General features: G+C 37.8%; 2 protein-coding genes across 4 annotated transcripts in view; both read left to right on the top strand.

Moving 5' to 3' along the window:
• Positions 1-59,498: 59,498 nt before the first annotated feature.
• ESRRG (estrogen related receptor gamma) lies at positions 59,499-185,713 on the top strand. 3 transcript variants are annotated; one of them, XM_054392701.1, is made up of 6 exons: positions 59,499-59,916; positions 72,066-72,182; positions 135,063-135,173; positions 139,875-140,036; positions 173,851-174,120; positions 185,296-185,713. In XM_054392701.1, exons 1-6 carry the CDS (start codon positions 59,514-59,516, stop codon positions 185,538-185,540), a joined length of 1,308 nt encoding a protein of 435 aa, XP_054248676.1. In that variant the 5' UTR covers positions 59,499-59,513; the 3' UTR covers positions 185,541-185,713. The 3 variants fall into 3 exon arrangements, with proteins under 3 accessions (XP_054248676.1, XP_054248668.1, XP_054248659.1); XM_054392693.1 differs by having other exon boundaries at positions 59,508-59,916; positions 135,063-135,171; positions 139,852-140,036; XM_054392684.1 differs by lacking the exon at positions 72,066-72,182 and having other exon boundaries at positions 59,514-59,916.
• Positions 185,714-221,427: 35,714 nt separating this feature from the next.
• Positions 221,428-288,358, top strand: part of USH2A (usherin) — a 414,010-nt gene continuing 347,079 nt past the window's right edge. The window contains exons 1-10 of the mRNA XM_054394908.1: positions 221,428-221,936; positions 226,873-227,038; positions 258,273-258,402; positions 259,552-259,615; positions 261,921-262,215; positions 263,701-263,885; positions 266,805-267,026; positions 268,277-268,370; positions 277,965-278,160; positions 278,951-279,081. Coding sequence (XP_054250883.1) covers positions 221,455-221,936; positions 226,873-227,038; positions 258,273-258,402; positions 259,552-259,615; positions 261,921-262,215; positions 263,701-263,885; positions 266,805-267,026; positions 268,277-268,370; positions 277,965-278,160; positions 278,951-279,081 — 1,965 coding nt within the window. The 5' untranslated portion in view covers positions 221,428-221,454. The remainder of the gene's footprint in view (positions 221,937-226,872; positions 227,039-258,272; positions 258,403-259,551; positions 259,616-261,920; positions 262,216-263,700; positions 263,886-266,804; positions 267,027-268,276; positions 268,371-277,964; positions 278,161-278,950; positions 279,082-288,358) is intronic.

Raw genomic sequence — 288,358 nt, 5'->3', positions numbered from 1 at the left:
TCGCTAAATTTAACAGGGGAATATATACATAAACTATATAGGCATTAGCACTGAGGCATTTTAGAAGATATTTCTGGTATACCTGCCCACAAGTGTTTGCCTACCACAACTTTTGCTTACCTCTAACAATTTTCAAAGAGGTGAACGCTACTCCTACTTGACTTGGTGTAGGGTTTGGTTTTGTTTTTGGTTTTTTGTTTTGTTTTATTTTGTTTTTAAAATTCTTCTTGGTTAGAAAATGCTCGTTGTTCTTCCACTTTTCAGAGCATAGGGGATGATATGTTGGTAACAATAAGGAGGAGGAAAAAAAAGCTTCAGGCTTTCCTATAGCAGCAAAACTTTAATTTCCCATACACCCCACTACATGAGCACTTACCATCAGAGATGTCTGTCCTGTTGCTCAGACCCACTCACTTGGATTTCCACCTGTTTAAAAGAAACCCTTTTCTTCTGACTTTGCAAGAGCATACCTATGCGTTTGTTCCAAATTCGGGACTTTAGAAATCATTCTAGACTCAAACAGATTTAAAACAAGCAAGAAGAAAGTTAAAAATATCTTGCATATACATACATCATAGATATTATCTCTAGATTTTTTCCAAATACTCTTGTGAACATGTATTGAAATTGTCCTAAATATGTAAGATGCCAAAATGTGTCTCCCCTTGTGTACCAGCTCAGGCTGCGGTGGCACCGGGAAGCATCTGGGATAAACTTATTCTTGTTTTACTTAAGGCAGAATATGGCATGAGGCACTTGGGAAAAGCTATTGTGATAGTTTCTTCAGCATGGGATTTGGTCATTGGTGGTTTTCTGTGGTGTTTTTTTTAATGACTGTTGGTGCTGTAAATATGATCCCATGAAGTGATGGGCAGCCTTTGCTTCCATAATCACTAATGAAAGTTTAAGGTGATTATAATACCCCTTTGGATTTTGTCTAAAAATCCTCAGTCATTATAAACACATGTGCTGTTATAGGCTTAATCTAGAATGAGTGATTTTTCCAGCATAATTAGGTAAATCTCCAAGTTATCAGTTCACCTGGCTGATTAAGCTCATTGAAATACCCTTGTGCACGAACTTGCAAACAGTTTGACATTGCTAATATTGAAAAATAAGCATGAAATGGCATAAGCAATAAATAAATATGCCTTAAGACTTTGGCCACAATTTAAGGAGGTGGGGGGGGGAAAAATCTTTGGAAAAAGGCTGGAAGCATGATATTAACTGAGTTTGGTTTGATATTTGGACAAAGAAATCACCGCTCTGAGCTGAGCAGAGAGATAAGCGCCTTGACTCGCAATAGATTAAGAGCCCTGCATTGGTTAGAACAAACCATGTTTGAGACTCTCCCCAAGTGCCGCCACGGTTTAGATTTAAGATTAACTGCGGCAGAATGGCGGAGCGGCTGTTTGTTTTATGAAACAATCACTAATGACATTAAACAGACGGTGCCCCTTCCAACACGATTGTTCGTTTGCGATAAACTGAGAGAAGCCCACGAGAGATTGGAAAAGGAAACTCGTAAGTGCTTCATTTTCAGGCTCTTACAGTGTCCTGTTGGAGGTGACAATTAGTGAAAGAGAAGAAGAATCTAACTCGTAATACAGTTAGAATATTATATATATATACACACACACATTTAGAATATATATATTATTTTTTCCCTAACTTTTGACAAATAATTTGTAAATATTAGCTTTAGTCTATATTCATTCCAAGTTGCTGCATGGTGATAATGTAACGACAAGGTTTTCTATGCAGATTTTTTTTCCAGCTCTCTCCTTCCCCTTGCTCCTGTCTGTGTGAAGCCCATGGTAAGCATTAACGGTATTAAAAAGAGTGTTATCTATTAGTTCAATTAGACATCAGACATTTACTTTTCAATGTATTTGAAGACTGATTTGATTTGGGTCCAATCATTTAAAAATAAGAGAGCAGAGCTGTGTACAGAGCTGTGTACAGATATCTGTAGCTCTGAAGTCTTAATTGCAAATTCTGATAAGGATTAGAAGGGGCTGTATCTCTGTAGACCAAAGGTATTTGCTAATACCTGAGATATAAAAGTGGTTAAATTCAATATTTACTAATTTAGGATTTCCACTTTGGATTTTGATTAAGCTTTTTGGTTGAAAACCCCATGTTACTAAGCTCTGAGGAGGGGAAAACCAACCCTTTCATATGCTTCACTTTAATGCTTTATTTCAAATAATTTATTTTGGACCTTCTAAAGGCTTCTGCAGTCCTTCATTTAGAGAAAGTAAAACTCAACAAACCCAACGAAAATATTGTCAAAGGCCTGCTGTAGCACTAAGCTTTTGTTTTGTACACAAAGAAATATATTAATAAAAGTGTTTTTAAGTGCTTATTACCGAGATGGTTTGTTTTGAAACACAGGCTTTTTCACAGCAGTTTTTACACTTCATTGTGTACTGTGAAAGACACACTAAGTAGAGGTTGTCAGGTTCCCATCTGAAGTAGACTACTGCTGGGGAATGGAGCCATTTATGATGCCACTCAAGCAGGACTAATCTAGAGTAGATCTCTTATAAATAACCAGCCAACAGAAATACTAAATCATTCTCTGTTTCTGATTGAAGCGAGCAGAATTGCTGTTTTAAAGAGCAGGAGCTGCTTCTTATGAAGACATACTGAAAGAATTAGTGAATCCCTTGAATATAGCTGTACATCAAACCTCAGCCCTTATAGAGGAATCAGAGCATCAGCTCCATGTAGACTAGATTTTTCAGGAGTTACACTTTGGTTTTTTCAGCCTATTGTTTGATAGATCAGTGCTCTGTGCTTTTGTTTTTATGCTATCGACTCTGCCTGTAGTAAATCTCCTGTTGTAAAACTTTGTGCTGTATGTTCTAACGAGCTGTAAATGGTCTCCTCACATGACGTAAATGCTGATTTATGAACCATGCTTTCCTCAGCCAGAGTTCCTGAGATCACACCCTCCAAGGAAGGACTAGGCTAAAATCGTCCTTTGTACTTTAAGATGTGTTTTGGCAACATGGTGCTCAGTCTTCCAGACCTTATTTACATAACTAGTCCCTTTTATGAATAATTGAACTTCTGTATATTGATTATGGAAAAGAAAAACAACAACAACAACAACAACAAAACACTTCAAAGTCATGTCCTCTCATTAAGAAATAGGTTTCTGCTTAAAAGAAAGGGTGTTCATAATTTTTTGAGGCTGCAGTGGCCTTGCTGTGTTTATGTTTTGGCATCAGGAGTTAGGTAATAATTTTAAAAATAATAATTCTGTATTATTGACATGAAGAACTGGGATGGTGAGGAGTAGAATGCTTTCTGGCCCTAAGGATATGCTCTGCAAATTGCTGATTAACTTGCCTCTTGTTTTGAAAACTAACTATTGCTTTAGGGATTTAGGAGGTGTGGAATGCACTTACCATTTCAGCACTGCAAGTCTCATTGGTACAGAGTGCAACCAGCACTGATGCCAGGCATTGGTAATGGCACACCTTCACCATGCAAACATCTGTTTGCTCTGCTCCTTCTTTCTTTTGGAAAAAAAATCCTTGTTGAGAATTAATCTCAGGATGAATAACCACCCATCATGCTGTGAAGTGTGAGAGAGGTCTAGTGTTCACCTCATTTTAAGGCCGGAGAGGTTTTGTTGAGTTTACTTCTCTTTCTAGCGTCTTGGATTTTATTATTTATTTTTTATATCTCCAGTTGGTTGTGAACACAAACCCTTTTATTAACAAACCAGGACAGAGTGCTAATGATCAGCTGCAGAAAAAAATTGAGGGATGAATGTGAAAGAAATGCAAGAAAGAACATACAGCATTTCTTTCAGTGTTTAATATCTCTATCTTTACATCTGGCTATACCAGATAAAATGTCTGAATTCATACTACAAAAGTGGTGTCAAAGTTCTGTAAAAATCATTATGTGGGTGTATATATATATACTTGTTTTCTAAGACTTTTGGTGTTTTCTGAAAGTTTCTAATGCCTAAGCAAGTTGTGTGTAACTGTAGTTTCAATACTTCCTATTGCATTTCCAAGCCATGTTGGTTATCGTTCCAGGCAGGTCAATAATAAAAGGAAAAGAATAAAAATGACCTTGCTAGAATCATTGTTTGATAAAGGTCCTTTTTTATTTTATTAGTCTCTAGATTAGTTTTGCACTGATATGAGTCCATTCTAGCTCCATTGAAGTAAATCCTTTAGAGTCCGGGTTTAGTGATGTAACTGGTAATAAAATTTGCCCAAGTATCCATCAAATACAGTCTGTGGATTAAAACTAGTAAATTCTAATACCTGTATCGAGATGGTATCTGGATCACCTTGCATAGAGTATAGTCTAGTGTGGAGAATGACAGGATGATAATGTTGAGACCGTGACTGAGATGACAGAGGGGGCAATCTGTACTTTGAAATGGTGGACAACCATTGGAGAAAATGTAAATGTAGGGTTGAGTAACAAAGACAAGTCATACCATGTGTCCTTCAGAATATTGGGAATCTACAGTTTTACATATCCAGCAGTTTTGTAATAAACTTACTTTAAAAAATTACTTTTAAAAAGTTCTTATGACTTAGGGAAAAAGGAACACTAAAGGCAGCATAGCTTTAGACCTAGGTAAGGTTTTGGCTACTTCAAGACAGACAATTGTGACATATGGGATGGTAGTAGAGGTAGTGGTCATTGCTTAATTCCTGAAGGGTAGGCGAGGAAAATGTATGATACTGAGAAAAGTAATAGAAACTTGAATGGTTACACAACTTTTTTTTTGCCCGTGGATTTAACATTCATATAGAATTTCTATGATAAAGCAGCCATGAGTTGCTCAGAATAATTCCTTCAAATACAGCCCATCAAAGGTTACTGGTTTTATCCTATTTTAATTTTTTTTTCTTTTTCAGGTACTCTACATATGTATTATCTGTCTGGTGCTTTTACATGCCTGTTGGCTCACTGCAGTTTCAATGCATACAAACTGTCTTAGCATTCATAGCTCTGTTTACACTCTTAGCATAGGAATATGCAACGATTTGTCTGCCTCCATGGCTCAGAATGTGCTTGGATTTGTTTTAGGTAGCATCACAGATATTGTTTGTGTCTGGCTGTTATTAGTCTCTCAAAACAGTCAATAAGACACAACTGAGTGCCATAGGTATGATAGCGCTTAGTGTAACAAGCTGAATTGAAATGATCATCATAGCACCATTTGTATTTTGCTTGTTATTTTGCAGCTTCTCATAGAGCTGCTTGAAAGAAATAGAGAAATATCCAAAGGCAAATTTCTTGAATGGCGCAAAAATTAAAGCTAGAAAAGGCAGAATGTTTGTATTAAGGTTACATTTTAAAAGAAAAGAAAAAAATAGAAGAAACTAAGCAATACAAACTCCTTTGAAGTTAGGGAATAATCTTTAGACGTCAATAAAGTCCAGTGAGGGTTGGATGAATAGCGTGTAGGCTTTGGACCTTTTCAGTATAGACAAACAAAGAATGTTGAGTACTTGCATTGACTATCTCAGATCCAGGGCCAGAAAGTCTTTAAGAGTTCCAGATTGGAAGTTGGAAACTCATTATATTTCATACTGGCTCAGGAGAGAAAGTTGAGTTATTTTCTCGAATTGTATGTATCTTGCCTTTGTACTGGAAGTAACCTGAGTTCAGTTTTCAGATTTGAGCCGTTACTAACATGGCCTTAAAGCTGTATTGCTTAACTTGGACAAGATGATGATATCATTAAGAACTGCTAGAGCTTGGTATCTTTGAAAAGCTGATGCACTGCTACTGAAATTGAGATAAAATTTAAGTCATACAATTCATGAAGAATTTTCTGTCTGCAGTATGCACAGGGACATATGTTTCATTTTTTCGTTTAAAATATGTGCTAAAATTACCACACCAGAATATTAACATTCATTATGTTATTCTAAACAGTTATTCTGAACAATTATTCTGAATTAATCAAAGTGCATTTACCTTTTTTTCCACAACGCTCACAACAATCTGTTAGTTTGTGTTTGGCATTTAAATCTCTCTTGCCAAAGTTTCAATCTCCAAAGCTGAGAAATAATTCTGTGTCTTTGAATAGCAATGAGAGAGCCTGGTAAGCATTTGAAAAATGTAGATAGTATTCAGCTACTAGCAGTTGTAACAAAGTTTTTACCTTCTTGAGATTTAATCTCAGAAAAAGGCGGAATTGTTTTCTAAATGGATGATTTTAATGCTTTATAGAGAAAAGGTAGTTCAAGGTGCAGAACCTGTCAAAGTAACGTGCTCTGTGTGTACCATATTCAATAGCTGCATCTCTTTTGGAGCTATGTGAAGCTGCTTAAAATGCTTTAGTGGTGTAAGATCCCTTGATAAACCCTTCTAACTAAGAGCTTTCAGGTAGTAGCCCAGTATCTCCCAGTTGCCAATGTTTGCAGCAATTTGTAGTTTTCTACATCAGCTTGCTAGGCACATAGGTAATGCACATGTTACACAACACCCTTTGGCTTCTGCGTCTATCACTGGAATTTCTTTACCTTGAACTACTGCACAAAGCTATAGGTAAACAGACAGGAATGTGGTGAGAAAGTACACAGAAGAGGGTTTTGTATGAGGAAAAGTTGCATCCGCTTTGTTCAATGAACAAAAGAAAATAACGCTTTGAAAGGCTGTAAGTATTAGTGTGTTATTATCACATCCTACTTTCTGCAGGCAAAAAAAAAAAAAAAAGGAAGTTTAAAGGACAAAGAGAACTTTCCTGAGAGACAGAAATCCTCTCTCTACTATCTACGTATTTAGCATAGCTGATGTGGTTTGGGTGCTACATGTACCCATCGCTGTTTTGACTGTCTGAAGCCGCCTGCGTTTGCCAGATTAGAAGCATTAGTGCCCTCTATTGTTCAGCAGAGAATTGCAAATATTTTTGCAGATTATGGTCCTTATTTTCACTCTTGGTATCAAATGGATCTTAACAAAACCCACATGCTTTATAAAAGTGTATTCCTGTAAATTAAGCTGCATCGTTGAGCAGAGTATGCATGTTTTTTACTGTATCAACATTCTGCTGCAACTTTTTTTGCTCTGTGAAATTTGAAAATAAATCATAATCCCTGTTAAGGGAAAATGTCTTGAAATACATCTAGAAATAAATACTCTTTCTCTCGCTTATTAGCTGACAGGTTCACTACATCTTTTTCTGTGTAACTTCTTAGTAGCAAAGATACCTTTTAATCAAAGAATAGACAAGTGTCCAAAAGGAATATGTTTTGAAATAAATATTTGGTCCTTTGCCTCTTCCTCCCCACCCCTCTTTAAAATTCATTGTTTTATTTTGAGAAATGAGAATTTTATTGTTTTTATACAGTAGTGGAAATGTGAGAGAGTGCAACTTTTCAGAGGAACAATAGAAAAATAACATGGCCAAACCGTGGATCTTTTTTTTTTTTACCACATTAAAGTGAACTGCAAGAATGACAACTTCATTCGAGCAGATCATTTGGAATTACATTAAACAGCTGCTATTAAACAGCTGACAACAAAGGAGACCATTTTGATCTCGACAGCAGAGAGATTCAAGCAGCATGCTCCCTCAGTGATGTTATGAAGAACACATTGTGCTCTTGTATACCAACACACAGTGTACTCCCCACTGTGCTTGTTGCCAAACACCGTTTTTTCAAACCACTTTGTATTCAGTCAGAGATCCGGGAAGTCCAAATCCAGCCAGACAAATGCAGAACAGCTTAGTTGAAGCAGCTTTAACAGGTGCCATCAGCACAGACTTGTTGAACCAGAGAGACAGCACAAACAACTACGGAGTGGTGGTCAACAGGGTGTGGATTTGCCCCATTGTGCATGATGGCATGGGGTTCTAAATAGCTTTTTGGGCTGAGTTTTTTTGGGGTTTTGCTGGGTTTTGGTTTTTTTTTTTTTGTGCCACAGGGGCTGGTTAATGGCACTTTGGAAAGGGAACTATGAGATAGCTCCTTACAGACTGAGTCTGTGAGACTTTTATGCTCACATGAATTTGTTCTTCTCAGTCATGCCAGATGCTGAGTGGAGCTGAACAAAATGAGCATACCTGTAAAGGGATAAATGGAATGAATGCAGGATTGATTTAAGAGGATGCTTCCTGTGCTTGAGATAGTTGAGTGAAGGGTGAGGAATAAAATAAGAGTGGAGATAATTGGATGGGTCATTGTCTTGTGCTGTCCTTGTCTTTCAGGGTATGAGCAGCATCCTTTCATTAGATCATTGTAATCTGCCGTTGTATGTTGCTTGCTAAGTTGTATTCCTTGTTCCCAGTGGGTAGTTGTCCTGTGCTTTTTCTGCCCTTTCAACCATGACCTTGACCCACTCCATGCTGTTGAGCTGCTTCTGTAGGTGTGGATTCTTTTTCAGGTGATGGAAGAGTGACAGAAAATAGGTTATAGTATATAAATCAGTTGTATTTTCTAGTATTTTCTTTAAGTGAGGACTTTGTATAGTGGTCTCTGAATAAAATGAAAGGATAGAGTTGACAGAGAACTAGAAGATGTTTTATTGTCTCCTAGAAAAAGAGGGAAATTCCAGTAAATGGCTTGTCTAAAAGTTCAGATTTGAATTTCAAATGGCAACATAAGATTTACTGAGTTGGAGAAATATGAAAGTGTACTTACTTGAGAAATTTTGCAAGGTAATAAATGAAATGTTTATGTTAGATACTTAGTTTTAGTTTTGTGTCTGTATATATGTGAATAGTCCTTCTCACTTCCACAGGTATTCTGTGAAAGATGTGAAAAGGTGTCAGCTGGGGCTCTGCCAGACACAGAATCATTTTGGAGATTTGTTTTAAGGAATGCATAGCATTGGTAAGACAAAAAAGTTTAGACTGTTTGTCTGGGCCAGAAACTTGAGACTCTCAGGTGTGATAGTGAATTAAACCAGTTTTCCAGGATATGAATGCAGGTTTGCTGCCCACTGTATGTTTGTGGAATTGAGTGTTGTTCTTAAAAACAATGAGTTATGAATGGTACTGGGGCACACAGATCTCTTGAGCTCAGAAGGACGGCTAGGTATTTGAGTTGGTTTTGACTTTTTTTCCCTGCTGAGCCCAAGACATTCGTTTTTCTGAGCTGGATTACAATTAGTGAAACACAAGGCCATAGTGATGTGAAAAGGAGGCACTTACCGAGGTCAAGCATTAGGCATTCACATTTACAGAGGTCTGTGTGCATGTTATGCCCAGAATTGTGGAATGTTTTGAATACTTATTTTTAGCTAGCAAGCAATAAAGCTGTAGGGATGACTTAAAAGCTCAGGTAATGAACAAAAAAAAGGAAAAATAATATGGAACAAGATCAGAGTGAGGCTGAAAAAGTCTTACTTTAAAGCAGCCTTGTTTTGTTAATGTGCCCTTGTATAGGCTTAAAGTAATTTGTCTTTAACTGATGCACATTCTTCTCAACATATAGCTTAGTGTTAAGGAGCTGACACTCAATGGCAAGCCACAAGAAGGCTGAAAAGGCAGTATCATGAATAGTGAACTCTCTCTTGGTTTCCTTGACACCTGCATAGTGCATACTGCCAACTATGATAAATGGAGCAGAAACATAGACACTTACTAAAAAGATGGAGCAGAAGTTAAAGGCTGGAGCGAGAGACATAGAAAGATGTATGCTTGATCTCACTTGGAAAGAGAAACAAATGGGTAGGGGAGCAAGCGAAGTTGAATGACATCTTGAAGACAGGAAAGGACTGAGGCTGAAGTGGCAGGAGGCCAGCAAGAGGAGCAGATGGGAGGTGGGACAAGTTTATTACCAATGAGGCCATTGGATAGTAGCAGTGCACATACTGCTAGAGAAACAGATGAGGTGAGCTGATCGTTTTTCTGAATTCTATCTGAACAAGTCTCCTATTCAGATTTCTTATTTCATGAAGTTGGTATACTTCTTGGGAAACTTCCCTGGCAGATGGAAGAAAACTGCCATGTGACGCTCAGAAAAGCAATCATCAGAAAGACAGCAGAGCAGGATGGGCGAACGGAGCTGTGTTCCAGAATATTTGAAGCTGTGTTCCAGAATATTTTCTTAAGTGGGAAATACTGTGTTCATGATTCTAAACTGTTGCCCATGAAAAAACAAAATAGCACTAGAGAAGCATACTTTGATAAAGCTGAATTATCCTGAGCAGTTCTTTCGTTAATGCAGGAAGGAGGCAAAATAGACCATGTTGCTTGGCCTGGTAGTGAGGACAAGTGAATTTTATGTGGCTGCTATTTTCTTACAAATCCTGTGTATGTTGACAGACCAGTGAGTATGACCTGAAAAAAACCCAGCCAAACAGCTGACCTCATAAATGCCCCAAAGGGCAGAAGAAATTATGTTTTGCCTGCAGGGTTCATTAATTAGTTGAATTCTCATCTAATCCTTCTGCAGCAGCCGTGCTACTTACTCTACTCCAGAAGGGACAGGCTTGTAGAAACCATCATGATAGGTACCTTCAAGATTTAATACACAGGCATAAACTATAAATGCAGTCAGCAAGGTGTGTTCTACAACTTCTGTTTACGAGGGGGCAGAGGTAAGGGGTTATTTACATGTGTATAGCTACGTAAGCCTATTGGATGATTTGACTTGAGATTCAAGCAGACCTGGGACGATTCTGTGGAAAATGTTTTCCTCGGTTGCTTTACTTATTAACTATCCAGCTGCAATCTAGACTAATAAATCAACAGACACTAGTAGTTCCAATAGGTTAGTAGTCTGTGATAGCTCATAATATCTCTAACGCTGCAGCCTAGAAAAAGATTTTAAAACACTGACATGTTAGTAGCAGTTATTTAATCTTATTCTGTGTTTAATTTTTATCATAGCAAGTTTAAGGACTACATTCGTCTCTGCACTGCACCATATGCACACATCTTGTGTGTATACGTATGCCTGCACAGTTGGGGGAAGAAGTGATCTGTCAGCTTGACAGCATTTGAGGGATCTGCAGTGCTTTAGGAGGTGTGATACCAGGACAATTGGTAGTTTCATACCTTCTCAGCAATAAAGCCGTTTTCAGTGCTAAGGATAATAAAAGTTGCCTGTTCTCTTACTAGCACTCGAAGAAGCAGAATGTGTTCTAACCTGCTGCTCCAACTCACACAAAGGCAACAACAGACAGCAGCTTTTGAAGAATCATTATCAGTGAAATTAAAAACACTGGGCTTTTGTAAGGAGCTCTGTTGTCTTTGAATCCGAGTAAGCATTCCGTGTTCCTCACTGTCTCTGTGGTTAACAGACTTGTTTTTTTGGGAATACTAATACCATTTTATGTAAACGTGATGATATTCATGCCTGTAAATCTTCAAAACTGTGTGAGTGAGAAAAAGAAAATCACCACTCATCACAGCCACCTCTGGGGAGAAATTCAGCATTTGTTCAACAGCAAAGAATAACCTTACCTGGAAGTTCAGGACAATTAAAGTATAAGCTAGCTATGTAAAATTCAGTATGCTACATAAAATGTATATTGTGCTTTAAGATATACTAAATAGGATAAAAAGACAGACACTACCCCCCCCCCCCCCCACGCTGCTACCCCAGTTTACTTCTGTAGATAGAGATGAACATGGGTAACCCCTTCCACCACGAAGTTTCTTGCATTCCACACTGTGCATTGTTACTCCACATTGTATTTTGTTACCCTAAGCATTTGAGAGTGAGGGAGAGAGCCAATAAGCCTGATACAATGTCTACACACACACATATATATTTATATATCACAGAAAGCCAGGCTAAAGCCAAAGTATCTATAAAACTGTGTCACTGTCATTTTTCTCTTGCTGTTTAAAGCCCTAGCCTGTATTATAGCTGGCTTAAGTCCTGTCATAACACAAATTTGATCTGAAGGTTTCAGCCTGTGCAGGTTTTTTATTTTTTCTTGTGTAATTTCTAACTTTTAAATGAAACTATATTAATTTTGAAGGAATTAACCAGAAATTTCCTCATACTGCAATGGAATGGCATGAGTTAGCCAGCCTATCTGCTAACGGTTTTCTAATGAAAACTAGGCTGATATGAAATTTCCCTGATAAAAGGATCTCTAGATTTCATCTGGTGTATTAAATACCATCCTAAAAGGGACAGTGGGAGTCACAAATGGTTGACTAGATATTATCTACCTTTACATTCCAGGGTCACTCCTTTTACTTCTCTGTTATGGCCCAAACAAAGCCTGAAAATCTTGAGGGTTTGGACTATTTTCTTCCTTGAAGCTGGAAAGCTCCTTTAAAGTCTCGATAGCTTTTTATTTTATTTTATTTTTATTCTTTTAACCGGTTCTTTTTCGGCTACCATCTGAGGATTTTGGTGTGGACAGGTGTTTGTCTGACTGCATTCCCCCCAGGGCTTGGGGGGTGGGATTGGGGGGGGGGGGGGGGGGGCACTGGGAGGTGTTGAGTGCTGAATGTTAAGCTCGTTCCTTTGTATGGCTTAGAAATCTCTGTTGTCCAGAATTGTACAGATAAGGCAGACCCATTTGCTTCATTGTCAGGCAATGTAGCTGAATAGAAATGCAAATGTGACATAAGGGGACTGCGCTGGGGAGGCGTTTGCTGTTACCTTCTATAACAGCGCTCCTGGCTGTTGGAAAATTCCTGCAGAATCCAAGGGGCTGTGTTATTTATTTAATTTTAAAATATATATAATTAGCTACAGGTTATAGGGAAGAGTCTCCAAAAGAAAAATATCTCTCTCTTGTAGATGCTTTTATTTTTATGCAGTGGAACGGCTTGGTTTTAACTCCCTTATCAAGAGCTGCATGCACTGCCTAGACTAAATTGGGAGCATCTCCACACTGTTTGACAAATAGATTTTTTGTAAACTGATTTAGCCTTTTCATTGTTTGCATTTCATTATATAGCAGACTTCATGTCACAAAATCGGTATTCATTCAAAATAGAGAATTTAGAGATAGGACTGTAGCCAGATAAAAAAAAAATATTGCACAGGTCAGGTCTATTAACCATAGAATAATAGCAAGTCAGTGATCCAAGGGGTAGTTCTTCTGCAGGGAAGGGCTAACATAACTGAGGTCAGGAGTCAGACCTCAAGACTTCAAATGTGGCTGTCACCAGATTTACAAGTAAATCTACTGGGAAAACAGAGAAAATGTAGGGACCCCGCAGGATAAGGAAAGAAAAAGGCATCCCAGTGCTTTCATCTTAAATCTCAGGCTTCTCAGTGGATGAAGAATAAAAGTCTGATTTGCTTAAGTGCTTTACTTTATTCAGAAACTGAGTTGCATCTTCCAGAGCATGATTTAAGGATCTAACACAACCAGGTTTAGGGAGTTTTTTAGAAAAAGATAATAAAAGAGAGCAGATTCTTGTTTTTCTGCCAAATTCATTGTTGAAGACAGTCAGCATCCTGAAAATATGTATACCAAGTGCAAACAGTGCTAAGGAATACAGATACAGCCTTTAATAAGGCTGGAGTGGTTTGTGGTAATGCCTCGGGAGCAGATAACCTGAAGCTGGAGTAAAAAAGGTCAGTAGGAAGACTGAGTTGCAACTTTTCCTTTTGATATGTTATTTCTAAAAGCCTTTCCAGTATTTTAAGGCTATTGTTTCCCTGACAATATTAGGGAAAATCTTGCCTGTCTCTGAACAGTCACATTAACAGCTGCATGTAGAAATTGCTTTAGATTTTCTAATTCTAACATCTCACTGCCATCATCCTCATGGTTATCAACTTTAGCTGTTTTGGACAACAGTCTTGTATAGGTTCAAGGCAGGTGACAGCAAGGGTGTTCCCTAGGAAATTAGTATTCCATTGGATAGTATTGTTTGAACTTGTGCTCAGGTAAGTTGTAACTTTTCTTCTGATTATCTGGTCAGTAAAGATACTGTATTAGGCACTGTATTAGGTACAGTATCTGTATTAGATCTGTTTTCTAGGTACCCAAAAATGGATGTGCTTCCAGGAAGCACATAGTCAGTAATCTGTTCTACAGTGCTGTATTGGATGGAGAGGGGTGGAATCTGCATGCCTTTATTTGAGAAAGGAATGTAAAATCCAGCTCTCAAGTGAGAAGGTGGCAGGCAAGTTTTGCACTGCAAACTGGTGTGATTTTCAATCAGCTCACCTGGGAGCTCCTTAAACAGAGAAGCAGGGACTTTGGAGGGACAAAATTACTTAAGTCACTGCTAACTAGAATGAAAGTTGGAGCTATTCATTTCTGCATACATGTGTTGGTTCAGCTTACTTTTTTACTAATACTTTTTTTGTGTGTAAATATATGTAGATAACCAAGAGCCCATAATACAATACAACTAAGTGTGTGTTTGTATAGGCATAGGCATATACCCCCCCACACACCTACAGTAATTCAACCAAATTGTGATACAAGTGTCACAGCTGCAGAAAGTCTAAAGGCTGTTGTTTCTGGATCAATTCACACCTTGAGTGAGTGCTTTAGCAGGAAAATATTGACTGTATCTGCCTAAAAGTCATAGCACTATTTTATTGCTTTATTCAGCATACTTGAATCCAATAATTACAATTCTTGCTTTTCACTTTTTTATCTGTGAGAGACAGAAAATTCTGTCATAGGCAACTTAAGCTCAATTTCTAGAAATGCAATACCTGTAATGGGGGCAGAGCTTGTGGGAGAAGAAACCCAGCCCTAATGTGAAAGCTTAGATTTGCATGTTTCTTAAAAAGGAAATTAGAAGGTAAATCCGAATTTGCAAGTATGTGAATTAAACTCAAAGAACATATGCATAATGTTTATCCCTTAGCTACTACACACAGAGCTAAATCTATTGATTTGAGATTGAATAATTGAAAAGGGCTAACTGTCTGGTCAATAGGAGTGAAGCTGCTGTAGGACAGAATCATAGGTGATAATAGAAGGTTCCAGCTGCTGAAGGATGTCATTATGATTATATTGTCTCATTTAATCATGTTTACTAATACAGCCAGAAAGAATGTTTTCATTGTAAAAGTACCACACAGGCATGTTTGTTAACGTACTGTTCTTCTGTATTGTATTAAAAATATAAATGCAACCCTGTGACATGTTAGCATACTAGTCTACTAGAGAGAGCAGGATTGTTGCACTTGTATCGGTGCACATTGATATATTCTTGACTTGTATTCTAGACCTTCCACCCACCTTTAAGTGGAATAGGAATAATACAACAGTGAACAGCAGCTTGATATGTTCTGTAAAGGCTTACTTTAAGACTATCAGATCTTTGGCTCTCAGGTGGATGGAGATGTAGGACCTGAAAAAAAGAGTAATTGGTGAACTCCATCTTTGGAACTGCTGGAACCATACAGTTACCTGTCTGGGAGCTGTATATCCAGGAAGACCTTTATTTTTAACGTCTTCGTATTAATGACTGGGGGAAAGTAGATTATGTGCTTGACATCTTCCTGTGCTTGGTTTATATGCATACTTGTATGTCTAAGAAATCATTTGGCCTGGAGTCTATATGTCTCCACACAAAGGGTGCGGTTAGTCAGCTGCTATATGCATTTCAGAGAAGGCACGTATACACAAAGGAAAGTTACAATTCGCTTACCACAGGGACAGATTTCAGTGGCCTTCATTATGGAAGTCTATACCTGCTTTAGATCTGAAGTGTCTAGAGATGAGTTAAGGGTAGCTAGTACCTTATGGGGAGGGAGGGTTTGTTTACTCTTGTGTGCATGAACTCACCCTCTGTTATCGGTTTCTTCTGACTGTTTCAGAGCTGTTAATTTCCCATGGTGAAAGCTCTGATTCACCAGCACAGTCAGGTTATCCTGAGCTGAGAACATTTCCCTAGTCTCATTTGTTTCCAGTATTAATTCTGCACCAAATTCTTGCTTCCCAGTTCAGTGAAATGTTAGAAGATGGAGAACCTCACCTTGAGCTTGGAAAGACAGTTAGATACTTCTATATTACATTGAACTCTTCCTTAACAGTTATGGATAACAAAAGAAGGACACCCATGTGGAGGTTCCCTGCTTGACAAGCAGATGAATTTTTCGGTTTTCAGTACTTAGAACAGACACTTTCCTGCTTGTTGGTATTGTAGCCAAACTATGTTTCATTTAGTGCTCCTTGTACCCTTAAAAAGGGCAACCCCTTTAACCTATTGTTTTTAAAAGCATGCATTAGATGTCAGACAACATAAAGACAACGTGTAGAGATAACCCTGATGTAAGTGATGGTTCCAGTCATCTAGGGTATGGATAAAAGATTTCTGAGGCTATGTTATTTGGCAGTTCAACATGATTTGGCTGTTTGTTAATCAGAGAACACGAGAAGAACAAAGGAAGGAGAACAAAAATGTTGAAAAAAGTGTTGTGTAGCTCGAAGATGTACAGTGGACAACTACTGCAGTAGTAGGATTGGATAAAGCAGAGAGGTATGGAAATGATGAGCTTTAAGAGGGCAAAATTTGTTTCTCTTTGCTTCATGTGACTTGAGTTTGTTGGTAAAGGGGAAGAACGTTTTGTATTCAGAGAGCATGTTCTGTAAATCTCTTCAGTTACCCGTTCCCTGGGTGTCGCAATAGATTAAGTCGCTGTGTGATGATATGACATCGCCATCACTCGTCTTCCTGGGATATTGCTGGAGGCAACAACAAACCTGTGTCTTTGGCACATGTGAAGGAATTTAGTGCTTGAGGGGTTAAATTACACAGGCTCCCCTGTGGATCAGCTTATGCTTGGACAGTAATAATAGCAATAACATTAATAATAAAAATGCCAGAGTGAAGGGAGTGGAGAGGGAGCAGGGGGAGAAGAAGGAAGACGAGTGATGGTAGATGGGCTGGGACAGTCACAGGGAAAAAAGCAGGCTGGAGAGGCTGCGCTTGGTACAGCAGGTGTACTGGCTTCATGTCAGATGTCGTAGGAGTGTCTGCGACATGCACATGCACTAACACACGTTACAGGAGCTTTGAGGATGGTTGGTGGCTCGGTGCGGATGCGTGCACGCTCTTGCTTCAAGCCACCATATCCTAGGGCAGTGTAACAAGCAATTTATGTCAGCTCACAGTAAAGATTATTGGTGTTTTCACTAGGGAAATATTTACGCTTCACCTTCTTATTTTTCTATTTTTAGCGCTTTGAGCTTGAAGTCAGGTAGAAGGGCTGGTGGGGGAGTAGGAAGAGACCCATTGAGGGACACATCTCATCCCTCAATTAGATGGAGCTAAACCCCTAATCTTGCTTAGGAATAGCTGCTGATGCTAAGTTTTCTTCTTTCCCTTCTGGTTTAGTGAGATATTACATTTCACTGCAGTGTAGGTGATAGAATGGGATGTCAACTGGAGTGTTTTAGTTCTAACAGAAAACACAAGTGCTTTTTTAAGAAAGGTATTTCTACACAGGTGAGGCCTCCAAAACCCCCAAAATGTGAGTGCAGAATAATGTGGATTTTGTTTTAATTTCTGGACAGAAAAGCCATCACAGTAAGGGACAGTGATTTATTTCATTGGGGGTGTGTGTGTGCAAGAAACATTATTTTATTTTTCTCTTTTGAATTTATCATAACAATCCTTCTAGTGAAAAGGGCCAATTTACTCTTTCTATAGGAATATTTTAAGTGTGATTATCATAATATCACAGCTGCTGAAAAGGTCTAAAATAGGACATTGACCTTGAACATGTTCCTGTGTTTAGTATGTAGTGCTTAACATTCAAGAAACAATATAACTGCAACTCATTTATTAATGTATAATCTCAAAATGTTAACTCTTGTAAATACATGCCACAAGGATTGTAGAAAGCTTGCAGTATCCCGTGAAGTACATGTGGTATTTTATCAGTGTAAATATGTATAAGATTTTCAAGATTTCTGCTGGGAATACTCCATAACTAAAGTAAGTTTTCCCTTTGGTACTGCACTAGTTTATGATTTAATTTTTACTGACATTCCACCAGTCATATTATTAGCTTCACAAAATGAAAGTGAAATAATCCTGTATTAATTAAACAGAGCAACTGAATTCCCTCAGTCATCTTATCCTTGGCTGTCTGAAACAGTAATGCACTTCAGCTTCTCTGAAGAAACTTACACTAAAAAAAAAAAAAAGAGCTTGGGGTAACAGTGAGATATCCATATTGAAGTGTGTGTGCCTGAATTATCTTTAGGGAGAAGACCTTTTTTGGTGGGTGACAGGCAATGCACATGCAGCTCCCTTTCTTTTTTTTTTTTTTTCTTCCTTTTCTCTTTCCTTTTGTCAGATGCTTTGGAAAAGGTGTTTCATCAAGAGAATAATTTTCATTTGTAGCAATGTGAACCCTTTCTATTCTGTATCAGTGAAGGCAGTCATTTAAATACCCATGCCCATGCCCTTGAAAATAAAACGAGGAGAAAATATGGAGCATTTATTTGAGACCAGATGAATTGAATGTAGTTCGGTAACATGGTAAGGCAATTGCTGTTATTTCACAGAGACATTTTTAACATGCTGGAACTGAGTGTAGCAGCAAAAGCTAAAAAGCCTTGCTCTGTATTTGTGAACATGCTGTGGAAAAGTTCTGAGGAGTATTCAGAGATTGTTATGTGAGCTTTTTTCCCGAAGATCAAAACAAGGATTAATTAATGCTAAATACAGATTGAAGTAGCAGATGGCTTTAAAGTAATAACCTGCTATAGTTTGTGAAACTATGTATAAACAGGTGAGCAGAATTTGGAACTTTTGTAGTGTTTTCTTTTTTTTTTAAAACTCATTAGTGGTATATACAGGGATGCCCCCAGTGCCTTCCAGTGAGAAAGACAAAAGGCAGACCAGTAGTGGCAATATTGTACTAATGCTGATCTCACTGTAGCATAGCACATCTGAGCAGTGTTTCTTTCATTAGTGACTGTAAATAAAATCATGTATTTCTGATGATACTTTAATATTTCAAACTCTTAACATGTTTTCCAGCTAGACTTTGAATAAGGTACCATGGTGTAAGCCAAATTTCTATCTAAAGTCACCGTATACTTGTTTTCAAATAAATTCTTAGCAGCTAACAGACTTTCATATTCTTGCTCCTTCCCAGATGGCTTGAGGTTGTTGCTCCTTTGGGTAAATACACATTTGACACAATGCACTATGCAGCTTCTGTGAAGTGCCCAGAATCGTACTTCTTCAGTTGCCTTGAGGTAGTTGTGTTTTAAGATTCTGGCTGTTTGGATGCCTTGAAATGTCTATAGTATTTAAATGTGAAGATGCTTCAAGATGTGTAGTGTTTGGCAGGCAGGAAAAATTCTGTGCACAGAGAGGTGTGGAAATGTAGGTGCTGCTCAGTAATGCCCCTTGACTGGTACAGGCACCCATGACAATTTTTTCTTTCCCCTCTCTGATTCCATTACCACTGTTTTATATAGACTCCTTGTGGTAAGATCTTGCACTGTACATTTTGGCAAGTTAGTGCAGATCTGTGTTTGCATGCATGTTCTTACTCTATAGCCCCTGATAAAATTCAGTGAATTGATACCTATTTTGCTTTTGTTCCTTCCCCTACTATTATTTTTATTTATTTATACAGAAAGACTTGAGAAAATGAAGTTGAGCTTAGTAGCCTCAGTTTATTTGCTACTGTAATCTCTCTTTTTTTTTTTTTTTCACCCCTATCCCAAACTGATCGGTAACTGTGAAACCCAAGTTCAAGAATGTAGCTGGAATTCCAGGCCCCATTCTGGTGGAGGTGACACTCAGTACCCGGGGGGAAGAAGCCAACTGCTTTGTTTATCAACATGCAAAGTTCTCCAAGAAGCAGCACTGGCAGGGAGAGCCACTTGCTTGTATGAAAGATGGTTGATAGAAAAGCAGTGATGGTTCACAGGGGGAAAGGAAAACTGTATTATTGAGGGGTCTAGAAGGGAGTGGGGGCTACAATTATGCTAACAAGGTAGCAGAAACTATAGAACATGAAAAGGAAGGCTTACAGGAAGACAGACTGTAACAAAATGAAAGGCACCATCATGTTTCAGCACCTAAATCTAAATATATAATTTCAGGAAATAATGAATGGAAATAGAAATCAAGCTAACCTGTGCCGTGGTAAGTTTCAAAACAGATTAGCTGTCATATTTTAAGGAGGGTGTATTCCAGGGAACTTGATACTGAAAAGTAACCTTATCAAATTACTCACGTATAGGGATTCATTCTGGGTGATTTTTAAATATGAAAACACATACACATGAAAGTATTTATAAGAATTTTAGCATTAAAAAATATTGAAAAATATCAATTTTGGTTATCAATCTATAAAAACGACACTCAAGAGAGATACTCAGTACAAACAATGTATTTTCATGTTTTGCCAACATGCACATGCATATCACTTTGTAGGAACTGTATTTTAGGTTTATATAGTGATACAGATACCTATACATAAAAACATTAATATCCAAGTACTGATTTGATTCCAAAATCCACATTTATAAAATTGTCACTTAAAGGAGACATTCTAATACAGTAACATGATTAAATGCCTCTCATTATAAAATCTGATAAATCCTGGTTTTTTTTTTTTTGTCTCTGATGTTTCTACAGAGTACTTGGATTTTACTCTAGATTTCAGAGCTTTTTAATTCACTGCTCACAAGCAAATTTACATCTTAATTAGAGAGTTCACATTTAACAATATAGACAGCATAACGCTACTGGTAGTTAAGCTTTTACTACCTGCTTTTATACAGTAGTCTGAGTTTTGCTGTGTTGAGTTTTGACTCCTAAACTTGTATGCATTTATACCAGTTTATAGGAAGCAGGCCCAGCATTCACATAAGGTGAGATATAGACCACTGGAATCTCTCTGCTGTAAACATATAGAGATATGTGTATTGAACTTATTTTTTTTGGAATTGGGTTCTGTTGCTGTATTTATTCGTTAAAATGTTGTGAAACAGATTTGGAGAGGGAATTTGCAAATGGTATTAATGCATTCTGGGGGTGTGCCCTTATTTGTTTTGATCTAAAAGATTGCCATTTGCATCATGTTAGGGCTCCAGTCACAAAAGATTTTTTTAAGAGTTGATCTGAATTATATAATATTATGTTCTTTCCAGAGTTGTTTTGTGTATTATTTTTCTTTCTTGGCAGAAATAGCCTGCATCTGTTTGCATTAGTAGGGACTGAACCACTTTCAACCTGGAATGTAAGTGTGGTCTCTTAGTTGCAATATTAAGTAAAATAGTAGCTTGTGAGAGAAAAAAACACACCCCCAGCTCATTACTGATCCTTTCAAAAGCGGGTGTGTGTTTGTGTTTCAGTGCAAACGGAGTCTCCGAATCTGAGTATGGTCATTTTCTTGGAACAAGTTTAATCAGGGACCTTTCATATGACAGAGGAGGAAAGCTGAGCTGACTCTTAGCAGTGACTTGCTGGAACTGGGCTTGGTGGTGTTTATGCGGACATACATGCAAGGCTGTGTGTTTATTTCCCTTTCAGTTGGGTAAAAATTACTTTACAAAAACCGGGCCCTGGGGGGGAGGTCTGTGCACACTCACAGGTTTACGAATGCAGACCCACTACAGAGCAGCCCTTATCTTGTTGAAATGAGGCAGGTTAGGTTGGTCCGCTATAATCCCTACACAGTTACAGAAGAGATTGATCAGTTCTGAAGCTTCTATTTATCTTTATCTTATCTAAATATATACGTCTAAACATCTAAAGATTCGCACAGGGGCATACACCTCAAATACACCCATGTTAAGATGTAGGTAACCCGTATATAAACACGTATTACCCATATACGCTCCCAGCTGCACCCATGCTGTTAAGGAATGGATTTTGAGTGCTTGTTTTGTTAGCTATGTTCTTTTTTAGTAAGTGCAAAATGAGGGTTTTAATTCTTTAAATAGATAAGTATATATTTATAGAATATATATATATTAAAAAAAAAAACCATAATAAAATCCCAGCCCCCCTCACTCCCCCCCCAGCAACTCGGATGACAATGAAAAGTTGAGTTACCCAGAAGCTTCGGTAGGCTGCACTTGGTGTTATTATTATTTATTTTTCCCCCGGCGCCGAGCAGTTCCAAAGGTTAGGGAAGCAGTGATCGGGAGAGCGCGCCGAAAGCCGAGCCGAGCTGGCCCGGGCCCCGGCCCCGGCCGCCACGGCGAAACGCCACAACCAGCAACGGCATCGCAAACTTCATCTTCTACCTTTACGCACAATCCTTCGCGACCTTAACCGAGAGCCTGCCAAGGTACCTGCCGAAGTTAGAGCCGGCCTCCCTGGAGGGAAAGCAGGGGAGGGAAAGGAGTGGAGCCCCCGCGGGCCGGACGCCGGCAGCGCGCACATGTCCGCGGGCTCTGCCCCTGTCGCTGTCGCCGTCGCGGCCGCCTCAGGCCGCACCCCCGTCCCCACCCCTCTACCTGCCGCGCGGGCCGCGCGCCTGGCCGCCCCGGCGCCCCTGGCGCCTGATTGGCCGCTTACCCACCAATCGGCCGTCCCCCCGGGCCGGGGGGACTGCATATGTAAAGCCCTGCTTCATATTCATGAGCTCCGAGCGGGGCTTTAAGTCCTTGATTAGGCGCGCGGGCGAGCTTTTGGTCCCAACTGGCCGCGCCTGCCGCTGCCGCCGCCGCCTCGCCCGGGGAGAGCACTCCTGCCAAGTGCGCGGCGCTCGGCCACGGAAACTTTGATTTACCGCGGGGGCGCACGAAGAATGGTCGCCGAGCGCACATGGATTCGGTAGAACTTTGCCTGCCGGAGCCGCTCTCCCTGCACTACGAGGAAGAGTAGGTACCGCTCCCCGCCCCCACCCCACCAACACCGTCGCTGCCTGCCCCAAAACATGACAGGCGCCTAGACGCCGCTGCAGGTAACGCTGTGCCGGGGCCGCGGGCGTGAGCCGTCGCGGGCGCGTTGGGCCCCGGCTCGGCCCGGGGCACTGCGCAGCGGCTGCGCGCCGGGGGCGGGGGAGTGGGACCGGCGGCCGGGCGGGAGGCGGACGGCAGCGGTGCTGTCGGTGGGCGAACGTCCGGCCCCTCTGCGTCCTCAGCGCTCTCAGTCTGACAGGTGCGCCGGCTCCCCCGTCAGCGCCCGGTGTGAGACGGCGACGGCGGACCGGAGGGAGCCCGCTCGCCGCTGGGGCGGCGGTTGGGAGCGGCCGGCCGCCGCGCTGCCCGGAGGAAACGGGAACGCCGCTCCGGACGAGCAGCGTGATCCGCTGCGGGGGGTGTTTTGTACTTTTGTAGGGGTCCGTGCCTCACGGCGTGGCCTCTGCTCTTGCTTTTGCTTACAAAAGATAGCAAAAGACTTTTGAAGGAGCCGCAGTTCCTTGACTGGCACTTATTAGCTACCTGGCGGAGTATCTCCACGCAAAAAGCGTGGAGCCCAAACAAAACCAGGCGGTCTAGGGCTGACGAGTGGCTCCCGAACTTGATTTCAACCCACAGCCGGGATTAAATATTAGTATATCACGGGAGCTGTCACCGATTCATTTTTCTTTATGTCGAGCCACTTACGTAGCTGTTCCTTCGTATTACGCTGAGAGTGACAGTAACACTGAAGGAAAAAAACCAGGCTGATAGCCAGCTAGACGCAGTCTGTGGAAAGGCTGTATTGAGAGGTGACAGTGTATTATAGGTGGATGCCCACTAGCTGTCCTTACTGTCTGCATATTGCATTGCTATTTGTAATTAAGCCAGAGATGAAAAGTGAATTGCAGTGATTGCATATGAGTGAAATAATACGGGAAGTAAACAAATAGCCTGGCTCGTAGGAAGACAGTTTGGGAAGGGGAAACAAGGAAACCCACTGTAATCTTCCAGGACAAATAAAAGAAAATAAACAGAGGTTGGATGCCCTCTCAGATATGGTTTATAGGTCAGTGCACTGTGAGCTGCTGTGTAGTGTAAGACAGCTTTGTAAATGTAGGCATGTAGTTTCCACAGCTTTTGCTATGCAATGTATTTTATATAGAATATGTTAAAAATACAGTAAGAGAGGTTTGGGTCTTTTTTGTGGATGCTCCCCCTCCAGCCCCCCCCCCCCCCCCCCCCCCCAAAAGGAGCTTTCTTGAATTTACCTTCTTACAGCTAATTTGAATGATTAGTTTAGATAAGCCTCTTAGAGTAGATGCATTTAAATGAAATCGGGGCACATGTCTTTTTGGCTCTGGTGCAAGATTCAAACTAAATTTTTTTCTTCCTCTTTGCCTCGATTAAAAGTCGTCCTAAAACACTCCCAATATATGGTCCAAGTGTAGGGTTTGAGTCAGGTGTGGTTGAGGGGAAACAGAGAACTAAATAATGTTCAGAAGCATCTACTTTCCTGTCTCAATAAACCCCAGACTTTTACTGATATTCATAGTAATTGTGTTTTGACTATATATTCCGATGTGTATGCATGTAGCAGCATAAAGACACATAAAATTATTAGTTTCTGCAGTTCTTATGTTATGGATGAAGACGGAGAGGATTCAAGCTAAAAATTATGTGAACATTTTGGGAGTACATAGACATCTGTCTGATCGTCACTAGGTATGCTTTGATTTTTAAGGCAGAGCATGTTAAAGAATGCAATAACTTCAAGCCAACTGCAACCTTTTCTTTTTGTTTTTTTTCTGTAATAAAAATCACACTAACAATTACTAATAATAAGCCAACAGATGCAATAAATATATCTGCTCATTTTGACATATGTGTCAATTTAATAATTCTAAATGAATCAATGCGTTCATAATGTGAAATCTCCTTCAACCTCTGATTAAAATGTAACGTTGACTAAGGGATTATAGAGTAGACTTAATTTTACTGACTGTTTTAACAGTTGTCACAGCTGTTGGAAGAAGGAAAGGCAATTGAAACACTCCAAAAAAGGTGGTGGTGGTGGTAGTGGTAGAATGGGAATAGTTTAGTAAATTTAAACGTGATATCTGATTGCCAAATGTAGAAAACTGAGGAGATTTGTAACCCCAGAAAGCTTCTGTGCACTATGTACATTTGCCCTTTGTGCCTAACTGTATTTCATTAATTTGAACCCTCAGCAGTTTCCCTACTTTCTCCATTTAAAAATGTGCAACAGCATTTAAGCATGGAACAATTTCAGCTGTTACAGCGTGCATAGGTTTTTATCTTACAGTGCAACCAATATAATACACAAATGATAAAAAAATAAAGGTTGCTTAGAATGGCTGTAACATTTGCAAAGTGGATGTTAGGCATCACTATCACATCATGTGAATACTTCAGTGCAATGATGGCCGGTAAATGTATTTTGTATTTTTCTAACCATTTTCATGTTTCAGTGTGGAAATGGTGTGTGGAGGTTCTCTGTGAGTCTCTGTGCGTTATGTTTGTATATGGGTGAATATGAGTTTGTGTGTGTATACTCACACACATCTGCAAGTAAATATATATATGTATATTTATGTGCCCCTGCTTGAGGTGATTGTACGCTAAACACAAAAAGAGAAAAAGAGTTGATGTCAGGTTTACTTTTCTTTAAAATATTTTGGCATACCTTCTAGCTCCTGAAGATTTTTTTTTTTTAAGGGCCTTTCATTTATAAAAGGAAGAAAGGGGCAGACTGAAGAACACTTCTTTGTGAAGTGGAAGCAGCACTTGATTCCACTCCACTGTTTCTCCAGGCTGTGGGGATCTTTAACCTCTTGCATTTGTCCTACTAGGTAGCTATTTACAGATGCTATTAAGAAATAAAGCCCAATGTTTAATATTAAAGTCAAAGCCTCCAGGCTTCTGTCCTTGTACCCAGTGTGTAAAGTGGTCCACAGCTCTGTGTTGTGAAGGCAGCCCCCAAGTGTGGGTGACCGAGAGGCTCTGCCTGTCTTTTTTTCCCCTTGGGCAGCAGGCAGGCCTTGGTCCCTTCTTCCTTCTCTGTTTCCGGTTGTAGGTCTTTGCTTTTTTGGCTTTGGTAGACTGCTGCCAAGTTTTAAAATCTTATAGAAAGTATAAAGGGTTTGAGCTGAAATGCCCATCTGACAGCCTCTCATTTACTAGGGCTTGCCCCTCTTTTAGTGATGGTTGCTCATTTTAATGTGTTTATGGTTGTGCTCTTTTATTTACTGAGCCTGGTGCGTTGCAGCGGTAATTAACCCATGTTATTAGCAAAGCCCTTGTGGATATCCATTAATTCTCTTCAATGGCTGATCATTTTTTTTTCTGTACTTCTTTTCCCCATTTTTTCCTGAGGCATGCTCTCCTTTCTCTAAGTGTCCTTAAGCTTCAAGATTTGCTACAAATTCCTTTTCAAACTGAGGCAGGTAGAAAGGCACCATCCCCATAGTTCCATAATAAAGAATAACTATTGTCTTAAGAAACTGTTTTCAAAGATGCTAATGGGAAGCAAAACAACTGGGAGAATCTGTAGGGAACAATTTATTTAATTATTACTTTTCAAAACACATGCTTAATGATAAGAGATAAGAATTTCCTTAGTCTTTTTTTTTTTTCTTTTCTGCTTTTTGTGTCTCAGTGTATGTATAGCTATATTAGCTGTTGTGAATATTTTAGTGTTCATATTTTAATCAGATTTCAACTTAGTTAATAGCACTTCGGGCATTTTAAAAATATTGAGCCAGCAGAAAAATACTTACGCTTGCACTGCTGAGAAAAGATAAGGGCCGCCTCATTAGCCAACCTTACTTTTGCAATTAATTTCAAATACATGGTGCTATTCATCAAATACGGAAGGTAACTTGTCTGTGATAATATTTAACAATACTTGAAGTCTACTTTGCTTAGAATAGCTAAAAAATATGATATGTCTGTTCTAACAAATATGTCAGTCCATATGCTGTGCTGCTGTTCTATATGTTACGGAGCAAAATTATGATAGAAACATTATGGTATAAAAGTAAGTGTTGTTTATCAGTGACATGATTATCCATTTTACAAAATGTTTTTAAAGGATTCACCCTTGACCTACAGGGAGGTTGCTTGCACCCCAGTGGAAGTGTAAGTAGGAATGAAAAAAAACCCTGCATGTTTGAACCTTTCAATGAAGTATCTCACATAATTATTATTTTACTGAGGATGAGTAATATGCTCCTCCTCCTATTAAAGCTTAAAGTAGTCCCTATCTGTAATATACGCTTTGCTATGAATTCTTCTTCATAGCAAATTCATAGAGGGAAGAAACAATAAAATGTTGATCCATTACAAGTGCGTATGAACCTCATGCTACTAAGCTCTCTAGAGGAAATCTGTGATTATGCCAGGCCAGTTTGTTCAGTTTTTATCTCTTTTACATCCACTGGCCTTGTATTAAATTGTCATTGTCCTAAAGCACATGAGAGAGAAACGAATTGCGTTTCTCGACATGCTCTGACAGTGAAATATTTAGCCTCTCTGTCTCCAATCATACTCGTATGTGTGTTTGATAGTGCAGGGATGACACCAACAGTCGCTGCAGCTTGACATTCCACTTATTACATGCTCTTTCACATTTTGTCTTTCCTCTTTTACTTTTAGACTTCTGTTAGGTAGTCCTATGTGCGTACAGTCATATCTGTAGAAACGTGTATGCATGGTTTTGTTTGATAAATGTACATTTTATGTAGAAACCCTCCGTGTATACACAGCAAGTTTTGAGTTCAAATGCATGTATTTCTATGCATATGTCCGTGTTCCACGTATATAGTGCATTCCTTATGCAGTTTGTGCAATGTACATCTATTAATGTGTGCACATACACAGACATGTATGTATACAGGAAGCATATACAGAGTTATGTAACTTCCCTCTATGTAGTTGCTTGTCAAAAACCTGCTGCTTTTATGTGTTTATTTTTTTCTTGCCTAGAAGAAAGGAGCTGGCCAGCAATGTAGATAAAGTATTTGCTCCTGATTTTATATCAGATTTTCTGTGTAATCTAACATTTTCTGTATTTGTACCCACAGTTTTGCTTTTAAATGATACTGTATTTTTTTTTTTGACAAATTTGCCTCTTCTAAGTAATTTACATGACAAATAGTAATTCATATTCCTGTAAGTTTTGGCTGTCAATCAGAAAACTGGGGTGTTTTTTTGTTTTTGTTTTGTTTTTCCATCTACATGTGTCCTTGAACACACAGTTATGTTTGCACCTAAAGAATATAATTACTTTCAGAGGAGGAAACCTACATATGGTTGTTAATGTAAATCATGATGTCCTCAAACAAAAAAATAAAACACACATTCCATTGCAATGGCCATTAGTCCTCACCAAAAATCATATTTTTTTGTTTTAATTACAGTTTGCTTGCAAACAAAATTATTAAACTGAATTACGGAATTCTATTTCAGGTAGTATTACTTAATTATCTTTAAAGGTTTTTTTTTTTTTTTGCTTCTTCAGTAGTACTTTGGAGAGTAACATCGATAGATACAGTAGAACATTGCCTTTGACATGTGTCTTGTACATACAAGCTATGTATTTGCTATGTTAGAGAAGCTTTAAATCTCTTGGATTTGTTTACATAATGCTTGTAATGTCTTTCAATTAATTTGTATTTCCTGCAAACAAAGAAGGGCTTTTCTCTTTGCTGTTCCTTTGATATAGCAGCTTTGCATTAAAGAGAATCTTTAAATAATTTCCAATTATTTTCCTCTTCTAAGGAACAGAGGTTTTTAATCAGAGCATCATTTCCCACCTCTTTTAAATTTTTTTTTTATTATTTTGGCTTCAACATCTCCTAGACTTGCTAGGCAAAGATCCTTATTAATATCCTAATGAAAGTTAGAGGCATATAGGTGCTTTTACAGAGTGTAAGGCAGGCATATGCTATTTTTCTCCACTACCGAATGTCTAATTCTTACCGTGAGTCACCATTCTGAATTTGTATGAAATCTAGATGAAGTTTTCTGTTTCAGATAAAAAAATTCACATTTTTCATAACACTAACACAGAACATTAGGCATGAAATTGGACAAGGGTCTCCATATACTGCAGAAAGTTAGTATATTGAGGTGTGTAAAATACAAGTTCCTTGTCTTTGGTCTAATCAAGCTGTTTATGTACAGAATTGTGCACATTTATTTACATGGATAAACTTACTGAAATACGATGATTTACCTCTGTGCATGTGAAAATAGTCTAGGTATATCCCTTTACGTTAGATTGAAAATTATATTCCCTTTCCTTGAATAAAAACCCCTTTTCACGTTTGAGCTGCAGCCTTTACGTGGGAGGGTAGATTATCTTAAGGAGTTGTGTTCTGAAATCAAAGTTTAAGATGAAGTAGTTTGAGCTTTGTTAGGTTATTACTCTGTAGGTTAGCGTGGTCTCTTACTCCTTTGTATTTTTTCATGTTGTTATAAATGACAAAAAAACCAACCCTGCACATCTCCTTTTCATCATTTTGATTGGAATGACATACCATATGTAATGTGTTTTGGCAGCACTTACCTAGCCAAAGAAAACAAATTAATATTAGCCATGCTGAGGGGTGTCAGAAGTATCACAGATGTGTCGATTTAGCTTTGCTCCATCACACACTCTTGCCTTAAACAACTGGTCAAGCTGTCGCAAAATGTACTGTTGGCTACAGTGAGATTCTAATAGGTGTGATCATAGATTGATGGCTTTGGCAAGTTAAAATGAGAAGATGATGTGGAGTTGCTGTTGCTTGTTTTAAATGGCCTCAGAAAAAAAATGCAAACAAACAAACAAAAAAAAAGGGTAAAAAACAATTATAAGCCAGCCTCCCTCCATGAAGCAACCACAACATTAAACAACGCAAAGTGCTGCAGATGTAAAGATACTGACAAGTGTAATGAAAAAGTCCATCTAAAAGGTAGTGCTATCTTGTTCCTGAGCATTTCTGAAATTCCTTCCCATATAAAGGTGCCAGGATGGGTGGGTAGAGGAGGAGGTCTCTCGTTTTTTTCAGTCCATCCTTATCCATGGTGGTACTCTTCTTTTCCCCTTTCCCCCCCACTAATTCTGCATTTATTTCTAGAGCTGTTTTCAGAAGAAACACTTGCATAATCTCACACATGAATACTTTTAAGGAAATAAAACGCAGGAAAAATCTAATAAAAAACAATAGTTAACAAAATGGTGAAACCCGATTCCTTTATGTGCTTTTAGTGTAGGCAGTTACTGACAGTTTGTGTAATTCTCCATGTACTAAAAATGCAACAGAGAATGGATCCAACAGTTTTCTGTGTGTTCTTTATGTGTAAATTTTTTTTCCTGTCTTCAAATTGGCTGCAGGATTTGGTTCCTGTATTTTCAGAGGATGAATTACCGTTGTCCTTTTATGTTTAAGTGGATTTTTTTTTTTTTCCTGAGATGGGCTACGATATGCTCAGTTGACAAGTATTAATGTGAAAACAGTATTCAGAGGAATTAATTTCAGGAAATGGGAGGGGTTTTCTTTAGCACAATTCTTTTACTTTTCTTTTTCTTAAAAAAAAAAACACTTAAGAACTAAAACTCATGTGCCATCTTAAAACCAAATTTATTTTTTTTTACTGATTCTGAAAGCAAATACACATGGATTGCTAGCAGAATTATCTTCAGAGAATGGTAAAATTCTTACAGCAAAAGGTCGATTTAAAATTATTTTTTTTTCCACCATGGTAGTTTAATGTTCCATGAATACAAGCTTTCCTCTACTAAATTATATTCACTTTCCCAGCAGTGAAAGAATTCCTTGGCAATGTTCTCATAGCAGCCGTTAACATAGTGGGACAGATTAGATGTTTTGAAGTGGCATGAAATGCCATGTCTTTAACCAACTGTTCCTGTGAGTGTTAAAGGGCTGAGAATCGGGTTGCCAATAATTGAGTAAAGCTCATGGGCACCCCATCGTTCTTCTCACAGGAGCTGCTTGGTCCCAGTTGGTGCCGGGTGATATTTAAAGAGCCGAGCAGCCACTGTTGGTGGCTGACATTAGTATGAATGACACCTGTCCCATCAATCACCAGGCCGTGGTGTCACAGATGGAGAAACAACAATCGGCTGAATTACCCAGCACTGCACACTTGGCTTAATTCAGCTCATTGTTCTCCTACAAATCCAGAGGATGGCTCGTTCTGCGCTGGGAGTCCCGACAGAAGCACAGGATGGGCTCAGGTGGTGGCACGTGCCTGCCCTTTGCTGCTCCATCAGAGGTATTCAAGCAAAAGGCTGTCAGTGGCTGGGGGTCGTTGGAAGGAGTGCTCCGCGCCAGGACTGAAGCCTCAGCCTCTAAGGAAGGCTGTAATTAATCAAGAGGTGAAACTCGGGGTTTCTCCCAGCCTTCCAGAACTTTTCATTTAGCTAGACGAAAGTGACCAGCACACAGCCAGGTTAACATTTAACTCTTCAAGTTCTACGCTGTAGCAGCCACTCAGAGAAGAATGAAGGGAGATTCTGCACATTATTTCCTATGGCTGTACAGTAAGCAAAATCTTCAAAGCTGTAGCCCTTCTGAAGGGGTGGGTTTTTGTTTTTTTGTTTTGTTTTGGGTTTATTTTGGTTTTATTCCTCGTTAGTTAGCACTGAAAATTCAGTATCTGAGCCAGCGGAAAAAAGACAGATGCTGAGAGGCTTACTTGGGGGGTAGTGCTGTTTTTTGGTTTTGTCATGGGTCTTTTAATCTTAATGCCAGGTGAAGGTTGGATCATGAGAGATCATGATCTTGTTCCAGATAGAAACAGTAAAGGCATTTAAATGCCTTCAGACACTGTAACCATTTTCCTTTTTTTCTGTCTTTTTCTTGCCCTTTGCCAATCAGAGACAGGTCATAGAGGACAGGAGAAATAAAATAAAATAAAAAAAAACAAATAGAAATTATTTCTTTGCTTTTGAGTTCTGTGCCAGGTAAGTTTTGAATGCATTTGAACCCCACTGCTTACATGCTTGTTTCCAAGTAACCTGTGAAATACTGAGATCGAAGTGAGCATTCTTACCTCACAAAATTTTTCTTTCCTTCCCCCCTCCTCCTCCCCTCTTTTCTTTTTCTTTCTCCCCACATCCCTTTTGTGTAACATGCTGTAGAGTAGCTGTATTTTTGTTGTAAGCTTAATTCACTGCTGCTGGTTCTCTTACAACTAATGTCAAGCAGAAAACTTGTAGCATGCCAGAAACAGGCTACTCTACACTAAAGACAGAGCTTGTGTTTGATTGTGTGTATACAGTTAGTTAGTTGGGTTTATCTGATAGCCTGGCAGAAAGAGAAAGGAGCAGTACAAACTGTTTTCAGTAACTATGCTGTTCATACACCTGATAAGATTGAGAGTGCTTTCGAACTACTGATATGCTTTGAATAAGAAAAGAATAATCACATCCATTGGCACTGGCTTATCAGGAATGAAGTAAAATGCCAACACTTTTACATTAGCAAAAGTAAATGTTTTAGACACTTTGGGCCTTTTTTTCCATTTAAATTAAATAGCAGGGTGCTTTTGAGTGTGCTGTAATGAATGGAAGGATTTATTACCTTGACAAAATTCCAGGTGAATATGTTGAGAGAGGAGTCCTCGGCAACAATAACAGCTCTTTTGATAAGTGGCTACATCTATTCATGCTTTTGGTACAGAAATTCAATAATTTTATCCTCTTCTGCTCTATGAAGTGCAGTGGCTAACTTACAATATGCAGTTCTTCCCAGTGTAACATACTTGTGCATTTTGTAATATACTGGCCAGCATACTTTGAAATTCATTACGTATCATGGCTGTTCATAAAGTAATGCTTGATCATTTACTAATATGTCCTCTACCTTCAGTTGCTGTGCGTTTTCACATTTGAAAATGAATATATCTGAGAATCTTTGCACAGAAGGCAAGGTATGATTCATCATTAACTTGCCCCAGCAGGCATGAAGCATGCTCGGATCCACTGTTATGTTCTCAAAGTTTACTGATTCTTGGTTTTGTAATTTTTTTTTTTTTGTTCTTTCTTTCTTTTTTGTTTCCAAGTTCTTTTTCTTTCACATGCCTCAATTAATTTTGGGATATTCAAATTTGATGAATGATAGTGCAAGTGCAGATTAGATTGATTTTGGATTATTATTGATTACTGTCAATGAGATCACTGTAACACTGTGAAATCAATGATATGTGATTAAACCAAGGCACCAATGTTCTATACATGAGGAAGCAGTTGGAAATTTAGGAACTGAATGTTCACAAGCTATAAATTTAGAAAATGTTCTGATTTAAATAGCCCTTTGTTTGGCATTTATTCACTAAAATATATTTCTTTGGAAAGTTACTTTTCCCAAGTGCAGACTTTCAGTAAAAGAGAAAGGTCATTGGTTTAAGGTTTATTAAATTTTAGCTAAAAACAACTGGCTCCATTTGGGTGTAAAATAATTTAAGCACTTACTGCAGGCAACCTTCATGCTTTAGAGCTGTTGCTCAAAGGTTTCATTCTTCTATGAAGATGTCAACTGTAAATATAAAAATGCATCACTGAAAATGTAATGGTTTAAAGATTCAAATGGAAATAAAAATTCCTGCCTGGGGAAAGCACTATAATCAAAATAGTCTTCACTTCCTCCCCCTGCCCTGTGCAGGCCATACTTGAAAAGAGTGCTTGAAGGCAGCAGGTAGTGAGGTTAGTAGGGAATGTCTGTCTATTTATTTATTTATTTACCCCCATGAGCTGATGATAGTCTAGCTTTGGAATCTGCAATACACTTCAGCCGCTAATACGAGACAACATCTAAGGCAGTGTGCTGCTCCTGATATGTGGTAGGCTGGAATTTGTCAACTTCATAATCTGGAAAAAAAAAACCACCTGGTATTAGTAAAATAAGCTTCCAATGAGCTTCTATTTCTGAAAGCTTTTTATGTATTTTTATGCCTTTTTCGTATATGTTTAATTTCTTTGGAGCAGTGGCCTGGACATACACTTGATGAATGACTGGGGTGGGTCCTTTCCCTCCCTTCTCTCCCCCCACTCTTTGGTGGTTGCTTTTTTTTTCTAGTTTTTTAAAAATGTGTCATACTTGCTCATTAGGTAATGCTGTAAAGGAAATAATGCAGATACAGCTGTTTGAGAAAATTACTTTGGGAATTCTGTACCATTGTCAGATAAGACAGCAGAGATTTTTTTCAAGGTATGAAGGATAGCAGGCTACCAAGCTCTTCTATCTGGTAGTGCCCCGATTCAAAACTAAATGAAAAGAATGACATTCATTTCAGTGGATTTTTGGACCACTCTATAACTGATTTTAAAAAATGAATGATTTGGATTTTTTTTTTTTAATCAATGAAGAAATTGAGCTTATGTCCAAGGATTCACTGCCAGCATGTGACATTTGCACCAGTAGAGAGTTGCCTAAGGGAGTGTGACCAGGAAATACTAAGATTACCCCATAATATTTGCTGTGTGAGCTTAAAAGCAGTGTTAGCATCATGCCAGGATCCTCAGTCTTGTGTTGACTAAAGATGGTGAGACAAAGTGCGACTAACCCCTTATTTTGCTTGGTTTTACAACTGAATTGCAATGGGTTAAAATGCTACATTTCAGTAAAGATTGATTGATCTTGATTTGTTTCTGCTGGTGCAATTTGGGTGAAAAGCTGTAACGTGGAATAAGTATTTTGGCTTAATGCATATTGCTATATAGGCAGAAACACTATGGTGTTCCTTATGCAGAATTAAAAAGTCACAAAGGATGGTCATGGTCATTCGGCGTGTCTTTACCCATGAGATGAAAAATAAATTTTAATAGATGGAGAATTGCCTTCCCTGGCCTCCAACCAACATTTTATTTATGAAGAAGTTCATATAGCATTTAAGAGGTATAGGAACCTGGCTCTTGGACAGAAAACATTTTTCTGTGTTCTCTTTTGTAGAAAGAAATAGGCCAAGGTGGCCTAACAGGATAAAGGAGACACTGTCCAAATATTCTACTGCTTCTTAATGTTATTCTTGCCATATAAAGAGCACCTTAAAGGAGGTGTGAAAGTAGCATATTCTACCCTCCATTTTAGTCTTTTCTAGTGCAAACCTTAATTGGAGATAGCAGTGCATACATCCAAGCCAGTGAAGTTGCATGCAGTTTCTATCCCTGTTCACAAAGGGTTTCTATTGTAATTGGTTTCCCGTTCCTTGATTTTCTTATCTCTGAATGCGAGCACTACATCGTTCCATACCTATTCCTTTAATCATTGATCACCTTTTTGTCTCTGGTAAAGCATTCAGTCTTCTATACAAATGAAGCCATAGGTGTGTTTTACTGCTGGCATCAATAGGTAGAAGATCTGACTTCATGGCCTGTTTTTTAATGCCTAAATGTGTAGATGAGCGTTGTGATTACAAAACAAAACATCAACACTGAAATTTCATGTGAAAATTTGTTGAGGGAAGTTTCTTGGAAAATCTGGAAAAGCCTGTTTCTGTAAAGGTTCACAAAAGGATGCTTTATCAAGAGTCATTACTTCTGTTAGAGCAGAGCCTATTATTTTCTTAGGCACAAAGGAAAAGGTGAATTAAGCAGTGTGTATCTGTAAAGGTTGTGTCAGTGATGTTCCTCTCTAAGATTTGCTATCTGGAGAAGGACCTGCTAGAAAAGCTAGGCATGAGGACTAAATGCAAGCATGTACCCTTAAAACCCAATTGTAAAATTTGAAAAGTTGAGAGTATCAAAGTAAGGAAAATGAGGCATGCATGCCAGTTTTTCCCTTTTACATTTTTTTTGTGTAGCATTTGGGGTTTTCTTTCCACTTAATGATGAGGTTTTTTTGTTGAAGTTGGTGAGGATTGTCTTGGAGCAGCACAAACCACAACCCAGCAGCAGGCTGCTAGTCAGCAGCAGGTGTGAACAACATAAAACAGGATTAACACTGAACCAGAGTGTGCACTAAAAACAGAACCCCTGCCTTGGTTTTTACAAGGGCAGTAGGATAGAAGCACTCTTGTCTTGTTTACTAAACAGTGTTCAGTGGACTATGTAAATGGCTCTGCTCAGCTGCAAGAATTACTATGTATTTGAGATTTTTAAAGACACTTTTTCCTCCTTTAAGAGTAGACCTCTGTTAAACAAGAGGCACAGAGGCAAATGTTAAGGTGGTTGAAGTGCATGCTTCAGTTTCTGCAGCAGAAGGAAAGGAGGATGGAAACCCAGCATTCAGGGTTGATTTTTTTTTTTTTTTTTGATAGTTGACATAGGGGAGCTGGTAGATTGCAGTGTCTTTTTGAAATTACACACTTCATTTAAAAAGGCATTTACATTTGCATATCTGGGAGCTTTTAAAGATGTGTATGTATTGTATATGTTACTTTCAGCATCAAAATCTACCCTCACGCTCTGTATTAAAGGAGGTACATTTGTCATGGAAGCAGAATTTACTTTTGTTATTTATTAGGATTCTTATTGCTGTCATTTCCCTGCTTCTATCAGTATATTACCTGACCAAAAAAAAAGTATATGTTTTAGGTAAAGATGTATTTAAGGTGGCATAGCTTTTCATAAATGTAGTGTATAATTTTACTAACATAAGGGTTTGTTTTGTTTTGTTTTTTCTTTCAATTATTCCTGGAACAGACTTTGAAAAGAGTTTAATATAAGGCTGCATTTACACAATATGTATAGTTCCAATCAGAAAAAATATCACAAAACTCCCCCAAAGGAAATAAAAAACCCCTCCAAACATCCAACATCTCAGCCCTTCCCTACCCCCCCAAAAAAACCCCAAACCAAAAACTGACAAACAAACAAAACCCAAGCCTAAAGCTCCCCCGAAAAACACCACAAAAGCAAAACCAAACAAACATAAAACAATACCACCACAACTCACTTTTCCTGAAGTGGGTAGAATTTTCAGAAGTCCTACAACCTCAGCTGTGGGAAGACTCATCAGATCTTCTGTTTGCAGAGCTCTCTGATGAATATTTGATAATTTTGAAAATCAACATTATGGTATTTTTATCAAGTCTAGTTGTTGTCTTTCCTATGATGCTCCCATGGGTTTGAGATTGGCAATTACTTTCCTCATAGAAGAGAATGATGTTTTTTTTAATCATTCAGTGTTCTGTCATTAACAATAACTCCTTGCAAATGATCAAATGACAGATATGTATTTAGCCATGTAATTTTTTTACCCTGAAATGCCTTTAGAATTTGGACCCTCCAAAAGCTGTTATTATTCCTGTCTTCACAGACACCTGTGCAACTCGACTTCTTTGTCTTGTTTAGATGTCCTTATACGTATCTTTAGAGCTATAGCTCTGATTTTTGTGGGGTTACCTTCAGACGATGAAGGCTTTGCTTTTGTGTGGTGTCCCCAAAGCAATGGCAAGCATTACACAACCAAGATTACAGTCAAGATTTAAATTTGAAGTTAAAGAAAAGCGCATAGATTTGAGAGTAAAAAATAGTAAAAAAAAAAAAAAAAACCAAAACAAAACAATAAATTCTCTGTAATACCTTGAATGGTCACACCAATTTTTAGTTAGTGGATTTATTAAATCCATTAAAAGGGATTATTAAAAAATAATACCGAAACCAGAAAGAAGTTGGTATCAGTCCTGTGCCCTCACAAATATGAATTATTTAATTCTTTACTCCCCTAATTTCCCCACATTTATCGTTAAATACACAGTTTCAACACTAATATACATGACCAGTTTCAATCATGAATTTTACTGATGAGAACAAAAAGCTTGAGAAATCTTTTTTTTTCATTGTAGTAACTTCTTATCAGTAGTGAAGCTAGCTTACTAATAATATACCACACTTTTTTGAGCCCCATTTTATTTTGTAATCACTGCTCCAATAATGTGTGTGTGTTCCTGTTGTGACAACCTGGCAGCAGCTCAGAGGTTTATTTTTAAAGAGGGTGTTCCTGCGTGTTCAGAGTTCTGTTCATACATTGTTGTTAAAACAGCTTATATCATCATAGTTAAATCATGACTTGTATGATAGCGTTTGTAAACTGACTGGAAGTGCACTGCTTTTACTGTCTTTGTGCAATGTTGTAAACTAGTTACTATAACTTGAAATGCTTTTCTGAAACTGGTAGTGCATAGTTCACCATTTCTAGAAGTTGCTGACACCAAAATCTGTTGCATAATTTTGTCAGTTTGCATGTATGATCTCCAGATTATTTCACCTTTTATTCCCCCTGTTGTCTTTTTTTTGTTTTCTTTCTTTTTTTTTAGTTTCTTTCTTTCGTAAGAGGTAACAATATAAAATCTTCAAGTTGAGGTTTTCAGTTAGGACACAGGAGCATACAGAAGTTGTCCTTCTTACCCAAATTATCTGTTGTGCTTAACCACTTTGGCCTCAAAATCAGTCTGGGCATCCCTTGAAAGCAGTCTGTCTCTTGAGGTTTTCTGTGATTTCTGGCTTCTGCCAGGTCAGAAATAAACAAGAATAAACTTTTAAATAATAGTGCTATGTCTTCTGCCTTGGCCAGATGAAACTAGATGTGGTATTATTATGTTTATTATTATTAGTGTCCCTACTGAATGTGTTTAAATCTCCAAGAGATAAGTTCCTGTTTGTTTCAGGCTTTAGTTGCCAGTTTGGACCAGTTCGTGTTTACCCATACAGGTGTATTTACAGTCTATTTCTTTTTCCAGTTAGTCCAGTATGCTCAGAGGGAACAGAGTCTAATATAGGACCTGTCTTGACTTACACTTTTTCTTTCACCTGCAACATTGTGTAATTGCTTATTTGGATTTAAAAGAAAGAAAAAAAGGAAAGGAGATTTGACTCTGATCTTGAGTGTAATTGCAAATAAATTCCATGTGATTTGTCCTGTTATTATTTAGTATTTCTGCTATGGTAGTATGTAGAGGCTTCTCTCATGGAATGATGGTACATAGTGTGCAAATATATAGATAGTTCCTATTCAAAAGCTTTGATGAATACAAATACAAGCAAGTCATGAAAGCTGCAGAAGAAGGAACAACATGCTTTTTAATATGGCAAGTGCACATATAGTTGTGTAAAATTTTCATTTTTAATTAAAAAAAATCTAAATATTAACTTCAGGGTAACAAGGAAGTGTGGATTGTTTTACTGTAGATCAGCAGCAATCTACCTGGCATTTGAGGGAGAGATGAGAGGTTTCCTCTGTGTCAGTTCATAGAATGTGAATGGGGTGAAAATGAGGTAGAAGAGCACTGTGAGGGAAAACAGACCAGGGACCAGCACAGGCTGCTCTCACTGATGTAGCATAAGGCGAAGGGAGAAAAGGTTGGAGAGACAAATCTGGATGTATATGATTGCATAGAGGATCTAACTGACCACTTAGATTTAATACCTTATTTCAAATGATTTTTAAAAATTGTCCTTGAAACAGTGATTTCAGGTGATACACTGTATCAGTTGCCTGCTGAAAAGTATGAGGTTAATCACTTCTGCTCATTTGGACAGCAATACATTCTGTATAAAAAGAATGACTTGTATGGTACAATGATACTGATGCCAGTCAAACTCTGCCAGATGTGGCACCAGACTTTTTTTCTAAGTTTCATGTATTCTTGCTCAAAATGCATATTACAGGGTTTTTTTGTTTGTTTGTTTGTTTTTTTTCTGTCATTTTCACTGTGTTTTGCCCAATGTCCCAGAGAAGAAAGCAACATATTAAAATGTTAATTCTTGCAGTTAAAGAAAGACATATTGCCTTAGCTTTTGCTTGCATTTTCCATAAAAGTATCAAATATTTTGTAATAAATTATTAGGTTTATATATCTCCTGAAATGGAAAGCAGAAGAAATTCAGTCATACAGATGGAAACAGACTTTTTAACAGTATGTATAGTACCTGTTAAGATTTCTATCTAAAAAACGTGACTGTGTACCAGAAGATACACAGATTTATATCAAAAAAATACAACAGTTACCTGTGAAAGGGTAGAGGTATTTGGAAACTGAAGCTGATTCATAAAATTCTGTGAAGTCATGACTTGAGATCTTTGTAAGATTTCAGACATATTTTGTTTTATGACCACACAGGGGTCTTGCTGAAGCATGGAGATGGGACCTTTCTCCTCTAAAGGAAGAGGGAAAATGCTTCTTATGCACTCTTAAGTAAATTGCGTTTTGGTTTAAAGAGCGAATAAGCATCTGGTCATTTATTTAACCAATTCATATAGTATTGTATGTAAAGAGATCTTTTCCCTCTGTGTACTGCTTTCTGCTACACTGATGATAATGTACCTGGAAGGAAAAGGCAGTCCAAGCTGAGGCAGCCAGCGTCAGACAGGGCGGTCTGCCATCTGTCCCACCTGCTGCATTCATGTGTCCATCTGGTTACTGCAATAGCTCATTGCAGGCTTCAACAGAAGAACATTCAGGCTGAAAAGAAGGCAGTGTGAATTATTTAGGTAGCTAGTGTAAATAAAGAGAGGGGGAGAGGAGCAAAGGAAGGGGGGTTGTGAGAGGAAGAAAGCACTCTCTTACTCCTAGATGCTTTGGAATGTGTTAATGCATGAGAGCATTTGATTTGCATATAGATTTAGATGTATAGATCATTGTGAAGATTACAAGCCAATGAGTTTTATCTAGATTTAGATAGCTCTCAGCCTGGTTTGCACATAAAATATAGCCAGTTTCAGGAGGAGAATCTTTGGGGACTTTAAACCTAAGTGAAACTGATGAAATGTAATGCTTTTAGGTATTAATTTAGCAGAAATAAAATATTTCCTTTAAGGACTTTCTGTGCCCTTTGTTAACCAAGAATTTATAACTACTTTGCATAGTCGGTGCCTTATACACACTGTGTGGTTTTGATTTGGTTATAGCTAGTTACATTTGTAGTCATCTGTACTTATTCTAAGAGGAAAATCAGTCGACAAATGCTTTCGCTTTTCCTTTTCCTCTCATGTTTATCAGGTGAAGATTAAATCCAGTCATCAAACAAGTAATTTTCCAGCTGTCAATGTATATATTGTTACACAGACAAATATATATATATGCTTTCCTGCCTAGATAACCCTACATAGAACACTTAAATCTTTCCAGATATTTTTAATGGGGGTGAGCGAACAGAAGCCTGTATTGTTACAGTGGCCATAAAAAAATAAATAGGTTTATTTTTAAAGTTGCTTGCTTGTGTTTCAAAATGACCACTGGAAGGTTTAGACTGTAGTGGATTATCTGTTGCTAAAATTGAATTATTTTTAGAAAAGATAAAAATTGTTAGTGTTGGATTTGAGCATGGGAAGTTAATTTGCAACCTTTTATTCTAAGCATTTTAATAATAATGGTGTCATGTCAGATCTGTTTATAAATGAGTAAAACATTAGTCCAAGGGCTGTGTTTAAAAAAAAATGATTAGCTTCTTATTTTGGTATGTTTCCTGATGTCAGCTCCTTCTTGCTTTCAGATTTTAAATGTCAGATTTTCCTGGGCCAAAGAATAAAACCAGGATCATCTATAGAGGAATCCTTGAAATTTTGGGAGGGTTTTGCATCATTGTTTTGCCTGGTTTTAGATCTTCAGAAGAAAGGGACAAGCATCTTGAAATCCCAACAGTCTGGAAACTTGTCTTAAGATTTGCATGAAATTTAGCTGCAGCCTTCAAAGGGATTTGAGTGGATTGGATTCTTTAAGGTTAGTCCATGTCAAACCTATTAAGTTCAATTCACATGCAAAACCCTTTTTACGTTGTTTTGGTTTTTTTTGTTTTTTAAGCCAATAAGGCTCTAGCTACCATTAAGGCCACATTGTGTACTTGTAGTAAAATGTCTATGGTAATGGATCACCCTGCTGGAACATGTAACTAACCAATAATCCACTTTGTCATCTTTCAAATTAAAAGGTTCTGGGTCCTGTATCTTCCTCAGATTGAAGAGGTTTTGTTTGCAAAAGTTGACATCCTGGAGACTGTTTTTAAGTATCTAAGTCAATGTGAATATCCATCTTCCACCTAAAATGTGATCCCCGAAGTTAGATGATCACCCCATTAAGTGAAGATTAATTTAACCTTTGAAAGTAATTTAAACTTTATGTTCTTAACTTTCCAGGTCTTTGAGTTCTCTTTCTTCTTGTAGATTGACTCTGCTGTTAAATGATTTTAGGAGTACAGTATGTGTTCTGTGGTGAATGAGGAAACAATTTCAGGAGAGGAAAAAATGATGAAAATATTTTATGGTGTATAAAAGGATTAGTGGCTACTTCAGAACTTGCAAGGACATGACTTTCAAAAGAGGATTTTAATTTTTAATTTAAAAACCAATTGAAGGAATTCTATGTGTCCCAAACATTTAGGCCAAAGCATCTGAAGGCCTTGTGCAGAATTTTTTAAGTCCACCAGCAGACTGTGAAAAGTGTACCAAATTAAGATATGTTGTCTCAATTAGATATTGTCAGAATAAATGTTAGTAGGAATTTGGGTTAAATAAGGAATACTCAGCATTCTGTGAGGTGACTTCGTACCCCAGAGCTTTCTGACCTAGCTGAGGTCTGCAAGATTTGCCCTTCATTTTGTGGATGGCTCAGTATTATGCTTTGGTTTGAACGTTGTGGAAGTTTTTAGAAAATACTGGCCATATGCTGTAATCAGGTGAGCTCAATCTGGAAAGCAGTTGTGTGCTTACTACATGGAATCAAATTCATCCACTTCCACAGTGGTTACACTGGCACCTGGGTCTTCAGTATCTATCAGGATGCTGGATTCAAAGTTGTATTCTGACGTCACTTACTGAATTTTGCCCTGCTTTATGAATGTAAGTGAAAAGTATTACATTTTTTTCTCATCTTAGTGTTTGAATTTTGTACTTCATAATCAAGGAAAGCACTGCTTTCAGTTGTGTTTAGATCAAAAATGGTTGATTAGTGTGTACTGGCTGAGAACAGAATATCTTCCATTGAATTAAGGTTCCAGCTGCTCCAAGTATTTTACAATATCCATTTAATAGAACCGGAAAAGATACTTCCACTGTTTACATTTCAAGGAAAGAAGCAAGCATCCCACAACATATTTTGTGTTTAGAATGTCGTTTTTTCTAGTTAAAGCTGAAGAAGCTGCTTCTTAAATGAAACACTAATTTTTGGGACTTGATCCTGCAAAGTTTATATGCATATGTCATTTGATACAGGTAGTAAATTTCTTGGCTGAGTACTTGGAAGAGGAGGTCAGTGAATAAACCTTTTCCAGTTGGCCTTGTATACTTGCATCTTGTAGAACAAATATTTATATTTTTCCCAATATAGAAAAATAATAACATTAGAAAGTACTGTAAGTTGTTGTCTTGTGTTTGTCTTGTGGTTTGTTCGTTCTTTCTCCCCCTTCCTCCCCGCTGCCTCCCCCAAGTTTTCAGTATCCATTTAAATAACCGAAATGACTCTGGCACGTGGTTAGAATGCTTTGTTGTTTTGTGACCTTGGAAAGTAATTTGTTTATAAAATGTTTAAGCCAGGAATGTTTTAGCATGTAAGAGATAAATGTAGGATATGAAATTTTGTGTTTGTATGTAGATCCACAATTGTTCATGGAAACAGACTTTATTGCTTACGTTTAAGCCATCCAAGGTTGTACAGAGCTTGCAGCTTCTAATACTTATGCCTTGTAGTATTAATATGGCTATTTACAGCATTATTAATTAAATGGCCCAAGGAGCAAATACTAGCATTTATGTTGCTTTTTGATAGCATTCCATAAAACATGCTGTTTTCCTGCTTGTAGGTTGGTGAATTGTGGTGTTATATGCGTTTTTTTGTGTGTTGATATTTGGGGAGGTAAAGTTAGTATTTTGCTGAGTGAGTAAAGGGATGGAAAGGCTATCTAGATATGTAAATTCTCTTTTCCTCGTAATCCTAAACATTGCTGTTGAGAATATTGTAGCTATCTCACTGAAGAGCATAGTCATGTTGCAAGAATTATATATCAGTGTTGTCTGGTGGGTGGTTCTTCTGGCAAAAGGATGATTTGCTATTGTATTTCTGGTGATGGAATAAATTAAAAAAAAAAAAAAAAGACTGTATGGATAGTACTAACTCCAGGTAAAAAATAACAAATCTGACTAAAATTGTTTGGACTTAACAACTCTGTAGATTCTATTGACACAAAGTGAGGAGAGGTACTTCTTATTGTTATTGTTTATAGTTGTTGGCAGTTGCTGAATGGAAAGTAGAATAGGGGAAGCAGGGCAGAGGGAGAAAGGTTAAATGGCAGAGAGGTTAAATTTCTTTAGTGATGAGAGCCTCTCCAGAAAGGCATTCAGTTGTTCTGAGATACAGTTTGGGAAAACTTAAATTGAACCCACTACTCTACAGTTCATATATTGCATTGCTAATGTTGCCAGTCTCTTTGGTTTTTTGTAAAACGAAATTTACTTTTGAAAATGAGCAGAGCGCGCTGTGGAAATTTTAAAAATCCAAGCAAAAACTGGTTGGAATTTTACCTGTGTTATCTTATTGTGATATTCATAAAGCATTACAGCAGCTTATAAAAAAAAAGTATGTATTTACTCTTTATATTATGATTCTTGTAAAACACCAGAGAAATGTTGCACAAACAGTTAGCAGCGTCCTAAGGGGAAATGCAGATCCTCAGTTTAATACCCATACCTGCTCTGAAATGAGTCTCTGTTTGTTCCTGATGGAGAGCTGTCATTGCAGCACTGTAATTCGTACAGTTAGAATCTTGCATCCTATCAGCTAGTCTTAAATGTTGTCTTTTGGAAAAACCTCACCATACGAGCTGGGAGTCCAGGAGGATGTGTGTGCAGTCCCTCTTCAGAGAAAATGCACTCAATCTGTTTCAGACGAGTTCCCCGAAAGATGGGTTAAATCAACTGATTGAGCTGATTTTCTCTCTTGAGGTGATATTTTATTTATATGATAAAATGCTTGGAAAGTGATTAATTTGTCAGGGGAACATCTTGTTACTGTAAATTTGCCGAATGTGTAATAAAATTGCCATAACACAGATGGGAAAATGAAGATCTTTTAAAATGAAATAACCGAGCAGCCTGCCTACATTTTCAGCACTTAAAATTAACTTAGTTAAATTCCTTTGTAATTTTCACCCTGGAAGAATGTAGACCAGGGAAGATTTGTGTCTTCTGTGTGGTGTGGGTTTGTATATGCGGCGGGTAGAAGGGACTGTGTAGTCTTCCTTGTGCACCAGAAGAGACCGATGGATATATTAAATTTCTGCCATTAGTGGAGAATTTAAGAATAGGGGACCTTTGTGGGCTAGTACCTCAAGTAAGTAAGATGTACGTGAAAAAATGCTTTTCTGCTAGTTTGTGCAGGATTGCTTTCAAACGACAGCTAAATAGTGTAATACACTTCTTAGTCTTTGTAGCAATCTCTTATTATATGGAATAGGTTATACTCGAAAAGACAAAAGAAGTAATACCTTCCCTGTCTTTGAGTTGCAGTATGTAACAAGTGAAAATAGCAGTAGTGAAGGAACAGTGCCTTTTATTCATACATTTCACTACTGCCTGTCCATCTGTCCACTGGAATGAGCCACTTACCATGCTTGCATTTTCCCCTTTCAATTTAAAGAATTATGAAAGGAAAACTTGATTTTTTTGTGTCCTTTTATGACAGGTAGAATGGAGACTGTGGTCATTTGAGTTAAAAACATATACATCACCACAAGCTGACAGGTTATTATTATGTCTTCTTTGAATATATTAATTTTATCTCTACATGTTGGAAGTCTAGGAATGGGAACTTTTTATATAAATATCCTGGTAGTGATGTACTGCATACTGTTGCCATATTTTTTCAGTTTTACAGCATTCTTGGCCTTATCACCCATAACATAAATCTGAGGCTCTCATATTTAATGCAACCTGTAAGTATAACCATGCCCATATAATGTACAGTCAGCCAATCCCACATCATCATTTGGCTATCATTATTTGTTGTCCTATGACAAATGTTTCATTGGATGTCCCATTTTGGATTTGACAGTATGTTTGATGCAACCATCCAGGGGAAGATGAGAGTGGCCTCTTTTAAGTGTTCATGCTGATTTCCACAAATGCCCTCAGTTTGTTAAGCTTCCAACTATAGGTAGTTAAAGTTTTGAGTATATTGGTGTTGTCTTGTCTTGGCTGCTCATAATTTATTTTGTAGATCTCCAGGCTATTTATTCCATGAAGCAGTGGTAATACAAAGACTTGGTTACTGTCAGACTCTACTGTGTAAAGACCCAGTGAAGGAATGGAGCAGATTTGGTGTATATTCTAGGCTTGGTGATATGCAGGTGGATTTTTATTTCAGATTTTAGCCCTATCATGATAAAAATTGTTAAATCCAATTGGTACAATTACCATTTAATGCACTCCCATGAACTGATCAGGGCTGATACTCAGTTTGCTGAGCCCCCTGAACTTGCACTGAAACTAGTGAGGCACAAAACTTTTCAAGATCAAAACTGTGTTAATTCAGTTTAGTGGTGGAATGCAGTGCTAGTACTCTCTTTAGGCAAGTCTTTCACTGCCTACCCAAGGGCAGTTGACTTAAGCAGAACTTCTGGATCTACAAAAAAAAAAAAAAATTCATCCAGACTTTATACTGTTGAAATAATTAAAGGAAGTCTGTCATTAAAATACCGCTGATATTTGTAGTGTGCAGTGTGGAGTAATTAATGCTCATCTGTTTGTGTAAGGCTTTTCTTGGACAAGTCTCTCAGTGACTTCTTACAGAAGAGATGACCACAGATTCAGCATGTAATAATTGCAGCACATTGATGCAATTGCTTTATAATTGCAAGTACCAACATCCTTGTGCTGAATGTAATAACTGGGCTGGTGCACATCTGGTACTTAAGACAATTTTTCTGGAATATCTTGACTTTCCTAAATTTTCTGGCTCTCTGTATGAAGCACATCAGGGCTTTGTGAAAAGTTCATCCTGCAAAGTTGCTGGAGTCATGCAAATGTTTTAAAAGCGAAAGCCGTTACTTCCTGACCTTTGCTGCTTACATCCAGAGGCAAATTTCCAACATGTAAACTCAGTGGCATAAATAGGTTTGAATTACACATAGTAATATGTGAAGAATAAGTAACTGTGAAAAGACAAAGGTTTGTTTATTTGTTTGTAAAAATCTGTAATCGCACATTAAAATCCAAGACGGTGTAGAAAAGACTTAAGCTGCATAGGTTTTACTTCTATAAATTCTGTGATTTATCTCAGCATGTGGTGAATTCAGTCATTAGTACCATACCCAAGTAACCTACCCAACTACTTGTTCTGCCTGTTTTCAATTTTCACTGCTTCCAGAATTGAGACAGAGAAGCAAAGAAAGAGTAAGGATTTAGAGGAATAGTTGTAGGTTTGTTTGCTTTTTTTTCCCCCTCCCCAGGTGTCATTTACAAGTGTGAAGAGGCTTTATAGTATAGAAATAGAGAAGTTGTGCATTAACAGCCCAGGCTCGTATCACTCAAGTGCTTTAGCATTAAAATAAAATAAAATGAAGAATATAGACATTTCTGTTCTCAGAGCCCTTCAGTGTCAATGTGATTTTCTTTGGGTGCAGTAGGTTATGGTAATCCACCTGCATCTTGCATATCGGAGTATCAGGACCTTAGAACCTGAAATCACAGGCTGGGTTGGGGAATAACACCATTAGCTAAGTATAAATTTGGACAGCTTCAGAGTTGCTGGGTCTATTCCCCTGTACCCAAGGTTTTGACCCACAACAGATGTGCTAAATTTGGACCAAATTTAATTTTGTGTTTGTGTGCGGGGTTTTTTGTTGGTTTTTTTTGTTTGGTTTTTTTACTACTCTTCCCATTAAAATAACAAACTCAACACTGCTTATAAAATTATCCAGATGATTTAAGCCATTTGTGAATTAAGCAGTGATACTGGAGGAGGAGACTTCTTCAAAATTCACGTTCATCTTTAGACCTGACATCTCTGTTCATGGATGTATCACAGCAGTTAAGAGATTAGTAATCATTTCTATTGCCAGGAATTTGTTTATGCGTTGCTCTTTCATCTAATGAAAAAGAGCACTCCTTTTTTCATTTTGTAGAATATTAATGTTCTGTCAAAATATTTTTTTTTCCTGATACTGTCTGCCTCTTCCATTTTGAATCCTTATTAAAAAAAGAACGCAACAACAAACCACAAACAAAAAACCAAAACAATGTAAAAACCTTGGGCTATTCACCACAGCTACACATTGCTCACGTTACCCTGTGTGCTGGCTAAAGCTATTCTTGCCATAGGCTTTGTTTTTGGGAAGGCTACATACAAATAAAACAGGATTACTTTGACAGAAAAATAAACATTTTAATGTAGGAATAAGAGGAGGTTTAATTTAGCCTGGCAAAAAGAAGTTCCTATTTACTAACAACTATGTATTTAAAACTAAAAAAAAGCCCTGTTTTTGGAAGTTCAAGGCGAGTCCCTTCTTAGAAATAAATATTTAGGCTTTTTGAAGGCATGTTTTCACCAAAGCCATGGCAATTAACAAATAGTGCAGAATATACTGGTTTGGGATTCCCCAAGATCTTGGTTCTGTTCCATACTGTCATTGCCCAGCTGTGCAGTGTTAGGCAAATCTTCACCTTTTTGTGTCTTGTTTTGCCCATCTGTAAGAGTGAAATAATGGTATTCCCTGGAAATGCAGTTTAAGGTCTGTGTTAAAATTAGTTAGTAAAAGATCAACATTATTAATAAAGTATCTAATATTAGTAATGTTAGTCTAGGTCCATTTTTTCCTTTTTATATTGATTTCAAGAGGTCCTAGTGAAGGTGCTGTGTGTGGGACTCAAGGAGAAATCTGAGTCACCCCTGGACCCAGTAGATGTGGGACTGCCCATCCGAAAATGGCTAGCCCATGGGAAAGGCTTGGTCCTTTTCTTTTGTTTCCAAGTTCCATAAAAGTAATTGGGGTTTTCGTCATCATCAAACAGCTGCAAGTAAGACTGTGGCTATCAGGAGGCTGTTTTCAACCACTTTTCAATTTTTGTCTCTACCTTTTTGGTTTCTTATAGACATTTGCATCTCCTAGTTTCAAAGAAATATTTTCTTCTTCATGGACTCTTACATTGCGCTCCTTTTAGTTTCCTTAGCAAAAAATACAGTTTCGAGCTTTCAATATGAGACCGTGACAAAGTGATTTTATAGCCAGTACTGAAAGTGACTAAACTTGACAACAATTGTATTTTATGACAACCTCTGCTTTCATGTCCACAGCCTGCTTTCCTATCATCAGCTGTGATTTCTCTTTTTTTTTTTTTTTTCCTCCCCCCTTTTTCTCCCCTTCTTTTCCTCTCCCCTCCTCCCCCCATGGCTTTTTTCAAATGTGAGTAATTCTGTATCTCTGCACTGAGTAGAAACAAATCCTGTTACCAGGAGTGCATTTTAATGGGCAGCATGCTTCACTTAAGTCACCAGAACCTTAACTGTTATAATATTCAATTTTTTACCAACCCAGAACCAAAGCTTTTTCTTGAGACCGATGTTGCTAAGAGTAGTGGAAGAATTAGTATTACAGAACTAAACCAGATTAGGAGGGAATGTGAATTAGATTTGGTAACAGATGGTGCCGTGGAAATTAAAGGTGCTTTGCGAATGGAAGCGACAGCAGCTTGCCTCTTTTCCTCTGCTGTCTCTCTTTGGTGCGCTTGATAGACGGGTATAAATCACAACAATCCCGTCTTGACAGCCAATTTCGAGAATTTGATCTGGTTAAAGACATGGCTTTCCTGCTCCACTCACTGAAACTGCCTGCTATTTTATTTTTATACAGCACCTTGTCATATTTAGGAACATGGAATCACCTGCCTCCCTTTAATGAAATTTTCTTTAATTACAGTTTTAGCTCTTTAGTGTTAATTACTTTTCCATTCAGCTTGTGTTCTCAGGCTGTCTCATAGGAAGGTATTTCTCTCCCCCACCCCACCTCTCTGCAATATTCATGCATATGTTTTCATTTTTCTAAAGATGCTTCTTGTTGTTGGAAGTCGTTGTCAGATCCATTACAATTAGATCCTAATTATCAAAATCATCATTATTGTGTAGGAAGAGAAAGCATTGTAAACAACTGTTAAAGTTATAGGATCTTGTTTGACAGAGGAGAAACCTTTCAGGATATGTATGAATAATAAAGGAGCAAACAAAAAGCCCTAGTAAAAACTGTTTGGGAAGCATATGCTGCTGAGCAGTGATTTCAAAACTCTTGTCTGGATAGCAAGCACTCTCCTTGGAAGGAAAATCCACCCAATTTACCTCACCATACCATAATCCAACATTTTTGGAAAAGATCAGAAAAAAAATCCCCTGCTTCAGTTTCCTTAAGTTTTTATCTCTTCACTTCTCAGTCAGGTGTTCAGTTATGAAAATCACTTTTCTGGTGTGTGTCAGGATTGACTTAGAGCTGCGTTAATACAATTAGTTTTTAATGTTTAAGGCAGCAAGTATAAGCAAAGACACTGCTGCCATACGTGGAAGTGTGGAAATGCTCCTGCTGTAAACTAAAATACCTCAGAGTGAAAAAGAATGGACTGTATCTACAAAATAAATAAATAAAACCCTCTTAAAGTAAGAGAAGATCCTTAGAGCTGGCAACTAGCAGTTGGTAGAAATAAAGCTTCCTACTGGCAGTAAAATCAAATGTAGTAACAACTCAACGACTCCCTGCTGCTAGCTGACAGCATGGTGTAACACACTGGGACAAACATTCACTTAAACACTGATTGCAGGAAAACGTCATTTTCCAACTCACCAAGCAGCTTTTGGGTTGCTTGTGTGTGCGTGTAGGGGAGGATTTAAAAGCAGCGGTGTGTGGCTGGGAGGACGGGACACACTCAGGAGCCAGCTGAGTGAGGGGGTGGGATCACTTGCTTTGTAAGTTTTAGTCCTGAGTCTTCTAAGATGCTCACTCTCTGATACTATTTCTGGTATGTTCTTTCTAATCGCTTCTCCAATTTGACAGAGCTTGGCTGGCAAATTACAATTCTTCTGTTATAAATCTGGAGAAAACCAGAGAGGGAGCTGGGTGGGGAGGCAGGTACATGGTGTGCACACACCTACACTCTGCCTTTCAGCGATGGAAGGAAATGGCTGCTGAAAATTGTGAAAAATCTGATGGTGCAAACTTTGCCTCTGTCTTGAGTCTGCAGGCATTTTTGTGTCTTTTTTTTCCTTTTGGGAAGTGATGAATGACAGCTATGTCTCTCTGATCTGTAGTACTGGGTTTCTGACTGGTGCAAGTAACTGCTTTTGATACTGTAATCATTTCAAAATAATCCCTCTTTAGAAAGCCTGTGATGTTCTTGAATAAATCTTTACTTATTTTTGTAGTTTTGTATTTTTCTCCCTAGAAGTAGCTGAATGTAGCATTTTATTTTCTTTTGCTACTTCAGTTGATTTGTCTCTATTTTAAAAAAATATCTTCACAATCAATAATTAGATGACTTATTGATGCTTTACTGTGTCCTCTGGGGGCTAGAGACATCAGGTGGAGTCCACCTGATGCCACTGTAGTATAACCACAAGTAAAATGATGTTCCATTACAGAAAAACACCTAACTTCTAAACCAGTTTTTGCTGTCTTGCAACATGTGACATGAATTTAAAGTGTTAGTCTGCAGTTTGAAAATAGAGTAATAAAGTTTTACTCTTCCTGATCAATATACTGATTTTCATATGATGAGGCTTGGCTGTTATTCTGGTAGTCACATTGAAGCCTGTGGTTGAAACTGTTGGGGCATGGGAAGTCTCTTTGTTTGAGTTTGTGCAGCTCTCCACTCCTCTCTCACTGCAGAGCTGGCTCATTTAAAACATGTTAAGCACTGAAGCAACAAAAAAAGATGTAACATTAGGCTAGAAGCCAGTAAACAAGAGAAGGTAAGTTTGATTTATTCTAACGACATGATTGTGACTTCAAACAGCCATGTTCTAACTAGGTAAAAATGTTAGAAACAGGAGAAAAACAGAAACCTAAAAATTCAGTAGGTCTGTGAAGCATTATCTGAGACTGAAGTTATATCAGAACCATATTGTATACACAAAATACAAAGTCCTAGATTTCTTCCATGTATAACTTTCAGGCATTCCAGAATGATTTTGATTTAAAGTGCCATCTGCCTCTTGTTGCCTTCTCTTCAGTACTTGCTTAAAAAATAAAAAAAAAAAATTAAAAATTTCAGTATTTGAAAACTGAACCATCAGAGCATACCAAAAAAAAGTTAACTAATTCTAAAGGAAATCTGTAGAAGTAGGCAAGTTTCTACAGGAAAACTTTTTGTGGTGCTGGTGTGTTAGTAGTAGTGCGTAACACAGCTAATAGGATCTATGTTGCATGAATACATGCAAATGTAAAGGTTTGGGCATTTTATTTTTTTTTAATCAGCTGGGATTTTATTTTTTTATTTCCCTTTCTAAGTGTGTTTCAGTGACATATATTGAATACATTGGATGATTGTGGGCTGGCACCTCTTCAGATGTCTGGTATTTTGGCTCAAAGGTGCAACATCTTTGAGTGCTCTTTCCTGTTTACTTTATGTTCCCAAAAGAGTGCCCAATGTAAAAAATACTAATTTTGCAGTCTGAGGTGATGTAAATTCTTTTGGCTATAAAGTGCTTCAGCTTTTAAATTCAGAAGAGTAATGTTATAGTCTGTCAAATGGTAGGATCTGTATGCTGCACAGCTTCTGCATGTCTAAGGATACATTTAATTAAACCAGCATTAGTGCATCTATATAGACTTATTAAAACACTTAGTTTGTCTCAATAATATTGATTAAATAGCAGTAGTTTGTTTAATCTAAGTGTATTTTTGCTATTACTACATTACTTCCAAGTAATCAGGATAATAGTCATCATCAGTGAAATATCACGTTCGTTATGAAGTAATGCCATAAGAATTGATTTAGACTTGGCAGGAAAGGAAGGCTTTCAGTCACACAGTGCCAAAGCCTGATTTGGATTATTAGAACGAGAGTTTTAAACATAATTTCTGTTCATATAAACAGGGTGTGTTTTATAGGCTTATAGGTTATTCCATACTCTGAGTATCCATTATATCAAGGAACACCTCAGACAGTTAATTATGCAAAACATCATGTAAGTAATTACACAGTATTATTATGCATTTAACAGTTTTATTGATTTGCCAGTTGCTCACTTACAGTATTTAGAGCTATAAACAAGAGATGCTCACCCTCAGTTGAAATAGGTCCAAGGAAATGAGCTAAAGATAAATGACACTAGTATGCATTGTTGCATCAGATATAATCCTTAAATGCAGAAGCTGTCAGCAGTGATAATTTGCAACCCATCGGGGTATCTCAGGATCATTTCCTTCTTGTTAACAAAGTTTATCAACCAGGAAGCACAGGGAATCAACTTGAAACAGAAAGGGATGCAATAGTGAATATTTGTATATGGCAGGGAGAGTGGTGGGGGTGGTTAAATTAATTCCACCCGATTTTGAAGGGTCTGCAGTAGTTGCAAGTCAGGCACTTGAAAATTTGTCCTTCTTAAAAGCATCACAGAAAAGAAACTCAGTATAGCCTCTTAGATGAGGAACAAATGTGAAGGGCCTCAGATAATGGCTTGTTTTGTTAAGCTAAAAATGACCTTTCAGAAGTGCAGTCCTCCACTGCCTTCTGTGTAGGAAATGCTTTAACAGAGCTTGGTCGATTGCATACAGAGCAATAATAACTGTTTAGAAAGCTGGATCCTCTGTCAGCAGTCATCAGCTAACTCAGGCCACTGCTGGTACCAACACGATGGCTTCAAGCATTGCTGCTTCTGTTCTGGCTGCTAGTGGCTGTGACTGTTCTGGAAGAAGTCATTGGCTTGTTTTGCTTTCTGTTACCATGCTGAGGTTGCAAAGGTTTCAAGAAAACATGAAAGAAAGAAGGAATTTTAAAAAGCAGTGAAAAATTCAATGTTTGTTCAAAACCCAAACAACCCTCAAAACAACACCCCCGCCCCCCCCCAGACACAGTAACTCACCACAGCCATTCTGTTGTGCAAAAGACACTCTTTGCTACCTGGCTCTGCATATGTGTTCATTAATAAAGACCTAATGCCTAACAACAGCTCTGTTTGTGTGTGCATGGGACAAGATTAACAGTACTTCACAATTAATAATCTCATCCACTAGGTTAACCAAGCAGGCCTTCCGATATTTCTTATTAAAAGAAGAAATCCTTTCTTTTCCTTCTCCCAACTAAGCCAGTGCACCTTAATGCAATGATGATATGTTAGACCCAGCAGTTGTCAAAGCATCGTATTACTGTGATGCCATAATGACACCCTGTCTCTGTAAAGTAGTCATGTTTTCTCAAATCACACGTTGCACCGTTGATTTCTGACATGACACTTCATTCAGTCACTTTCCTTTTCTTCAGCATCTCCATTGTCTGACAATAGCAGCTGGTGCCCATTTTCCTACTAAGTGATTCACGTTTTGCCACTTTACTAGAGTGCAATTAGCTGAAGCAGAAAAAAAAATGTTCAGTGTAAAGCAGCTCAATTGAAATTGTTACTCAGCTCTTTAACAGGACTCCATGAAAGTCTTGAGGTGTTGCTATGGGTGTCAGTACAAGAAGCCACATTTAAGTCTATGCAAACATTTTGTCCCCTTCTTATATTCAGAGAAGCAGAAGTGTGGGAAACCACTGGAGGATGCTGCACTGTTTTCTGTCTACTGTTTTTTTTATACACCTGTGAAATGATACTGAAAGGAAGCACAGTATTTGAAAGTAAATGTGATTTTTTTTTTACAGTGAAAGCAAGGAGCTAGCTTCCATTCCTGACCCTGCTACAGATTTAGTGTCACCTAGACCAAGACTTGTGTTAGTTTTTATAGCTGAAGTACGAGGATAGCAAATTAAGACCTTCTTTGTTTGCCATCCATATAAGTTAGAGGAATGTATAGGGGGAAGAATCAAGTGGATTGCTCTGTTAGTGTAAAAAGCACCTAGGTGTGCATAATAACACCTGCCTTGCTGATGCTCCCACATAGTAGCTGTCATTAAAAATGTCAACTGCTAACAGCCTATTCTGACATTTATGGAAATAGGGTAATTCTCTCCAGGAAAGAAAAACTTCATGTGCAGGTAAAAGTGGACTTTTGTGTTGGCCTATAATAAAGGTGTTTATTCTAATTATTGTGACCGATTGTTACTGTCACTGAAACCACTGGCACAGCTGAAGTAGTGAATTAAATGATGTTGCTTCTGTGAATAAATACTGAGAGAACTGAGGCTGTTTAGTCTTGAGAAGAGAAGGCTGAGATAGGATCCTATTAATGTCTGTAAATATCTGAGGGGTGAATGTCAAGATAAAGGTGATGGTCTCTTTTTGGTGGTGCCCAGTGACAGGACAAGGAACAACAGGTACAAGCTGGACCAAAGGAGGTTTCACCTCAACGTGAGGAGAAGCTTCTTTACTGTGAGGGTGACGAACAGTGGAACAGGCTGCTCAGAGAGGTTGTGGAGTCTCCTCTGGAAGCTTTCAAGACCCATCTGGATGCATTCCTGTGTGGCCTGCCCTAAATGCTCCTGATTTGCAGGGGAGGGGGTTGGACTCAATCTCTTGAGGCCCTTTCCAACCCCTAACATTGTATGTTTCAATGAATGATGCTGTAAGCAGAGCTTTTCCTACTTGAAAAGTGAGCATGAAATATGTTCACAGATTATGAAGTATTGGCATGTTGTTTTTACCTCCCTTAGGTATTGGTAATGGGGAATATGAGGGAAAAGTAACTTGAATGTGTTGTATGGATGGATGGGATATAAAGAGTTCCAAGTGGCTTTCTTTTTTTAAGGCGATATACTGTAATCAGATGCAGCTAATTTTTGCACACCACTTGTATATTGATACTGATTTATCCAGTGTCAGCACTGTCAATATCATTAGTGATGTGGCAGGTAGATGGAAATATGAATGTGATTGCATTAATAAATTCTTAATATATTCAACCTTTCATAAGCACATAGCATTACAATTTATTCGCTATTGTTTAAGACCCTTTTAAAGTAGGAAATGCATATTGAAGTGCTCTTTCATTGTACCTTTCTGACATGAAGATGTTGTGAAATTAATTTATTAGAAATGCAAAGAGTCTTGCTTTATGTTGCATATTACTTGAGGCTTGCAGCACGCTATGCAGTTTCTCTTGTATATGGGCACGACAATGCTTCAAAAGCCAATTAGTTACTTTCCTTAATGTTAGTGAAAGTTTACCCAAGAGCTACCAGTTGTTGGGAAACTTACCTGAGGACTGCCCACCACAAATGGAGCTGCCATTTATTTAACTGAATATCTAATAATGAAAAAAAGAAAAAAACCCACAACCCCACCAAGGCTTTAAAATAAATACTGTACGTTTTTATATGACACATGTTATTTCTATTCATAAACCTTAACTAAATTTAGATTTTTATTAATCCAATGTGACCTAAAATTTTTGCATTAACAGCACAATGTGGAATTGGGCTTATTCTCTTTGAATGCAGATAAAGCCATCATCTTGAAAATAGCTCTTTCTGACAAAAAGGTGTTCTTTTGAAATAAAGTCTTATTCACTACATTCCTCTTAGAGTTAATGTGAATTTTAGTGCCTCTAATTTTAGATTGAAGTGAGGTCTAGAATAAAACCCACCAGCTGACAATTGAATTTATAGATAGTTGTGAATATTTCAGGCTTGAATAATAGAGCTGTAGAATTTCAGACACAGAGAGGAAGAGAGAATTAAGCTCCAACTGTAGTTTTAGACTATAATGCAATGGTGTCTAGGAATTCTTCAGTGTAGCGAGCTAAGTAGTAATTAGGAGGGAACTGAGGGAGGGATTTTACAGAGATCTAGTTTAGGCATTATTCCAAATGTTCAGTATGATAATTTGATGGTGGTCCCACCTGCCATCCATATAAGGTGGCTCTGAATTACTTTTGTTCAGATGTGGTACTGTAATGAAAGAATGAAAGCAGTAGGTGCCTGTTGCCCACACACAGCTAGTGCCCAACCTTGCCTCTGGTTCACCTCTGAGGGACTGAGAAAGTTTTTGTTCCAGAGTCAGGCGCTGTTGTTTTTGCTTTTCCTTGGAGCAGTTAATGTTTTAACTGCATTTGTGCTTTGCCAGCATGCACCAGTCCAGTCTGTACCATTTAAGCTGCAGCCAAAAACAGCTCTGTCGTGGTTAGTACCAGGAACTGCTACTTCAGAAGCATCAGCAGACTGGCTTTAGCCTAAGCAACACTGGGGATCAAATTTTAATGCTTGTAGAACTGAGATTATATTTTTGTTCTGACTTCTTGGAGTGGGAGTGATCCACTTCTGCACTGGCTAAAACAACATGCATTTGGACAACTAATTAACTGCAAATGGTTTTTCTGTGAAGGGTGACATTCGAGCTCATTATTGCACAAATTAGAAAAAGAAAAAATTGACAATAGGAATCTTAGATGAGAACATGGCATCAAGCTGGTTATGACAGACTGTAGGCAGTTACTCCTGTTGACGTATTTTGAGATTATTTTTTTTCCCTGTGGTGTCTCAGCAGAAAAGAAGACCAAATGTGTGGTTAGTCAATAAAAGGACCTTAGGACTATTATATAGGAAAATAATGTAAAAAATAAGTTGCCAGGATGTGAAAGTTAATTGGTATTTTTAATCATAGCTGTGTAAAATTCAGTGTCAGAGAAAGAGGAGAGCGAGACAGAGAGACACCATGTTTTAGTACCCTAATAACTTCTAACTCTAGCCTAAGATTGTAATGTATGTGAGAGCGGTCCAGTAATTATAAGGTAATAAGTGGAGTGGTGGTGTAAGTGCTCTAAATGAAGAGGAATTCGCAGAGCTGCTGTAAGTCAGTGCCGACCCCCTTTCTTTCAAACGGTGACTTGAGGAAAGTGCTTAGCCCAGAGTGCAAGTAGAGAGACAAGAGAGAGCTATCTATTAATTACAGCACTCATTAACAGTGACGGCTACAAGGCAGCAGATGCAGAAGAAAAGGCACACGCTACTGCAGGCTGGCAAGGGGACTTCCCCCCCTCCAGTTCTTGAGGAAAGGACAACACAAGCAGGTGGTCCAGTGTAATAAGATATTTTCACGGCTTTAACCTTCCCATTTCCTTGGTTTATTTGCTGACATCAGATAGCTTGCTCCTTCCACCTCCCCAAATAAGTACTGATTTCTAGTTTGGAGGGTAGCATTTTTGCACATTAATTTGGCCATTTTCCAAATTCACATGGCATTTGTTTTCAATAGAATTTGACTGTAAAGATCACAGCAATTAAGAGGTCTTAAGTAAGATCCATGGGCACTGATTTTAGGGTAAATCTCATCCTAAGCAGATGTCTTCAATGAAGGGTTAAGCTTTGTTCTGTTACCCTCATTGGAAAGGAACCCAAAACCTTGGATTTTTGTCTGTTTTCCGTTGGTGAATATAATTCCAGATCTTGAAGCAGAAAATTGTTTTATTTTAAACATGAGAAGGTGAAAAAGTCAATACAAGATCTCAAAGATTACTTTAGCAAGTTAAGTCAGCCAAATTGTTTGGATTCATGCATTTGCTTTGAAAACATGAATCTATAGCTCCAGGTGTGTGGCCTTATGGGGTGGTTGCTTTTCTGCTGATAATATTTCTGGAGAAATGCTCATAACTGTCATCTGTACTTTGGCAGCTTCTGAGAGTACTGTCAGGATAATGCTGGGTAGGCCATTTGCTACTCTGGTCTCATAATCACAGCTGTAGAAAATGAACATAGTATCTGATTTGGAGCTTTATAATTGTTGTTTTTGTCGCTTCACTAAAATAGATGTAAAAATACTGAAAAAAATTGTGATGAAATAGACAAAGAAGATTTTTTTTTTAAAAACTTGTCAGATCAAATGTTATATAGTTTTATTTGAGAAACTTAATTCTGAAAATGTGAGAAGACAGACAGAATCTCATCTTCTGAAAGACAAAACTCCTGTCTAAAATTTCCTCTGATACTTTTTTTAATCCAAGAATGGAACATGTAAAATGTCATATCCTATGGAGCTGTAGATATATGGGATAGTGGCATAGTTATTACTGGTTAGTCTGAGGATAATGGCTAGAAAGTAATTGCAGCCAGAGCTGATGAGTCATTTCACTTAGATTTTTGTGAAAATGGAGTCCAGCCTTAATTATTTGTTAGAGTTCCCCGCTGATGTGCTACTCCATTGCTAAATAGCTATGTCTGTAATAAAGCAATATTGAAATAAAAAAGAATGTGGGAGAATTTCTCTTTGATTCTAGGATCAGATCAATAGATGATGGATACATGTTTTAGTCAAGTTCTTGACAAATATTAATTACAGAGCATAACATTTGTGAGATCAAACTTGGAAATATTTGTTCCTCATAATGATGGGAGAAAGAAAATATTGATATAAAAAGGTAGATGTTTAATAGCCAAGTCATCTAATAGGATTTTTAAAACGTTTTGACTTGCTAGATGACAAGTTCAGAATTTAGAGTTGATGTGAGGTTGACACATAGCCTATAGGGCAGGTGGAGGGGACAACAGACGGATTTGGTCTCTTTGAAGTTTTTGTTTACTGCCTGTCTGGAGCTTTGACAAAGCTCTGTCATGCCCTTATGCTGATTACCTTCGTGTAGAACAAGAGGTATCGACTAATGAATGAATGATGTGCAGTCCCTAACCCTTCCAGAGCAGCCTTAAAGAGCACTGTCTTTAATACACAGATTCTTCTTTCTCTCTCTCTCCCCCCACTACAGGCTTCTCTGCAGAATGTCAAGCAAAGATCGACACATTGATTCTAGCTGTTCGTCGTACATCAAGACGGAACCGTCGAGCCCTGCCTCTCTGACGGACAGCATCAACCACCACAGCCCCGGTGGCTCCTCAGACGCCAGCGGGAGCTACAGTTCCACCATGAATGGACATCAGAACGGGCTGGACTCACCTCCCCTCTACCCTTCAGCCACAGGGCTTGGGGGCAATGGGCCAGTCAGGAAACGGTATGATGACTGCTCCAGTACTATCGCTGAAGATTCACAGACCAAGTGTGAATATATGCTGAACTCGATGCCCAAAAGACTGTGTTTGGTGTGTGGTGACATTGCATCAGGGTACCACTATGGAGTGGCTTCCTGCGAGGCCTGCAAGGCTTTCTTCAAGAGGACAATTCAAGGTTGGTTATTCTTTAACCTCGTTTATTTTACTTGAAGTGAATTAGTACGTTCCTTGACTAAATCCTGTTAGGAACTTGAGGCTGTACCTTTTCATTCTTCATAGTGTTTGGTCATAGAGCTGTTACTCATGAAAAAGATCCTCTGGGCTTCTGCTGGAGTTCTGTCTGTCATGTTAAGCCCACTGCCACGTTCATTTTGGTTATGGGAAACACTGGGGCTATCAGGTGCATGTTCAGATTTGGTTTGTCTATGAGTTTCTCATGGATTCCCATAAATTATTGTTTCGATGAAAAACTGATCATTTTCTAAAGGTTATCATGAATGCCTCTTGAAACACACCTTGTGGCTGGCACACAGAGATTGTGCATTTACTCCTAGTTACACCCCTACTGTACATAAATTGTTATAGAAATCCAGTTTATTTTTGTTAAAGCATGAATGTATTTAAAATTAGAACAAAACACGCTGGTGTAGTGCTTTGTGCATCAGTGTATTAATAACTGGTCTTTTGCCCATATGATATACAGGGGCCTTAAACAGATTCCAGAAATACCTGTAAGATCACATTCTGAGGAGAGTTAGTTGGCAGCTTTTACTCTCTGCCTTGTACTTTGTCCTAATCTACCCTTAATACCTGTTACACATATGACACATACTTTGGCATAAATTAGTATGAATGGGATAATTTGCATGACCACTTATTATAGCTTTAGAACCAACGGAGACAAAAGAACCTTCTACTTTGATTTAGATATCATCCTTTCAAGTAAAATTGAAGGTGCTTTATTTAAAGAACATGAGGCCAAGCTTGGCCTGTACAGAAATACAGTGTCACATTAAATTAAGTTCAAACTTCAGAGGCTAAAATTAGGTTGCTAAGTCCAAATTTAAGCTCCTCAATAAAACCTGCTTGATTTTCATAGGTGTTGAACACCTGAAATTCTCAGGAATGACATTATATCTGGTGATACACTTTTCCTTTTAAAAATGAGTTATGATAAGGAACATAAAGTTAGTTTCCATTTGTAATTTTGCATAACTCAAAATCTGAAATATTTGGTCAAGATTTCTTAAATATAGTACTTCCATATTCAGTGCAAAGTTAATAAGGAAAAATTATGGATGTTATTGTAATGTATCCATTGTTGAGGCAATGGCCATTTTATTGTCCTCTCATCCATTTGGGCCTTCTGCTAGCATCAATACCCTTTTTATGATGGCCTTATAGCCACTAGAAAGAAACATTAGTCTTCAGTTATCCAAGTGGAGCTGAGTGTTAACAGTGTTAGGAACCAGTAAACAAACATGCCTGTGAAGATTCTTGGTGGCCTGGGTTCATATGTAAAATGGTTGCATGTGCAGAAACAGTATACTCTTTATTTTGGAAAAAGTAAAAAAAAATAAAAAAGAATAAATTAACAGATTATTTAACTCAACTTTCAAGAACATTTTCAGAAAGCTCAAAAACTAATTGCTTCTATTGAAGCGATTTGTATTTTATGGTTGCTGAACTACAAGCATGAACTTTAACCAGCAGCTCTGTTTTTATAAATGCTATTTAATTGCTATGTAGTAGCTGTCCTACAGAAGTGAATTGATGCAGTGTTATTTTAGTTGTATTTTGAGCATGAAAAAATGCCACCACAGAAATGTTAACTGGTGAAAGCGTTGACTTCTGGCAATAATAGGTAGCCTGCAATCTTACACCGCACCGCGGATGGCAACTTTCTGGGCATTGAAGCACAAGACAGGGACGTCATTCTCCAGATTAGCAACCTGGACTTGGCCACATAGCTCAAGTTAGAACTGGCAGCTGTGCAAAAAGTCTTAGTACGGTTAGAGCAGTAGCTGCATCAGCAGGTGACAGTGCTGTGAAGACAAAAAAATAAAACCAAACAAAAAAAATGCAGTAAGGCAAAACCAAGCATCAAATGGAAAAGCAATAATGAAGCAACTAAGATTAGGAGGTATGTTACCATCGTAATGTCATGGCAGCATCTTTAGTAATGGTGCTGACTAAACTGACAAAACTATTAAGAGTTTTCAGATATCGGCCAAAATTATGAAGGCTGCTTGCTTTGGTGAATCAAACCATGGATTGTGATAGGTGACAAGAAGTATATATAAAAAAGCTACTCCTTATCTTTCAAATGGTCGAATTCTACCTTTATGCTTGCATGAAGAATAATTCCCCTGAGGTTTTTTTTTTTGTCTATAAATGATAAAATGTTCCCTGTGCCATTTCACTTCCTGGTTGATACCACGTTCCTTCTCTTCCTGTTTTTGAAATAAGTTGATTACTACAGAACTGCAAATAAGAAAACAGGAAATAAAAAGAAGAAATTAAAAAATGCAGAATAGTAAACTAGATTACTTAAAGAGTCAAATATTGTAACTGTGCATATTATAAGGATAATATGTCTTGATTCAAAGAATTACTTATCTTAAATGCTAGTAATTAATTGTGACAGGTACTTAATTGTAGATTCAGTGGGAAAGAACTTTGATTCCTCAAACCTTTCTTATCATTCGTCATTTACTAAATTAGGTCAGACTTGTAGTACCTAAGTGCTACTCCTGTTGAAGTCATGGGCAATGCCCTGACTTCAGTGAAAGGAAGACTGAGCTGATAAAGTTAGATTATGAAGCACATCTTGTGTTCATGTCAGGCCTGATGTCCTTTCCACTAAGTCAATGGGAGTCTTTCCATTCTTTCCATTTCAAAGGAGTCTTTTGAAATCTCAGTAAGTGAAAGCCACAGGCAGCTGTTCAGAAAGACAGCACAGTATCTGTACACTACCAGCATCTTACATAAGACAGAAGTGGAATGAATCACAGGATACCTAGTAGCCCCTTACACGAGATGAATTTTGATCTAATGCAGAGTATACACCTGTTTTTAAGGCTAATGGAGATTCTCATTCCCTTTCAGATGACAGCAATTTAGTCTAAAAAACATCCATTCCTGGCTGACAGATTTCTGCTCTTCTTCCTGCCTCCTGCTTGCAGTTCCTGCTAATTTTCTTAAAAGTAAAGAAATCAAATGAAACCTGTCTTGAATTATAAGAAGGAGTGGAGTAATTTTGGTTTTTTTAACTATGTGTTTTTAACATTGCACAGAATACATTTTGGGCTGTGGTAAAGAATGAATAGATTATGATAAAAATCAATAATAGTAGAAAAAAATTAAAACCAAGAAAGTACATGGCTAAAAACACAAACCCCACCAAAAACCTCATCTCTTTATAAGTAATTGATGTCATCTTAGGTCATCTAATGATATTCTGCCCCTTTTTGTGACATACAAGGAATGAGGGAACTGGATGTTCTCTCTGCTCAGCCTAGCACTCACTCAGCTGCAGCTCTCAGTTTGCTTCTGGGATAATTTACATGGTGGCTGATTGCAAATGTCTCAGAGAAACACATACACAGCCAAATCTCTCCAAAACTGGCTTAACATCAGGGATAGCAGAAAATAGCAACATCTAAAAATAGTTACAGATCCATTGATTTTTAGGATCTCTCCACAGTTTTTGCTGTGCACTGTATTATCTTGAAAAATGCCAAGCTTTCATTAAGAGGAGGAAAAAAAAGAATTTACAGTTGTCAGCTGGGTGCAAAGTCTTGTGTTCACCACAAAAGTCTTGTACTTACTAGATATTTTATAGTGAACATTAAGTGTAAATACCTTTCTTATCATTTTTATTTGCTCAGTTATCATAAATACTAGTAAGTACACATTTTGCATTAATAATATGTAATTAGTGTTAAATATTTTCTGCAAGTGGATTGAAATAGTATTTTTGCTTTCAGTAGAAGGATGACAGAACTTACTGGTTCAGACAGCTTACTATTTTGTTTTATTTACCTTTCATCTTACTAAAAAAAACGGCCTGCATATAGACAACTTTCTTCTTTCCTCCTTCCTTCCTTCCTTCCAGATCTTCAGGACTCTCATCTTTGGACTCTTTAAACTAGCAGTTTAAAAGGCAATGTGAAAAGCCTAGGTATTGATGTTACCTTCCTGGTAAGGTTTGTTGCAAAAGTGTCAGAGCTTACTTATTATTTCCTTGGACAGTGTTTGAATTTTCACCACAAGAGCTAAAATCTTTTGCACTCCATAGTCCTCATAGTTCTTGGAATTTTTTTTTTAATTAACATGTTTATTTTTTAAGGAAAAAAACTGTTGGATCAACAGTGTTGAGTCATCAATCTTCTGTTTATACACAGAGTAAAGCAATAGATAGTAAGAAGCCGTACAATCCTATCCTCACTGTCTCTTTTAAGAGCTTTATCCCTGAGAGTTGTTTCCTGTCCATGTCTCCTAATACAAACAAGAAATATTCCATCCTGGGAATAGTGTTGTGGTTTTGGTCATTATGTGAACTAGACCAAGTCAGCCATCTCCTTAATGGTGATCACCGAAAAGCCTCCAACTCTGTAGTCCTGCAGTAATGTAGTTCCTACAGTCTTCAAAGCCTGCCCAAACTAGGAGCTAGATTAAACTGCTTTGTACTTTGTTCACTTTTTTTGGTTACTCAGAGTTATTTTTAATTCCTTCAGTGTTCAGGTTTTTCAGCCTTCCTTAGAATGTTTACCCATTACTGAGGTAATTTGATGTAAAAATGTACAAACAGTTTATAGTAATTTTTTCTCCCTTTTTTTTTTTTTTAAATCAGGAAAGTTAGAACTAGCTGTGTAAATCCAGATAAGGTGACACTTAAAATGGGCAGCATGAAGTTAGTTCAAAGTTGCACATGACCAAAGTGGCTTCCAAAGGTTAATTTGCATCACTCAAAGCTGACTCCTATAATACTACACGTCATTTTTGTGCAGGAAGCAAAAGCAAGTTAAGTAAGATTTTATGGCTTTTCAGCATCTTTACTAGTAGCTATATTTTTTTTTATAGCAAGATAGTGTGGACTTGCTTCTTGGTGCAGTAGTCTATGCACCTTGGCTCTGGTGCAAAGATGGCAGCCCTCCAGTGAACCTAGGACTAAATGTCACCTGAATCCATCATTAACTGATTAAATCATTCACCTTCCTTATATAAGTGAAAGTCTGTGCATCAGCATTTCTTTCAAAGAATATTTTAAGCAAACAATGATAGATATCTTCCCTTTCCCCTGATTTCTCTGTACCTATGGGCCATCCATACTAGCAAGCTAGTTTTTTTTAATGCTTTCTAACACATCTTTTAATCCTGTTATAATGTCATGTAACTATGGTAGCCAAACAAGATGAGACAACACAATATAAGCATGCTGATATCTAAGAACCAGAGAGAAGTTCAAAAGTATACAGATGGTTCTGTCTTTTTTTACTATCTCTGCTTTCCTTGCAACCTTGTAAATTAAATGCTACATTTAGAATATTAGGTAGTAAGAATGAACATCCTGGTTTGTGCATGGCTGCTTCAAACCCATCACTGGTACTAGTACAGGGGTATGTATCAATGCCATTATGATTAGCTCTGGATCTCTGGTTGTTGTAGACATCTCTGAAAGCTTCCAGCCTACTTAGGAAACTCTGTCTAGTTTGAAACTAGAGATGTGTGAAGTTTCAGCTAGCAAAGTGATTTGTTTTAATGTTTTTATAACCTTTTTAATGACTTTTTTTGCTGATGTTAAAGTCATTTGGTTTGCAGCTTTACAGACTGGGATGTTCTGTGTGCCCATAAGCAAACAATGACACATTTCCATACTACCTTTCTAAGATGTATCAAAATTGACCTAGATAAGATACCAGTAGGGACAAAGTGTAGATGGGTCGGTCTTTCTGACTTGGACAAGCACTTCAGTGACACCCAGGCAGCAGGAGTTTTATTCTATTTGTGTCTTCAAAGTGTTGATTCTTTCTTGAGGTGACCTAAATGCCCTTCATTTCTGTTGAAGATCAAGAAGTTGATTCTAGTGGGAATCAAGGGTAGTTGTGAACTTAGAGGTATCATTCAGCACCCCCTAACATCAATCTTATGTTAAAAATTATGGTGGTTTTTATGATGCTGGTAACCCATCTACCTAAGGTTAGAAGCTGGTGCAAAAATGCTGTGCTGTCAGACCAACCAGCATCACCTTTCCGTTTAGTTTTAAATCTCCTTTCATGTTGCTTTCTAGGAATAAAATAAATATTAAAAAAAAATGGTTTAGAAATTTGAAGTGTAAAATAGTTCAGTAACCTAGAATATTGGCTTCTTTTAAGGCATCCAACATAATGATTTCATTTAAAATGTGTCTTGTCAAATACCATCTGACACTGTAGAGTTATTTAAAAACTAGCTGCTTCCCCTTAGCTTCTTACTGTAACAGACAAGGCAACAGAAGCAACACAGATGTAAGCACAATCCTTCATACATGGTCCTGTCATCTTAAAAAAAACAACAACTTCAGACATTAAGGTACCAAAGTTTTAAATGTTCTTTAACTCTGTGTGTGCAGTATTGATTCTGAATTCATCTGCAGGAAAAACTGTGAATACAGTGAACTTTAAGGCTTAATCAGCTCCAGATGACATATAGCAAAATTCATAGATCTATAGTTCATAAAGCTATCTTCAGTGTCAGGTGAATCCATCTAAATATGCGTCAACAAAAACTGGATTCAGTAAGGTTCAAATCCAACCTCATTCCAACCTGATCCCATTTCTGAAACCTGATTGATAAAAGTACTTTTACTTGTGAAAATATTTGCTCATATTTAAATTCAGTTGAGTTTTGACTGTAAAGAAGGAAGCAGTTGCAAGAACTGAAAATAAATCTATGTTCCTCACTTCAGGTTCGCTAAGACCTATAAACATCAAATACATTTTTAAGTCTATCTGGGACTTCTTTTCCTAAGTTTGCCTGTTATTCTTTATTTCCAACAGCACCTGCTTCTCAGTTTCTCAGGAATTTTTCTGTTCTGATTGGATTACGTATCAAGGGACTAACATACCCCAATTTGCTCTCTGTTGTTGGTTGAGATTCTCCTGTCTCTTCTCCTAAGACTCCTCTTTTATTAATTCCCAGGAGACCTATGGCTGTAATCCTGGCTACTTTTAATTTTCTAGAGTTTTCATGCATGCCAGTCCACAGGCAAGCAGGTGTCTGTCACCCAGGAAAACAGCGTGAAGCTGGTATCTGGAGTAAACCTTGCTGTGGACAAAGACTTTTAACCCAGTGATGCAGTAACCTTTATTAAGTATAATAAGGACACTTAGTCTTTACATTCAAGTTTTTGATGAAAAAAGATACGAGGTTACAGAAGCTTAGAGAAGGTTTTGGGGGAAAATGGGGCATTATTGAATGTAAATACTGAAACAGAGTTTAATGAGCTGATTATAGCATAGAATTATTACATTGGAAGAATAATTAACCCCTCCTCTCCCACTTTTATTTTTCCTTCTGGATCTACATTCCCACACAGTAAAATCTTCAATACTGATATCTTCAGCATTCCTCCTGCTTTTCTAAGTGGCTCATGGCTACTCTTTCAAAGCACATTTTCATGCTGTATCTCAAGTCTTCATGTCTTTTACTTGTCCTGAGATTTTCAGAGCATATTCCAATAGCTCATAGCAATTCTTTTAGATCTTTAGTGTTATAATATCAAGTGTCACAGTGTGAAAAGGGAAATAAAGCTTCTGCTAAGAATTTCTGTCTGCAGATTCTATTCTTATTAGTATTTCTGAAAGAGGGACTCCTATTTCTGCCAGGCCTGCAGACTGGAGTCAGTTTCTAGAGGCAGCTTCTCACTCTCACTACTATCTGAGAGGTTCTAAAGTTGTAACTGTTGATGACAGTGACTTCATTTGGGATAAGCCCCAGGGCTTTCGGTGGCCTCTTCGTCAAGGTTCTCACTTCTATTCTGTTGAGTGCTGTTGTCAATTCTGCGTAAGAAATGGCCAAAATTATCTCAAGAAGCTTGGCTAAGTCAAATCAATTTCTTGTCCTGTAAAGCCATTGAGTAAGTCTCTGTACTGTTAAGATTGTAGCATGACTATGACTCCACATCTGTGAGACGAAAAAAATAGTATCTTGGGCTGCTTACTCTCAACCTATGTGTAAAGATCTGACAGTCTGAAGCATCTAAATCCAGAGAGCTGGATATGCAGTGTAAGTTTTAGCATTCACCTGCTATCTTAAGGTGAAATGACATCATATTTTTAGTGAGTGAGTTGATCTTGATAGGCCCATGTCTTTATAAAAATAAAATTTAACAAGTTAGTAAGGAAACCAAACTGGTTTAAATAAACATTCCTCAGTGCATGAGTAGAGAGAAACTCAGGCTGGCCTAAGTCCCCTTGTATTATTATAGCACAGGGCAATGTGTTTGGGAAGGGAAAGTTTGACATATACTTTTATTTTCCAACGTCATACTAATTTACATTACTCAGCCCTTTAACTGCCGAACTGTGAAAGTCCATTACACTACTGAAAGGAATATACAAATTATCCCCTGGCATTTCAGGCAGGAGTTTTACATATATGCTGTTATTCTATCATCCAGCTAGCTGCACGATTCTATTAAGGAGTAAGTGAGAAAATTATATTGCCTGCAAACTAATTGTACAGAAGACTCTGAAATAAGTAATCAGTGCCCAGTCCTTTCTGAAAAGCAGCCAGGAGATATTATAAATTGCTCGATCATTCTTGTCAACCCAGTTTAAAGACTCAGAGCTGCTGTGTTGATTTTATTCACTGTATAACACAGCTACCTCTCCAACTGTTGACAGGACTGGGCAAACTCAACTTACACTCTTGCTAGCTGCTCAGTTTCAGCCTCTAGCATTATGCAGTGGACAAGTTAAATGGTAGAGCTTCTTTCTGAATCTTTCTCATTGAAATAAAATGCAGGTCTGAGCATCTTGAATGGATGTAGAGCACCTGTGAAATTGTACAGATTTCCAAACACTTCTTACAATACTTTCTGGGATTTTGCATTTAGTGTGTAGAAGTAAGTAAGAAATTATGAGAGCTCTAATGACCTCCAGTGTGCAGTAAACGTAGGTTTCTCCCCAAAACATATCCACTAATACTTAAAGTGATAGGTAAAATGCATTTTGAGTATGACATATATCCAGGTACCTGTCTACTGCCAAATTTTTCTGGCTCTTTTGGCGTTTTGTTTTGTTCTGTTGTTTTTTTTGGCTAAGGAAAGCTCATTGACAGAAATGAAGTATATCTGTGGGGATATCTGAGAAAATACTGCACTCGTATGTGAAGTGGTGGCAAAATGGTAGTTTTCTTGGACCTGTATGTGGTTTAGCCATATTCTAAAATGCTGAAGCATTTCAAGGAAAGCAGCTATGGCCATTGATAAGTTGTGGACCTGTGCTGCACCCAAATAGATCCAGTTGCTCTGACTTTACTAGTAAAGTTCATTGGAGGAACTCTTTCCAAGTTATTCCAAGTTTATTTTCTCACATCAAAAAATAAGACTGAACATCTGCTGCAAAATATAATTCATTAAAGTAAAGCAGCCTAAACTGATAGATGATTCCCCCTCTTAAGCTAAAGTGCTGGAATCGAAGTGATTAGAATAGTAGCTCATTTTAGAGTTCTTTAGATGGTAAAAATTTGCAAGAAAAATGTTACATTGTCTGTGTGTAACGAGCTGCACGCTACAGACCCTTGCCATGTTTAACAGGATTTTGCACCAAACTAAAATGTCAGAGTATGACTAAGAAGTGTCTGCTTAGGGAAGTAAATGATCTTATTTATATTTTTTTTGTTGTTTTTGAATATTACTTTTTGACGTTGACATCTGTGCCTTTGTCAGCTGTGCCTTTTGCAGAAGGGCTCTGGCTATCGTGGGAGCACTCCACTTGCCTTGGTACAAAGGTTTGCTGCTTGAAGTTCTATGTTGTAATCTTGATCTTGGTTTTGATCAAGATCGTTTCTGACCTTCTGCAAAGATATCTTTGATCTTCTGCAAAGCATTCCTGATTCCCTGTTTCTTTTTTTTTTTTTTTTTGATAGAGATGGTAATACATTTGATACTATAATATGTTGAAGCTAATTATAGATACAATTCATGAAAGGCTTTGAAGATCTCTTTGTGTTGTGGTTGTGCCTCACTAAGAATGCATCATTAGAATGTGAGAGGATGATGTGAATCTTGTTACCATCCTTTCCTACATATCCTTCCAGAAATGTTATTTCCTAACTTTGCTAATGCCTATCAGAAAGTTTTGTAGAACCTATTGTGCTAAATTTCTTACCCACTGTATCCTTCAGTTTGCTAAATAGCTTTCTTCTCAGGAGCTGAGGAATGGGTAGAGGGCTAAAGTGAAGACTTGAGTTCTTGTCAACAAGATCCATTAGCATTCAGACATACTAGGATCTGTTTTACTTGCCAGCATTGCTAGGTGAGCCATGGAGCAGTGTTCAGGAGGAAGAAAGCTCACAAAGGCCTGAAAAGATTGGGCAAAGTATGCTGGTTGTATTGGCAGAATATACATGCACCATGCAGACCTCCTTTATCATAAATGCTTAACTAATTTTCAATAGATGTAAGAGGTTTAAGTATTACTTCCTGTTGAATTAGCAGTTGCTGAGCATTTGAGTCTTTCTGCAATCCTGCAATCCACTAATGTGATATTTAATGAGAAGACATCAGTCTGGAGAAAGGTAGTCAATATAAATCAGTGTTTACAAAGTGTGATTAACTCTGAAATATTTCATCAATGCTGTGGTCCCAGGCAGACTGTATGCTAATTATCAGAACCTGCACGTGTTTCAGGGGACTTTGACGGACCCTGAGTGCAGCAAACATGGAGCAGCAAAATTGCAATTATGCTCGGACTGTCTCTGATGACAATTTATGCATTTGGTGTGATGACCTCTCGCTTCCCAAGAGGGCAATAAACAGAAAGCATTTTCATTAAGATACTAATGCACTTAATCACAGGGGGAAAGGGTTAGAAAATAAAGAAATACCTTTAAAGCAAGATGTGACAGGCTGATGGGGAAGACACTTTATTTAAAAGTCAGTTTCCTGGTGAAACTTCTGACTGCTGCAAAGTCTGTCATACTGAATGTAGTCATGGGCAATATGATGCACGGCTGGGCAGGTGAATAAGCTGAGCTAAGCTGTTTGATGAAAAGTACAGTGGTACTAGGGCAAAAGAGAACAGATGTTCTCCCATTTGGACTTAGTTACCCAAAGATGTGATTTTTAAAAATGTAAAGCAGATTATAGATATATATATATACACATACACACACACACACACACATATATTTATATATATATTGTCCATTCATTATCAGGCTTTTTAAAATTATTTTTGAGGATAGAAATGTACTAAGCAGTAACAAAAACCCAAACCAAACAAAACAAACAACAAAAAAACCCAACCAAACCAAAAAATCCCACCAAATATCCCAAAACACTGCTTTACTCAGAAGAGTTCACATTTAAGGATCTAGATTATTCCAGGCCTTAAGGAGAACTGGGAGTGGCAGAGGCAAGCATCTCTCCCAATTTTTGTTAATTCTGACAATTTCATGTGAATGATCTTGCTTTGGATACCTCTCAGTACAAGAACTCTGTTTATAGAGAGAAGACTGGGAGATCTGACCTGGGATCAGCAGAATGTACTAGATATGGTGGTAGCAGCTGGTGAGCCTGGATGTTGTGGAAGGAGAAGGGTGAAGCTCTGTAGTACTTGTTACAACTGATTGTTCAAAAAAGCAGAACACTCTCTTTTTTGGTAAACAGAGAAGGACTGATGAAATTGGTGGGGAAAGAAAGGAAATGAGGAGTGCTTAGGCTAGGAGCCTAAGCATGTGACTTGGTACAGACAATAAATGACAAAATTTCCTCTTTCTACCAGCAGGAATAACCTATATGAAGGATTTTACAAGGGGTCATGTTTGGAGCCAGACACAGACTCACATTAATTGTGGTTTTGTGAATATCTCTCTCTATTTTTATTTATTGATTTATATATAGCTGTCTCGATTTAAAAAATAATTTAAAAAACCTCATCCTTTAACTCAGCTTTTAATTTTTATTTGAAAAGTGTTTCCTGTCAGTGACACTGCTTACTTCTCAGTATTCCCAAATTAAACATAACAGCAATTGTCTTGAGTGCCTCATAAATCCGTTGTGTTGGTCAGTCAGCGGTGCTGAATACCTCTCTTCCTCTGTACTTTCTGTTACAGGTAACATAGAGTACAGCTGCCCAGCAACGAATGAATGTGAAATCACAAAGCGCAGACGCAAGTCCTGCCAAGCCTGCCGCTTCATGAAGTGTCTAAAAGTTGGCATGCTGAAAGAAGGTAAGGCTGCTCAAGTCAGTACGCATCTTTCTGCTAACACGTGCAACAACTGTAGGGCAATCAGGAAGAGAGAGTGGTGAGTGTTCTAATCAGCTGTTGTGAAGACAATGCTCATGCATAGTTGCCTTTCCTGACAGTCTGTTTCTGCTCTGTGGAATTACTGTGTCTACATAGAGTTCTCCATCTCTGGAGTATTCCTAACTATGTGTAGTACAGCAAAATATACCCCAAGCATTCACTCTCCTGCAGTAGTTAACTAATAGAACAATCATCAGTATATATTCTCTCATTTCTCTTAATGCTTTAACATCATGAACTCTCTCCTCCGTTCCTTATCCACTGTTAGTAGCAGAAACACACACTGTGCCTCCTTTTACCTATTTTTACTCAAGTTTTCATTTCATCAGGACAAAGAAAAAAGGGTCATCTCTCAATTACAGAACTGTAAAATTGAGTATATCTACTGAATACTGTAACTACACTGGAGCAAATATTGGTGTACTGAAGATTAGAATTAATCTCTATTTTTTTCTTTAAAAAGTGTGTGAGAACCCTTGCCTCTCACTGTAAGTATATGTTGAGTATTTTAATTCATCAGTTATGTTTTGAAAATACTCAGTGACAGGTAAATATAAGAAAATGTTTCCAAGAAACAGTACTATCTCACTTGGAACCTGATTCCTCTGTGTTACAGAAAGAGGCAATTCCTTACATCTTGATCACCATCTGTGCACTTCTATTGATGTTAATGTATATGCAAAATCACATTTTTATGTGCCATGTATGCACTATTACCATAGTGCACTGTTGCCACCAAGAAGGAGTAACAGAAGATGTCATGGACTTCTTAGCTAGGCAACCTTTTGAAATAAAATCAGTGAAGTGTTTCCTAAATACTGTCTCCAGTGGAGAGCACTTTGTGTTAAGCAACCACTTAAAAATAGTCCTGTGCAGTTTTGCTTTGTCAGTTCTTAAAAAGTCAGCTTGAAGAGACCGTTGATTTTTGCAAGTTGTTTAATGTTAATTTAAAATGAGTTCAAGTATACAGCTATCAGAGTAAAATCCAAGAAGAACACAGAGCAATGGAAAGATGATGGGCAAATTAGGCCTATCACGCACCTACAGACATATTCTTATTGGATTATACTTGCTAAGAATAAACCTTGTTCTGTGCAACTGCTTTGGCAGATGCTATGATCCTGTGAGCCAAATCCTGCTGTCCTTATTCTTACTTGAGCAAAACTCCTGTCAGATTCAATGGGGATTTTGCCTCAGTAAGAATGGGAGGATTTGACCCTCACTTCCAGTGGTAATGAGAGGGTTCTTGCCAAAATCCTCATATAACTGACCACTAGGAGCAGTTACTTAATGGTCAAAGCATGATGCTTAGACAAACTGTAGAAAGAAAGAAATATCTGAGAATGGCACCCTTTGAAAAAGTACTGTGCTTCTTAGCATCTCTTTCAATAAGTTAAGATCCTGTATCTCCTGGCACATTGTAGTTCTCCTACTCTTACTGTGTATTATTCTGTTGAAACACAGTAAGTCTTTTCCTTATTTTTAATTACTGAGCCTTTTCATCTAGGGCAGAGTTGGCTTGCCTTCTTTTCAAATATTACATATCTACTACCCTAACAGGAAAACCTAAAAGAACCAGAACCTACAGGGGCATTTTGTTTTCTTTCCCACTTCAGCGGCCACTTTTACTTTTGAAACCATACTGATTCTTTTAGGACTGTCCTTGGAATAGAGAACTTATTTTTTTTTTCTGTTGGAAGGTAGTTTTGGAAGCAGGTGCTGCTGTTTTTTATCTATGGGAAAGTCTGGACCTGAGTTTTTGGCTTTCACCACATCCTTTTTTATTCACAGAATGAAGTAAGATGATACACTTCTTTCACATGTAGAATAGTGTAAATTTATTGATTAACATGGACTTAAACTGAGCTGAAATAATTCCTGTTGTATCTTAAATATTTCTTTACATACAGACAAGGATTTCAGTCCTGTGCAGCATGTCAGAGATCGTGCTGCAGTAAATCTATTCAAATGTAAACCTGTTCAATTCAATTACCAGTTTATAATAAAATTTGCTGCAGCAGCCTCCACGTTTGTCACAGCAGTCTCTACATGCTGATGGCACAGCATGCCTGGAAATTGACAGCCTAAATCTATTTACAAAAAAAATTTAGTCGCAGACCTGAAATAAAATCGAGTTTAAGCGGCTTTGAGAGGAGCATCGTATTCTTTACAAGAACTTCTGCACATTCTGCCAGTGTGCATCTTCTCCAGAAATCTTACTCTATTAGTGGGGATTTTTTTTCTAGAAATTTTCCTTACACAATTTTAAAGTAAAATTATAAGCGAAACAATTATCAGACATTGTACTTCTCTTCACATTTGTAAAGAGTTTACTATTGCATTGCCATTTTTTGAATTGTCATATAAAATTCATGATAAAAAACACAGTGCCTGGGAAAAGATCTGAGTTTTTTTGTTAGCTTTTAGGGCAGGTTCAAAAACCACTTACAGCAAATACATCGAGTGGCTTCTCTTATGACAGCTGCATGTTAAATCATTGTTGTGGGAAGATAATAGTGCTTTTCACCCAGCATATCTGCAAGAGACAGTGTTAGAATTTTGGGGCCATGTCTTGGGGTCAGACCCTAGGAGAGAGTTGGATTTCTGGTCACATGTAATACAGAATAGAGTGGGGAATTTCTGTACATGTTCTCTAGATCAAGATTCTTACCAGTTTATAAATCATGAGACAGAAGCTAAAACTGTAAAACTGTATAAATTGATATGGGAAATCATGGGTAATGTAATCTGACTTTTTTTTTTTTATTGGCAGTCAAAGTAGTCAACTACTTTTAGTCTTCCATTAGTACTATATGCCTTTTAATACTATCTATGGGACTACTTACTAGCATGTGTCTGTAATAGAAGATACGATTCCAAGTTTATTGTACCACAGATCTTGCTCAAAATAGCTGTCTGTGTGAAATAATTACACTGGAGTAATTATTCTAAAATAGAATTACTTTTCATTTCAGATCCAATGTTCATATAACTATTTTTCCAAGATGTTATTCCATATGTTTCATTTTTCTCCATGGACACAAAGCCATAGCTGCTGTTTTATCTGTCCCTGTATTATAACGAGGTTAAAAATTAAAGTTCAGAGGGGAATCTCTTGAGTGGCACTAATACAGCTTTTAGACCATCTGAAATACTGCATCCTCTCTTAGCTCTCTCAGTTCTGAGCAGTGCTAGTTCATACTTCTTACAGGACTGTTGACACCATAATATCTCCCCCATATCTCTCGTCTCTCATATCTGGATGTTTTCAAAATTTTCTATGGGTTGGTTGCATACAGTGTAGTTCCTGAGTGGGCGACACATAAGGAAACAAATTTATTTGAAAAGTAAATTACACCATAATGAAATAGCAGGAAAACTGGGTTGGTTCACGTAAGTATGTTTGCATTTTCCTTATGTGTTTCCTTTACAAATTATCATCAGTCACTTTGTACCCAGTTAGAAGAGACAGAGGGACAGAATCTGAGCTTACTTGGTCCAGCTATGAAAAATGGGTGGCCAGATCCTCACCAAAGTATTGATGGAAACTGGTACAGTGACTTGAGACTGCTGTCCCTTTGGCAAGTTTAGCAATCTGTGCCATGGGGAAATCAACAATATACCTTTTCATATCTGTGAATGTTTACTGTTGCTGGTATGCTAGTCATCATTCAGGCTCTAAAAAATGAATAGAAACTCCCCAAGCTCATTATGTGGCAATGCTGACATTAGTGTAACCCTTCCCATCATAGTAGTGCGGTTAGCATGTTGTACCTACCCTCCTCACTGAGTAGCCCTTAACACTTCACATTCATTAGTTACGGTTGTTGGTTTTTTTTTTTTTAAAGTTCAGCATCTCTAGGGCAGTGTTAAGGCAGTAGTCAGAACCTGCCTTGTGTGTAAAGAATACTGTAGTTTTAAGTTCTTCCCTTCAGCACTGATCTTAATAAAAGCAATTGCTGACATTTTTTTTAAATGTTGGAGCATTTTAGATGGTCACGTGTAATGAACCAGAAGATTATTACACATTATTTTTTTTCAGCATGCTAAAAATCTGGGTTCTCTGAAGTATTTCAGCTTCACACTTAATTCAAATATAAGAATGCATTTTGAAAAAAGGTATGTGTTTTTTAAAGCATAAATTACTGAGTTTATTATGCAAAGATTGCCATATAAACATCTTTGTCTTGTGTTAATCAGCAGATCGGATTAAATTATCATATTGATCTTTTTGGGTTTGGACAATCTATGAAAATGAATCTAAATACAGCCAGGAGAATAGGAAGCTTGAGTTGACTCTTACATAAAGAGATGCATGATATGCACAGAATCAGATTAATGAAATCTCTCTCAGAATAATAAATAAAACTAAGCAATCTTCTTTGTAACTAAAAATGTGTTATCACCTATGTTTTGAGGGTAGTGAAAAAGCCTGCTTAATAGCATTCCTCTTAACAACATCTCCTTTGAAGAGGCCTGTGCATAAGACAGTGCCAAGGTAAATTTCTCTCAACAGTCTAATACCATTAGTCTGCCAAGAAGAAAACAGGAATTATTGTGGAGGAAGTTTTAGTTTCTGCTGCCTTCAGAAATTAGAACAACAGAAAGAAGGAAGCATTAATGTTATTCAAAGAAAATATTTCTGTACAGGATGACAGTTAATAGAGCAGCATTGACCTTGGTGATATTTCTTATGCTCTCTGTTGTAATATTACACTTAAGGAGCTGCTTCATTAATGCAGGAATCTTCTGTGTTATATGCAAATCTTCATGTGTTATAACATCCAGAGGTAAGAGTGCATCTTCTGCTGAAGTGTTTTCTGAACATCAACTCTTTCCTACGTTCCAATGTCTTACGAGGAAGTTTGGCTTCTACTGCAGTCCTCTTCTCTCCTTTCCCCCTTTCTTCCCACCCCCTTGTTTCATCTTTTTATTCTCTCACATTTTCCAGTTCCACGCTTTTCTGCCCTCCCAGCTTCTCCCCTTATTTCAATTTCTCCTTTCCCCTTTTATTTCCTCCTTCCTTTCTTTTCTTTCTCCATTCCCATTTGCTCTCCTTTCCTTCAGTCAAAGTGTGCTTGTTTTTTAATATATACTGGGGCCTGTTACATCTCCTTGGTAACAATAGAAACTAATCTCTAACTGTTGTTGGTGTCCATAAGTAGGCCTCTTTCCTCCTAACCAAAATGTGGCCTGATAGCCCAGTTCACACATTAGAACTGACAGCCCAATTTGTCTGCCCTAAAACATGGTTCATGACTATCCAGTCGCTGTAACAAACTGTTCAAGTGGAGGTTAGTGTTTATAGTGAGCTTAAGCAACTAGCATTTCTGTTCGTCCATTAAAAAATACTCTTGAAAATTCACATATTGGAGATGTGGTTGTTCTTTCTGGATTTAGAAATCACCTGAAATACCTACAGCTAAGACCAGCTGTCAGCCTCCTGAGAAGTTCTCACGGTGCTTCTGTTGCAGTATTGTGCTCCTCTGGTTTATGTGCTGCCTCTGAGCAGTTTTTGGTCCTCATAAACACATTAGGAATGAAACAGAGAAGTCTCAGCACTTAGTCCTTTAACAAAATTTCTTTCTTTCTGAATACAATTTCTTTTTGCAGTTGTCCCTTTATGCATGTACTCCGTTTTCATTAAAAAGGTGATATGAATTGAATGTAGAGAAAGCAGTATCATTTTATTGTCTGTGTTTGAGAACTATTTATTTAGATTTCTTGACTTTCCACAGACCTGTGAATGTATTTTTTTCATGTTAGCATCTGCAGATCTGGGGTCAAAGCTGTTCGCTGGCTCACTTATCTGCAGCTTCCTTGAGATTATATCTTTGGGCTTGATTCTACTCCCACAGTTGTCACTGGTGAGAATCCCAGTGTCCAGTTGTTTGCACAGTCAGGGAAGTACCAGTGAAGAATGCATTCAGCCTGCAGTTACTTCATACTTTTGGTATTAAAAATAGTGAATTGGAAAGATTTTCAATAGGATTAAAATCTACACTATTTCTCTAAGTGCCATACTATTCCTATTGCTTTAGGTCACAATTGGAAGGAGCAGGTTCTGTAGATTCACAGATGTACTTAAATTGGAATACCATTTAAAATCACTTCATGATGAGAAAATATTAATACAGTTTGAGGTTGTTAACTGGACATCTTCATTTGTCATATTTCTTCTTTTGATCCTAAAACAAGGAAGTAATACTTGTCCAATTTTCTAAAAGTTATTTTTGCATTAAAAAAAAAAAAAAAAGAAGGGATATTTAGTGGATTTAGCCCCTGTGAACATTTGCTTATGCACTGGAGGTACAGTGGCAACAATATAAGTGATAAGGGAAGGCAGGGGTAAGTCTGAAGGATGTAGAACTGTGTATGATGTGGCATCTTTTGCCATGAGCTCCCAGCCTTTCATTCTCGGTCTTTGCCATCCATAAACACATGCATCAATATGGCACTGCCATTTATTGCAGAGTGCTTGAATTCTTATACATGGGTCATGCCCCATATTAAATAGGGGTCATTTTGTAAAGAGTGTCGTTAATGGTATTTGTATTCTTCACTTTTCTCTGTTTCTGCTGTGCAGATATTTGCACATTACCTGCTTGAGTGCAATAGGCTTAGCACCTCGGATAGAAGGTGTATTTAGCAGTGGCACGTATGCATATCTCTAAAATGCCATATTGCAGTCCACCCCTTTTTGTAGTTTACTTAGGCCTTATTTGGGCAGCACTTCCATCTCCTTAATAAGACCTTCACTTTGCAAAATCTTAGTAGAAATGACAGGATGTGTGTTAAAATTATTTGTGGTGGTGTGCTGAAACGATGTAGGTGCTCCTGAATAGAATGTATGTGGCAGGTGTACAGGCAGACTGCTTGGGATGGACCTAGCACTAAAGAGCTTGGAGGTTCAGGAACTCTCATGGCCCCATCGCTCAGCCAAAGAAAGAAACACATAGAGAAGCACTAAAATTACCTCTGACCTCATGTGGTGCTATCTTTCAAATATTTCACTCTTCTACATCTCTGCTGGCCTACCAAAAAAAAAAAAAAAAGTTCAAATCAGCATAGTTTCATGAGACATTAATGTGACTACACCACAGTCTTCTCTGTGGTCAGTCATGCCCTTTTTTAAGCTGGAGGTGTTTTCACTCATGGTGAGTCTGTCACCTCTGTTCACCAAGTCACTGTGTGAGGTTGGAATATGATTTCATTTGCAGCTTGCAATGTGGCTCTTGTGGTTGGAAGTCAACCACCTGAAATCTGAAATAAATGTCATCTTCAACAGCGAATTTTCATTGTCAAATTTTGGCAAGCTTATTAGCTATTCTAGTAATAGATCTCATCAGCCTTTAAAAAAAAAATTCTTTTTCTTTTCTTTGAGTATTTATATGACAGAAATGGGAAACTATGGGGGTAGTCTGTTTCCCTCATAATGGTGATTTAATATAGCTATTAATCTTTATAAATGAAAAACAGCTTTATTTTAAGCCTCAATAGTCTTTTATTAGATTAATGATTCTGGAGAAAGTCAAACACAAGCTATGTTTAATATATTCACCTACTGAATACTATCAATATTTTCTTGTTTGTTTTATATTGTTCCAACAAAGTTAATATGTTTATCTATTTTTCTCTTCATAAGCATCTGGTTTTAGTTCTTGGGATCATCAGGTATAAGACCAGATGTCAGTTTGATTTACAGTTTTAGCAAAACTGCAGATCCAAAATCAACACTGTACAACTTGCTTACATAGGATCTTATTGCACTCCATGTTAAGACAGTTAATTAATAAAATAGTTAATTTATAAAAATAAAAGCACTTTCTAAAGGAAAGTCTGCATGATACCATTCTATAATCAGCTGAACTCTGGTCTGCGCCCTCAGTGGCAGAATTCTTGGTGTGCTGTATATGTTTTGCAGCAAAACTGCTTGAATAACAAGAGAGAATGTTGGGAACTTGCTGCATGCTGAGCACAAGCAGACCCTAGGAATCAACAAATAATAAAAGACCAACATCCTAGTCTTTTGTCTTGTTCTTTTCTTTCCTTTTTCTATCCAAGAGGTAGCCCATACGGCAGTGCTGTTCCAGGCATTTTTGGTCAACCATATCAAAATTACTTATTGCATCACCACTGTTCTTTGTCTCTTTCTAATATTCCTTGTCGGTCTGGTGGGTGGCTGACTGAAGAAAGGCTTTCCACACAGGCCAAGTCTTTCGTTCTGGTCCGAATCAATCAACAGATTGGTTTTGTATCATTTGTTAAACAATTGTTGCTTTTCATGACAGCTTGCCAGATTCGGTTTGCAATGGTGTCCAGTGTCTACATCTTCTGAGTGCTATCTCATTTTGTATTTTCTGGAATTCAGTGGAAGCTTGAGAAACAGGCACCTTAGATGTCGTTGTGTGTTGAGTCTCAAGGGTTATCAACTGAAACGTGGGAAAAGGAATGTATTTATTATAAGTCACTAGAACTACTGCGCTTGTGAATAGTTGGTGGAATCAGTTAAGATAAGGTGATGTAAAATATGACAAAAATATACTTTGGATCCAAATTGAGAGTACCTGCCTGTGATTGCTGATGTTGGGAGTGGTCTTGCTCCAAACTGATTTTTAAGTTGCAAAGCCATTTACCAGTTTCCCTGTTAAACAATTAATGAACACTTTTAAGTCTCCAATTACAAGCTGAACTGCTAAATAATGAAATAGGAAAATGGATGTTTACCTTAAAAAGTAAAAAGATGTTTTAAAATACTGTTTAAAATGTGTTTTTCTTGTGAAATTTTGCTCAAAGATACACTAGTGTGAGAATTTATACCTCAGGTGAAGGATCACACTGAGAAGGGAAGCTCTGAGTGTAACGATCTCATTATAAAGGCTCCTCCTTTTCAGTAGCTCTCTGGAGCATCACCTCAAAATACAAATCTCTGACTGTATTTCAGTCAAAAAGAGAAGTTGGAACACCTTTGAGTCTGATATATACAAACGTAGACTTTGCTAATGCTTTTTGTCTGACAGAGGGCGTGCCACGTGCCCAATTGCTTGGTTTTATGTGAGATGCAAAAGAACACAGCAATCAGAAAACAAAGCCACAGAGTAGCTAAGATGACATAGGATTCTTCTTTTTCTCCTTTTCTCTCATTTTCGTGATTTCCTATTCTTTTTCCTTTTCATACCACAACTGTGGTATTAGAAGAATGCTGACGAGAAAAGAGTTGCTGCAAGCACAGATCCTCCAGGCAGTCTTTTTGTGGCCAGGTGGGAGAGAGAATAATTAATTTCTTGAGGTTCTCATTACCTGACCTTCACTATTTTGTGAGTACTAGTCAGGCTGAATGAATGTATTTCCTCCCAGGCATCCTGTTACAGGAGATACCCATACTGGCAAGATACTTCAGCTCATCTCTAATTAAAATACTTGTTATGAAGTATTCTTAAATGTGGCTGCTTAATGAAGTTAGAACAAGCATTTGGATGCAGAATGTGAAAGCTTCAAACATTGGAGTCCCTCTCTAGGGACATGTGTGCAATCAGAAAGCATTCTGAATGTTAGCAATCCATCCCATTTTGTTCCCGTTTGTTTTCTCTAATTTTCTGCCTTTTTAAATACTGGTTAGCTGAAATAAGTCCTTTTTCCCCCCTCTCCACAGTTCCCTCCCCCTTTATGGAATAGCCCATGACACGTGCCTGTAAAGTGGCTTCTTGGGAATTTGCAAGTCTTTGAATGTGTTATCTGATTAAAGGGATGTGTCTTTAATTCTCATCTGCAGTTCCACCTTTGACCCCATCTGTTAAAGTGGAAAGGAGTTGAGAGTCAGCAAAGTCCCAGATTCAACCCAGATAACCTGCAGTGTGCACATTTGAATGCTTTAACTCTTTGGTTGCCCCTGAAAACTACATATTTAATTTCAAGTGACAGGTTTGAGTGGAAAATGTGGCAGTTTTGACATGAGCAGGTGATTTTTTTTTTCCCCATTTTGTTAATATGCTTAAGTAGGGATAATTTAGCTCTGGCTTCACCTTTTATAGTAAAAATTAATTAACATATAGTTGAGTGACATAAATAAATATAGTATCTTGTTGTTTGTGTTATTTCTTTTTTTTTAATAGACCAGTCTTTTGCTTAGAGAACAGGAGGGAAAGTTCAGACTCCCACGTCTATACACACACTTTCTTTTTTTGAATAGGAAGCTGAATTGGAACATGACTGAAAATGGTATTGCAACTTTGGATGGGATTTTTGGATATCCCTGAGTAATAGGGGTATCTAAACAAATACACTGATTCCATTGAAAGATTAAAGAAGCACATGGTGTGAGTGTCATGTTTATTATATTTTGCTAATATTATGCTTTTTCTACAGAACATTTCTTGTGCTTTACAGACACATAAGTGGCTAGAATACCCCAGTACATTTGGACCTGTCGATGTTTTCACCTTGCCTCTGATCATTTTCTTTCCCAGTTTTCAAACACTCTTAAAACAGTGAAAGGATTTTTAGTATCCCAGATCCATCCTGGTTCTCTGAAAGCTGGAGCCACGTTCTTCCCCCACTTACATCTGTTCAGCTCTGATGGTTTCACTTATGCTGCATGGCTGTAACAATGCAGGATTTGTCCTAATCTGCCCTTTCTTTCTCAATGGAGACTATGCATGCACAAAGTGAACCTAAACACAGTAAGTTGAACTGCAAATAGAAAAAAGAATATATATATATATATACACACACAATTATATATATATATTTAGTGTGTGTATACACAAATAAAGCTAAATAGCACACAGATAGGTGTGATAGTATATCTACTGTACATAATATTGTAAATGGTATCTTGCTGTGCTGGAATCTAGGCAATATGAGTTCAGTACTAAAGTGTTCAAGTTGCACCTGAGCTAGCTGGAGCCTGCCAGCCTCTGCAAGCCCACTGAGAGCATCTGTCTCGCCACCACCTTGCTCATGCTGTGTCCTCTGCAGGCTCTTAGATTCTTCCGACTATGAGCATAAATCATCCACCTGTCAGGAGCTCTAGCTGCCTGGATTATGCAATGCCTGCCTTCATTTGGAGATAGTGGGAGCAGAAGATTGCACAAATGGTTTGCATTCATTTTAATGCTGTTCCAGCATCTCTTCAGCTTTAATGAGAATTCAGGATGGTGACCACTCCCTGAAACAGTGAAAGTCCCAGAGACCCAAGCTGGTTGTGTACATTTGTATGGCCTAGTTTAGATTTTTAATTTTTCCCCCCTTTCCCCCTCCCCCTGTCTTTCTCTTTCCTTTTTTTTCTCCCAAAGAAATGAATGGCTTGAAAATTGAGGCAGAGAACTGGTACTGCACAAAGCCAGCTGTCCACAGCTCTGTCTTTTGGCCTTGTAATACTTCCCTCCAGCTGAGCAAAGAAGAATTTAAAAATCAGTCATGTTTAATGTTGATTGTCCACTTGTACTCTCTAAAGCTGCATAATGCTTAGTTGCCTTCACTTAGGTGTTTTAGGTGTTTAAAAATCCTTCCATTGCAATTTATTCAGTTACAGGTTTATTGGATTACACTATCATGTGTGGAATACCCTGTTGTGTATCTCAAATTTAAAATACAGCTCCTCTCTAGAAAGTTCTCTTACTAAAAAAAAACCAAACAAAAACAAACAAACAAAAAAAACCCCAAAACTGCACTGTCAGTAAAATTGTCTTGTTTCTGTTTGTTAGACAAGAATCAATCCAGTTCCTTATTCACTCATAATTTTAATAATGAATTATAGGCAAAAAGAATGTGGGTATTAAATTTGTTCACATGTGTCAACAGAAGAAAAAATTAACATTTTAAGACAAAAGCAGTGCACATCCTTTCAAAGGCACATGCTGAAGGTGATGAAGGTAAGTTGCACCTGTAGTATCTCACAAGAAATTCCACCAGATTCATGCAGGTAGCTTTATGTGACTGTCAACCTCATGTTCTTACCTGCCTGAAAAACTTAGTTTTATTACTAGGCAGTAGTTATCAGTGGTAATCTGCATGTTTGATATTTTAGCACTAAAGATCGACTGGAGTTTTTTGCAAATATTTAAGGAAACAAACCTGTTCAATAACTCTGAAAAGCATTGGGCTTGTGCAACATGATTTTTCTGTAGTGAAGGTGTCAACAAATTTTTCAGAGAATTTTTAGTTTTAGAGCACTCCTGTGATGTAGGCAGTAATATTCCCATTTTACAGTTTTTAACCTAAGGCAAAGAGAACAAGAGCTGCTTAGTAAAAGTCACATTTGGTGTTAGAGGCACAGCTAGAAGCGGACCTCCTGCTCTGAGGTTAATGTGTCATTCAGCCTGGGACTTCAAAGTCTAGATGTTGCCACCGCTTTCTCAATGACTGAAAAAGAGAAAATATTATTGCTTGTTGATTTAGGTGTTTATATTTCTCTCTGTAAAGCTTCCCTTTCTATATGGAGTCCTCAGCTACTGAAGAGAAGAATGTGAAAAGATCCTAAAACAGGAAAAAATAAAGCCCTCTATTTCAATGCACCTGCATATTTCTTGTTAATATTAATGGAAGATGCTTACACACATGCAAAGAAACCTGCTTTGCCAAAATATTTTGAATTTTGCTCTTGGTAAAAATTTCTCCAGCTGGCAGGTGCCACTGGTGGCAGATGAACGTGGAGTACGTAGTGATGCAGTCTCTATGACAGTCTCGAATCCTAACAGTACTTGAGAGCTCTGCTTGTATCTATGTTCTTCCCTCTTGGTCTGAAAACCAGAAAATTTCATGCAACCTGGTCCTACTTAACTAGGACCACACAGAGCAAGGGACATTTTTTAATAGGCTGTTTGGGAAAGAGTGAAGGCCTTAACGAATGAAGTGTGTAGACTTTGAGATCTTCACTGTGAGCCTTATTTGCTTCTGGTAACAAGCTAACCTCCCATGCCATTCCCCCCTCCTCTCCAGTTTTAATTTGATGGAAAGCCAGCGGTACTGCAGTCTTACGCAAAGCCTCTAGCAAACTCAAAAAAAGATTATTATTTCTTGCTTTGTCTTTACAGATAACTTAAAAAATTTATGCATCAGAAGCAGGATTTTCTGAAGACACAACTGCAACACAACACTGACAAAATCAGATGAAAAATCTCACTCTTTTAGCTGTGAAGAAATTAGGTTTATCATCAGAAAAGCATTCTCTTTTCATTTTCTGAAAGGTGCTTTTTGACAGACCCTTTGCAGTGGACGTCATGCTCACAAAACATGCTGTCACAGGGCTATTTGAATATGGTGACAGGCTCATTATCATGTTGAAGACAACTGACAACACTGCAGACTAGAAATGGACAGGCTTGCCAATCAGCTGTTGAAAGGATTGCAGTTGAAATAGAGGTTTTTTTTGTTCTGAGAACAGTAGTACAAATCGACTACATTAATTCTTTTTATTACAGTTGCATACACTGTAGTTAAGAGTCCGTCACTGTTTCCATTATAAATCCCTGTTTTCAAGGGTTTATTAGTAGACCATAAAAAATGGTTCCTGTTGAAATTTTGCATTAAAAATATATATTACCCTAACAGAACAAAATTTCTGTGGTAGATGTGTGCAGGAAGGAGGGCAGAGAAGAAGGACTGACTGATTTTTAGTTGAAAATTGCATAAAACTGAATGCATTATTATTTTTATAGCACCTTAGATGTCCAAGAGTTTTATAGACAGGTTGGTGCCTCAGGAGTTTACAATTTCAGGATACACTACTGCCAACACTTATTATGGGATGGGATTTTCCTGGTAGTTTCATTTGAATTAGTAAAGCACCAAACATTATGTGCAGTAGAAGGTATTTGCAGATTAAGGTTGAGTCATTCTAGAACAGGTGTTTTGTTTGTTTTTTTTTTTCTTGTAATTGAAAATGGTTGTTTGTTTGGGATTTTAAAAATATTAATCTGAAATGTTAAGTAACCTGCGATTAAGGGAAATATTGCATATTTAATAATAATACAATTTTAAATTATGCTAGGTTCTGCTAAGATACTCTAGTTATTGTGAAGTGTGAATTTAGGTGAAATTTATCTGCTTTAATCCAAAGTGGCAGTCCTGGGAAATTCTACTCATCTTCTAACTATGGAATTTCCTGTACCCAAGCACTGGAGTTAGTGCTGTTGGAATTTCTGTAAGGGCCCTTAAAATTTCTTTAGCCATTTACAGTGGCAGACTTCTTGCACAGACATGTCTGTTTTGACTGCTCTGAATAGCGTACTAGTTATGTTCTATTTTACTCTAGAACTAAAAATGTTCCTCTGAGTCCCCTGAGAGCTCTGTCTCACGGGTGTTCTGAGAGCACGTCTTCACACCTCAACAGACAAATAAGAAATTAGTGTCCATGGCTGCTTTCTTCTGTAACATACTGGTGATCCCACTGCTATGCCTTGAAATGTACGGCAGGCCACCAGGATGTGGGGAAAGATGTTGTTTCTGCATCCAGGATGATTTGTCTGTTTTGTCCAACAGCCTCTCCATAACAGAGAGAGCTGGAATACCTTCTCATTCCTTCAGACAGGGTGTTAAATTTGTGTAAGTGCTCCAAACCTGAAGGAATTGATGTTATGTTTTGTAAGAGAAGAAACCCAAGTTTGCTGGAGAAGAGGCATGGTGACATACCTTCCTGCAGGTACATGAATAGGAGGCTATCAGTCCCTGAATGGAGCAAAGCATTTCCAGGAAGCCTGGAAAGATAGGCCTGAAAGTTCCATGTAAACTGAACATATAAACTAGATGTAGGTGTCAGCAATATGTGTATGTTTGCTTTATATTCTGCCCAGAGATGCCTAACTTTGACCATACACTCTCTACAGGGAGCCTAGATATCTGTTCAGGTTCAGTCTCTGTTTGGTGGGTCAGATGGAAGAAGCTAGGCATTGTGTACGTAGGAAATATATATCCTTTTGCTGGGTTTGGTTGTTAAGTATAAAGTGAGATACTGAAACAGAAAAAGACCACATGTAGACCCCTCAGGTGTTAAATTAATTTATCACAGTGTGAATTTTTAATGTATTCACTAAATATTTGGTGTGAGGATGATCTAGGAAGAGGACACAGCTTTGCATAGTGTGTTTTGCTGAGAGCTTTGCAAGGAAAAATAATGTTACTTGTACTTCTGTGGCTTCAGACATTTGCAGGCTTAATTGATGCTCATTTGATTACTTGATTTCAAAGCACAATCAATTACCTTAATGCATATCACTGTTCTCACAGCTACAGTGATTGCAAAATTGGGAATGTAAAAATGGAAGTCACTTCTGAAAATTAAGTCTGCAGTCCTATTTGCAAAGTCAGAACTGTGACTCTCAGGAATTACTACAGCACTACAGAGGAGAGGACTATATTGTATTGCCAGAGCTATCATACCAGGTCAATTGTATGCATATTTACAATCTTTAAAACGTTTACTACTTCTCCGATGAAGTCAGTCATCTGTTTCTAGGGGTAAACTTACTGAAGATATATCAACTTGTGCAGAATGCTGAACTGAAAATTAATGTTCAGTTGCAAATTACTAGGGAAGAATTTTTTGTCTTTTCATGAAATCATGGCTCCATTCAAGTCAGTGACAAAGCTGCTGTTGAGCTGGAGAAAGCCACATTTTCATGGAGAGAGTGAATCTAGTGGTTAATTCAGAGGATTGGAATCAAGACCAATTTCTATTCCAGAAGAAGTCACTTCTACTTTGTGTGCCTCCAGCAAAAATATAATAGATAAAATACTATGGAGCTATCTCACCCGCATGTTGTGAGGCTTATTGAATTAATATTTATGGAACACTTCAAGATTCTTTGATAGAAAGTGCTGTGTAGCTGCATACTATTACAATAAAATCCTGAAAAGCAAATCCATCTGGAGTTAGTCTTATCTCATCTAGTTATAACGAACTACTGGAGCTGCCTATCATGTTATGAGAAGAAAACAACAACCAAAACACACAACTAGAAACAAATATTCGGTATTTAAATATTCTACAATTACGTGGAAAACTCTGGGCTTAGTATTTCAATTGACTTTCAGGTTTTATGGTGATAAGCCCTTTTTTTAATACTTTCCCAGTAAGATTCATTTTTGAACCCAAGCATAATGTGATTTGGGAGAGTAAATTAATATTTTCTTCTTATGCTGTAAATTGCTTTGTAGAACGCCTCTCCTCCACCGAGCCTACTAGACAAGTAAATAGCATTGTCTTTGAATCATTGGTTCTGATGATTCCTTGTACGAACAAGTATTATCGATTTGTCATCAATATAGAGGTTTTTTTGTTGGCTAAGTATTTTTATATTTGCTTTTGAAAAGAAAATGAATATTCTTACCACTAAAATGTGCATTGATTTGAAATGAGCTACACAGGAGGTTGGACTAAGTATCTGATGTTTCCTCTCATCAATCAAACTCTCATTACTTTAAACAACCTTCTGAAAAGTTAACAGAAGCCCTGAACAGCAGTCTTTAAAGAGAGTATTATAAACAATGCTGAAAACCCCAAGCACCTGGAAGTGTATGTGTGCTGAAATGACATTGGTTGAATAAAGTTATTCATATTGTGCAAACAGAGCAGCTTACCAAGTGTGTAACTTGATTTTGCCTATCACCAAGTTCAGGAAGAAAACTGAAATCTAGGCTATGAAGCCTGGAGGATATCAATGTTTTAGCAAAACAGAGCAGGCATGGAATATTCTTTTTCCCCAGGACTGACCTAGTAAATTGTGCAAGCACCAGGAGAAATTTTGCCACCTGTCCCTTATAATCAAGGCCTGTCCCTTACTTAGTCTCATTTCAGTGATATAATTAAATGACACCATTTTCCCATTTATGTTGCATGAATATGCTGCCAGAATCCTATAGTCTTATCCAGGTACCCAGGAATGTGACTTAATTTGTTTCATCTAAAGCCAAAAAAATAATCATTTGAACATGGTCCCTTGCCCTAACAGCTAACCCAGCATGCTATATTAGAATACTATTGTTGCAGCATTCATTGCAAAAATCAATAATCCACTAGATGGAGCAGAATAGAAGTGTAAAAACTGAGTTAAGTCTGGTATTTTAAGAAACAGAATTGAGTATCAAAGTGGCGGGACTCAGACAAACCAGAAAAATGCAACGGCAGTGTTTTTGCAGTGGGTAGCTCTGGCTTCACAGGCATTCACAGATTAACCTTTCAGTCCTTTGGTGGTCTGTTTTTCTGCAAGCAATAAAATGAGGGTTAATCTCTGCTCTAGAAAAGATGATTATGAGAAAATTTGGGGAACAAAGACCCTTCTTGGAAAGAGAATTAATTTTGTTTCCTTCCCAAGAACAGGCTTCTTTGGGTTTGTTTGTTTTTCTTCTTGTTTGTTTGGTTTTGGGTTTTGGTGGTTTGTTTTTTTTTTCATGGAGAAAGAAGATGAAATAATAAGACAGTCAGAAAAAGAAATCATAAGACTTGGAATCAGATAAATAAAAGATAGGAAAAGAAGTTCTTCAGACATCCTACAGTTCATGTCATTTGTTTTGAATCTCTTGAACCTTTAAAACAGGATAAAAGATGAATGTTTCTAACTATGCTATTGCTTCCAGCCTGGTTATCAATATGAGTCTTTTTAAGAAAGACGAAAGTGTTCCTAGAATCATGGAAAATTCAGAAATGCATACAGAAATTGTTCTATAAAAATGTGGAAAACAGGCTTTTTTTTTTACGTCTTGGTATGGGTTAATATTGTGAAATATGGGTAACAGTACTTCAAAAATTATTTAAGTTTCTCCAACATTCTGAAGTTATTGTTGCAGAGAACAAAGTGTTAACATAACTTTGCTATGTATTTTTTAATTAGTGACTTTTTTTTTTCCTCTCTGTCCATCTGTAGCAAAGTCCAATTGCAAATTTTACTGAAATGTTCAGCCTACATGCTGAAAAGAAAGACCCCAGTTTTAGACTCTGATTTGTCTTTGCTTAGAAGGAAGAGGGAGAAATAAAGTGAAAGGAAGAATGAGTCTAATAAAACAAGTCAACAAGGATAATGTCTTTAAAGTTGTGCTATATTTGAGAAGTCCAAGCATGGTTTGGATATTAACATATAATTAAGATTTTCATTCAGGTGTTTGGTCAACTGAGATTCCGTTAAGGTTTAAGATGTTTGAAACTGGTTTTGCCAGCAGCAAATATCTATATATAGTGGCTATTTTTCAGTTCTTACTCTTTATTGCATGGATAAGCTGAATTATCATGAACGTGGAGATTTTGGGTGTAAAATCACAATGGTTTTCACATAAACAATCCTTACCTTAAAAGATATGTGTGCAATGTGATACTTATGACAGCCACATCAGCAAGTAGATTACAAAATTCAGCCAGTTGCTACTGACAAGGAACCTTAGGCATGACTTAAAAGCCTGCTTATTCAGTCCTAGGTCTCCTATAGAAATTATGCCAATATGAAGTGGCTGTTTGACGGAAACATGTGCAGGGAAGATTGCTTTTAGTGCTGGAGCTATATATTTTTCTAACACAAGGAAAGATACAGCATTTCAGGGGAACAACTATCAAATTTGGTTTGCTGACATCTGTAAATGTGCTGCTTTGTTGTCTAAGCAAGGCTTTGAACCCAGGTCTCCAGAGATGAAAGCCTCAGGCATTAACCAATTGCAGTATCTCACCCTCAGCTTTCTATTTAATAAAATGCTTTAGATAGATGCAGGTGAACTTTATTTGCTTAATATCGATTGCTTTGCCTTCTTTGAACAAAGAATTGTAGGAACTTTGATGAATTAATTTAAAAGTTGTCCAGTTCCATAGTATCTTCTGTATATTTCTGTGTATCTGAAGCTGCATTCTTCAAATTACAACAGATAGGCTTCCCACAGAATAGTCTTTCTTTTTCTTTCTTTCTCTTTCTTTTTCTTCCTTTCTTTCTTTCTTTCTTTCTTTCTTTCTTTCTTTCTTTCTTTCTTTCTTTCTTTCTTTCTTTCTTTCTTTCTTTCTTTCTTTCTTTCTTTCTTTCTTTCTTTCTTTCTTTCTTTCTTTCTTTCTTTCTTTCTTTCTTTCTTTCTTTCTCTTTCTTTCTTTCTTTCTTTCTTTCTTTCTTTCTTTCTTTCTTTCTTTCTTTCTTTCTTTCTTCCTTTCTTCCTTTCTTCCTTTCTTCCTTTCTTCCTTTCTTCCTTTCTTCCTTTCTTCCTTTCTTCCTTTCTTCCTTTCTTCCTTTCTTCCTTTCTTCCTTTCTTCCTTTCTTCCTTTCTTCCTTTCTTCCTTTCTTCCTTTCTTTCTTCCTTTCTTCCTTTCTTTCTTTCTCTTTCTTTCTTTCTTTCTTTCTTTCTTTCTTTCTTTCTTTCTTTCTTTCTTTCTTTCTTTTATTAGGAACTTGGAACAAATAAAAGCTTCCTATTTTCATCTCTAAGTCCCTCTCCAATGTTTTGGTGTATTACGACAGTGCAAGCTGAAGCTTTTTCTTTCTCAGGAAAAGATTCTTCTGTGAAATTCTAATTTTGATGATGTGTGGAGTATTCCCGTTACTTCCCATCTTAAACTACTGCATAACATCACTGTGAGCTGTCTGATGGATTTCTCCCTATCCTCCTTCTCTTTTTTCAAGATATGATTGATTTGTGAAATACTTTGGGATTTGCTGTTGCTACAGAAATAGCAGGTGTTAACATTTGTAGTCATGCACACACTTTGGGAAAAGAATAGCCCAACTTTTTGCATTACAAGATGTCTTTTCTCTCTCTTCTCCTTTTCCTCTTACAACACAAGTATTAATTTTGTCCATCAATAGATGATCTTTTCTTTATTCCTGCCAGATGTTTATATACATATTTCATTTAAATCTGTACAGTATGTATAGAATTAATATCAATTTTGTTTGAAATGTTTATTTTGGTCAGAATGATTGATAATCCTATTTTTTTCTTAAAACTGTAAAGCTGTTCTGTCTGTTTGAACTGGTGCATCATCCTGAGCCCATAGATTACAGTCTGCAAAACTTTGTGTTCTACAGTCATAGATTAGTTTTTCTTTCCTGTTCCCTATGTTGACCAGACACTGGAACCTTTAGAGGTCATGTTGGGACACAATCTTCAGATGAACCAGGGGTTGTGCAGGAGAATTGTCCAAATGCTTAAAAAATAGCGTCATTGTGGTGCACACTGGTTGTCACATAGTATATCAGTATTCTGTCTCTATTCAACTAGGATTTTAGCTCACTCTTTGTGTTACAAAAATTAGTATGTGAGCCTGAACTCTTTTATTTTTTTTTTTTATAATATTACCCCTCTTTCTCATTTCCCAAGGACACGTACGCCAAGACATGGTTGTTCAGAAGCCATCAATGTCCACAGATTGGTCTCATGTTACTGAAATACAGAAGGTGTCTATGCTTAGCATGTTTGAAGGAAAGTAATTTTAATCTCAGTTTTATCCTTTCTCTGCTGGCAGTTTCAGTGCACACAGAAGGCTGAGGTCCATGAGTGGAAAGATCTGCCAGGTGTCATTGGGGCCAGGTCAAAGATAATTAGGAAGATTATTTGCTGTAGCACGCTTGGACCTTAAGTAAAGCACTGGTTTTGTGAAGGGGATAGAGTGTGGCTGGAAAAGGCATAGAGTCCTCTTATCTCTATTTTTTTCCCTCAGTGCTGGGCAGGGGGAAAAGATTTTTGTCTGTATTGAGGGAAGATGAGAGAAATGTGAGAATTCTTTGTCTAAAGAACAAACAGGGCAATAACCAGTGAGTCACTTTTATGTTATTAGCTTGAAGTGTTTATTGCTGAACTGTGGAGTTTTACCCGTTGTAAATGGGGGTGATAAAGTAGGTTGCAGATGGCTTTGTTACACCTAGGCTTGGAAAAGAGCAAATGAATTTCAATAACATTAATTTGTCTTGTTGTCAGTTTGCAGAACAAAGTTACAAATTCAGTCAGAACTGATGATATAAAGTGGATTCAGCTCTTTGCAAGTGTATACATTTGCTGTAGTATGTAAAAGAAGACATGGAACTTTTAGCATGTCATTCTACAATATGGGGGAATATGTTTTAAACTAGTGGCAAGGTATACACTGGAGTACAGAAAAGGTTCAGTCTGTCATCTTTTGTTTACATGTGCTCAAAGAATAGCTTTTGTTGAAGTTGACATGATAGGAAGTTTGAAGGGGGTTCCTTTTGGCACAGAACATCAAGAATGAATGAAGCAGTGGCAGCAAAAAAAAAAAAAAGAAAAGAAAAGGTGCTCTGTGTTGAAACAGTTTTGGTTTATAGGAATAGAGGCTGTGAACTTGTTTGGGATGATTCCCTACAATAGTTTAGTGTAATATTTATTAAATATTTGTATTGAGGTCTCAAGAGAGTTTTACTTTTTTTCAAGTAGTTAAAAGTTTTGTCAAAGAGGAGTTTTAACTAGTAGTTTAAAAGCAAACAAACAAACAAAAAAAGGCAAAACCAAAGAGCACCTAATGTTCTGCTGGGACTGTCCTAACAAAATAGAAGCTGCCTAATTTGAAAAGAGGTAATGTAAAAGTATGCTGTTACACACTGAATTCTGTAATACTGTTTTGTGGATCTGTGTGCGTGGTTGCACGTGGTTTATTAGATCTGCAGTGCTTGAAAGTCCTGGCTGGGATTATCTTGACAGAGAAGAGTAGTTTTAAATTGCAAAACGAATAGACCCCGTAGAGGAAGCAGGTCTTGAAAAAAAAGTTGGCTTGCTTTCAAAGGGAGTCACTGGTAAATGAAAAGTGTTCAAAAGCAGTGTTTCCAGGTAAATATTTATTTGCATATTAATTGTTATGTGCAAGCAATGAAAGAGGACTTAAAAAAGAAATATATGTGGTAAATAAGCTACACTGTGTAACATGGTTGAGGAGCCTGTGTTTGGAAAACTATTTTGCAGAAATAAATCTCAATGAGTGTTTCTTAAGATGTTAAATTTTTCATAGTCATGGATTCTTACTTCATCTGTTCTGTCATCAGTGCATACTGATAAACAGCATCCCAAGGCTTGATTTCAATAATGTTTAATTTTAGTCCCACATTAAACGCAAGCTCAGTTTTACTACACTGCATGCATTATATGATGGGTTAAATAGCAAGTGAACAGTAATAGGTTATCTTTTTTTTTTTTTCCCAATTATTATTTTAATACCCTGACTTGGCCATGAAATGTTAATGGACACTGTCTATTGCACAACAATAACTGCTTGGATTATTTTGTGGTGCAATATAATATTTACATTAATTTTTGCATAATGTTATAGCAATGTGAGTTCTACTATTAAAATCACAATAGTAAATTATCATTGCTGTTAATAGGCAGTATAGATTTTGTATAAAAAATTAGTTATAAATTAGGCCTGATCTATAATCAGTTGAATACTTGCTAAAATCTTGAGATCTCTGTTGCCAGACCTGATAAATGAAAGGAAATTTACCAACATTTTCCTTTTGATTAATTCTAACTGCTACATAGTTTCATTCAAGTATGAGTAGTGGCATTTTCATACATAGTTGTTATATTTGGGAATTTTTGATTTGTTTGGTTTTATTGAGTATCAGAAAGCACAGGCTACCTCAACAACATAAGAACTAGAAATTAAATAGATGTCTTTATTCATCCCACAGCTAGAAGGAACAAGCAGTAAGCTAGCAGTATACTTGCCAGAATAAGTGATGAATACAGGTGTTTCAGTGCAAATAGAAAGTATTAGTTACACAACTCGTGACAGAAATAACATTGTTTGCATTTAAAACACATAAAAAGCAAACCCTCATGTTCTGATTGGGTATTATCTCCTTAAATTCAATTTCCCCTTTCTCTCATACACATCACTTTTGATAATAAGGGTTCACCTTGTCCAGTACAAATTAAGAAACAGTTTTATCCCCCTCCTGAAATACTTCTGCAGTGATGTGCCAGGTACTAGTGACACCACTGCTTATGACAGCCTTCCTTAGACTTTGCAGTACAGGCATTGTTCATCTGGGACCCAGATGATTTGCTCAAGCAGCATGTTTGTAGACTGTTGCTAAAAACAGTTTCACTCCAAGACCACTGGAGTTTTTGCAGTCTAATTTTGGCCATATATGAGGGTTACTTAAATACAGAGATAACATTAATCTTTCGGTAGCAACAAGTGCTGGCTGTGGTTAAGACCAGGAGCTTAGCATTCCTGTGATCAAAATGTTGTTGCTGGACATGGGTAATATGTGTTCATTTCTGAACATTAAATCTAACCTGGATTGGGTTCAGTACTGCTACATGATCCCATGATGCCTCACATGGCACTGTTGTACCCCTTTTGGTCCTTGAAGATACGAGACAGCAATTAGCAAGTACCTCATTTAATTGGCAGGAGTTCACATAATACCAGTCCATGCCCTCATGATGCCTGCGTTAAATAAGTGTTTCTATTTCTGTAGACAGTAGGCATTTGGATAGTGGTTTTTTTAAACAATGTAACTGCCTGGGCTTCGTGTTACAAATCATGAAACATTTTGTTTGTGCATTATAAATAGTGATACCTATTTATAAATCAAAGGCACTGCGCTCTACTCCTAGGAGGCCTTTGGTTGTGTTACATTACCCATGCACATGCTTCCATCTTGTTGCCCAGGAAGCTAAATAGCAATACATGACTCTTAGCTGGCCTCATTAATGAAACAATAGATATGTGTTGGGTGCAGAATCTGAAAAATACAACAAGCAACAATATAACCCAACCCCAACAAACTGACTGTATTCTAAATTATTAAAAAACATTATTCATGGGAATTAATGTAGAGTTTTATTTCGGGAGGTGGAAGGAAAACCCTGGGGTAGCAGAGGGTTCCTAAAGGGTGGAGAACAGTTTATCTCTCATAGTGATGTGGGGACAATTTATTCTCATCATGGAGGAACAGGAAATATTTTAAAGTTAATAATGTTTCTGCCACCTTTCTCTCTCCCCCTGTGATGCTTACAGTCAAAGGTGAAAGCCTACCCTACATCCCCTGTGACAGGTACAGAATCTACATCAGAAGCAGAGAGATGAGGGAAGGAAGAAGAGTGGAATGAGATCAGCTCTGTGGTTTGTGACAGCCTATAAAACTAGAAAAGCCTTTACAAAAAAGTGGAGCCAGATAGAACTCATAAAAAGCCAGTCATCTCCTCTAAACACGGGCCAGTTGGCAATGCTGTGCTGTGGTTGTTTGTCATTGCAATAGGATATCTTGCTGCAAATCAACAGATGATTTCTAATACAGTCATACGTACAAATAGTAGTGAAACATTTGTTGCTGCTTCTTTCAAGCCTTGCAGGCTGAATTCACTGTATGACAATCCCTTTCTCAGTGATTCTGCAGTTTCTTTGGAACTGCAGATTCTATGGCAAAGAAGTTGTTGGAGTAACTGGTGCTGGTATCAGTTTTGTTGCACTCTTTCCTTGCCCACAGCCTGGGAAGTATGCATAGAAGGTTTAACCTCAACATAAAGAGAAGCATTTTACAGTGAGGGTGACAAAGCACTGGAACAGGCTGCCCAGGGCAGGTTGTGGAGTCTCCTGATCTGGAGACTTTCAAAACCCACTTGGATGCATTACTGTGCCGATTACCATAGGAGATCCTGCTTTTGGCAGAGGGGGTTGGACTTGGTGTTCTCTGGAGGTCCCTTCCAACCTCTACCATTCTGTGATTCTGCTCCAAGTACCTTCAGCGTGTACCTTGTTCATCTGGGTAACGTAGTATTAACCCCGTTAGTGAATTTGAAGTAGTTCCCCTGAACAGGTAATATCAAGAAAAGTTCTCTAGCAAGCAGAAACACTGCTCTGGCTTTGCTGCAGTGTGGCTTTATTTCTGAGCCCACTATTTTAGAGGTATTTTTCTGAGTATCCCTGCTGGCATGCTGTAGCGCATACTTCCTTACCCACAGCGTGTACCACTGCCCAGCACAGCTGTGTGGGGATAAGCTATTGCAGAGGCTTCTGATGCACTCCTGCCATAACAAACCTGATGACCCTGGGGCCTTGCAGCGCTCTGTTGAGGGTGAAGTGCTGTTTTGCTGCCTACATAAACTATATACATGACCGCTCCCCCCTCTCCACGTCAGACGGCTGCAGAGACCCTGCCTTTAATAGGCAAGGTTAGAAGGATAGAGTGTGGCACATGGGCTGAGTCTTCCTTTTTATAAATCAGTAACAATAGGGTGTTGACAGGCCTTGAAGCCTAGACAGGCTATGAGGGTCATCATGATAAGGAAGGATTAGTGTATATAATTTGCCAAATATGGGGCCAGCCACTAGCTGGGTTTTTCTGCACATGGCAGATTATCTCCAGTAGCTTCATGGCATGCACCTTAGCTGCTGGCTATATTTATTAGCAAATCCACCACCGCTTCCAGTTTAAGAACTATATGCTAAACAGGGAACATATGCAAATGTGATGAAAGAAGTTTTGTGTAGCATTCTGATTGGAGAATTTTTATGGAGTGTGCTCTGTATGTATAAAGTATAAATACTTTTCAGTGTACCATATCTGTTTTTCCCCTAAGATTTTCAGTTGAGAGATTTCATATGCATCTTCATTCTTTGTAAATAATGCTGTTTCTAACTTAGCTCCATGGAGGATATAGTTATCCAGCCCAAAGATCAATGGTCAACAGAAAATATAAAGAGCCCCTAGATCAGATCTTTGACTGCTTTGTGGTAGATAGCTAAACTGCCCACCTTAAAACGTTAAGAGAACGATAAATGCTGTAAATTCTTGGCTGTGGTGAAGAAGAACTTGTTAACCCCAGAGTTACTGGAAATAGATATGGTCAAAATCTAACAACATTGCTGTGTTGTAAACTGTATTTATTCCTTAAAAGAAAAAAGGAGAATATACGGATTTAGTCAATTCTTGCAAGTATTCTCCAGACCAGATTTTCACTGACTGCGTTAATTTGCAGTTTGGGGCAGGGTTCATACTTTCAGTCTTTGAAGTGATACTACGCCAATTCCTGGCAATTTGTACAAATGTTTAAAAATGAATAGATATGCAGTTACTATTTTCTTTGTTTACTTGAAGGTTTTATTCATTAGCATGACAGTCCCTTTAGAAAGTAAGAATGCTGAAGTCCCTTTGTGCTTCCTTTCTCAGTCTCTTGATGAGCTCACCCATTAAACAAAAGATTCAGCGTAAATAAAATTTTGCAAGTCATTTGAGGATACAGCAAAAAGGCATAATTGACTTCTTAGTCCATTTTTAGAACAAACTCTCTCAAGGCCTTTTTTTCCTCTCAGGAACACTTCCCACAGCACTGGAACTGACAAGACTGTATGCATTACTTTATTTTGATACTGACATTTAAACAATAAAATAAAGCCGTTTAAAACAAATAGTGGTGCTTTAAGTGTCTGAGCTGTCAAGATATCAAATTATATAACTTTGAAAAATCAGAATTCATTGTTAATGGTATGCACTTAACACAAAGGGTCGCTGGAGTACTAACCAGATATATATTCAGCTACCATGCTGGAGCTAACAGGCTCTATTCCTTTAGATAGAATTGACTATATTCACTTAAATGGACTTGACTCTAGCACAATCACTGTATTCAAATGTCAAAAAAAAGAGAAAGAGGATGTCACGTAGGGTCACAAATTATGTTGGATTTTGACAGATTGTAGCCTTGCTTTACAAGAGCAGTAACATCTCATTTGTCACCGTTTGATCTGTAAGTGCGGGAATGAGAGCGGAAGGCCTTCCATCTCCACCGCAATTTAATCGCTCTGAGGCCGACAGTGGCAGCTAAAGCCACCTGCCCATGCACTGTACTGCTGATCTGTTTTAATTTAATCGTCCGTCAGCCGGGATGAAAGCATAAATCGTCTCCCTTTGATCTGCAAACTGTGTGGATTTTTGTAAAGCATGGTGCAGAATCAGGGAGGCAGTTTTCACGTTTAGTGCAGCATAGACAACACGGGCTTGGAAAGCTTGTAAGCGATATTTCACTCTGGTAGTAAAGAAGGGAGTTGCTCTTTTTGTAAATTGAGATGAAACAGCATAAGGTTTTTTAAAAGAAATGGTCACAGGGGGTCTATAGATTCATAATGTTATTAATTACTCAAGTTTGAAAAGCTGGCCTCTACCCCTAAATAACTTAAGCATCTTTAAAGAACCTTAAAGGGTGAATATAAGAAAAATTACTTGGTGATAACACTGGGTAATTCTGTGAACTGTCAGCTGTGTGCTGGACCTGTTGTTTAGTTATATTATTGCATGGAAATGAGAAAAGGTAGGATCTTCTTAGAAAAAAGTTAAAATCTCCCTTCTCTAGGGGAAAATTGTACTCTTTCCTGGTATTGCTGGAAGTTTCGTTTTAGGCTAAAATGTTATTTGTACCCTCCTTTTGTTTGTACTAAATGAAACCTTACACCCTTCCACAGAAAGAATCAGCATGAATATAACTGAAAGTGAAATGGTAACATTTGGGCAAAATCTTTCTCATTATTACGTTTTCTTACAGAGCAGCTAGTGAGCAAAAATCCTTATTTCTACATCGTACTTATTCTTCTCAGTCCCTTATCCCAACCCTTCATGGCTTTGGTTTTCAGATTTCTGCTTTCTCAGGTTTTGCACTTGGCTTCTCTCATAAAGGATGTCGTTCATAATTTTGACATTGTCCATTTGTGATGAGAAACATCTCCTTTAGCCTTCTTGTTAGTCCAAGCTGGGTTTTCCAGTGCTTGATGCTTGAACTCTGAAGAAACACAGCAGTGGAAGGCTACCCCTTCAACTGTGAAAAATACTGGCTGACCCCATAAACCTTTAAATGTACTGTCTTTTCTCCCTTTCTAATGACAGCTTTAGGGACCTTACTTCCAGTTCAAATTCCTGATTGCCAGTATGAAAATAAAAATCTCACAAACTCTCCCCAAAATTCATACAACCCCAAAAAGATGTAAATACTCTGTGCAATGTGAATTTTCTGACTGGGACTAGAGATGGGAACTGCCCAGTTAGATCTTTGAATATCTTTCCTTTAATGCCGAGACTGGACTGTGACTTGTGACTTTCCTGTTGAGAGAAGGCTTTTTTTGTGGTCAGATGTCAAAATTGGTAAAACAAATGCAGTGTTTTTTCTTGCCTTCTCAAGAGAAGAGAACACAAACCACAGCTTGTAAGAATCCCTCCCCTTTTTGAGTGACTAAATATTTTATTTACTGAACAATCTTGCAATGCTTTATTTGAGAAGGTTTTCCATCTCCATTATTTGTAGCAGGATTTTATTATTTGGCAAAGGATTCTATCTTGGGGTAAAGAAATGTTTATGCTCTCCCTTGTAAAATTCTATTCATGCTATGCTGGAATACAAATAGTGAAAAATTGCCTTTGTCCTTCTTTTGTTTTCATTCCTCAGGAAAATTTTGTCAGGCTGACAATATAATAAATAATTATGGAGTTGCTGTAGCCCTGGAGTGCGAAGGGAGGGAGAAACAGGCTTCTATCTCACAACACAGATTTAGCTTGTGGACTAACAGGGTCCTGGCCACTTTGGGAGCATTGATTTGGTAAAAAAGCATAAACACATTTTATTGTGGAAAGATAGCAGAGAAAAAACTTATTCTTTCCCCCAAAATTGACCTCTGGGACTGACTCAGATCCCTGGGGCATGATGAGCTCACACAGCATGGGACCAAGGGAAGACAAATGGGCCAGGCTGTTGCTAGCCTTACAAACTGACCCTTGCCTCATCTCTGAGTTTCCTGCTACAACCTAAGGTGGCCTTAGGGATCCCCTGGGAGCAATCAGTGGTGGTGTTCTGAAATTTGTGTGTTAAAAGTTTGCCAATAAGCACATGAAAGAGAAAGACTTCTGTACTCGTAAATACTGCAAATTGTTTTATCTTAGTTTCAAAAATGCAGCTGGAATGTTGTATGTGTACAGGCTGGTAATAACATACAGCAGAAAGATAACAATTTGCAAAGTTGAGCATTATTTGCTTCATTTACTGTGTAAAGTCTGCTGAGAGAGAAAACAGAAATTAAGGTTTGAACTGTCATCAAGTCTGATGATTGCTATCTTCTGACTTCTTGCTTTGCAGGCCAAACCTGGGGATGGCTATGCAATGTTTGTAACCATGAGGGGTTTTAGATGGAATAATGGAGTGCACAAACACATGCGCCTCGCGTAGTGTAAATGATGGTGACAGTTATCTTTAGTCGTGTGTAGATAATGATGACACAAATAGCAAGACATGTCGTACAGCCTTATACTGAACTATCATCTAATCAGTCCCAGGAAGGTTTATTTAAATGTATTTAAATAAAAGCAGTTTGAACTAGCGAAAGACGACAAATTAATTTTCCTACTAAATTTTTATCAGAGATGATTTTTTTTTGTTCTTGCAAGTGGCTTATTTTCTCTAAATTGAAAAGATTTCCACCAAATTTTAGTCTTCATGGTGATGCTCATTGTCCATATGGGGCATTGCTCCACTGAATTTATAACTGAGATGGCAAATTAGCTGTTAATTTCTGAGTGATGATAAACAAAAGGCACAGTTTCTAATTCCATTGCAGCAACCGGCAGTGCTGTCACTGAGCTACTGGGTACACGATGAACTGTTTAGTAGTAGACCATAACATCCTGGATCATACTTCCAACAAGTTTGACTTACTAATTCCAGCTTATGAAACATGATGTCAATCTAGTTTTGTATCCCCTTCATACATCCAGTCCTTTGCCCTCTAACTATTTTGGGTATTTTTTTAATTAGCTTTTCTGTTAGAATTCTGAACTGCATTACACTGAAGTCAGATAAGTACAAATATAAACCACAGCATGCTGCTGTCAGTACAGTCCTCTCTTAAAACTCCTGGGCATGCAACAAACACAGGTAGCTCCCTCCTGGTAAAGTCCTTGTATCTACTTAGACTAAGTAGTGTAATAAAAGAGAGGGCAAAGACACAAACGGTATACAACATATGACAGGTTCGTGAAAAGTGCAGTAACAACTGAGTAGGGAGAATACCCCTCAAGAGCATTGCTAGTTATTTATAGGCTCTCACTGGTCCATTCATTTGCATTGCATTTGTGATGTTTGTATTATCTTTGTCAGATCATGTTCCTGCATTCATTCATACTCTGTTCTTCCATGTCAATATTGTTTTCAACTGCAGTAATCAAACGTCCCCTCAGTAGCAAAAAGCAGAAGCAATCATAGAAGGATATGTCCATGACACTCTGAGGGTGATATGGTGGTAATGTATAGATGATAGTTGGAACTTCAGTCTTTATTTTTCTTTTTGGTGTTTCATTTACAGCCTGAGGCATATGGCTTATAACCATTTATGTAGTCTTCCTCAACACAGATGTAGTTGAGTTTACACTGTGAGTTCTGGTGGCACTGTTGTATACTGAATTCTTTATGTACACGTTCACAGACACAGATTGAACCACCTGCTGTCTGCTGGTGGCACACTTAACAGCTTTTGATCTTTTAGAACTGTGTTATATAGTGTTGGGAAGCCTGTTGTGTTCCTTTGCATGAGTTGGAGCAGAGAGCAGATCTAGTAGTTCAGTCCTGTGTATAAAAGGTGAGTTGTTGTATAGCTGGAAAATTAGGGAAACTCTTAAATTCTTTACTACTACTTTTGTTAATAATTTGTAACTATTAACATTTTCATGTCTGTCACAGAATATTGTGAATTGCACATTCAGGAGATCTTCATGATCTAAATGGCAGTATTAAATATTTACCATAACTATATAGACCATGGCAGTGAGAAATTTATTATGGGTACAAATAATTTTTCAGCCTGTCTGTTCTTAAGACAAAAGCAATAAAGCAAGATCTTATTTAAATTGATAAAAGATGCAAACACAGCTTCACTGGGTTTCTAGATTCATACTAAAAGAGTAAATATTTCATCAGTGATACTAATTAAAGATCAGTCAAAGATTTATTCATGTCTTGTACTGCAAATACCTTTCAGGCATGATTAGGAAAAGTAACATTTGTAGTACTGCCCACTAGTTGAAAAAAAATTTTCTGTGAAGCCGCCTTTACTGAATAAATGATTGTTTCATTAGTCTTTATTTACTGAGATGTTATCCAAGAATTCCAGAAGCTAATTTTTGGTAGAAAAATTCAATAAGAATTCATTTTTTAAAAGGCAGATCGTTACAGTGCCAAATATTGTACCAGGGGAAAGCTGTTAGAAAACTACCATTTTGCTAATTAATTTCCATGTGGATAATGGCTATACACAAAGGAATGGAAATAGATAAAGATCTCAATAGGACAAGCAGAAACTAAGTAAGGCTAAGTAATTTCTTATGTCCTTTTAAAATAATGTCTGATTAAAAAAACCCAGAGCCTAGAAACACATTTTTGTGGTGGTGCTTTGTAAATTTGGAATCTGGGATTTCTCTTATTTGATCAGGTTGAAAACCTATCATTGTGATATGTTGTTTCCATCAGAGACCTTATAACTGATTCTTTCCAGACAAGCATTCAAGTAATGAATTTCCTTATGTAGATAATAGTTGGAGAGCAGGTGAATATTTTTTTCAAATGTTCTTTAGTTCTCTGGAAAGTTGTTAAGGCATATTCCACTTGTTTACCTACCTAGTCTTAAATCTGGTTCCTCCTTCTGCAAGCAGTCTAAATCTGCCAGGCTACCTGACTACAGGATTTGGCTCAAAAAGCATTGAGGTCAGGTAGTAGCTTGGTAAAAAAGCTGCCAGTGCTGTTTCTGTCTCCTTGTGTTTGTGTCTGGAAACCTTCTATATTTCCTGTTTTTCTCTCTCAGACCTTAGATTTTTTTAATGCAAACTTTGACTGAATTTTTTATTTTAGAACTCAAACAAATATAATGGCTGAAAATGTTTCTGGCTGCAAGAAAGTGTTTTGTTTCTAGTGTTTTCTTCTTTTTCCCTTTTAGTAAAAATTCTGTAGCTTTAGTAAGTGCAGTACAGCCACATTCTGGTTGATATATTAATGAATAATTTGGGTTTGAAATTTTTTTTGAAGGGAAAGCCCTGGAATTTACTTGAAAAGAAGTTACTCTGTTACGGGCAGAAGATTCAGAAGTTATGTAAAGCCTCTGCCTCTCCGGTAGTTGATCCAGAGTATAGTGTTTTCATTAGTGAAAATACTGAGTAACTGTTAATTTAAACCATGTTCTTCAGTGACCTACACAAACTAGGTACATGCCTGTGTTCACCATGCTCTCTCTGTTTCGCTCCTTATTACTTTTAGCAGGTACATTCAAAATTCACATTTAAATTTCACATGAGCTAAATAAACTATTTCTTTCAGATAAATAGCTGAGTTTTTCATGTTGTATTAATATTAGTATTATAAAGTCTTCTGCACCCTTGCTTTACTTCCTGGCTATCTGGTAATTGGGTTGGCAGAGTACACCTGGGGTCATCTTGTTTAGCTTATCTGCACAGGAAAGAGTGGCAAATAATAAGGGAAAGCAGCAATAAAATAGTGAAAAAATTGAAAGGAAGATTTAATCTTTGACCAATTTGAAACATATCCTAGAGAATCCATGGAGAAAAAGATAAAGTGTGACTATGAGTAAGTTAACTAAACACATTACAGGGTGTGAGAGCAAATGGAGTTAGTCCATTGTACATGTTTAATTTCCTATTAGTCTCTGGCGTTTACTACTCCGGTCTGAGTTGGGGCATCTGTAAATTCAGTTAAATACAGTGCATTGTCTAAACATATCACAGCTCCAATCAGTCACCCAGGCTGCTGATAAGAAGCCTCTTGTATTATTGAATCTACAATAGGGAGGCTCTGCAGGCACAAAGATAACAGCTAGGTATTTCACTTTAAGTATGAGAAAAAACAGTGACTCGCCTTTGCTGCTGTGGCTCTGACATTTATTACTACTCCCTGATTTGTTTTATTCTACTGATGTGAATTTAGTTTCAGGTGCTTTATAGCTCTTATTCCTAACTTAAGACCTCTATTTGGAAACAGTAAAGAAAACCAAGTAAACCAAAATCAACCTTAAATGTGTAACATGGACAGCAATAACCTGAGCACTTCCTAGTGCTTTAATAATGCCTTCCTGCTTTCATCTCTGAAGGATGAAACAGGGGCTGTTGTTTAGTCTTTCACCATTTTCTTTCTTTTGAATTAAAGGCATTTCAGTGATGTGACTTCAGAAAGGAAGCTGCTCTAGAGGAGATGTGAATCTTGCCATAATAGTTTGAGGGGGTTAGACTTTTCCAGTGTTTTAATAGACAGAAACCAAGACATTTTTGTGACCTTTACACAGAGCTCTTAAGTATGAAAGAAAATAATAAGCATCATGCATAAATGTGGTATTGGTAGTTACCAACTTTCAGGGTCCTTTATGTTTCTCAATTTAATAATGTCTTTATAGTCATAAAATTTGGGCAAACTTCAGGTGTTTAGGGTAGAATTTTCTCTGCCCAAATATATTACTAAAGTTGGGTTGTTTGCATTTTCTTTTCTTTTTTTTTTCTTTTTTCTTTAATTAAGTTTTTGCTATTGTCAAGGATAAGGCTTACTAAAAATGTACCCCAAAAAAATTAGGTTTTTTGCTTTACCACAAAGAGCTGGGATTATGCAGGTATTGGCTATTGTCAAAACATGTGCCTCTTGCTTTCCCCAGAGAAATCAGTTCAACTTTGGCCAGCACTTGACCAATTTAATGTGGCTTTCAATCAGAATATATTGTTCAGAATATAAACTCTTATGCCTTCTTTCCTGTAGTATATATGTATGTATTAATAGTGACAATGTGTATCACTAATAGTGATGATATGTCACTGTTAATACACCAAGTATATATATACAGAAAACAGGTGTGTATATATAGTAGACAGTATCTATGTATATCAAGTATTATCGAACATATTTTTTCTTATTTTACTTGTAAGCTATATTATATTTAAAATTCAGCAATTATGATCCTGAAATGTCATGGAAGATAGTTTCCCATTGTTTCTGTCTCCCCTAAATATACCTATTTCATACTATGGTTAATATATTTGATACTTTTAATTAATTGGTGATTTTATAGTGCTTTTTTCCTGGTTTGATACATTTCCAAGAGGCTGTAATCGTTAAGTAACTTTGCAGTAGAAAGTTCATAGCTTTGCAAACGTGCATCATTTATTTCCTAAAGCTTCTTTTGTTGTTCGTGTAAGTTGAATTACAGCTGGTTTTCTTGAAACATGGGTTTGTTTTGTCTGAGCCTTCAGTTTTAAGTAAATTTTATTCTGCTACCATCTGAGTGGTAACTGCATAAAGTTCAGTTTATTGATGCTACACAAATAAAATTCCTAGAGGAAGTACCCTAAAGTTAACCGAAATCCCTCCAGCAAGATCCCTAGTAAATGCAAAAAAACCCAAAATAAATGAAGAAAATCCTAAGTTTCACTTCTGTCTTTTGAACCAGGGCATTGCAGTACATTATGTAGATGCAGGATTTGAAGCAAGTTAATGCTGTGTTCTTCTGTGTGAAATCCAGGCCTGATGAAGCAAATACTGTGTAGTCATCCATTGTAGAGAGGCAATCACAGTAATGCATATCCTAGAGGTCAACAGGGATATGAAAGACTCATTTCTGATAAGAAACAAAAATATCAAAAGTCATTTTCCAGTGACTTTTAAAACTAAAGATGTGTGTGGTATTGAATCTCTTTTCCCTCTTTCTTTTAGAGAAAATGCTTGCAATTATTGCAAGATTTTTTGTTTTGTAGCATGGATTATTTGCAAAGCAAGTGTTCTTTCGTGTTTGGAAGATCACAGTGCTGGGCTTTATTCTTTCTGACGTAATGAGCATTAAAGGTATGGCTAACATGGCAGGCTTGCACATCTGCTCATAGCGCTAAAAGTGCACCTAATGCAGGAGTGAAGCTTTATGCAGCCAAAGGTAGACATAATAAGAAGAAAGCAGCTAAAGGAGATGGCAGGTAAGAAAACTGCAAATAGGAAGGAACTACCAGTTGATAATACAAGCAAAGTCAAAGGTGGTGATTAGGCTGCAAAACCCAATATATGCATACATACTGGAATATGAAATTGCTCCCAATAATTAAAATTCAAGGTGTTGCCATGCCTTTAGAAAAACCTGATAATTTTGTGGAAAAAAAAGTGTAAATTACTTCTGTACACAGATACAGCCTCTGGTGCTGATCATTTTGTGAAAAAAAAAAGTTAAATTTTTGTGGAAAAAAAAGTGTAAATTACTTCTGTACACAGATACAGCCTCTGGTGCACACTGATAATCATCGACAGGGATCTCCATACTAGTGAGATCTGGGGGGACCAAGGAGAGATTGCATCTGCTCCAATCAAAGTTGGAAATTACCAGAGAAAGGGGAAAGCCAAGGTGTATATTCATTTCGTGACAAGACAAATTTCCAAATGGTTAGAATTTGGAGAGGTAAAAATCATTCTGAATTGAGAATGACCTGACATTAAATACTTTAATCCAGCAAAGCCAAAGTTGATTAGAACAGTGTTTTATACAAAACCGGGATCATTTCCAACTTCTTGGTGAAGTTTAGTTAAATAGAAATATATTTTCCATCATAGTTTTGGTGGTATTTTCAAAAGAGAGTACCCACAACAATTCTAGAGTTTGTAGGAGAAATACTTCAGTAAAGTTTCATCACTGTAAATATTTGATTTTGTAACGACTGTTCTTGTTTAGGTGTATTTTTTCAGCTCAACTGTTCAGCATTCCTTTAAAGTAGGTCTTCGTATTAGGAAGGACTAGTTGCACTCCACGTTAATTCAGTGTTGACTTTTAAGAGGAAACCTAGGTTCAACAATGGTTTACATAATGGAAATTAAATGTTGCACTTCTTGCCCAGCCCTTTTGGATCCTGTCCACATCACCAAACCAGCATCCAGATTGGCATAGCTTGAAATGCCTGCATCAGCTCTGCCAGGATTTCGTTATCCAGTGTGTTACAGGCCAGTTACAAATGTATATCACGTTTGTTTGGAAAGCTTGTGAGATATCTATCAATCAGGACTGCTCTCCATTTCCTCTCATCGGGTAACTCCTAAATTTTCAGAAACATTTACGTATTTGGCCTTACTATTGGGGTTGTCACTGGCTCAAAGCAATGGAATAGGACAGTCTGTTTCCTGAGGACTGGAAAAATAAGAAACATCTCTGTCACGTAGATACAAACTGAGGCTTCATCCACAAAAATAAATACTGCTCTAGCACTCACTTCTCTACAGTTACACCATGCATTTACAAAGATGACTGTGAAACAATCTTGATGCGAGCGTTGAACCTTCAGTAAAATCAGATTGGTAAGCAGAAGCTTCTGTAGCACCTTCCTTGCATGGCAAAGCAGAAAAGTATCAGTCTCAGTGCTTCAACCCAATTTTGAGATGAATGTCACATGCTACAATTTTTCATTGAACGTTTCATGTCGCTTCAGTATATTTTTAATTAAAATGCAAAGTTATTAATTTATCAATATAAATGATGACTACTTTTTACAAGTTGATAAGCACCATAACCTGGAAAATGTGGAGAATGATCACTGCTTTTAAAATATGTTTTTATGAGGAAAAAAGTTAATTGTAGGAGGACAAAAAGAAAGGAAGAATAAAATTTGTTTTTCCTTTGTAAGCAAATCAAGAGTGTAATGGATTGGACCTCTCCTCTCTTATAAGGCAGTATATGTGATCTAAATAGCCATTTTTGCTTCAGTTAACGTAGCTGACTTTTTTATTAAGCCAAAGATTTTTCTCTTCCCTAGTTGACAGCCTATGTAACTCGGTATTAGCAGTTTTGGGAAGGTTAAATTGCTCTTTCATAGATTAGGATTTGTTAAGAGATGTGGTTATTGGTACTGTGTGCTTTCCTAATCCTTCTTCAGTATTGGTGTATCTCCAACCCTACCAGTTTAATTAACATGGAAATTCTCATATTATTTTGGTGTGCTGATTACAGGCAAAGACTAAGTGGAAGTCCATTTGGCATCCCAAGAGACTTCAGTGTTAACAACGCAGAAAGGTTTTTTTTTTTTCCCCTTTCTCCCCTTTCATGAGCTTCAGATAAGCAGTAGGCCCCAGTTAGATTTCATTACTATCACGCACTCTTCATGGTCATCTTTTAATATTTGAAAGGATCATTTGTTAACTGGAAATGGTCAATTTTTTTTTCTTTGGCTTTTGAAATATAATTTTCAATTTTTAATTTGATTCATTTAGATGAAATCATTAATCAGGGTTGAAACTGAGTTAATTTTCTGGAAAATAAATGAGGTTGTTAGAGTGAACATTATTAAGTGGGCTCTTTGCAAGAAAGGGATAATAGCTGAAAATATGGAAGACTTTGAGAACTATAGCAGTTGAGGGATAAAAAACAGAAAGGTTTTTTTTTTTTCTAACTAAGTGCAGTAATTTTTTAAAGGAAGCTAGGCATAGGAGGGATATTTCAGAACTATCATTATTAAAGTATGAGTCATAGAGTAAATACTGTTATTAAATATATATGAGAAAGAATAAGGAGTGAGTTTTAACAATGCTCTTATATTTTTACAAACACTTACATTTCTCCTAAAGCTCAATATTTGCCATGTCAACCAATGCTTACTTGGTTTTTGATGCAGTGGAATATTACTCTTAGTAATTCAGGAACAGCCATCCAGGTAGAAAGCTTCAGCAGACAAGGAGCGTGGGCCACTAAACCATTCTCTTCAGCCTGACCCAAATTCAGCTACTGGCCTTCAGAGGGTTCTATTTCCTTATTCCCTGGAGTTTACCACATGATACAAGGTGACCAAGATAGCCAGCAAAATCTCTTGTAAATGCAAAACAAAGGAGCAGGGATTGGACTAGACAGGCAATATCCTAGATTTACCATTGAAGTTTTTCAGTTAACTACAAAATCTGTTATGCATTGTTTCCTAACGCCACCTACTTCCTGCTAGTATTCTATTTAAAGCTATGGTTTTTTAATTTTAATTCACAGACGACAGAACTCCCTCCTCTGTTCTGATAAGAACATTTTTGTCCCTTCAAGTGTTCAAGTCTCTGCTCAAGAGTTACCATAACAATAAACATTTAGTGGCTTTCAGACAAAATTTTAGATGGAGCATTACAGCTCTGTTTAGGTTTTCTTTAATGTTCATGTGCTTGTTATGGACCATTCCAAAGTGCATTACTTTGAATGAATGGGAGAAATTGTAGGTGCCTTACCCAACAAGTTGTTTCCTGATAGGTGTTTCTTAACTGTACTTTCCAATAAGATATTACTCTCAACTACCTTTAGCTGCAGAGGGGAACAGGAGTGTGTGCCACATTAAAAAGAAGAATTCTTATATGGAGAAGAGTAGAAAAGTTTCTGTGGTGGGGCAGTAAGTCATATGGAAATGGAAATTATTCTGGATTGTAGTTGCTTTCCTTTTGTGATGGACCTTTCCATGATAAAAGAAGGGAGACACGAATAATCTAAATTGGGTTAAGCATGAAATATTTTTCTTCTAAAAATTTAAGTATCAGGGAGCACATGAGTTCAGTTTAAAAAGGGACAAATAGCAGCAACCAAATCTGCACCCTGGCAAACATGAAAGTTGAATTTGTACACCCTCCATGCTAGCAGTACTGACTAAAGGGGTGATAACTACAGGCTTTTAAATGCTAAAAAAAAAAAAAAAAAGTATTTGAAAGATGATTATTTTGAGACAGAGCAGAAAAAATGTTGATTTATTATTTCATTTTCAGTTACATCACCATGATGTAATGACTCACAGTGATGTAACATCCTCAAGTTAATAGAGTATAGCATATCAATCCAAAATGGCAGCTGTGTGGTATAAATATTCTTTGCCCATGCTAACTGGTTTTGAGCTACATGAAACAAGTACCTCTTCTAGGAGGGGCAAAAGTTTCCCTCTTCTGCAATAAGAAAAGGTCCTGAAGTCCTCCACTTGATTCAGGTCAGTCAGTTGTCATCAATTAGTCAATTGGAATTAGTTACTACTAATGATTTTTGTATCCAGCCTGTGTGTATCCAGACCCTACATGCTAATAGGAACAGATAATGGCTTGGCCAGGGAGGCCAGAGGGCCCAGTTCTTAATATGATTATTTATTATTAAGAGTAATGTGTTTATGGTAGTATTAAGTGTATGTTATGAAAGTATGAAGGGGACCTTCTAAATCTCAGTAACATAGTCCTATGCCTTTGAAATGAATAAGCTTTTAAAACTGCTGTAAATAGCAAAAGTAGGATCAGGACAATTCTGTGCCATGAACTTGTTTTCAGATCTGTCCTGCGTAGACAGCTTCGGATTTAATGCTGTTGTTTTCAGTATGCAGTGTATTTTGGTATGCAGAGGGCAGTCTCATAGGACAAATTTACAGAACTTCTTTAAAAGCACTCAAATTTTAAATTAGGTTTTAAAATTTGTTGTTGTTTCAGCCTTCTATTTTTGCTGATTGATTTGGTTGTGACAATGACTGGTTTTCTTGGGTACAGCAATCATGAAATAGTAGTAGTTCTCAATTGTTGGGGAAGTAAAGAGAGGGGGTCAGGAGAGCTACCACCTTGGACTTTGGCCTGTTTTGGAGACTGGTTGACAAGACTCCCTTGGGAGGCAGTCCTTATGGACCAAAGGGTCCAGGAAGGCTGGACATTTTTCAAGAAGGAAATCTTAAAGTTGCAGGAACAGTCTGTCCCCATGTGCTGAAAGACAGCATTGGTGAGGAAGAAGACTGGTGTGGCAGGATAGGGAGATTTGGTTGCAACCCAGGGCAAAAAAAAAAAAAAAAAAAGTTTATGGACACTATAAGAAAGGGCAGACCACTCAGGAGGACTACAAAGTTGTTGTGAGGCTATGCAGGGAGAAAATTAGAAGAGCCAAAGCTCAACCAGAAATTAATCTGGCTTCACCTGCTATAGATAGCAAGAAATGCTTTTACAAATATCTTAGCAACAAAAGGAGGACTAAGGGGATTCTCTGTCCTTTGTTGGATGCAAGGGAGAACACAGTGGTCAAGGATGAGGAAAAGGCTTCTTTGCCTCAGTCTTTAGTAGTAGGACACCAGTTCTTCACAGGATCCCCAAGGGCCCTGAGCTGGAAGATAGGGGTGGGGAGCAGAATTTAGGCTCTATAATCAAAGAGGAGATGGTTAGTGCTCTGCTGTACCACTTAGACAGGCAAAGGTCCATGGGGCCAGGTGGCTTACTCTCAAAGGTGCTGAGAGAGATGGCAGAAGTGCTCATCAAGATGCTTTCCATCATTTACCAGCAGTCCTGGCTAACTTGACTGGAAATTGGCAAATGTAATGCCCATCTACAAGAAGGGTTGGAAAGAGGATCCAGTGAAGGTCATGGAACAGATCATCTTGAATGACATTATGAAGCATGTGTAGGGCAACCAATTGATCAGACCCCATCAGCAGGGGTTCATGAATGGCAGATCCTGCTTGATGAACCTGATTTCCTACAAACAAGGTGACCTGCCTAGCGGATGAGGGAAAGGCTGTGGGCATTGTTTACCTGGGCTTTAGTCTTTGACACTGTCTGCCACAGCACGCTCCTGGAGAAACTGTCTGCTCATGGCTTGAATAGGTGGACACTTCACTGGGTTAAAAAACAGCTAGATGGCCAGGCTGAAAGAGTGGTGGTGAGTGGAGTTAAATCCAGCTGGCAGCTGATCACTAGTGGTGTTCCCGAGGGCCCAGTATTGGGGCCATTTCTCTTTAATGTCTTTATCAATGATCTGGACGAGAGGACCAAGTGGACCCTTTGTAAGTCTGCAGATGCCACTAAGCTGGACAGGAGTGTGGATCTGTTTGAGGGTAGGAAGATTCTACAGAGAGACTTGGCCAGGCTGGATCAAGGGGCCAAAGGCCAACTGTATGAGATACAGCTTCATATAGCCTTGTAGTGTTTTGTGGTATCTTTGGATATTGTAATATTTTTTCCCCAGGAATTTTCTTAGAGGGAAGGCTGCCTTGCATTTCTTATTTAAAAATAAACAGAAATTTTCTGTAGTTTTGATATTGAGAGTCTGCTTTCCAATGTTCCTTTACAGTTTCTGGGTAACTTTCAGTGTTTGTCTTATGACAGCGTTAAAAAAGTCAACACTCCTTCACATAATTATTCACATTAGAAGTCTTCATGGTTGGGAAAAACAGTTTGGCTTCCGTCTGCTATGCCATTAAAACTCATTAACAATGAGGAACTTGGTATCTAGCACTGCCCAAAACCTTACAATATACAGCAGCGAACAGCAGTACTCTGAGACGATGAATCTAGATGTAGTTACAGCAGTGATAATAAGCCACTAAGAGTAGATTTCCAGTGTCTTGAAAAATGACAACGTGTAAAGAGCACCTTGAGGGAAACCTCCAAATCTAATGACCACTGTGCACTCCCACCAATTTTTAAGCCTTCATGCCCATGCTTCTGTGAAGTTTTCATTGCAGACATCCCTACTAATTAGGCCTTCCTCTTGAGCTGAACAAGTTGTTCTACTTTGGTGCGTTCCTGATGTTGACAGATGAATAATATGAGGCTAGCAAACAATTCTTGAGTGAATTTTAAACCGGGTGTTAAATGGTAGGAATACTGGTGTCCTGAGCCACCACTTTTGTCCTGATCCAGCCAACTATAGCTAAGACAGAAGCAAAGTATTTTAAGAGGTGGATAGTTAATTTGCTTTGTTCATAAGAGCACATTTTATGTAAGCTTTTAGAAACAAATTTTTGTAGCCACTAGATAAGTGAATCAAAATTCATGTATAAAATTTAACAGCAGGAGAAGCTGTTGTAAAAAGTTTCCTTTTCTTTCACATCTCATTGTGTAGTAAATAGTGTTAGGAATTGGACATTCACACAATAGTTAGGCTGTCACTGAAGGAAGCATGTCAATTGTGGTTTGGCCCAAGTTATTCTGTACACAGATGCAAACATATGCCACTGATTGCAAAAAAATTTAATTTGCTTGCTGTTTGAAGAAGGAAGCTGAAGCTGCAATTCACATGTTTTTGAGCTGAGTGCACTGGGATGGGATAACCATCTGTCCTGTAAGTGAGATGCTCAGCTATGTGTGTGTGGCTATTGATAGTAACATGGCTTACTGGCTAGCATTGTTACCTAAACAGTCGCCAAACAGTACACAAGTTTAAAAAAACAAAAAGAAGGAAAGAAAAGAAAGGTTAAAATGACCATTTCTAAGGGACTTCTGAGACTTTTAAAGAAAAAGCAGGGTTTGTGAGTGAAATAGTCCTGCTTCAAGTTTCTTATTTTAAGCTAAGCTTCCCAGTTTAATTTTAATCCCTTTCAAATGCCCTGGTCATGCTTTGAAGATAGAAAACCGCCCCCTCAAGCTCTGAAGCTGAGCAGTGGCCCTTTTTGTTTCCATGAGCTGAAAATAAAGTGTTCACATGAGCTCATTTACAGAGAGTAGAGTTGGCAGCCTTATCAGGAGAGGAGAAAAGAGCTCTGAAGATGAAAAGCTATCGCTGTGACAGAAGTCTTTATTAGGTTGGACAGTAATGGAACGTGGTGTACACGGGATAAAGTGACGGCTACCTAGAGCATTTAGAGCAAACCAGAAGAGTAGTAATGTTTTATGTTGTCCTTAGGTTGGCTTCTTTGGTGATCCCTCTGGCTCAGGGATGTTTGATGTGAAAATGGGGACTATGTAAACAGCATACTGTCTCAGCTGTGTTTGGTGTTTGAGCCTCTGCTGGTCACAAAAAAGAGTGAGTCAGAAAAAGTAAAGATGACTCAATACGAAGTTTTGGCATTCCATGTTGTGCCAACCCTCTACTACAGAGCTTGCTAGGAGGTAGGCTTTGATTGAAAATCCCTTTATCCAATTTCACACATATGTCAAGGCCCATTTGCAACAAATATTTCTGTTGTTGAAATTAAAGTTTCTGAGTTTTTTTAATATAATAAAAATGCTAAATGTGCAGTTGCATTAAGGTATACTTCAGTATTTTTTAAATCTATCTATTCTCTATAAAATATAATTAGCATGAGAGTTAAAACGTTTTATTTTTCCAACTTGCTCCAGTGGATTACTTCTTTTGATGTGGAACTTTTCTATCGGTTTCTGCAAAAAAATCTCTATATTGTTCTTGAAAGGTTTGTTTGTGGTGGTTGAAAGGATACCATGCAACAAATAACTGATGACTCAAGCCCATTGAAGTTAGTGGAATTTTTGTCTTTCACTTTTCTGTCGTGGACTGGGACCACAGCACACTGTGTAAAGTTATGTGATATGTACTGTGTAACCAGCAGATGCACTCTCTGATGCCTTCTTTACAATGAGCAATACAGTGACTTTTCTAAAGTTTATCTCAAGTCTTTAGGAAGGATGTGTGGAACATCCCTTTTCACAGTGTAGCAGGCAGTAGCACTGTGTGGACCTGTCTTCTACAGGTGTTATTTATCCCACCTTGTTCAGTGGGCTCAGTGGGCTTGCTCAGTCCTCTTCACTAGGACTGTGGGGGTAAAATGGTAGTTAAACCTGATGGCTGCAAAAGCCACTGCATGCCTGGGAAACAGCTTGTAACCTGGGTGTACATTCCTCTGTGTATATACATACATCCAGGAGCAGAGAAGGGACTCTCTGAAAGCCATTTTGCTCAGCAACTGCTGATTGCAGTTTGGAAATACAGGATATAACTGGGGCTTTTAAGACTTATTCCTGTCACTTCAAAATTCTATGTTAACACTGTTTCAAGGACTTAAGGAGTTTTAACCAGAGCAAAGGTGTTTGTTTTCTCTTTGTGTATTTATGTTACCTGTGTGAGTCAACTGATCTGAATTTGGCCTGGTGGCCAAATTTTTTCAATGCAGAGGGCAAAGGCTCTTTTTGTTCCAGCTGAAGACAGTGGCAAAACTTTTGCTGTCTTTCATAGAAATAGAATTGGAACTTACTGTCACCATATAAAAGATCAGCTTTATATTGATAATAAACAATATAATTCCACTAATCTTCCCCCTGTCATTGACAACTTATATGGCTTTTTGTTGTTTGGGGTTTTTTACTAAAGAATTTTTCCCTGCTAATTTGTAAGGTTTTGTTCTTCATTAAGGATTCCATCTTCTTGCTAGTCCAGGAATGAAGTCACGGCAACATTTTGTAGGTAAAAACGTCTTCACAACCCAAACCCATTAGAATTAGGGGTGCTTTAGCTAAAAGAAAAAATGTATAGCTAATTGTTTCTGTGGTTCTTATAAATTTCACAGCTGCTGTGAAAAACAAATAGAGACCTGCATTGCTTTTATAGGTGTCTCTGCCCCTCAGTGAAACCAAAAAAGGTTTTATTTCAAGTCTTGAATTGCCTTCTTTAATGCCTTTAAACAATAGACCCACTTCTTCATTTAATTAAAACAGTAAAAGTTGTACCTCAACCATACAGATTGACAGAGGACTGTAATTGATTTGGCTCATTTCTCTTTTTTTATCACAATTACCAGTAAAACGTACTGCATTTTGCTGAAGAAGTAACTGAGAAAAAAACAATGAAAAAGAAAGATAAGTGGCAGTAATACTGCTTACATTAATTAGGAAGGTATGTTGAATATTATTCATGTTGGAAGAAGTCTGCAATTGGGATTTTAGTGGTGTGGGAGTTTGAGTCAGAGTTTTATGAGTAAGCACCACACGCATTTGTTCATCAAGAAAACTGTATAAAATCACTCAATTTTAATAACAGAACATTGTGCAGTGGAACATACTACTAATGTTTCATTGTGTCCTCAGGTAAACTGCTCCTTAATGAAGAATAAAGTAGGATGGAAAACCTTCTCTTGAAAGATAGACTTACCCATTTTTTCATAGGCTGTGTTAAGATCATCTATTTGGATGGGAAAAAAAAGCACCAGTTTTCATTGATCTTACATCCAAAGTAAATATTTTATTTATTTTTTTTAACAGTTACACATCAACTTTACTTTTTAAAAGGAATTTTTTGTAGATTTAAATAGTTTTGTTCCTTTGCAATGCTTACTTTCTTGTAAAACAGTATTTGGTCTGATTCCTCACATTAATAGTGTAAATTGAAACTAGCACTAAATAATCCACCCCTTTTATTTGTGGTAGCTATTGCTGAATGAAAAGGACATAAAGGAATTCTTTGTCTGTCCCTGCCTATTCTCAGTGGAGGAATTACTAGCCTAGCCATTGATCTTTGCCATTGGCAGGATGGGCTGTGTTGCAGTTGCATGCAGTAAGATCTGTTATCTGTTCTAATTTCTAAACAGACTTAATTTTACACTTCTTAAAATCAAATATTATGCATGAACCAGTCTTGGCATTATTCGTTTGATGATGCACGTCATGTAAGAGCTATCTAGAAAACATCTGATGATGGCCCAGTTCAGCAAATGTCTCTTCATTTCATTATGAATTGCATTGGTCCACGCAACTGAAGTTGAACCGTGTACTACCTCTGCCAGCACAGGCAAAATTTCTTTATTGATACTTCAGATACTGTGTACATAACCTATTTGTTTGTTTGATTTTGAATGTTGTGAAGTACATTCATGATAGACAGAAACATTTATTTTTAATTTCTCTTTAAAGCTCAGCAAACAGAGTCTTTCTTTCTTATATGTATGCTGCCAGAGGAGGATTTTCTCTAGATAAATTATGCACTCTCTTTCTCAAACAAGATTTAAGAGCTTCTCTGGCTGTTAAGTATAGTGTCCAGCACTGAAAATCCCAGTCTGTTCAGTTCACTGAGACAATTGCCACAAAAGTGTGGAGTTTTGATGGGGACTGTATACCTTAATGGTACAGTGTACTCCATGGCTTAAGAAATATAAAGTATGGAGTGCATTTCTTCATGTTTAGTACAAAAATTAAAGTGCATTCCTCAGAGTAGAAGCAGTAAAATAGAACAGGACAAATAAACCCCAAGAGTATGAAAAGCTTTTTTACTTTATGTAGGAAGAGAATTTCCCCATCTTCTAATTAGATAATTTTGAAGATTAGGAAGCCTATGTAGAGGATTTTAAACTGTATTTCAATTCTGGTTTGTGGAAATGGTTTTGAATTAAAAAAATTGACCACATCATTCTGGATGTAGGGGAGGTACCAGTCAAAATCACAGAACTTTGGCTCTGAATTAATTTGAACTTTAGGAAGTTTTTGATGTGGAATTTGTGTAATCTTTGGTCTGTGGAAGCTGTACTAAGCCTCTCTCCAAGTGTGAAAAGGACTGGGCAAAGATCAGATTCTCAGTTTAAATTCTGCAGTGTATTCTCATTTTTTGCTTTTTTACTCATGATCTTAATTCAAAGATCCAGTTATCACAAAAACTCTGCTGTGTTGATGTATTTAGGATATCTAGTCAAGTTTCTTAGTGTTCTAGTCCTTAACATCAAATTAATCTAGTTTCAAGAAATATGTAAGTACCATCACTGAGAGAACAACAGACCCAACACAAACCTGGTGCAAATTAGCGATGTTTACCATTTCCTCTCTTCTTGGATAGTCTGGAAGGAAGATCCCTGAGCAATCTAAAAGGAAAGGCACAAGCTGGAGGGAATAATAAAGAGGTATCAATCTAGCATACCACACCATCTCTGACACAATGGCATGACAAGTGGAAAATAACTTAACTCTGTAAAATGGGGAAAAGGCAGTAAAAAAATGAATTGTGTTACAGTTTCTAAAACCTGCCTCAATTCAAGAAACAAATGCTCCTGAGCATTGCCAAGGTGTGTGATGTTCATATAAATCTCCCATGTCAGCAAATAGGCAACATGTAAAACCTTAAGAAACAGTATCAGAAAATACCAGATTTGTTAAGACTTCGAGATCACTGATTAAAAAAGGTCCCATCTTCAGTCCCAAAGGCCTTTTTCCTAGAATCCATCCTCAGTGCCATTTACTTCAACTTTCTCCAATAAATAATATGACTGACTATTCCCAGAAAACATTTTGACATTTCCTATAAGTGACATGCACTTTTGCTGGATATAGGCATACTTACAGGCATGTTCTTCAATGGTCAGTTCCTTTCTTTTCTTCAGGTTAACTAAGTTAAGGCTGCAAGGGAAAACCTTTGAAGCAGATTCCTTTGAAAATACAGGCAAGATCTTATTCCTGTTATGTTATTATAGTAATGCAATAAGCAGTGCTCTTTTTTTTTTCCAGAACTTTCTGTGTGTTTTATACTGTTCTTCTGAATATATCTAGTCCAGATTAAAATCAGTACAGAGAACCTTGAATATTTCAAAATGGATCCAATTTGACCTCAGGATGAAAACACCTTCTGCAACAAGTAAAGCACATTGCAGAGAGAGATCCAAAGAGAAAGTTGTAAGGTCAAAGACAGGGAAAACAGGAGTAAGCTGGAGGTGCAAAATGGGCAAAATCTGAACACTAGCAACTAAACCACACGGAGACTTTATTTGCCAACACCTCTCAAGACTTTTCTTTGTGTTTGGTTTCCTGTATTTATATTGAAGGATTACTTATGTAAGGAAGGATAAAAGGAGGAGTAAGGAATTTTTGCTCCTAGCCATTTTTAAGCATTAAGCAAAATGTGTGTATTTGTTCGAGCTACACCATGATGTACAAAACACATAGCGCTTTTGGTGATCATTCTCTCGAGTTCCTGCTGGAGAAGGTGAAGCATACTCACTGCAGCACATTAGGGATTGTTTCATCTCCTTTTCCTTTAAGCCTGTTTCCCTGATTACAGAGATGTCAGCAGTTACATGTTTTTCATGGGGAATTCACAAAACCCAGAGAACTCATCTATATTCAAGAACACTTCGACTGTCTTTTGTATGCACTTAAGAAGTTAGAATTTAAATATATGGTCATCTGTTTTGTTCTTTCTTTGACCAGAACAGGGAGAATGGATTAGGAAGAGAAATAAATTCTATGTATCTTTGGATATATAGCTTCATAATCTGACTTTCAAAGGAACTAAAGAAACCTGAAAACTAACTGATGACTATTCTAAGAGCATTTCTGCTGCTCTTGGCAATAGTATCAAGTAAATATTTTTTACGTGTTTTAGTTCCACTTTATATGAGTGTTTTAACCTGTGATTGTTCTCTCTTGATCTAAGAATTTTGATGCTTTTAATATCATAGTCAACATGTATAAATGTTTCAAGTAAAATTTTGCATTAACTAGGCTGTACACTTTGTCTATATAGACAGGAAAAGTATTTAAAAAAAATAAAGAGAAAGTGGACTTAAAATCGCAAAACAAAGTTAGGAAAACTTCTGTTGAAATGATTGCTTCTGAAGACAAAGGAACAGTATTTCTAGTTGTTCAGAATTACTAATGTTTCCATCAAAAAGAACAACAAACAAAAACCAACTAAAAGTATGCCCTGTTCAAATATGGCTGGAGGAACATCTACAGTAATAGATGAAAGGGCACTGCATGTTTCATGGAAGGGACATTGGAAAACAGGCTTCATAATATGTCCAAGGCTCTTCCTGCTTAGAAATTTTAGGTTTTTGGTGCAGATGAAATGCATTTCAATTATAGCTGAATTTTACGGTGAACTGATATAAGTCTCTTCTCCTACTGAAAGGATGATGATGATGATAGGAGACTTGGATGTTACAGTGGATGTCACAAACACAATTTCGGATTAGCTTTTATATACAGAAAATACCAGTTCTCAGAAAATTTCTGTGTTGGAGTATTCGACACATTTCTTTGTATTGTGTGTGCTAGTTATAAATATTCTGAAATGTTTCTATAGTAGATTTATTTCATGAGGTTATCTTGTACCTAACCTATCATCTTTTTATCCGTTAATTCTGCTCTTGTTTTAGCTTTAATGTCTTCAGAACTGGATATCACAGTCTATAGGATTGAAACCCAGGTAGAAATGTATAGTTACATATATTTTAAAAAAAGGAAGAAAGGATGAGTCCAGTGTATGTGTTTTAATATGGAAAAGAGAGCTTTGGGAGAGAAATAGGAGAGAATGCAGAAATCTTTGAAAGGAGTGCAGTATTTGTAAAAAATACAAATTCTGTGAATGTAAATTCTTTGCTCTTCCTGCTCTGGGATGTAACTCTGATGAAATGTACAGACTTCAGTAGAACTATGCTAGTGTTGCAGTGCATTCAGTGAAAAGACCTTGGTCTTCTGTTTGGTAAATACTCTTTTTATGGCCCCTAGAAAAATAAAATATTTGTGTGTTTAGCATTGCACAGGGTGAATATTCCCATTGAGATCTGCATTCAGGAAGGTAAGGATGTGCTAATTTAAATAGACTGTGCTTGTCAGGAATTACTGACTTAAAACTAATATTTTTTTTTTTAAAAAATCTGCATCTGTTAAAGTTCTGTATGAAAACAGTTCCTGGGGATGAGGAAATTTTATGCTTTATTTCCTCTTTTAAATGTTTATGTAATTACATTGCCAAATTACTTTTATTAACATACCCTTGTATACTTTGTATGATTTTTCTTCATAGAAGTTGCCATTATGGTTTAAACAAAAATATTTTGAATTTTTAGCAGGGAGTTTTTTCTTGTGCAAAAGAATAATTCTTGTGACAACAATTGTTGACCTTTTTTCTCTTTCTTTTGTTTTGTTCATTTAATCTGGCTAAAATGACATACATATTCATATATTTTAGTAAGAACAAAGCATTACTCTTGGATATTTTCCATAAATTTGTTCTCATAAGCAATTTGATAGACAACTTCTATAACTGTAATGGGGGAAGTTCGCAGTAAATCAGTCTGCTAGGTTTAGAAAACTAGAATTTATTAGCTCATTTCCCAAAGGCCCAACATTACCTGTGAGATTAGGTAATCTCTTTTAGAACAGGGACAGTTTATAATCAGAGTATATTGTTAATCATTTCAAAATTTATTGTATTTTTTTTAAGTGAAATCAATTTACCTCATAGTATTACTTGTTGGTAGCATTATGGACAGTCAGAAAGGCTGGAAAACACTGAACATATTGCAATTAACATTTTTCAGCTGGGTTTTTCTGCATTAACTCCGACCCACTTCTAGAGCTAGCTATGAGAGACGAGTCACTGTGCAGGCTAGCCATTGTCCTTTTGTACAGAAATCTTCTAGCAGTAGTATCAATAAAGTATCACAAATAAACTTTCCCTTAATTGCTCAAGTAATGCCTCAAGATGCATGGACCACAAACAGGATAACTCATCACTCCAGTGGGCTAGGCAGTATGTCATGTTAAGAGCCTGGGAGGATATATGAGCTAATATACAAATCAGTTACACTCTGGGCATGAATGAAGTGTTAAATATGTTCAGGAGAATACTTAACATTCAAAATTAAGAGTTACTTAGATTTTTTTTTTCATTTATGCCCACAGAGCTTTGCCTGTACCCGTTAACTCCTTGTGTTTCATTTTCTTTTCCATTGCTTTACCAACATGAAACAAAGAACAACTTGTTAAAAGAATTGGGGAAAAAATTTGATCTGATGCTCTTTTCAGATTTTAGCTGGTAAAGCCAGCTGAAGCCTTTGGACTTCTAAAAAATATGTATAAACAGGAATATTTCAGTCCTTTTTGTATTAAGGGGAAAGAAGAAGATGTTAGAAAAGTCAAATAATAGAATGCATTTTTTTAGTCTTAAGATTTTTCACCAAATCTGATGCTTTTATAGACTGTATAGATGGGCCCATATAATCCAATTGAAGGATTGGAGCCTTCTCTTACAAAATCAGAACTTATTATCAGAATTTGGTTGATTAATCTTTTTTTTTTTCTGCTCATTTTCACTTTCTGATTCTCATGTATCCACAATTCTTCAGTATTGGCATTTATGGAATAACAGGGAAAAGGTTATATAAAGATAAAGGAGAAAACATTTTAAAAACATTTGTTTCAATGATGTTATGTAAATATGCAAATACCTGTTTAAAAATGTTAGTACATTAGAATCATAGAATCATAGAATCAGTCAGGGTTGGAAGGGACCACAAGGATCATCTACTTCCAACCCCCCTGCCATGGGCAGGGACACCTCACACTAGATCAGGCTGGCCAGAGCCTCATCCAGCCTGGCCTTAAACACCTCCAGGGATGGGACCTGAACCACCTCTCTGGACAACCCATTCCAGACTCTCACCACTCTCATGGGGAAGAACTTCTTCCTCACGTCCAGCCTGAATCTCCCCACTTCCAGCTTCATTCCATTCCCCCTAGTCCTGTCACTACCTGATAGCCTAAAAAGTCCCTCCCCAGCTTTCTTGTAGCCCCCTTCAGATACTGGAAAGCCACGATAAGGTCACCTCGGAGCCTTCTTTTCTCCAGACTGAACAGCCCAAACTCTTTCAGTCTCTCCTTATAGGAGAGGTGCTCCAGCCCTCTGATCATCCTGGTGGCCCTCCTATGGGCACGTTTCAGCATGTCCATATCCCTCTTGTAATAGGGGCTCCAGAACTGGATGCAGTACTCCAGGTGGGGTCTCACCAGAGCTGAGTAGAGGGGGAGAATCACCTCCCTTGACCTGCTGGCCACACTTCTCTTGATGCAGCCCAGGATCTGGTTGGCTTTCTGGGCTGCAAGTGCACATTGACAGCTCATGTTGAGCTTCTTGTCCACCAGCACCCCCAAGTCCCTCTCCTCAGGGCTGCTTTCCAACCAGTCACTGCCCAGCCTATATCAGTGCTTGGGATTGCCTTGACGCAGATGCAGGACCCTGCACTTTGTCTTGTTGAACCTCATGAGGTTGTCATGTGCCCACCTCTCCAGCCTGTCAAGGTCCCTCTGGATGGCATCCCTTCCCTCCAGTGTGTCTGCTGCACCACACAGCTTGGTGTCATCAGCAAACTTGCTGAGGGTGCACTCAATGCCTCTGTCCATGTCACTGTCCATGTCACCGACATTAACTGAGCTGTCGGCATCCCTTCAAACAGATCTTCCACTGACACGTGCAGTATTCTCAGTACTCTGCAAAATACTGGAACGAATGTTTGTACACTCTGATACTTTGTATAAAATTCAAATATTTCTTGAGAAGAGTTCTGTGTGTGAGGTTGTGAGAGTCGATAAAGACCAATTCGTAAAATGCCTCCATGGCAAGGCCAGTTCAAATGGATCCTTCCTGAGCTGAAAATCAGGTGGTTTTTAATCAAACACACATTGGGGTCTTTAATGATGCCACATTTTGATTTTATGCACTGGTTTGGACCATCACTTTGAACACTTCTCATATATGTAAGAATGGATCTGCGAATGCGAAGATATTTGTCCAATGAGGAGCTATGATAAAGAGCCATTATCTTGGAAAATGCCCTATTATAATGCTCTGGTTTCCATCTGCTGTCAGAAACTTTGCAGACAGATTTTTAGTTCTGAACTAAAAGTTGGTTTGCTCTGTTTAACCTCTGAGTAAAGGGTTGAAATTAAGGACGTATCAATTACATTCCTTCATACTGGGGAGGGCAGAAGAAAGTTTCAGATTAATTGTAGCACATTGTAGATGAAAATATTCTGTAGTAATTTTCTTGCAGGATTTAGTGAAGCTTTCACTGTCGTTACCAGAAATTATAGGACAATGTTTGTAAAGAGTTTTTCTATTTAATTAATTTTTTAAATGACAAAATAGATTTTTTGGAGTAAATTATCAGGATTTTTGCAGATCATTAAATGCACTACTACCCAACTTTTTCTGAGGAAAAAAAATACTTTCTTCCTGAGTTAATTTTACCAGTGTTACATTAAGCTGCATGTAATGGAATGTTTTTCCTGCCACCTCTGGAGAATGTATCTGCTTTCTTTGTTTCCACCTTTCAAAACAATGCTATAAGATAACACTAATAGGAAGCAATTCCACCCCATTGTCATCTTACATTATTTTCTTTATTTCACTATTCTGTGTCTTGGTTTTATGCCCATCTAGCCGCTTGGTTTTGAAGTTTTTGTTTTGTTGTTAGCTCACTGGAAATAGTGAAACAAACAAACAAAACCCCTTTAGGTCGATTTTTATGCATTAATTTGTGAGATTTTCAGGCAGGAACAATACTGCACAGGAAGGTGCTGTGGTGATGTATGTCAGTACCTTCTGAACATATTAATCTAGATTGCTGGTCTTTTTCCTACCAAAGCAGCAGGTAAATATTTCCCTTTTTAGAAAAAGCAGCTACTTAGAGTAGTCAGAAATGGAGTAGGAACCAGAAATTTAAAATTTCTCACAGTCTTAAAATGTGATCATCTGTACTATGAACTGTACCAAAGCCAGTGTTGAACTTTACTCTTGTAGCAGGTAGAATTTTAAGAAGCAGGAAGTTAAAATATGTGGACAGGAAGAGCAAAGTACAAGAAAAGCCATGTCATTTGCCAAAGACACCTAAACTAGTAATATATTATTTTATCTTGAAGTGGGATTTAACCTCTAATTGTACTGCAAGAGTACTCCAAGACCCTAAATAAAACCCTGAATACTGAAAAAAAACCCCTGCAAATATAATGACAGTACAGAAGAAAAAAAATGCTCCTTTTTTTTGGCTACAAAGCAATGCCAAAATGTAAGAATATCAACTACATTTTCCAAGCTCACGTTTTCATATAAAGTTGACGCTTAGGCTTAAAAATGCCTCATATTTTACAACATCAAGCTGGCATGCACTCATTAAATTACTTTAGTTTATTCTAGTTTCTAGTACAGTCTTCTGTATAGGTTAAAATTGATAAGCATACTTAGGCTATAAATCATGATAAAAATGAAAAATCTCGTAAAAATGTACTCTCCGCAACCACAGGCTGAGACATGGTTTAAGCTTCTTGGGCTGTATTCCCATTGTGCCACCTGGTCTAGATTTCGCAGTGCTGTAGAATACCCTGCAGAAAGAGGGAGTAAGTTCAGTATTCTTATTGTGGCCTTCCAATATCTGAAAGGGGCCTACAAGAAAGCTGGTGAGGGACTTTTTAGGGTGTCAGGTAGTGACAGAACTAGGGGAAATGGATCCAAGCTAGAGGAAGGTAGATTTAGATTAGATGTTAGAAAGTTCTTCACCATAAGGGTGGTGAGACACTGGAACAGGTTGCCCAGGAAGGTCGTGAATGCCCCATCCCTGGATTTTTTTAAGGCCAGCCTGGATGTGGCTCTGGGCAACCTAAGTGTCCCTGCCCATGGCAGGGGGGGTTGGAACTAGATGATCCTTGAGGTCTGTTCCAACCCTGACAATTCTGTGATTCATGCCTACCTTTTGAGGAATCTTGAAGTGTGAAATTGATGAGATTCCACAGATCATTGTCTTATACTTTAAAAGAATAAAAAAACAACAAAAGTGTAGTTCCTAATTAGTCAATAGATAAATATGAGAAAGATAACATTACTGGTATTGTTATGACTATGTTAAAAGAGAAGACAATGTGAAAATGATATTTCCATGAATAGACTGTGGAGAAGTCCAAAATTCCGTGAGAATATTTTTGTACCACGCCTATTTAGACTCAGTTGGCAGTATAACTCCACCTTAATGTGATGGTTTTAAGACTATGTCTTTCATTTTTCTCCACAAAGTTCTGGGGTCATGGCTACAGAGGCTCAGAAGCAAACCATACTTCAACATTATCTGAAACTGTTAGTCAGTCTTACTTTGCGAGATGACTGCAATTTGGAAATAAGATTTTGCTCATCTTAACTCTTGTACAGTTCAGCACAGAAAAATAAAGCCCCTAAAATTAGGGAACTTGTTTGTTAGAGTGAAGAACTTTTAATTTTTCAGTACATCAGTTTTAAAGCTCCAGTAGCATGAGAGCAATCCTTTCTCTTTTTCTCATTCTGTTCCAGCAAAACAAAACATGAAATCACATCTTCTAGATAGAAAGCCTAATTCCAAGCAAGCTATTTTTTTCGTCCCAGTAGGACCAAGATGATTTTATGTAGCTGTTTCAACTCACATGATTTCTGGATCTCAGATTAATTCCAGAATCCTATATCATCCAAGTCACTAAGTGAAATATTGCAAAACTGCACATTATTGTATCTGAAAAGGGTATTGAAATCTTGATTCATGCTACTGGTACTTCACAGTCCAATTATTATAATGCATTTCATTTCAATCTTCCCATCTCTCTTGAGAGCCACCAGCAAATGGTCCAGAACTTCTTTTAGACTTCTTTTCTATTAGAGTTGTCACTAGCATAGCTCTTGAATTCTTTATAAGTTCTGGTGATATGATCTAGAATAAAGGCCTGCTTTTGACCTTCAGGCATTGCTGTAGGCTTGCCCAAACTTACTTTTTGACCTTTCTGTGTCCTGGTGAGCCATGCCCTTTCCTTGGATCACCAGCCAAGCCGACTTGCCCAGTCTGCACTTGTCACCTTAAAGTAATGGTTACAAGTGTGTTGATGCAGTAATGACTTTACAGCCCAGCAAGCTCCACTTCATTAAATTGATTGTAATTTGAACTCTGAAACAAGATAGCATCTTGTGTAACAATATTTAAATAAATTAGGGTAAGAACTGTGGTGTTTAGTTAGTGATAGATTGCCTTTATTCTTATACCTTGTCCCAGGGTGTCATATGCATAATTAAAAAAATAAGGCATATACAATTAAATAATATGGTTATGATGTATAAGCACATTGACATGAAATTTAATAGTGCAATTAGCAATGATATTTTCTGTGTTATTTTACACAACTTTTGCAGTATTTTACACTACATCCTAATTATTATGTGTGTGTATATATATATATATATAAAATTATATCTATTATTATGTATTTAGTATAGTAGTAATCCATGGGATGTGGGGAGAAGTATTATATGATTCTAACTGTTTAATTTCAGAGGCATCAGGGCTTTATATATTCATGGTCTTAGTTCTGCTTTGCTTTTCCTTCAGAGCTTACAAATACACACATTTTGCTGCAATGTGGGTCCTTCCTCCCTTCAGAAAAGAGAAGGAAAAGAAGTGCAACTTTTGTGGCCTGTATTTAGTGACCTAATTACAGTCTCTTTAAAATAAAATCAGCTTGAGTCTAGCATAATTCTAATCAAGCTGCGGTAGTATAATGATCAGAAAAGATCACATTTAGGTGCTAGGAACTGAGTGCAGAGACTATATCTCTTCCAGAACAGAAACAGGTTGGGCTTTTTTAATAAGTTTTTATGTGAAGTGTAAAAATTATTATTTTGTGATATTTGAGAGCTCATAGTGGGTATTGCATGTTTAATGCAACAAAGTAGATGCCCTCTTTTCCTTTTTCTTTTTTTCCTTTCTTCTTTTTGCACATTCACCTCTTCTTGAACAGAAATAAAAGGTTCAAGGCTTGTCAGCATCAGTTTATAGATAGCTGTTTAAAAATAATGAGATATTGGGTATTGTAAGGCTCAGGGCTGTCTTGCCAGACTCATTTATTTCCATTCACCTTTTGTCAGAATTGCAGACAGAAGACATTCAATTAAAACTTGTCACCTGTTGCGTGTGACCTAATTTGTATTTGTGAGTGTCACAGATTAGAATACTTAACCTCATATGGAACCATTAAAAATGTAAAGCAACAATAGGACTCTTAAACATTTTATGCCAAGTTTTCTCCATGTGAACGTTTTTGTTTATGGAGGATCTTCAACAGAAATCACTTGTGCTAGGAAATAATAGAATTTATTTACACAAAATCTCATTTGCATGGGAAAACTAAGTAGATTTTATGCATGTTCTTTTATGTTTTAATGCATAAATGGCAGTGCACAAAAATTCAGCATGTAGATGATTAGTTCATACAAAGTTAATGTTCCTTTCAAGAGAGGTTGAGTACTGAGCTGTGTAAGTAACACGTTTAATATCAGTTCTTTGTCAAACCAAAAAAAAAAAAAACCCACACCACCTCTGGGCTTTAATTAAAGAGATTTCTTTTTTTTTTCCTGTTCCTGCCTTTTTATCCCTCACATCTGGGAAAAAAAGTGAATTTTCCAAAATGTTACTCTACACCTGGTTGCCAAGAAACATTTTTGTTTATTAAACTAGTAAAATCTGAAATAAAACATTGGCTTGAATCTCTTGTTTTACAAAAGCAATGTTTTCCTGTTTTGATTTTTCAATCTGTCCTAATACTATTTTTGAAAAAAACAAACAAACCACAACTGGGTTTTTTTTTCCCATCTTTGGCCAAGGAACGCATAAATTAAGCAACTTGTTCATAGTCACAGAGCAAGTAGGATTTTAAAGTAATGAATGCTGTTTCGTCTTTCAGTTCATTATATGGGCAGGTTCCTGAGTGAGATTGTTTTACAGGCACCTCTTGAAGTGCAAATTTTATCCTATGTTAACAAATGCTGTTTAATACTGACTGAATGTGAAATAGGAGGATGATTTTTAGACTTGGATGCTACACTAAATAGTGTATTTAATAGTGCAGATAGCTATCAGAAGACAAAACACCAAAGCTTTCCCCTGCTAATTGATAATTCAGCTGTAGATCAGGAAAGCTTTGAGTCATAGCTGTTATCTTCTTTGATGACTTAGAACTCTGTTTCCAAAATGTTACCTGCCTAATGGACACATATTGTGCATCTCTAGCTGAATTTTTACCTACACATGGTATTATCCAAATACTTGTAAAAATTATTTCAGAAGCACTTTGGCATCCCTATAATTCAGCACACAAAACAAATATGCAGATCCAGAAGAAAAAATAGCTCATACTATCCTTTTTCTTCATGCTGTGTTACCTGCTGCATGTTTCTATTGTATTAAGAGAGATCTTTTGTTGTTTAAAGTGCAAGTATTTTTTCCACTATAGATCTTTCAGACTATAGGATTAATGCACTGGCCTCACACTTCTCTAATCTTGAGCTATAGAGATTATGGAATTGTCTGAAGAGTTACTAGATGACCATGCATTCTTATCTCTCAAGTACATTCTGTCTGTATTCATGGTGGAAAAATCAACTGGTTTTCCTGTTCTATGTGAATAAATGCAAACCCCAGAGTTTATAATATTCGCACAAGCTTACCCAGCAGTCTTAAAAATAAGTACAGTATGTTCAAATGAACTGGAATGCTTTATCAAGATTTTTGTCCCATATGGGAGAACTACATCAGAATCTGCCATTAAGATTCCTTCTGCTTTTTCTAGTTCTGCTCTTAATCTGTTTTTCTTGCCTCTCCTACTGATATTATTCTAAAGCATGACAAGATGCAGTTACGTGGGTATCTGTTCTTACTGGTCTCACTGTAAAATTTAAGACAATATTTCTCAGCCTGGAGAAGAGGAGACTCCAGAGGGACCTTATAGTTGCTTTCCAATACCTGAAGGAAGCCTACAGGAAAGCTGGAGAGGGACTTTTCCTAAGGGTCTATAGTAACAAAACTAGGGGTAATGGTTTTAAGCTGAGTGAGAATAGGTTTAGACTAGATCATAGGATGACGTTCTTCAGAATGAGGGTAGAGAGACTCTGGAATAGGTTGCCCAGAGTGGTTGTGGATGGCTCCTCCCTGAAGGTATTTAAGGCCAGATTGGTGAGGCCTCGGAGAGGCATCCCTGCCCATGTCAGGCAGGTTGGAGTAGATGATCTCTGAGGTCCCTTCCAATCCAAGCTGTTCTATGATTCTGTGACTCTTCAGACATCTGTAGAAAAAGGCTCCTTATCCGGTTACACATCTCAAAAATTGAGATTGTAATATATTTAGTATATAGAGAGTGCTGATATAGAGGTGAGTATTGCAGGAATGGTGTTGATGTAGAATGTGTCTGCTTGCTGTATATCTGTCATGTAGGGAGGATGGAAAGGGAGCACTTACATACCAAGTTGAGATTGTGGGTTTGGTTCTGATCTCAAACCTATCCTTTACTGATATACTCCTGAACACGTGAGCTCATGGGTTCTACTTGTTCCAAGGTATAAAGTGAATGTGTTGCAGCTGACTGCTGAAATCACATCACAGGTGATAGCAGAGCTATTCTTTCTATTTGTACCAAATAAGATGCCCTGTGGTCATCCCTGCTTTTATCATTTGGGCTTTTATTTCTGTTGAATAATTTTAAAATGGAACTCAGTGTTGGGGAGTGTGGGCAATGAACTTGCTTGTCTTCAGTGGAGCTTTGTTCAGTGACATTAAGGGATGTTTTGACCCTAAAAAACTATGATAGTAGTACATACAGTGCAGTTTACTGGGAGATGTGCTGTGAGTTCATGTAGTTGGGTGGATATCCTTCTTTTCACTTTGTGATTGAGGACTGACAGGGTGAGTGAAGGGAGCTGCTGAAGGCTCTGGCAGGCCACATGCACAGCAGAGTTAAAGCAGAGGTCTGCTTTACCCTTTGCCATAGCTAGGTGCCACAATATCCTTTTGAACAGCCTGAGTACAGAGTATGTGTTGAATTACAGCAGTTACTTCTGGTCAAGATGATAAGCCCTTCCCACTCCAAATGAAGATCTGTATGGACAGAATTGTTTTTCTTTCTTCCCTTTCTTTTTCTAACAAAGAAGGCTTCAGCTGTTACTGTCTTGAGAGCAGTCAAAAATTTCAGTTTCAGTGGATTTTAGTTTGCTGCCTGCCAAATGACAAGTTTGTATGGAATATCAGACAGGTATACTCTCTTAGGTGATGTTTCCCATTGTGTTTGCTGCTATAAAGGTTCTTGGGAATTAAAATACTACTTAGACTATGTTGGATTGTCAGAAACTTATTCTAAAATAGCTACTTTGTAATGGTAGTAGGAGTAAGGAAGGCTTAGGCACTAAAATGACAATAAACTCTGTATCAGTTTTAATGATAGCGTCATAAACTTCTAATTTATATTCTATTGGTATTGTGTTATCAAAAATGTTTTAACAGTAGAATTAGTTATATTGTAGATTTAGGTCATTTTAAAATGTGTGATACTGTTAGTCCCCAGTTATGTAGACTTTTTTTTTTTTTTAAAGTAGCTCTATTTGTAGGTATAGCTCTGCATAATCAGCCAGTACGTGAATCCATGTGTAATTTTACTATTGTGATACTCATCTGTATTTCCACTGAGTATGTGAATAGCTTGAATGTGTATCTTGGCAAATGCAAAGGAGGTAAAAAAAAATCGTTCATCTTGGTAGATTTATATTATTTTAATTTAAGCTTCAGTTCCATTGCTTTTTGATTAAACATACTTCTATCTGATGCTATCCATCTTTTATCACTATGAAATCTGCTCCCATGCAGAAAGAAGGATTGCATCTGAATTATGCAGAAATCATTTTCTATCTATTTTTCTTAAAATGCTGGGCAGTCTTCTTAATAATCCCACCAATATCACATGGGGCTTGTTCTAATCCTCTGCCTGTTTCTGAATATTCAACTGTCAAACCTTGGCTCTTTATCTTTACAACAGAGTATTTTCCCCAGATTCCATTTGCTTCAGGTATTACTCAAACTCCTAATTGAAGGGTGGAGAACACTGAGTTATCATTAGCTCTGAAAAGCTTTTGACTATCAGTTTTTGAAGTGTAGTTGCAGTTGGTGTATTTCCAAGTATAACTTTAGAAACAAATATAAAGTAACCATCCTTTGATGATTGAATCACTGAATTTTGTAGGCTATCTTAGACCACAAATAGGTCACAAGTCTGGTAGTGAAATAGGTAAATATCATGTGTGAGAATACAGTCATAATTATACACTGACTTGTTTGGACATGTGGTTCATGTAATGTGATTCACGAAAATATAGATGGTGACATACACTGTGAAATAATACTTCTTGAGTTTAAGGGAGTGAAATAGTGAATGTTCTGCAGTAAACCAAATGAAAATTCACTATTCAATAGCAGTGATCGTTACCCACTTTCTTGGTGAGCAAAACCATTTAGCTCTGTTGTATACTGTGGGAACCCAAAACGGGAATAATAATGAAATGTTTTGATGGCCTTCAAGTCTGTGAGTCCCTGGAGTTGATAAGAGATGTTGTACCTCCAAACCGTGTGAGAAAAGGATGGGAGTAAAAAAAAACAATGTGTTGCATCTTTGAAATGGATGGGAAGGCAACTGGGGAGCAGGGCACCTGTTAAAATAAAGATAAATCAGTGGGCTTAAGGAGGCAGGCTGTGAGAAAGTGGAACTGTAACGTTCACATGCGTCTCAATAAATAGCCACAGGCTCCACAGGTCTGGGCCACTTTGCACATGCTGGGGCAGTGGTCACCTCCTCACAACTGGTCTGTTGGTTGTATTTCTGCTCTCCATGTTGAGACCAGCAGGTCCAGCATCAACATACCGCTCGATGTGCTCAGGAAAACCCACAGTACACAATTACTGTATTAGAGATACAGACTTGGGTTGTCTCCTTAAGCCAGGTATCTCCTATGTTGCTAACCTATGCAGATACCAATGGTCCCTTGGGGCAGATGAGAATCCCATGTATGCAAAGCCTTGCCTGCTGGCTGAGGAGCACAGAATTGGATCTGTAAACTGCTGTCTTCCTTGGGTCAGCTAGTGAGTGTTCTGGTGTGTTACTTTCGTGTCAGCTTGGAGAGTAGAAGCTAGAATTAAAAAAAAAAAAAAAGTTAGGAAGAAAAGAAAGCAGGAAATGTAAAAGAAGAAGAAAACCAAAGCAACAAGAGTTGGTCTTGGATTTATGGCTAGTTGGTAAAATGGCTTTCCTTCTCCAAAACCCAGTCAATCATCTTTTGAGTTTTCAGGATGAATGGAGACTGGCCAATGTTTCCCAGTAACTAGATTGTGCAGATTAACACACAGCAAGTAAACTCTGTGCTGTATTCTTCTTGCTTTGCATATAAGCAGTAAATTCTTTGGTGGTGGCTTCTCTGCTCTCCAGAGACCGCCAGTTCAGGAGGTATTTCCTGTGAGGGAGAGGCTAGGGAGGTGGGTAATAAAATAGGGCACAGTAATGGTAGTAGAAAAGATAAACAGAGGGAGGAGAGTTAAAATAGAGAATGAAAATTGCAGAAGTGAGCTGCACGTTGTTAGGTCACTCACAGGGATCATCGATACCTAATGTGTCCTTGCATTCGTATCTAGTTAAATCCATGTCATCAGGAACAGATTTTGTACTTGGTATGACTTGGCCTGCATGTGTGCTGAGTTTTTCTACTCCAGTGTTGTGTTACTGCCTGGTTTTACTGACATTCATCATGGCTGTCTGGAAATCTGCCTGGGTGACTCAGAAAGAAATAAAAATACTTAATTGTTTTATAGGACCTACTGTCTTTTTTCTCCCCCTCTTTTTTTCTTTCATCTGTGAGAGCAGCTACAGCTTGTTTCAGGAAGGTAAACTCCTATATATCCGTACAAAAGAGATAGCAGAATGCTTTATTGAAGCAATGAACAGTATGGAGGTAGAACACAAATGTTAATTCATTATTGATAACATCTAAATACACAGCCATACAATTTCTTTCAAACCCTCATGAACCATTTCAAGTCTTTAAGCCACGTATATTCTTGCTTTACTAAGGATAATTTGTATCCTCTGGTCATATTAATCCATGTTAATGAAAACCATTGGTTTTGACTATCTAAACTTTATGCTGCAGACATTATTTCTAAAGTGCTAGTTCTCTGTACTTCTGTGCTCACAGTATTAGCCTTGTATATTCCTGGTGGTTATTACATCTTTGTATTTCTGCTTCTGGCAAAGGTGACTTGAGATCAGGCTCTTTCACAAGGCAACTGAACTTATTAGTAGCTTTCAATAATACGTAAATATGAAAAATTGTTTTTAGAGAAATAGGAAATGATCTTGTACACTTAGTCTTTCATGTGTGAAAAATCAAAGCATTTTGCAAATACTTGTAGCACTTGCTTTTGCTTGCTTCCTAAAATTAATCTTTTGAATTAAATGTGCATTTTAAATAAATATTGGAAGGCAAGAGGTAGAAAATTGTTACCTGAAAGGCATCCTTACGATATATTTAATTATGTTTACTTATTTTTCACAATGTAGGTGTTCGCCTAGACAGAGTACGTGGAGGTCGCCAGAAGTACAAGCGCAGAATAGATGCAGAAAATAGCCCATACCTGAACCCTCAGCTAGTTCAGCCAGCAAAAAAGCCATGTGAGTACACAAGCTTTACAAAATTTCTCTTTGAATACGGCATATTGACTCCTAAGCTCCTTCTGACTGGGACAAGGGTTTGGCCAGAAGATACTACCATGAACACTATATCCGTTTAGCTGTTAACGTATTTTGTTTTAAATATGCTCATCTTTCTCAAGTGGAGTTGAACAAAGAGTATTTTTACAGGTGGCAGTGTATAAAAGCATGGTTTATGCAGTGCAAATTTTACATTTACAGGTTATCATTATTTTCAGTGGTACATAAAATGGTTCATACTGTGATCATTAGTTCATTGAAGCTTCTACTTTCAGATTTCACAAGAAAGTGATTTTTGTAGTTTTCACTAACTAAATGAGTTTGACTGCTCAACCTGCCAATGAAAATACATTAACAGCCTCATTAATTTATACGTATAGATTAATACACTACCTAGCATTAGATTAAAACAGCAATATGCCACACTAATAACAAGCAGAGATTGGTAGTTTGGGCTTTAGTACCCTAATAGATTTTTTTTTTGCTTTGTTTTGTTATATTTTAATAATGTCCTTGATTGTATCTCACCAGGCTGAAATTAAGAGAGAGATGATCACCTCATTGCTAAAATACAAGTTCCATCCTCTTTGCGATTAACTAAAAATAGTTAGGGGTTTTGCTTTGCAGCTTATATAAACTCAGGCAGCAACTGTACTAATTCCATGAAGTAAATTTAATAGCATTATAGCTGTAGTGCAGGAGGCTGGTGTATTACTCTACAAAGGCAGACACGCTGTACCGAGTGTGGCAAACTCTTCCAAATTCAAATGAGAATACACACGTCCAGTTGCTCCTGCTGAGAAGGTTAATTTGCTCCTTGAATGGAGAAATAAGATGGAGAAATAAGGAGGGCAAACTCCTTCTTGTCCACTTCCAGGACAGTCTCTTGTTTGCTTCTGCCCCTCTGCCACTAACAACATGCATGTCAGTTTTAGGCTCTTGGAAATTCCTGACTGGATGGAAAATGGAATTTCTTTCTATTCGTGTTCCCCGGTAGGGGACAGTGCTGTGTACAATACGCTTGAGCATATGGGGATCTGGAGAGCAAATAAACAGTCTTTGAACTGTAAGTGAAAGGGCATTTTAGCTGTGTCAAAGAAAAAACAGCCAGTTTTACATAAAATTAAGGCTTAAGTGAACATATGGCATAGTTTCCTTTTGCCTTTCCAAAAAACATTATGCTGATTATATTCCTTCAATTGTCCAATCTGGCATCTTCTACTCAGCCTCCATAAGCTGTCCCACTGTTCTGTAAATACAATCTAGGGCTGCACTAAGCAGATTTTGCACATTATAATAAAAACTTTCTGATAATACAATAAAATTTAATAAACTCTAATGCTTAATTTCATTAGAGGTTTAGTTTTCCTGAGTGCACAGATTGTCAGTTTTTCATTTACTTGATACTGTCATTGAGTGGAAATGCTGATAGCCTAGCATACCAAAAAAAGCCCAGACCAAACAGGCAAAAAAAAAAAAAAATCCAACCCAAACCCTCAAGCCCTTTAATGTGAGCAGAGGTTTGTATTAACTGAAATACAGGAATCTCCATGTAAACCCAAGATTACTGCAAAGTAGTGCATTACATTACCTTTAAGTTGATAACTACACCAATTTCTGTAAGCTCCATTTGCCTGAGATAAACTAACCTCCTTATAAATCATTACTCATTATCTGAGTGTCTCACTTTATTTTCCTTAGCTTGTCCAATTACAAACATTTTTGTAACAAACATTTCTAAAACTTAATTTTCAGATCCTGCCAGATAAGTGTCAAGACTTGAAACAGTTGAATTGGCTTTGAGTGCAAGTAGCCTGGGAGATTTTCTGGACCCTGACTGATAGTTTGTGCATAGCAAAGGCACAGGAATGAAAATTGGGTTCTATTGATTCTAATTAGGGAAACATTAAATAAGATTTACCTAGAAACAGTGCTTATGGCTATTCAGTTTCTTCAGTGATGGAGCTTTCTCGGTACACTCAAAATTTTCCTGTGGTCTGTACTAATCCACACTCCCAACACATGTAGCTTTTTCCCCCATAGAGAAAGAACAGGTGTTTGGAGGATCTTTTCTACACCTGCTTCTGGTCTGTATTCTGTTTTCCAGATTCCCCATGGAATCTAATGTCCTGGCTGTATATCTTGTTGATTGCAGAAATAAAAAGAATTTGAGGTTTTGCAAATCATGAGTCAAAATACACAGTATTCTTGAATCACCTACAAAAAGCCATTGGTGAGGAACCTAATTAAATTAAATAAATAAATAAACAAATAAATAAATAAATAGAAGGGCTTCTTTGGCCATTTCCTCAGAACCTGGGGATGTGAATGCTTCTTCCTTCATTTATCACTGGTTAAAAACCCATGGCTGAAGTCCTCAGCTTGATATGGTCTGATGTTAAACTCTACTTTATTTATCCTTCTTTTCAGTACATGTAAAAGTATTGGAATTTGGAAAGAAGCAATGTTATCTCTTCTCACTTAAAAAGATTATGTTTTCAGTGTGAAATTAAACAGAATATGAAAGGACTGTTCAAAAAAAGAGAAAAATAATGTGCAAAGGCTGTTTGCCAATATAAGTTAAAACTACCATCTGTCATCTTTAAATAAGAATAGAATTCCTCATTAATCAGTTTGATAATCAGTGGAATATTGAGATCAAGAATTACTCAGTTGGCATAGTTCCTATAGTTCATATAAAGCATGAATATATCCCCTTGTAATAAAACATGCTTGATGTGATGGCTTCCAGTTGGCTCTTGCACTTACTTTATGTAGGGCTAAGATATATCACAACTTCTGACACACAAATTTGGAATAAAGCAAAAATTGTAGAGACAGTAGATCAGAATTGAGGAGTCTGTGTTATAAAAGAGCAGTAAAGCATCAGAAATCTGAATCAAGTGTGTGTTTTAGGGAAATCTATCATGGGCTGGTAGGGAGCCTCTCTGACACTCCTGGGGCAAGCCACATCCCCATTAGCTCCCATTACAGCTCCCCCACAGGAGAACAGCGTGTTCCATCTTGTGATTTACATGTAGAAGGGGAAAATTATACAAATTCTGGCAACTTTTTCTGTAGCCAGAAAATACTTTACAGTGTCTTGCAGTGCAATCTCATTTATATCAAGCTTCATGACTCTTAATCCTAATCGAGGCAATAGATTTGTGTAAATTCACTGAAGGGTGCCATTTGGGATTTAAATTCTGGTGGTGCAGTTGAGATCACACAATGCACCTACCATAACAAGTATGATGTAAATATATTTGGAAGTATAGTAATGTTTCCTGTATTAACAAGCTTAACAAATTAGTCCTTTTCCCTTTTTTCAGTTCTGCCTTCTCAGACTAACAAATTAGGCTCCTGCAGAGAGATATTTCCATTTTGCCTCTACATAGATATAATGTTCATTTTATGTTTCTCCTACTTAGAGAATATAGAGTAGCAACACTGTATTGTAAATCTTACAGGCTCTTTTGCTCTTTTTTATTCCTCTCTTCACTTTTCCTTATAACTTAGTTGATTACTCCAAATAGATTCCATGAGTCATCTGCATGAAAAAAGTAAACATTAAATACACAAATGATAATGCTCTATAGATAAAAATAACTAGTGTGTGGTAAAAGTACCATTCTTTGCACAAACTCAGTTTTCTGAAGTAGAGTCTGCATTTGTTGATACATTCTTTATTCTTACTAATTTTGATACCTATTACTGACTGGCTGGAAATGAGAGCTCATAGTCTGTTTTGTACTTAAGCTAATTTTGTGTGTTTCACTGGGAAGCAAATACATGACAACACTCTCCTTTTCTTACAGAATAGGCCACAAAGAGTAGAGATTCATTCTTAACACTTCAACAGGCAGGGGGGGTATCCATAATAGATGATATATGGGATATTGAGCACTGAGAAAGTCCTGAGAGCGTATTCGTTGCAACAGTTCTAACAGTGACATCTAAAATAAAGACTGGTAGTTGGAATCACTGGCAGAAGTTACAGATTTCAATGACTGACTAATTGCTTGTGGTATTTACTTGCTCAAAAAATACACCTGCCTTTCAGGACAATGAGCGTTGCAGATAATGCGAGGAAGGCAAAACTTTTCTGTTTGCACAGTCCAAAATACATTGTAATACATTCATCTTTTTCTACAAAGTTAGTATTTGAATATTAGGAGGTGGTCATGCATTTTCAACATAGAATCATAGAATCAGTCAGGGTTGGAAGGCACCACAAGGATCATCTAGTTCCAACCCTCCCTTGCCATGGGCAGGCACACCTCACACTACATCAGGCTGGCCAGAGCCTCATCCAACCTGGCCTTAAACAGCTCCGGGGATGGGGCCCCGAACACCTCCCTGGGCGACCCATTCCAGGCTCTCACCACTCTCATGGTGAAGAACTTCTTCCTCACTTCCAGCCTGAATCTCCCCACTTCCAGCTTTATTCCATTCCCCCTAGTCCTATCACTACCTGAGATCCTAATGGATCATAGGTGATTGTGCTGTAACCACTTGTAGAAGCCAGTGAAGTTGCAATAAGGTTTAATTAGGTTTGGTATCTTAAGAAAAATTCTCATGCACTTTGCCATATGAACCATCTGTTTGAAAAGTAGAAGGATGCTACTGGTGATCTTGTACTGTTCTGGACTGTTTTTACAGATAACAAGATTGTCTCCCATTTGCTGGTGGCTGAACCAGAGAAGATCTATGCTATGCCTGACCCCACCGTTCCAGACAGTGACATCAAAGCACTTACCACTCTTTGTGACCTGGCAGACAGAGAACTGGTGGTGATCATTGGATGGGCTAAGCATATTCCAGGTACATACAGTATTTATTGCAAATAGATGACATACAGAAATCATCGCATGGGTTACTCTGTTCTGGTAAAAAATATGATTTATTGTCTTACTACAGTGCCTGAAGGGCTCCACACATAGGACATAGGTTAGATATCTTACCTTGGAAATAGAATTATTGTTGCTGTTACTGTGTTAATAAGTTTTAATGTTAACTGTGTTAATAAGTTAATAATGTGTTAATAAGTTAGAGTTACTGTGTTAATAAGTTTTATATGCTCCTCAGTGAATGAACCTTTTTCCTGTCTTACCTTTAAACTTACCTTGCTATCTACAGCATTAGCCTGGTGTGAAGGGTAGTTGAAGTCTGCTTCCTGTATTACATAAATGCAGCCCTATCTTACAATGACCACAAGAGGTGGAGAAATTCAGTTATATTTTCACATAGCAGAGAAAAATTGTTCTCTCCACTGAATGAACCAGTGTGAGAACTGAATTGTTAAGTAGAAGGTACTAGATTGTACCAAAAGGTCTCTTCTTAGAGTTAGTAGCTTCTTGAACTGCATGAAATGACTGCAGTCTACATCATGGAATGTGTTGATATTATAAAAGCAGACTAGCACTACTGTTAGCAAGAATATTGGGGGGGGGGGTGTGTGTGTGTGTGTCACCAAAAGCATTTTCTCAAAAAATGAGTGATTTCTTCAGATCAGATGTGTTTTATTTTCCCCCAATGCTGAGGTATTTGTGCTTGCTCTGTGAGGTACCAGACAAACTTGGAGAGAGTCTCCAGGGCTCTCAGTCTGTCACCTTTCACAAATGGTAAAGACATGCTAAAAAGGTTTGCCTTTTATTCTGTTTTTTTAAGGTGTTTTTCTAGTCCAGTAGATGAGTGAGCATGTTGGTGTGTTTTCATCAGCTCTTTATAAAGTTATCTAATTTTGATAGTGGAGCCTTATGAGCCTAAGAGCAGGTAACCTTTAATTCCATCATCCACATTGTAGATGTGGTTTTGGGATACCTTAATAGTAGAATAAATGATGCACTCAGTTGTTTGTGTATCATTTTTTTTTTTTTAATTTGTAGTATGAAAAGAAATCCCATAGATAGAAAGAGAGAGTCTTCCTCTTGTTTTGTTTTTTTTTTTTCCCCTCTGTGCTAACCAGCACAAGACCTCAGTTCTGTTCTGGTACATGCTGCTGGGTCATGTTCAATAAATATAAACACCAAAAAAAGGAAGAACAATAAAATAATTTGTATATTTATGAAGCATTATTTTAGTTCAGAGAAGAGACAACAAGCTATAGTCTCTAAAATAGTCAGTATGCCACACAACTGAAATGTAGTTGTTCTCTGTGCCACAAACGGTGTACAAACGAGCTTTTGTATCACAAGCAGTGTTTTTCTGGTACAGTTAACTTATTTCTGTCTCCTTAAACTAGTTTGTCTTTATGCTTTGAATGCTACAGTAATTTCTTTAATCAAATTGATGGAAGTCCCTTTCCCAGCCCACACTGAAACCAATTTATTGGTCATGATACGCCAGCTATGTTGCTAACAGTCGTAACGAACTGTCAGGCAATATCGCAGTGAAGCTAATTTGAAGTCATTAGGTGTGCAGCGTTCAGGCAACAATTTGTTACAGTGGTTAGGAACACAGCTGACATTTCTGAATGGCTTTGTTCAGAGCAGTTCTAGATGAGCCCAAGCAAATTGTAAACTAATTTAAACATCACTCTGTATTATACTAGCTACTTTGTCTTACACTGGTTGCTAATAAAGCACCCCAAATTAAGTCAGAATGAGTTAAATAGGTGAGTTTGAGTTTCATCTTTGGAAGATACCTGAATCACCCTAACCAATATAGAGTAGTTCTCAAAGAAGTCAGTCATGCTGCGTAGTAGTAGCAAGGGAACTTTTGTCAGTTTGCTTTGTGAATATGCTGTGCAGCTTTGATTTGGCTTTGGGGTAGGAAGAGCAGAGGGATGAGGCTAAGCAACCTTTAAAATTATGTCTTGGGTTAGCCTGGAAAAGGTATTGAATGCTGTAAACTGGCCTTGAAAATGTAAAGTCTGATCTGATCCAGTTGAGGAACGTATCTGCCATGAGGCAGCCTTTTATTACAAGGAAAACTCAAAAACATGCCATGGTATAGCCACACTTTAGCGAAGTTTACTCATCTGTCAGTTTAGGAATATGAAGAAAACAATCCTAGGAAATAAACTCAATCTTTTTATAAGCTTTCTGGTAAGAGAGAGCAGTGATAAAATCTGTCTTGCATTTGCCTTGCATTTGATCACAAAAATCAAAATGCAAAAGGGCTTGACATGCTAAAGCGCAAATGTGATGAGCTTTTGTAGCTTGGTTTTGAATGATGGAGTACTGCTGAACTTGGACTGCCAATTGGTCAGCTAATGTCTGACACAAAACAACTTGTAGAAGAGGCTGGATTGCTGCTTGCTGACTGTTTTCTGAGCTAACAAATGTTACTGTAGGCAGAAACATAACAATTGGAAAAAGGATGAGTTAGAAAAAGGGTGCAATTTGCGTAAAAGTTCAGTGTAGCTTAGTGAACTAAGTAAATCCTTGGTGTAAATCTCTTGGAATCAATTAATTATACTAGTAGTGAATTTGTGCCTAGCACAGCAAAGCAGCAATCAGCAAATCTTTCTTTACTGTGGTGATTTCTTAAGGTTCAGTATAATTAAAGGCCTTTATATATCAAGTGCTTAATAACTAATAAAGATCTCAGCTGTAAAGCATTGCAGCTCAAAGTAAAATTTGTCTTTGTGGAAGAAACCAAAATAACGTTTTCGCTATTAAGTCTTTTAATGAGTTTATCTATAAAAAACGTAACAATGCAATATGCATTCTGCCCTGGCCAACCATTTTCCATTGCAGTCATTGACTTAAAAAATGTTTTAGAATTACACAAAGTTCAAATTCTTTCATAAAATCATTACTTTTTTTGTGCTATTGGAAACAGTTCAATAGTTGCTTTTATTGAACAAAAGGTCTATGCCATCTACAAAAAGGAAATATTGAAAGAAAAAAAATATATGGAAAGCCTTTATCAGTAAATAGAATTAGTCTCCTTGCATTTATAAATCAAATAAATGGAAAGTGTGTTGTTATGAAACATGACCATGTCTTATCTGAAGAAGAAAAAGATCACAATGGCATTAGGAAATGCTTGACTTTAGTTAGAGGAGCGTAAGGGCACAAGAACAGATGATGGTGCCCTAATAGCCCTTTTTAAGAATGACAGGGCCCCGCCATTAGCATCCTTTTATATCCTTGGAAATTGCTCATGCCTCGCTTTTCTGGTTCCTATCTGCCTGACTCTTTTTTATTTCTCTTTCAATTTCATCCGCGCTCGGATAAGCGCATGCTAACACAATATGATTGAGCTGTAAAATGGAACGCTGTCGCCTCTAATCTCTTTTATGTAGATATGGAGGTACTTCCACACTCCACTTCATTCTCTCTCCATTGTTGGCCTTTTTAGAATGTGTTGCCGAGTAATGGAGGCTCAGTCAAATATTAGAGCTAGGTTTCACAGGGTGTGATAAGAAGATTATCAGCCCAGCAGTCAGATCTATTGTTGTTCTTTGTGTCAGATTAAAATATTCCGATGTACTGTAACTTTGTTAGTAAAATACTGAAGGTGCTTAGGGAGAAGCCAATGCTGCTTTGTCTCCTGCCTGGTGAGACAAAACCCCTATTAACTGACCCAAAGATATTGTAAATATAAGACTTTTCGATTTTATTTTATTTATCTTTTAAAGAAGAGAACCCTGATAAATTCAATATTTGCTGGTGGGTGAGTTTCCTACACTTTACATTGTATTTTGGGGAGATTCCACTTCATACTGGTTGGATTGTATTAATTAAACTCTTTGCCAGTATAGGGTGGAATTCTGTTGGTACCCAGTCACAGTATCAGAGTAGTTTAGGCACAATTTCTGTAATGTAGCTATCTCATTGACATTCAGCAAAAATGTGCAATGTTCTTTCATATTAAGTGGAGGCAGAAAAAATAAGCTCTTAAAAGTGTGCATAACAGGAAGCTAAAGACAAAATGTTCTCTAAAAAATTTGCATGCATGAAGAAACATCAAGCAGACCATAGAATTCAACTTTTTACACTTAAAATGAAAAATTTGTTTGGAAAGAGTAAATCAGAGTAATACATCAAAAATAACTACTTACATTATTTAGTGAAAGAAGCCTGCTTATCTTCAGCTATATCCCTGTTTTGCTAGCAGTAACCGTGTTCAAGAAAGGGAGTATTTAGGAATTGATACTGCCACTGGTGCTCATATTTAAAAAAAAAAAAGGGCATGATTTTGATGGAGCAAATCCAAGGATGTTTTGAATATTTTAGTGTTAATATTTTATGAAACATTATTATTCTGGATACTCTTTGTGGAGGACAATATTTAAGCTTTCCTTTCCAAAGCAACACTCAGGGGTATAGTTTAACATTGTCATACTGAACAAGAACATGATTTGTTGGAGAGCTGTCATTTCTAAAATGCCCTTTTCTCACCACCTGTTTCAGAAATACCACTCAGTGTAGGTAAAAGTACAGAGAAAAAGTTAGCCACTTTTAGAAAGCTAATGTTGAAGAAAATATGAGAGCTTACATACATGGCACATCCATGCAGATATGAATTAAGTATATATGTACCTGGTTTCATGGATGTAGTTATTTATGTATCTACATCTCAGTGGCCATACACCCTCTGTTGAAGTGACAGAGAAAAAAATGCTGAAGGACTTTGAAGAGAGACTGAAATCCTGTTTTGAAACTACCTGGTGTTTATAATTAATTGCACACATTTTGGCTATAGCCAGCATCCTGTTTTATGCTCAGATCCTTCTCTGGATTGTTACTGGGGTGGTTTATACAGAATCTCAGTTCTGCAAGGGCAATAGTCACCTTCCTTTAGGTCTGTACCATGCTGCTTCCTGAGTAAAATTTGTCTTTTTTGAGGCCTTCACCAGTCTCTAGTGCTGCTAGCTGACTTCAGGACCATTTCAGACAACACAAGGACTCCTGCCTGTATCTTAGAGCCCCCTCTCACAGGGTGCCTGTCACTGCACAGGCAGGTGGACATGTAACTGTGGTATTTACTGCTCAAGTTGCATGGAATGGTGTATGTTCTGTTTCATGCAAAGTTTGTAGTAATAATAGCTTCAGCCTCCTGGGGAATCAGGACATCCTACCCTATATCAATGTTCAATCTTGGACATTTTGCAAGTTCTCTTGCCTTCTGTTTATCAAAAGCCCACTCTCTGCTCTTAACTCCTTCTACAAACATCCTCTAATCATGGAAATCAGACATGCTTTTCCTATGATGGAAACGTTCTTGAACTCTCAACTTGTATAACATATATAATCTAAGGCAGACCATTCCCTGAGTCTTACAGGTAGAGATTCAAAAACAGCTTCTCAAGGCCTACTGACTTCCTTGACCTCTGTCACTAAATTGTATAATATGGGAAAACAGCAATTCACTGTCAGTTTTATTTCTGAGCTTTAGCAGATAAATTCTCTGACACTGCTAGTGTTTAGATCATCATGTTGATTCAAGCTTCTCTGAGCAGAATGGAACAACTGTGTGCCTAAAATGCCAGAGGTTCTCCTATCCCATTATTAGAAGTGCTAGGAATGATGCTATTTATTTTCTCTCTTTTTTTTTTTTTTTTTTAATACAGTATCACAGAGAAGATTTAAGTGATTTTGCAAGGCATGAGGGAAGAGGAGATAGGATTTCCAGGATAGTGCAGAATAAACACTTCCACAGCCTCTTAGCATTTTCAAAACAAACCAGGTATCTACAGTATGGTCGAAAGTAGTTACAGAAAGGTCTGTTTGTTGTGTTGGTTTTTTTTTTTTTTAATTGTTTAATGTATCCACATGAGACTGTTCTTGATGGACCCGTTACCAAAGTAAGTGGCAAAATTTCAGCTGATTTCACTACAGAAGAGCAGGCTATGTGTGCAGTTAGAGATGCACACATTTCATGTGTCTGCTGATCAGAAAAGTCTGGTTCCAGTTAGAACTGAGAGCCACAACAGTGGAGAAGGGAGGATTCCAGTACTGTTAGACACAGATGTCCTGAGGTAGAAAGAGCATTTCAGTTTCCTGGATAGTCACTTCTGACATTTTTTACTGGAATTAGAATTAACTAAGGGAAAAAAAAAAACAACACAACAAAAAAACCCAAACACATAATCCAAAGCATACAAACACCTTGTCACCTGAAAACCAGACATGAATATAAAACAAATGTGCAGTAAGACTTTTTAAAAAGCATATGGAACTCCTGGTAGCTTTGATTTTATCATCTCTATGTATTTGTTGAAAAAGATTGTTTAAGAATAATTATTGACAAAAGCAAAAGAAAACTAAAAAAAAAAAAATAGAATTTACAGGTAACAAAATAACTTGTCTCAATTCTTCTGTATTCTTTTTTTTTAATTAAAAAAAGTCCTTCATTAAAATCCTCTTCTCTCAAGATCAGAATTAAACAGTAACTTTGTATCTCTATTAAAGTTCACCTGTCTCCTCTTCCTTCTGAGTCACTGTCATCGTTTTTGTTTGTTTGTTGGTGTTTTGTGGGTTTTGGGTTTGGGTTTTTTTTTTTTTTTTGGAACAGTCCTCTCCCTTCACCCATGACCCCAACATACACACTACACTGTCTGGCTGTTGCACTTCTTTTTTTTTTTTTTTTTTTTTTCCCAGTGTCCCCCTTTATCTGCCTCAACCAATCTCCAAATGAATGCATGTCTATCATGGCCTTAGCTTTGACACTCTGGATATATTGATTAATAGTTGCCCTAAGCTCCTTTTAGCAAATCAAATTTTCACTTTTAGCAAGGATTTCGCCTCTGATTTATTCAGCAAAGTGAAATGCACTAAATTGACTTTGACATTCAGGGAAAATGGCTGAAAAACAAAGAGGGGAGGAAAGAGATATAAATTGTGTGGCAGCTGGAGACTTCAAGCATAAAAGAGGCAGTTTTCTATAGAATATTACTGGTTAATTTGGAAACATGCATTTAAACAGGAGTGGAAATTATTTTCTTAAAATTAGATGTTTTTTAGACTAAGGATTTGGGATATAATAAGGTTTACTTAGCAAAATGCAATGTATTCAACTCAAATTCATCACTTGCTAATCATGGTGCAAGTGTGGGGATCCACTTTTGTTGCCACTAATAATTATTATGTTAAACGAGAGACAAAGAGGTTTCTGAGTAGTTTTATAATGAGGTGCTAAATTGGTAAATACCTTCCTACCATTGCATTATGTTGTTCACTCCTGTGGCCCCTTAAAAATAAGGAATGATTAATAAAAAGAGAGCAAATCAACAGTAATGAATGCCAGTGCTTTTCATTTTCTTTCTGTAAACAAAAATGGCTGTTATTTGATTCTTAAATGCAAGAGTATAAAAAGATGTAGCAGCCTATTCACTATTCTTCTTGTAGGAAAATCAAGAGTGTTGTATTACCCAGGGTGACTTGCAGACTGACTTACACAGCCTGCTTCCTCACTTGCAAATACTGTATTACAAAAGTCCTATGAGGCCCAAAGTACACCACTGCATATTTAAAAGTGTTTGAATATGGTGCTAAACAGAATAAAAAAAATATAAAAAAAAAAATTAAACTATTCCAGTAGCACGGCTGGGTGTTTTTTGAGAGGGGGTGTAAAAGATCTAGAATAAAACTGTAGGATATGGTTTGCTCTTGTTCAGTGATCAAGCATTACAAGAATTTCTAAAAGAAAACACATATAGTAGTTTGCCTAGTTAATCTACAGAGACAGACCAGGAGCCTTCGGTAGGATCAGTTGTCATGGGTGTACAAGTCAAATGTGCTGTGCCAGCCTCTGTTGTTCAAGGATCTGGCCCTGAAGGGATAAACCCCCATCAGGAGTCAGTGTGTACACTCAGTGGGAGCTTTGAGTTTTCTTTGTCCCCTGTGTGTACTCACTACCGTAGGACTCTACAGCAATGTGCAGAATCAAGCTTCAAGCAAGTATTTCCACTTAGAGGACAACAATACTCACCTTTGTACCCACTTCTTGTGTGACAAATGGGTTTACTAGATTAGGTCTGTGTAAATTGCAGATGACTCAGTAACAGTTTTCCTTCTTCTGAGTCAACAAGGAATTAATCTTATTACCAGAGGGTAGAAAGTCTAAATGTATCTTAACCTTTTTAATTTTACTGTAGTCTTTGTTCTCTCTTTTTTCTTGTTCTCTCTCTCTTTTTTTTTTTTTTTTTTTTTGCAAGCAAGCTGAATCTGAGATTTCAGCAGTTACGGCCTTTTGCAAGTGGAGCAGCATCTGGAGTGGCATACAGGGAACTAGCAGGGCACAGTCTACTGTGCATGTCATCTTTTTAAAGTCAGCATGTCATCTTTTTAAAGCTATTCCACTGCCATCCCCCAAAATTTAGTTCAACCTATTAAAAGGCTGCCAGTTAAGAGCATATTGTGTGAAAGAATTTAAGCTTCCAAAAGAGTCTTTGAGGGGGTGTCCTTTCCCAGCCTTTCCCTAACTGTACAACTGATATCTCAAGGACAGCCAACTTCTTATAAGTAATGTGTGGCCGCAAGGCAGGAAGATGCCTTGCTCAGTAACACAGCAAGAAAGTTGGAACAAATCTTGACATTGTTCCTTAGGTGAGGAATTTGCAGAAGAGGCAAATGCTGTAGAACTGAGCCTGTTATTTATGTTCACAAGGTACCACTTCTGTATTTACAGGACAACTTCCCTCCTCTAGAAAAATAAGGCTCTTTTCAAACATATTCAGAATGTAAAGAACATTCAAAGAGGTTTGTTTTGTTTTTTGTTTTTTTTTTTTTTTTTATCAGCATTAAAATTCCTGTAGGCTTTGTTGTAACCAGGATCATGAATGTTACATGTAATTTAAATTGGCCTGTGAAAGCATCATAGCAGATGCTGGGAATGCAGAATTAAAATTAGAACAACCTACTCCTCTTATGATAACCATTTTAAACTAAGCAGGTACCTTACTCATCTAACTTAGCCTCCAGCAAAAATATGTTTCCTTTGTACTGGGTGAGGAAGAAAAGAGCAGCTTTTCAGTCATATGTGTTGATACTCTAAATCTAGTATGGGAGCAGGGAGGTCAAAAAGAGCCTGTTTCTCAGACTGGATTTAGAGCAGACAGGTCTCCACCTGTATGACTGGGTCAGTGGCACAGGATGGTCTAGTTTCCTAAAGTAAGCTGAGACCAGTTAAATACTATAATTCTAAGGATGCCTCTACTTTCTCCCTGGATGAGTTCAGCTCCACACCTGCTTAACCTACATTACAATAGGATTAATTACCTCAATTGCAAGGCCCCCTTAGCCAGTCAGCATGTTTCTGGCAGGGCACATGGTGACCTGGGCCTGGTTATATATGGTATAGGAATAGCAGGGGAGCACCTGGGTTATAATGGTAAGGCTCAGTCCAGCCTGATAACAGAGTCTTCAGTATTTAAAAATGAGCCTGCAGTAATCACCTTCTGCATCAGATGGATCATACAAGAGCTTTATGAACTCATGTCTTCACTGCTAGTAAGCTTCTTTTAATGTGCAGTGCTCAATTTATGTACACATATGTGTGGAAAAAGAATCCCAAGAAACACAGGAGAGACAGAATCCAAAGAATGCTGATACTGAATGCTCCTGCATTTAATTGCTGAAATGGAACACTTACTTGTCTGTAAATTTTAAGCCAGTTTTGTGTATTATTTTAATTAATTATTTCCAATTTTAATATTTTATATCAGACAGGAATATTTGGGTAATTTTCCATGTGAGAAAACAAACACAGAACCTTCCTTTCATTTGAAAACGTGTTCTATGAAATTCTCTGTCAGTAGAGCAGGTCTGCCCAAAGGATTTTCCACCCTTGACTCCTGAGGCACGTATTATAGACGAGTGGAAATTTCACAGTGTAGCTCTGAACCTTCTCCCCAAGATGTTTTCATCTACCATGTTGTGCACCATCAGTTTCAATCAGCTGCATTAACAGTTGAGATGAAATCAAATATTAGAATGAGATCCAACTAACAGACACAGAAAGCTCCAAGCTTCAACAGCAATGGCACTTGGAAAGTAGAGTTAGATAACTTACCAGGTCCTGACATGTTATACATGAGAACACTATGGCAACGAGTGATGATGATGATGGAGAAGAGATGGGGGCAAATCAGCAGTTCAATCAGCTGTTGGAAAGATTGGGGGTACAGTTTAGCATGTAATGGCTGCAGCTCATATGTTTGTTCTAAGAAGATGCTACACTTTGTGGCATAAATATAAACTTTAACAGGTTTCAGGGTGTATTTCTACAGAGATCTTTGTATAACTGTGCTATATAGCATCATGTCTGTCTTGATGAACAGGCTTCAGGCTCTGAACTTGCCATGAATCAAACAGCATACTGAAGTTACCATGACCATTGTATCTTTCATTAATTAACTGCACTTTCGGTGAGAATAATTTTGAGTCCTTCCCCATATTGGCCTCTTGTAGAAAGCCATTCTCCTTTGTGATCCATTCTTCCCTTTTTTACTACTTTGAAGTTTCACAGAGGTGAAGTTAACTGCTGTGTAGATTAAAGAGTGCATTGCTTAGTTATCAGTGAATCTTCAGCTACAGATTGAGCTTGCAATACAGATTGTGAATTCCAGATGATCTGCATTCCAGTGAAATCAGTGGGAGTCTAGTGTGAAGAGTTTCTTTGCATTTTGAGTGACTGAACATTTTCCAGAGACCATTAATGACTTGTGCTTAGCACTTTGCCTAATGTATTCCACACAGATTCAGAGTTCATGGTGATCACCAGAGTGCGCCTCACATTTCAGCAATGATGAATAACCTCTTGTGTGCTATAATCTTCTTATATGAAGCACACCATGGTCTCTAATGAAAAGGCCACTGAGAAACAGAGTGCTGCAGAAAGGCACTGGGCAGAGAGTGAGGTAGTGTTGGGGGCAAGCAGCACACACACTGTGCAGGATAATTCCATTGGTATGATAAACCTACAGAGGGCAGTGTCTGACAAGAGGCTTAGATGGGCATTTCAGGAGATAAAGTCAAAAGAGGGTGTTGACAGGGAATATTTGCATACTCATAACTGTAATCAGCTAGCATCAATGACAGTCATATCATCTTTCAGGGAACCTGCTTAGAGGTAAAAAATACACCTGGAAAAAAGCTTATGACAGCAGGAGATAGGAGCACAGGCTGTTGTGGGTCTCCTGAGTTCCAGAGCTGTAGCCAACACAGGTGAACTGGAATTTGCCATCAATAGATGCACGAACAAACATACTGTCTCCATGGTAGAAAGTGGTAGCTATTTATATACTAAATGGCAACACTAAACAATTTAAGAGAAGCAGTGAAGTGTGTCCTATCCAATTAAAAATGCAGTGAGAATTTTAGGTAGGCAAAATGTAATTATTTAATTGGAATTTGACCGGGATGCTTTTCCACTATTAAAATAAGTATAAATTACATCAGCTGTAAAACTTTAAATTATGAAAATATTTTGAGGTCTTCGAGCATGATAATTGGAGCTATATATTCAACTTTGTTTTTAACTTGACACTTCATAATAGCTGTTCCCTAAAGCAAGAGGTTTTTTTTGGTTTTTTTTTTTTACTTTATTGAATATCCCTTAGTGAAGCAAATTAGCAATCAGTCTGGAAAATATTTAAGCACTACAATCACATTATTTACACAGACATTTCCATTGTGCAGAATTCTCTGTGTTCCCAAATATTTGTGGGATCACTTCTTCAGCTGTCAACATTTACACTTGAACCTTCCTCTTTAGTAAGGCTCTGTATAAAAATCCATTTAGACCAATAGAAAGACTGGCCTTGATTTCACTGTGCTTTGGATCAATCCCTAACGCAAGTCACAATCTGAGACCTGTGTGGACTGCAGAGCTTTATTATTTGCCTTCTGCCTGACTTACCACTCTTGTTTAAATGGGGGAGGGGGCAACTTGATGCAATTCTGTGCACAAAGCTTTTTTTATTGTTACTATTAACAAGGCAGAGAATCCTATTGTGGAGAATAAGGGTCATTTACTGTAAACAGAATAAGAGTCTGCTCTTATCTAGAACCATATTTCAGCTCTCATGGAAACTTCAGCATCTGGCCAGAATGATAAAATGTTTATTGTGAACTATATTATTTAGCTGTTTATATTATCAATATGGTACAGATAAAAATCTACAGAAAGCCTTCATTAGTATTTGGGAGGATTTTAAAACCCTATCCAGCATGCCTCTGGAAATAGATTCTCTGATGCTGTGGCTGCAGAGAGTGATTCCAATTGCTCAAATCATATTGTCCAAATTACAGTCCCTAATTAACATCCCATCAGGTTAAGGAGTTCCAAGTACTTACTGTGTAACTTTCGTCCTGGTGAGGAGTGTTCTCCCGGGGTTCCCTAAATTAAACACTTTATTTTTTTACAAAGTTTTTTTCCCTGCACTCAGTAAAGGCTTTTTTATCAGTCAGTTTTGCTCTTTGGCTTTTTGCTCACTGCTTTTTAACATTTGAGGGTACAGTAATTCGTATCCTGGTACTCCCATGGATACATTTGTACAGTGCTAAGATAGAGGCTCCGTGTTACATCCATACTTGGCTCGTTATCCTCTTATCAAGCTCTTTGCATCCCTTTGTTTATTTGAGGAGACAGGAAGACTGTATGAAGGCTGCTTAGTCAGGGATATCAGCGTTGTTGGCAGGGGAGTGATTGCCAGTTGAAAAACAAGGCATTATTGCTCATTTTTTCCCTCTTATTAGTTTGATTACATTTGCAAATCAAATCAATCCATCAGACATGATCAGGCCTCGTCCGCATTTTAAGGAATAGTAATCTCCGTCTAATAAGATGCAAATGTGTCACATCGGTAAGTAACCAATAAATCATCGTCTTGTCTTTGGCAATCATTAAATATCAGAACCAACAGTCAATTTTTAGTATTTTCAATTTGCGATATGCCGCTGGAATATAAAGATAGATGGACGTAATTACACAAACCAAACACTATTTCAGTTCATTCCAGACAGCAAATTTAGTGGAAGGTATAACTGGCTTGTCATCACACTACATTATTCCTGGCGGTTCATGCAAAGTTCACAGACAAGCTTCAAATGGACATTGCTTTTTTTTTTTTTTTTTTTACTTCCCTTAACAACAGTCCCACTGCCACCACCAAACTTCAATAAATGTCTTGAAATGATGTAGGACATCGCTTCCATCAGTGTGCACAAAGACACGAAAAGAGAAACTTTACCTGTTTTCCAGTTCAGGCACCTTGTGCATGGATGATGGAAAGCTGAAAGTTTCCTGATATTTGCTACATTCTGCCTCTCCTTTTGTTTTGAGACATCTTCATCTGAAACTTCAGCTTTTCCACTGACACAGAATACTTTTTTTTTTCCCACAACTTTTTTCGAGCTAGCTCACATTTAGTAATTCCAGAACACAGTGAAGAAGTTGAAGACGACAGGTATACCAGAATTACTCTCCTCCTCCCATGCCCATGTTTTAAAAGGAGTGGAAATTCAAATTGGTTTTCTTTATCTGTGTTGTTGTTGTTGTTTTTTTTTAATTAATTTGGGATTTGGGAAAATTGATTGCCTCCTGTGCATCCCAGGGATTAATTGATATGTCTATTGTCTGATTTGCAATGTCTTGCTTTCCATTAATGACTTTATTTGGGTATAACAATTTACATGCTTTTCAAGAGAGAAAACAACATAAACTTTTATCCTGGTAAGACTAGAAGCGAAAGAAACCCCATTCTTATCTTAAAAAACGTAGCTGTTACTGGAATATTTTAGACTGTTCTAATAGTATTGGGTGCAGACCCTAAAAGTACAGACCTCGAGGCAAACTGCTAGTATCAACAAGAATTTGGGCCAGTTGCAAATGATATTATTGAGCCTTCTTGCAATGCTGAGTGACATGAGAGAGAGAGTACACCGTCTCTGCTACAACACAAGCGGCTGTGCGGAAATAAGAAAAGAGGATTTTGTAGGCTTGTGCTGACTTATGTAGGTTTCCAGTGCACCAAAGCCAGACAGTGGGGCTTACTGCATTTGACCTTAAGAAACTTCTTGCCATGAGCTGTGTGCCCTGGGTGGACCTGCTGTTGCAGCATCCTGTCAGTTGAGTTTGTCTCAGCTAACTCGCTTTGAGCAGGTGAACCTCAGGTGCTTTGGAGTGAGTTTTGGAGAGAGCCTTTAGCCCCTGCCTTGAGAAAATAATTTTCGTAGTAACAGTTTGACTACATTTGGTAAACTAATTAAAGGGAAATTACGAAAAGAGGCATTGCTGGTAAGCACATTTCCTTGCTTTGGGTTCTCCATCATGCTGAGCTCCTTTAAGGAGTAACGTGTGGGGAGAGTGACCTTGCAAACATGAACATGTAAACTCCTGGGTGGTCACTGCTCATTATTAATTCTTGGCACCAAAACTCTTGTTCTTTGGTGAGGGGAAACTGCAAAGAAATTCTTGCGAGCTGCACACAGTATTGATTCCACATGCCAGAGACTGGACGACTTAAAATGTACCATCAATTAACAAATAACTCTTTTTGCTGTATTGAAACAAAAGATGGTATTACCTGGTTTTACCTATTTTTATCCTCAAGGTGGTGTAAAACTGCAGCAGCTTCATGAAAATGAGACATTTATTCCAGATTTAAAATGAAGCAAATAAGCAACATCAGCTCTGTTGTCTTAACAAAGTTTGACCTTCCTGAAACTTCTTTTCTAAAGATCTCTCTACATTATCATATCCCTCTATGTTTCATGCCTCAGTTGCTAGCCTCATGCTCCCTAGGTCTCTTGAAAAAGTCTCCTCTGTTTCCATAATCTCCAGAGACTTTGGTAAGTAAAAGCTGCACACAGAGGCCATGTGCCTAAGAAGCTCAATACCAGAACCTTATGTTCTGTCTAACCAATTTACATACTACCATGGTATGTTTAATTTGCTTTTTCATCAAATCAATAATGGGTCTAATTGAAAAAATTGGCAGAACTACATGCAACCCATGTGAGTGTTTTCAGGAAATCAGAGATGTAGCACAGCTCTGCAAGTAACACCTGTGTGCACCTCTGTTACCATGGTGTACTGAAACAAACATTACTCAGGTGCAGCATCTGTACCAATTGATCACTATGCTATCAGAATTAATCACCTGCTATTCGGCTCAAAGCATAAAATTTACATCTTAATGTATGACACTTACTCCAGCACATACGTGCACTACTAAAAATGGTACTGTTCACTCCTGTTGGAAAGGGTCCATCTATTTTCATAGGCAAAGCCTAGCAATTCTTGTTCTTAGCAAATTCCCACACACTTACAGTGGCTGCTACTATTAAGTTCCATTCTTTCAAAGACAAGCTCCTATGGGACTGTATAATAAAACAGATTTTGTCCCTGGAGTTACATGTCTCAAAGCCTGCCTTCACTTTCACAAGAAAAAGAGATTTTTTGAGTGCTCTGCAGAAAATAACCCACATGAAGATACAGAAATAAGTCACGTTTGTCACTGTACAAGACTGGCAAGCCTTCTCCAAGGTGGTCCAGCAGCGTTGCAGGTGCATTGGCTATCAGTGTGGAGGAGCTTGTGTGAGAACCACACCGTTCTGTAGCAAATGCTCTCAGTTCCTCACTGACATGAGTGCTCAGCTAGCACTGCTGCTGCAGATGGAGCTGTGCTTTATGCAGAGTCTGGCCACCATCCTTGGGCTGGCAGAAAGATTCAAGCCAGGTGCCCTGATAGCAAGATGAGGTTTTAAAAATATTAATTTTTAAAGAAAGAAATATGGATTTCAACTTTACCTTCTTCATAAATGCAGAGCTAGTGGGTTTTTTAAAATACGTCAAAGCATTAGCCATTACCATAGGGTAATCACCTTTGTGGTTTAAAAAAAACAAAATAATAACAACAGAAAAGGTATTGCACATTGACACATGGAAATCTAATGCTTTTCAGGGAAATTTTGTAGGGATTTTTTATTGTGTGGCTAATTACATATTTACATGTAACGGCACTAGCAGAGCTATTACAGTCCATTGGGTAAATAATAATGCATTTTAAAACCCATTTATAAATATGTATTTATTTGATGGACCAGAACGGGTTTTTGAAGTCATTCTCATCCACTGAGTAAATAATATATGGATTGCTTTTAAAAATAAATATGTATTTCTCCAATAGATATTCCAGGCAATTGGGTAAATAATATGCTTTTTTCAAATATTAAAAAAAACATGTACGTGTTTAGGCCAGATTTCTATACATTTTTATCTTCCTGAAAAATCAAAATGACTCGAAAGGTGTCAGGCAGAGCTTTGAAATTCCTGTTTTAAACTGGCAGTTTGTGTCACAACCTGGAGTTAATTAAGTGTATTTTATGCAATTTCACACATACAGTGTAATATCATTGTCTGTTTTGGGTTTTATAAAACTAGTGCACTTGACCCTCTTATGTGGTGTTATAAAGTCAGCACTAGATGGTTAAGATCCTAGTTTTACTCTGAGTTCATCTTAATATTAACTCAAAACACATTAGTTCTGTGTGCACAGTCCTGCATCCATAGAAATAAGTGAAAAAAAACTGATCACCTTCACAGAAGCCATCTTCAAGCTTGACTTAGAGCTTCCTCTTCATGTTCTTCTGGACTTTTTCTGACCATTGGCTGGCAGGCAAAGTATGAGAAAACATTAAATTGTTTCTTCACATGGGCTTGATTCAGAGCCTCTTTGTATGAGCAGGACTCTTTCCAGTGGCCTCAAGAGAGTTTTAGTTAAAGATCTGCCATAATCCATAGAGACAGCCCAATACTAGAAGATGAAGGCTAAGTTTCTTTCTTGACTCTTGACACTGAATTACCGTATGACCTTGGGCAAATCATTTAACTTCCTTACATTGAAACTGATTTACACCTCCAATTTTGGGAGTCCTTTGAGAGCTATAGATTTAAAATGTTAAACATGATTCACATCATGCTAGGACTGAAAGATGTGAGCACAATGCATCAACAGTTTATTTATTTTATATACTACAGGTTAGAGTTTATCCATGCTTTTCTAAATATTTTGAGCAGTTTGTATCTTCATCCATTTCATATACTTTTCAAGAACATTGAACATACTTTGTAGACCTTTCTTTTGTGAAAATAGTTGTTGTTTTCAAACATTAATAAAACAGCATAATAGCCCTGTGAATTAATAGAAATATTAATAGCTTGCACAGAAAGACTGACACAGGGGGTGGAAGGGGATTTGAGTAATTCCAACACAGTCACAGAGAAAGTTAATGGTAGATTTGGGAGACTAAGTTGTCTTTCTTATATTCTTCCTGTATGTATGTATGTCATGCTTCATCTATGCCTCTGACATCATCTATGATACACTCCTGTTAACTGTTTGATACAGGTATATTTGCAAGTGCCAATTCTAAATTCTGTGTGCCCTGTGCAGTCATGAGAGCTAAGTGGGATCCATTGTCATTCTGATTGTTACTTTGATATCAAAGGAATGAAAATATAAATACATAGTGAGAATGTTTCACTGCACCTCTATTGCAAAGCCAATCCCAGCAGCAGTGAATTATTACAAAAGACCTTTTGGAACCATCTCTCATGGCTGTTGTTGCACAAACATCACTGCGTGGTGATTGAGCCTTGGTACCAAACACTGCCTGAGGGCCCAGCAAACATCATGTTTTGACAGAGCAGGTGAGGAATTTCTCACTTCCTTCCTTCTCAGATCACTGATAGAGCAGATGAGTCCATAAGGGAAGGCATAGTGAGTGGATGGTCACCATAAAGAAGCATGAGTAATAAACAGGCATGTGAAAGCAAATAACGGGATAAGAAGAAAGCTGAAGGAAAAAAGATGATCCAGCAGTATTAGCACATGTAAATTTTGTTTCAGACCTCTCTAATGTACACATGCACACAAGGCACAACCATGCTTCCTGCATAATTTCTAAAACTACTGAAAAATGTGTTCAAGCACCAGACAGTAGAGCCCATCACTTTGTGTTTACAAGAATGTAGAACATAGGGTGAGGAATGCAAAATAAATCCCAATTCTCATAATCAAAGTAAAGCTTTCCAAAGCACCAAGAGCTGCATGTAGGTAAATTAATGTGCACCAGTTAAGGACAGGGCATCACTGGTGATCCTTTAAACTGTGCCCAGAAGGAATAAGAGGATCTGGCAGGAGAAGAATGCAAAGAAAGGGAAGGCTGAAAGCAATGGTGAGAGAAATGTGGTTCCATGAAGTAGCTCTGATGATACCTAATGCTTCTTTTCTGAAGTGCATAAGTAACTGAGATATTATTCGCTGTCTGCTTGGTCATTATCAATCACCAGTTTGGTAAGTCTTAGCAGTGGGAGTAGCTCACCACACTTGAAGGAGCAAAAAGAAGGTGGTGATATTAAAAATCACCTTGGGAAGGGTATCTGTGCATTAAAAGGTGGGAGACTTGAAAGAAAATGTGAAGCTGCTGAAGGATAAGATGGTACAAGTGTAAAAGGCTTTTGTATCTTAGTCACTCTGTGACCATATTGAATATGGCTGTTAAAGTCTCTGTATTATTAAAAGATAGAGGCACTCATACATTTTGTTGCAAATTGATATGATCTTTTTTGTCAGTTATCTGAGTAAGATTGTACTATAGTTTTTAATTTAGCAGATTAAGAAGCACAATTAAAATATCATGAAAAGGATCATAATCTAAACCTCTGGGTAGGTTTTCTTTGTGGTTTTGTTTTTGCTCGTCCCTGCCAAGTTGATACCAAGAGCCAGTGTATGTAACAATTACCTCCACTACTGTAAATTTACTCTAGTTTGTGGGCTGAAGTGTTAATAAATACCTAGCAGTATTCCAGAGGGAGAAGCTCTCCATCTAATTAATAAAACTAGGAAGAATACCCAGGACACTGAACCATATCTTTCTTATTAGTGTTGGCTTCTACAAAGGAGAATCCCTGAATCTCAACACATTAGTAAATGTCATACTCCTGGGTTGCACAGAGACCTCTTGAAAAACTGCTGATTTGCTGTGGAAAAAAAATCACCATAGACTTCAGAAACAATTCAGCTAGGGAATACCAAGTGTAGAAAATCAGTGTTAAGCATGACATGCATTATAGCAGCTACAGATTTGTGCCACATTTGGTGAATACTGAAAGAAACGTAGAATTATAACCCCACTTCCCTTCCATTTTTGCTCTCTACTTATGCTAATAACTTTCTCTATGTTCAAGTGTGGTCTTATTGCAGTTAGGTTTTTTAGAGACTTAGCAAAACCTCTCCTTTGCATGTTGTCTAAAACAGGTTTCTTTAAAGCACATTATACTGATACATAAGCTGCATGTAACTATTTATTAAATGGGAAATTAGAAAGGATTATTTGAAGAAAAAAATTGTTTTAAGCCCAGTACTGAAATGAAAGTCTTTCATGAAGTATGTAATTCCCTTTTCCTTTGCAATAATTCATATTTGGCAAAAACAGACTTCATCTCACCATGTCTGAACCAGTTGTTTCAAGGCAGTGTGCAATAAACCACAAATTAACAGCCTAACTTTTGGACCACATAACTCAGCTGTACTTGACTAAAATCATAGTGATAATCTTTCATTGTGGAATACTGGCATGCATTCTCTGACACAGACTGGACATTTACCAAAGTGAGTAAAAATCCATGCAGTTCTCTTATAGCATAACAATTATAGGAGGATATATATGTGGTTTCTACTTAATTATCATTATTTTTATTAGGCTAATGTGGCAAATAGGTATTACTTCCTCCAATAGAAATAAAAATAGTATATTTGAATTTAATTCTTACCCAAAGTTTTTGCTCAGAAAAATACTTCTGATGAATCTATTTGCATCTACTTTTCGTCCTACTGATATGACTGATTGGGAGGATAAAAAAAAAAAAAAGGTAAAGCTACAGAGATTATCCAAACAGCTGATGCTGTTTTGGCTAAATATGAGTCAACTGCATAGGAAGTGGAGGAGGTGAAAAGATCTGCCAGTTTCTTGGTCTGCATTCAATCTTCTCAGTTTTCATAGTCCTGGAGTCCTCACTGAATTCCAGTAATTTATTAGAGCATAAGAAAGCAATGTAAGATGCTGTCCAGGAATCAGAGTCCAGCAGTGTCTATATAGTCTAGTATTTTAGATGTTCTGATGTACTGTATGTACTTAAAACTTTTGAGTTGAGTTTGTTGGGGTTTTTTCCCCCATTAAGAATGTTTATGATGCTTCCGTATACGCTGCAAGGGAATAGATCAATTCTCACCATGTACAGTGAGCCCCTGCCATACGTGCTGTTTCAATGACACGTGTTACCAGCAGAGACTGGTCCATAAAAGACCACATATCAAGCTTCCTTAGCAATATGGTGGAAGAAACTGAATTGCACATTCCCTTTGCCTGTCTTCGGTTGTAGCTTTGTTGACCAGTGACCCTTTGTGACTACTCTGTTCCTTGTTTCAGGAAATATTTCATAGAATCATAGAATCTCTGCTCTGACCTGGGTAATTACACTGTTATTTTGTCCTTCAGCAAGACATTTTTTTGTTATATTAACCAAACCCCATATCTTTAATAAGCAACAAATACAAGTTAACGAGGAGATGATCCTTACTCATTTTGATAGCTTTTACAATACCCTCAGTTTGCTTAGTACAAGTGCCTGCTTATACAGGCTTATGTGAACACACATGCATATATCTGGCTGCTTTTATGTATCTGATAACACTGTGGCTCTTCCATATCCGTTATTTTTGTCTTTCTACAGTAACAGTTCCAGAGTGAGAACCCAGTTGTTCTGATTTTGAAATTCTTTGCCTGGGGCACATCGCTCTAAGCTCTCTTCTGCTACGAACTTAGATTGCGGGAGCAGGTTCCAAATACCTCAAAGGTGGTCCAAATTGTCAGGCTTCAGTTTTTAAGACACCAGAAACTGAATGTTATAGGGCATCAACATATACTCCACTGTTTCTATCAGTGAATCAGCCTCAGGGGAAGAAGCATGGGCCCCAGAGTAAGCAAAAGCCTCAGGAAAACTTTTTCTAATTCTTTATGCTTACTGGTTAGACTAAATAAGGAAGAAAAATGTTCTTGTCCTTTTGATTTGGATTTTGAGTATTATACCTGGAGGTATTCTGGCTGTCCGTGTAAGCATCAGCTCCCTCTCATGAGTTTTTTGCTTCAGTGACATCCTCTGGTAAGGAGTTCCCCAGTCCATCTACTCTGTGAATGAAAAGTTTCCCTTCTTTCTTCCATTTTGAATTTCCTGTTTCTCTGTAATAGTGTTTGGTCTGTATTATGAGAAAGGGAGAATAAAAGCTTTAGATGTATTTTGAATACCATTAGTTTATATATACTTTTAGTGCATATTTGCTTATATATCACTCCTTTAGGAAAACAATTTCTGCTTCCTTAGTCTCTTTTCATAAGAGTTTTCCCAGGTGTGTTACTCTGTTTTAGTTTTCTCTGAACCTCCTCTACGTCTGTCATGCTTTCTTTGGAAAGGGCTGATCCATTCTGTTGTTAATATTGGAAATCAGAGAGTGTTGTTGATACTTTCCTTCTAACTTTTCTTATCTTCTGAGGTGGTTTTAACCTCAGCCATGAGCACAACATCAGCTTCACAATTAACATTTGAGCTTAGAAAGGGTACTAATAGATGCAGTTTTAAAGCTAATGTTTTTACACGCTTTCATAGAATCTTTCATAGATTCTTTCATAGTTGGTCAGGAGGCTGCAGCTCTCCATCTCTTTTTCTTACCTAGAGGTCGTTTATCCAGCCTCATCTCAGTCTGGAGGGACTAACAATGTGTACTTGGAAGGCCTTCTGTCTTAAATTAAACAGGGTACTGATGGATGTGACCTCCATAAAGTCCATTCTGGTGATGCAGGTACCAAAATCATATATAATCCTCTTGTTGTTTTAAGTTGCACTGAATTTTGAGAAGTATTTTCGTTTTCAAACTGAAAATAAAATAATGTAGGACAATGTTGCATGAAATTGCATCTCTGGTGCTGCCTCCAATGAAAGCCTATCATCTGACTTCACCTCTGTGCATCTGCTCAGGGTAATGCATTTAGAAAGCAAGGATGTTTTGCTTTTTTCAGTCTTGGAAGCAAGTGACCTGTATTCATATTTAAGAATATGATTTTCAAACTTGTTGACTAGGATTCTTCATTTGGAGGACATGCTAATTTGTCTGTATAAATCCCCTGGGTCAAATTTACTAGATGGATTGTCTTCTATAGAAAAATGCATTAAAAAATATATTCTTTTATTTTTTGGAAAAGTATGAGAGGATTTTACATCTTTAAGAAACCAAACAAATTCCAAACTGAATAAGAGAAACGGAAAGAGAAGGTTGCCTTTCTGCAAGCCGACAGCTTTCCCAAGTGTCTCATCCTCTCCTCTCTGTCATCCTGAGGCAATGTGCCTGCATTTGTGTGTAGATTTATAGTTTATTTTTATCTATGGCTTCATCTGTAGGTAGCTATTATAGCCGCCTTGCCTGGATATTGTTTGGGCCTGATAGATCTGTCTGTAGTTCATCAAAGGGGAGCTGAGTGGCTAAAAGCCATTGGGTCCAGCTGAGGATGAAATACGAGCCATCAGCCTTGGTAATGGCTGTAAAATTTCATAATTACACGGCCTTTATTACATTGCATAATGATCCTGAAGCAGTATGGAACAATTAATTAAGATTTTCAACCGTGGCTCTTTCAGAAATTAAAAGGTGCTAGTGTCTGAGAAATGGGGAAGTGTCTTGTCCTAAAAGCATTAGGGATGCTTAAGAAGTACTTCCTGGGTACTAAAAAGAAAAAAAAAAAAAGAAAGGAAAAAGAAGTGAAGAAAAAGACAAGTGAAAGAAGATTGCCTAGTTAATCATCTAATGTCAGAGTTTTTGTACTTCACTGCTAATTCTTAATGTCAAAGATGGTTCTAAACTATTGCAATATTCACTGCCATAAAGCTGTTCGTTTTCTGTTCTGTCAAAATTTTCATGCCTTTTTCCCCCTGTGTTCTGTTCTAGCCATTTGTCACATTTATAGGAGTTGAGCTCTGCACATGATTAAATAAATGCATGCCATGACTTAGGAGGAGGGTCACTTCGCTGCGTATTGGGGTGTACTGACCAAGGATTTTCTCTTACACACTTTTCTCTTGTCTGAGGCCACTGAAATTCTTTGAAGATCTCTACAGTTTGACAGACATCCCCAAGGAAGACTTTTTTTTTTCCTTACTGTTTTGATATTTGTCTTCCTTCTGTTTCTTTCATATAAATGCATCACTGTCAGATGTAATATAATATTTTCCATGAAACTCACCTCAGACCTTATCAGAAGTAATTAGATTCTTAAGGTGCTGCAAAGGTGTCTGATGGGCTTCTGATGTATATACTGAAGCAAAAAATATTTATATATGGGCAAAAAATGCACAGGGAGAAACAGGAGGCCTGAACCTATGCATGTACACGTTACCTGTTATTATCAGTTGCTGGGTATATTTCTGAAGGCCAGCAAATCATGATCGAGATGGGGTGTGCCAATGGTAGTAAGACTGATGAGAAGGCAGCAGAAATAACCCTGGCATTCTCCACACACACTGTCAAAACTTCCAGATCTTACGGAAAGCAATTTGCTTTTCACTAGGTCCCTTTTTTCTTCCCCTCAAACTATTTTGATTCATGCAAATTCTTGATATAACTCTTAGATAGGGTGAGCATTGAGTATTATTGCTTTTAAATTGACCGGTCATCATGTAAGGCCCTGTCGTTCTAAATGTTTTATGAGAAGCTAAGGTTTCCCCCAGGCACCTCTGATAATAAACTTTCTGCAGAAAATTTAGAAGGGATTATGTGTTTCAAGGAGGAGCCAGCTGCTTGAAGTAAATTCTCTTGTTGAGTCATTTATTCCCTTAATAGGAGTTTTCTGATCTGCTGTCATTCTTGTTCACACACTGGGTGTCACTGCCTCTAAAACACTTGTCATTCTTTAATGGAAACAAAATAGTCATTGCAGTCAGAGCCGCAATGTCATTCCACTACCCCTTGCTGCGTCGGCAATAGTGAAAATGACAGAGCGGCTCTCAGTAGGGGTAATTAAAATGTAAATATTGATATTTTATTATTTGAAATTACTTTCCAGTGCGGCATTTAATATCTCTCCATCTGTGCGGCTCTGTTTAGCGGTCACTTTAGTGCAGCTCTGGGATGCCAAGCGGCGGCTTGATCCCCGTTATGTCAAAATGCTTGTTGCTGCTTAATTTTGATATCTAATTAAGTGGAAAAGTACAGTCCACACTGTAATCCATGGCATCTTAACCAGCTGCTTGGGTATATTTAGAATTAATCTCCACTATGGAATCATCCTAATGTATGCAATTAAGAGTCTGCCGATGGCTAATTAGGTGTATTAGAATCAGGCAGCTTTCTTTTTTTTCCCCTCTCTTTTTTTCTTTATGTGTGTGGACTGTTGTAGACTTAAGACACAACATTAAGAGGTGATCTTAATGGTACATATACACTCAACTAAGTAAACTAGAAATTTCACATTCCTGTAGGAGAATATGTGTGACTCTCTTCCCCCAAACTAGGGAGACTGTAAACATAATTTGGGTTTTTTGGCATCTGCACCACGTTTAGAAAATCAGCTAATGAGTAGAAAAGTTATAGAAATTGGGAAGAAGAAGAAAGATGTGTAGCACACCGTTCTGAGCTGTTGATTTCTTGCCAGAGGGCAAAAAGGGTATATTTACCGAAAATCTTACACAGGAAGTTTTTGGGTTGGTTGTGGAAAGAGATTTTTAACTGGCTCAGCACAGAGAGAGTTAACATAGGTGCCTTGATTGGATAGTGAGCATGGTTATCTCCATATGCTAATACATTCCAGCATTGGATACATATTATTAGCATGATTGGGGAATTCCTGGAAACCTGACTTTGCCTTGATGGAAAGATAGGGAGGGAGCAGGGATTGCCACAGCTCTCAGTGAGGAAATGACTGGTGGCTTCCCCAGGGGAGCAAAAGACAAACAGCAGTGACCCAGCTCTCTTTGAGGAAAAGTGCTCTCAAAGGGGACTCTTAGAGGTTATTAATAAAAGGCAGCACATATTAGAGGTACAAAAAATCAGTCTGTTCTGTGCACCAGGCTGAAGATGCTTGAACTCTAAATTTATTTTTTGATAGTCCCAGTCTGTGTGCAGTTGTTGGGAGGCATATGCGTACAAAGGCTGAAACGAGCAGTACCTGAACTAACACTGGATGTTACTACTTTAGTTAGATTCCTCTCTCACCTTCATGCTGTTTCTTCATATTTTGTTTAGTACAGTACAAATTTTAATGAAAATGCAAAAAGAAGGACTCTTTTTGTTTAATTATGTGTGATTGTAGTTTCATTTCTGGTAGTTGAACTGTTGGAAGGATCTAGGTAAGGCATACCACACGCAGGAGATACTCAGGTATGATACTATTTTAATCTGTGTTATCATTTTTCTGAATTGGGCTTTGAGAGAGATTCAGCTCTGTTCATGATCCTTGTTGGGTTTTGTCTACAGTCACTTTACCAATGAGAGAATGTAGTTTTTATCTTTTCACCCACAAATCATCAGGCTTTAGCATACTTACATACATGCACAACAGATTGAAGGAAAATTTGTGTGAAATCAATATTTATGTTGAAAATATGATTGGTCTGGATTGGTGTTTGTTTTGGTTTGGTTTTTTTATAGGCACAGCGAAAGAAAATAATCACGGTCATAAATACAGTCCTGCTTCATTTTCTCCCATTCAGATGTCTGGGCACACAGGTGATACCTCAAAATATGCCAGACATTTTTAAAAGCAGATTTCATTTAAAACACTGTATCCAAGGCACAGACTCCAAGTCTAGGAGCAAAGATGGCTTTAGGAACACACCATGTCATATCACATCACCTGCCTCTGCTGTCCAAAGGACCAGAAACAACCCATTGTCTAACCAAAACATGTTTGGGAGGTACAGTTTAAAGAACTGCAAGAGTTAACGTTAAATAAGCAGATCGGATCACATATGTAGTGCTTTAAAAAGATCACCCTCAGAAATCTTCAAGTTCATATTGTTGACCTTAAGGGGACCTGCAGCCACATGAACCCATATCGGACTAATAGTTTGAATTTTACAACTTTTCATTGTTCTTATCTTAGAATTCAGAACCTCACCACTAAGAATGTAAAACACAAGGAGTGGTGATTGTTTAACTTAAAAAAAAAAAAAAGAAAAGAAAAGCATGTACTTTACCACTTATCAGGTCTTCCTCTGTTCCTAGATCATTTAGTGATAAATCAAAATATAAGTGTTTGGCCTGGTTTCTTTTTAATGTAAGGTTGATTTGTGTTTGGAGTTAAGCTCTTTTAAATCGTGGAAGTTTCCATAGTAAAAACAAACCCAAAGGGAAAAATCAAGCATTAATCCTTTTAAATCTGTTTTCCTTTTTCTCAGGGAATACTGAAATAATAAGTTATGAAATGAAAACTGATTGAAATAAGAGTGCAGTACTTCGAACCATATGTTTCCAGAAATGCAGTTAGAAGGTGCTCCATACGTAGAGGTTTTACCAGATCTGTCCTGAAGCAGATTTTTGCATCTTTAATGTTTCTCTTCAGAATATTAGCAACCTATGGTGGTTATGTGAAGTCAGGGTGACATTCTTAATCAGTCACATTTTTCAGCTCCTTACCACTACTATTGCTGAAGAGACAGCTTGCAAGAGCTGGTGCTGTTGCAAAAAAAAAAAATTAAATGTAGCTGCCTAGAAATATTTGGGTGATTAGAGAGGGATGTCTGTGATTTAAGTACTTAAATCAGTTTGAACTATAATGAGTTATTGTCTCACTGTATGCATCTTACCCTGGGAAGGAATGACAAGCTTAAATTGCTCCTGTTTAGTGTTATCATGTGAGGTTTCACAGGGTAAAAGACAAACCAGAAATATTTCGAACTGTTATTTAAATTACATTAACACCTTTTTGTATAGCTTGAGTGAAAGGTCACGCTAGACAAGCAGCATCTTCACTGTTTGTAAATGTCTAATTTGCTGCTTTTAAATTGCTGTGAACTTCACTTACTTGCTCCTGCTGAATGAATCCACTGTTGCAAATACTTCTGACAAGCGAATATTTGCTTACTGAGAATCCATTGTTCATAATGGATTGAGAGGGACATGCAGTGTGAATGCATTTTTATTGCCGTGCCATCTCTCTGCTGTTGTTTCAGTGAGATAGAAGTAGTGTTGTGATAAAAGCCCCGGGTTTCTTAGTGCTCTGTGTGGCATTTCCCCTCTTCCTGGTAGGTGTTAGTGAAAAAGTGCTTATCATAAGCATTTTTTCATGTTACAAAAATTTAAAAAATTTGTATATTTTGTAAGAACTTGGACAGCAGGAATTATGAATACAAACACAAATAAAACCTGAGAAAGCGCAGAGGCTTGGCTGAAGACATCCCAGCACTCTCCAAACAGATTTTGCTTTTTGTACTGGAGTCAGAGTAAGTCTTGGGCACCTCTGTGTGTGCAATCTGATCTTCCCTCTCCCAGGGCTGCACAGCTAACAGATGGCAGTCACAACTCCAGTGCAGGGAGTGCCGCTTGCAACAGAGCCCTGGCGCTGCTTTTGCAGTGCTCTGCTATAGGTGCAGAAGGAGATGCTATACATACAGCAAGGCATCACTCAGAAAAGGCAGTGGTTTTACTGTGCAGAAGTTGTTGGATGAAACTAGTTTTTAAACATGACTTTAATCATAGCACATCATTTGTAAGTAGCTTGGAAGCTGAATCCAGCAAACAGCTTAAGCTGTGCTTTTGGCTGTATTTCTGGTCAGTTGCAGTTTGTGCTTTGGGACCTGATTTGTGATTTTCAAGTTAGGTCAAATACCTTACTGTGGCATCATGTGCTGTTATTAGCCCTTTAACCAGGAGCTCCATGAGCAAATGGTTAGTAAAAAAATACCCAACAAAAAAAAAAAAATCAACCATAAGAGAAAGAAAAAAAAAAATGGGCTCAGTCTGGCATAATGAGTTGTATCTGTTTCTGTTCCAGCTTTCACCAAATTTCATCCGTAATCTGTGAAATATGTTTGGTGATTAGTGAGAGCACTCTCCTTCTGTTTAATGGTTTTCATAACAGCTGAAATGTTGTGGGACTTGATACATATTTTTAGACTACACACTATTTTGAAATGCAATTAAATCTGTTTGTTTTTTTTTTTTTTCCCTTGGATTAATATAATAAAAAGGAATCATGCCATCATCTTTCTTGGGTTTTTGAGAGAATAATAGTGGCAGTCAGGCTACAAAGGTTTCCTTCAGCAAATACTGTGATCATGTCTAGAAAACATTTATGTAGCCCTAGCAGAAATTTCACTGCTGAAATTTCCCTGGCCTTTGTTTACATCCCTGGAAGCCAGATGAAGTTGTACAATGGATCCAGGCAAGCACCAAGTGCGTGCCAGGAAGGGAGCGGAGGGCAGAGTGACAGCTGTACATCCGAGAGCACATTGAACCCTGAGTCTGATCTTGGAGTTTCTTTCCCTTCCACTTCTGTGCAGCCAGGATAAGCCTTTGGCCCACTGCTTATCATTTGACCATGAGCCCATGGACTCTTTAAATAAAGTAAATAGGGCTGAAGGAAAAGTATGTTTTAAAGTGTTTACAGTATCCGTTTGTTCTTTCAACAGTGGTGACTATACATCATTTCTGAAATGAGGAAATTGTGCTGGAAACATCAGTACCCATAAAACATTTAGCGGGAAGTTAATCTATCAAAATTAAGTGTAAATAATTTAAAAATCCAACTCTGATATTTCAACTGTGTAAATATATTGAATCTGCAACACACTAGTGAACACGTCATTTTCGAGCACAGCTTTGATTATACAAAATGTAAATGAAGATATTTGAAGTACAAACCAGGGCAAGCGTGAGGAATATTTTACTCATAAAACCAACAATCACAAAAACAACTGGTAAAATAAATGGGAGGTGGTTATCAGAAAAAGCGAGCGACTGCCAGATTTGCAGCAATTTCATACCTGGTTGGATCAAATATTTTTATTTCTAAAACACGTAACAAAGGAAGGGAAGTTCATTCCTTGCAAAGTGAAATAAAATAGGATTTGACTCTTAGTGGCCTGATTTTAGGCTGAAAATAACAGTAGGGATAAGTCCAGCCTCTGTCTTTTTTTCTGCCCAGTAAGTCTCAGAGTGCTGTGGGTAAGGCACAGATCTTACTTTGGCACTTGACCATCTGCAGCTGCTTCACACTAGCCCCTAGTGACATAGTGTCCATGAAGTCCATCTTAATGAAGTAGAGGAAAGAGGTCTTCAAGAATATAAAAGATTTACTCTGCTTAGCATGGAGCTATATGCAATGAGAAATAGAGAGTGAGTAGTGGATATGCTGGTATTTGGAAAGATCTGTGGTTTGAACAGCCCCGTCCATGTAAGAGGCTGTGAAATGTGTTTAGAGCTGGCTGGGAGTGCTGAGTGCTGCAGAGCGAGGTCAGTTCACCGCCAGTCGTTCTGTAATAAAACTGCTAAGGCCTTTTTACCTCTTTCTTTCTGCTTCCTTTGAGCTTTGGGTTTACTGGTATGCAAAAGGAAACAAATTGAAAAAAAAGAAAGAAAACAAGCATATGTTCAGTTGCTCAATCAACCTTTTCTCAATCCACACTCGGTGATCTCAGTGAGTCATTACGGCATAATTACAATTTGAGTGTGATACGCTGTTTGTGGAAAAGTATCTATTTTTAGCTGAAGAAACACTACAGTCCCTGAAAGGAGGAGAAAGAAAGAAAAAAAAAAAAGGAAGGAAGAAAATCTGTAGCTAGCAAATCAATGCTATTGTTAACTGATATTACGAGACACCCTGTAGATTTACAATGCTTGCATTCAGCCACATAAAAACCTCACTGAAAAGAATGCCTACCAGGGGTTAAATTCATATGCCTGCGCTGCAGCCTATTTCTGTCAACACTCAGCTCAGGAAATAAACATTTATGCTTTCTGAAATGAAAGTGTATTTTTGAAGACTAGCCGTCAGATATTTTTTGCCCTTCACACTTTCAAATGCTTAGCCTTTTTTGTAAGTTGACTGCAAAGTGCATCAGTTTGCTAGGCAAAAAGAGAAAAAAAAAATCTTGACAAGTGCCCATGGCATCATTGTCAAGCACATGAGCGTCTAGTAGAAGATGGCAGCAGGGTTGGCACAAAACATGCTTCCTTCAAGCTTCTTACCTCAGGGGTACCTGACTCTTGAGAAGCCTTTCAATCCTTCCAAGTGACGTTATTGCAAACTGTCATCTGGTTTATTTGGAGTGCGCTGTATCGCAGATAAACATGCTATTTAACTGCAGGTCAAGGTACAGAGTCATTCTGCTAGCAAATGCCTGAGATACATTAAATGGCATTGACTTGAGGAGGGAGATGAAGAGAGATCAAAGTTGTCACCAATATGGTACACGCTGAGGGGGGAAAAGGTACACAGCATTATATTTTAAAAAGCCATTATGTAGTTCTACATTTAAAACGCTGACCTGCAAGACTCTTAAGGATTAAGGACCCACAAAATGGCACAACAAAGTTCAAAACCATGCCATCATGCAGTCTCTCAGGGTGGTGTGGAAAGAGCTTACAGTTGTAACTGGGAAGGCTAGTATCAATTCAGAAAGCTGGAAGTCTGTTTCATCCAATTTGGAGATTTAAAAAAAATGGTTACGTTTTAAAATGGAAAATGTTGTCTTGTCGCAGGACGTGGCTGAGGGGATTCATATAACAAAGGCTCAGGGAATCAGAGCACCGTTTGGCATTAAATTAGTATAACCTCTTCTAAACAATTAAAAATATATAAATGTATGTAAATAGATATGCCTGTGTAATCTATTCTTTTAACTGTGACTTGCTGAACAGCTATTAAAAGGGCATTGGTGTGATAGAGCAGGCATGCTGGATGCTTTCTTATACATTTTCTGAAAAATCAAAACAAAACCAAAGCAGATTAATTACAACTTGATGCATTCCCACGAGGGATGCCTTTAAAAGTTAAAACGTGTTTTCACTGATCAGGCTTTCAAGGGAAAGTCACTTCAGTCAGGAAGAAAATAATCATATTTACTTGATTTATTATTGGAGAGCAGAATAGCGTGGTTCGTATTTGCCAGTTTTTCTATAATGTAAAAAATTTCTTTTGAGTTTTTTTATGTGTCATATAAAAACAATTAGTGTATTTACTGCACCAGACTGCAGATTTTTCAAGAGTGCAGTACAATAAATTATAGGCAACATCCCATTTTTCCCCCTCACAGAGCATATGTAATTTCCTTTGACTGTGGCACACAATAAATGTTATTGAAACATGGCATTATTTATTAAAAAAAAAAAAAAAACAAACCAAGAAACTTGGACTAAAATAAATAAGTAGATAAAAGAAGTTTGGAGCTTTCTGGAAAAAAATATCAAAATATATAAAAAAAACCCAAACAACAAACCAGTAGGAATTGCAGGTTAAACTTTTTTTAATCAAAACTGATTTTTATTGCTTTTTGCTTAATTAAACTTCTCAAAAGCGTGTGAAACATTGTTATACCTGAAAATTTGTTAATTTGTAAATCACAGGGACAAAAGGGCTTCACTGCAACTTTAAAGTTTCTATGCACGTAAATGTCAATAGAGTGCCTTCTCCATCATCAGCACTAAATTCACATTGATGCCTCTTTTCTTCTCTGTATTGATCCTTCCATGAGAACGTAGATTTGTATCTGTTAATTAATGCGTCCTGAAACAGCGTTTGTATTAATCAGGCAGATAAGAAAAATTGGATGCCTGCACCCTCATGACAACCGTAAAAGTGCTGGCCCTGATAAAATCGTGGATGGACCTCAATAAAAAAGTTCCTCCTTCCACTCAATAAACTAATCATCCTGCTTTTAATTATTCGGCAGAAAGATGTGTGGAGATTGGAGAATGTGTAAATCTATTTACTAACAGCAGTGTCTGGGAGGGAGAATGGGGCTGTCACAGGACGGTGCTGCAGGCTACGTTCTCTGTCCATCTGCTACTGCAGAAAAACTGGTTCTTGAAAGACGGGAAGGAACAGAAACGTTGAAGCTAATTGAAATCGTGAATTCCTCCCTATAACCTTTCAAATGATTATTTCTTCTCCATTTCTCTCTTATTTATTTTAATCACAGATGTGTTATTTTCCATTGTCACCTCTCCAAGTGTTTCCTGTTGTTGTTGGCTCAGTTTTGTATTTGTTTTTTGGTGGGTTTTTGGTGGTTTTCTTTTTGAAGGCAGAGAGCTGCAGTTCTATCATAAGACTCAAAAGACAGTAAGAGAAAATGAAAACAAATAAGGAGGGGAAGAAAAATGAAAGAGAGAGAGAGGGAGCATGCAGCCAGTTTTATGTTTCATTTTTTATGGATGCCTAGTGGTTTGGATGTGGGGTTTTCTTTTTTATTGTATTAGTTTTGCTGCTTAGTGCTTACAGAGAAAATCTCGTTTGGAGTAGATGCCTTGCAGATTCGCTGGTTTATGATATATTCCTGCCTGACTGTAACTCTTGACTTTCAAAACAGAAAAATGCATTTAAGTGTAATTGAACGCCAAAAAGAATGTTCTTACAGCAGGAGCCCTGTCAAAGGACATGTAAGCAGCTCCATAAACAACTAAATGAAAGCCTCAGACATGCCTTAAGACCCTTTAAGAAAAGCTTGACTAATCCCCTTTGATGATTTTATTAAGTACTTGTGGTTGATGGTGCCAACTGGCAAACTACTACATTTCACCAACAGGCCAGGAAAATCACTTCCTCTCCTGTATTGTTTTCTAGCTCCTAATGTGATTGGGATATTAAGTTTGATATAATAAATTAGCAAGTATTGTAAACAAGAGTCTAAAAAGGTAAGACAGTACAGATGTTTGCCCTTAGCGATCCTATTAGGAAAGACAGCAGGGGCAAAAGGAGAAAAAAAGGCAAAAGTTAAATTTATTAAGAGGCATGTATTAAAATTTGGATTGTCCTCAGTAGAAGGGTGATGTGACCGCTATTCAGTTGGCACTTTATGATGCAACCATGTTATTTCAACAAGTGTAGGAGAGACTGGAGCCATTACAGAAATAATTAGTGTCTTTTCTGAGAAGGGTAGGTGTTACTTCTCTTTATTCTGAGGTTAAGTTCAAAAAGAATTTTCTTCTTTGTGCTAATCACCTTAATTCTATTAAAACATCAAATCTTCCCTTAAAAAAAAAAAAAGAAGTTTTGGTTTGTAGTTATTTTTTCAACTCTCTTAAATTACCCTTCTTAGTTTATAGAAGTGATGGACGGTTATCAGATCCCTGCTTCACAGCCTCAGGTCCTAGAACTAAACATGAGTGTTTCAGAATAACAATATCATGCAAATCACAGACCCTCACTGCAATACTCCACAAATTAATAGGATTTTTAGAGAAAGAGCCTGCACGATGCAACTTGTTTATAACTTCATGTGTTGACTAGAAAACGTTTGATTTTATATTGATTTGCTTTCCTGTGGTGGGATGGGGAGGAGAGGCACAAAGGCAGAAGGAAAAATAAGGGCACATGCGTTTTTTTATCACAATACATAACATTGAAAAAGAGGAGCAGATTTCTGACAAATCCAAAAATGTTTAATAGTTTTCCTGTATTTCTTTCCTCTTCAGGATTCTCCACTTTGTCTCTGGCTGACCAGATGAGCCTTCTGCAGAGTGCTTGGATGGAGATTTTGATTCTCGGTGTTGTATACCGGTCACTTTCTTTTGAGGATGAGCTCGTATATGCTGAAGATTATATTATGGATGAAGACCAATCCAAATTGGCAGGCCTTCTCGACCTTAACAATGCCATACTGCAGCTGGTAAAGAAATACAAGAGCATGAAGCTGGAGAAAGAAGAGTTTGTCACCCTCAAAGCTATAGCACTTGCTAATTCAGGTTGGCACAGTGGCATGACAGTTTTAATGTCACTTTTTTTCCCCTTCATAATAGTTTCTGCTTGCTCATTTAAAAAAAGGTTTTAGAATGAGAAACTGCTAATCAGACTTTATTTTAAAAGACAACAAACAAAGCAATTCAAACCTAAGAAAAACTTTGTGAATAACTGTGGAATATGTGCCTAGGGGAATGAAGAACACTGCACTGTATGTTTTGGAGACTGTTTTACAGGCAAAGATCCCTTCAACTCTCTATAGATGTTACTCTAAATCCATTCCATAATCCAGACAAGTCTAATCACGGCAATTAAAATTAAGAGAAAGGATGCATGAGAATATGCTATATAGCTTCTCTTTGAAGGCAGCTACAGATGTATTTAATAAGGGGAATTCAGCATATGGGTGGAGGGAGGAATTCTTCATCTTGCAGTGACCACACCTTACCACACAGATCTTCTATGTTTATGAGCATACTTCTGGGAATGATATTACCTATGCAGGAAGGGTTAAAAATCTCAGACAGATTTTTATTTCCCTTGCATTTAAATTTAAAAGTGCTGAAGCAGTGAATACTGTCAGATAAGTAGAAATCGTTTGTGCTTTGTTGTTTTTCCTTTTGTGTCTCCTTAATGCTTTATTGTGGTCTTAAGTCCCTTTTAGCATTTGCATAAAGTTCACGATAGATCCCTCTTTAATGACGTGCTGATCATTAGATACCTGTGTGTCAATAACATGCTCTGATGCTATGTTCCATTGACAGTCACACCGTGCCCCTCCATCTGCTTTTGTTTTGACCCTATCTTTGAACTTTATCTTGGTTGCTGGCCAGTAGTTTTCCCTTTAATTACAAGAAGGAAACTGTCAATAAAATCTGTTAAATGGGATGCAATGAGTGGCTTGAATGGGCGGACGGCTATTTGTTCAAATTCTGCAGCATTCAAGGTATTGACAGTTTGTTTTCTGGGGCCATATGTGACGATCAATCTCAGGCTGGGCTCAGCCGCGCTGAAAAATGAAAAACCAGATTGCTTTTGCTTACTTGTGGATGACGACTTGTGATTTGGCGCGGTCCTAGTGAGATGAGACCTTCTGCCCAAATTGCCCCCCTGAGAGCCAGGACGCGTGACTGTTTTTAGAAATAATTTTTTAATTGATTTTGTAATTAACAGTTCATCTACAATATTGATGCATGAATCCTCAGATTGATAGGAGGGAAATTGTTTTCAACAATGAAGTTGTACTTTCCTATTTGTCTTTGTAATGTGATTTAGCACTCTGCATTTTTAATTGGAAATATAATTCAAAAAACATGCAGAGCCAAAATGCTTATTAGTTTCTTTGTAACATATTCTCCACCCCACTAACCCTGCCCTTAGTTTTAGAATATTGTCTTATTTCCAGAATAACCAAAATGATGAAGTGCCCCTCAAAGATAAAAATTATTTTTAATTGAGGATTTATTTGTAATTTTTTGCCATTGTAAGTAGACACTTGAGGGTGCTTTGCAGCTATAAGAAGGATTTTTCTCAAAATTGGTCATGCTTAATGAACAGAGCAGGAAAGTTATCTGGAATTAGGAGTCTAAATTGAGAAGGGGGTTTTGTATTTATTTGATTCTGTAATTCGAAGACTGAATTAGAATTATTTCTATACTTCCCTTGATGAAAAAAGGATAAGAAGCTAGAAAAGAAGGATGTGGTGTTAAATATTACTCACACCGGTTTTTGTGCCTCCCCCCCCCGACCCCCAAAGGCATGCCGGGTTTAAGTATTAATAAAAGATGCTGCTGCTAAAAAAGTTTAGTCATACATTGTGCAAAGAGTGTGCCAAAATAATCTCTAGTTTTGTTAACTTCACTGGGACTTACAACTAGGATAATACCACAGATAATAAATACAAATCAGCATACTAAAATTTAGGGTACGTTTAAGTAAAAATGTTTCCTTCCCTGATCTTAAAAGAAATAAAACTGCTGTTTTAAAATTAAACTGTTGCAAAAGGGAGTTAAAAAGCAGCCCAGCCATTCAACTTCCCTTTCAATAGAATGTTTTGACTGCTAACATTCAACATCTCAGCTTCAGGTTGTAAATGCAGGAGATGCCAAACTTCTATCAGCTGTTGCTACACTAACCTGAAGGTGTAAAATAGCACCTGCAGAATTACAGCCTATCAAAAAATGTAAGACCCCTAGTATTTTAATTTGCAAATGTAGCTAAAATTAAAATAAAATTAAGATTAAAGTTTTTCTCTTTTTGTAGACAAACCCAGAAATAGCTTATTTTCACATAACTATTAACTTTATTAATGTAAATGCAGCTATATCTGAAGAAGAAAAAAGCTATTATGAATTCAATCAGCTAGCAATTTACATTTTAATATATTTTGTTGCTATATCTGCTTTTTTCCCCCTGAAAATTTCCACTCCTGATTTTTCCTGTTTAAAATATATTAGCCTTTTTAAAGCTGTGGAGAGATTGGATGAAGCACAAGAAATCTTAGGCGTTTCAGACATTTTTTTGCCATATCCGCACTATCTAGAAAGATTCCCAGGTTAGCTCTACTGTAAACAGTAGACAAAGATGGTTTTATAGCTCCATATCTGTGTTAGTGATTTATGAAACAGTCTGCTAGTACTTTCCCTGCTGGTGTGTTGAAGCAGGAAAAAGAAATTGTAGATTGTCTTCATATTGATTGTGTTTTGTTTGGATAAATACTGCAAGCTTTGTTTTGGCCAACAAATCTCAGTATCATGAGCATTAAAATACCCCAAGTGCTGACTTCTCTTTAGGCCTTCAGAGTCTACTGGTGCCATTCCTCATCTCACATAATCCTGTCTTTTGGTTTCTAAAAGGTGGGGAGCAGTTTTTCAGGGAGATTTCTCTGACAGCCATTATCAAATGTTCCTTTGAGGGTTTGGCCAATGCCATGCCGCTTCTATAAATTTCCACTAGTGCAAGATGTATCAACCTTGTGGATTGTCACTGACTTCAAAGGGAGTGCATATAGCATTGGAAAAGTTTAAATACATATATAAGGGCACAATATTGAAATGTATAGACATTTCAGTCCTGTATATGTTAAAGCCTACACAGGCATGGTTTTAACAGTTACAGTTAATATGTAGTGCCCAATATAGAACTTACCATGTTAGTTTTAAATATCTGCATCGATTCAATAGTAACTAATACAGCCTTCAGGCTTGAACTCTAGAGAAGTCCCTCTCACCACATCATTGCCCTTGTCCTGTCAGTATCAGGAGTCCCTTCCTTCTTTCTCAGGCTTCTCTGCACAAAAGCAAGCAGGTATCTTGGAGCCGCAGGATGCAACTGCTCTATATTCCACCTCACACCGCCCAAATGAAGCAAGCTGGCGCCAATGAGCACTTTGTTTACCCACGCAGAAAATCAACTTTGAATGGTTTCCAAAATGTGCATGTACCAATTACTTCCTCGTGTGTAAGGGAAGGTGAAATATTTACAAAATGTATCTGAAGTGTGTACAAGTGCTCACACACTCAGGTGAACGCTCCCACACAGGAAGGATGACCTAGTCATCTCTTTGGTATCAGAAAATGCTTTCAGCTATCGATCAGGTAATACTAAACAGGAAGTTGCAGGTGAGCAGTTTTTTGAAACTGCCTAATCAGTAAGGACTAAATCGTGCCCTCAGGCCAAATGTTGCAGAAGAGCTTAGAAGTCACAACTGCGAACAGATTTTTCCGTGAAGCTCAGTTCCCACCTACAACCTAACACGAGGAACTATAGAGTGTCAAAATATATTAGCACATACAAAAATCTGACCTGTGTGTATCTGCTTAATAGGCTGCTGGCATCTTGAAAAATCTGACCCAAATGTGAGTGCTAGGCACTTAAAAGTAGAACTTTATGCACTGTTGAAAATTTAATCTTAAACACTCATACTAGCTGTCTAGACTGTACCAGCAGAAGGAGAAAAGGACCTCTGCTCACCACCACAGTTTCTGGTCTAGCTTATTAACTCTCCTAAAAGAGACCAGCACCTTTTCTAATACCAAAGGAGTAAGAATTGTTTTGTGCATTTTAATATACTGAATCACAGATCAACAGATTCCAGTAAAGGTATCGGATCAATTGTTCTGGTTAAAAAATTAGTTTGTTCTTACAACTTCATTACCTTTCTAGCCACCAAACCAGTATACTCAGAGAATCACACTTTTATTGTTAAATATTATTATAATAATTAAAATCCATTGGTAGAACCCTATAAGTCACTTACTCCAGAAGACATCATCTTTATTTCCAATACAGACCATGGCTTATGCCACAACATAACTGTATTTAGTTTCCAGTAGCTCCAGGTTTTTAATTTGATCTTATTTAGTCATCTTCATAGTGTTAGAATTCATGATTAAAAGGCATTTATTGTGATTAGACATATATAAAATATGTATATACACACCAGTGCGTTACTGGTGTGTTACCAATATTTACTTTCCCAAATATAAATAGCAAGATCTGTTAACTGTTCTTGTAATTTTGTATAGAGTGAAATGGCATAGAACATTTTTTTAGAAAAGGATGTTGCCACTTCAGTCAGAGTTTTTGTGTTGCTGGAGCAGTTCCTTCCTCATACTCCGTTTTCCTGTAACCAAAGAGACCACCCACAATTCTGAGAGAAAATAAATAACTCGTCTAACCTTTGCTTAATGATTGTATTAAGCAAATGGTAGCAGAGTTAATTGACAGTTTAATTTTTCTTTTTCATTTTTTTTCTGGCAGTTGATATAGTAACTGAATAACCCTGAGATATTCCTCACATAGCTATGAAATAGGTAGATATTATTTACATATTAGCAGCCTGAGACTCAGTGGAAGGAGGGAGCCCCCAGGTTCCTTACTGCAGGAGCAGGACTGTGAGGGGAGCACTGTGTTGTGTCTGCCAAGGGCCAGTTCTGTGCTGACTGGTGAGGTTTCTAGGTAGGAAAGCATGATAAGAACCACTGTGTCACCACTGCAATTGCTGCTCTTCACTGGGACTCATCCTGCTTTTCCACAGCATTAAACTAGTGGCTCTCAATGGTAATTATGGCAATTACTTATATCTTGTAGTGGGTAAGAAGGATTTTGAAGCATTCATTCAGCACTTTCTTTTAGTTGCTATCTTGCCCCTAGATCTGTCATTCAGATTCTGCTTTTCCAGACTTTTAGTAGCTTTATTGAGTAGTTACTCGAACCAGTTCATAGTATGCAATTTGTTCTGCACTGCAGAAATATTGCTTTATCTAGTGCCCTCACTACCTATCCTAGTGGAAAGTAAGCCATTTCAGGAATTAAAAAAAAAACAACAACAAACAAACAGGTAGTTTACTGTATTTTAATTTATCTTATGCCTGTGGGTTTAGTTCACTGTTAGCTTCTGAAATAAATAGGTGTGTTCCATGAACCAATTTATTTTCCTACTACACCTTCATTTCCTGCTATGTTTCAAAAACTTCTAAAAACTTTTGAGGCTTCAGTTTTCATATCTCTTCTTAAAACTAGGCCAATCCAGTGCAGTCCAGATTATGACCTTGTTGACTAAAACAAATCATTCAAGCCTTTGTTTTACTTTTTTTTTTTGTTGTTTACACTGCCTATAATTCCAAATGATAAGGAATTCTAAATTTATTCCTCTTTAATTTCCAACATATATTTGATTGAAATCTCTGTTTCCAATAGAATAATCCAGATGTCAGACTGGTTTTGCCATACTCTTTTGCCAGGGAAGATGTTCTCTTTGTTTATCTGCTTGTCTCTTAGCCTGACTGTGCAGACCCCAGCACAGGAAAGACAGGCAAATAGCTGGCCAAAATGAAGTATATATTTGTTGATCCCAAACACTGAGGACCAAAGTAGTTGGGAAAAAAGTTCTAGACTGGAAAAGGATGGGAATTCTTGCTGGATGAGGGAACTCAGAGCCTAGATTGATTTGCTATCAACAGTTTCATTAGGTTGCTTCTGTCTTAAGCAATATGCTTCTCCAAATGTTGCCATGTTGTGTTTCTCATAAAAATTATACAGTGTGGGCAAACACTTTGGAAAAATGCAGGTTTCTCTGTGTAAATCTGGCATATGCTTCAGGCAGGAGAGGAAATGGATCTGTAATTCTGAGAACAGTTCACCCATCAATAAACCCTGCTGTGGTTTGGTGGGGGGGGGATGTTTTTGGATTGCCAGTACAGTCTAGCTAATAAATCCCTCTTATTTGAGACATAATCCAGATTTGGATTTTGTTGTCTTTACGTAAAGCAAAAAATGTTTCGTCTGCTGTTCTTCCTATTCATCCCATCCTGTTCTTCCAGGATCCCACAGATTTCTAAACTGATTCACCTTGTTTGGGTTCAGGAATTGCTCAGATGTATGAAATCACAAATGTCACAGCAATTTCTGTCTTTAAGTACTTGTTGATATTTGCCTCTCCGATTTGCTTTATCAGCATCTTAATGTGTGCAGTTGCTGTTTCATACTCCCTGCTGCTTGATTTACTATAAATAATTTCTTCCTTTATGCTGCATGAATTTTCTGACATAAAGAAAAACTTCATTTGAGACCCCTGGATTTCTATTACGTCTTAGTCATGTTATATGCAAAATACATATAGACCAGCATGTAACTTTACTCAGAGCAGTCTTTTGAGAAGTCTCCTTGCCCTTAGTTCAGGTGCTTTCTCATCTGTAGCTAGTTGTCACCCATTGTGGTGTGTTCTAAATGATTCCTGGGTGGCTGGGTGTTTCTTTTCTGTATTTGAGATGAAGCTTGAATTTTAAACAAGGTAGATTGTAATCTGAATTTCTGTCTGGACCTTGTGGAGTTTGTCTTGGATGAGAACTCTAATTTTCTCCTATTTATGCACAATGATACAATCAGTCAGCTGATTAGAAGAGGTACAATTCTATTTTCCCATCCTGTGATGGTGAAAGAAAGCATTTGCAAGGGTAGAACAAGAAATTCAGAGCTCAGTGAGTTGATGCTTTCATTTGTTGATCTTACTCTTGCAGCACCGATCAGTAACAGCTTTTCCCCCTGCTAGACTGAAATCCCATGTTCTCAATAAGGTTTGTATTTATCTGTTGAGCTGTTCAGTTTTATCAGCCTGGGATCCTTTTTTTTGCAGGGTGGCATTTACAATCAAATCCTGCTTGCTTTCAAATGGCAACACTTTCAAATTACCCTGTTTAATTTCATTGTTTATATGGGCAACGATTTTTACCTCTGGGTATTGGTTTCCTCTGAATATTAACCTGTTAGAATGTAAATTGTAAGTTAACCAGATTGCCTACAAAGCAACTGTAAAAAAAACACAATTCAAAACCAAAGGAAAAGTGTTTTTCTTGGTATAGGAAGAACAAGTCTTTGCTCCTAATTTATAATTCAATTTCATATTGTCTGTGGGGTTATTTATTTAATTCTGGATTGCCAGACAAACTCTCCTTTCCTTAAATTATAGTGGTTCTTGTTGATATTGCCCTCTCTTACTAGTGAGAATTTGGTTTATCAGCAATAAGTTAACCTGCTCTAAATTCACTTCTACATCTGCCAGTCTGTACTTACTGAAGAGAGTTCTCTTTTATTTTTCCTTCTCTTTTCCCCTTGGCTAGTTCAGCATTTTCAACCATTTTCCTTATTTTCAAAGGCTTATGCCTGAGGGATTAAGATCTACATTCGTTTAATATCAGGAATAAAGTGGAAGTTCCAGACTGCAAGGCTAAAACTTGAAGAAGGATCTTTGTAGAGATTAATATTTTCCTGAGCAATCTGTGAGCTGAATCATGGTCTAATTAAATATCACAGATTTAGTGAGTTTGCATTTAAACATTAGCAGACTCTAGGATGGGTAAAGCTAAAATGAGTTTGAATCTTCTCTGCAGATGGGAAGTTACATTATCAGAGTAATTTCATTAAATAATTTTATATCTTTCAGGCTAAATCACCACTTTAAAAGAATAGTTTGAAATCTTAATCACTGTTTGGAAGTGCCCCTCTCTCTTTGCTGTTTTTTTCTTACCCCATTTCCTATGGCAAAATCTGTTTCCCAACGAATAGATTCCCAAACTGCTCCCCAGTGGAGTCTTTGCATTTGGCCAGTGGAGAGCTGGCTGGTCGCCTTCTTCCCAGCTGCTGAAATTATTTCAAAGACAGCAAGAAATACATTAAATGTTCTACTACTGTTACCTTTTCCATGTAAGCAATTGCTCTCTTTACTGAAAGGATGTTAGACAATCACCCCAGCTAGAAGAAGACCCTTTGTTTTAAGATGTTGTCCACACAGTGAAGGCGTTTGAAAGCATGGGGTGTAACAGCTGTATCTGAGAGCAGGCTTTGGTTCACCTTCTCTTGCATTTTCTGAGGGTGTTCTTTTCCTTTTTTCCCTCCTCACCAAGTTTCAGTGTAAGAAATAAGTAGAGCATAGATATTCCTAAGACTGCAGGCCAAATTGCTATCCAACTGCAGAGCTAAGGATCTCATACAAGCTTCAGCTGTCTGTGAGAAGTATATTAGTCTGGACTCCATCCATATATTTTCAGAGTCAAACATTGTTGAAGTTACAAATACTGAGTCTGGGAAGAATCAGGCCAGTTTTGTACAGAGTTAAAACTAAACATTTACAGTCAGGTTCTCCAGAAAGACATGTTTCTTTATGCTGTGTGGCATGAAAAAAATAATTCACAAGAACAGTCTTTGACTCACCAAGCATTTGTTGCAGATAAAATGCTCTTATTTGGTTCCTCAGCAAATCTGGCCTTGGAACTCTGGGTCTGGGAAAAGATGTGTAATTTCTCCACAAACTGTCCATAGTTTAAGGAAAAATGATTTGGAGCAACAAATTGTATCTTCTATGGCACAAGGGTGAATATCCAAGGTCTTGGTAAAGGGAGTAAAGGCAACAATTTATTTGGAGTTTGCATTCCAGATTAAGCTCAGTGGCTGGACACTCTGCTTAAGACAGCAGTCAGGTTTGTATCTGTGTGTTAGCATGTCTGCATTGGTAACATCTGTTTGCAGGACACAGAATTTGGGGATTTTCTCTTATTGACAGAGAATTATTTATTAGAATTGCCATATTAGAAAACTATCAAAAATGTATGGACTGGGGGGAGTCGTCTCACGTTAATTAGAATTAAATTTTGCTGGAGGTAATATTTCCCTGTCATCTTTTAAAAAATGTGGTAGCCTTCTGAGAGAGGTGTTTTTGTGTTTCTCTGCTTTTGGCAGAGTGCACCTTGTTGTGCAGTATCACATCCCTGCAGCGTATGTCTTAGCTGCGTGCTTCTTAGAGTATGTATTCACTAAGACTCAGAATTATTAAACATGTAAAATTCCCATAGGACTCCATTATGTGTAATTAACAGATAAACTGTCATCAGAATCAATAAAACGTGCTAAATGATCCAAACTTGTATATAATTAAGTGTCTGTTTTAGAGCAGGAGCTGTAACTTTGTTTTTCTTTTTTTTTTTTCTTTCTGCTTTTCAATTTGCACATTTGTTTTGACAATAGGAGCTGGAACATTTTTGTTAACCTGTTACTTTCTGGTTTGTGTTTTACTTTACATGTTTGTGTTTGAAAAGAGAGAGGTGTTTACTATCTGGCTTAATTATTGGAGGAAATAGCTGCTTGTCAGCTTTTAGGAAATTAATGTTAGATGCATCTTAATTCTCTGAATGTAATTCAGATATTTGAAGCACGTGCAAAGTTTGGTGTGTTGTCATCAACAAGGTAAAACGTGAGGCTCTGTCAAAATACTGATCCAGGGTATCAAACTGCTTAATAGAGGGCTTGGAAGCAATGATAGAAGTGGTTCTTCACCATCTGGCTCCTCAGTCGTTATTCTGCCTGAGAGCAGGAGCTTTATTCCAAAACCAAACACTTAAGATGCAAAGCAGTGTTGTACTAACTGGAGATTTCAAGGATATGCTTTAACAATGCCATGACCTAGTTTCACCCTGGGTGGGTGAAGTTTGTGCAGTGTAGCCTGTCCCTAGGACTCACACCCCTCCCAGTAGTTATTTTTTCATATGGTGTTTTATTGGCTCTGTAATTCTGTTAATCATCCAACTTTTGGTAGCTGATAAGGGCTGTTCAGTGGCCTCTTTCACCTGTGGCTGTTCTTCCTTACTTGCATTCACCTCACTTTGGACCACATCAGGGTTTTTTGGCATTTATGACTACATAAAAGTCAGAGAATTAGGGCTGCTCATCCAAAGTCATCTCAGCACGGTCCAGTAACTGCATGTTCTCAGGGACATCTTCCCTTTCTGTATCTGTGCTGTTGAGGGTTTTACAGTTATTTCAGTCAGATCTTTCCTTTTTATTTCACACTTCTATTGCTTTAATCTTTCTGGGTCATGTAGCAATTTAGTTTAGTTCCTGGTGTGTGTTGCTTCTAGGCTTCTCACACAGTACTTACTCCACCAAAACATCTCACCTGGAAAGGTACAGGGCGAGGTCCTTGCTTCCAGTGATTTAGAAAAAAACCGCAAAACCCCAACAATGGGAAGATTAACCACCCTCTGAGTGGGTGGGAAAGAATTACACCTTGTAGGAGATGTTAGCTTCACAGATCAAAAGCTCTTCAGGAACATAGTAAGTGTTGCCTGCCTGTCTGAATGTGCCCAAGGGAGAAAAAATTTGCTAAACCTATTAGGAAATCACATCAAACCTGCTTTTCCCTGGTGTCAGTGCAGTGGTCGTGGTCCTAATCCCATGATTAGTGTCTCTGAGATCTGGGTAACGACCATGGCTTCCAACTCCATAGCCTCAGATCCTGACACATAAATTTACTGAGCTTTTCCATAGTACAGCAGTCATTCTTGCTTCCCAGATAAAATGCAGACCTCTATTCATACAGCCCTTTGGCACTATCATTTCTTCAAAGCAGTAACTGTAAGAGACGGTTTATGGAGCAGTGAGAGTGATCATTTTACTTGTTTGAGGAAGATGAGGAGGAGAATTACTTACACAAGAGTTAATTATACATTTGCAATTCCACATCAGCTCCAGATATTTTCATGAAGGTCAATATAGAAATTAGTGGGTAATTAACTTCCTTCTTTGTGGCAGGAGGATGGACAGAACTAGTGAGTGTGTTGTGCAGCCATAGCATTCTCTGACTTTGGGCACACCAGACTGAAACCTCCTGTTGTTCCTTTGTTTTGCAGACTCAATGCACATAGAGGATGTTGAGGCAGTGCAGAAACTTCAGGACGTCTTACATGAGGCTCTGCAGGATTATGAGGCCGGGCAGCACATGGAAGACCCACGTCGTGCAGGCAAGATGTTGATGACTCTCCCACTTCTGAGGCAAACCTCCACCAAGGCTGTGCAGCATTTCTACAACATCAAACTGGAAGGCAAAGTCCCCATGCACAAACTTTTTTTGGAAATGCTGGAGGCCAAGGTCTGACTAAAGCATCATGGGCTTCCCCATCATGCACGTTTTAAAAAAAAAAAATTAAAAAAAAAAGAATGAAAAAAAAGAAAAAAAAGGGAAAATAAACAGGATAATAATGGCAAAGAAACTTAGTGTTTAATTAAGGAAAAAAATGACTGCACTGATATTTAGCAGCAAGACTGTGAAGCAGCTTTCAACTTTTACTTCTGTGTCTTTCTGATGCAGTTTTTCTTTTCCTTTTCCTTTTCTCTCTTTTCCTTTCTCTTCTTTCCTTTCCTTTTTTCCTTTTCTCTTTTTTTTTTTTTTTCTTTGCTGCTGAACTTTTAAAAAGAGGTCTCTAATTGAAGAGAGATGGAAGCCAGGCCTGCCAAAGGATGGAAATCCATAATATGGATGCCAGTGAACTTATTATGAACCATAATGTCCCCAATGACAAAGGAATCAAAGAGAGAACCACCGTACCTAGCAGTACAGTACAACACGATGAACTGACTGAATGCAGTATTAGATTTCATAGGAGCAGTCTCTAATTAGACGACTAAGCGACGATGCATCGGCTGCTTCTTATCATTGCATTTTCCATCTAGATCAGTTACAGCCATTTGATTCCTTAATTGTTTTTTCAAGTCTTCCAGATATTTCTTAGGTTAGCTACGATGTAACTTTTTCAGGGAATAGTTTAAGCTTTATTCATTCATGCAATACTAAAGAGAAAGAAATACTGCATTTTTGTGCTGGCTTGAACAATTATGAACAATAATGAAGGACAAATGAATCCTGAAGGAAGATTTTTTTAAATGTTTTGTTTCTTCTTACTAACGGAGATTTTTTTGTACCAGCTTTACCAGTTTTCAGCCATTTATTAATGTGGGAATTTATCTTACTAAAGCAATAGTCGAAGGGAAGGTGCATATTATCACGGATGCAATTTATGTTGTGTGCCAGTCTGGTCCAAAACATCCAGTTTCTTAACATGAGCTCCAGTTTATAACTAAATGTTCACTGACTCAAAGGATTAGATTACACCTACAGTATATCCAAGTAGTCTAACATAGAAGTATTCCATGTCAAATACCAATCCGTAACGGTGTTAGGAGACAGCGACTGTACAGAGGTATAGTTGCTATGTGATTTCTAACTGCTTCAGTTGCAAATGAACAAGATACTGCCTGTTTGCAAAATTATAACCTCACATGCAGAAAATCCCTATCAACCAATAGTAGCTTAGAGGCAATAAGGCAAATGCCGACATTCGCAAAATTAAGAAATCAGAGTAGTAGACTTCTGACCAAATTGAAGAATTTAACAGTTCTGTACCTTATTTATTGATTTAGATTTTATTTTGTAAATGGCAATCTTTAACAAGTAGCTAAACCAGTATATGTGCTTTTCAACCAGTATTGTCACAGCATGAAAGTCAGTCAGTTTCAAGACTGTTACGAGGTGTAATCTAATGTATAAACCGATTAGATGCCCCCAGAAAACTACAGTCGCTAAATAACCAACAAACAATAACCTCCATCAAATGCTATACCAATGTACCAGTGTTAGTAGCTGCTCCCTGTACTATGTGAACATCCTTATTCTATGTACACAGATGTAATTAAAATTGTAATCCTAACAAACAAAAGAAATGTAGTTCAGCTTTTCAATGTTTCATGTTTGCTGTGCTTTTCTGAATTTTTATGTTGCATTCAAAGACTGTTGTCTTGTTCTTCTTGTGGTGTTTGGATTCTTGTGGTGTGTGCTTATAGACACAGGGTAGAATTAGAGACAATATTGGATGTACAATTCCTCAGGAGATTACAGTAGTATATTCTATTCCTTACCGGTAATAAGGTTCTTCCTAGTAATAATTAAGAGATCGAAACTCCAAACAAATACTCGTTATGAACAGATACACACTGAAATCATAATATTTTCAAAACAAGGGATAATTTCTGTAACAGTTTATTATAGAATACCAATGTATAGCTTAGAAATAAAACTTTGAATATTTCAAGATTATAGATAAGTCTAATTTTTAAATGCTGTAAATATAGCTTTTACTCAATCATCTCTCAGATGTTGTTATTAACTCACTCTGTGTTGTTGCAAAACTTTTTTGGTGCGGACAAGTTTCCAAAACTATTGCTACGTTGTGTGCTTTAAAGAAAATAACAATGGGCTGATGCTCCATCAGCCTTGTGCTAGGAAAAAAAAAAAAAAAAAAACAAACAAAAAAACCAACTGTGTATCTATCATTAGCTATATGGGACTATATTGTAGATTGTGTTTTCTCAGTAGAGAAGTGACTGTAGTGTGATTCTAGGTAAATCATCATTAGCAATTCATTCAGATGGTCAATAACTTGAAATTTATAGCTGTGATAGGAGTTCAGAAATTGGCACATCCCTTTTGAAAAAAAAAAAAATTGTCAAAAATAAATAAATAAATAATACAACTCCTGGGAAAAAGGTGCTGATTCTATAAGATTATTTATATATGTAAGAGTGCAAAAAAAAAAAAAAAAAAGGTAAAAAAAAAAAAAAAAGTTTATTTTCCAGAAAGTTTGTGCAGGGTTTAAGTTGCTACTGTTCAAGTACACTATATATATATAAATATATAATATAAATATTGTTTTTGCTGTATCACATTAAAGAACTTGGGCTTCAGGGTCAAAAGCCAATCAACTAGAAGTATACAAAAACACACACAAAATGGAGATGTGTTAAAGGCACACGGTGCAAACTTTAGTTTTTCATTTTCCGTAATTTTTTGGAGCTGCAAAAGAACAACTATCTCAAGACTGTAAAAGCATTACCTGAAACATAGCTAAAAAAAACTGCACGGGCTTTATAATGTTCTTCATCTTAAACCTTGCTGGAGAAGAGTTCTTTCAAGACCACTTACATAATGTGAAGTGTTGGGAAAATTTCAAAGGGTGTATGTTTTAGCCATAACGATTTAATTTCTATTTTTGCTTCATTTTTTAATTTTTTTCTTATTTAAAGCAATATGATTGTGTAACTCCCAGAAGTTACACATTTGTTTCAATCAGATCAGATTGTTGTATTTATTCCACTATTTTGCATTTAAATGATAACATAAAAAGATATAAAAAATTAAAACTGCTATTTTTCTTATGGAAGAGAAAATGGGTGTTGGTGATTGTATTTTAATTATTTAAGCGTCTCTGTTTACCTGCCTAGGAAAACATTTTATGGCAGTCTTATCATGCAAAGATCGCAAAAGGACAAAAAAAAAAATTAAACTGCTTATAATAATCCAGGAGTTGCATAATAGCCAGTAGTTAAAAAAAAAAAAACCAACCAACAAATAATAATAAAATTTAAAAAAAAAACCAAACATGTCTATAGCTGTAGATGGGCTTCACATCTGTATAGCAATCAACTGTATATTTTTGTGATGTGTATCATACCGTGTGCTCCAACCAATGTCCATTTGTGTAAATGTATTTATTTTATATTGTATATATTGTTAAATGCAAAAAGGAGATATGATTCTGTAACTCCAATCAGTTCAGATGTGTAACTCAAATTATTATGCCTTTCAGGATGATGGTAGAGCAATATTAAACAAGCTTCCACTTTTGATTGCTTTTATTTTATTTTTTGTGTTGTGGGGTTTTGGTTTTTTTTGGTTTTATTTTCTTTTTTGGAGGAGGAAACACAGGAATTAGCATTACCCTGAGTTACTTCCATTCAAAAGCGGAGGCAGCCTTATCACTTCTCCCTTAAAGTACAATATGAGTGTAAATAAATGCTATATAAAGCCTTGTCAGAACGAATTCCAGTGTGGTACAAGACATTTTGCATACTCTTAAATATGCAAAATGTCTCATAGCACATTAGAATTCAGGCTGGCAGGCCTTTATATAGCTCTTATTTAATCTTAAAGCATCTTCACATCAAACCTGCATTACTCAAAATCATTGCCTCTCTGTCAATGTCATAAACAAAAACTTTCCCACTATTTTAAGATCACATTAATATCATCTAAAAGTACTTATTTGCTTTCTCCATCAACAACTGATCACTTTCTGGATCAAGAGCCATCAACAACTATCATTCATTTGCTGCTGCAGGAGACTCCTTTTATGTGTTCTGAGTTAAAAAAAAAAAAATCTCTATTATTTGATGCAGCTTTTCTGAATGGAAGTAAATAGCCTCTGGAGCAATAATATAGATTGGTGTTAATGAAGAGCACTGATAAGTCGTCAAGATGCAGGGGGGTTAAACAGCAGGGCTGCAGGCTGGCAGTAAATGGCCTCTCAGCTTTTTCCCTCTGACAGGCTGCAGCCCCCGTTGCTCAGGGTCAGCCCCTCTTTCCTGAGGACCCTTCTGGAACCATCACAGAAGTGCTAATGTGTGCTTTTCTTGCTTTTTAGCCTATATTGATAGTATTTTGTTGTGTTTGCCAACGTATTTCTCACCTTCACTGCTGGCTGTTCTCTGGAGGTTGTGGCTGATGGCACAAGGGCTACTGAAAAGAACGATGATGCTCAGGGACGGGAATTTGTTTCAGCCAAGGTACTGAGGCAGCGCCAGGGGCTTTTTGTGCTTTGCAGTCTTCAGTAGCAATATGCCTTGAAATAGAAGGGCACCACTTTCCTGCTTACCAGCACCTGCCGTATTTTAGCTACCCTAGGAAAATGGGGTTTTTCTAACTAAAAAGAGCAGCAGGACAATAGAAAGATGAGACCTGTGTGGACTCTTCAAAGGAGGTTAAAATTGGGTTTTGGTGTTGACATGTGCGCAGGCATACATACAGACACATACACAACTGGCTCCCCCCCTTTTTGAGTGTTCTGATTTTGAATTCTTCAAAGGAAAACATAATCCTGCACCGTAACTTAAAAGTGAAAAAAAAAAAAAACAGTGCAACAAATGCTCACACAAGAAAGGAAAAAAAAAAAAGTAAACAGTGGTACTTTTGGCCTTCCTCAACATGTGACTATCTAATTGTTGGGTAAAGTTCTCACAATAAAAGACCCCACAACGTTTCTGTACCATTTGTTAGGATCATGAAGCACCATACAAATACAAATCTAACATCACAGAAGAGGAAATAAAGGGAACACTGAGATTAAGCTAATTCTAGGGATGGAACTGCAGAGTTCTTTTAGTCTTTTTTCCCTACTGTTTCCACAGTAAAATCAGGATGGGCACAGAAATCCATCAGAAATGGATTGGGAAGAAACGTTTCAATAGGTATCTCTAGGAAATATGGCTAGGAGCACAAATCTTTCTCCACTGTGAAAAGACCTACTAAATCTTTAAAGAAATTGTAAAAGGGCTTGGGGTGCTGGCATTTGTAGCCTGACCAACACGTCCTGCTACAGCTCTCAACCTGTGGCTGCAACAGCACCACTTTTCTCAAATAAGAAGATGCAAACTGACTGAGCCTCCCTGTTGTGGATATGGCTTGGCTCAGCCAAACTGGATTTTGACTGACATGATTTACTTCAGCCTTCCCCTCCCCTGCTTCCCTCCCCCCTGCCCATTAAAAGCAGCCATCCCAGTATAAAAGCATGATTTTGCCACCGTAGGTGCTTGCTTGACAGCCTTCTACCCCTACCACCACACCAGCCTGGCAGTGGAGCGCTCTGCTCCTCCCACGCTGTTACACTGGCACCCGTGCCCGCTCGCAAGCTGGCTGATGCCGTCAGTACTGATGCAAAAGGAAAACGAGCCACTTGCTGAGCTGGCTACTGAATGGCATGGGATTTCTGACAGGCTCCAAGTTCTCTTTGGAGCTTTATATCCAAGTAATCGGCTAACAGGATGTCATTAGGGATTTTTGTTTCGTTGGCAGGTTTGGGGTTGGTTGTTTTTTTTTTTTGACCTTGTGAGTTCACAGCGTGGAAAGTTCTGGCAAACACCAATAAGAAGTAGTCCGGTGTGGTCTCTCCAGCTGATTCTTTCTCAGAGAAAGAAATGGCATGAAATATATGCACCAATCATTACACATGCAGTTATGTGTGCTTTTTGATACACAGCGCTGCCCAAATACTGACAGAGGTTAAACCTGTAAAAAAACCCACAAAAGCCACCAAAGAATAAACCATCAACACCAAAACAAACAAAAAAAAAGGAGAGCTATTCTGAAAACTAACAGAGGTGGAAAAACTGTCATTAGTAGGATAAGCCTTCATGCTGTACATTTTTAATGTGTCCTCCTTGAGCATCACCTGGTAATACCCTACTGAAAAAAAACCCCAATCCTAAGCACAAAAACACCTGAGATTTTTGTGTGTGTGTGCACACAGGCTTTTTCTACAGAAAACACCACTTTTTATTTTCTGGGGGTTTGTTCGTTTGTTTTTCGTTAACGGTACCTGTCCTGCCTGGCTCCTGCCCTGAATTCAAGAATGGGACAGCTTCTATCTGTGTCCTGAATTTTTTTTCTTCTACAGCCTTTGTTTATTTTTCTCTAACAGCCTTTATACTTGCACCTTTCCTTCCCTTTGCATTTCATCTCTCCTGTGTAATGTAGGTCTCTGATTTCACATGGCACTTTGCTAATTACTATATCCTTCGTTATACAGCCTGCCTGCTGTAGCTGCCTCACAAGGAGTGTGTTTCTCCTGTCTGATAAGATGCTGATTCTGTGTGTATAGGTTGTCTCTAGCACAGGGATCACTAACTTCCTCCTTGTGGTTGCTATTAAAGAAGAAGGAAAACCCCAGCCAGTAGAGAAAAGAATATGGGTGCATTTATTTGCTTTAAACATTTTTATTCCCAAGTGTTTAAAAGCATTTGTGTTGCCACATCCTGGCCATGCTAATTATTAGTATTTTGTTAAGACTGAAGGCCTTAGTCTTAGTTCTTCGTGTTCAGATTTCCCAGCCTGGCTCCTTACAGTCTCCGTTAATATGAAAAGCAAGTGGCAGTAGATTGATTACATGCAGGCTCTTATTATTAAGCAGAACAGAAAAGAAAGGAATTTCAAAATATAATCCTCCATTCCCAGGAGTATTTGTCTTGTTCTCCATGAAGTTAAAGGTCTGAAATAATGTGCCCATCAGGAGCTCAATGTTGCATGTCCATGCCAGTTGGTCCAAGGGCTTGTTATGATGGTAATGACCTGCTGAAACGTGAGCTTTGATGGCAACAATACAATTGCTACCAGCTCACCCGCTGGGAGAAATATTTTATTATTGTCAAATGCTCTCCGCAGAGATTTGTTTTGCCTGTTCCTGTTTAAATTAAATTCAGAGCAGAACTGCATTATTATTTCTCTAGAGTATATCTGAAATAAACAACTAGTCTCCAAATTTAGGATTCCTGGTTAGTTTAAATTCTCTTATTAGCAGAAAAATTACAATAGGTGACAACATAGCTGCAGGAATATTATTATGGCAGCCATACAAGAGATTTACACACTGAGAGCATGGCCTAAAAGCACAAGAACTCCCTTCTACTTTACAAATGCCAGCCAAATTAATAATTAACTGTGCCATAAATTCTCCGGCCTTCAAGACTGATGTCAATGCTCTTCTGTGTCACAGTAGAGGAATTTTGTCATAAGACTAAGTGGTGTTCTTTATAAAGAGCATTCGCTGCATGTAGAAAGTGGCCCAAGAAAACAGCCCGTGCCACTCCATATTACAGCATCTCGGCAAACGAGTGACAGCAGGGCTTCAGAGTCATTTACTGCTGCTTTCTCAAGGCAAAACTATCTCCTTACGCCTGTGAAACAGAGCAAATTTTGTTCCACATTAAATGGGCCAGATTATCTCTTCCACAAGCTAAAGAGACAACACTAAATCCCAGCTCATGTAATTTCCTTCAAAATTGTTCTGCTCAGGCTGGGTGTTCCCAGGAGCGCCACCAGCAGAATTATCCAGCAATTCAGCTGTACTTAAATTGGCAGATGTCGGAGATTTAAGACAGTCCCGAAGCCTTAACACAAATCCGCTGCTTCTGTGCTGCCTTGTGGCCTCTCCTGGCTCACCAGCCAGTGCCACCGCTGCTGCCCGCTTCTGAGCCGCTGATCCCGGGGACTCACCGACACGCTGCCGGGCAATGTCGCGACTGCCTTGTTCATCCAGCACTGCGAGTTGGGAGGGGGGGACAGAAGACCTGCTGAGAGTTTGCATCTCTGTCTTTTTAAAAACAGACGCTAATCCTGCATTTCTCATTCCTGGGGCCTGGTTGTCTGCTTGCTGTTTGCCTTCCTCCCTGTCACCTGAGTACTTGTGCCGATGCAAAGCTGCTCCATCTCAAGATGGGTGACTTTTGTACCGTTTTGCTGAGAGATGCCTCATGCAGAGAGGCAATTGAGTAGTGCAGACATCTTAGCATGGGCAAGGCAATGATGGTGCAAAGGCAGGTTATCTGCTCCACATCAAGATGCAGACATCTATTAGAGGAGCTACCACAGTCCTCAAGAGAGAGGGAAGGACTGCCTGGTACAATTCCCCTGCAGTGATCCCCCTTCAAGTGCATTTCCCAGCCCCTTGCACAAACCACGAGTCACTTATGCCAGCCATGGTCCAACCAGCAGAGTGCAGGGATCACTGTAGCCAAAGTCATGAGCCAGTGTAATTGAGGATGACAGCCTTCACAGGCTCTCCTTGCAGGAAACACAGGCAAGGTTTGCCAGCTATGAACATTCACCTGGTTGGGCACTGGGGAACCTGCATGATTTTTAGAGAGAGAGAGGGTAAAATGGCAAGAAAAAAGGGTTAAAAGGGGAAAAAAAAAGTGTTTAAATCATAAGTGCTTTACAATTTGCACTCCTAAACTCTCCAGTTCAGTCTACCATGGTCTTTGCAGCTTCATTAGGAATATCCACAAGGTGAGGGGATGGCAAGTTGTGTGAAGGAGTCAAAGAAGTGCCAGCATTACTTGCTAACTTGGAGTTAACTTGAGGTCCACAGGGCTCCTCAATGGTACTAAATGGAGAAACATCATAACATCCTCAGTAGTTTCCTTCTTCATTGCTATCTTGATTTAATTTTTTTTTTTAAAGTCTGGGACTGAATCTCAGTGAGCATCTCTATATGCTGACACCGAAGTGCTTCAGTCTTTCACCACAGGTCTCTCTCCTCACCCATAGCTCTCTCTCCTCACCCACAGCTGAACCTTTACTGAATATTTTGTCCTTTCCTACATCTTAATTAACTACATGTCTACACCCCAACAAGGCTGAAATGTGTGGCTTAGTGACAGACATGGAATAACCTCCTCGAGCAAAGGTTGAAACCAAGACTGTGCTGGACACTTTCAACTCAGTTAACTCCCAGCAGCAGTCTCCCAGACTCCCAGTCTTCTGTAAAACCTCAGTATTCACTTCTTCCCCTCCAGGCTCCTCCTCTCTGCAGGACAAGCATTGTGTTGGTCTGAAACACTGGCTTTAGGTGGGGAGACTGGGCTAGAAATTATAATTTCCTTCCAGGAAGTGTGTTTTCCCCACACACTGCTGCCCAGCACAGCTCTTGCCTCACAACTCTGACAGGGTCTCAGCCCAAGCTACGATTGTCACCTGAAAGAAGTACTTACAGTAGCAGCATTATGTTTATTTGAGCTGGCCCTAGGGATACTATGGAATAGAGGTGTAGTGGTTTGAGAAAAAGAGAATGATATTCCCCATTATCAGAAATCATGGATTTATGACATTTTACAACTGTAGGGCATTACCATAAAGGTGAATGATTTCTAGCTTGATGGGCCCACAATGCTTCAGGCCATCAAGGAAGAGATGCAACATATAGATGGGCTCAAGATCGAGGGGTGGATTTAACCATGGCCATATAGCACAGGTTATCCATGAATGTGAAACATGCACCACAATCACACAAGGCCAACCAGATAAAGCCTTCATGATAAGGGGGGGGGGGTTGATGGCTGAAATATAAATACAGGGAGCCTGGCAAATTGATTACATCACACAGCCACAAACCCACCAAAGCAAACGCCATACGCTTACAATGGTAGAAGCTACCACTGGATGGCTGGAAACATATTCAGTGTCCCATGCCACTGCTTGAAACACCATCCTAGGCCTTGATAAACAAGTGTGATGGTGACTCAGCACCCCAGAAAGGATTGAGTCGGAAAATGGAACTCATTTTTGAAACTGCCTCACAGACACTTGGGCCAAGGAGCATGGCATCAAGTGCGTGTATCACATCCCTTACCACACTCCAGCTGCTGGCAAAGTTGAGCATTACCACACCCTGCTAAAAACCATTCTGAAAGCAATGGGAGGAGGGACTTTTGAAAACTGGGATGCACATTTAGCACAAGCCACTTGGCTGGTCAACACTAGAGGATTTACTAACTGGGTCAGCTCTGCTCAGTCCAAGCTGCCACATGTTGCAGGAGGTGATAAAGTTCCCTTGGTACACATTAAAAATGTCCTAACCTTTTACCTGGGTTAGTCCTGCCCCAGGGAAAAGCAAACCCATTTGTGGGATTGCTTTTGCCCAAGGACCAGGATTCACCTGGTAGGTGATGCAGGAAGATGGAAAAGTTTGTTTTGTGCCACAGAATAATCTCACTCTAGGTGAGAATGCACAGTAAATTGTATAGATAGATATTAACTGCTGTTAGGAGAATACAGATAGCGTGGAATAAAGGGTGGAGAATGTAATGGTTTAAAAAAAAGAGAGACTGATATTCCCCACTATCAGAAATCATGAATTTATGACATTTTACGACTGTAGGGCGTTACCATCCTGGACAGGGGACTCTGGGTCACTCTCTCACTTTCCGGGTCCCGAGCGTGCATGTGTTTTTCACTCGTTTTTGGGATTTCTGGACAGTGTTTTCCCTTTCTCTTTCTTTCTGTTTCGTACATACACTCATGTAATCTGATACTTTCGTAGTGGAGGAGTAAAGTATTCTAAGTCAACTAGAAAAACTCTCCCTGCCTTTTGTCTTATCACTTGGTAAGAGGGGAGGAAGGAGTCAGGAGGGGGAAAGTGAAGGCAGCACTAAAACCATAACAAGAGGTTGCCTGTGTTCCCAAGATTCATGCAAGTGGTACTTAGTGGGCACTACAGATGTGCTAAGCACAGGCTTGAGACAGAGCATTCCAATCTTGAGCAGCCCCTCTAGAAATGCAGAAAGCAATCCTGCTTATTAATAAAGGAAAAGGCCTATACAACTGGGTTCTCATATTATGGAAAAACCTACAGGCTGCATTACACAATTCTCTCCCCTCCCTGGGAAAGAAAAAAAAAAAAAGAAAAAGAAAACCCACAGTAACATAATCTGACTAGACACATGTTTCTATCCTTTCTCTTTGGCTGTCACTTCAGTCTCCATGTGATTTCCATGCCAGCAGCTTTCTCTGAAAGGGCTCTTGCCTGAATAGGATGGCATTGTCCCATCTTCTCATGCTGTACTGCTGTGGTTTAAAGACACTTTTTGGGTTTTTCCCTATTCCCCAGTGACAAGCTCTGGAGCTCTGTGCTCCAGACAACTGAGATCAGCCATATTCTGGAGCATCCCATGTTGGATCCTTTTTTCTGCTCAAGTTACTCTAAAAGCTGTGGCATGAGACTTGTACAACAGCAGCAGCTTCTGCAGAGTTTAAATCTGCAAAGTGCAACAAGACCAGCTTACAGCAGTGCCAATGATGTGACCATGAGTGTTTTCTAGTGAGTAGCAATGGGACAAAGGAATACATATCCATAATAACAAGTTTCTTTCTTGGTCTCATTTGGTTCTGTGAACTTGGATATCCATTTACTGTCTCTTTTTCATCTACAGGGTGGAGACAAGTCCCCATGTCCCACTAATACTATGGTAAATATTGAATCAGCCCATGTATGTAGGCAAAGACTGCTACTGTCAATGTATTCAACTCGTTACAGATGGATAAAATAAACCATTGTGGGAGGCAATCAGTCATTTCTTGAGGCAAATTCTGCATGTTGTAAGGCAACAAGAGAGGATGCAGACAACTAGAGCACTGCATTGGTTTTGCTTTGCATCTCAGATTGGAACAAAATGAACAAGTTCTTCAGTTTCTTTCCATGACTCTTCGTCCTCTCCCATTTATATCTTATCCTCTGACTACAGTAACAACAAAAAAATTGTCTTTGATATATTTGAGATTGTGGTACATTGATGGATTTCAGGCAAATTGTTAAGATGGGCTTTGATAATACTGTAAGATGTAAACGTGCCTATACTTGCAATATGTGAGGTTTTACATAGTTCCTACATTGATTCCCTTGCTCCTTTGTCACCTCAACACAGAGACCCACTCACAAGGTGACCATGACAAAAGTGTACAATGGAGAGGGGGGTCCCTTCCCCCTCCTTCCCTTGCTCCTTTACATTGACCAAATGTCTTTCTAAATGACTTGCTGAGCCAGGCTATTCTTATATCTTACATATAAATGGACTCCTTCTTACTACCAGAAGATTCAGGGGAAAAAAATCTCAGCACCTAATGTGAAAAGATTAAGGTCAGTCATTTTGCACTACAAAACCTTTTCACAAGAGCAACATAACAAAAAGATCTGCAAGCCTATCCACAACACAGTTTATAGCTCCACGAAAAACAAGAAAGAATTGTACCACTTCTTTATAGACTTACAACAGCTGGAGAGAGGAAAGTGATAATAATTAGAAAAAAAGCCCAAAACTTATCTCCCTGCTTCCATTACAGTTTGCAGTGAGAATATCTGCAGCTTATTTAAGTGTGAGAGTCACAGAAAATGTATCACATTTTCACAGAATCACAGGATGGCAGGGGTTGGTTAGGACCTCCAGAGATCCAAGGCTCCTGCTAAAGCAGATACACCTAGACCGGGACCGGGCTGCACAGGAATGCACCCTGGTGGGTTTTGAAAAGTCTCCAGAGATGTTGGATCACATTGGGTCACACTGCAGTGAATGCAATGGTACCTGTGAACCAAATCCCTACAACAGGTGGGGTTTGAGGCTTTACTTCTCTTTGTTTATGCCATCAGTGACTAAAAAGCAGGGGACAGAAGCCATGCCACTCTATACCTGTGAAGCACAACAGGCTCCTTGGACTGAAGCAGTTTAGAAGTGAGATTCATGAAATCAAACAGCCTAAACAGATGTTCCAGCTTAAAGGTATATTATTTTTATTTGGCACTGTGGCCCAGCCAAATTACACTTCTTTCAGTAGACTTCATTTTGGAAAGCAGTGAGTATCAGAAAGGACTTAACCAAATGCATAAAAAAATCTATTTAAAATGTGTAGACCATGACAATAGCAATGGGGGTCTGGAGCAGACGTTGGTTAATATTAAAAAAAAAAAAAAATCCAGTGGCCAGAAGGAACAGCAAACATCAAGCACACACATGGATTTGGAAGAATCTGAAGATGAGAAGGTCATGTCTAGATCCATCTTATGTTTTGCCTAAACAACAGGACAATTCAGGGTAGTGCAGAGGTGATGGGGTTGTGTGGATCTATTTAAGTCTTTGGTTACACCTGTACCAAACATTATGTTTGCAAATACTTTAGTCTAATTTTCTCTCACCTAGTATGAAGGTATGTGATGCTTTGGGACAATTAAGCCTGAGGAACAGGTGGCTCTAATCCCCCTGTTTTGAGGGCAGAAAGAGAGAGGCAAATTTCTTTTTGCTAGACTGACTGCATTGGTTTAAGCTGATTGGCCCGCTAGAAGGGATGGGGCTAACCTCACCTGGCTCCTTGTCTTAATTGACATCTCTGCTCTTCCAGCCTCTTTTTTTTCCCTATCTCTGTGGGGAGCAGGGGGCTTGCAAGAGTTGGCTGTGTGAACCTAGGACACTGAGTTAGACACATTTTAGAGCTTGGGCATCAGATCTAGTCTAGGATGAACCAGTTCCTTCTTTGTTCTGCCCTGTCAGGCATTGTCAGAGGGAGACCTGACATTGGTAGGAGCTACCTCAAACAGATCAGGTAGGTGGTTTGCTTTAACCACAGTTAAAGGTCTGGGCATATGGAAGCCTGTGTGGATTATCCTTGGTTAGACTGAATGGGTGACGAAGCACTTCATGAGCATGTACAATGAAAAGTACTTCTGATATGAAGGCCTTAGAAACAAAAGCATTGCATGGATTGTAAAATATGATTAAGAAATAAATGGTGGGTAGTTACAAATAGTGAAATGGTCTGATCAGGTCACTATGTACCAAGTACTTAAGCAAGCATGTGGGCTTTCTGCTAAGTCTGAGAGCAGCAAGGTCTCATTCTGGTCAGCATGCAAACTGTTCTGTGTGCTTTGGCAGCTGAAGTTGAACTACGTGAAGGCAAAATGAATGTCTATGTTCTACCTTCTATATGAGCAGCTATTTTTGGAAGCTAATTACCCCTGTTTAGGGAGTTGGGTTAATTTATATTTGTGGGACTCAGGATTAGAAAGCAGAAGGCCTCAGCTTGTTGGAAATCAATTTTAATATCCCTATGGTTCTGGTAGCATAAGTGTCAATATACCATATACATGTCTTACAGAAGCTTCTCTTCTACAATTAAGCCACTTGATTTACAGCAGGCATGGCACCTGAGCTGAAGGAGCTCAGGAGGAGGTTTTTTTCAGGGAAAGGTGAAGAACCAGTGATGCTGTTTGTAAATTACTCCTAAGAATAACTACTTATTTCTCTTATCACATGAACTCTTACAAAATTATAAGCATGTATTTGTGCCTGAAGGATGGTCATTTGGAAGGGAAAACATTTTTTACCAGTTTGGGCTGTTCTTTGCACTTTACATTGGCAGTCTGATTGCAATGCATGACTTGCTGACTTCACTTCTAAAGGTTTAGATCATCAGCCCTCAATCTGAAGGGTTGATTCTTTTTACTGGGATGAGGCATGGATCTTGAGATGGACACAGAGACTTCAAAAATAAGGGGGAAAAAAATCTACCTCCTTTTCTGTCTTTTGCAGAAAGCTCCTTTCTAGTTGCCAAGCATATGGAAAGACTAATATTGCTGTGCTTTATTCAATGGATCAAAATTTGTCTTGAAGTATATCTTGCACACAAGCCAGTAGTGTGTAGCACCTTGTCTTACCTCTCTTAAACCTTGAGTAAGGACAAAATTCTATATCAAATAACAATTGTTATGTGAAGGAAGAGCAAACCATTTGCAGCTGCCTCTAAGGAGAGCCCAAGGTCATGCACTGAGGAGAGACACCTGCCCAGGTCAGGGCAACATGCCCCCTCTGAACAGCCTTGAGCAGAAGAGTATCAAGGGTGGATGTCCTGGTGATGCAAATCCCTTACAGTCTTTTTGTGGAGGGGAATTTTGGTTGTGGAAAAGTGAACTTCTGGGGAATGGAAAGAATAGTTGTATTTAACAGTTTAACTGGGCAGTACTGGTGTTCCTAAAGCCTGAATTGTAATTATTTTGTGGAGGGCAGAAGAGGGAAGGCAGCACAGTGAAGGGGGGAAAGGAAAAGATGGTGTTTGTCCCTAAGGAGTTGAGGAAGGACAGGTAATGGAAAGTATGTGTATTTATGGATGGGTGGAGGGCATCCAGCTATCACAGAAAGCAAGTATCATTTCACTTCAAAACTATCAAACAGGGATCGTGGTGAGAATAAAGGCACTGAGATTGAGTGCTCCCACAGCTACTTCTAGCTGCTGGAATGGCTGTGGCCCAACCAAGAGATGGAAGGGAAAGCCATGTGCAGGCAGTGCAGTTCAAGCTCTGGGTAGTGGCAGAAATTCTGCCATTACTGAGGATCACTTTGTGTGGACAATGATTCACACCAGGGCTCTCCTTTCCTTCAGTCTTCAGCTTTCTCTGGAGATTGCAACATAGACATTCATCCTTTTTTCTTCTAAACTGAACTCCACTAGTTCCTGCTCAGAATGTGTGATTTTTCTAACAAGCACATATGCCATTTCAACACTGGCTAAATGAGAAAAAAAATTTATGCAAAGCACCTTCTATTTTGATTTTCTTCTACATTTATTAAGCAGAAGTAATTTTGAAACTGTTTTAGAAAACAAACCAAAGTAGGTAGAACTAATCTGCACAGATTAATTTTGTTCTCCAGCCCCTGTCTATGGGGCAGCAATCTTGCCATGCTTATTGATTATCAGACAAGACTACTAATCCCCTTAAGGTCATTAAGTGTACTTAATTAAAGAGCAGTTAGCAAGCTTCTCTTTACCAAGTTAATAATGGCTGTTAAAAGTGATTTGTACATTACCAATATGGTAGCCATTAATCTAAAAGTCAATTTGTCATTTATATTTTCCCAAACAAATACATTCAGTAGGCTGCAAAGACAGTTGGAAAGCATTCAGCATCTGTTCTTGAAGTTTGTGTAAGGAAGACACTCTGCTATCTTAGACTGTAAGGTTTAGGCTATAGCCATTTCCACCTACTATCTTCTATAACCCACTGCCTTGTTCCATCCTGAATTGGTGGGGGGAGGAGGAGAAGATAAAAATGTTGGGAATATTTAGTTCTGGCAAGTTTCATGAAAAATAACAGCAAGATTGAGAAGCTCAAATTGAAGTCTTCTCTGGCAGAAAGTTTGAAGCTCCGTGTTACTTTCTTTGTTTTTTTTAACTGGCAGTCAGTGCATGAGAAGCTTCAGAGAAGCTTCTCACTAAAGTCAAGGTGTAGAAGGGAGAATCATGGATATGGGTGGCGAGAAAGGAGGGTAGGAAAATGTAATTCTATAGAAATCTGAATTTCGTTGTCCTGTGAAGATCAGATTTTTTCATTACTCTATGCAAACACAAATACATGTCTTTTAATGCAACACAGTCCAAAATGAAATGCATAATGACATACATAATGTTTTCTAGCTTTACTGCACGCATAATTTTTGCAAGATGTTGAATCTTCAATATAGATGTTGTTTCCCTGTCAGAAACCAGTCTCAGCTGAGCTCCTTTTGGGGTATATGTTGCACTGGAGATGGGGGTGTAACTGTGATAGTCATTTGCAACAGAAGAGCTCTGCCAGCAAGTTACCTCTCAACAGTGCTTACTCGTGCTCTTTTACAGAATCACCATCCAGTGAGGAAATCGGTTGCTTTCCCTGTCTGACCTGAGTAGGTAGCTTTGCAAGAATGGAAATTTAAGTTCAGGGGACTGCAGAAAATCTCAAGGCAGACAACTCGCTTCCAGAGTGTTTTAGACTTGGGAAACTTGCAAGGATAAAATGTCAGTCACAAAAGTTTGTTTTAACCCATAATAAGGCTCCAATATTTTGCCTCCACTATTTTATTTTTCTGCTGTATCTGAGATATATATGTATATAAATCTTTTACAAAGATACATGCCATGTTGTAACCTTCTTTTCCCATTAAAAAATGGATTCTGTACTTGCCAATGGGATAAAATTCTCATTTTGATCTCTAGATGCAAATATATCCATAAGCCAGGATAAAACATTATCTGTTCTGATCATACAGCCAGTGTCATTCTGGGATAACACCTGCATTTGAGAACTTCTTTATCATATATTTTTGCTTTACTAATCAAGCCTGTTTAGAAAGTTAGCAGGCACCTTGACTTATGGTGAAGGTCTGTCTTTTGCAGAAGTACTGATTTAAATCTTTTTCCTGCTCTAGCAGGTCAGCAGACCTTTCTGTGATGATGCTGGAAACCAGACCAGGGAAATGATCTTGCTTTAAAAAACAAAACAAAACAAAATCCCCCAAAACAAACCCCCAACAACAACAAAACCCCAACAAACAAACACACACCAAGCAACACCACCACAATAAAACCCAACCAACTAAAACAAAAACTCAAAATGTGGCAAAAAAATTCCTTCCCTATGTAAATCAACTTTCCAATTAAGTTCAAGTTTTGGTTGAATACAAAGCTGAGAAAATGAAGGTTGGAAATAAAATCAGAGAGAGGGGAAAACTGGTTGAAGGGAGCAACTGTTTTCTTTCTATGCTGGTACTATTGCTGTGAAAATGGATGCGGGACTGTTCAGGCAAGGTGGAACAAATTGTGTGAAGTAGTGCAGTGTGCCCCTGGGAACAAAAACTTGTGTTTAATGCAAGATTAAGAGCACAAGAATCTTTTTGGAATTTCACAATTCTTAAGGTCAAGCACATTAGACAGCTGTGTAATAACTATTATTTGTGGGGGAAAAAAAAAAGAAAAAGGAAAAAAAAGAGAATGCCTCTTAGTTATGGGACTTTTTCGTGTTTTATCAAAAGACAAAGTTGACTCTAAATGACTAAGGGTCAAACCAGCACCTTGCCTGAAAAATCCCACTGGGGTACCAAGCAGAAATTCCACCCCCCCAAGAAATAGGCAGGGGTCACAACAGGCTTGGGGCTCAGCTGGAGCACGTGTGCAGTCATCTTAATTTAGAAAATGTATATACTGTTAAATGACAGAGCTCCCTGCCCCCAAATACATTTAATTTGGAAATTTCCAAGCGGCTTATCTGCTAACAATCTTTTAATATTCTATTTATTTATTTAATATTGTTGCTTGGGCTGCTCATATAATCAGATAAGGGTCATTAAGCCAAATTTATGATTAAATAGGATAAAACTATTTATTCTCTTTACTCAGCCTATTAATGTTATAGCTTATGCCGACTAGATGTCGATATTTCAAATGAAGTTACTACATTTTTCAAATATCATAATTATATGAGAAAGCTATATTATCTCATTGTGAGGATTACTTTCCACTACCTTATCTGCGATAATGTCTGCACATATTGGCCTTCAGATTTCCTCATGCTGCTGACTGCAGACATTTCTCTAAGTCTCCCATCTGGTATCTGCATTAACCTCTTCGTAGTTTTATTTTGTCATTTTGTTCCTTAAGTCATTGCTAAGCATTTAGGGACTGTTTCATACATTAGTCAGGCTTTGTGTTTTCAGGTTAGCTTGCAAACCAAAGTGTCAAGTCTTTTCTCCTTTAATTGCAGCTACAACTGTTTGCACCATGAGAATATCACTGTGTAAAGCAAGAGCCTCATGATTCTAGGGTTCATAAAGGGAAGAGTATTCTTTCAAAGATATATTCACCAAAATGTAGACTTGAGTAACTATCTCGAAGCTGTAGACTCTGGCAAGCTTTCTGTTTTGGGAGAAACAGACCTTAGCTGTTTATTTTCTATGCCAAGCTGGAAGAGACTACCCTAAGGCACACTGCACCTTGCATCTCTTTTTGTTTTTAAAAATCTGTGAAATTCGAGGGTTTTCAAAAGCAAAGTTACTGTTGTTCGAGCTGTTACTACTTTTGCCATGTGTGGTAGAATCCTAGAAAGGAAGCAACGTCACCAGCCTATCTGCAAATGACACCCTTCCAGTGTGGATGCTGTCTGTGTCTCCTTGTGACAGACTGGTGACCACACAGCAGCAGACTAGGTCTGGCTCCTGCTGCAAATTAAAAGCATGGCATTTTACTCATAAATATACTGTGATAGTCTGTTTAAAATGTTCCCAAGTAGTTACAAAGTAGAAGCATAAACTAGATTTCTAAAAGAATGTCTTCACATTGTGTGTGCGGAAAATGGTTCATAACTTACAATTCTTCATAAGAATTAGTGTTCTAGTTCACTTCCAGATTGTCTGTGTTCTTGACTTTTTGTCTATAAAAATTGTCTTCCATCTTCAACCCTCATCCTTTCAGGTTTTTCTGAATTTCCTGTTCTCTCAACAGCTGGCCTCAATTTCATCATCCAAAACTTCATTTCTCTAGGCAATCAAGCAAATGAATTGTCTTCATCCATGTTTAAAACAAATTCATTCTAAATTAGTCTGTGCCCCCTCAGCGTTAATTTTCCATGACTATTATAGTCATTGAGCTTTATAGCATGAACACAAGCAAATATTAAGTTTGAAGACTTAAATGTTTTTCAGTGAATTTTAAATTGAGGGCTACATCTTCAGCTGTGATTTGAGCCTGTAGGAGTCTTCAAAGCCAAGGGATATGGTTTTCACGATGTGGTGAGAACAGTAACAGTATGCTGTCTTCATGCTAGCTGAAAAGATGGCCTGTAACCAGTCAAAATAAGATGCCTCAAATTATTATTAACAACTTTTAAAACAAATTGCTTAATTATGGAACAAAACGTGTCGAATGGAGCTAGGTGTCACTTCAGCGTAGTCCAAAGTTGACATAAATGAGCTGTTTGCTGTTTTGCTCTGGGATAGTTGGCTGAAAATTATTTAGTATTTATTGCAATAGTAAATATTTAAATATGAAATGCACTGAGGAATTTTGCAGTTGATTCAAAGGACCTGGAAATCTCACACAACCGTAAGATTTTCAGAGCACTGCTTTTATTCAAGTAAGATATACCTCTGACATATGAGTATTCAAACAAGGAAATCAAGATACAAATCTTAGAGAATCAGTCAGGAACAGAGGCAGTGTCTTACCTCTTCCTCTGAGCTGTTCTCCAAAGGAACCTGATTTAGGTGAACTAAATTAGCCCTCTCTATCTGCACTCAGTACACAAGGCCTGTAAACCTAATCATCATGTATTTAAAACTCTTACAACCATACTCTACCTGCAATTGTCTAGTTGAGGCTTATTCTATTTTTCTCTTCCCCTCATGAGTTAGGACACTGGTAAATATCATAAGGTTGCTTAACATCTGAAGCAAGGGTGAAGTGGAAAAGGAATGTGAGTGGAAAAAGTATGTGAGTATTACTTCAGTCTTATTTTATATTTTTGGAATTTAATACTAGATGGTGGAAATACTGCGTTCCTTGTCTGCTGGTTCAGCTTGATCTTGTTTGATTTGGTGACAAAACAGTTGTTATTGTGTGGTGCTTGTATGAAGATAAATTTGACTCAGGATGAGTCAGGAGGGAGACTATAAGTTTTCAAATAAAATAACTTCCACGGAGCACATCTGCTAATCATAGAACTTGTTCCCTTTGTTGGCTTTGAAGTAAAATGCTGAGAAAATATGGTCTCAGTTACTTCTATAGAGACCAGTCCTCTACATCCAGGTCAAAGTATGTTGGCAACCTATCCATGAATATTATATTTCTATATTCATTTGTAATACAGTCAAATAAGCCTTCAATATTTCAGGGGGTGGTGAGAGGCAGGGGATACTGTTTCTTTTATAAAAAGATTATGTTCAGTCTGGCAGCTTCAAAAGGAAGGTTTTCAGCATCTTTGAAGTTCCCTATCACTGCTGTCCAGCCGTCATTGTGGACTAACATATCAAACAGGTTCCGGATGATTTCAGGGGGATGCTCAGTGTTTTATTTAAATTTGTAACAATGTGTCCTACTTATCAGACTAGCAGTGTTTCACATATGCTTTTTATAGCCAGGAGTATTTGGTTTCATGGCATCGTGTGAAACAAACACCCTCGAGTCCCTGCTCCTCATGCTATTTCAGCTCTCTTTTTATGTGTTGCTGTTGGTGGTTTAGTTCAGACTTCCCTGATGTATCAGTGGGCACCCTCAGGAGCTTTACGTGGCAGGGAGAAGTATCACAGCTCTTGATTATAAGAGACTGACATGTTGGTCATGAATGCTGAAGACTAGCAGGCACTTTCTACACAAAAGCCTTTATAGAAAATGCTCAAAACAAAGAAGTCTGGGAGTTGGGAAATGGAGCAGGGGGAAGACAAGACACTGTATCTTGTCAGCTCTCTTTTTATTCTATTTGCCTACAAGGAGATTTCATCTCATTTGAGTAGGAAGGAGCACTGCAAAGGGAAGAGGCCAAGCCTGACACTGGAAGATGTGTATGACAATGCATGGGTTATAGGGAGCAAACACTTTGCTCCAGTTCAGTTTTAATTATCCTTTCCTTAGACACATGCTCACAAAAAAATATGAATTTGAAGCAGGCTTCACTGCAATATTATAAAAGCAGGAATAAATTTTAAATTGCATATCTCTGTTTTTTTTTCTCTCCTCTTGTTAATTTCTGGACTTACTTGTGATTTAATTTATTTTCCTGGAATTAAAGCCTTAGAAGATTTTCCTTTGTATTCTAATTGCTTTGCTTGTCCCACAAACTGAGTATGGTCTTATGTAGGATAAAGTATCACAAAAACATCTTAGAAACAAGGAAGATGACAACAATTCCTAAAATCACATTTAAAATATCCTAAGAGGAACAATGTATCCTATAAGTCAGCATGTGGTAGGTGGAAAAAATTGTGTATTTTGTCCAGGAAAAAAGCTGGAACTCTTGTCAGCAGCTGACTGTGGTCTTTGTCATCTGGCCAGTTCTGCTGTCAGGGGCTGAGTCACGCTAATTTGAGAATCTGTCAAGAGAAAGAGTACATCTCCCAGACTGCAAACACAATTTTATTTTGACACTGAACATTTCTGTTCAGCAATTGGGATGAGAGAACAAAACACAGAAGTAAGAGTGAAGCTGGGTTATCTGAGCTGTCTTGTTCTGAGCCATGCTGGAGGTCTTGAGTTAATACCCTGGGCTACTTCTAAACACCCTGAAGGCTCAAATCAGTTTCAGTGTTTCCCAGTTTCTCCTTCTCTTGTATGGCTGCTCTAAGTTCATCCATATCTTCCTGAATCATGACTTCCAAATTAAAACTTCTTTGGAGCTGCTACAGATACTCATATCAATTTTATGTTTCCTAGCCCTCTGAGTATGTTTCTTTGCAGATTTCAGTCAGGGTACTTGTGTTAAGGCCAAAGGGTGAGACAAAATCATGTAATGGTGAATTGTGAAGGATACAACTGTTTTGGTCTCAAATTTCATTTTTTTGATACCTGGGTAAGCAATGCCTTACTGTGTAACATAAACTGAGAAGGCTGAATTCTAACTATGCACTTTCTTCTGATATGCTAAATTATTATGGATTTACAGGAAATCTCCTTCAACATGTGCAGCAGGCTAAGGACTCATTTCATGATGGAGAAATGTGATTTCAAAGTACACTTGTCATGAGTACAAATACTCATTTGTCACTTTAGCCTGTCCCACAGACAGTAAATATCATTGGAAGTGCAATGTGATGATCCTTTCATGATAATATTAAAGCCCTAGTTTTGCTGGGCCTCAGAGAAACTATAGCAGTTACCAGTACATTCACCAGTATTACTAAATATTAATCTTTTTCAGTTCCAAAGCATTTTCTTTTGCATTCAGTAGAAAAGAGTGTGTGTGTGTGTGTAAGTTTAGGTTGCTTTATACCTTAATTTTAGGTAAAACCAAGTTGGAAGTTTGGCATAGAACCCAACTGGTGCAGGAGGATTAAAAGCCAGCAACAAATTTTGATGGCATTAGAAACTTTTAATGCGTTTTCTTTAAGCAGACAGGGATTTTGGTTTCAAGAATAGCCATGAGAATTTACATCTGTTGTGAAATCACTTGAATTTCTCATTATTTACAGTGAAAAAAATTCCCAGCAGATTAGAAATCATAGAATCATAGCATGCCAGATGTTGGAAGGGACCTCCAGAGATCATTGAGTCCAATGTCCCTCTGCAAAGCAGGACTGCTTAGGGCAGGTCACAGAGGAATGTGTCCGGGCAGGTTTGAAGACCTCTAGAGAAGGAGATTCCACAACAATAATTCTCACAGTAAAAAAGTTTTATTCCCCACGTGGAGACAGAATATCCTTGTCCTGTCACTGGGTGTCGTTGAAAAGAGACTGGCTCCATCTTCCTGACAATCACGCTTCAGATATGTGTGGACAGTGCTAAGGTCCCCTCTCAGCCTTCTCTTTTCCAGACTAAATGGAGTGGTATAGGTGATCACTCTCAACCCACAAACAATCACAGAATCACAAAGTTAACCAGGTTGGAAAAGACGTTCAAGATCATCAAGTCCAACCTATCACCCAACACCATCTAATCAACTAAACCATGGCACTAAGTGCCTCAGTCTTATTTTAAACACTTCCAGGGACGGTGACTCCACCACATCCCTGGGCAGCCCATTCCATTGGCCAATTACTCTTTCCATGAAGAATTGCTTCCTAACATCCAGCCTAAATGTCCCTTGGCGCAGCTTGAGACTATGTCTTCTCATTCTGTTGCTGGTTGCCTGGGAGAAGAAACCAACTCCCACCTGGTTACAACCTCCTTTCAGGTAGTGGTAGACAGCAATAAGGTCTCCCTTGAGCCTCTTCTTCTCCAGGATAAAACAACCCCAGCTCCCTCAGCTGCTCCTCATAGGGCTTGTGCTCCAGACCCCTCCCCAGCTTTGTTGCCCTTCTCTGGACATGTTTGAGCAACTCAGCATCTTTCTTAAACTAGGGGCCCAAAACCTTGACGCAGTACTCAAGGTATGGTCTAACCAGTGCACAGTATAAGGGCAGAATGATTTCCCTCCTCCTGCTGGCCACACTATTCCTGATACAGGCCAGGATGCCATTGGCCTTCTTGGCCACCTGGGCACACTGCTGGCTCATGTTCAGCCTATTGTCAACCAGTACCCCCAGGTCCCTTTCTGTCTGGCTGCTCTCCAGCCACTCTTTCCCCAGCCTGTAGCACTGCTTGGGGTTGTTGTGGCCAATGTGTAGAACCTGGCACTTAGATGTGTTAAATCTCATGCTGTTGGACTCTGCCCATCTGTCCAGCCTGTCAAGATCCCTCTGCAGAGCCCTCCTACCCTCTAAGAGATCAACACCTGCCCCCAGCTTGGTATCATCTGCAAACTTGCTGATGATGAACTCAATCCCCTTGTCCAGATCATCAGTAAAGATATTGAACAGGATAGGGCCCAGCACCAATCCTTGGGGGACACCACTAGTGACAGGCTGCCAGCTGGCAGTGGCACCATTCACCACCACTCTCTGGGCATGGCCCTCCAGCCAGTTCCTAACCCAGCACAGAGTGCTCCTGTCCAGGCCATGGGCTGACAGCTTGGCCAGGAGTTTGCTATGGGTGACAGTGTCAAAGGTCTTGCTGAAGTCCAGGTAGACTACACCCACAGCCTGCCCCACATCCACCAGGCAGGTCAGCTGGTCATAACAGGAGATCAGGTTGGTCAGGCAGAACCTGCACATCCTAAATCCATGCTGGTTGGGCCTGATCCCTTGGCCATCCTATAGGTGCTGTGTGATTACACTCGAGATGACCTGCTCCATAGTCTTGCCTGGCACTGAGGTCAGGCTGACAGGCCTGTAATTCCCTGGCTCCTCCTTCTGGCCCTTCTTGTGGACAGGCATCACATTGCCCAGCTTCCAGTCATCTAGGACCTCTCCAGTGAGTCAGAACTGTTGAAAAAATGATGGAGAGCAGCTTGGCGAGCTCATCTGCCAGCTCTCTCATTACCCTAGAATGGATCCCATCTGGTCCCATAGACTTGTGGGGATCCAAGTGGCTCAGAAGGTCTCTAACTGCTTCCTCCTGCATTACAGGGGTACTATACTGCTCCCTGACTCCATCTGCCAGCTCAGGAGTCCAGTTGTCCAGAAGACAACCTATCCTACTATGAACTCTCAAAGGTATAAAAGCCCACTTACCTGCCATCTCCTCATTTGAATCCTGTTGTCATCAGCTCTCCTGAAAAGCTAATAAGCCTCAACAAAAGAACCCGTATAGTTCTCACAAGGTAGTTGGCAAGATCAAAGCTACAGCTGGGATGGATCTTTGTGAACAAGCTTATAAAGTGAAATGTTTATGAAAAAGTTTACAGATTTTTTTTTTTAAAGAATCAATTATCTCTAGTTAACTGAAACTGGGAAGGAACATCACCAGATATTTGTTCATAACACATTTATTTCTAGAGTGGGCTACTGCAGTCTGCAGGTTTTTAATTCCTCCTAAATGCAGAGCTTTATGCATGAAACTTTCAAACACTTGTTAATTTTTCCAGCTGCAGGGACACTAGGTTGCTATGGAGATAACTGGAAAAACATGAGCATCAAAAGCAATTTAAAAACTGAATCATTTCAATTACTGAAAACTTTTGGAGTAGACAACAAAAGTCTCCACATGCTGGATGTACAGTGAAATGCTTATAATACAAACCACCAAGTGTGCATCAGTCATTTATGTGACTAAGTTAGTTTTCAGTAAGTTGAAAAATTTAAAGCGAATAGTTCTGGTTTTGTTTTTGGTAGGCAACCAATTTAATGATTTGTAAAAATAACTGTATTCCTCATTAAATTAGTTTCAACAAAAAGCAGTGAGTATTCTAAAGACTTCTGGAGTATCTTTTAGTGACTAGGAAGCAACTCGCACCTTTTAAATATCTCAGTAAGGGGATTCATTATTAGTCATCTTGCCCCTGACAACTGGACTGTAATATGAGGCCACTTTCTCATTTATATTCAGTTATACTCATGTTATGCTGATACAATGCTGGTGTCTTTAGTGTTGCTTGGAAAAATTTATATAATAAATGAACCTATCAAGTGTGCGGAAGGTGACGCTAATTACTTCTCTTTATCCCAAACATCCAAATATGGGCAGGCATAAATATAGCACTTGTGTGATATTTTGTCAAGGTGTCCTTGAATGAAAGGATTTAGCCTCAACACTGTTGCTTGGGCCCAAGCCAAGTCATGTGTCCTTGTTGGTCTTGAGGCTTTTCCTGTGAATGCAGCTGTCACTCTCCTTTGCAGTGTATCCTAATGGGATGAGACTTCTCTGTCCAGTCCCTGTCTAAGACCATGGATGTGTAGTTGAGGCCACAGGAACCCCTAGCCATTTAGCACCTCTCACTTGAGCTTGATGTTTTTTCATTGCTCCAAGACCAACTCTGCAAGAAAAATATCTTAATTAGGAGATTTATAAAATATGTATTAAGCAAATGAGCTTGATTAAAAATATATGCATATATCATATTTAATATAAATTATGTGCAAAGTGCAAGGGGATCATTGCCTGCTATTTAAACCTTCTCTATATGCGTGAGCTGCATTGTTTTAGCAATACTGATAAAGGTAAAGCATCACACTCCCCAGCCTTCAGCTGTATCATAAACATAGATGCACATACAGTTTATTTCTCTCTCTTAGGGAAACTGGGATATTAGGATTTACCTTTCCTCAGAGATTTCAAAGAGGAGTCAATTGGACTGTGGCTCTACCAAATTGTTTGCATTTTTTGCATGCTCCTAATGAAAATTGCTCTGACATTTGTGCATATTCATTAGGATGGTCATGAAAATGCAATGATAATGGCATAAAGTAGTTCTGCCTCTCACAAAACAAATGGAGCACATTTTCTTATGGTTTTGTCTCTTCAGTTATGCCCTATTTTTTTATGCACACTTTCTCTCTTTCTGTGTTTTATGATGTAGCATCTTATCAAGGAGATATGTGTAATTACAGGTGGACTGAGTGCAGTCAGGGAGGATGTATTGTGATTGAGTTCTGCCTCCTTTCCATCAATGTTATAGCTAATTTGGATATCCTTCTTTGACTTATTTTTTTCACTTTGACTAGTATTTTTTGATTTAGAATTTCTAGGGCCTCTTCCCATCTATGACTCCTGGAAAGGAGAAAGAACATTATGCTTCCTGGTGTCTAAAACTTTGTGCCTCAGCCTACATAATCAGTTCAGAAACTGCTGCCAATCATGGCCTTGAAAAGAGATTTTAAGGATCAAATTAATATACAACTTGGGATATATCTTGTTGAAGCAGACTGAGACCATCTAGAAGCTTGCTGCATTTAAAACGGATGTTCGTATTCTTGCCAATACCCTGGTACCCAATTTTGGCACTCACTTGACTTCATGGTGAGTGGATTCAATCTGCTGAATCTTCTGGGTGGAGTGAGACTGCCCATTTGGGCAGCAGTTAGCTGTTAAGATTGGTTCTGCTGTATCCTCTAGCAGCACCCTTTCCCTCTGACTGTCCTGACATACTACTTATGCTGTGTCCTTATCTCCTACTGGAATTGCTTATTATGGTTTCTAGATTTGTAATTATTAAATGAGAAGGTGGCAAAGTCAACCTTTCCTCAAATTGCTACTCCACTGGGAGCTTTGTGAAGAAAAACAAGAGGATTGTTTCCTCTGTGGTCGCTTCTCTCACCATAGGAGGCTCCTCTGTCTCCCTGTGCTGCCGCCCAGCACTTTGAAGGACTTCCTAGTTCTCCTCCATGATTCCCTGCTGTGACTATCAGCATTGTATTTTCATGTTATTGACCCTATTTCTATCTTAACTTATCATATAGGAAAGATTTAGAAAGATACAGGGTCTTAACTATCAATTTCCTTTGCTATGGGATATTAATTATTGACTAATTGCCCTCTAGCGTTTCACAGAAACAGTCTGTCAGAGCACTCAGCCCAAATGATGCTTTCATTTTTTGGCTTTTCACAGTAGATCTTTTTGTTAGCAGCTGAAACTAGATTTACTGCTAAGTTAAGCACTTTTTTGAACTTCAGAAAAAGGGTTGGTTTTGACATTTGACAGTTAAACTCAGAAATTTTACTGCACTTGGTATTTCTTTGGTATTTTGTTCTTTCCTGCACATCTTGTAGTGCTTTGCCAAAGTGGGTATCAATCTTCCTGATTTGTAGATGTCACTCATTTAGTGGCCAGCCCAGACCTATCCCTTGACAGTAGATAAGGAAACTAAGACATAGATATGCATAATAACTAATTTCTGAGCTCTGATTAGAACTAGGAATTTCTGACTGTTTTGTTTTCTCTTCAGATAGGCTCAATCAAGCACCTAAATTTTATTACAAGGATGTCCATTTATTTTCATCTATTCCATACTTATCCTACGATTCTAGAAAAGCATGGAATCCTACAATGTATGCTAATGTTCATCAATTTACCATATACAATAAGGTGCACAAAATGACTATGCAAAAATGCGTATGCAGTTACAGCAGATAAAAATAATTGTAGAAGATAACTGGGAATAATAAGCATCTCGAAGTTAGGATGATGAATGATGTTAATGTGTTTCATTTACAGGTGGAAGTGTAACAAGCTTAACTCAGTGGCTCTAGGCAGACTGCAGTCTCTTTAAATGTAATGCTTTTTAAGTGATTCTTGAAGAAAAGTGGTGCCAGGAGCAGAGGAGTCACTACTTTAAAGAAAACCTTGTGGGTTCTACAGGCACTGCATACATGGCACATAATATAACAGGGGAACTTTGGAGCGTAACAGTACCGACAGTAAAGTTCCCACTCTATATCATTCTAAAGTAGAGAAAGGAATTGAAGTCAAATGCACTGTGCTTCCAAAGCAGCCATGTCCTTCCAGACATGGTTGCTGGAAGAAATGGTTTGATGAGATAACTGTTTCTTGATGGCAGTATTGAACTAAGCCGGCACAGGTCAGTGTAGGGAAAAAGGTAAGAAAACAAGCCTACACCAAATATGGTTCCTTCTTAGTTCCTCATAAAGGACAACAGCAGCAGTTCCTCTTTGTCTTGCTTTTGCTGCTCATCAGAGATCTTGTTGGTGCAGACAATGGTTTAAGTGTTTAACTGGTTGTTCTGGCCTGGAGAGACCTAGAATGTGTTCTGCACAGGACAAAAGGGCAGGGTGACACTGCTCTGAAGAGCCACCATTACTGGGTCTACTACCCCAACAGGTAGGCAAATCACAGCAATAACAGCTTTATGGTTCTAGAGTTTTTCCTCCAGATCTCTTCCTTAGGACATACAGGAGACAGAGCCCTTAAGAAGAAAAAGGATTAGCTATGAACTTTGGAGAACCTTGGACTAAGATGACTGCAGGGTGGAAACTTTCAGATGGAAGGGAAGTTGAATAGGAAGAAAGAGAGAAAGCTAAAGGTGGGAGAATTAGTGAGGATCGTGTGCTGTGGAAACGGATATGCTGAAAAGCAGAAGAAACTGGTGGGACATGAGAATTCAGAAGGCAGAAGATAAAGGTTTGAGGGACTTGATGCTAGCTGAAGTTTCAAGACCCTTGCAGGAGCAAATAGGATGAAAATGTTTGGGGAAAGAGCATGTCTTTAGGAATGATAAATATAATTCACTGTAATGATTTGCAAGAAGTGACAGGAGAAGCTGTGAAATAAAAGTGAATTTAGAAGCTGAAGAAGGATGTAAAGGTTCTGGCAAGAGATGGTAAAGATAGGTAAAGTGTAAAGTATTTTGAGAACTGTGCAATAGGAATTTTCAGGAAAAAAAAGCAGAAATTGAACATTTGTAGGAGGAAGTGACTATACACATGTTGTATGGTGTCGTCCTCAGTTGAATACCTAGTTCATCTGTATTCAGAAAATTATCTAATTACATGAAAATTATCTAATTATATGAAACTTGGACAAATTCAAATGTAACTTTCCAGTCTATCAATATGCATAAGCAGAGTCAAAGTCCACCTCCTCTACTGCTACCTGAGGACGGTGCTGAAGACACACTCACAGCTTGAATGCTCAAAGCTGAACAGGATGCTTGTTGCTGAATGATGATAAAACAGAAGAGGATGGAAGGGGCTGCTTGGTGAAGTGTTGATGGATTAAGCAGCCATGAACAGGGAACTAAATGAGATGGTCTAAAGGAAAAAGAAGAATAGGGGCAGAGATTTGACAGGGAGTCTAGAAAAGCTGTCAGAAATCAGTGGAAGAAATCAGAATGGATTCATTAGGTACAGATAATGTATTGAAAGGATTGAAGGCCAGAGGGCTGATTAGAGAATATTTTTCTGGAGAATGGGGTAATGAAAGGAGGAGAGAAGCTGTTACTTGTATAGATGTCCTGTGCTGGCAACTGGCAGGAAAGCATACGATGGATTGGGGTGGGAGGGATATCTGGAGGAAATAACAGATGCTGTGAGGAGAAAAAAGGTCAGTTATTAGAGCCCAAATGCTCTGGCTGTATAGGATGACCCTTCCTGCTTGGACAGGTGATTATTAGAGACTACCATGGTCATGCAAAAGAAAATGTGTGAAGGACTCTTTGCAGAGGTTTCCTTTCACTGGATTTACCACGTACAGTCTATTTCAGTATTTTCAAGTGAAGGAAGCCTGTAAAACTTCTTGCCTAAAAGTATTTTCATTTCTGCCTTCCTGGTAACAAAGAAAGTTTTTGGTGCTAAAATAAGCCATGTGATGTACTGTACTTCTAAAGCTGTTAAAAGGCTCTTAACAGCTCTATAAAATACTTGCCACCTCCTCCTGTGCTTTCAGAAAATTTTACTGTAATATTTATTTCACTGCCTTATACAGAATTTCCTCCCCTTTAAAACATAAGTTGTTAATTATTTCTGAGTTGTCATGATCAACTCCCCTCCAGCTATTAAAATGTACTTGCATTGTAGTTTTATTACTCCTTGCAAAATATTGGAAAAAATAATTTTGCTAGACAGTTAAATTTGAAATAAATATTAACTCAGTAATGCAAATGGATCCTTTATGTTAATTTCCTGCAAATATTCAAATAGTGTAGTTTTACGAGAAAAAACAATCATAAAACAAGTCTATGAATATTCGCCGAAAGTGAATTTTGAATGGTACACTTGAGTCTAATCTCTGAAAGTCATGGTGCATGGGCTAGTCTACATAGGTCACTTCACACAACAGGAGAAAGCGTGTGACTAGTCACAATTTCGCAAACACAAGCTAATAGGGGTATAGGTGTTTGCAGGACAGGATACAGATGGAAGCTTTCAATACACTGCAAAATTCTTCAGTTTATCAGAACTGTTTAGCAATAGAAGATAAGGCAAAAAATTATGAACACATTTCTTGTAAAGACTTTGCTCACTGCTAATTAAAATATTATTTACAAGCAATTGTGATGATGCAGAATATCCATGGTGTTTTGAAGAAATGGATTACTTGAAATTCTACTTCAATAGTTTCAGGAATTATGATTCTAAGGGATTATTTTATACAGTGTAATACCACACAAAATCGGACACTGTGCAGATTAGCTCTGTATTATTAGTTTTGAGTAAATGTATTGTTGCATTCCCTCTCTTCCCTCATACTTTTTAAAATCCTACCAGGTTAACATTGTTACAACACTGAGCACACTGAAATTTGGAAATGTTTTGCCTTGTATGCAAATTTATCTAGTTATTGTGGTTTTATCATCTTCAACAAGATGCTCCACTTACACTTGCACTGAGATTGTGCAAATGTATTTTTGAGGACTTATAACTTTATTATGGAAAGATAACTTCTGATACCAACTTCCTGTTTCAGAACATACAAATTTTAGACTTGTGGTCTTTAAAATTTTCCATGGACTGCTGTATATTTAGGCTTTACAGTTTCTTTTCCTTAGTAACCTCCCCTAACCTTCTAGAACAGTCAGTGGGTTCTAACCTGGTAACCATGGATTAAGAAAACAGCTGGTATGGAGACTTCTTTTGGATCGTTCTATCTGCCATGGATAAGGTGCTGAATCATTAAGATCACACTCTCAGTTATGACACAACTTTCTGATGCAGATCAATTCTCCAATGGCATCTTGTGGATCAGAGCATCCCAGCAGTTACTGAAAAATTTCTTTTTCTGATGATATGAGCAGTTGGCACTTAAAAGCTTGAAGCATGCAAATTTCCTCATGCCACAATTCTAGTTCTGTTGAATGGGCATAATAGAATCATAGAATGGTCCAGTCTGGAAGGGACCTCCAAAGGTCATCTAGTCCGACCTCCCCGCAGTCAGCAGGGACCCCCAACTAAACCAGGTTGCCCAGGATCTTGTCAAGCCTCGTCTTGAATATCTCCAGGGAAGGGGCCTCAACCACCTCCCTGGGCAACCTGTTCCAGTTTTCCACCACCTTCATAGTAAAGAACTTGTTCCTAACATCCAATCTAAATCTGCTCTTCTCCAGTTTAAAGCCATTGGCCCTCGTCCTGTCACTGCAGGCCCTTTCAAACAGACTCTCCCCATCCTTCCTGTAGGCCCCCTTCAGGTACTGGAAGGCTGCTATTAGGTCTCCCTAAAGCCTCCTCTTCTCCAGGCTGAACAGTCCCAGCTCCCTCAGCCTGTCCTCATAGCAGAGGTGATCCAACCCCCTGATCACTCTTGTGGCCCTCCTCTGGACCTGCTCTATCATGTCCATGTCCTTCCTATATTGAGGGCTCCAGACCTGTACATAGTACTCCAGGTGAGCTCTTACCAGAGCAAAGTGGCAGAGTTACCTCTGTGGATCTGCTAGCAACACATCTTTTGATGCAACCCGGGATGCATTTGGCCTCCTGGGCTGCAAGCACACACTGTCTGCTCATGTCCAGCTTCTCATCCTTCAGCACCCCCAAGTCCTTTTCCTCAGGGCTGCTTCTATCACCTCATCCCCTAGTCTGTATTGATAGCGAGGATTGTTCTGGCATGAATTCTCCCAAAGAATTCACTGCGTAATCTTGCCTGGTAGGATTCACTGATTTTGTATACGTACATTAAAGAGCCTTCAAAACATTCCTGTGAATAGGACCTATAGTATTTCCTTCAAGAACACTCTTAGTCATTTGGGTGTTTTTTTTTTTTTTTTTTGTGATACAATCTATATTACATGCATACTTCTGGCTGCAAAAGCTTTTGGATATTTTTCCGTCTGTTTAATCTCCTGCTCGTGGTTTATTCATTTTACTCCTGATAAACAATGGTGTCCTTGACAAAAATGTGCTGGGTAATTGTGTTGTTGGCCTGCATTGTGTTTTTGCAAGGTTTGCACTATTGTGTGGTGTATTTGGATGAAATATGTAAAGGGGAAAACTACGATCTCTGCTGACTTGGTTATCCCTGGGGATGGAGAATGTAACATGAGCCAGGGCCTTTTTCCCAAGCTGAGCACTATGAAAAATGCTATGGAGTACTTGGGAAGTGGTGGGGCTACCAAATACTTGCAGAATGTAACAGAAAGTACAAGTCCTGAGATGGTCTGAGATTTTACTACTGTATTTTCCTGCCTGTTCTCTCTCCATTGTGTTCTTTAAGATCTGGTTTGTTCTTGAATAATGCTGTTACAGTTACACCATTCATGCTACATTGTAGCCTGTGGTCTATCTGTATTTATCTAGAAAAGTTTTTTGTGTTGAGGTGTTGAACCATACCTCATACCAATGTTTTCTCATCCTCCCTTCTGTGGTACACAAAGTTCTGTACATCTGAGTACTTTTGCAATGGCAGTTCTGACAAGCACTACGATGTTTAGTGACTACTAGAATATGAAAACACTACAAAGTGACTGATAACACTTCGGCAGGAATTACTATTTATCTTTTACAATCCTAGGGAAAAGATCCATATTAAAGCTGAGATGTTCCAGGAACTCGTCGAGGCACTTGTTTGATGCAGGATGAAGGGCTTGTTAGAATGCATTAAGAGTTATGATGGGATGATTTCTTGGTGATTGTGTATCTTGCCAAAGAATTTTGTCCGTACATGCTAAGGTGACAAGTTACTGGAGGCTATTCCAACAAAATTTTCAGGAAACACACCAGCCATGTTGCAGCTCATGCAACTTTTGTAACAAAGATGAAATTTATAGATGCTTTATATATCCTCAGGGGATGTATTAATTGGCACTTCTCTGTCTAGAAATACATATAAACAACCTATTGTAGCTCATGCTCAGCTCACTGACAACTTTGCAGCTTGTTTGTGCTGTTCTCCAAAGAGAGAAACGAGGTTCATCTCAAACCTCGCTGGGTAGATCTCCATCCCTGGGGGCATTTAAAACATGCAGAGATGTGGTGCTGCGGGACGTGGTTTAGCACTTGACGATGGTAGGACTCGCTGATCTTAAAGGTCGTTTCCGACCAAAACGATACTATGATTGACTCGGGGCCTGCCCGCTGCAGGCCGCCCGCTCCTCCCAAGACGACGGGCGGCTGCTCAGGGCAGTGCTAAATATTTCATACTCCGCACTCGAGCGGCAGCGAAATGGCTTCCCGAGGGCCGCCCGGCTCATCCCGCGGCAGAGCTGGGTGCGTGTAAAGCTAAGCCGGGGAGCGGGAGGCTGGGGGCGGCAGAAACACAAGGAGCCACGCACCCCGCGCTACTGCCGGCTGCTGCGGCCGCTTTAAAACACGGCGAGCGGGTGCCGGCGGGCCGCGGCTCGTCCGGACGGGGAGGACGCGGGGGCGGGGAGGAGGCCGCGGCGTTGCCGGGCGACAGCGGGTGGCGTTGGTGCGTGGAGCCGCCGGGCATCGCGCCGTTCTCCTCGCTTCTCTCCGCTTCTCTCCCAAGCGGAGTAAATAACGGTAAAGCAACTTATTTATCAGCTGTCATCGCGTAGTTCGCCGTCTGCCCCCGTCCAGCCTGCCGGTGAGCCCCAGCGCAGGCGTTCGCTGTTAGAAAGGTCCACACGGGACAGATGGGAAGCGTGTGTTTTAATCAGCTTTGCCGAGCGCTGAAAGGAGCAGCGTGAGGTGGGCGGTGGGGTGAGGCACGAAGCAGGCCATCCACTTGAGGGAACGATAGATATACGGCTGGGGGCTCAGGCCACCCTTCCTGTGCACTGATCCTCAGCACGCCTCGGGGTCAGGGACAAGGGGGTGACCCTCAGTGTCACCTGAAGTAGCGTGGTGGGGATCGTGCAGAGTGGCTCCCAGATATCGGTGTGTAAAGCTGAGGTAAGCACTGGGGGATGGTAAACGTGAGAGTCAACCAACTAGCTTGAAACCCACGGGAAAGGCGTTGGGATGACGAAGTTGCATGGCCTATCTTATTCTGTACACGTTACTTAACACGCAAAGCTAAGCGTGGGCCTCGCATGACGTGACAAATCTAGGATAAACTCTGCTCGGCCGTCAGCGTGTGCAGGCTCGAGTTGGCCTAGTCCTGTTTGTTGCCTTAGAGAGGCATTTTGGCTGTAGACAGTGAAGGTGTGCAGATGGCACTGCTGGCTGAAATGGCAAGAATTCTAACCCTTAAAATGCCTAGTGTGTCATCGCCTCTGTTGGTGCAAAAAGGCATGTTACTTCCACAGATTATGTCTGTTTTCTGTGCTTTGCAGATACTGCTGTCACCCACGTGCGTTTTGCTGGCCAGAAGATACAGATGTCCCCTACGACTCAGTCTTTGCATGAGTGTTTTGAAGATGAAATGCTACATAAACTCTTGAAGCGTACCACCTGAGGACGTTGCTACCGACATGGACATCATTATTTATTTACAGATGCTTTAATCAGGAGGAGCTTTTTTGTAAACATGAATTGCTGGGCTCTTTCCTTGAGGTGTCGTTTCTTGTTTCATGCTATCGAAACATTAATCTTAACTTATGACTCCTTTGTGTTGGTCAGCTCTCAGGGACATTTCCCTAGGCTTGAAAATGTGGGAGCTTTCAAGAATGTGTCAGTTGTGCCAACTGAAGCCACTTGTGGGCTGCCAGACCGAAGTACTTTTTGTCATAGCTCACTAGCTATTGAAAGTATTATGTCCTGTACCAAGAGGTTTTGTGTTCAGGACTGTCCATACAGGTCATCACCTTCTTCATACAAACTACTTCTTTCAGAAGGCCTTGGTCCCTGTATCATGGAAGACAGAAGGGACTTGCATCCAAGGTCCTTCAGCAACGCTTCCAGTTTTATTTTTCATAATCACAAGGATTGCATCTATACTCCTCGTTCTTTGAGGCTTGCAGCTTCATTTACGTTAACTGTATGGTTGAAACCTGAGCAAGAAGGTGTAATGTAAGTAGTATTGAAGGTATTTACTTTCCTAGTGCTCTTAAAAAAATTGGTCATTGTGGTCATGGTCATTATTAGCAAGCTATTTAAAATTTTAAAAAGGTACAGTGAGAAACTGTGACGTTTTAAAGCTGTATTTAGGTTGAGGTCTTCACAAATGTCAAGAGAAGTAGGTTCAGTTTCAGTGGCACTGACTCAAGTGGTAGTCCAGTTGATTTCAGTGGGAGCTATTCATAAGTAAGGTGCATGTCCTTAAAATTCTGAATTTGTATTTCTAATAAATATTCCTTTTCCCAAAAGCTGCTAGATAAACACTTTGTCAGGGGTTTGTGCTGTTGCTGCTTTCACAATGGAAAGAAATAGCTAAAATTTTGGGAATCCCCAATGCAAGCTTACTCCTTAAAAACAAACATCTTCTAAATTGAATATTTTGGTGCTACAGAAGGGTGGTCACAGTTTTTCCGCAAATATCTGGGGAATGCTGAGTGAGTGAGTGTGTTGCTACTTTAACAAAAGATTCCACTGCTCAAACTGCTAATCAAGTTTCCACTAGGTGTTCACAAAACAGATGTAGCTAAGTGTACTCCCTCTCTTATTTACCTATATGTCACGCTTTTAGGAGATATTGTTGTTATAAGTGGCCCTTCAGTTTGACTGGGCCTTAATGAAAACTGCCTTTTTGAGAAACGCATCACAAATCGTGCAAAAAGGTGTTCCTTTCACTTGCCACAAAATGCAGAGCACCCTACTCTTTCCTACTCTGCTTGTAAAGATCTTTGAAGTGAAGCACGAAGAGTGGTACATTCCTTCAGAGTATGTCACAGAGTTTTGTACTTGTACTCATAAGTTACTCGTAGAACAAATCCAATGATCTCCTTTGTTGTAGCATTCTTTATGCTTATTTTGCATGCTGCTTTGAAATAGTTGTCTTGGGGTGTGAAAATCATCAAAACCAATAGAAATGTCTAAAATTATAAAATGTGTAAAATTATAGTCTGCTTTATGTAAGGATAATTACTTTAAAAATCAATCTAACTGCAGAAATTGTGTTCATAAAGGGGAAATAAATGAGATCTGCAGAGTAAAAGTGATTTTAGTTTGAGCTTAAGTTAAATCAGCTTGGCCGAAGGTATATGTAAAGATGTCTCTGGAGCATTGACCTAGTGTCTTTTCTGGACAGCATTTTCTATATAAAGTTTGAATCTTGAATGCCAGAGAATCCATTCCAGAGATTGTCCTATGCCATGACTTTATGTCCACACATGTGGGCATATCAGAGTCTTGTTCAGCAGAGCATCTGTTTTACTTGAAGCAGAAATGTCCTGATTTCCAAGCAAGCAGTTGAGGCAGTATGTTGAGTGACGTCCATGAAACTCTTGTCAGTGGGTTAGGTTTTTGCTTGCATGGAGCCTAAACCAATGAAAGATATGTCCTTAGTTTCAAATGATTAAGTGCTGTTCAGAAACCAGACTCTACTGATGTCTGATTATCCATGGACTAGTGTAAAACATTAGCCTTCAATTGCTACTCTGTTAATAACTATGCAATGTACATATTCCTGTTCAGTGGGTTTTATAGATCGCTTTAAAATATAAATGTTTTTATTCCAGTTTTGTAATAGATCACTTTTTTTTGGCTTGTGAGATTGCTGCTGCTCAACGTGTAGAAATGACAGTCCTGAAAACTGAAGCTGGACAATAGTTATTCCAGTGGTCAGATTGATATGCCACTGTCTAGACTTTTTTTCCCCCCACTGTTGACAGAAAGAAGCATGGGGGTTTTGGTGTGGTTTTGTTGTTGTTTTCCTCTTCATAAAAGGAAAAGAGCTCCAGTTGTGGTGAAACAGTAATTGCGTACGAATAGACACTGAAACTTGACTCAGAAGGCATCCTGCAACAGAGCTGGTGAAGTGCTCTTATATCAAGTACAGCAAACCTGTGATTTTTGAACACGCCATGCTATATGTGTTTCTTTGTGCTGAATGCTCTATGGGCTAGCTGCTAAAGAGCACTTAGGAAAGGAGCCGTATAGTATCCCATTGTGCCCTTGTAAAGACTGTGACATTTCCTTGTTAAGCGTGTGCCCATATAAAAGAATAGCAGGATTATTTTTGTGTTAGAAAGTACTGTGTTGGCTGAAGTGAGGGATACTGATGTGAGGATCCAAAATGTGAAGGCCCTTTAAAGATTGTGTCATTCTGGAGGAGCAAATATATGTGGATAATAAAAAAGACCAAGAATTTTCTTCATCAATTTCATATATCAAGTTTGCTTATATGAATCTGGGGAGGAATACGCTCTCATACAAAGAGCAGAAAGTCAGGATGTTATAGGTTTATCTGAAGCCTTAATGTTCTTCTGAGATTTATAGTATAGTTATTTGTAGGTATCATTTTAAGTCACTATGTATTGGAAATCTTGAAGAAAAGCAAGAGAGTAGTAAGAAAATGCTGGCATTTGTACTCCAGTCTTTAGATTTATTTTCTCATTAGGCAGTAAGTGCAATAAGTTAGCAGAGCTTTTGCCCCTGAATTTTATTTTCCCCATGCTTCCTCTCTTTCTGTGTGTACTCATTTAATATAAATACTTTGACTAAGCCTGTTGTGTAGCCTGTAGGAAAGCCTTAGGACAATGAAGGAAGTTGTATATGATGATGATAATCCTTTGCAATGGAATGGGATGAGAACATGAGTAGAAGCTTAGCATGTATCAGTGATCCTTATGGGCATGTTATATTGGTGTAGTGTGAATTGGGCTAACTGGATGTTAAATGATCAGAAGACATTGCTGGTGGGAGAGGAATGAGCTAGAGCCTTTTATGTGCAAAAGGGTCAGTAAATGGCCTAATTGTGAAGTCAGCAGTAGATCTGTTGTTTTTAACTGTATTTATCTAAAAGACTAAAATCATATCGTATTGCTTTATATCCATTCAGATGTTTTACATTAGGAATTAGACTGAAAGGGGGATTTGCCTTGATTTTGAACCCATGCAGATGTTCTCATTTGCAAGTGCTCCAGTTAATGTGTGGGGATCACCAGTGCAGCTGTGTTAAATTCTCTAGAATATTCTTCTCTTTGAAAGCTGACCAAGCAGATTTGCATTGTTTGCTTTTTCTTCCTCCAACCACACCATAGAGAATTGACTTTGTGGGACTATAGGTTACCAGAAGTTGAAAACTTCACAGAGAATGGTAGTTGCTTTCTCTAATCATGGCTGGAATAAAAAATTGTGTTCAGAGTCAGATGTAATGCTTATATCTATTTCACCTGGGTTAGCACTGGTTTGGGATTTTTTTTTTTTCCTTCCCCCTCCCTCCTCTGCTCTCTGCCCCTTGATTTTTCTCTTAAAGTGGTGAGCTACAATTCACATTTGTTCTTTTCTAGTTTTCAAAGTGATGTACATCAAGGTCGCTTCCCTTCTTAAAGTCATGAGACCTTTGGGGATAAAAACAATGTGGGGATGTTTTTTTTTAGATAACTAAAATAAACAAAAAACTGGATTATCCAATTATTGTTTATCCAGGAACTGGGTAAATCCAGTTCCTAAATATTTTGCTACTTAGCTGAGCCTTTCCTCACATCTATTATCTAGCAAAACTAGCATGTTTACAAGCAAACAAAATATTGAAAAGACCAATTGACAATATATTAAGAAACGTGGTTTTAGTAAGGTTTGGAAGTTGAAAGTCTGCATTTTGCAGGTTGTTTTATTGACAACATTCCAGCAGGCTAAAATGGTGACAGTTCAGATAAATTAATTTTCTCTTGCATTTAAAGGTGAAATAGTGAATAGCAGCAGTATCAAAACCCAGCATTTTTGATATTTCTCTTTTAAAAGAGTGGACTCTTATTTGGTAGATAAGTTGGTTATTGTTGGGGATTTAAAAATTATTTTAAAATTTATTTTATTTTTCTGAAGTATGTCTACATAAATCCTGGCCTCATACAAATATTACATGCTTTCCTCTTGTGACTTAGTGCACTAATTTAAGTCTGGTGTAATTTAAGAATATTTTCATGGGTCAGTAAATTGAGGACTGGATTTCTGAAGCAGCTGAAATGGGAATACGGAACTTTATAATTTTTGTTGTACTGATTACTACCTTAATAAAATGCATAGCTGTTTCAGAAGCATATATATCCTAATGCTTTACGTTATGGTGATTGGATTGGCAAAAATATTTCAGCAGGTAGGTATGCAACATAAATTGCTATGGATGTCAGTATTGTTTGTGTATCAGTGTTAAATTTTGATACCGATGTAAAATCTTTGTGGAGGAAAAAAAAAAATCTAACAAGTGTCTGGATAGCTTTCTTGCTTTTTTCTGGTGGTCTTTGGTTAAAGAAAGGCTTTGTCAAAGGGAGAGTGTGGGGAGAATTGGTATTGTTGCTACCTTACCTGGGCAAATTTGGTGGAAAGACAGAAGACTTATTTCCAGAACGTGTAGTTTGTACTGCTTTTGGGGGCTATATTGCATTTGCCTTGTTAGACTAAGAAAAATACAAGCACCTCCACATGATGTACTATGGTTCATAGCTATGTATGAGAAGTGCAGCAGAGACTTGTGTAGTGCTGGCCAGCGACTGCTTTTCCTGTCATGAAACCCTAAAAAGAAGAGGCAAAATAAACCCCTCTTTCACCCCCAAGTGAATTGGGGTAGCATGCACTAAATTAAAAAAACAAACAAACAAACCAACCAGCCAAACAAAGCCAAAAAACATCTCACAGATTAAGATAGAAAATATCTTTGTTAAAGTTCTTTTACACTTAGTACATCCTGTGACTTTCACTGTCACTGAGCATCTTCTCAAGAGCTGTATTTTTAACATTTATTTTAATACATTCTGGTTAGCATCACTTTGCAGGATAGCACCTTGGCAGGAATGTGTATATGTGTGTGCCCCTGACCTTATGTTGTTTTTCTTGGTTATTTCCAAAGGTGTGTGATAGAAAAGGCTATTGATGGGCAGACTGTGTTCAAACTCACAATCTCTGAGAAAGAGACCATGTTTTATTATCGCACAGTAAATGGTTTGCAGCCACCAATAAAAGTAATGACACTGGGGAGAATTCTTGTGAAGAAATGGATTCATCTTAGTGTGCAGGTGAGTAAAATAAAACCCATTTAATATTTGTTGAAATACAACACTTGCGTGAGAATAGTATAACTGTTTAAATACAAAAGGGTAAATTTGGGGATGTAAATGATAACTCTTGAGTTTTGCAGGTAAGATCTTAATTTGGGAGCTCATTTTGACATTATAGCTAATTTAGCACTGGAAAGAAAAGCTGTGCTCATTTTTCTGAACAAACAAGACTGGTAATTTTCACCTCAAGAACACAAGTATTTGGGGGCAAAGCAAAGCTACTTCTTTCTAACATTACCAGTATATCTTGGGTCTTTGAGATTGTTTCCTAAAAATGCAAATGTCATCCTCATCTATACATGCTAATAATATACCTTACAGAGGTGTGTCCCGTTCAATTTGAAAAAACACACATAAGTAAACATGTGTGAGTTCATGTAGGCTCAATCAAGCTAATAAGTTACAGAGTTACTACTTCTTATTTTAAAAATACAATTCAGAATTGCTGTGTTCTAAAAGTCTGTTGACATTACCTTTTAATTTTAATAAGTGTACAAATATTCACTGCAGATAAGGGAAAATTGAGTTTGTTAAAATTTAAACTGTATGTACAAAAATCAGTAAACAAACACAGAACTTACAAATTCAGTTATTTGCATGTCTTGTAATTCCCAGCAGATGTTCTAGTAAATTCTGTTTGTAAGCAAAGTTCAACTAATAATTGCAAAACATAATTATCAGGTATTGAAATATTTATCTTCTCCTTCCTTCATTTTCTTTATCCCTTCTATTAAATTTTGTTTGGTTTACAGCTCAATCAAGAATAGTTTTGCTGCTTTCTTGAAACTTGCTAAAAGGTATTGACTGTGATTTGGATTTTTAGTGTTGATCTTGTCACTTGTAAGAAGTATCTAAGCTGACGTCTTGATTTTTTTGCAGTTTTTTTTTTGTTTTGTTTTGTTTTCTTCCAGAATAACAGCATGGTAGTGTGAATAAGATTTTGGCTGTTGGATTAAGAGAGTGACCTTAAGGTAGAACTAATGAACTTTACACTTCAAACACTCCAAGGGTGCTATATTACTGCTGCTGCTGTCAGCCACATTTTGTACTAGCCTCAGAAACCGCTAAAGCCTGGGATATCAAAGTAAAGAGTGAAAGGGCTGTATTTAAATACACACACATATCTTAAATTGTATTACAAAGAACCCTCAAGCACTCTGTAGAATTGGGTCCTTTGTTTCTTTGTGGAGAGTTGTTCGATGCATAGCAGTAAAGAAGTGTAGCTTCTAGATCCTTAGGTGGACTGCAGGCTTAATACCTTTTCCCAATTTGTGAGCCCAAGTTAGCAATTTTCATTCTATGGTTTGTGGTATTGTAGGATTCAGCTTCCCATTAATGATGATAGTAGCTGCAGCATGATGCATTTGGTGCTAGGCCTGGCTCTGGTGGGTTTTTTTTTTGTTTTGTTTTGTTTGGTTGAGTTTTTTTGTTTTGTTTTGTTTTGTTTTTTTTTCATTTTTAGCAGCTGTCCAAAGTATTTTTTCTGTTTTGGTTTTGTTCATTTTTAGCAGCTGTCCAAAGTATTTTTTCTATAAATGGAGAAATAACTGATAAATGAGGCTGTGAGAGAGACTATACAAAAATGTGCAAAGGCGACTTTCATATGGAAATGTCTGTCTTCAGACAATAGTAGTATTTGGTGATGATATATATTTATATATCATGATTCTATAGATGCTATGTATTTGAATATAAGTGTTTCCTTAAGCGATGAAAGTCTTCTGAAGAGAGAACACTATGTAGTTTTATAAACATTAATAATTTTAGTTAAAGGCACTTGGGAAAGCCCAGAGATTGTACCTAAAAGTAGAAATCACCTGATCCTGCCACAAATGTTCATTTAGATTTCTCTGACTAACCAGCCTTCTTCCCAGGCAATGCCCCTGAAGTTGGAATGGGAAGTGCAGTGTGGAGGAGAGACCCTTCTGTGGGCAAGTGACCTGTGTGAGAGAGAGGCAGCAGAGGTGGCTGAGTGCAAAATTGACCTGCTACTACTTCGAGCTTTTCCAAGTCAGTCAGACCATGTAAATTTCTATGCTGCTTTGTTGAGACAGAACTGCCTCTAATGTAAAGGACTAGCAAACTCCAGTCTGTCCCTGTGGTCGAAATAGCCTTTACTTTCTAACAAAGACAAGCCCTAGAACTGAGCCCCATGGCTAATAAATTAGGAAGGTTTGCAGTCATCCACCTGCCACGCAGGTAGGATGGTGTTATTAGTGTAGTTGCTATATAACCTCCTTGTATTGAAACAAAAAGAAAATTGTTGTCGGATGTGAAATCTCGTGTATGTGGCTGTGATTTTTAGCAACAAGCCATCAGATTCAACTGAACTAACAAGATTCTGCACCTTTTTAGTTGTTTTGCAGAATATAACACTATCTGGTATGCTTTTTATGGGGAATCTAGCCAATGCTGGGTGACGTGTCCTGATGTTCAGAATTGTCTGACAGCTTCCTTGGTAGAATTTTTAGACATAAAAATAATGTTTGTGAATACTTTTGTGGGGGTACTAAATACTGTTCCAGATAAGTAAGTTGAAAATGAAAAAGGATATATTTTATGTGCATGTTATAAAGCTTATACATGTGGGGAAAGTGTAATTTTTATTTTTAAAACGGAGAAAATAGATGTGTTGCTATATTTGGAGTTATAGGACCACTAAAAACCTCATCTGTGAATTTAAAAGGGAGAGGCTTGTTGGGATGTGATGCTGCTATGCTAAACAGAAGTTTACATAAAGAAATTGTTCTCTATGCATGAAGCATAGTGGACCCAAACTCTTAATATTTATTTATTTTTTAATTATATTTTTTAAGGTATATGTAATTTTTCAGGTATTATATTATTCAGGTGCCGGTGGTAAATGAAGATATACGTAAAGTCATCTCTTTTGTTCATTATGAGAATTCTTTTACCTTTGTGCCAGAGATGTGGGCATCTGACCTTTTGACAAGTGGTTTGGTTTCCCAAAAAATTAGATCAAAAGCATTAAGTGCTGCAGTTAATATCCCTGGCCTTCAATATGCCTGACTTTCCTGGTAGATTAAGCATATTCGCTCTTTGTTTTACCTGAGACTTACAAAACTTTTTAATGGTGTAGCTTTTCTCCTAAATTTTGTGGTGGTTTTGATCCATGGAAATGCAGGTGACAATGCGGGGGTCAAAATAGTTACCTCATAAATTGTTTTGGAAACATCCTTGGCCAGTTATTCTCTACAGTGTATTCCATGGGATTGTTCAAAGAGAACGGTTTTATGTATTTGTTTGGTAGACAGGGAGGAAGAAAAGTCTTTGGCATGATACCTTATTGCTTAGTGACTGTAGACCAAATTACAGATGTGCAATCAGACGTGACTCTGACAGGACAAAATGTTTTTTTATTGAATGCTAATGCTTACTAATAGGGTTAGCAAATAGGGGTGTCTAATGGGTCCTGCCCCTGACTGAAAAAAAGGTACTTACTGATTGACTCACAGGGAATTTATGCATCTTGTTTATAACAGCACATGGGTAAAGGATGGCAGTGTGCTGTCTGCCACACCCCGTGCCTGCAACCACAGAATTGGGGGTTGAGGCACAAGGCTTTGCATGCCAAGTTGGTGACAGGAAAAACAGCTAAGGGAGCCTGTGGGGTTTGATTCTTGATAAGTGTTTGCAGCAGATTGGTGAATTTTTGTGTTTGCTTCTTCCCAGGTTGATTGTAGTTTATGTAGAGTGTGAGTGATGTATCTGACCATGATAGAAACCGCTCTGCCAAGGCATTAAGGTTCAAGTCCATCTCTGAATACAGGTTTACCTAATATGAGACTGGTTCAGACCAAAGGTTTCCAAAGCCAAGCATTCAGTGGGAGCTGAGAGCCTGCAAACAGGATAGTTCTTGTGGTCAATAGGAAAAACTCAAATATTTCTACATAAATGCTAAGCATCATACACCGGTACAGAGGAGTGTGAGGTATTTGCTACAGATGTGCAACTGGATTTAGAGAGAGCAGAAATGTGGCAGGATGGCAGATATGTTTGGAACTCAGGTATAGCATGTGCCTATTCAGGAATGGTAAAAATGAAAGCTAAGTGTTGGAATAGCACCAAATAGCAATTAAATTATAAGAGGGAAGGAAAGAAGAAAGGACAGCACGTATTGAAAATAATTCTGTTGGAATAAAACTCTAGGGGAAGAGAAGGCTAGTAAATTAATTCTACTGAGATAATCTAGGAATCTAATTCCTTGGATTTGGATTTAGGTGCGTGATTTGTTAGAGAGAAATACTACTGAGAACTGTGTCATTGCAGAGACTTATTCTCCAGTTTATAGCTGGGAAATTAAAATTCTGCTAACAAGAACAGGGCCCAAACATTCCTGCATGAAAGGTTTCTTTATCAAGTGGTTACTAACAGAAAGTCTGGATAACTGCTTTAAGTGCTGAGGGCATTGTCGGAGATATGGGTCTCAAAAATCATATTTCATATTCATAACAGGATTCAGGTGAAATAAAGAATAAACAGTTGATAGGATCATAGAATGTGTTAGAAGAGACCTCAAGGATCACCTCGTCCACCATTCTTGGCAAAAGCATGGTCTAGACAAGATAGCCCAGCACGCACTCCAGCTAAATCTTAAGTGTCCAGTGTTGGGGAATCCACCACTTTCCTCGGGAGATTATTCCAGTGGCTGATTGTTCTTACTGTGAAAAACTTTCCTCCTGTGTCCAGTCAGAATCTCACCAGGATTAACTTGTACCCATTGCCTCTCATCTTTTCCATGTGACTCCTTTTGAAAAGGGAATCTCCATCATATTTTTAACCACTCTTTAAATACTAGAACATGATGATAAGGTCTTCCCTAAGCCTTCTTTTCTCAAGGCTTAATAAACCCAGTTCTCTGAGCCTTTCCTCATATGGCAGCTTCCCACTCATTTGATCATTGTTGTGGCCCTTCTCTGCACCCTCTCCAGCCTGTGCACATCCTTTTTCTTATAGCAGGGACTCAAACTGAACACAGAATTCCAGGTATAGCCTGACAAGCACTGAGTAGAGGGGGATAATGACCTCTACTTCTGCTGCTGATGAACTTGTTGATGCAATCCAGCACCCTGTTGACTTTCTTTGCTGCAGAAGTACACTGTTCACTCTTACTGAGCTTGTTGTCTACCAGAACCCCCAGGTCCATTTCCACAGAGCTGCTCTCTAGTTCTTTGCTTCTACAGGTACACTTTAGGGTTTCAAAGGGACTATTTTAATAAAACAAAGTGAACTATGGAACCTTGGGATTGAATGGGGAAAAAAAAGCCCTGAAGTTTATTAAAAATAAAAATAATGGAATTAAAAGGAATCTCTGCCCTTAAAGGAAAAAATTGGAGGGGTAGTGCCCAGGTTTATCTGAAAGAATAAACACTCAGTATAGAGGTGGCAGAGTCTGCAAGTGCTGGGGACTGGGAAACAAATTCACGAGAATGCTATGAAGGAATAGAAATAAAACTGTAAAGATGTCAAACTGAATGAGACATTGCAATGCCTGTTAAATGACAGACTTGTTATTTTTTGTGTGTAATAAGGCAAGACCTGTGTACAGTGAAGGTGTGCTGTAGGTTTAGGATGATTTGAGTAAGGTCACCTAAATACTTTGCTTCTATTTTCAGTAATGATAATGACAGTCACAGAACAGAAACAAGCTGGGTAACAGAAATGAGTGTATGGAAACAGAAGTTTCCATATAGAGATAGAAACATGAATTTGCAAGCTTATTGTTTACATGCTGATGAAATCAGATGGTCTTTGTCCAAAATTTTTGAAAGAACTGGAACATGAAATCCTTTGTCAAAGATATATTTTACATGACTCTACCAAGTCAGAGGTGGAGCTATGATGCTTACATTTAGGAAGAGTGTTGTGCATTGATGCTGGCTAGCATCCAAGCACTTGGGCTCTCCTCACCCCTGACAGAGGATTAGGTAAGAGAATAATAATAGCAGAAATGAGTGAGGGGCAGGTCTTGCCTGACCAACCTGATCTCCTTTTACGATCAGGTTACCTGGGAAGTAAATCCCTTGTCTCCTGGAAGTCCTCCTTCTACCTCAGTTTTTATTGCTAAAAGTGAAGTTGTATGGTATGAGATATCCCTTTGGTCAGTTTGGGTCAGCTGTTCCAGCTGTGTTCCCTCTTAACTTCTTCACCCAAGCCTAGCTTACTTCAGAGATGGGATGAGTGGGGTAGTGGGCGGAGTGGGAAAAGAGAAAGGCTTGGCACTGTGGAAGCACTCCTCAACAATAGCCAAGGTTAGTGTGTTTTACAGTTTTAGCCACAAACTCAGAACACAGCTTCATACAGGGTGTTGCAAAGAAATTGTAACTCCATCCCCAGCAGAGCCTGTACAAAGAGGAAGGGAAAAAGGATCTCAGCAATGCAGACCTATTTGTCTTGACACAGTGGCATATAAGGATTTAGGAAAGATCTTTGAAGGAATAGATAAAGATGTGGAGCTAAATGGAAAAAGGATAAAATGCAGCATGGATTTACTAAAGATAGCTCATCACTGTCTAACCTCTTAGCTTTTTTTTTGATGAGAAAACTGATTTTCAGGCAGAGTAAATGTGTCAGATTTCCCCTATCTGGAGTTCAGTTTAGCGTTGATGTGACAACCCGTGAGAAGTTGTAGGGTCAAAGGGACTGCTCATGAGGAGGGTTGGCAATAGATACTGCTCGAAGGAACTTACTTATAATCCCAAGGAGGAGGGAAGCAAAAAAGCAATTGAATTCTTTGAGAATTAGTCTTTGGACTAGCTTTTTCTTGTATTTTCATTGATAATCTTGGCAGAAATATTAAGAGCATACTGATAATATTAGCTGGTAATGTAATGTGGAGAGGGATCAGAAAGAGGAATAGTGAAATGCTGTACAGGAAGAATGGCATGAGCAAAAGGAGTAAGGTAACTGGTATGAAATAAAATTTGGTGTTACAAAATGCAAAGTAATGAGCTTGAAAACACCCTCACAAAATCTTTTGCTGAAGTAGTAGTCCCAGGTAATGATGACAAGTTATTGTCATGATGTGGCTACAAAAAAATGAAATGTATGAGGAGAGACATTCCCAGTACCATGAGAAAAGTGTCATTGCTGCTCCAGACTCTGAGATTTTGTGCAAAATGTTGGGCACAATTTCTGTTATTCACGTTTAAGAAATACAATTTGGAATAGAGCTACCAAACCTATGAAAGGCTCTGTACAGGCTTCACAGAAGATGATTTGGAGAACATTTTTCTTGGAAGAACTACAGTGAAGAGTAGCAAGTTACATGTTTTTCTTTAAATCTGTTAGAGTGTAAACACCAGGCAGAAAAAAATGATTATCGAAGTTGGAAATGGAGTCTGTTCTGGTGTAGCAGAGCTTTCTGATCAAAGAGTAGAGATATGAAAATGGAGTTGTTTCTCTCTTGTTTCAATTTAAATTCAGTAACTTCCATAAAAAGGGTGATGTGGTACAGTTCATCCCACAGATAAAGATGGGAATTCATATCAGTCACTTATGTAGGTGGCCTGTGGCATTTCTTCATTTTTTCCCCCTGCTTTTCCTGCAATTTTACTGTAACAACCATTGCCAGCAGGATGTTGGACATGAGTCAGTACTAGTGTTGGAATGGACTATTGAAAAAGATGCTTGAGACTGGATTGCATCATTCTAAGTGTAACTTCATACTTTTAAATAGTTTATGCAACTTTCTTTCTGTATATTTCTTGAAGTAGATTGCTGACAGAGCTATTTGCTATCTATTTCTCTACACCAAATAAAAATTTGAGAAAAAGCACCTTTGCAAAGTTCTGCTGAGCTAAGTTGAAGTGGATTTGCAACAAATGTAATTTTTGACTATTTTTTTTCCTGTTCTCCAATTAATATGACTTATTTTTCCCTGATGATGTCTGCCTTTATTTTCCACTGCTTATGATTTGTAAAGGAATATTTTTCTTTAGTGTTTTAGTTTTGGGGTTGTTTAATGCCATAGGCTGAGGATTCTGTTCTCTTGAAATTACTGCCAGTCTTCTAGTTGATTTCAGTTGGCAAGGATCAAGTCCTTCAGGCTTCTGAAAGTTTTAGAGTTCATCTGTGTTTGATCTTGATTTAACAGTATTTATTGCTATATCTCTTTTAGGTATGTATTAAGAAAAACTCTGAAGATACACAGTGGATATTTAGGATATATAAAGGATATAAAGGATATTTAACCTTAACATAAAAGAGTCTGATACACACTGAAGTGAAACATCAGGAAAACTGGTGTCTTAAAAGATTAGCTTTTAAAGAAATAAAAAAATTGAAAGCATAGCAATGCATAATTAAGGCCAATTGTGTACCTCATTATCTCTGTGTAGTGATGCCAATGTTAGATTTGCACCACTTATTAACAGCTGGTCTATTATGTATTTTAGTTTTCAGATTCCCTGTTAAGAGTCTGTTACTTTCCCTTTGATACTTCAGAATTTATTTAACCAATTAAGAAGAGTGGAATTTAAACATGAATTTTCAGATACAGTCAAGGCTGATGAATCAGGAGGTTCTTTTAGAACATGTCAGATTGATGTATTTGTTTCATATTTAGTGTCTGCAATTATAAAAATAATCTTTTTACTGCACTTTATTTTGCCTGATCATATCTATGTAACTGTGCCATGTTTTGGCAGACTATAGCACATTAAAAGCTTTGGAAAGTAAGTTTAAAATCTAAATGCAGAGAGGTAACCATGACTGAATTACTCTCCTGGGAGGAAAATGCTCTTAGAGTGCCTATTGAAATCAGCATTATCATTTCAATACATGTCAAATATGAGTCATTTCCTAGTTTAGGCAAAATTTCTTTATAAATCTTTAAATCTTCCAGTTCTTTCAAGAAAAGGTTAAAGTACTTATGATTTAATGAGACTGCTTTACATCATAACTGTTTGACTATCAAGAGAAAACTTGTCCTTTCCAATTTGTGAAATACTTTTATTTTCTGCCCAAGTTTTTTAATACTTTAGAATTTCAACTAAAAGCAAAGAACCTGAGGCTTAAAAGTAGTGAGAAAAACATTTACTTTATACACACTTGTGTATGTATTACTAACATGAGGTGCTTTAAACTGAAGTTTAGTAAGGCACAGAGAACGCAAGGAAGAATTTTAATTTAGACTTTGATCTCCTGTTCGAAGTTATCACATACTATCTACAAGGAGAAGAGACAGGGAGATTTTGCATCAATTCTACATATTAGAGCTTTTTGTCTATTAGCTGCAGTTGTGTATTGAAAATATTTAGGAGGATGCAGTCTGTCCGTATAGTTGGTCCTCTATAGACAGCAGACGTGTCTGTGTAGCGACCTCTTTATAGAAACCGTGAGCATAGCTCTTTTGGCAACTGCTTCATCATCTAATCTGCTATGGTTGCAAATCATTCAGATACTGATACTGTTTTATTTTTCACATAATAATGATTAAAGTAGAGATGGATAATGGCAAGTGCCTCTCTGGAGCTGGGGAGGCATGTATTAAATAGAAAATAAACATAGCGTAAATACTTTTAGAGTAATTAGTAGCTGTGAATCAACCTTCTAGTGACCATTTAAATACACCTGGTTTTGCCATATGTAGTTACAGTACATGAGAATTGTTATTTAGTATTGTGTAAGCATATGAATCTAAAAGATATGTCATGCCATATGGAATAGCTTGCCTGTTTCTTAGAAGAGAATGTTTTGAAAAGCAAGAAAAAAAATGTTCTTCAGGTTGATTCAGTAGTATGATATGTATTGCTTGGTGTAACTTCAGGTACATATCTGCAGGTGTATGACTGCTCCTCCATTTGTTTGTTTGCCTGCCTTTGAGTTGTGTAAGGAGCAGTCTTTGAGAGATTGGAAGTAGTTGCATATACTTGATATGTCTGTTGGTATAAAACACTAAGGTGACACTTAAAGGACACATCTACATCATCAGTTTTGTATGGGTGATGGGTTCTTTTTGACGCAGGTTTCCTCTCTCTCTGGGCCAACCAAGGTTGAAGTGGTAAACTGGGCTATCACCCCTTGTAATGTGGACAAAAAGTTCTCTAGCAGATAGTTCTTGGCATGCACAGTATGTGAGCAAAAAAATAGCAACTCATTTAAACTTCTTTGCTGGTAGAGGTAAATCACAGATGTTGAACCATTACCCTTCCCTCTTTGTGACGTATCAGTTACTAGGTAGATATTCTCACAAGATACTCAAAACTATTTTTGATAATAGTCTAAAAAAAATCATGAATACAGCCAAATAGAGAAGGTTCTGCTTTTCCTCGTTATTATAAATAAATAAATAAATAAATAAATAGTTCCTACATTAGGCTTCAATATGGAGCCCTAAGTCAGAAGTCTGACTGAGAAATGGAAGATGAAACTTTCACAATGTCCTTTATGCAACCTCCATTATTTATGTGTAAATTCTCTCATGCACATCTTGCATTAACACCTGTGCAATGCAGCAAATGGAAGGTGACATGACATGTGTAGATCCTGTACAATGCAAAACCCATATGTGCTAGTGGCAATCCACAGGAGGAATACTCTGGTAGGTCTTTGCATGTATCATTTTGTCACAGAAGCAAAGAATATTACATTACACTGAACAGCTTAGCTTGGCTGGAAAGTAGTAAGGTCTGGGATGGAAGTAGGGAAAGAAACCCTATCTGTGTATCTCATTGCAATACTTCAGCTCAATAATGCTGTAAATTAATGCATCGTTTGAGGACTGCTATGTTGGTTTATAGACTGCCTAGATATTCTGAGTATAAATAAAGAATAGAGGCATAGCAGCAGCTTTCTTTCAGGTACATCACTGACCTGTTTTCTGACAACCAGTGGGTTTTTTTGAAGCTTCTTAAGGTGGACCGTATTGAATAGACACTGACTGACCTATTTTTAGTTTGACACCAAAATATAAGCTATAAAAAAAACCCCAATTAGGTTATTGCTAGTGTTTTATGACAGTAACAGCTGTATTGAAGAAGTTTATTTTAAATTTGCTGTCTGATAATTTCTTTTTACCAGTTTCTTTTGAGAGTTGCTTTCTATTTATCATTCTTGTCTTACTTGATATTTTGGTTATAGAATTTGATTGCATCTTAAAACTGGTTGTAGACTGGATCTCTCATCATATTGAAGTTATTCTGCAGTTTAGTCATCTTCACTGATGTTTTCTAAAACTTTTGGGGTTATACTGTTACAATTTTGGAGATGTGAGGGTCAGAACTCTACTTCTTATTCCAGATACTTTGCACCATAAATTTCCAAACAAGGAAGCTTTATGCTTTTGGTCATCATTTCTTTCCCAATCAGGAAAGTGTTTCCTTTTTGCCACTGGGCATTTTTCATATTAGTGGGTGACTATCTACATTAACTCCAAGACCACTTTTTCTGAGCTGAGATGGTTCAGAACTTTGTGTTATATTTACATAGTTAAGAATATTTTTCTCAGGTCTAGTACTTCATGCCTAATGCTTTTATCCTGGTACTTTATTACCTGTTCCTTAACATTTTTCATGTCCTTTTGGAACTTTGAAGTCAGGTTTGACTTTTATTGTCTGCATGTGTTAACTTATTGACCAGTATTTTCAAGCCTGTGCAAAATGTTGAATAACAGAGACTGTTGCAGCTACCTACTGAGAAACTTGTTTGTATGAAATATGACCAATTAATCTCTGCCAGTTTTGAAACCTTTCTGGAAAGCCAAAATATTTTATTAGTCTGTTCTTCCTTATCTACATGCATTTTAACTACTTGATAGAACTCGAATTTGGATCTTGATTTCCTTCCACAAAAGCCACATAGCCTTTTCCAGTATACAGTATTTAACCATGTGCTTTTGCAACCAATTCACCATATATAGACTTGATTTGATGGATTATCAGAACAATTGGTCCAAGACCTGGTCACGCATCATGTCTATAATTTTAATTTCTGCATTGTTCTTTGATCTATGCAGGGTTAATGGGAAATGGTATTTTCTGGGTTTTTTTTTTTTTTGGTCTGATCTCCCATTGAATCTGAAGGTAATTTATTTTTTTTCTTTTATCTTTTAAGAAATAAGCTAAAATGCCACCTTCTACAGTCAGTTTTAATACAGTTAGTTTGTTTATCAGAATTTGAACTTTCTTCAATTTATAGCAATGCTTTTCTAGTGGTATGATCTATGTAATTCCTGACATTCAGGTTCAAACTTCTTAGGCTTTAGATTTCAAAGGCAGGCATATTTTGTCACAGTCTACAGTCTCTGTGCATGCTTAGTTAGCACATTTGTTTTGGATACTTCTAAGTTATTTTTTCCCTAAATCTGATTAGTTTCTTTGCTAATTTGATAAATGTGTAAACTGGCAGTATTCAAGTGTAGAAGCTTACTCTTCTTTGATTCTACCTATTCCAGAAAAATGTCTTAATTCTGAATTGACCTAAATCTTTTTTCCATGCACTATTTATTTGGTTATGTGCAGAATTATGGCACCTTGATTGTCTGACCCTTTGTGATAACTGTGAGCATTTCAAAGAATGCCACTGGCTTTGATCTTCTGCCTTCTGATTTAAAGCTGAAATATTTTCCTGTTGAACCTCACCTCTCTCCTTTTCAGGGATACTTAGGTGTAGCCTTGTTATTGACTGTGGTTGTAGATGACCTATGTATTTTGAGAGGTTCATAGTTATCACACAAGTAGGAAAATCAGCAAGTGATATTCAGTGACACCATAGATTAAACTATCAATATTGTTCCTCATCTGACATTTCAGACCTGCAAGCTTTTGTTTCTTTCCACTGAAATTCTTACCCTGCAGTTTTATCCTCAGTATTCAGAGATACATGCTATTCTCTTTCTAGCTCGGTGACCATGTCCCATGGGACTTCAGTGGTTCTTAGAGTCAGGATAGGTCTAAAGAAAAAGTCTCTTGTATCTCTGAGCTTTTCTAGGTGGCTCACTTGAGTCTTAGTAGTAGATATTCTGTTTCTTCAAGTTAATGTCTACTTGTGCCTTATGCATGTACTTCTTGTCTGTAAGCAAGGTAATTATGTAACAGGTTGATAAACTGGATTACCACTCTTCTGCCAGACAGAATCACAGAATTACATAATCACAGAATGCCAGGGGCTGGAAGGAACCTCGAGAAATCATCACCCCCTGCCAGAGAAGGGTCACCTATACCAGGCCACAAAGGAACTCATCCAGGCGAGTCTTGAATATCTGCAGAGAGGGAGACTCCACAACCCCCCTGGACAGCCTGTTGCAGTGTTCTGTCACCCTCACAGTGAAATAATTCTTCAACCGGTTTCTGTGGAACTTTCTATGCCTCAGTTTCCACCCATTGCCCCTTGTGCTGTCATTGGGCATTGCCGAGAAGAGCCTGGCTCCATCCTCTTGGCACTCACCCTTTGTGTATTTATAAACATGAATGAGGTCACCCCTCAGTCTCCTCTTCTCCAAGCTAAAGAGCCCCAGCTCCCTCAGTCTCTCCTCATAAGGAAGATGTTCCACTCCTTTAAACATTATCGTGGCTCTGCACTGGACTCTCTCAAGCAGTTCCCTGTCCTTGAACTGAGGGGCCCAGAACTGGACACAATATTCCAGATGTGGCCTCACCAGGGCAGAGCAGAGAGGGAGGAGAACCTCTCTCGACCTACTAACCGCACCCCTTCTAATACAACCCAGGACACCATTGGCCTTCTTGGCCACAAGGGCACATTGCTGACTCATGGTCAACCTCCCATCCAATAGGACCCCCCAGGTCCTTTTCCCCTTCACTCTTCTCCAGCAGGTCAGTCCCCAACCTATACTGGTACCTGGGGTTGTTCTTTCCCAGGTGCAAGACTCTACACTTGCCCTTGTTGAACTTCATTAAAGTTCTGCCTGTCCAGCTCTCCAGCCTGTCCAAGTCCTGTTGAATGGAAGCGTAACCCTCTGGTGTGTCAACCACTCCACTCAGTTTGGTATCATCGGCAAAATTGCTGACAGTGCTTTTGTTCCCTCATCCAGGTCATTGATAAATTTGTTGAACAGCACTGGTCCCAGTACTGACCCCTGAAGAGTTCCACTAATTACAGACCTCCAACTGGACTCTGTCCCATTGAGCACAACTCTCTGACTTCTGTCCGTCAACCAGTTCTCAATCCACCTCACTACCTGATCATCCAGACCACAGTTCCTGAGTTTAGCTGCAAGGATGCTATGGGAGACAGTGTCAAATGCTTTACTGAAATCAAGATAAACCACGTCCACTGCTCTACCATCATCTATCCACCTGGTTGTATTCTCATAAAAGGCTATCAGGCTGGTCAGGCGTGACTTCTGCTTGGTACAACCATGTTGACTGCTCCTAATGACCCTCTTATCCTTGATATGCCTAAGGACCATGCTGAGGATAAGTTGCTCCATCACCTTGCCAGAGATGGAGGTGAGGCTGACCAGTCTGTAATTATCTGGGTGGTCCTTCTTACCCTTTTTGAAGACTGGAGTGATATTTGCCCTCCTCCAGTCCCCAATCACCTGTCCTGTCTGCCATGACTTACCAAAGATGATGGAGAGTGGTCTAGCAATGACCTCTGCCAGCTCCCTCGGCACCCTTGGGTGCTTCCCATCAGGACCCATGAATTTATGGATGTCCAAATGACTTAACTGGTCTCTAACTCAGTCCTCATCAACCAAGGAAAATTTCTCATTTGTCCTGCCTTTCTCTGAGGCCTCGGGGACTGCAGGCTGCCAAACACAGTCAAGCAGTATAGATGGAGACAAAGAAGGCATTTAGCAACTCTGCCTTCTCTGTGTCCTGTGTCACCAAGGCACCTACCTCATTCAGCAGTGGACCTACATTGCCTCTGGTCTTAGCTTTTCTAGCAATGTATTTGAAGAAGCCTTTTTTGTTGTCACTGACTTCCCTCGCAAGGCTGAATTCCAAGAAGGCCTTAGCCTTCCTAGTAGCCTCCCTACATCCTCTGACAACTGTCTTATATTCCTCCCAAGTGGCCAGACCCTCCTTCCATGATCTGTGGACTCTCTTCTTCAACCTGAGTTTGCTTAGCAGTTCCCTACTTAACCATGCAGGTCCCCTGGCTCCCTTTTTCGATTTCCTGACTTCTAAGTATGTTTTATTATATTTGAAAGGCTTTTATCTTTTCCCTTAAATTGTGCTTTTTGGCATCCTCATCTTTGCTGTTAATCAGTAATCTCTCTGGCCTTCCTGTGCCTTAGCTCGATGCCTATATATTAAAGTGCACAGGAGACCACTACGAACTTTCTCAGCAACCTCCTCTGGTCCTCTCCTGGCCCATCTCCAACAAAATCTGCTAGAGGGAGCTGCTGCATCAACTTTTTTCCTTCATTTTTTTTTTTTCAAAAAACAAGCTACCAACAATAATCCACCAAAACATAGTCCTCCAAAGTCAGGTTAACGTCACAGGTTGGATCTACTGCAAAACTTGGTAAGATGCATAGTAACTCTAGAAACAGTTGCTATCAAAAAAAGAACATTGAAGCTTGCAGTGAATTGTCATTAAAAAGAGTGGTGTAGTTACAGTACAAAGGAGTAGCTTTCAACTGACTTTGTGATGGAAGAAAGAAAGCAGGGCACAGAGTAGGAGGGAAGTGCCTGAAATAATGTTGTTGAGAGGAATATGAAAGGAATCAAAGGCAGAATTTTGTGGATCCTTGACCATGAAGAGAAAGTAATCCTTGAAATAAAAGATGAGACTTCATTTGCAAAAATCCCCTAACTGGATACATGAAACTTTTGTGGCAAGGCATTCAGAGGGCAAGAATAATTGCTTTCTTCTTATGTAAATCATCCCAAAAAAGAGAGGGATGAAATTTCAACCTTATAGTTCCAACAGTGCTGTTCAGTTGTTGTAGACCCAATATATTCTTGCAATCAATGTGGAGATAATTTACAGTACTGAGCAGGGCAAATTGGGGCAAAATTCTTTACCTATCATCAGTTCAAAAGACTGCAGTTTAAAATAAAACTGATATAATAGTTATATATATTATAGTTATATATATTACACTATATATAATAGTGAAATATAGGGTTAATAATTGTACATTAGTAATGGCTTCCTTCATTTGTTTGGGTATCTGCTTATTCTTTGACTAGTGAAGCACAGAGACTTTATTCAGAAGGGACGTTTCATTTGACATCTACATCTCATCCCTAATTTACATGATTATAAGTAGTTCAGGAAAATTCAGAATCAGTGGTTGTGCTGTATTTTAAATGGAGGGGGCAGAGAGAAAGTGTGCATTGTTATGAGATTATCTAAAATGTGCTTTCAGACCTTTTGTTTCAATTAATTTTGGCAAGTCTATGTAACTGTTTTAGCTGCTAAAAAGCAGCTTGTTGAATCCTTAATAAACTTGTGTCCTTTCGTGTTACTATAGTGATCATCAGATCCTGGATCTGATTTGTTCTGTGACTTGGGGAAAATAGAATCATTATGCAGCAAGAGAGCAATTGTTCTCCCTGTATTTTCAGATCAAATGACTAGGATCCTTTTATTATATGTTATTGTTTGGAGCTCATTTACAGCATAAGTCGCTTGCTAAACCTTTCTGTGCAGAAAGAACAGAGATGGATCAGTAGTTAAAATATTAGAACAAAGCTGGTTTGTTAATAACTTTATTTTTAAACAGGATCTGTATTTGCAATTGTGAGCTCTTGGATTCACTCTGTCACTCCCCTGCCCGGATATGTTTATTCTGTCCCGAGGCCTCAGTAATAGATAGATAGAATTCTACTGATGCAGGCAATAAAGAACATTTTTCATTGGTACAGTGCTGATGAGGTAGAAGGTGGCAGAAGTGTAGTTAACCATTTTAATATTACTTCATGACTGAAATACTAGTGAAGTATTCACCAACAAAAGATTAAACAGCAATTGCCAGTCCATAATTGGAGTGCATCCTCTGTGGCAGAAGGATCGCTTATCTATGATTAAATTGTTTATTTTAAAACAATGTTTACTTTTGAAATACTAATTCTTTAAAAATACAGGGCATTTCAAAAGCTGTCTCTTCACGTCGATCTTTCTTTGTCTTTGGCCTTCTTTATCAGATAATTGACAGCATGGGTTATGTCACTCAGTTTTTCACACAGTACTAAAATTACTCCTGTCCAAAAAATTAATGAGGTACATGATTCTTACTTTGATCTGCTTACTATTACTTGCATTTTTGCATCTTGAAGGCTTTATTAATGAAATAACTTAGTTAAGCTTATAAACCTGGATTGATTTGCATTTCAGTTGCTTTCTGATTTCAATTTAGGGTCAAGTTTTTATTCATGTATTGCTTGTTCTTGATCAGAGTTAATTCTTTCAGGAACATGCCAAGGTTCTATCTTTTTTTCTTTCCTTTTGCTGCCCTTTTTTTTTTAAGAGGTTTGTTTTTGGTTTTTTTTTAGATTTACTATCTTCAGGGAATTCAAGCTGAACTAGCAGATCTATGCATGAAAAGAAAGACTCGTATTGAAGGAAAAACATTTCCTGTTGAGAAAGGATTAGCATTGTAGGAGATAGTGAAAAAGAAAAGTAAAGGAGGGCAAAGAGAAAAGCTAAATATCTTTTATACAAATGCTAGGAGCATATGTAATAAGACTGCTGAATTGGAGTGACATGTTTTCAAGGATAAGAAAGATATTATTGGAATAAGAGAGACAACCAGGAAAATGAAGGGGGATTTAAAATGCCAAGACACAGTTTTTGTGAAGGGAGAGCTAATATAAAGCTGGGAAAGATGTAACAATATTGCTGACAGATGATACTCAATCTGCAGTAGGAAATGCTCTTGCCCTCCCCCTTCCCACCTTCCCCCCTTGTTTTTGTTTGGGTTTTTTTTTTTTTTCTTTTTAAACCAAGTACAGTGGTTCACATGCAAGGCAAGGACAATTCAATGTAGTTGTGATTCTTGACTGTTACATTAGACTTGCAGGTGGTCAGAATAAAAGCCCAAGCAATAAAAATATTCAAGATATATAACAAGTCCCTAAGAAAATGAGAACTTTAACTTGAAGAATGTGGGGGTATTGAGGAGGAGACAGAAGGAAAATAAATTGTTAGAGATCAATTAGGATATTGACTATATTGAAACTGCGATAGGAGCATATTTCCATTGTTGCTGTAAAGTTATTGCCCTTATGCTGTTATTGAAACACTATAGTCAGTGTTATCATGGGAAGATTATAAATACAAATCTCTGTGTGAAGATAAGAAACAAAATTCATGTAATTATAAAATCAAGAAATCTGAAATGGCTGTGAGGTGAGGGTATGTGCTAAGTGGAGGAAGCAGCCCTAAAGTTATTGATTTTAGCAAAGCTAACTTTGAAGGAAAGCAAAATGCTCCCGGGATTTTTGCCTGCAATCCTGTGATGAATGGGAAATCCACTCCACACAAGTAGAGAGTACATAGTGTATAAAACATGTAGAGAGACTGCAATTAAAATTCATCCCAGTTAAGTCAAGAAAAGGAAAGGCCGATATGGGCCTGAGGCAAAAGAAGGAAAGGCAAAGAGACAACTTGCCCCTCCTGACCTTATGCTTTTTCCTTCCCCTTCGCTGTTCTTTACCATTCGTTCTACTGTCCCTTTATCCTCTCTAGCCCTTCTGTTTTAAGACACTTCTGTCGCTGTGGTCCCCTGATGAGGTTTCTTTCTCAAGTCAGTTTTTTGTACGCTGGATTTCTCAGAGCATGGACAAAACTGTTCAGAGTGCTCATAACACGGATGTCAGTTTCTCTCTCTGCCAAATATTTACAGCAGGCATCCTCTAAAACGTTTGCAAGATGTATATATCTGACATATTTTCTCTTTCTCAGCTTCCTTTCCTTGTAGTACTGGGATGATTTCAGTTCACTGTATGGTGAGGGAAGAAATAAAGCAGCAGGAACTGGTGGGGGGTGGCAGGCAAATGGGCATGTAACAACTTGTATAGAAAGTGAGGCTGTAAGAAAATTTTTAGAAAAGCACATGGTGAAGTGCTGGAGCATCACATCCATGACAGGAGTTCTCTGAGAGAAAAGGGTCCAATAAGCACATAGATGGTTGCATGAGGCGTTTCTCTCTTTTGTGCAAAGTTAGAACACAAATCGAGTCTTCCTTTAGGACCTATTATGCTAGATGCTTTATTGTCCAACATCCTACAAACACACATTATCAGACATCTCGTTTCAAGGTGTAAAGAACATCTGTGAAGAAGGAAGTAACTTTAACGTGTTTGAGTTCTGCATCTCAGCAGATGTAAGTAAAATGGAGTTGCTGAAGCTGAAGGCAATTTATAGTAGCTCAAGATCTGGCCCTTAACTAAAGCAAACAATCTGAACAAATTTTGATCTGACATCTTATTTTTAAAAAGTGAACAAAAAGATAATGGCAAAAGTAGATTTAAGGGAGAGATTTAATGAGACAGTGATGAAAGATCAAGTGGACTTCTTCTGTCAATCAATCTGTATTCACTGTCTTAAGTCATGATGATCTGTTAACCGCAGAACCTGTAACAGGCAGAGAGGATGACCATGTGCTCTTACGGCATCCAGTCAATGACCAGTTTCTAAACATGGTATGAGGGATGGATAGAGTTTATTCCCATGTGTATTGTGATGATAGTTGCATCTATATTTAAAGCTTTCTGTCACTGAAACACTCTTGGTGTTGTCAGATGTCTATTGGACTGGATGAGCTGCAACTTCTTGCAATTGAATGTCAATAAGACCAAAGCAATTTTGGTTGATTCATAGCACCAGCTTAAGCATATTCACTTGCACAGATTACATTTGACAGATAGCTACCTTCAGCTGAACTCTGTGGATAGAAGCCTTGGACTATTCTTGACAGTGAGCTTAGAGCTGATGCCTTATGTTTATTTCATATCCTGTTTTTGCCTTCCTAATACTGCATGTGTATGTCTACATTTAAATATATTCACAGCTCAGGTACTAGTCAGTCCACTTGTTATCTCTGGATGGAATGTTGTGATGAGTCAATTTCAGTATTTAAGAAATGGTGGGGTTTTCTTATTTAGGGAATTTTAATTTCAGAAGCAATCTAACCTAGGAATATTTTTAATCAGGAACTCCTGGAAAAGTGTCTGTCAACAGATACAGTAACAGAAAGAAAAAAATAGAGGATAAAAGATGAATTGTTTTCCTGGTATTCTACCAGTTTGTTGGCCTGCAGGAAAATATATTCAACACAGATGTTTTTGCCCTGTTATATCAGTGAAAGTTAAAATCCACTGCATTCTGCAAAAAGATTGTGAACAGTGTTATCAAATACTTATGTGTGTGCACATCCTCTCTAACTCTTGTAAAGAAAGGAATCTTTCCAGGTCTTAAAATAGTCCAGGTTATAATACAGTTTAATTCACTGATCTGATTAGTTGATCCTGCTTATGGTGAATTTATGCTTATTGAAACTTCTTTTGGAGCATACTGAAAAAGAACTATTTTTTAAAAATTTGAATTATTTCAAGTCATTTCCCATGCAGACTCCTAGTCAGCTTAAGGCTGCATTCTGAATTTGAAGAAAAATTCAGTTGTTTGACACCAAGTAGTTTGTGTGTATATTGTTTCCATTCACAACTTAAACTGAAGATGATTTTCTTACAGAGCTTAAAGAGGCACTAAAATGAATGTTTGGCATTTTCTTGCTTCCTTCTTTTAGAGAAGAATAGGAATGCAGAATCCTTGAATTCCTATATGAATGAACTGAAAATAAAATATATAGTAAATTAAAGCCTTTAAACACATATGAAACATATCTGGAGTGTTGTGTCCAGTTCTGTCCCTGCCTGAGTTCGAGACAGGGAACTACCAGAGAGAGTCCAACAGAGGGTTACAAAGATGATTAAGGTACCAGAGCATCACTTACAAGGAGAGAGGCTGAGAGACCTGGGTCTCTTTAGCCTGGAAAAGAGGAGGCTGAGCAGGGATCTTATCAATGCTTATAAATACCTAAAAAGCAGGTGTCAAGAGGATGGGGCTGAACTGGTTTCAGTGATGCCCAGCATGAGAACAAGGGGCAATGAGCAAAAACCAGAACACAGGAAGTTATGCCTAAACCCAAGGGAAAACGTATTCACTGCGAGGGTGACAGAGTATTGGAACAGTCTGCCCAGAGCCTCCTTCTCTGGAGACTTTCAAAACCCACCTGGACATGTTTTTGTGCAACCTGATGTAGGAAAACCTGCTTTAGCAAGGAGGTTGGACTCAAAGATCCCCAGAGGTCTATTCCAATATCTACCATTCTGTGATTAAGTGATTTCTGGTTGTATATTTCAGCTAGACTGGTGTGCTCTTGTGAAAGGGCAGAGTTTATGTTTTTGGTCATAGTTGGAGAATGAAGCTCAGCCTACAACTACATTGGCAGGGCTTCCTTCTGAAAATGACAGAGTAGTTGGAAACTAAGGAATCTCCCTTAATCATGAATGTTAACTTAGGCAGTTGCTTTTTAAAAAAATCATCATAATGAAGTCCCTGACCATGCTATTACTTAATATGATTGCAATGAATGACCCAAACCTCTGTCTCCATCTCAAATGTTATTTGACCTGAGAACCAACCAAAGATGTGTGAAAAGCATCAGACTGAAACCTACATAGATGTCAGAGTTGCGTCTTCGTGTGCTCTTTTCCTTCATGCTTGCAGACAAGTTGCTTCAAAGGCTTGAAATATGGGAGTAGTAGCTTTGGGTTAACTCAGAATTGCAGAGTTATTATAGCTTTAAAACTTCACTTTTTTACCATATGTGGGTAGCATAGTAGCTGTATATGGAAACACAAGAATTTAGAAATGTGAATAAAGTAATTTAATAATAGCGGGTAAAATAAATTTTGTTGTGTGCATATCTTTTGAATCTGCTGTAAGGTAATGGGCAAACAATCTAGAAACAGCAATGAAGATTTTAAGTAACTATATAGCTATATAGTTACTTAAGCTATATAAGGTAATTCTTTTTCTCCTGTACTGTATAGGAAAGAGAAATGCAATCAAGACAGGGTTCTAGCTTATGCAGTTCCAATTTCAGGGGAAAACTCATCAGTGAATTCTTTTACTGGTATAGGTGGTGCCATTCATTTGTCAAGTCTTATGCAGATAATTCATCTGAGCTGGCTTGTGCCCCTGGACAGTATTCTTTAATTTCTACACCCCCATTCTCCTGTCCCTCTTAACATGGTTATTAGCATCTTTTTTGGTCTGTTTGAGAACAAGATCCCAGATAAATTCCTCCTGACATATTCTTGTTCTCATATGTTTGCTACATAAATTCAATATCTCTTGCCAAGCTTTAGAACTGCCAAGTTCCCTCTGTGTTGTCTCAATTTTCATTGCAAGTAAAAACAGTAAAATGCGAAGAACAAAAGACTAAAAGTGAACTCTTTATTATAGGGTTGTATTTTCTAAGGGAAAATAATAATACAAAAAAAAAAAAAAAAAACCACAGGGAATTTTGATGTATATAACAAATTTGCCAAAACATCCATAGTAATAATATCACTGCCAAAATGTACTTACAACACAAAAATGTATTATAGTGCTTGTTCCTGAATTGTTCATTTAGCTAAGGCTTTTGATTTGGGTTAGGCTGTGTGGTGTGTTGTAAGGAGAAATAAGCAAGATAGGACTGTGTGAGCAGGCTGTGCACCAGTGCTGGCAGATAGTATGTGGAATAGGAGGTGGTCATGGCATGAAATCCTGATACATCTGCAGAGGTTAGGCTGTGGAAACTACTGCACCTCTTTTTCTAGAGCAGAACAGGAGAAATTAAAATTAATAGAAAAATGCAAAATATCTTGGAAAGAAGCCTTTGACATGAACATTCAATATGTGTAAATTCTGCTATTTATTCACTGAAGGAGGGTGTTGAATTGTGGGTGAGAGGTGGGAGTAAATTTGGATTTATACTAATGGTGCCTGCATTCCCGCCCCCCCCCCCCCCCAAATTCCCGTTGTCAACTTTGTGTTGCTTGGATTTGTGTCGCTCACCTCTCTTCTTTACAAAAATTCACTTACAAAATATTAAAGCTGTATGGAAGTTGTCATAACTGCAGCTTCAGCAAGATTTGCAATTATGCAAGAAAATACAGAAACATACCTGTGTTTGTCTCATCTCTATCGTATGCAAAACCCTTTTGGCCGTGTCTTTTATTAACTGTTACGCTTCTGTTTTCCACCTGCTTTTGCAGAACAGAGATGCAAACCCATGTGTGCCCCAGTGGTAAGGTATGCTGTATATATTTATATAAGCAGGCAAAAAGAGCCTGTTTAGACAGACTGAAAGTGAAAAAGATTGTTATGCTCAAATTTCTGATTAAGCCTTTATAGCAGCATCACTAATTCGCTTCCTTCCATCTATTGTCTTCCTTCATCTGTTGGCGTCAGTGGCCACTGTTGATTTGTTGACTCTATTAAAGTATTCAAGGAAGCCACAGGCCTGTCATTTTGGTCATAACCTTAATCTGTTTTCTCACCTTGGAAGAAAATGTGTTAATATACTGTCTGTTTCTATAGAATGATCTCATCGAAGAAGTTCTTAATGGAATAAAACTGCAATATATTTAGCAGAAAAAAAGGACTTTTTGAATCTTGGTTATTTTAACTGACAACAAGCTATGTTAGATAGTAACTTTTATAAGAACCACACCAAATTAAGTGATGGTAAGAAATTGTAATGGTTTGTTGTGTACTAACTTTTGAGCTGCATGTGTTGCAGCTTCTCCTGATTTCTCATAATCTCTAATTCCTCATTATTTCTGAATGATTAAGCAAATAATTTATGCTAACTTCTACTTTCATTTAAATCTCTTAAAAGCCTGTGTAGCTTTATTGATTCTGGAGCTGCTTTAGCTTTTGTAGCAAATAAGGGGAGGAGTAATTTCTGTCAGTTTGCTAGTCTGGAAAATAAATTGAATTTGTTGTTATTATACCTTACAGGTGAATTGTATAGCTACCTAATTGCTCTTCATAAAGCACTTTAAAATCCTTCATTGTGTGTATCACCTTCTTTCTCAGAAATAATTTTATTACTATAAACATGCTGTGCAAATCGAGCTTCTTTAATGGTTGTTTGAGTTGTTTTTTTTTTTTTAATTACTTATTTGGAGGACAATTTGCTTGTTTTCTCATATTTGACAAACAAGATTGATGTTTTAGTTTGCATTTAATTTTTTAAATTTAGCTTGCATTTGCATCTTGCTAACTTCTAATGTTTAACTTACAAATTGGGTCTTAAAAAACCAAATTACTTTGTAGATACCTGATATTTGGAAGAATCTCATTCATTGTCTGGTACATATCATAGATTCTTTAACTGCTTATTTCTCACCTTATTTGAAAACTGTGGTGTCCACTACACGTACTGGAATGTATTCTATTTCCTAGTATTTATCTGAAGACTAATATTTTTGGGTTTTGTCCTTTTTTTGTGTCGGTCGTTCCTGCCACTGCCATCTGAGACTCTTTGATGGTATAAATAGCCTTTAGAGCTGAAGTTACAGTTGAAGTGTTTGCCATGCCTAAGTTGGCTAGATAAGTAAATAGGCCAATGTTGGTATCATTTGGCTTGAATGACTAGAAAAGACTTTTTTTCTTTCATGTTTTGTGCCAGAGTTCTCTCTACTGTGGATCTCCTCATTTATGGCCTGCAAATCTGGGAAGAAATCCATCTGGTTTCTTCATCTGTCTTGACAGACAGTGAGATCTAGTTATTAGCACAATAGATGATGATAAGAAACTTAAAGTCAAAATTCTATTTTATAGTGACTAGAAACTATGAAGGCTAAGAGTAAAAAGAATGTGTATTTAATCAGTAGAAAAGATTGATGTTATTTTGAAATAACTCCCCTGAATTTATCTGTAATATTTAAAAAAATCTTTTCTATGCCATTAAATATTAGGATAGGAAAGATAACCTGAAGAGAAAGCTTGTACTTACTAAAAAAGCAGGTATGGCTTGAAACATACAATAATTATAAATTCTAACACATTGGGGTTGTCTGTCATTTAGTGCAGTGTAGTTTTGATCTCTGGTTAGAGATATTGAGCTCTGCTCAATTTTAATGGGACATCAAAGATTCTTTCCCATGTCTCTCCTTCCTATCTTATTTATTAGAAATAATTTTACACAAGGTATGTGGGTAGGATTAATATTAGTACTTATTTTTAATGGAAAAATCTTACTGATGCAAAAAGATCATAGCGTCCACTGAAGAAGAATTCACTCACTTAACTTCATTTATTTTGGCTGAAATGGTGCAATTCAGTTCTACATGGAAGAGACTAAAATTGTCTCAATTGCCTTTCTGTATCTGTAAAGGGACATTTTGACGACAGATGGCTAATGTGTGAAGAAAAAGTATATGTTGCTTAAGTGTGGCAGATATCACACATATATGTTGTGATGTAATAAGTGTATGTTACTACCTGAAAGCCAAACCATCGTAGATTGAGGTCTCAGGATAGCCTTAAACTGTTTTGGCTAAGGAAGTGCAATTGTAGCTCAAAAATGGGGATCACTCTAAGTGTATCTTTTACTTGATGCCCAAAATGGGTGTTAATGAAGAGGAATATTAGGCATTTTTTGAAAAGCATATTGGTAGTTTTTTATTGAAATAATACCTGTTTTTATTATACTTGTTATACTGTTCATTTATAGATGTTATACTAGTTATTTGTACATTTATTATACCATTATGTGTTATACCTATAGATAACACTGCAGTTCAAGGCTTAAACAAAAAAGAGAGAAAGAAAAACTACAGTATTCTTGAATCAATCTTCCCTTTGGGTGAAGTACAAGATTTTGCACTCAAGGAGCAGCTATACAAAATCATGCAAAGAAATCCATGGGAAGCTACTAAATATATCGAAACCATAGGTGGCTGATAGGTCTCTAAGCTGCTCATGGGTTGAGGTTCAGAATACTGAGGACAGTGTCATACATGCTTACTATGTTCCTTTATGCTCCCTTGTTTCTGCATTTTGTCATAGTTAGTCCCTTAGTCTTAGCCAGTACAGCTGCTCAGAAGTGTAGTATTTGTTTATGATGCTTCTTTTGTGCTACACAAATTACTGCAGCATGGTGGAAATTTCTGTTAGCAGTTGCTACAGGAAAACACTGGCTTTTGTTTACGTGCCAGCTCTGCCTAATCCAAACCAAGTGGCAAAATTTATGTTAAATTTCATCTTTTACGTTTTCATGGATAGAGTCCAAGTGGCACAGGTCTTTAGGTGAGAAAAGAAATAATTGTAATGCCTTTTCTGTCCCTTTTTCATTTTATAAGCAGTAGCTTGTGCTTCAGTGTGTGCTTTTTCTGTGCTACAGTAACCTATAGGGCAGTGTTGTGGTAGGGCCAAACAAGCCCAGCACAAACTCAAGACAGGTCCTGAGATGTCTAGACATGGTCCCCCTCTCCCTTCTGCAGGAGTCTGGGTAATGCGGGAAAAGGGACAAAAGAACAGCTCCAATATGTCAGGGTAAACAAGCCTCCTTCTGGGGTAAGAGCACCTGTACTGGCCACTGCTTCTTCCAGACCAGGCCTATGTTTCTGCCTTCTATGGCCACAGCCTGGCAGAGTCCCTTTTCATTGGGTAACTGTTTGCTGGCTTTGGTTGCCCTATTGGCCCGATTGAATCTTGGGCAAGTGATAAATATGGGCTGGTTTATAGTCACTTTGCCTTGCCTTGCCTCGAGTTGCCTAGTCCAAGACCTGGGATAGAAGCCGTGAGCCTACTCACTGCAAGCTTGAGAAGCCAGGAGCCTTAGGATCCAAGCCTCGCTTCCCCTTGCAACTAGAATTTTTGCCATGCCTCAGTTTACCCAGGAAGACACAAGAGCCCTTTGCTGAACGCCGTCCTGCTGAAGCCAGATCAGCCCTGAGACTGTGTGGCATTCCTGCCAGCAACCAGCCATGCTTGGCGCACAAGAGCACCCCAAAAAGCCTCAAAGGCTAACACAGCAGCAGCACTCTCCCTACTTGGGGTAGAACCCTCCCTGAGTAATTAATTCATTGCCTCCTTGGCTTCTCGTCGAGTCTCCCCCCACCATGGTCGAACACCATTTTGCTCCAGGGACTTCTTTCTTTCCCTGTGATTCCTCTTGGTTTGCTTAAAATTGTTAAAATTTGCTATATTTGCCTAAATACTGTACATTCCCACTGTAAATATATATTACAACTGTACATCAAGCCTATTTAATAGTTTTTGGCAAGTCTTCATATTAATTAGTTATTAATATTTTTATTACTATTCGTATTTGCCATATTATTAATTTTCATAAATTAATAACAGGCAGATAATTTTTCCTAGGTAGGAAGTGATTTGATTTGGTATTGTTGGTTCTGATGTTCAATTTGCTTATGATGGAGAACTGTTAGAGCTTCATTAGTGATGTACTGGAGGAATTTGCCTATCAGCTCATTGGCCCATCACCTCTCATCTTGGAAACTCTGCTGCATCATAACAAGTGTGCTGTTAGAGGGGAGATTATGGATATCTTTTACCATCTCTGTTCACCATCAAATAGCTTTTTCATTGCTTGGAATTGGTATTAGGCATTGCAGTGGCAGATGCTAATATAGGTACAGAGTAAATTTATCCTAGTAACTAATCCTTGCCACCTCATTGTGAGGTGATTTGCTAAGTGTCTGACAGAGAGGGAAGGAAACATGTGGCAGGGAGAGATGGTTTCAGAGATGGGACCGGAGTGCTGATGTCCCAGGCTTCTGGTCCTGTGCACTGCATGACCGTTAGGCCAACCTTTCCTATGCATCTCCTGTTACTCTCTTGGGGCAAATTGCTGTTGAACCTTACTAATAAAGACAATAGGGGAATAATCCTGTTGTCCTAGTCAGGAGGGAAATGAATCTTTTATTTCTGTGGTATTGTATGCAATTAAATGCGAATAGTCAGGAGACCTTAAATAACCTCATCAAACAACCAATCCAGTGTGCCAGCCTTCCTTCTTATTTGTCTTAGCCTAAAGTGATACCAAACTTTGAGATATTCCTCTCCTCCTACAGTGGAGAGCTGCTGGGATTTATTTTTTTTTTAATACCACACATGGTTTCCCTCCTACATTTTCCTCCCATGTCAGATATTCATACCCCCTTTAATAACCAGCCGGGGGATCGTTACATTGAGCTACTGCCAAATGCCTAATGACTGCTGCCTTTGCCTTGCACAGTCACTGCACTACTGATACCCAATTCAGCATTGTAAAGTGCTTAGGGCTACCTTGGGGATGTGCTATATTAAACCCAACTATTCTAAATCCTATTTAATACAAAGAGATTGGTAGTGGGGGAGGTAGATTTAAAATTGTTGTTAGTCACCTATTTTCAACAAGTAAAAATACCTGATGGCTTAGGGCCCAATTCTGTCACTGTTAAGTCACAAGCAGTCCCACTGATTTTAGTCGGGGGTCCATGAAGGTAAGTGCTCTGCTTACCATGGGGGGGGGCAGAATCAGGTCTTACTGAAGCTGTGTCTGAGGCAGTTAAGTTTGCAAGGAGCTAGTGGGGGTGAGTGCACCAATTTCTGAATTCCACTTACAAATGTTTTACAGTGAAAACAGGAAAGCAGAAACATGTTTCATATCTGACTAAAAATAAAGGTACTCTTAAACTTGTAAAAGACAACATTTTTATTTGAATGATATGACAGAGCTGCCACAGGAGTGTTACCTGCTATAAAGAAAGCTTAAGAATTATTACCTTTATTAGACCAGTGACACTGAGCTTTAGCCATACATTTCTAACTTCTGTCCCTCTACAGAGACAATTTTCTTTTCTTAAATAAACTGTCATGCTAGTGTTAATATATTGTTGGCTCCCTCATACTCTGAGAATACTGCTGATATAAAACATGTATATGTTAGATTGGTAATAGTATCTTTAGTGTAGCTGACTAGAACAAATGTGTTTCCCTCATGGCTGTGCTAATGTGATAAAGGAAAATTGGCTGTTCATCAGCTTTTGGCTGGGTAAAGACAGTAGAGATGGAACCACATTCTTTTTTATGCATTAATACCACTGAGAACTTTTCACTAGTTATATTTCATGTGCAGGCATGTTGTGCAAAGATGTTGTAAAACATGAGATAATGCTACAAATAACAAAGTAGAAAAGCCTGTATCTTTTATGATGATAACAGTCAAACACCAAATGACAGTAACAGGCTGTAAAAAATGTGATGCAGAAAAAAAATGCAATGTAACCACCATATACACACATATTTAGGCTCTTGCAAATAGGGCATCAGATGTTTAGAGGGCTTTGAATTAAAATTAAATAAAAAACTGTTGTATTTGGGTCATTGATGTGTCAACACAAAAGATAATTTAAAACGTAGAGATGTATTTTGAGCGGTGAAACTCATATGCAATAACTTTTTGAACAAATCTCAAGGCTTAGTAATTATGATAATGGCCTTCAAATTTCCATCAGTGGAAGGGCAATAAATATTCCTGTCTAAATTTGGGAAATATTGACTGAATCTGGAAATGGCAATAAAGCTCAGCATGCATGTGTGTGTTTGAAAGTGCAGTTTAAGAAGAAAAATTCATCTGTACAATTTTGTGTAATGCCTAAATAAATAAATTTAAAAAAGAAAAAATCCAAAGTAAAACTTCCATCTCATTTAGTATTTTCTTTCTTGAAACACTGATAGACTCATGTTGCCCAAGGCACTGATGCTGGTCTTCTGAGCTCAGATTTATGGATAATTGTGTCTGTGTATCTTGGTCTGAAATTTGAAAGACATTATTGGTTGAATGGCATTGTGAGTGCTTATATTGTGGTTTTCAAACTGATATTTTTTCGGGTTCTGGCTTTCCTCTTTGCAACAAATTATTATGGCTTGTAAAGCTTCTGTTTGTCCTCACATATATGTTGTTCTTATGGAAGCAATTGTTCCAGGTTTATTTTATTTTGATCAGTGTGGATATAAAGACAGGCTAAAGCACTCTAGTTTTATTTGGCCTCTGTAGACACGATTCACCAGGCATCCATGTCTGCAAAATGAAAATCACTCTCTGTAAATTGGCAACAACAAAACAATGTTTCAAAATCTGAAGGCTACCAAGCTGTTATATGAAATAAGCCTTATGCAAACTAAATATTCCTAAAAGTCAAGTAATTTCAGTTTTACGAATGAAACTCTCTGAAATAAATGAAATTTATTCAAAACATGTCAACAGTTCAAAAGTTTTGTGTAAGTTTGACTTAGTTTCTATAATTTACTTAATTCAAGGGAAGCAGACTACAGCTACAATGCCTCCAGTTTTCATTTCATATGTGCCTGCATTTTTTGAGTATTGAATTTCATAAAATTGTAAGGCACTCCAATATTATTAAACTTTTTCTATTTTTATGTAATCTTAACGTGAGGATTTTTAATGCAAAAAAAAAAAAAAAAGTACTTTGTAAAAGCTTAGCATCTTGTGACTTTGTGGAGCTGGGAGAATGCCATAAAGAATTTCTATGAATGTTAGCTCAAGTTTAAAATGAATTGGCAGGGAAGGGAACACTTGCAGAAAACAGTACCCTGGGGTGCTGGTTGAGTGCATATTTTTAGCCAAGGGTTCCCTTGATGTAAGAGAATTACCCACTGGGTGTAAAGAAGATGTAGCCAGTTCCTATACCATTCCCTTTAGCCCCTATAGAAAGAAACATGCTGGGGTTAGGGAGGCATTTTGGAGGAGTGTTAGCAGCCTGGCTGAAACATGCTGCGTTTGGTTATCCTAAGTATGGTATGTAGCCCCTTGAGGCTTGTTTGAACTGATGTGTGTGAGAAGAGCTCTGACAGCTATAACATGTGTCCATGGCCTGAAGAGGTAATGTAGCTGTAACCAGCCCCATACCTTGTGAAAGAGACCCACCATTTTCCTCCTCCTTTCTTCCCCCTCCCCAAGAGATCACTGTACTATGGTTTCTTCTTTGATTTAAGTGCTGCAGAAATTTTATACTCTGTGAATCTGAGCTATGATCTTATTAACTGAATTGCTAATGGATGAACAGAAGAGAGGGAACTACTTTCATTAGGCACTGAAAATAAAGGCACACAGCAAGTATGCTGAAGTAATGTTAATGGTTAATCAGTGATAGATGTAGCATGTAGAGAAATCAAAGTGATTGCATAATGAAGCATGTGTTGCCTCTTTACGTTGATTCTATAGGTCCATCACAGCAGAATTAGTTTCTTCTTGAATGGTTGGGAAGATGACAACACACCTTTTGATTCAAGGATACTTGTGGGAACAATTGCAGATGCTGATGGCACACTGCAAATCGGACAAAGCTTCACAGGTAGTATTTTAGTGGAATGCACTGGAATATCCAAAATAAGATCTCCATAATGTGGTTAAAAAGTATGGGGGAGTAATTTTATCTACATGCTTAGAAGTTTTACCTTCATACAGGAGAAAATCCCTATTATACAATTAGCTTTCTCAAAATACAAGCTGAAAGATAGATGTTTGGTACTTGATCCTGTAGAGTCTTAACTGATTCTATATGCATATATGTAGATTTGCTTGCATTTTCCAAAATGTAGATATGTAAACCAACATGTTCCCTTAATTTATGGTCATAGTTTTTCTGAGTAACACCTGAAACTATTTCAGAATGAGAGTGTGTGTGACCACTAGGCTATGTTATGCTCTAGAGTCAGAAATAGAGCTAAAGGTTTCTGGCTGTTTGTGTTATTCAATTCTATCCATACTCATGTAAACCACTAGCAGAATGAGAATCCCTCAGCCTCTAGAGATGCCTGATAACATTACTCTTCATCTGCATCTGGAATTGTATATGTACTATGTCATGACATGATCATTGCAGAGCAGCTGGGGGATGTTTTCTTGCTCTCCACAAATTCTTGGCTCTGCAGATGATAAAAATACTGACTATTGCTCTTCAGGAACACCCACATTTTGAAGCTAACCCCTGAATATAACTACATGTCAGTTAAACAACCATATTGGGCTCTTGGGCAAGAAAGTTATTCTGTGCCTTATTTTTTGATGCTTGTGTTTGGAAATTAATTTTGTTAGGATTTAGACTAATAAGTGTATAACAGAAAGGAACATTTTTAAGTGCTTTTTATCTTTATTGTATAAATTGATAGGTACAGTTGTACCTACTGTATCTCTTCTCTAATTAGAGGTGGCACATGGACTGGCTCATTACTTCTGTCTAATGAGCCGATCCTTGTGCCACCTCTCTAATCAGAAAAGAGATAGGTACAAAATGTTCTTATAAAGTTATTATAAATCATTCTTTTTTTATCAAAAAAATTAAGTCACTGGCCTCTCTAGTTTTGTCCAGGACCAAGATGGTTTCATTCAGGAGGGGTAATTGTGCAAGAGAGGTCTTTGAGAGCTGAATTAAAGGTGCTGTCATGCAGTGTAAAGCTGCATTCTGCTCAGTAGCTTACTTATTTATAGTATATTTTCCTAGGTCTAGAGCAATTTGTCGGAAGAATGCAAGATTTTCGATTTTACCCAGTGGCACTTACAAACAGGTAAAGAATCTTTACTTTTGCAAAAAATTAAGAGTATAGTGAGAAGAAAGAAGGGAAAACAAGATACTTATTTCCCAAAGTATGGCACTTCCCCAGCTGTCTGCTTTAGATGATTGCTTATGATGTAGTTTACTGAACCCCCATTTCAAAGATGACTTTTAACCTAAAATATGCTGAGTTAAAATAAATTCAACAATTTAACGTGTTTTGCTTTTGAAGTATTGCTTCAATATAGCTAGTGTATGTAGTAGCATGTGTAGGATGTGTGTAGTAAAACTCAATAGTAAATTTGTACTTTCCTTGTGATTGTTGTTTCTGTTACAACTTAGTGATATCCAGTTGCTAGATTTCAGTGCTTACAAACTGCGTAGGTGTTTTCAACTCATCATAATCCTGACATAATAGTGTGTGCTGATAAGCTTAATCTTGCTGGATGAGGCTTGCCAAGATTTCCCAGAGCTCCATGTAAACTGTAGGATACAGAAGGAAGCATGGCAGCCCAGTCCAGTTTAGACTGCTCCAACACTGGTGATTCAAATGAAGAGGACAGGCACTTGAACTGATAAGCATGCTGGCTTCATGGCTCTGAACTTGGATCCAGTCCTTAGCCATTCCTTTCCTCTACTTTCAGCTTCCCCATGCTATCAGACCAAGTCAGGTATTCTTGATGCTCTCCCTAAACACATACCCCTATCTCGAGGTTCCATTGTCTTAACTATTCATTGCTTTCTGGATTAGATTGTCACTATAAGGTGCTAATGACTTCACTAGTTCAGACCAATAGCCCTGGGCAATTGCTTTGACTTCCTCCATTCCTGAGGCCAAATTAGGGTTGCCACTGCAATTTCTGTTGCTCTCCAGCCTCCCTTCCTAGTGCATTACAAAGAAATGTTACCTTTGTTACCCAGCTCATGCTGGATTAATCTAGTCAATTCATGCTAGCCAGAAATAGTCAGGTCTTATTTGTCTGTGTGGTGCTTCTGGGTAGGCTATACCCAATGACGTTTGTGACTGCAGACCTTAAGGCTACTTAATGATGGTCTTTCAATAAGATATAGTTTCCTAGAAGCTCAGCAGTCTGCAAGACATTATGATGAACTGAGCTCTTCTGACTATAAAGTATTAATATGAATCTGAGTTCAAAGTTATACAAAAATCATATTGGCTGTATTCTTTCAGAGTGATGCTTGTCAAATCCTTTGAACTACAACTTCAATCAGTGAAATAAGTAAAATTTAAAAATTCAAAGATAAGGTATTAAGTTTTGCAACCTAATGTGGTCTTTATAGATGTATCTTTATTTCCATAAATAACTTGTTGCAAAATATTTATCTGAGATAAACTGTGAAGGAAATTCCTGCCTGCATATCAATTTAAATCCTTGGCTATCTAAAATGTCTGTTAGCTTTGGGTTCTGCGGAATCTTGTAGTGGCAGCCAACAAGTATTTATTTACTGAAGTAGACAAAAATTATGTTCTTATGGATAAAGCAGGAAAATGGGGAAATTAAGAGTTTTTTAATTTAAAAATACAGTGTCTTCTCAGCTCACAAAATACTTTTTGTACACCAGAGATGAGCAGATAAAGGCTTAGGTAATATGTTCATGTTGTTCCTGTCTGCTTTCCTACCTGGCTAGCTATGTATGATTGAACGGCTTTGACATGGGCTGTAGGAAGCACCTAGAGCAATCACATGCTGGGATAGCTAAAAAGTGGGCATTGGTATTAAAGTTAGTTAAAAGTGAAAACACCTCTGTCCACGTTTTTGAAATTGCAATGTGATATTGGTCAGACTGGTTTGTTTGGAGCATCTGAGTACAAATGTTAAACTTACCTGTGGTTAGAGGCAGCATGCCAATGCTATAGCACACTTAAGAACATTGTCCAGATTACTGATCGAAATCACACATGATGCTGTAATAAAATGTAAAGAGTTTTTCATCTTCCATTTAAGGGGCTGGATGTGTCCTGCCCTGCTTTTTAGACAAATTCTCTTGACTGTGTATATGTCTGTGGAGCAGTCAAAGCAACTGCAGAGTGCTTCTTCACCGACACCTTCTGAAGGTGCCTGCTGCTTACCATTGATTATGTAGGGACCCTGTGTGACCTGATGCCTAGCTGATTGTCCCATTTATGTCAGATGAAACCAGACCTTTAGGACTTCTGCTATAATCTAAGATTAATTTTTTTAACTGATGAACCTGGAGGCACAAAATGGCACTTGTCCTTTTAAAATCATATATGTGTTTTTTTTTTTTTCCTTATATATATATATATGTATATATATATATATACACTGTGACAGAGACATTTTGGAAGTATTCTCTGGAAAATTTCCTCACCTGCATACCCAATCTGAGTGTCGCTGTCCTGGAAGCCATCCCCGGGTGCACCCATTGATACAGAGGTACTGCATCCCTAATGGAGCAGATGATACCACTAATGACAGAGTGTTGAGGTTGAATGCAGAAGCCCATCCTCTGTTTTACATCAATGATGATGACATTGGGACCACCTGGATTTCATCTGTGTTCACTAATACTGCAGGCCTGGATCGTGGTGTTTCAATCACAATAGATTTACAAAATGGACAGTATCAGGTAACGAGAGGATCACATTTACCATTTATTAAATCAAAACTAGGAAAAGACTTTTGTAGACATTTTGTTACAGTCCTGAGGAAATTTAAACCTTATGCTTTAGGATGGTAGGATCACATTTGCCATTTATTAAATCAAAACTAGGAAAAGACTTTTGTAGACATTTTGGTACAGTCCTGAGGAAGTTTAAACCTTATGCTTTGGGATGTTATACTTAAAGGACCAGGAAGAAAACATCCTTCAGCATGAAAAACTGCAAAAGGCAACAAAATGCATTTTGGTTCTTGTCATTCTCTTTTGATGTGCCTTGGCTGTTGTAACAAGCAGTAATCTAAAAGAGATATACCAAAGTGAATGTCTTGTGTGAAGACACTGATATTTAGAAATTGGTTGTTCTTTTCACTCCACTTCTGTAAATTTCAGCCTTAATTTTAATTTCTATTAAAACTTCAGGTGCTTGATTTACATGTTCTCATATAAAGGTATATAGCTTCTGGTGTAAATCTGACTGCAGTCAAGTGGAATTTAACATGTCTGTGGCATGCTGATATATCAGAAAGGACTTCTGTTTTGTGGATATTTTGGACCTGGTAGTTTAGCCCCTTGAGCAATATGGGATGAGAATGTAACAAACAGGCAAGCTTCCTGAAGAGGCCAGGCTGTACCTAACACTTCAGTATGCTGTGGAGGAACACCAGGATGTTTTGGTTGGGGGTACATATCAATACTGGGACTGCATTCACAATAGGGACTCTACCAAATTTCCATGTGTTCTTCCTAGCTTCTGGGTTCTTTTGTCATTACCAGTGAGAAGAGAAAGAATATGATGACTGGTTTCTGCTACATAAATAAATATTAGGCCCTTAGTTAAAATTGAGTTCAAAGGCTTGTGAAGTTCTAAGACTTGGCTTAGTTTACACACATTTCTGTGTGTAAGCAGTGTGCTGGGCAGAAATGCTCCTTAATATAGGGTACTTGATGAGATTCCAAATGAAAAATAGGTTAAAAAAATCCCAAACCATCACCATCAACAAAAAAAGTCCAACAAGCCACCAACAACAACAAAAAAAAAACAAAATAAAAAGAAAAAACAGAAAACCTGAAAGATTTACATTATCAGACAAGTGATTCCTGAAATATTTGGTAACACAAAGCTATGCCCTTCATTTATGCCAAAATAATATTGCTGTAACAATCAGTTAGACTTTGTAGTTCATTTTCAAATGGTTTTCAAGAAAAATTGGAATTCTGATGCAGCAGTTCAGTTGTTGTATAACAATGTTTAAGAGATCAAAGAGATTCTTTACCCAAAAAGGTTATCTTTGGTTTTAACTGGGAATATGTGGACTGAAATATTAGTTCCTGTGTTGTATGTGCGTGGTAAAGCATATTATATTGTCACATTGGAAAAAAAAAAGGTTATGTTCTCCTTGTTTTACAACTTATCCATTATTGCTGGTTTATAAATGTGTTATCTTCTTGTAGGTATTCTATATCATACTGCAGTTCTATAGCCCACACCCTGAAGCAATAAGAATTGAAAGGAAAAAAAGAGATGATTTAGACTGGGAAGACTGGCAGTATTTTGCTAAAAATTGCAGTATTTTTGGAATGGATAACAATGGATCTCTGGACAAACCAGACTCTGTCAACTGTCTCCAGCTTCCTAGGTATGAGTGGGTATTATCTGCATATTACAGATGCTTTGAACAGGTAAAATCGTGACACAATCTATCTCTATGTCCCAATGAGATATAATCTTTTAATTTGGTGTACTCATTTATTATGGGCTGCTGAGTATATATAAAAGACCCCAAATCTGACCTTTTGGTTGAAGATTGCCAAATGGTCATCCGTCACTTTTATCAGATTTCAGATGTTGAGAAACATGACACAATTCACTCCTTTGTTATTTATTTTGAGCTGAAATTTTACATTCTCGTCTTTTGAGGGGGCTAGTGTCAGTGCAATTACAGAACACTGAGATGAGGAGTAGAAGGAGGTATTGATATAATAGGTTGTTTTAAACTGAATCTAATGAATTTGAAAGTGTAGCTTCTGATCTCTGAGTGACTTGTTCTTAACCTTAGAAGAGGAACCAAACGTAAGTACAAAAGTCAGTCATTCAGCCTTGCTACTGACCACGCAAAAAATGTAAGAAATTCATTGAAAATTGTATCTCGAAGCTTTGTAATCTTTCTGAGCAAGAAGGGAGTGAAGGGTCAAGAAACATCCATCACCTTTTAGAAAAACAAGTTGCAAACCTTTTTACTAGACAGTTACATGTACAAATGTGAAAAGATACATACAATGTGCATTTCATAAATGTAGTGTATAACACATATAAAATATATATGTTATCATTTTACACACACACAAATATATATAAATTTGAGTTTATACTGTTCCATATATTCAAATGCACTATCCCTTGCCTGAATTCAGGTGCCAGTCAGTATTAGGCTTGTTTAGCACTTGGCTGGAAATCAGTAAGAAAATATAGTACCACGTGCTGTAGGCTTTTTTTTTTTCCACTTTTGCTACCTTCCTAAAACTTTTCAAGTGTCAGCATCTTTGTCTGTTCTCTAGGAGTCTGGTATTCTGAGGAGAGGCTAAGGTCATCTGAGTTATACCAGTTTTCAGCAAAGGACTTGGAGCTTTATTGCTGGTCCTTGCAGCAGAGGGTAGAGATGGGAAATTTTTTAAGCAAGCAAAACATTTTTGGATAAAGTACCCAAATATGTTTTAATCCTTTTCATCCCAGAAATGTGTATTTGTATATTTTCTAAAAAGAACTGAGGAGCTGAGTATGAATTCTTTCTGTAAATGTTTGTAAATAGCACTGTTTCTCCCCTTCGATTACAACAAAGGTGATGATAGGAGGTGATAGGAGGGAATGATTTTGGGTACCACTGATGTAGCAGAGCTCCCTGCTGAGACCTTTATAGGATAGGAAGGTGATTTAGTGTAAAACAAAACTGTTTTCTCTCTGTCATACCTGCATATTTGTAAGTGCCAAGACATGTCCAAATTGACTGTCCAAGATTTAGATACCAGCGTGCTTGTATCTTGGTAGCCTAGCCAGGACTTCTTGGAATGACAGGGAAGGCAAGTGATCTTGACTTTGAAATCCTTATCATGGCCTGAGGTTTCTTGATTTGATGACCACATGCTAGTGCTGAATGGTTTCTTTTATGTTCTTTAAGGTTTTTGTTTTTTCATCCTGTGGCACCTCTGTAAGTTAGGAGTTGCTCACTGTCTTTTATCCCCTTATCAGAAGTTGAATCTTTGCTTAGTCTGAGTATTGGCTGACCCTTGTTTTAGAATCTCCTTTGTTTTCCTTGTTTCCTGAGAAGCTGCAAGTAGATGCTCTAAGATCCTAATGATCTGCTTATCTAGGTGCCATCAGCCTTACAGTCCTTCTGCTGTTCCTTCTGGCACGATTCATCTAGTGCCCATACCCATCTTTACATTCCTCTTACAGCTCTATATATCATGGAATGTGTTCTACAGAGCGAAAGGGAGGACAGTATCACCCAGAGAAACACACATTTATGTTCCACTGAGATTTTTGGAAAACACTGACCGGGATCATGGCACAATAAATTCAAAGATCCTTCATGAAGTCAGTAGTATGACTTAGCAGACCTAGTCTAGCTATGAATCTCATCTTTCAAAATCTCAGAAGTATGTTGAAGAGACAAGAATTAAGTTTTTTTGAATATTGTATGTCAAGTGGCAGGTACCTATTTTTAATGAGTCCATTTAGGTGTGCAAATTAGTAGGCATTCTAGCCTTTCATGGAGGCAAGTTCTACTCCTAGCTACACTTTAGTAAATATACCAGTAATCAGATATGATTCATACTAAATTGTGCAAATGTGCAGCTTATATATATATAAATATATATATGTGTATATATATATATGTATATTTGTTTACTCAGCCATTGCTTGAATTTTCAGGAATGTCCTTCCCATTTTTAGCTTAAATATACTCTCAATCCTGCTGTATTCCATTAAATTCTCTTGGACTTCACTCACTGGACAGTGGTGTGTTTCTAAATCTGCTCACTCATTGAATGAGATGATACAGTCCGGTGACTGGAATTCAAAATGTAATTGTTTCTGTATGGTGCTTATTTATATTTAACAGGTATCTAATTAACAATATGAGTATGTTAATTATTGTCTTAGTCATCTGAATTATTTCCTTATGTAGTTCAAACATATTTCATGCTTCTCAAAGACATTGCGTTGAACTGAAAACAGTGCAGATGGCACTGTATCAGCCACACTTTATTTATATTTTGAAGTTGGCTTTTAGAGGCCTTAAATTGGAAACTTAGGATCTGCAGAAGAGCTTGGAAGTTTGGGTAAAACCAGACGGATAGAGGACATTTCTTTTCCTCTGCTTGAATTCTGATGGTTGATAAATCCACTGACGTTAGAATTTTCCCCATAAACCACACAAAAAAAGCCTGTGTACAATTAAGTGGAGACCCTCTCTGAGAAAAAGGATATTAGGAGATAGAATCTGTAAACTACATGATAATTGTATTTTCATTTGTGTTCCTCTCTGTTTAAACAGCTTTACACCGTATTCCCGTGGTAATCTAACTTTTAGTGTTCTTACACCGGAACCAAATCACCGACCTGGTTACAATGACTTTTACAATACTCCATCTCTCCAAGAATTTGTAAAAGCTACAAAAGTGAGGATTCATCTCCGTGGCCAGTATCATACTAATGAATCTTGGGTAAATTTTAGGCATAGATACTATGGAGTTAATGAAATTACAGTCAGTGGAAGGTAGGTATTATGGAACTCTTCCCCCCACCCATCACTGCTTCTGCCTATCACAGCTGTGCAAAGTATATAATGACCTCCCTAAAATTGAATGAAGTTGTTTTGCTTTTACATTTGTGAAGGAACTTTGTTTGAAGTGATTGGTGCACTGCTTTTTAAAAAAAGTTTGCTCATGTTATTTTAAAATTAATTATACTTACTATAGAAAGCTGTCAAAACCAGCCCCTTCCTTGGGTTACCAATGCATATGAGCAAAGATTTTGTGACTGAAACCATGGCCTGTGCTTTGCTTCAGTAGCTCTTCAAATTGGCATTATGGATTCCCAGACATGGCAATTTTAATAGTCTTAATGCAGAGTTCAATCTTTGTTTTAGCTGCAGTTTACCTTCTAGAACTAGGCAGCTGCCTGTAAGAGTATTACATTATCTGTGACTGACAACTTTATTGTATATGATGTGTGCTGTCTTGTGAAAGGATTAATTATGCCCTGTAAATAATATGCAAATTTGGCAATGAAATAGTTTCCAAGAAGCATATGGTACAGATTTTTGTTAATTATTACTATTCCTGAAACTCTTTTGGTAGTTCTTATTTTGAGAGGTCATGTTTACCTTAAAATTTTTGATGCTGCTAATATGTTTAGATTATTGATTGAGATTTGTTAATGCTTTTAGTAAAATAGTTACAGTCTTGGTGACTGTGTAACAGAAAAGAATTTCAGTGGTAGCTTGCAAAGCTATGTCATGTTTCCAGAAGAGCTGCCATTCTGCTAGAGTGGGATGGTTCTGTCTACTAACTGATGCTCTCTAAAGATTTTATTTTAGTGAGAAATAGACATTTCAACTGAGATCAAAATGTGTTAAACTAGAAAGTTATGCTTAATACAGTTAAGATTTCCTGAAAAACTGTAGCCACCCTGTAAGGTTTAATACTGATGAATAATCATAATTTATTTATTAAGATTTCACTTATTAATGATCTATACTGAAATACAGTTTTCATGCTGTTATGTAGAATAACAGTAGCTCTACTACATGTTGGGTTTTATTTTCTTGGAAAACAGTTGTTGATGCTTAAATAGCTTGAGTGAAGTAATCTTTTGTAGGTACTGCACTTAACATTGGCATTTATTTGCTCTGAATAAAGAACAAGACTATGTAATAACAACATGTCTTTGCAACCATGTTATATATTGCTGGACAGATATGTTTCCATGTTTTCATTTTTTCTTCACTAACTCTTGTTCTTTCAGGTGTAATTGCCATGGCCATGCTGATAATTGTGATGCAGCAATGGAACCCTATAGGTGCCTGTGTGTGAAAGAAAGCTATACAGAAGGAAATAATGTTAGTCTCTCCTTTGTCTATCTACATCATCTATGAACAGACTCAAAATTTGTATTTTAGTCCTGTGGAAGAGTGTGTGTATTGAGTTAGTGTCGTCCTAGCATTTATGAGGAAACTTTTTATATATATTAAAAAAAACCCATATATATAAATACAGACATATTTTTGTATTTGTTTTTACTCTACAACAGTTTTAGTTTGGTCTTACAGACTCCAGACCCATTCAGTAGATGAAGTGCAATAGGCACAGTCTGGGAGGTCAGCTTCCAATTTTGTTTCATTTGAAAGGACACAGTTCAAGCAATCTAAGACAGCTCCATGATGCAAACCAAAGGCACTAAATGTAGAGATTTGCTTCAAAACTGCAATCCAAGGCAAAACACTAATGTAGAATTTTCTGTAGGTTGCAGTGTGACTTCAGCTAAAAAGGAGGTCTTTTAAAGCAGTTTTATGAAATATGTCTAAGATAGGAACAGTTAAAACATTTTTGACCCAGTGGGTAAGAGAGAGGCTGTGGATGAATTCTGCTTGGACTTGGGCAAAGCCTTTGACACTGTCTCCCACAACATTCCACTTGAGAAACTTGAAACTTGTGGCTCAGGACATAGACAGGTGGACTCTTCACTGGATTAAAAACTGGCTGGATGGCTGGGCCCAAAGAGTCTTGGTAGCTGGAGTTAAGTCCAGTTGGTGGCTGGTTGCAAGCAGTGTCCCCCAGGACTCAGTATTTGGGCCAGTTCTCTTCAATATCTTTATCACCCTCAGCAAGTTTGCAGACAACACTAAATTGAGTGAGAGTGTTTATCTGCTTAAGGGTAGGAAGGCACTGTAGAGAGATCTGGACAGGTTAGATGATTGGGCTGAGGCCAGTGGAATGAGGTTTGACAAGACCAAGTGTTGGGTCCTGCACTTTGGTCAAAGCAACCCCAGGCAATGCTACAGGCTTGGGGCATAGTGGCTGAAAAGCAGCCTGGTGGAAAAGGATCTGGGGGTGCTGGTGGATGGCTGGCTGAACATGAGCCAGCTGTGTGCCAAGGTGGCTAAGAAGGCCAGTGGCATCTTGGCCTCTATCAAAAATTATGTGTCCAGCAAGAGTACGGAAGTGATTGTGTCCCTGTATTCAGCCCTATTGAGTACCAGTTTGTGTACTATGTTCAGTTCTGGGTGCCATAGTATAGGAAAGACATTGAGGTTCTGGAGGGTGTCCAGAGAAGAGCAATGAGGCTGCTGAGGGGTTTGGAGGGCATGTTGTATGAGGAGCAGCTGAGGCAGGTGGGGTTGTTTACTCTGGAGAAGAGTACCCCTGGCTACAGGGATATCCTACACCTCTCTACAACTACCTGAATGGAGGTTGGAGTGAGGCTGGTGTTGGTCTCTTCTCCAAAGTAATGGGCTTAAGTTGTGCCACGGGAGGTTTAGGTTGGATATTAGGAAAAAATCCTTTACTGAAAGAGTGGTGTGGAGGAGCCTGCTCAGGGAGGTGGTGAAATCACCATCCATTGAGGTGTTCAAGAAACATGTATATGTGGTGCTTCAGGATATAGTTTAATGGTCATGGTAGTTGGGTTATGGTTGGACTCAATGATCTTGAAGGTCTTTTCCAATCTTTATGATTCTATGCCTGTACATATGTATTTAGAAGCTTTTTTTCTTGTGAGTCTTAACCATTATTTTGATCTAAATCAGTGATTTAAATAGTAGCTTTTTAAAACATTGCAAATTGAGCTTTCAACTTATTTATTTAAGGGCAGCCTGTAAATGTCAGTTTCCCATGCATTTTTACAGTCATATACAACCTTTGGTTATATTTAAAATAATCTGTAATAGTAACATGATTGTTCTAATACAAGGACAAAATATTACTATTAGTGCTCTGCATTTTCAGATAGTTGATGTTAAAATTCTTGGAATCAATTAAAAGGCCAAATTAAAAAAATTAAATACAATCTAGAAAATACATTCTTATCATTGGCTTGCTCTGTTTTTAATAACAGCTTTTCTCAAAAAGGGATTTTTTGGAGTGTAGTTAGTAGGTGAAACTTACCAGGTTCCAAATTATCATTTTTGTACTAGTTTTATAATTTGTGGACATAGAAGAATCAAAATGAGGTTGTTGAAGTCATGGCCTTCTAGGGGAATATGAAGAGGAGAGCTTAGAGCAATGGAGCCAGTTTGTACTTACTTCATGCAACCTTCAGTTTCCTTGGAAGTTTTTCACATATAACTTAGCAAAAGCAGACCCACAATGTATGAGTCAAGCAACCTTGCTCAAGGTTGCTCAGTTCCTTGCTGCATTTAGGCCTTTTGGATGTAGGCTTTCTAAAACTTAAGGTATCATGGGTTGGCAACAGCAGCAGCAAAAGAGAGACTAGTCTCACATCAAAAACCCTCCAAGCAGTCTGTGTCTGCTGGAACAGAGCAAGATGTTTTAATATGAGAGCATTTGATATTGCATTCATGATCATGTGAAAGATATTTGTAAAATTTTATAAGGTATGTGAGTTTTCTAAATGGGATTCAAACAGAATTTGAAGTTTTTAGATGAGTCAAATTAGAAAAAAAATTCAAACTGACAATGTCCCTTTAATTAGAGCACACATTGTGAAATGTTACTTTGTAGGGATTAATTATAAATATTTAATAAGATCTGGAAGTTCACCAAGCACTCTTGCAAGACTTGTGCTACCTTGTGAAAACAAACCAAATACATTTTAATTATGTATCTGCCTTATCAGATGTTTTCTGGCAATGTTAATGGGTTGTTCAAGTGAGTGTCACATTTTTGATTTGGCATATGTGCATTGTAACTATAATTGAAATGCTTGAATTAGTGGTTTTCATTCAGAGTACAATAAGGATATTATTTAATTATTTTCCTCATTCTTTAATGACCATGTCAATATCTACTAAATATCAAATAAAATAGAAGCAGTAATAAAATAGAATTAACATTTACAAATATGTCCCTAGCTGCTCTAAATTTTATCAAGGATTTATATGAAATCCAAGCAGCTACAGGGTTTAGAATTTTTTTTGATAACACAGACACTTGAAAGGAAAACCAAACTCCAGCCTGATTTTTAACTACCATCAGCATTGATAAAACTGTTGGATGCCTATGTTTTTCAGGATCCCACTATAATGAATTAGGCATTTATTTTCTATTTCTTTTTGATTCAATTGAGCATTTGATGAAGGAATTTCAAAATACAAACTCTTTTGGTGGGAAAGTGTCAAGTGAAGAATAAATTGTACTGTCAGCAAACAGTGGATTTTTAGACTTCCATCTTGTGCTAACAGTAAGCTGCCACAATCAAAGGGGTATAAGAAGGTTTTTAGGTTTGGATTTTTTTTTATTTTTATTTTTTTCATTTTAGACCAGAAATGAGAGCTACCCTGACAAACTCTTAACATATGGCAGAGTATGTCCTTGTCACATCTACACTTAATACAACTGAAATTAGCATCTTATCTGGCATATACATCTGGATAGCTGTTGCACAGTAAAGCAATACCAGAAAGTAAAAACTTGCATAAATCATTACAAACCAAAATCTCAGTTTAGTTGTTTGCATCACCATGTTATGAAATTTGGCATACCAAATGGAATATTTTTTTACTGAGTTCTGTTTTGATGAAATATATTGCTATAAAATTTTGGATTATGTGAAGAAGGGAGTGGCTAACTATGACTTGCAGGTGTTGAGGGGCCAGATTAAGAAAAAAGAGGAAATAAATTCTTGCAGAGCTTGTATCTCTTTTTAGGAAAAAAATATTCAGGCTCTTCATTTACAAATTGTTCTGCAAACACCTTGTGTCCTGCTTTAGGAAATAGCTTTACCTTTTGCAGAAGGAAACTGAGTCACCGCGAGTGGAATCCAGATTTTGGTAACATTTATGTGTAAAGAGAATTTTACAGATATCAATAATAGTATGTTAAAAAATTCTCCACAATGGCAAGTGAAAAAGTGGAAACAATCCATGGAAAAAAATCAAAGCAATCAAACAAAGTCAGCTTTCTCACAGCCTCAGGGTCTCCTTTAAATTGGTCATACATAACTTAATAGAGAAAGGTAATGGCAAAATACACAGGAAACAATAATAGAAAATAGAACTTAAATAAAGCAATCCTGATGAATGCTTGAGAAGGGTATGAATGGGAGTGAGTGAGTGACTGGATACAGTAAAGCCTTTCTATGAAATAATTAATATTGTTAAACATCTGCTATCTGAAAAGTGGATATAGCATTGCTGATTTACCAAAAATTGGATATATAAGGGGGTTTATGTTGTTATAAAAGTATCTATCTAAACCTTAGTTAAAGGTCAATCTGTATCATCACTGTAGATGTTGGAATTAATGATACATAGTACCTGAGGATCTGTAAATGTTAACTATCGTAAGTGATCAAAGACAAAAACTTTGAGCTTGCAGAAGCAAGCAGTCTAGGCAAAAATGTGCTTTTTGGCAAGCATTGTGTCATAATATGTGTATCTAGATGATAGGCCTGGGAGGAAGCTGATTGTATCAGGATAACAAGAAAGGAAATCAGACAAGCAGATGTTTAACTGGAGTTTCACGAAACAGCAAGCAGAAAGGCACCTTGTCCAGTAGTCTTACCTGCCTGAAAATTTTGGATAACTTTTGACATGTCTGTGGAAGTTATGGGTTTGTCCATGAATCCATCCCTGGTGTAATTTCACAGTTCAAATATCCAGGCTTCTGAAACAGTTTGAGTATAAGCATAGATGAAATCCTGGAAGAACTTTTTGCAGTCTCAGATATCTGGTGATTTGTTGCACAGGTGCTGACATGCTGAAGGAATTATGGTCAATTCCCTTACACATTTTGTGTAAATTTTACTTAAGAAGTAGGGATGTGGCAACTCGCATTATGATTGTCATTGTTACCTCTCAGAAGTCAGGAAGACTCTTCCAGTCTGAAAGTGATGTTTCAGGAGCTTATCCACTGTGCAGGGTATTTATTTCATTTAATGTGAAGGAAGAGTGAGACATAACTCGGGTGGTGCTCCACTGTTATTGAAAGTAGTTGTTGTAAGTCATGGTGCCACATATTTATTTGATTTATATGATTTTTTCATATTCCCTGTAAGTTCCCAAGTTATTAGCCAAACTGTTGTGTTTTTTCTTTTTACTGCATTGAAACTATTAAAGAAAACCCCCAAATCTACAAACAATCCCATGCAATAGCTTCCTCAGAAGCTACCCTAGAATACATAGTAACTGTGTCTTATTCCAAATAGACAAGGTAGAAATAGGGCAGATAAACCCAAGATCTCTTACCATTTAATACCCTGAGCAAGTCAGAGCTTTGGTAAAATAGAAGCCATGCTGAACTCATCAGCTGCACAGTATACATTGTCTGTCTCTTTTATTTTACAGAAGTCTACAGGCTTGGAGTCAAATGAGAGTTAGATGGAGTGGGTGTCTTTGAATTTTAATTCTGGAGAATTTAAGTGTGAATTAACTTACTGAGCAGCCTAATTGTCAGAATTAGTGTGGTTGCATATGCTTTGTTTGTTTTGTTTGTTTTGTTTTGGTTTGTTTTTTTTAGGACTTAGTGTGACTTCAAGTAGCTTCACCAAAACCCCATACGTGAATAGGAGTTGAATAGGAATATATCTGATACTGCCTGACAACATCTCTGCCAGTGTTTGAGTTGTGTACTGTTATTGGAATCTGGCATTCATAATGGTAGATAGTATCTCAGTTGCCACTGGGGTGCTTTGTCGGTCACTTTGCCATTGCGAAGCAGCGGTATTATCTTTTCTTAGAATCCTGTCTGGCATATGGTATTTGTAAACCATCTGCTTAGCTTCTAAAATTATATTGCATCCTGTTAAGGTACATGAAATGTTATGGTGGAACCCCATAAGACACGCTTTCAATTCTGTCTTCCTCAGTCCTTTGAAGTCACTTAAATTCTTCTAGATTCCCTCCCTCCCGTTTTTTTATCTAATAAATCAGGTTTTGAGTTTGAAATGTCTTTAGGGTGAGCTGAGAAGAGGCAGGTATGATTTAAATCTCTGCTAACACATGATATTGCTGTAGTAAGGGTGCTGAGGAAAAGCCATGGGGAAATGAAGACAATTGTCTTTTAGAGGAGAGCTAAGCTATGCTGGAATAGATATTGCTTAGAAGCAGCCATATTTATTTGGCTAGTGAGGCTAAGTGGAGTGAAAGCGTATTGTCCATTTGGGTACCTACTGGGATCTTAAAGAAAGGTAAAACATTGTGTGTGATTAACTACACTATTATAGTCAACATTTACAGGGCAACGTAAATGAACATGGTCAGATGATACACACAGTGGAGTTTTTCAAAGATGATGGCATTTCAAAATGCCTGAGAAGGTGGTGTTCTAATCTTGATATCACTTCAGCAGATCTCATAATCTGTGTATTGTTAATAACATAGGTATGTTATAGAAGCATATGTATAGTTTGAGTGTTATAGATGCGTATGTGCAGAGATTATTGCAACTGAAGAGAAAGGAATAAATTCATCATGAGATCGGAAACAAAACACACACACACACAAAAAACAAAAAAGTGAGAGAGAAGGAAAAAAAGATGCCACCCAGAGGCAAGCAGTGGGATATTTTGAAAGTGTTGCGAGCAGAGGATTCTACATGATCATGATTTACTGCAAGTCTTAAAGTATTACCTTCTGAAGCATTCTTAGTGACTAATAAGGAACTTGGCACATAAAGGCTTAGGCTGGGCTTACTGGTCATCTTTCCATAACTGTGGTGAATTCAGGAATTTTGAGAAGGTAAGCCTTTAATAATTTTCTTCTAAAACAACCTGAATTCATTATTGTCAGCTAATGAGTTGGGCTGAGATAAGCTGGGTGTTTTGACCTTCTGGCTCCATGTAATGTTTCCTCAGAAAACTGTCTTCACAGAAGGTGAGCAGTTTGGATACACTATATCAAGAAAACGAATTTGTTATTGCCTACATGGAAAACCATGTATTTAATATGTTTTCTGAAGGGCCTAGATGTAACTGAGAATAAGGACATCTGTATGTTTTGGGGTTTTACTGTTATGTTTTTTGAACAATTAGCATTCCTTTAAATCTATCACTGGACATTGTTGAGATTTGTAAAATAGTTTTTTTGGGGGAATTTACTTATCCATGGTAGCTAAGATTCAAACCCTAAATCTCTCAATACTCTTAAATCTCACCAACTATGCTTTGGACAAATGTAGAGTGTACATTTAGTGAGTGAAGACTAGAAAAATGCCTTTATATACATTATCATGCTGCCAAAAGTTAAGCACAGAAAATCTGGATGTTCAATACCCTTTTTAACCCAGTAGGGTGTGGCAGACTTAGCAGGATGAAATGGAGCTCCAGTGCATGTTTTTAGTGTGTACAGATGTGACAACTGGTAGAACAGCAATTGTTTCACAGTGATTGCCAGCTTTTGAATTACTACCTTTTTTTGCCAAGGCCTTTAAAAAGTTTTGTCAAAGTTTTAAAAGTCACAGAACAAGAGACAGGTTAGTTCAGAGAGGCTCTGTGCTGTGTAATCAAATGCCATCTTTTACTCCATAGTGCTCATGTGTCATTTAACAATAGGTGCAAGCACGGGTGTGCATAAGTAACTGATCCAAGATTAAATCTGAAATGAAACGATAAATGCTCCCAGACACTTTGTGGCTGGCCATGCACAAATGGAAATTCATAGCTGGCAGGTAGCTATTACTGTACAGTTTTCCTTTCAAGGAGGATGGTATTTCCATAGACATGCTGTGAGGAGAAAGCTGCATGAGATAGGATGCTTTGGCTGGGAGCTCGGATTTCTTTCTTGTGCTTCCCAAGTCATGCAATGCTTGAAATAATCCTTTTGTCTCATGTTGCTGATTCTGTGTAATGCTTATTTTCCTCAACCTAGAGTCAAAGGGAGTGACAAGAGTGATGAAAGATGGATGTGAGTAAGAGAAGGACCTGTATAAGTTTAAGCTGTGTAGCTTGTGTAAGAGTTGTGGTCAAGGTGTTCCCCTTGATGTATTAAACTGGACTTAACCACAATTAGTGATTCTTCTGATAAACCAAGAATAGAGTTCCAAGGTCTCAAGTGAAGCCCTGCTAATTTTTGTCCTGAAACCTCCTTTTTCTCTCACTGTGGTGATGTTATAGGGTCAGGGCTTTTGTTTTGTTTTGCTTTGTTTTTTCTTGGAAAAAAAGATGCAGTGTTTATTGTTGTTGTACCTCTCACTGTTAATTTCATTTAGTGAAACTAAATTTCAGCAGAGAAATTCTTGTGTTTTTATTTTCCTTCCCAAGTTACTTTTGTTATGAGTTGTGACTTGCTCCACAATTCTTGGATAATCTTAAGCTTATGCTTGCTAGTTCAGTTTCTCGTTTTATCCACAGCTGATGCTTTCCCAGCATCATCTATGAATGAAACACTTTAAAAACTTCATTGTAGTATCCTAGTTGTCAATGTGTAAGTGATGTAGGTATGCTGGGCCTGAATAATTAAAATAGTGCTTGGAAAAGTAGCAATGAAGAGAGGTGAACACATTTTTGGAACGTAAGAAGAAAGAAGTTGCCCAGATACTTTATACAAGCATTGAAGCATTTAATTTCCTTCTGAAAGATGTAAATTTTAGCTGCAGTGTATTTTGTTAGATCCAGCAAGGCACCAGAATTTTGGGAATGGACTTTCAGTAATACCAGTAAAATTAAAATTATACTCTTCTAAACAAAAAAATCTCTCCAGTGCCAACATGTACCATTTTAAGCTGGTTTCTTAAATACTAGTTGGATTGTTTACCACAAAGTGAATGTAATTTTCCAAAATACTATTCATTCATTAACTTTAATCCAATTTGGTTTTAGTTCTTGGTGAACCAGTAGGTACAATAAATTTTCTCCTTAATTTTATAGAGTCTGTTATGAACTGAAGATTATTCCAAATTCACATTCCTCACAAAGCTTTACTTAGATAGTAATATTGTGAGTTTATGTAAATTAAAAAACAAAAATGCTTCTGAGTTACTTCTGAATTACTTAAGAGATGTTTTTGCTGGTTTGGATTTAAGCCAGCTAAGTACTTGAATGTCATTAGCCTTTGTATCTAATAAATTTACAAAAAATGTTGAGATGTTCATGTAAACAATGCACCTGGTATCCTAGCATTCCATTGGTGTAACTTAAAATATAACTTGACAGAGTTAAATATGTGTAGAGATTTATGGGTTTTGTTTAAAACCTATTTCTTGAAAATTTCATGAGGTAATTGCACATTATGAAGTGCTGATATTCCATATACACTGTACAACATGACATTTGGCCATAGGAAGTCTTTTGTTTCACTCACAAGGTCAAATGGTAGCAGTACAAAGTACAGCTACTCCAAGGCCACAAATTTGAATAACAAACATTGTTTGAAATGGATGCATTAGATGAATGTCTTCTGTGCCTCAAACAGTAGTCATCCTTTTTCATTTAAATGGGGGGAAACACATAATGAAACATAGATATAGAAAGTACAATAAGTGTTGATGCAAGGTAAAGAAATGGTTGGGTTTTGTTGTTCATTTGTTCTGTTTTATTTCAGTGTGATCGCTGTTTGCCATTGTACAACGACAAACCTTTTCGCCCAGGTGACCAAGTTCATGCCTATAATTGCAAACCTTGTCAATGTTACAGCCATGCAGCAAGCTGCCACTATGACTTAGCAGTGGACCTCTTTCCTCAGGAACACTACAGAGGCAGTGGTGGAGTGTGTGATAACTGTCAACACAACACAACTGGTAAGCTGTATGAAAGAGAATGAACTGTTTGTTACGCAGCTGCTGTTTGGCTAAGTCTTGTGTCAACTGAAATGAATAATGCTCAATGCCAATAAATTCTCCTGTGCATGTATTTTTAAAACTATCCAGATAGAGCAGTAATTACAATTGTGTCAGTATTTAAGCTACAGGAAAACACTGTTAAAATTTTATTCAATCTTGTATAAAGTCTTCTGTGCAAAACATTCTAATAAATAAATGGAATGCATAGTTTCAAAGCTCTTTCCATTACATGTGCTAAAGCACTTAAATCCAGAATATCATCTTTCTAACTGAATCAGTTGAACGGATAGCATATTAAAAATATAATCATTTTTTCTCTGATGTCAGTTTCTTGCTTATTGAGTAAAGATTTCTGTTCCATGTAAGTAATACATTTGAATACTTTCTTCAAAATAGTACTATTTCAAGTTTTTTTTGGCTTTTTCTAGATAAGGGAAAAAAAGGAAAAGTTTCAGGTTCAATGATAATTTATCCCAAAAATGTATAGGCATTTGCATTGCACAGCTTTTATATAAGTGTGGTATTACATAACAGATGGAAGTTTAATGGAGTAAAACATAGTTTGTAACAGGTTCATTGTTTCATATGCTCTGGATCACTAAATTGGCAGGTAGAGATGAAAGGTGCATTAAAATGGACGTCCTGAAAATTATAGAATTCTCTCAAAGGAATAGAGTCTTTAATTTTGAATTATACAGCTAATTTTAATGAATTGGAAGCCATAATGCATAACCTTTCTTTCATGCAGGAAGGAACTGTGAGCTGTGCAAGGATTTCCATTACAGACAAGCAGGTGCAGATCTTTCAGCCATTGATGTTTGCAAACCCTGTGACTGTTATGCAACAGGCACCAAAAATAAGAGCCTCCTGTGTGATAATGTAAGTAGCCTCAATACAGAAAAATGACAAAACATTTTAATCAACCGGGTAGACAGCAGTAAGATTTTGCAAATGGTATTTAGATAGTAACTACTTTATTAAAAATGTTTAAGCCTTTTCAAAATATAATTGACATACCTCAGAGGCTGAGCACCAAGAAAACACAGAAAGCAGTTAGAGATGTCCTGTTGAGGAGTTCTACATCAAGATCAGCATCAGACAAAAGATGCTGCATGCATTTCGGAAGTGAGTAGTAGTTTTGAAGGTCTTGGCAATGTCTTAGATAAAATATTTTGAAAATTCAGGAAGTAAGCTGAGACTGAGATTGAACTAAAATGAAGCTCGTATTCTGTGTGATATCACAAGGATTGATGTTACTTTAGGAAATAAAAGCGCATAAAAAAAGCCCTACAAAAAGAACACAAAAAATCCCAAATCCAAAAAAACCCTGAACAACCTTCAAAGTAATGCCAAACTAGAACATTGTTAGCTATGCTTTTTAAGCCTCTGGACCTCATTGGCATGCAAAACATATTGTTTGATAATAAATCAAAACATGCATGTCAAAAAAACTAAACAAAAAACTCAAACCCAAGCCCCCATCAAAACCCAACGACAACACTCTTCTCCCCCCCAAAAAAGGGCCAAACAAAACCAACCAACAACAAAAACCCAAACCAAACCTCCAAAACAACATGAAAAGTGACTGAAGTCATGAATGTTTATTAAAGATATATTGTGATTCATGTTCTATTCACATGTTTTTTTCATTGCCAAATCAAAATTTTGCTAGCAGTAGGGAAGAAATAATTTTTTCACCTGAGCTGTGTTTTAAAAACATTTTAAAAGTAGAACTTGATCTACAGGGAATTAAGATACAACTTGTTCAGCTAGTTACCGTATTTCCAGTGTCTGCCTTACTTTTCCAGATTTCTTTTTTTGTAAAACAGTCTGTAGTATTTATCCTTTTACTGCATCTTATTTAATAGTAATTTCTTGTGGATCTTGTATTTTCATCCTTGGTTCTATAGTGGTACAAATATATGCTAAGTTTGACTCAGTGCACCTTCACTGGGCTTGTGCATTAGTGCATATATTGACTGAGATGCAAATTTAGTCCATTGTGTTTGTTTAAAATAATCCCCTTTAATACAAATAAAAAAAATTAATTATCTAGTTTCTGAAGACTATACTTTTTGCCATCAACACAGAAATGGAAAAAAAAGCCACCTTGAAAAACATGGGTATTATCTTAAACTATTATTTAAGGTATAGGAAAAAATGAAAGCAAATGCTTACTTGTGGCTTTGGTTTGTGGTGAAATGTTAACCTAAACTAACCTCAGTTGTGATTATTAATCAGAGAAAGAGTGGTTTACAGAAGTGACTTCTTTTTAGTGAAATATGCAAGAACATTGATGAAGCTTGAATATGAAAATATGAATGGGGAGGTAAAATGGGAAAAATTGGGGGAGACTCTATTACCAAATAAAGCATCAACTGACTGCTGCAGTAGAAGCAGTGCAGGGAGATATGATTAAGAGGCATTAAAGAATAGATTAATAAGGCTGGGGACTAAAGGCTGAGATAAATTACATGAAATAGGATGGCATCACTGAAGGAAGTGTTTCCAAATTTGACCTGTGGAAGATGGAATCATAAGGAATAAGGACTCTACTCATGAAAAGTAATTGTCACATCACAATGATAATTTTCAAGCAAATATGCCAAAAATGGGGCAGAATATACTTTTAGTGCATAACTTACTATTTTCTGCAGTTCATCAACATTTAGTTTCTTTTCACAAAGTCCCAGTTGTGTCACTAAGTTCCAAAAGGTACAGATTTCCAAAATTAATCTACTGAATCACAAATTAATCTATTGAATAACACAGAATATTTACTCATCGCGTTAAGTATTATTAACATAGATTACAAGATGGGTAGTAGACTTTACTGTGATGTGGCTATTCCCATCTTGGTTCTTTGAACTCATCATGAAAACTTTACGCCTGGTCTGTACACCCCTTTCACTCTGCCCTTGGAGAGAAAGGCATGCAAGTACGTAGTGTTTCTCCCTTGCACAAGTTCTCAGTTCTCATACATCTCTACATCATGCCAAGTTGTAGGTCTGTGTAGCTTCATTTGTATTTTAAAGTGCAAACTAACATTAAAAACTTCAAAACTGTAACTTCATATCTTATATTAACAAATGGGATTTTAGAATAGTGGTGTAGCAATGCATCTGTGAGTGGTTCATTTTTATTTTTTGCAGAGGGAAGGCTTCCCTTGAGACTGTTAGGTACAAGAGAGAGAATAACTAAAGCCTGATAAAATTTGTCCAATTCTGTGCTGGTTATTGACATCTAATCTTTGTAGAAAAGATACATGCTGGTTGCATCCTCTGTGAATATCTGTCACAAAATGTTCCAGACAATCAGAAAGTCCAGATGAATTATTTGAGGTGCCTGAGTTTTATGAGAGTGAAAGAAGAATTGTCTGCCTCCTTCCCTTCTCCCTCACCATTCACACATGAGGAAATTCTGCCAGAATACTGCTGATGTGATCACTCTTGCTCTGTACGGAGAGCTGGAGATTAATTTCTTCTGGCCCTTATACTACAATCCTTGCCTCATTTTCCTGTGCAGCTTTTTACCCAGACTGCTCTACAAATGCTTATATATTCAATCAGGCACAGCAGTTTGTAGTCCTTTCATGATTCTATTATAATATGCCATATATAATGGTGTGAAAAAAAGCACTCATTTCCAGGACATTTGTTTCTAGGCAAAGCTGAAAGTACTGCTATTGCTTTTACCTAGTCTTTGGAAGTACTGTTCTGGTCTAAGTGAATCAAGGCACCTTTTTTTCATCCAGCTTTTGCTGATTTTTAAGATTTTACTCTCAACCTGCAAATAAATATGTATCATATACTTATGGGTGCAAAGAAGCTGTGCTTTACTGCAGGGGATATTGTTCAGAATCGCAAAGACTTAATTGCATTCTGTCAAGGTGGCAGCTGTATTGTCTTGTTTGTTGCAAGAAAACTCTAAGGCTTGAAGATGAACAAAATCTTCGTTACTGTTTTCTCTGAGGACTTCTACTCAGTAAGCTTTCCAACAGGCTTCAGATTTCACCTTTCTGTGCACTCTCTAAATATTGTTCTTTTGAATTTCTTATTTTTTTCCCCTCAGAATTTTGAATGCCTTTTTTTTAGTATTATAGAAAAGCTAGTCAATAGCTGTGTGTATACATATGTATTTTAAACCAAGGTACTTTTGGTAATTTTACTTCTGAGCTGATACATTCTTTGATATCAAATTAGAATGAGCATTCTTCTGTTTTCATTTTTCCACCTACACAGTTTTCAACCCATTTATTGTGATTGACAATAAATAAATAACTGGAATGTGTGTTATAAGGGAAAGAACATAAGTTAAGCAGTTAATTAAGGGCATGTCAGTTGACAGATATATCAAATAGAATAAGCAGTATGAAGGATGCAAATGTGTCAATGTAAAGTTCAGTTGGATAGTGGAGTCCGTCAAAATCAAATTATAAAACACTATGTGTATTCTAAATCCTGTATTTGCTTCCATGGATGGCCTTTAATCTTATTACTAAAATGAAGGAAAATGACTCTTTTTTTAATATTAAATAATTCCATGGCTTCATTTCTGATGGGTTTTGTACCATGGAAATGCTAGTTTTCTGTGAAAATTTGTCAAGTTATTTTGGGGATTTGGTCCACTCCTACCCTTTGGAGTGTCATGGGTGCGGGATAAACTCCTCATTTTACATTTTGAGCACAAGTAGTAGAAAGCCATGACTTTTGAAAGTCATCATATATGATGACAAGAAGAGATAGTGGGGGAGTGACAAAGAACTTCATTATTGTTGCTTATGCAATTTTCATTTCCCAAAGCTGACATACCAAAACCTATTGTCAGACCAGAAACCAGTACCTCTTACAATTCTCAATTCCTCAACCAAAGAAAAGTCTTCAACCCTCTTACTCCCCAGTCCCATTTCTTGAGATTGCAGCCAACTCAGTGCTGGGGTCCTTGCTAGATGTGCATCAAGTAAAAAGCTGGTGAGAAGTGTATGATTAGCATTTATACCAAAAATGCAGAACATCAAGATCGGTTGGAAACCGTGCAGTGGAATGAATAGAAAGAATTTCATGCAGGAAATAAATACACCCATGGGTCTTAAAATGTAAGCTTATTGCAAGGGAAGGTGCTTCTGCCCTGGTAGAGAGTAAATAGTTGAGGTTAGTAATGACTCAGCCAGTCACAGAAGAACTTTTCTGTCATGTGTTTTGGGCTTCAAAACCCAAAGGTATCTCTGGGTTGTAAATAAATTTAGAGAGTTTGAGCTTTATTTTTTATGTATTTAGTATTTATTTATTTATTTAGTATCATCAATCCACATCTCATATTTATTCTTCAGAATTAGACTTTCTGATTACATTTCTGGCAGTAGTTTTCTTCCATTAGAGTCACCAAAGAATAGCCTGTCCAGCAAGAAAAAGATGGTTGTAACTTTCAGAAAGATATTTTTTTCCAGAAAATTCCGTGTTCTGCTTTTTGAATATATATGGTCAATGACTAAGTAGACAGAAGATATTTTTCTGAGATCTTGATATACACACATTGAATATCTACTAGATGAGGGCTATGGTTAAATAGTTTGCTATACCCTAAACAATAATTAAGACACTTCTATGGACTATGTCACCCTTTGTTCTGGGTGCTTAATTCTTGAATGCCATGTTGATCTTTGAGGTCTCTTCCAACCATATATATATATATATGTTCTGTGATTCTTCTTAAGTCCTTATATTAGGTTAGTAGCTGAATACTGGGAGAGTTCCTGAATAAGGCCCTCTTTGAATCTGGGATTCTAGATGTGATGAGTTAGTGTTCCCTAATTAGAGAGTTGTATGACTGCAATCTAAAGCAGTGTAAATATCTTGGTATTTCTAAAATTCAGAAATCTCAGGTAGTCTGCTTCCTGCTTAAGGAGAGTGATGCTGTAGCTGTGACTTGTGCAGGAGGAAATTGCTTGTGTACTTTTTATAACTGTTTACATTGAAGGATATGAGACTAATGTGCGTTTCATACATAAATTATAAATCACACAGGGGATCTGCGCCAACTCAGCATCAGTGATTTTTCTGTATCAAATAATAATTGTAGCCATGAGGTCCCAAAGTACACCACTGCTTGGTAGTAATGCTTGGCTAGACTGATTTTCTAGGCAGATATTTTCCATAAGTGATTTAGATCCAAGACGGTCCTGTTAATAGGCTGTTTCTGTCTGCTTACTCTCTGGGTCAGAACCAGGCCTCTCAGGCATAAGCAACAGGAGAACAGATTGCTTTTCTGTAACTACCATAATTAAAGTCTGTATCTTTAAATGACAGATAGCATTTGAGTCCCCCAGCATTTGAGTCTGGGGGAGGAGAGGAGGGTTCAGTAATATCTTCAGTGCACAGCTGGTGAAATTCTGGTTAGCAAAATCTTTAAATATTAATTGCTGTCAGTATCCTCAGTGATACCATTGTTTCCAGAGTAAGCTAAATTTACAGAAAAAATGGTAATAACAACAACCACTTTGCTTTATAATTCACATAGAGTTTTATGTAGTTATGGAAAGGGTTTGATCTACCCATTTTGATGCAGGTTTCCATATTGTAATTTGTGATACATCTGTTTCTGTGTCATTTGTTGACAAGTGTCAGCTCAAACATCTTATAATGGTATCCATTGCCAAACATTTTGGAGTGCTTCTGAATGATTTCGGTTCTCTGTCTGTACAGATATTTTTAAGCCAAATTTTCCCCAAATTAAGCCAAATTATTAGTTTATTTCCTGAATTAACGAAGTTATCAATTTTCATATGAACTTGAAAGTGCATGTATACCTTAATTTTTTCTTTTTAGCTAAAATTCCAGTTCTTTAAAAATAGTTTTTGTTGGTTTTTACTCTTTTTTTCTTGTTTATGTGTTGTACCCTTCAATTAGTCGATCTGAAACCTTACTTTTCCTTCTCCTGTCTTAAACATGAGATTAATTTTTAGTACATCACAGACTTACATTTATCTTTTCTGGAGTGGTGTCATATTCTTTATATTTAATTTGTGGAGGGTTAGTATCACTTCCATCTTATTTTTTACGTTAATGTTTCTTCACAGTTTTTCTTCATTTCATGTTTGATATCTCCTTGCTATGTGTTTTGAACTTATGCATTTACTGTACCTGTACTGATTTTAGAATATTTGTGCAAAGACTAAAAGTGAAAATCAGCACACTGAGGGTGATCCTAGCACAGCAGCTCCCACCCTGATCATGGCAGTGTCCCGGAGCATTAAAACATGGCCAAGTGCTCAGAACAGGGTCTATTAACAACCCCAGACAAGGCATATGATAAATTTGGTCCAGTGTCCATCCAGGCGTCAGTCTGGAGCAAGCAGGAGGTGAGGCTGGAGCCTAATTCCAGGCTGGGCAGAGGGACAGCTGCAATATATCCCAAGCGCAGTGTGGATACTCAGACTGGAGCTTGTCTGGAGCTCCTGGGCTGTGGGTAGAGCTTGTGAGTGGAAGCCCCAGGTGAGGCTGCTCAGGGCTACTTTGTGCCATCAGGGTCATTAGGGCTGTGTGTTTTGAGATGGGGTGATCTGTGAGGCTTGCAAGCATCTTCTCTTCTGTTTTCAGTCAGCTGCTCTGAAAATGTTGAAGATGTTATCATCAGGGCAGGCAGTTACCGAACCCTACAAATGTACCCAGTTTTAAAAGTGTTTTAACTACTTCCACCCTCCGTCTCCATCCTCTCTTTTATCTAGAGTGTATTTCTCAACTTTTCCTCTAAAGTTCTGCACATGTACTTGATGTGTATTTAGTATATGAAGGCAAAAAACTGTAATAAGGGGTGCCTTACAATGGCATCTTTCTCTTAGCTGGTAGTCATGTCTCTTATAATGCCATGCTTACTGTAGAACACAGAGGTTAAAGTGGACTTATATAGCTGAATTAGTTATTCTGTGTTTCAGAGGCTAAACTTCAATAGATATCTTTCACCTTAGTGTCTTATATTGACAGAAAATGCATGAAGCAGCAGAATGGAAAGGCTTCTGGCTACCTATGGCAAAAAAAACCCCAAAAATATTCTTTTGTGAATACGATCAGAGGCTTTTTTTTCTTTTGTCTTGTCTATATGCCTTTTTTCTTCTGCATGACTTCTTTCACAGGGCTTTGAAATCAGTGTTATAGAAGAATGCCAGTGGATTATTTACAGATCCTCTAATCTCAAACCTATTTTCAGATCTATTAAGAAGCAATCTGGTAAGATTCTCTTTCTAACAAAAACTTTGTTTTCCCATACCTCCTTCTGAACTGCCATGCAAGAATTTCATTCTTATTAGAACCAGGAAGCCAGTTGCCACTTGTATTGATTATAGACAAAACTCTTTTTGACATAACAAGGTAGGAGGAAATTGATGCAGGGAGATCTCAAAAACAGTTTTATTGGCTGGTTCCTGGAGAAAATTTGAGTTGTGTTCTTTGCTTGGCCAGGTATTTATTCCTCATTCTGGAAAGGTATATTTATTTTTCTGGTGTAATTTTTCACTCTATTAAGAGAAAGTTAAAATCATAGAATGGCTTGGGTTGGAAGGGACTTCAAAGCATCATCTAGTCCAACCACCCTGCAGTTGTCTGGGACATCCTCTGCTAGATCAGATTGCTCAGAGCCTTGTCAAGCCTTGAGTATCTCTGGGTATGGGGCCTCAACTTCCTCCCTGGGCAATCTGTTCCAGTGTTCCACCACCCTCATGGTAAAGAACTTGTTCTCAACATCCAATCTGAATCTACTCTTCTCTTGTCCTATCACTACAGGCCTTTGTAAATAAGTCCCTTTCCAGCCTTCTTGTAAGTGCTCTTCAGGTATTGGAAGGCTGCTATTAGTTCTCCCATGAGCCTTCTCTTCTCCAGGCTGAACAACCCCAGCTCCTTCAGCCTGTTCTCATAGGAGATGTTCTAGTCCCCCAGTCATCTTTGTGGCCCTTCTCTGGTCCTTCCATCAGGTCTGTGTCCTTCTTGTGTTGAGGGCTCCAGAGATGGATGAAGTACTTCAGATGAGGTCTTACCAGAGAAGAGTGAAACGGCAGAATCATCTCTCTAAGTTTGGGGACATACATTTTATGCAGTGGGGTGAAAATTACTGCTTCTTGTAATAGCTTGACACTTAAAATTATGCTGAAGATATTGGTGGTCTTTGCTTCTCTTAGAACTCGGTAATCTACACATTGCACTTGTTGCATCAAGGAAATGGCTACCATCTGCTCACAATTAGATTTGGATTTCTGGGTATTTATGATAAGAATGGTCATGCTGGATGAAATGAGACTTCATCTAGCACAGTATCCTCTCTGGTAGCTTCCAGGAGCTGGTGTTAAGAAGCCTGATCCTTCTGTGACATAGTTCTCTAGATTCCAGTTATTTATGGTTTGGGGACTACCTGAGCCAAATTCAAGGGTTTCATCTGAGTTGTCATTTTTGGTGTCTAAATAATTTTTAAATACACTTTAAAACCTCCCACCTCTAATACTGTGTCCAGTTCTGGTGTCCCCATCATAAGGACACAGAGCTGTTGGAGCAAGTCCAGAGGATAGCCACAAAGATGATCCATGGGTTGGAATACCTCTGCTATGAGAATATGCTATGGGAGCTGGGGTTGTTCAGCCTAGAGAGGAGAAGACTGTGGGAGGGACCTTAGAGCTGCTTTCCAATACCTGAAGGGAACCTACAGGAAAGATGGAGAGGGACTTTTCAAAAGGTCCCTTCCAACCTGAGCCATTCTATGATTCTGTGATTCTATACACTTGATATGTATAGAAAAAGTAGTTTTTCATTCTTTTAAGTTTGCTTTCTGATAATTTCATGGATATTCTCTACTTATGTTGTGAGAAATCATAAATATTTACTCTGTAGGCCATTCATGATTTCTTCATCTTATTTATCACCTCCAAAACTAAAAAAAAAATCTGTTTCAATATATTTTCATTTGTATCTTTGCTTATTCTACTCATTCTGCAATGCTTTTTATTTTAGAGGGGGGGTAACCTGATATACAAATTTTGCAAAAAGTTCATATATAATGGATTTTTATGACAGAATCTTATTTTCTGTATAATTTCCAGTTATTTTCTTAGTAATTCCAGTATTCCTGTTGCCTTTTTGAATGCCTTAGAGCTTTCAAATAATTTCTCACTTCTTTC

This window comes from Indicator indicator, chromosome 2 (assembly GCF_027791375.1).
Source record: "Indicator indicator isolate 239-I01 chromosome 2, UM_Iind_1.1, whole genome shotgun sequence".
NCBI classification, from domain to species: Eukaryota; Metazoa; Chordata; class Aves; order Piciformes; family Indicatoridae; genus Indicator; species Indicator indicator.
This window is presented reverse-complemented; position numbering and strand designations above follow the sequence as displayed.

What these genes read in the sequence shown, in the direction of transcription:
- ESRRG (XM_054392693.1), top strand. Translation starts at nt 59,514, where the DNA reads ATGTCAAGCAAAGATCGACACATTGATTCTAGCTGTTCGTCGTACATC. An exon ending in AGTTGGCATGCTGAAAGAAG is followed by an intron (nt 72,183 to 135,062) that starts GTAAGGCTGCTC and finishes TTCACAATGTAG; the next exon opens with GTGTTCGCCTAGACAGAGTA. An exon ending in ATGGGCTAAGCATATTCCAG is followed by an intron (nt 140,037 to 173,850) that starts GTACATACAGTA and finishes TTTCCTCTTCAG; the next exon opens with GATTCTCCACTTTGTCTCTG.